General features: G+C 42.6%; 2 protein-coding genes and 1 pseudogene across 5 annotated transcripts; all 3 read right to left on the bottom strand.

Annotated features, from left to right (window-relative positions):
- Positions 1-15,901: 15,901 nt before the first annotated feature.
- On the bottom strand, positions 15,902-172,360 carry MARCHF3 (membrane associated ring-CH-type finger 3). 2 transcript variants are annotated; one of them, XM_059888183.1, is made up of 6 exons: positions 172,117-172,320; positions 153,977-161,559; positions 57,076-57,319; positions 53,957-54,161; positions 23,306-23,515; positions 15,907-16,842 (listed from the first exon to the last, which is right to left on the bottom strand). In XM_059888183.1, the coding sequence occupies exons 3-6, from the start codon at positions 57,261-57,263 to the stop codon at positions 16,684-16,686; spliced, it is 762 nt and encodes a 253-aa protein (XP_059744166.1). In that variant the 5' UTR covers positions 57,264-57,319; positions 153,977-161,559; positions 172,117-172,320; the 3' UTR covers positions 15,907-16,683.
- A 22,889-nt stretch (positions 172,361-195,249) lies between these two features.
- LOC104969128 (transcription factor BTF3-like) lies at positions 195,250-196,521 on the bottom strand (annotated as a pseudogene).
- Positions 196,522-197,665: 1,144 nt separating this feature from the next.
- Positions 197,666-221,234, bottom strand: C7H5orf63 (chromosome 7 C5orf63 homolog). 3 transcript variants are annotated; one of them, XM_002688977.6, is made up of 5 exons: positions 221,197-221,234; positions 219,650-219,695; positions 203,937-204,057; positions 198,973-199,029; positions 197,666-198,305 (listed from the first exon to the last, which is right to left on the bottom strand). In XM_002688977.6, the coding sequence occupies exons 3-5, from the start codon at positions 204,048-204,050 to the stop codon at positions 198,129-198,131; spliced, it is 348 nt and encodes a 115-aa protein (XP_002689023.2). In that variant the 5' UTR covers positions 204,051-204,057; positions 219,650-219,695; positions 221,197-221,234; the 3' UTR covers positions 197,666-198,128. The 3 variants fall into 3 exon arrangements, with proteins under 3 accessions (XP_002689023.2, XP_059744679.1, XP_005209156.2); XM_059888696.1 differs by having other exon boundaries at positions 197,666-198,293; XM_005209099.4 differs by lacking the exon at positions 219,650-219,695.
- Between the last annotated feature and the right edge of the window lie 36,005 nt (positions 221,235-257,239).

The following is a 257,239-nucleotide window of genomic DNA, read 5'->3' as shown; positions in this document are numbered from 1 at the left end:
TAGACTGAACCTATCCTTTTCCAGGTCTTAGGTTTCTTTGTGCTGTAGTCTCAGTAACTTAGTATTTGCCTCACTAATTATGTCCACAGCCTTGTCTAATCTGTTTATCCCACTTGTAGTTTCTAGTTTGCTTAACTGTACTTTTCATTTCTGAAATTGTGTTTGATATTTTTTCATATTTGGCTGTTCCTTATTCAATTTTTAAAAAAACTATAGTTTTCTTCCTTTGAAAAGGTCATTTTAATCATACTTATTTTATAGTCTCTATATTCTTGAGTTCTTGGCAGTGCTCATGTTTTTTTTCCTCAGCTACCGAAAAATGAATGGTGATTTGTCTCCTCGTGGGGTTTTTAGGATTACAAACTTGTCTCCAGCAAGGGTTCTTTATTTTGCGAGTGGGTCCCTGTCCCAGCATTTTGCTACAGAATAATTTGGTTGGAAGTTTCCCGTGTGTCTCCTTGGTGATGAGAAGGTACAGTGGTTTGGACCTTCACTGCTGCTTTCTCCCCTTGTGGTAGTGAAGATCCACCAGGCCACTGCTTCAGGGTGTTCTCTGGTTCTCACAGGTGACTTCCACATGCGGTCCCCCAGCCTCAGCAGGAGGTGGTTCTTGCTCTGGGCTGGTGGGTGTTGTTCTGGTCGCCTGTGTTGAGGGCTGCACGGCAGGGTTATGTGCTTTGTGCAGCAGGCCCTCTTCCTTAAATGGACTTAAAGACATGTTTCGTCTTGAGTCTCTAGTCCCTGAGGCTTCTTCAGATCGAGTTCTTTGCTCCCTTATACTTGGACATGTCTTGTTTTTCTAGGCTTGGCCCTGTATTAAAACAAAAATTAGTTCTATATTATCAGTTTTATAGTGGAAAGAAGGGATCATCTTGATCCCTTCATTCCACCATCAAGTGAGTAAGTGAAGTTGCTCAGTTGTGTCCGACTCTGCGCGACCCCATAGACGGCAGCCCACCAGGCTCCCCCATCCCTGGGATTCTCCAGACAAGAACACTGGAGTGGGTTGTCATTTCCTTCTCCAATGCATGAAAGTGAAAAGTGAAAGTGAAGTCACTCAGTCGTCTCTGACTCTTAGCGACCCCATGGACTGCCGCCCACCAGGCTCCTCCATCCATGGGATTTTCCAGGCAAGAGTACGGAGTGGGTTCCCATTTCCTTCTCCATATAAATAAATGTACTTTATTTGTATGTGTGTATATTTTGAAGAGATACAGTTATGCTAAATAATGCTCCTTTGAGTTTTAGTTTCTTACCCATCATCCCTTTTACCGAATCATAAATTGCCGAGAAATTTATTTGAATGCCTCTTCTTTTCCTGGCCAAATCACATGTTTAAAACAAAGTGAGAAATTGAAAAGATTCTTTAATCTTTGCTTCTGGGTCATTGGCTTCTCAACAAAGCACAGATCTTCTTAGTTCCATTGCATGAAGTAGTAGCATGGATATGATTTTATGGGGTACCACCAGAGAAGAATGATGAAGATCAAACTTTCAAACCCCTGAAGCAGAGTTCTGGAATTTCCATGATACTTACCTGGCAAAACCCAGAATTCTGAAATTGAGACTGACTCCATTCCTCCCTACCAAAAAAAGGCACCGAAAGAGGTAATGTTTAGCATTCGATGTTTTTGCCATTTGTCTTCTTACTAAAAGGGCTTTCAGAACCAGGTTGATGGGAATGAGGAAAATAGGCAAAATACATGTAAAGCTCACAGAGGTCATATTTGAAGTTGGAGGGAGGGAGCTCCCTCCAGTGTCAAGAGGGAGCTTGACTTTAATGTGTTGAATGGGAAGAATAGTAAACTGATGGAGCAGGACTGGGAGCCAGTGCTGCTTTGCTGTTTTGAAGGGTCAGAGTGTAGGCAGAGGACAATCACTGAGATCCCCTGGGAGCCAGTTTACCCTGGAGACGTGCATCGACAGCAGGGAGTCACCTCACTCCCTACCTCCTACCCTCACTTCCACCATACGAATTTTTCCTTCTCTTTAACAGCGCAGTAAATCCTGTCTTCTGCTAATGTTTCTCAAGAGGCAAAACGCACCTCTCAGTTTAAGGAGACAGCCTGTTCAGTAGCTTGATTACTTATAGCAATAAAACACATATTCAGGTGGATTAATTACATGAGTACCCCAGCCCATGTGCCTTAATAATTCTCTGCATTTTGTATGCCATTTTCTTAAATAGTGCTGTTGACTTCTTTGGTTTAAAATAGAATCCTCACCTGCCTTTTAAGCCTTCTTTCATGACCCACTTGACCCGCAACTCGTGTGCCCTAATCCTCTTTGCCACTAGCATCTGCCAGCCTTCTGACTTTGTCCACACATCCGGCCTGGGGCAGTTCCCCATACAACTGTAACAGTGTCTGGTACCTTCCCTAGTCTTTGTTTTTCTTCCGTGCTTTGTGACTCCATCTGGGTAACTATTTTCAGACAGTCTGATTTGGTCTATTAAATAAGCTTGGGTATTTCCATAGCCCCCTCCATATAATCCTATGTCCTGTGACAAATTAGCCATGAGTGTAAGCTAAGTGTCCATTGTGTGACCACACCAGAGGGACATGTCTGAAGATAGCAGGTCTCACGGTGGCAGAAATGGGCTTGCTAGCTTAGTGGCTGAGAGTGATCTTAGTGGCAGTCTTAAGATCATTGTCTTGTTTTCCAAATCCCGAGACCCAGGTACTCATTCCCTTCATCCTTCTCTTTTCCCCCCCTTTCTCTCTATGTGAGCCAGGCAGTCTCCCAGCTCACCCCCTGCTTTAGCAAGCGCTGCTTTTTGACCTAGGCCCTGGCAGCTGGTCTATTCTCTTCCGAAACTGGGGTGGTGACCCAGCCTTCCTCTCCACGGCCAGCTCCCCACTCCCTTGGTATGCTGCCTTCCAGTGTTAAGAGGACTAAACCCAAGCTCTTTCAAGGGCCAGAATTTTCCTCTGAATCATTTCCTCAGGTGCCCATTACTCTTCAGTATTTGTCTTGCTAACAAAACAATATTAGGAAGTTTGAACATTGGAAAAATGAGCTGAAACGTTCCCTGAGTGCCTTTTGCCTACTTCTTATTCTGTGTTGTGAAAGAAATAGTGGGCCTGGGCTGAACTCTGGGAGGTGCAGCCGTGGGGTCACTAGGACTGGTGCTTATGTTCTTCCGTGTGGGAGAGGAACTTTTGTGGAGAATGAAGGGTTTGGGCCTCAGAGCGGGGATGACTGGGTGACTCAGGGTGCCTCTTAGAAATTCCTACAGGAACCTCAAGCGGGGCCTTAGTTGTGTCGGTACCTGGGGAACGTTGGGAACCCAACCAAGAACGGGCAAGGGCAGTATCCCGGGCATGCAGTGCTGCTCTGACGCTGTGGGGAGCGCAGAATACCACGCTGGTCTCGCGCTCACTCATGGAATAGTTTCAGTCTCATAAAGGAGAATGAAGGAGCCACGAGGAGGAAGAAGGGAGAAAGCGAAAGGATCAGATGTTTGTTGAATGTTCACACGGCCAGGCAGTCTGCTCAGGGGCGTCACAGCAAATGTGAACTCACTTAAGGCTCACAGTGGCACTCTGGGCAAGTGGTGTTGCTCTTGTTTGCAGATGGGGCAACTTGCCCAGCATGTGTGCATGCTCAGTTGGTCCAGCTCTTTGTGATCCCATGGGCTATAACCCTCCAGGCGCCTCTGTTCATGGGATTTCTCAGGCAAGAATACTGGAGTGGGTTGCCATGCCTTCCTCCAGGGGATCTTCTTGACCCACAAATGGAACCCTGCACTGACAGGCGGGTTCTTGACCACTGGTGCCACCCCAACTTGCCCAGAGGTTAAGTCATTTATTCATTCATTCCTTCAACTACCGTTCACTGGAGATTTAGTTTTGCTAGGCATTGCCAAGCAAGCACCTGGAATACCAAGATGAGAGATTCAGCGGTTTTCTTGGGAACTCAGTCTGATTGCCCAAGCCACATTTTTTTTTTGTTCCTTTTGACCCAGCGGTTTGTGGGATCCTAGTTCCCTGACCAGGGATTGAACCTGGACTCCTGCAGTGGAAGCGTGGAGGCCTAACCACTGGACCGCCAGAGCAATCCCCAGGCCACCATCTTTGATAGCTCTGCCTTTTCTGTTGTCCCAGGCAGCTGTCAGAAAATAATGTACATAGCTAGTATACCAGTGCCAACGGTACTGCTCACTGGCCACAATGAATGGGGACAATCCCAACTGTCAGGTGACCCACCCCCAAGCCCTATTTTAAGTCTCTGGTGTTTCTGATGTTCTTTACATTATGGCAAATGTAATGAGTATTATTTGCATGCTGCAGGTTAGGGAATGCTTTCATGTAGGGTAGCTGATGTGTCTTTGTCAGGAGCCAGCGAGGGATTCTGCTTTCTTTCCAGAGCTCGAGCTTGTACTCATTCCGTCTGCCTCACTCTGCACTGCATTCTACCCTGTCAGATGAGATGACAAGCCACAGCCTGGATGGACTGCCCTTTCCTGAGTTGGCCATGTTTTAGGATGCATCTTCCCTGATATCAGGAAGCTGATTAATTGCTCTGGTTTAAAGTCTCCTGTGGGGGGTCAGCATCAGGTAAGCTATGCAGAGTTGATGGAGGGCTTAAAAGAGCAGGTTGGGCCTCAGTGAAGCAAAATGTTAGTGTCCAATCTGGGAGTGGTTCAAAGTGGCCTGGAGAGTGGTCACATATTTCCCACATCTTAGCGGGCAGTAAGGGACTGTGAATGACAGGAATTACTGGAACTATGATTCAGCTCTGATTACAAAGGAGGTGTTTTTTTTGTTTGTTTTTTTTATCATAGAGAACTAACTATTCTTTAAACATTCCAAGTGTAGTCATAGGTTATGTCCCAAATTTGTACTTTCCCACATGGATAGTCCTTCTCCACAGGACAGGCTATATATAGAAGGAAAAACAGCATTGTTTCCGTCTGTGAACTGGCTCTGTGAATGGGAAACCCTGGATGGGAGCAGTGGCAGTGACACTGTTGCTGTCCCTTAATAGTATGGTCCTGACATTTCTCAGTGTCCTTATTTGTAAATCGAGACTAAAAAAAAAATTTCTATTAGACCTCTGATGGTAGCATTATATTAGAACACGTAGAACGATCATACAAATATATACATAGGAATTTGAAACTAATGACTACTTCAAAATTTTTGTTGAGGAGAATTGGGAAGTAAGGTGAGAGTCTGGTTTTGAAATGGTAGGCTGTTCATTGTTCTTAGTACATACGAGTCTACAAGTGCAGACACTTGGTCAGAGCCAACACTTCTTGTCGAATGAATGGTTAAACAAGGAAAACCTTGTTTTCCTTGAGATTCATTGAGATTACTGTAAGTACCACATTTTATTCATTTTGTGAATAAATACCAATTTCATCAAAGATTTATTCAGCATTTACCAACTGCCCTCCTGTGTTCTAGCACTGGCAAATACTCAGTACAGTGCTGAGTCAAAGGAAATCTTGTCCTGACCCTGAAGGAGCTTTACAGCTCAGTTCGGGCCTCAATCAAATAACCACACAAAGACGGAAAACCGCGGCTCTAGTAAGCGTGCTTCTAAAAGCAAGGCGCCCCACACAGTAGGTCTCCCGTAAGAGACCAGGGGCAGCTGGTCTCCCATAAGAGGCGGCAGGAAGGAGGCACTTGTGAACTCCGGTTTTAAACAACAGGGGCAAAGGTACCAACGTGGTCAGCCTGTCACAGGCTCAAAAATGTCAAGGTGCCTCTGTGCTCAGGGCTCAAGTGGGAAATGGAGAGGATCTCTGGAGCGTGTTTGGCAATCACTCCCCAGTTCTCCACTGAGACCCCATCGATGAGGAAGCCTTTTTGCTGCTGCCAGTTGGCCACCCCTCTCGAGTGCTCTCTGAGTGTGGGGCCTGCACACAGCCAAAGCTCAGCTGTCTGCACGTGAGTGCTGGTGCACTGACTTGTCTGTGTTTGATGCAGGGAACTGAGATGGCAGGATTCCTCTTGTCTTCAATCTGATGGCTCTAGGTTACTATCAAATTTTCATTTAAATAATTCCAGCCTTCAGCTGGGAGAGGGGACGGCTGCATCGCCAGGCAGAGCCTCCCTGGGATGCTAAAGCTGCACGGGACAAACCAGGGGGACTGAGCCCCTGCCTCCCTGCCTAGTTTGCTGGAAGGAGTAACTGGGTATTCGGCAACTCTTTCCCAAACTGCATGATGAAGGTTGGGAAACACTGAATTATGAAATAGAGGAAGGCAGTTGGGGTGCTTTCGTCATCCTTGGCTCATGAATGCTAAGTTACAGTAATGGGCTTATCCCTGTGATGGTGTATCACAGGGTGCCGTGCTATTTAGCAAGTTTTTTTTTTCAGTGTTTTATTATCAACAGACTCAGAATGTGTGAGCTGACCTGTGAATGACTGGATTGTTATAAGTGGAAAACAAGTGAATGGCTCATGCATTCTATCTCAGGGGAAGTGAGGAAACCAACAGGATTCTGGAAGGTTGTTGTTTGAGGAGGCTTGTTCAACTCCAGGGAGAGAGTTCAGTCGTGCCCGACTCTGTGCGACCCCAGAGACGGCAGCCCACCAGGCTCCCCCGTCCCTGGGATTCTCCAGGCAGGAACACTGGAGTGGGTTGCCATTTCCTTCTCCAATGCATGAAAGTGAAAAGTGAAAGTGAAGTCACTCAGTCGTGTCCAACTCTTAGCGACCCCATGGACTGCAGCCCACCAGGCTCCCGTCCATGGGATTTTCCAGGCGAGAGTACTGGAGTGGGGTGCCATTACCTTCTCCGTGAGCTTGTCTACTCCCCATTAACTGACTTATACAGCAACTGTCCCCATCTGAAGGCTATTATGGAAGAGCTGCCGGGAAGTTGTGGGTAGGGAAGTGTCCTTCCCTCCTCTCACCGCCCTGACCTGGGCAGGGCTTACGGCCACTTCTTTCCCCTGTCTTCTTTGCAGGGTCCACTTTTGCTTCTTACACCTGCTGGCTCATTCTTTTTCCTCCTCTGATCACCCTGTTCCAGGTTCTTCTTTCCTGAGTGGTGCTGAACTCAGGAGTGTGGGTGGGGAAGAAGGAGGAGGGGTTTCAGACGATGTCACCCTGAGACACTCTGATACGGACACCAAAAAGAGTTGGCCTGTCCCAGGATTCTCTTAATGCTGTGTGTGTGACAGAGTGTGTATGTGTGTTTTTTTTTTTTAAGGAATTCTGGTTTTATTTATTATTTTTTGTTGTGCCTCAAGGCGTGTGGGATCTCACTTCCCTGACCAGGGATCGAACCCGTGCCCTCTGCGATGGCAACACAGAGGTTTAACTGCTGGAGCATTAAGGAATTCTCCAGGGTGTGTGTATTTATTTGGAGTATAGCTGATTTGCAATGTTATGTTGGTTTCAGGGGTACGGCAAAGTGATTCAGTCGACACATGTATCCACTCTTTTTTAGGTTCTTTCCCCATATAGGTCATTACAGATGATTGAGTAGAATTCCTCGTGCTAAGAAGTAGGCCCTTGTTAGTTACCTATCTTGTATGTAGTCGTGTGTATATGTCAATCCCCATGTCCCAATTTATCCCCTGCCTTCCCCCTTGGTAACCGTAAGTTTGTTTTCTACATCTATGCCTATTTCTGTTTTGTAAATAAGTTCATTTGAACAATTTTGTTGTTGTTGTTGTTAGATCCCACAAAGAAGCGATATCATAGGATATTTGTCTTTCCCTTTATGATGGGGGTTTTAATGTGCACCTGTGCATGGCATGTGTGGGTCTATGGGAGTGTGTACTTTCTGGTTCACAATCACTTTTAAATTGTTAAGTTAGTTTTTCTCTAGGAGAAGAACCCCGTTTTTGATTCTTGGTCTAGGTATTGTTAACTCATTTTGGACCCAAAGAGGGTTTGACAGACAAAGCTTTCTCCTCATTTTGCCTTTAGGGTGGCAAGTCTCTGTTATCCCCCGGGACCCACTAGGCACATCCTCCTTGTCCTGGGTGGGGATAGATCAAACCACGAAGCAGTTGATCTTGCCTTGTGTAACAGCGCTAAGAAAAATGACCAGGCTTGACCTTACAGCCTCTGATTCCGGCCCCGCCTTGGTTTCTGTGTTCTTGCGAAGCCTCTCCGTCCTACGGCACTGGCTTCAGCCCTCTCTCCCTCCGCTCCCTGTTCCTGGCAGAGTGGGGAGGCCTGTTAGAGAGTTTGTGTCAGGCAGCTGTGCCCTACTTTTTGTTTCTTTTTTTAAATAATTTTTTTACAGTGGAAAAGTTTAAACCTGTATAGAAGTAGAGAGAATAGTATGATGAACCCCGTGTACTCAGTTTCAATAATAATCTGCTTCTGGTCAGTCTTGTGTCTTTCATAGGCGTGCACTCTGCTCTGCTATCCCGTGGAATCTCAGATATTGCACAACTTCTTCATAAATCCTTCAGAACGTAGTGTGGAAAAACTCAAATGAACTTTTTGGCCAACCCAGAGACAAGGGCTGATGCTTATATTTATAAACATAACCATCATTCTGTAACCATACCTAAAACGATTCCTTAATACAATCAAATACCCACTGTTCAAAGTTCCCTGATAGTCTCATAATTTAAAAAATTTGGGCGTTGTCTGAATCAGGATCCAAACAAGGTCCACATCTTGTATTTGTTGATATCAGTTTTTCAAGTCTAAATGAATTATCCACCTGAAAGTGTCAATAGTGATGCTGCTCTTTGCTGTTAAATGTCAGTGTCGTTTAATGAACTATTGATCCCCCTCACTGCTGTAAACTAATAGCCAGCAGTGCTTGATCACACGCAGGTTGTCTTTTGCAGGAATATTTCCCGGTTCCTACCTCGTCACATCGGGAGGTACCCAGCGTCAGATTTTCCCCTTCTCCTGATGTAAAGATCCATCTGTGAGTTTGGGTGATGAAGGTCTGACTTCTCTCATAAAGTGCCCCATCAGCTAATGGTTTTAGCACCTGCTAATGATCATTAGGCACATCGATGATTTCATTTAGATTCTGTCATTATTTCTACATTTTTTAGATGCAAGTCTTCTCTAAAGAACTTTCCTTCATCAATTATACCCCAAGGTACAGAGCACACAAGGCATTTTTTAAAAAAGCCATTATCGGAATAATGGTTCAGTTCTTTAGCACTCTCCAAAGGTGGCCAGTGAGCTGTTTTTTTTTTTTTTTTTTTAGCATCATTATAAACTTGTGACTTTTAACATAGATGATGTATAACAATTCAGTGCAATCTTATTCTCTGTGCTGCTCATACTGTTTCACCTTAGGCTGGTGGCAGCCTGTTTGGGTTTTATCCTCTGTCCTCTGGACATGACCACAGGAGTCCCCCCCTTGCCTTCTGGTATGACAAGGTGCTCCATATTCATCTTACACTTTCCCTGTCTCTGACCTAGACTCAGACATTTCTCTGAGAAGACCTGATTTGTCTTAGTAGGAAAACAGTATGTAGAAACCACAACCAGTTATGCCCAGTTTTTTAAGGCTTTGCATAAATAACAATGAGCTTGTAAGAGATCTCTATACACAGAGGAGACCCAAGTGGTGTGCAGCAGTGTGACCGACAGCCACTGCATTTTCCACCAGGTTCATTAAACAAAATAAACCCCACCCGAGCTCCCTCAAATGGAGTATGATTTTGCAGACCTGCTTGAGTATGATTCCCAGCCCTCCTCCTGGGATGAATTAGATACACCCACAAGCATTCAATCTTTTCTAACCCTTCCGTGAGCACAGGCTTCTGAGAGGAGATGGTCAGGCTGTGGATTCTCCAGTCCTCTGTGCTTTAAAGGCTGCTGAGGGCAGAGCAGCTATTGTTCTGTAAGACCAGCCAGGCTGCCACACCCCTTCCAGAGTGGTGTGTACGTGCCCTTGGACAGGTTGTTGCACACACAGACCTCCTAACTCAGGATTGCTAAGTTTGTGGTGAGATGTCCATGAAGCCTGGGTCCTGTGCCCTCATAGACTGTAGAAGAGATCCAGTGGTACCCAGACAACAGAATCTTAGATCACTGCCCATAGACTCTCTCTCATCATCTTTCTCTGTGGTCTGGGGCCAGGGTCCTGGTAGCCCCTTGCTGCTGAGAGTTCTTGCAGAGGGTAAGCTGTGAGCCAGTGTCCCATGGATGTCACCAAACTGCCTGGTACCCTCAGCTGCTAAGCTGGAGGCATCAGATGTAGTTGGCCCTGCATTTACTCAGAAGGGACAGTGAGAAGAAAGGTAAATGATAGAGAAAAGCCAGTGACATTTTCAAGCTCTGTAGAAGAGTATATTTATATGTTAGAAAAGTTATTTGCTAATTTCTCCAAAGCCAGTCTGAGCTTCCTGTTTAAGGGGCAGGAAAACAGTTATAGTTGCTGTACGATGGAAGTGGTGCCTCTCGCCCACTGTGGGGCTTGCTCACTGCCTCCTGGCCTCGAAGGGCCTCCATGTACTAATAGGTCTGTGATGGGTGTTCTGCATAGTTGGCCTCCGGTCACTCCTAGGCATTTTCTCCTACAAATCTTCAGACTGACTTTAAAAAAGTCTTAACATCAACAGGCTTTAAGCTTTATCTGAGAATAAAATGCAGTTCATGTCTCCTAAGTATTACTTATTTGCAGCTGGGTTAAAAGTCACAGATACCTTCTTGCTGTGAGCCAGGAGGGGATGGAGAGGGGAGGGGGAGTGGGCGGTCATTCGTTTTTCATACAGGAGTGGCCCACATGGCACAGATCTTTTCCTGCCAAGCACTTCATCACCTTTTGTAAACCCAGGGCCCCCAAGAGCCAGGAAACCAGATGAGGTTACTCAGAATTTTAGAATAAAAAAGGACCCAAGACTTCAGCAGTGAGGTGAGATCTAGCCCAGATCCCCAGTATATGAAGCGGAGGTAAAGTGGCTGGGTGGGGCTGGGCTACCAGGGCCAAGGTTGTGGGCGTTCTTCTCGTGCCCTGTCCCCTGCAGCAATCCAGGGCTCCAGGAAGGGCCTGGCCGCCCACTAGAACAGGAGAGAGCTGGCCTGGAAGGGGATCCACAAACTGAGAATGAATGCAGAAGTCAGCAAAGGTGCAAGTGAGAGGTAACAAGCGTTCCTTTACACCAGCACTAACCAGTGAGAAATTGGAATAGAAAATCAGACATCACTTATTGTACCATAGCAACACAACTGTAAACTATTTAGAAATTTAACAAAGGAGGCACAAGAATTACTGACATTTAGAACTCTCTTTTCAGGATGGAAAGAATGGCTGAATAAATGCTGTTATGATTATCATATGAGATTGGCTAAAAACTGTAAAGATTTGTAAAGATTGTAATTTTCATGAAATTGTGTAAATTCAGTACAATTCCAATCACAAGTCCATCAAGACTTTTAAAATGACTTAACAAAATTATTCTAAAACGTATACACAAGAATAAAAAGCCTGTTCCCAAGTAACTAAGTCAGTTTTGAAAAATAGAGTGAGGTTGGTGGGGGACTGGGGAGGAACTGCTATTTCCACTAGATAATGAGGCACATTATGAAGCCATTAGTAAGAAAAACAATGAAGTAACAAGGGAACAGACAAAAGGGTTAAAGTCGTAAGCTGAGTATGCAAAACCAGATAATGTTTATATGGGAGAGGAGGCACCATCCAGGTGACACCACAGGTGAATGAAGAAAGGAGACTGTTTAGAAGATGGTGATGGCAAACCACCTGCCTTAGGGAGATAAAGTTGGATCCTTATGTCAAACACAGAGGAACTCTAGATCAATGGAATACCTAAAGGCGATCCGTAAAACCATAAAGATAAAGGAAGAAAATGTGGGAGACTATCTTTGTGATTTTAGAAAGAGAAAGGACTTCTAAAATGTAAATAAGATGACCCATAGTACAAAACTCATGAGGTTGAGATCACTAAATTAGAGGGTGGTTTGTTAGTTAACAATGGGTAAGATCGTTGTAAGGATTAAAGGAGGTAATCTTCAAAGTGCTGAGCAGTGCGTGGCTTGTGGGAAGTGCTTGACACTGTACACATTTGTGGAGTAAAATAGAATAGGGGCCTGTATTGGCTCATGGTGACAGAAACTATGTCATAGACTAAAATATATGAATAACTCAATTCTTTGTACCTGGCGCCCACAAATGAGATAAAATAAAACCTCTTATAGGTCCATCTATTCATTGCCTTTATGGGTAATTGTGGCCCAGTAGGTGCAAAGTGTATCCAAAAAAGAAAAAAATTAATTTTTCAAAAGGAAGTAAAACTTCCTGAGCCATCTCCTTCTGCTGTCTTTGTGCATGGAATTCAGAACCTCTGAGAAGGCACTAGATATATGAGCTCAGTGACTCACGAGTCCCTCATTTCTGGGAACACAGACAACTGATGGACTATATTTGTTTTCCTCTGTAGCGCGAGATCCAGAACTGGCACATTTTTCATCTGTGATGAATTCTTAATTAGCCATAGGCTCCAGTATCAGGAAATGCCAAGATAATTGAAATCCACGTGTGATTCAGAGATCTCAATCAAGTCAGTCGTTTCAACCTCCAGGAGGATCTCTCACAGTTCTTTGTGCTCCCAAGCAGTGTGCTGGATAAATATGTGTTGATTATTTAAAATTAATCCCTCGTCATTTTTTTTTTTAATCCCTCGTCTATTTGAAAAGGATTTAAAACTCTTCATGGTTCTTCAAATCATTGGTCAAAGTTGTTAAAACCCAGGCAATCGGCCAGGCGTTAGCAACAGCGAATAGAAGATGAGAGAAGGGTGCTGATGTTCATTCATGAGCTGCCTACTGGGCACCTTCAAAATCCTGTAAGGACTGTCTGAGGTAGGTGTTATCCCCATTTTATAGATGCAGAAACTGAGGCCTCCATAGGGGGGAGCCCTTGCCCACAACCCACCGCTGGTACACTGCAAACCCAGGGTGACAGATTCATAGCTGGTCCTCTCCCGCTCTGTCCCACTGAGAAGCAAAGAGTCAGGCTCACCCCACGGCAGCTCAATAGTGAGGGAAAGGCAGAGGGGCCCAAAGCTAGCTCCTCGACAAAAAGACTTTCATAAAGTCAGAAAAGGTAGATCGTGGGACATAATAGAAATGACACCTTTTGGACAGGGTCTGCAATTTCCCGGGCTATCATTATCTAGAGCTGATTTCTCATGACTGCAGCCTTCGTGGCATGAAGCCTCTGGCCGGCAGCCTGCGAGATCCTGCATGTGCTTGGCTGGGAGGGATGGTGTCCAGCCAGGTCTGTCCTGGTCCCAACATCTCAACCTAAAATAATTCTGGACCCTGTCCCCACCCGCTGGCCCACTTCCCATCCCACTTAAAGCTTCAGAATCATAACCTGTAAATCTGTTTCAGCCTGAGCTCTGCCCACCCTATGGCTGGTCTGCCGGGAGGTTCTGGGAAGACACTGCATGAAAGTGGAGAGGGAACATGTGCCTGTTCACTTCCCTTCCTCCTTAGGGTCTTCCAGCCTGGGGACTCTTCCTGGGAGGACAAGATGAAGACAGAGGTTTCATGCACGCCAGGCCTTTCTGTGAGCTGCATGGAGCTTTGGGGCTAGGCAGACCCAGGCGGGGCTAAGAGAAATCCAAGGGGAGGGAGTCTCCAGCTGGCTGGGGCCCCAGTGCAGGTAGCTGGGCTGCCCATTCACTTCCATATTCTTCTTTGGCTTTTCGGCATCCTCAGATGAGTTACTAGCCCAGCCGCATGCAAGTGGCCACCGCGGCACTGGGGGTACAGGGAGGGAGACCTGTACATGAAAGACAATTATAGGCAACTTCTAAGTCAAACTACTTATGTCTCCTTAATTGGATTGTACAGCTCATCTGAGCTCCTGCTCAGTGCTCTGAGGAGCTGGAGGATTCAGGTGCACGCTCTGTGTTTCTGTTCTTCCCCAGAGAAGCAGCAGCAGCACACTGGTGACGACACATGGGGACGGCGAGAGTGCCCTGGACTTGTTCTGCTGTTCCTTTCCCCTCTGGCATCGCTGCTGTGACACACATTTTTCTTTAAGATTCTCAAGGAGAGGATACAGCAAGGGGCACCGAGAGAGGACTGTGTAAGGGGTCAGAGGAGGGAAGCAGTGAGCCAGCAGGATCCTTTACCTGCCCTGCCTGTACCTTTTCCTGTTTCAAAAAGAAAGAAGCAGAGAGGGAGAGAGTGTAATACAAGGCTAGCCGGGCCACTGGTAACCCAGACAGCGCCTTCATGCTGGTCAGGAGTATACTCAGCTTTAGAAGATGCAGTGTGGCTTGGTGACAGATGCAGAGCCTAGACCAGAGCTCCCACTGTCTCTGTCCTCTTGGCTGGTGTCTTGTGCTTATGGCTGCAGTTCCCTGGACTCTCCTGCCTTGAACGACCTCAGGGTTAAAGGGCCAAGAGGGGATGAAGTGTCTTCCAAGAACTTTCAGAATCCCAGACGGGCCGTGGTGCTGAGGGAGATCAACCTCACACAGGCGGAGGCTGGGTGGGGAGGCACTGATGCTTCTCTCAGCTGGTAAGGTGTCCTGGCCACCACCCCACGTGCAGCCCACTCCCGACGCATGAACTCTATTTAATTTCCCTGGTGGAGATGCCTATATAGGGAAGGGGCGTGGCCCAGGCACAGTACCACCTTGCCAACCTTCCCGGGTCCAGAAGCCCCAGCAAGATGCCGGAACCTACCTGCCTTTGCTATTTGGCTTCATTGTATCTCATGAACCAAGACAGCAGGAATTTTCTGCAGTCAACCTCAACAGGAAATAATCCCAGGAATCTGCTGCTTCTCCCTTAATTCATGGAAAACACAGAAAGGACAAGTTCCTCTCAGGAGTGTTTGTGCCACTCCGTTGAGAGGTGTCACTGGTTTGTCCCACAGCTCGGGGACCCAGGCTGGGTGGACGTCGTTTATCAACGATGGTACAGGGAGGCAGTTTGCAAGCTACCAAGTTGGCCTCTTGGCTCTGGAAATTTAATGTGTGACAGCTGCGTGCAGCCAGTGGTGTCCAGCATTTTAAAAAGGTCAATTAAGAAACGGCTGATGGCGGAGCAGCTCATGACAGCCCAAGGGGGTGAGCAGGGCCGAGTAAACAGAAGGGCTGAGACGTATATTACTGGAATTGAAGTGTCAAAGTGAAGCGTGGTGGGGAAGAAATCTATTATCACAAGCCATAAAGCACATCTGAGTTTTGCAGCGGAAAGCAATACAGCTGTTTCCCTCCCCAGACAGCACAGGGAGCGGTCTGTGAACGGAGGGCTTGGCAGACAAAGGCGACACCTGCATGGCTTGATCAGTCTGCAGACAAAATTGTTACCCTCCTCACTGCCAGTTCTTTTGCACTTCCTGGAGGAGCACAAGGCAGATGCTGAAGTGATAGTCACAATGTGGGTCATGTTCTAGAAATCCATATTTTAAGCCTTCCCCCAAGGTTGGGCTCCACCTTCTCTTCAGGGCACGTGGGTGAGTGGGCGGATGGGAGCCTGAGTGCCACCGTGAGCAAGTGCCTTTCCCCAGACGCACGTCTGCTCCCTGGCTTCAGTGGACACCCAAATGCAGGGAAAGTCTAGACCTTTTACATTGAGAGGGAGTCCTTAGAGGAAGCCTATTTCAGCCTGTGACAGAATCGGCTCATGGGTGGGGGAAGGCACTGCACGGGGCTCTTTTTCGGAAATCAGACAAAGGGGTCTTAAGACTGCTCGGACAGGGTTTTCTTTTTTTGCTATATCTACCTGTCAAGCTAGAAATTCAGCAGAGCAATGGGAGTGCTAATTGATATGCAAAACAGGTCCAGAGTTCCTAGAAATGTCTAATGATCCTCCAATTCATTGCGAATGCAGAATTCAGACCTGCACTAAGTGAAATGGGAGTAAGAACACCAACCTTTTTGCTTTCCCTTCTTTTTATCTTTCCTTTTTCATATCTACTTTGGGAAGCCTCACAGGTTTTATGATTTAAAAAAAATAGTATAGCCATCAGTGGGGTTTGTCTTTCACACACTGGGTATTTATTATTAGAAAATAGCTTCTATCAGCTGTCAGTACCAAACAAGTTGAAAGGAGCGTGCTTCTCACCATAAATTGTTTTTCTCCTTAATGAAGTTTAAATAGTTCACTGTGGGGAGAGTTGTCACGCCTTTTTTTTTTTCTTTAAAAACTGAATAATTAAATGGATTTTAGTACAAAACATCCTTCAAATATGACTTGTCCTGCAGTTATGCTGTCCCCTTGAGTAAGGGACTTGGAAGAGATGGAAAAGACCACTCAAGCTATCAAATTACCCCAAAGAATCTATAGTAAAAACTGGGAAACAAACCAATGAACCCAAACAAAACCCATCCAAACCAGGAAACCAGTTTTAACGTTGGCTTTTCAATTTTGATTATCATCTAAGTTTAATATATATATATATTTATATTTGAAATAGTAATAAAAAAGGAAGAATTTAATTGCATCCTTAGCAGGACAACCTTCCTCACATGTGAAAGAGGTGTTCAGAAAATTCCATATCTGCTAAATAAACATGTTTGGCAGCTTAGCAAATATCATATGATTGCAGCATCCATGATTTGAAGTCAAAGAGCATTCATTCTCTTTCTTCGGGTGGAGTCTGTTGGTCAGGGCGATGTGATTACATGGCTCTGGATGTTCTTCGACCCACAGGCTTGAGGAAGGGTTTGGGAGTGGCTCAGTGTATGGCCCCAGTGCAGAAACTTCCACACCCCAAACAACAAATCAACCAACCAACCAAACACACAAACATCAAACAATTGTCTCCTTTGAGTTCCTCTTGGCAGAGTGGAGGCCCAGCAGGGACTGCTGGTTGGAAGGGATGTTGACAGACTTTGGAATGAGGAGAATCACCCTCTGATTGGTCCGACGCCATTCGTTGTACAATCGACAGTGGTACCTAAATGACACCTGGGGTTGGGAGAGGAAAAACAAGAGAAGGCTTCAGGTAATGGAAGCTGCTTATCAATTCAAACAACCTATGTGCCATTTAAAACAGTTCCAAACATCAGTACAGCTGGGCAAGAGCCTGGGGCAAAACTGCTCTAGCAGGTAGATGTGTGCTGAGTCTGAGGTTCAACCAAACAGCACTCGTGCCCTGAACACAGGGGCAGCGCTCCCCTCGTGCCTCTTCATCCTGGGCCAAATCATAGTAATAATAGGAAATGATGTTCCTCCTGAGCCTGGACTTATTTTCAGAGTAGTGGTTTGGACCCCACAGGAGAAGAAAGCTGGTTGGGGGTTGTGAGCAGAGCGGGTTCAGCGCCAGTCTTCACGCAGTTGTGGGACTAGGCAGCATGCTCTTTTGGTCATCGAGTTTCTCTCTGTTAAATGAGAGGGATGCGAGGGCTTCGCACACCCTTCTGTAGGTTGGATGCTGCACAACTCAAAGGACCCCATTCACAGTATGACAAGAAGGGCACCCTTCGTACTGAGATATGGACAACCTGCACCACTGTACTTGGCAGCCCCTGTGAGTGATCCCCACTGCCCCCAGCTCCATGGCTTCCAGTGCAGAAGCTTCAGCATGGGCACCAGCTCCCCTGATGAGTTCTTCCTGAGCCAGCGCCTCAGCATGGCATCAGTGCCCTGTGCACCACTGCCCTTGTTTCTCCCTCTCCCTGCACTAGAAGCATCTTGTTGAGGGCAGGGGCTTTTGTTGTATTCATCTTCGCATGCTCTGCACTGGTCACAGCGCCTGGTGCTTAGGAAGTTGCTCAGTTAAGTTCACCGAGTGAATGGATGAGTGAATAAATATCCTGTACCTTCTAATTGCAACACTGCTCTTAGACTTAGGCCTCTCTTACACAATACACGACGGCACGAGCAGTAGACTCATCATCAGCTGTGACATAACTATACCCACAAAGTGCTTGCTGCTTGTGTAAATATACTCGAATGAGATGCTTGCTTGCTTCTGTGGCTTGCTTTGGAGAAGACTGGAGAAAAGCGATTTTCCCAGGAAATTCAAAGAATCGATTCTTCTGAAGATGTATAAACTGCCTTTTAGTTTGAGTATAGCTAGATGTCTAGGTAGGAGAAGGCAATGGCAACCCACTCCAGTACTCTTGCCTGGAAAATCCCATGGATGGAGGAGCCTGGTAGGCTGCAGTCCATGGGGTCGCACAGAGTCGGACACGACTGAAGCGACTTAGCAGCAGCAGCAGCAGCAGCAGATGTCTAGGTAAGTGCTCGGGAAGAAGGCGCCCATGACCTCAGGATGACAAATTATTCAAGGGACACCTGTTTAACCACCTGGGCTAGGTGAGTCATGGTGATCCTAGTTCAGGGTCCCTGTTGGCCAAAGTGGACTGACCCTATGGTTTAGCTCAGTGTTTCTGGAAGATAATGCAGGCTCTTGATCAGAAAGGGCCTGTCTTCATGGAAGGATCGTGAAATCCAAGGCCACTCACTCAAATTTCTTAGGGTAGAAAGCAGATACCACAGACAGAATGCCAGAGAGATTTCAGTATGAAAATATAAGCTTTTAAACTCACACAGATGTGCTTTTCTCCAAAAAGCTCTGAACATGCCAGAGTGGATCAGAGGTTTTTTTTTTTTTTTTTCTTTTTCTGTTTTTAAAGCTTGATTCTCTTATATCTGTTCCGTCCTGCCGCTGCCTGGTGCTACTCATGAATGTAAGAGGCAGGCTGGAAAACGTGCTGATCAGGGCAAAGGGCAGGGAAGGGGTAGGGAACAGACAAGCACTAAAGAAGAGCTGGGGCAGTACAAGAAATCTGGAATCTGGAAATATTACAGGAAAGCTGGATTTGAAATCTAGCCCCTCCGTCGGGATGGTAATGAACTGCGCATGCTCAGTAAGTCCGGGCACAGCGGCAGCTGCGCGCAGTAGGGGGCAGGCAGTGGGATACCTCGTTTGTAAAATGTGAATAATGATATCAGAGATAATGCATAAAAAGCACGCTGCCACTGCCACATGTTAGTGTTCTTGGCCTGTTATTTCTGGCGGGTTAAATCTGAAAAGAAGATAATTTTGCAACACTCCTTCTTAGATACAGGAAGGTGGGGGAAAAAAAGAAAAAGGGAGATTGGGCTATTTCCTCTAAAGCCTTGCTCTCAGTGTGGCCATGAAGGATGCACCACCTGGGAGCTTGTTAGAATATAACAGTTGTGGGCTCCACCCAGACATGGGGAATCAGAGCCTGCATTTTAACAAGATCCCCAGGTGATTCGCATGTACATTCAAGCCTGAGAAGCACTGCTTCAAGGAACTAGGGAGTCCATGCCTTAGCAGGCCTCTCAGCTCCTTGGCTGGGAAGTACAAAAATAAGACCCACTTGTTCAGACAAACAAATGAGACCTTACTACGCATTCATCTATCTTAATTGCTGTTCACCACCACGGTCTGCAGGCGAATTCAATCAATAAGAAAGCATCATGAGAAGATGACGCTGCGTCAGAGATAATGAAGGTAGGTGCAGAGCGCAGGGATCATGGGTCTGCAGTTGCCCTGGATTGTCCTGGCTCTGGTCTCTAAGCGTGCCAAGATACTCCCTCCCCTCAATGGAACAGAACAAGAATAAGACAGGTTTGATTTAGAGAAATAAAGAGGCAGTGAGGGAAAAAAAATAAAGGAAAAAAGAAGCTATGGCAGTAGTAACACTGGGAACTTCATTTAGATATTTATTAAATTTCTGAGGTTTTAAAGAAAAAGGAGGAAGAAAGAGTACGGGGCCACTATTCTAAAAACTACTCTTTATGGGATGGGTTTCTTAAAGTGTCTTCATTTTTTCCATCCAAAGGCTATTTATTAACCTCCGGTCACGGGCAAGGTCTGTGCAGAGTTGCAGTCATGTGCACGGCACACAGAGGGCCGGCACGTATTAGCATCACCTCTCCCCGAGAGGCTTCCCTGGTGACTCAGCGGTAAAGAATTAGCCTGCCAATGCAGGAGACGTGGGTTTGATCCCTGGGTTGAGAAGATCCCCTGGAGAAGGAAATGGCAACCTGCTCCAGTATTCTTGCCTGGGAAATCCTATGGACAGAAGAGCCTGGTGGGCTACAGTCCACGAGGTCACAAAAGAGTCAGACTCGACTTAGAAAGTAAACAACAATAGCTCCCCAAGGTGGGGGTGACTGGCTAAGGCCGAACGTTTGCTGTAAAGTCATGGCATGATTTGGGAAATCTCATTAGGAATTTTGATTCTGCCCTTTCTCTTTGGAGTTCATGGTGTGACTGAAGTATCTGGATGAGGCCAGGGCTGTAGAAGTTGTCTTCCCAGAATGGGGCCTGACCTCTGATCTGTGATGGTCCTGTGGAAGACAAGACGGCGGTGAGGGACTGAGTCAGCCACACCGGGTCTTGCTGGACACCCTCAGGGTGTGTCTGAACCCATTAGGAGCCTTGCCAGGACAGCATTCTATTCAAGCTTTCCCCTCTGTAAAGAGAATTTAAATGATTGACCCACGGGACTGGAAGTCAGCCAGAAAGGCTGGATCATTCATTCCTTTGGTTTGGTGATTTAATCAGTTGCCACCGAGACTCAGTAGATGGCGGGACCTCCTGGGAGGGGGCGGTGGTCACTGCACGTGGGCACGACTACACTGGGCTAATGCAGATCCTCTGTGGACACTTTTTGAACTCTTCACGTGGACTCAGTGCTCACCTACTTGTGTCTGTCCACAGACTTCAAATGGTTTGTGGCATGCACAGTGATGTTTCTGGGGCACCTCTTCCCTCCAGCTGTCAGGGTGGAGGTGACCGAGGTCTTGGCCTCCTGGGTGCCAGACACCTGTGTGTCAGAGCAGCGGATTCCAGAAGGCAGAACTCCCTGAGTCTGTCAAGCCTGGCCTGGTGGGGGCACTGAGCTCCAAATGCACCTTTGGGCGAGCAGCGTGGGTGCGGGTCCCTCTGACAGCACTGGCGAGGCCCTTCTGGGAATGTTCCTCCGGGGAGAGCCGGGCTGGGACTGACACCATGTTTGTTTATCTAAGACATTTTCACAGCATATTCTCCTTAAGTTTGACAGCTTGTTTACGATGGGTTTCTGCTGCAGGGCAGTTTCCAAGTGCTGTCAGCTTCTGAATTAAGGCTCTTGCCAGGCCCGCTCAGTACAGCATTTATCTGGGAAGGAGTTAGTCTAGATTCAGTAACCTATAGCTGAGCTGTGGCTGCTGTGAGTTTTTCACATGAAAGGGGAGAAACGCCTGTATTTCCCTCCAGTTGCTCTTCGTTTTATAGAGGAGGGAGGGAGAGTGTGAGATGGGGGAGCACAGCAGCTGGGGGAAGAGAGCCCATGCCTCTGCTGAGTGCCCCGATGGATGTTCCCGAAGTTATCCCACCTCATCCTCACAACAGTTGACCCAGGGGTCAGCAGTCATTTCCTCAAGTCTGTGCATAAGGAGAGGGATGATCAGAGAGGTTAGGGACCCTGTTTGAAGTTACACAGCTATTCGGATGCTAAATCTTGGGTTTAAACACAGAGCCTTTGGATTCTGAAGGCATGTGCTTTTTTTTTTTTTTTTTTTTTACCATGCACCGCTGCCTCTTGGCAGCATTTCTGGAGTGAAGTATGTCATCCGTCTCCTGAAAGAGCCACTCCAGGGACCTTTCCCACCCAAACCTTCCTTTCACCTGAGATGAGATATGAAACAGGATAACATCCATTTTTCTCTGGGTAATCTCTTTCCTTCTTTTTGCCCACTCCCTCCTCTTTTTTTTTTTTTTTTTTCTTCCCGTTAGGTAAGTGTATGCTTTACAAAGGAGATTTTCAAAAAGGCCTTAACTTAATTTGAATGTCCAGCATTTAAGACTACATCTTCATTCAACCTTCATCTTAGGAACTTATACAAGAAAAATGAGAGACTAGCAAACTTCCAAACATGGTAAAACTTACAGTTAATTGTTTTCCAAAGTGCTTTCCCACATACGCTTTCACATCAATCCCCTAAGGCCAGGAGAAGCTGGTAGGATGGGTATCACTCTCATCCCCACTTTACAGATGAGAACATCGAGGCTTGGAGAGGGGAAATGACTTTTCCAAGGTGGTGCGAGACTTAGACACTAGTGGACAGACAATTTAGTTTCTTATTTCTAATCCTCTTCCCACAACACTGTCCTTGCAGCTTCTGAGTCAGCCTGATTGCTTGATTCACAGTGAATCAAGACACAGTTTAGAAGCGTAGATGTTTAGAGGAGACAATTAAAGTTTTGGTTGAGGGCTTTATTAGGCTGGGAAAATGAATGCCTCCCTTAACCAGAACACTCCCATAAAGTTCCAAGCACCGAAATACTCCTTATGTACTCAGGCTCAAGTCATGCCCCTTTTACTGAGACTGAAATGCATCCCCCACTTAGCACCTGAAACTCTCACCTGAGAGGAGGCACAGAGCTGGACAAGAGGAAAGGGCAGTGAGCAGGGGGTTGTGGTCAGCGTGGTAGGGATGGTAGCTGGTAGCACAGGGCTTGGGATACAGGGTAAGGCAGCAGGTGTGAGCACCGTAAGCTTCACATGCTGACACTGTGCTGCAGAGATCGAATGGGACAGCCTAGACAGGAAATACATATTGAATAACAACGGAGCGTGCTCAGATTAGAGATGAGCAGGCACATGCCAGGAAGGGGGGGGGCCCGGTTTCTGAAAACCATCTAGAGGACTATGACATTCTTCCCTGCAGGTCTCACAGGGAAGCGTCAAGAGAGAGCAAATGCTGCCCCCTCTTTGTGGGTGCTGCCAACTGGTACCCAAGCAATCACGAGGTTAATTAAAACAATAAAAAACCAGAGAGGGTTAAAATTTTTGTCCTTCTATCCAGCAGGAACACTTATTGGGAAATGGTTTTTCTTTAGTGGTAGCTTCTCAGCTAGATGAATTAGTGGTTTTATGGGCAGCAGAATCAATGTCCCAACCCAGAATAATCAGCAGGCAAAGTGCATCTCCTCGTCCAACAAAGACTTTAGGCCTTGTCAGGACGAAAGGAGAAAATAACCAGCAGGAGGATTCATGATCTGTGCGGGCAGCAATAGCAACAGTGGCCAAGCACGTCATTCATCACGTACATCATACACCACAAGCCTGGCAAAAGTGAGGAGCGTGAACAAGAGAAAGAAGATGCCAGGCCTGCTCACAGAGGAATGCCTGGCTGTGAGAGGGGAGGAATGCCCAGGGTGTATGCCTTTGACTGATGAACTCTTAGAAGCTGGGGCTTTTTCTTTGCTTCATCTGCTCTTCCCAGCAGTGCACATACATGTACACACACACACACACACACACCCCGAATCACTATCACCAGCACTTAACGCTCTTGTGCTTCCAGGCAGGTGAGATGAGCTACAGACAAGAAGGAAAGCCGTGCCAGCCGGGTGCTGCCAGCTCCCACTGGCCGCAATCCCCGGGCTCCGGGCCATACTTACTAGTGTCCAAAAGAGGTAAATAGTGAAGAGTGCAACAGTGAGTGCAATCAGTCCGACGGCTTCGAGCCGACTGCTAAAGTGCAGGTGGTCCACAGCGCCCCGCAGGCAGAGCCAGCCCGAGATGGTGGCCAGCGGGGTGATGAACAGGAAGCACACCATGTCTCCAAACAGAGTCCGCTTCTCGTGCTGGGGACCTGGGTTTCTGAGCCACTGCCAGGGGAAGGGAGACAGAGAAAAGCAGTGACAAGGTTAAACACCAGGGAGGGGTGGAGACATGCTACTCTGAGGTTGTATTTGTCTTCAGCATCTGGAAAGGGCACCTCTGACCTGTTCTGAGATTACATGGAAGCAGTAAGGGCTCGTTCCCAGCCCTGTCCCATCAATAGTAGTGATGATGATAATAGTAATGACAATAAAAGCATCCTTGCTGTAGATGTCCTGCTGGTTTTGAAAAGAGTTCAATGATTATTATTATTAGGAATCACAATGACCCTATGGGGAAGGCAGAGAGAACGTTATCTTTGAAAGGTAACTGAGGTGCAGGAAGTGCTGTAGTGTCCCAGAGCTTTCCTGGGTCTTGACTCTGGGAATGTGTGCAGGAAAGGGTTAACTTAGCATGCCCAAGCTGCACCCACATTGCTCAAATCCTGCACATTTCTAAGACCTGTTTTTTTTTAAAGACTGGATCCTAAGAAAAGAGCTCTAAGTCCTTGTAATGATGTGCCTGATAAGAGTGTTTTTGGATGCCTGAGGCCTTGGGCCACATGGTGCCAGGGAAAGCAGATAGTTTATGCCAACGGTGTGATTTACGTTGAACACCTATTTTTGCTCCAGGGGCTGGAGTCTGAGTAGCTGAGGTCTTTCACGCGGGCGTTGCATATCTTATGTGACTGACCCTAATAAACGCCCTGGACACCAAGGTTCGGGTGAGCACCCATGGTTGATAGGGCCCTGCACACATTGTTATAAACTATTGCTATAAAAATTAGGGACATCTGTGTGATATTGCTGGGAAGGGACATCTGGGAGCTTGTCCCTAGGGCCTCCTGGACTTTGCCCTGGCACCTTCTGCCTCTGTTGATTTTAATTGGTATCCCTCTGTGGTCATTCATTGTAACAATGAGTATAAGAGCTTTTCTGGGTCTTGTGAGTCCTAGTCAGTCACTGAGGGTGGTCTTGGGGAAGGAGACTCACCTGTACTCCATCAACTCCATAATGCCCCTTCCCGTATATTTTAGGAGCCTGGATCTCCTACTTAGGACTGTCTCTGATATCTTAGACTTCCCTGGTGGCTCAGACAGTCTGCGTACAATGTGGTAGACCCGGGTTCAATCCCTGGGTTGGGAAGATCCCCTGGAGAAGGAAATGGCAACCCGCTCCAGTACTCTTACTTGGAAAATCCCATGGATGAAGGAGCCTGGTAGGCTACAGTCCATGGGCTTCACAAAGAGTCAGACACGACTGAGTGACTTCACTTTCACTTTCTGACTTCTTAATTGTGCTACCATCTTGACTGAACCAATTCCAAAAAGGGTGGGGAAAACATCAGCTTGTTGAAAGACTAGAGATGAGCATCCCTGCAGGATAGGAACAAGGTTGTCCTCCCACTTGGGGAATTGCTGAATGTCTGCTGAGATGTTTTCCATAATCCATCTAAGAAAAGTCATGTTTATGTATCGATGTCAGTGCATATTGGTAAGGAGGCCAGGTTGCTTTCCTTCAGATTAGCATGGAAACATGCCCAAGTAATTTCTCATCTCACTACCCCATCTAGCAATGACAGAGGCCAAAGAGTCCAGAGAAGGAGTCAGGTGAGATGGGAGAGATGCTGGCTGACTGTCTTCCACCTCTTCTCAGGGGCCAGCAGTGCTGTGGGCCGCTGAGAAGTTACCCCAAGGGGCCAGCACAGTGGTTCCTTCAAAACCATTGGTAGGAGGGAAGGGACAAAGACAGGGGAGACTGGAGAGAGGGAAGGCTATATTCAAGGGCAGACCCAGAAGACACAGGAGCTGCAGAGAAGGCGAGGGAACCAGGAAAGAGCTGTGTATAGGCCAGCAGAAGCCTCAAGAGCGAGCCCAAGAGGTGGAAGCTCAGAGGGACAGAAGGCAGTTTGCTGTTCAGGGAAGGAGCAGACTTTCCTTGAATGTTTGCCTGAGGCAAATGGTAAATGACCCCAAATGCCTAAATTACCCCTTTCCAGTGACAACCCACTTTTTAAATTAATTAATTAAACTTATTTGGCTGTGCCCGGTCTTGGTTGTGGCATGGGGGATCAAGTTCCCTGAGCAGGGGTCAAACCCTGGCCCCTTGCATTGGGAGTGCAGAGTCTTAGGCACTGGGCCTAAGGAAGTCCCTGACATTCCACTTTAAAAATGGCTGAGATGCTGAAAGAAGTCACCTCAGTTCAAAAGTGGACCTGGATAAATATTAAAACGTAGATAATGGGGAGTTGGCTTGTCTGCGAATATAAACACAGTGTTATAAAAATTTAACACAAATACCCAAACGATCAGGTGCAAACAGTATTAACCTCACTACGTGCTGTTGTGCTACCTCAGACATCTCAGCAGCTTCAGAGAAATTCAAAGAGCTCTTAGTAATTAATGTTTCCTTATCTAAATACTGGCAATATTTCTGTGAAGTGGAGAGTAGCAACGAGATACGGTTATCCCCACTTTACAGAGGCTCAGCAAGGGAGAATGACTGCTCCGGGTGATACTGAGAGGGGATCAGGGTCTCTACTCTTGTTCAGATGTCCTGCCAGTGAAATATTTAAAAACAGAAGTGGCAAGGCATTCAGAAATCCAGATTCTTAAACACTAGTGCTGACCTAGCAGCAACCTGACTCCCCCAGTAGCTTAGACTTTGCCAGGAAGTAGATCTGGGAAGCTGGCCTGTTTTCCTCTGTGCCCCCACTTGCTGGAACGTAGTAGGTTCTCAATAAATTTGCGACAGGTGCGCAGACAAGTTACTTCATTGGCTAAGACCCCCCTGCACCTCCCCAGTTTCTGTTCCTTGGGAATTCTGAGCATGTTTTATTAAACCTAACTTAGCACTTTATGTAGGAGAAGGCAATGGCAACCCACTCCAGTACCCTTGCCTGGAAAATCCCATGGACGGAGAAAGCCTGCTAGGCTGCAGTCCATGGGGTCGCTAAGAGTCGGCATGACTGAGCAGCTTCACTTTCACTTTTCACTTTCATGCATTGGAGAAGGAAATGGCAACCCACTCCAGTGTTCTTGCCTGGAGAATCCCAGGGACGGGGGAGCCTGGTGGGCTGCCGTCTATGGGGTCACACAGAGTCGGACACGACTGATGCAACTTAGCAGCAGCAGCAGCACTTTATGTGGCCCGTGACACTGCTCACTGAAATGACTCAGGTATGCAAGGAGGTGATTATGGATCACTGCAGAACTCTGCCTGATGCACAGTAAATTGCAGAGGCAAACTAGAAATTACTATTGTTTGTTCCCAGTTTCCTATTTTCTAATTGTTCTTTGACCTTTTAAATTCCTAAAAGATTTCCGGATCATTTTTTATGTCTATGACCACAAGGGCCTGGATTCTGCATATCATTAACACTATATATATATATATATTTTTTTTTTTTTTGCTCACTTTACTCTTTGTGTTGTTTGGGTCATATTTAGGTATGAAGTTCTTTTTTTAAAATTAACTGCCTAACTGATTCTTGGCTCTGCTGGGTCTTGGCTGCTGCACTCGGGCTTTCTCTAGTTTCGGGAAGCGGGGGCTAATCTCTAGTTGTGGTGCGCAGGCTTCTCATCGTGGAGGCTTCTCTTGTTGGAGACTGCAGGCTCTAGGCACGCAGGCTTCAGGAGTTGCAGCACGCGGGCTCAGTAGTTGTGGTACACGGGCTTAGTTGCTCCGAGGCATGTGGGATCTTCCCAAACCAGGAACTGAACCCATGACCCCTTCTTTGGTGGGCAGGTTCTTAACCACTAGACCGCCAGGGAAGCCTAGTATGAAGTTCTTCAAATAGGTACTGTTACGTTAAAATCTGTGACTTCTTCAGAATCCTAAGTACAATTTCTTTCTCACAAATGCAGGCCCGTGAATAAGACCACTAGCAATATCTGTTGTTGAGGAAAAATTTGCCTTGTGCCATGGTAAGACCCTCTGCCAATGTGTCCAAAAAGTTGATACAGGATATTTAAACAGAGTTTGTAACAGAGAGAATGTGATTTTGCCTCCAGTTCCAGCAATAGGGGATTGTCTAAATACAATATGGAATTTTCTTAAAACAGACTTCTATAGAGTAATCTCAAGTGATAACGTGTATTTTGTATTTACTGACATGATATATTGCTGAACAAGAAAAGAATGCTACTAGACAGAATTACAGTATGACCCTATATATGTAGTGATACATCTACATGCACATGAACATTTATACTTACACAGATGTAGTGAATTTGCATAGACAAAGACCAGAAGGATCCTAGCAAAACAGTTGCTATTCTTGGTAGTGGAATCAGAATGGTCTTTAACTTTTTTCCTTTTTGTATGTATATTCATGTTTTTCTAAAATGAACATGGATTACCTGTGCAGTTATGTACAAAACATCCAGAGAGAGAGAGAGAGAGAGGAAAGGGGAGGTGGAGGGAGAGAGATCAAGAAACAGGAGGAAGTCAGGCGAGTCAGGTGTTTAGAGCACAGCAAACTATAGCAATAAAATAAACTATTACTGAGTCAAGGCTGGGGCAAGCCAGTGCTAGACATTTGGAGTTTTTTGTGCAATAGCTCATTGAGTCTTCACAATAACTTTGTGGGGCAGATTCCTAACATTATCCCCATTTTACAGATACAAACACTGGGGAACAGAATTTAGCAATGTACCTAACGATAGATAGCAAGTGTTGAGATTGAAACCAGCCTCACTGGTCTGATCCTTGCTTTCCATATTTATGTTTTCTTTCTGCACCAAGTGATATTTGCGTGTGTGCATGAGTGAGTGTGTGTGCACATGTACACACTAGATGTTTTGCAGACTTTCGGCTAGCTGGGATATGGTAAGTCCTGCTGTTTTCTTGATACATCACATAACCAAATGGTTGGCTGGCCAGGATGTTATCACGGTAACTTTATAAAATTTGCTTAGGCTGCTGTTCTGTTCTTTGTTAATTCTTTTACCACACAATAATACTCTGGGTGTTTAATCTCAGCTACATTATCATGCATTTTAGCTTAATTCATAATAGGCAAAAGATTGATCTCAACTATTGTTCCATTGTGTTTCTTGCTTTTTATATGTCTTTTGCCTCTCTCTTACCAGTTATACTTATTTAACATAAAGTATTATCCCTGTTCTGTAGTAGCATCTTTGTGTCCCATACATTCAGTAAAGAGCAGACAGAGGCAGAACGGCAGGTTTGTTTGTATGTCCAGTCTTCCCACTGACTTGAGGTGGTCCTTACCTTTAAATCACTGGCATTTTATAGCACATTCAGCATTCAGAGGCTGAATGAATGACAGTAACTTATGTTTACATGTTAACTCAGATCTTACAATATGCCAAGCACTATCATATATGCTACATGTAGTAATTTATCCACTCTTCAATAACCTTTGAAAGAGGTACCATTATTAACATTAGTATTTTATATTAATAGGGAAACTGAGGCATGCAGAAGTTACATAAGTTATAGAAGTTTGACCTGGTCTTGATCTATGTAGTCTAGCTCCAAAGATTGGACTCCTACTGTATCTTCATTCTCAAAAAAAAAGGTTGGGGTGTAGGAAGGGTGGGTGGATAAAGGGGGAGAAGAGGAGGAGGTTTGCACCTTAACTGGTTTTATTACTGCAAGAAGGAATATTTACTTATCATGGTTCCCCTGGTGTGCTCAGTCATGTCTGACTCTTTGTGACCTTGTGGACTGTGGCCCACCAGGCTCCTCTTCCATGGGATTTTCTAGGCAAGAATATTGGGGTGGGTTGCCATTTCCTTCTCCATGGTTCCCCTGGAGTGAAATACCAATTAATTTATTCTGCTGCTTGTGGACAGTTTTTGTAGCTAAATAGTCTTCTTTTTTTTGAGGGGTGTCTGTGCAGCTTGTGGGATCTTCATTCCCCAACCAGAGATTGCACCTGGGGCTCTTGCAGTGAAAGCTTGGAGTGAAACCACTGGACAGCCAGGAAATTCCCTAAAATATCATTCTTAAAGAGTCTTTAGTTTGATCTTAGTCCTCAGCTTGTACTTGGTGGTTAGTTGTATTTTTAAGACCGGAGGTCAGTGATGGAGAATGCTCATTTGTATGGCCTCTTTTGCCTTGGCAGGCCCATCTACATGGCTGCCAGGGGATATGTGGGCAGCCAGGGGCACCTTCCTGGCTTTTGTTCTCTGATTCCATCAAAATCATAAAGCAGAGAGATTGTACCGTTGAAAGCCTTAGCAGTGAGCTGGCTTTTTTTTTTTTTTTTTGGTGGGGCTCTCATTCCAATCATTGGCTTATTCCCAAATGATGAGATTAATCTACTCTTGGAAATAGGTACAAAAGTCAACCAAACAACCAACCAAATGAAACAAAACAGAAACCTCCACGGTAATGAGCAGTGTAGGGCCTGAGACAGCACAGGGAATCGAAGCAGCATTGCACTGCCAGGGACACAGTGTCATTCACTGGCTGTAAATGGATATCCAAGCTGAGCCAGGCACCAGTGGTTATTTGCAAGGTGGGTTAACTGTGGGTTCAGTTCTAATTACAGTGGCAATTTGTTAAATCCCTTACTGCTGGGGAGGAGTGAGGGGGTGCAGTGCTACAGGACATTAGATTCTGCCTCCCAGACTCTGAGTTAATCGGCTTTAATCCCCAAGGTAGACAGGACATTTTGCAGGTCAGTTTGTACTGGAACCAGATTACACTCTGGTGGCTAATAGCTCCGATCGATTACAACCTTCCCCATGAATCTCCTTAATGAGAAACCATCATGAGAATGAAAGAAACTGATAGGAGGGATAATAACCGATAGAACCATAACAAATTTATAGGGTAGAAAAACAGAAAAAAGAAGGCCTGATCTCAGAATGTTTACTCACTTGGCCTGAGTGTCTCCTGTTAATCTGACACTTGGTAGAGTTATTCACCAAGTGCTTGCCTTTCTTGGAATGAGGCTTCTTGAAGCCCAACACAACACAGCCTGCATGAGCTGTCTGGCTTGCCCAGAGAGCTGCGATGGGAAAGGGGCAGTGCAAAGACCAGAAGACATGTGACAGGTCCTCTGTGTGATTTAGAACTGAAGATGAAACTCAAAAATCACATATTTCAGTTAACTTGAAACATAGCAGAAAACAAAACCAAACAAACTCCCACCAGTGTTTTAAATCCCTGAACTTTGCAGTCTGTCAGTGAATTTCCAGGGCAGTTGAAGCTGCTCAGAAGGAGATTCTGACTCTGGGGAAGCTAAGGAGATGCTCGCTTCAAATGTCCATCAACCCCGGCTGCAAGCAACATACCTCAAACAAAAACTTCACAGATGATTTGCTCATGACTCTAAATGCAAATCTCCAGCCTTGGCCTCTCTCCAAAGCTCCAGATGTGTATATCCAGCAGGCCACTCCACAGCTCCACTTACATGACTAATAGACAGCTCAAACTCCCTAGACCACTGGGGAAATCCCCAAAGCTGAACACTTGATTTAGCATGGACATCATCAACAAAAGAGTCCAAAATGCAGTACTTGGATGCAATCTCAAAAACAACAGAATGATCTCTGTTCATTTCCAAGGCAAACCATTCAATATCATGGTAATCCAAGTCTATGCCCTGACCAGTAATGCTGAAAAAGCTGAAGTTGAACGGTTCTATGAAGACCTACAAGACCTTTTAGAACTAACACCCAAAAAAGATGTCCTTTTCATTATAGGGGACTGGAATGCAAAAGTAGGAAGTCAAGAAACACCTGGAGTGACAGGCAAATTTGGCCTTGGAGTACGAAATGAAGCAGGGCAAAGGCTAATAGAGTTTTGCCAAGGGAACGCACTGGTCATAGCAAACACCCTCTTGCAACAACACAAGAGAAGACCCTACACATGGACATCACCAGATGGTCAACACCAAAATCAGATTGATTATATTCTTTGCAGCCAAAGATGGAGAAGCTGTATATAGTGAGCAAAAACAAGACTGGGAGCTGACTGTGGCTCAGATCATGAACTCCTTATTGGCAAATTCAGACTTAAATTGAAGAAAGTGGGGAAAACCATTAGACCATTCAGGTATGACCTAAATCAAATCCCTTATGAGTATACTCTGGAAGTGAGAAATAGATTTAAGGGACTAGATCTGATAGACAGAGTACTTGATGAACTATGGATGGAGGTTTGTGACACTGTACAGGAGACAGGGAGCAAGACCATCCCCAAGGAAAAGAAAAGTAAAAAAGCAAAATGGCTGTCTGAGGAGGCCTTACAAATAGCTGTGAAAAGAACAGAGGTGAAAGGCAAAGAAGAAAAGGAAGGATATACCCATTTGAATGCAGAGTTCCAAACAATAGCAAGGAGAGATAAGAAAGCCTTCCTCAGCAATCGGTGCAAAGAAATAGAGGAAAACAATAAAATGGGAAAGACTAGAGATCTCTTCAAGAAAATTAGAGATACCAACGGAACATTTCATGCAAAGCTGGGCTCAGTAAAGGACAGAAATTGTATGAACCTAACAGAAGCAGAAGATATAAGAAGAGGTGGCAAGAATACATGGAAGAACTGTATAAAAAAGATCTTCATGACCCAGATAATCATGAAGGCATGATCACTCACACTCACCTAGAGCCGGACATCCTGGAATGTGAAGTCAGGTGGGCATTAGGAAGCGTCACTACGAACAAAGCGAGTGGAGGTGATGGAATTCCAGTGGAGCTATTTCAAATCCTAAAAGATGATGCTGTGAAAGTGCTGCACTCAATATGCCAGCAAATTTGGAAAACTCAGCAGTGGCCACAGGACTAGAAAAGGTCAGTTTGCATTCCAATCCCAAAGGAAGACAATGTCAAAGAATGCTCAAACTACCACACAATTGCACTCATCTCACATGCTAGTAAAGTAATGCTCAAAATTCTCCAAGCCAGGCTTCAGCAATACGTGAACCATGAACTTCCAGATGTTTAAGCTGGTTTTAGAAAAGGCAGAGGAACCAGAGATCAAATTGCCAACATCCCCTGGATCATCAAAAAAGCAAAAGAGTTCCAGAAAAACATCTATTTCTGCTTTATTGACTATGCCAAAGCCTTTGACTGTGTGGATCACAATTAACTGTGGAAAATTTTACAAGAGATGGGAATACCAGACCACTTGACCTGCCTTTTGAGAAACCTGTATGCAGGTCAGGAAGCAACAGTTAGAACTGGACTTGGAACAACAGACTGGTTCCAAATAGGAAAAGGAGTACGTCAAGGCTGTATATTGTCACCCTGCTTCTTTAACTTATATGCAGAGTACATCATGAGAAATGCTGGGCTAGATGAAGCACAAGCTGGAATCAAGATTGCCAGGAGAAATATCAATAACCTCAGATATGCAGATGATACCACCCTTATGGCAGAAAGTGAAGAACTGAAGAGCCTCTTGATGAAAGTGAAAGAGGAGAGTGAAAAAGTTGACTTAAAGCTCAACATTCAGAAAACGAAGATCATGGCATCTGGTCCCATCACTTCATGGCAAATAGATGGGGAAACAGTGGAAACAGTAGCTGACTTTATTTTTCTGGGCTCCAAAATCACTGCAGATGGTGACTGCAGCCATGAAATTAAAAGATGCTTGCTCCTTGGAAGGAAAGTTATGACCAACCTAGACAGCATATTAAAAGGCAGAGACATTACTTTTCCAACAAAGGTCTGTTTAGTCAAGGCTGTGGTTTTTCCAGTAGTCATGTATGGATGTGAGAGTTGGACTATAAAGAAAGCTGAGTGCTGAAGAATTGACACTTTTAAACTGTGGTGTTGGAGAAGACTCTTGAGAGTCCCTTGGACTGCAAGGAGATCCAACCAGTCCATCCTAAAGGAGATCAGTCCTGGGTGTTCATTGGAGGGACTGATGTTGAAGCTGAAACTCCAGTACTTTGGACAACTGATGTGAAGAGCTGACTCATTTGAAAAGACCCTGATGCTGGGAAAGATTGAGGGCAGGAGGAGAAGGGGACAACAGAGGATGAGATGGTTGGATGGCATTACAGACTCAATGGACATGGGTTTGGGTGGACTCCAGGAGTTGGTGGTGGACAGGGAGGCCTGGCGTGCTTCAGTTCATGGGGTCACAAAGAGTCGGACGCGACTGAGTGACTGAACTGAACACCACCTTTCTTTTCTGCAAGGCTCCCTATCAGGAAATGACACGACCAACCACCCAGTTGCTTAATCCTGTTTCCTTTCTATGTCATACCCTGCAAATCTAGTCCTTCTGTAAGCCCCGTCAGAACTCCTTCAACACATATCTGGAATCTCTGCTCCTCTCTCCATCTCCATTGCTGCCATCCCCAGGCCTCCGTCACTCTTATTTGGGAGGCAATTGCATTCCTGCTTCCACTCTGGTCACCTTCTAGTCCAAATCTAAAACAGCAGTCAGAGTGACCTTGTAAATACATAAACCAGACTACCTTGCTCCTTTGCTTAAAATTCTCCAATGCTTAGAATAAAGTCCAAACTCTGCCCTTCCTCTGTGTGTCTCCTATAACCTCTCCCCCTTCATTTCCAAATTTATACGTGGCTGTTCCCATGAGGGGAACAGGCTCTGACCATATTCTTGCACGGTTGTCTCCTTCTCATCATTTAGTTCAAAAATACTCCTTGCACCTCTGAGCATTACCTGGCTATATTTTCTATAGAGTGCATGACACTCTATGAAATGATGCTGTTTATCTATTTACCTGATTGCTTGTTTATTTTTTGCTCCCCGCTTCAATGAGAGCTCCATGATGGTAGGACTTCATTTTTGTTCGTTCTTGTATGCCTTGATCCAAGAACAGTACTGGAACACAGTAGATGCTTCATGAAAATGAATGAATATCTGAGATGCCAGTGGTCCTGACCAGAAATGACCCTACAGTATGTTAAACTAATCAAATTGGTCAGTGAGAAGAAACTGTTGGCTGGTAAACATCAAGTCCTGAAGTTCACTGCTTTTAGCCTTCTAGTTTGGAGACAGAATTCCTTATATAGAAAGATGGTAACGATAACCCTGTATGCAAGACAGCAAAAGAGACACGGATGTATAGAACAGTCTTTTGGACTCTGTGGGAGAGAGAGGGTGGGATGATTTGGGAGAATGGCATTGAAACGTGTATAATATCATATGAGAAACGAATCGCCAGTCCAGGTTCGATGCAGGATACAGGATGCTTGGGGCTGGTGCACTGGGATGACCCAGAAGGATGGTACGGGGAGGGAGGTGGGAGTGGGGTTCAGGATGGGGAACACATGTACACCCGTGGCAGATTCATGTTGATATATGGCAAAACCAATACAATATTGTAAAGTAATTAGCCTCCAATTAAAATAAATAAATTTAAATTAAAAAAAAAAAAAGGATTCCTTATATAGCACTCCTTTTCGGTTGCCAAGAAAATATCTACAGTGTTTTGTTGCTACGAGGTGAAAAATCTTGTAGATTCTGTTCAAGTCATCATCTTTTTACCCTAAGATGTAAATAATCATGAAATATCATCTATTTTTCTATAGGTCATGAAATAGCATGAGAAATCCAGTAAATTATTCAAGGTCCTTTGTACTGTTTTAGTCACAGTTACTGTCTTATTTTTTTTCTAGAAAAAAAAAACTACTTTGAAATATATGAGAAAAAGACAATACCAAGTGTCCATTTAAAAATTATACAACTTGAGTTCAATTAAAAATAGGTGCCCAGTGCCTATTATGTGCTGGGTATTTTTACTGAATTTAATGATACCAGATGGTTGTGTTATTCCCATTTTGAATTGGGTTATTAAGCCTCAGTGAGGTTAAATGACTTGTTCAAGGTTACACAGTAGAGGAGCCAGTATTTGAAATCTCCAGCCTACTGTTCTTTCATATCTTCCCTTCAGCTTGTTTCTGTGCTACAGGAAACCTTGATCCTCATTTTTGTCTGCTCTCCCAATGAGTAAGGTTGGAGAAGCAGCACTGAGCAGCCATAAAACATGGGATTCGAAGCAGGAGACAGGACCCTGCTTCCAGGCGTATCTTCTTGGTTCCCCCTTATGCTGTGTGAACTTCATTAAGTTCTATCACTTCTCTGGGGGAGTGAAAATGGGGGTCTCCCTCCAAGGAGTAAGGATGGCCCAGCTTTGAGGGGATGGGGAACACCCCTCGCTGGTTGTATAAACGTCCCACTTTTGTTCAAAACATCAGGTCCAGCTGTGGAGTGGATATGTCATCTCTCAGCCCTACTCTCTTCTGAGCTCCAGGCTCGTGGATCCCACTGTGCACTGAATCTCTCTCCGTTTGTGTGACAAACACCTCACACTTCCCCAGGTCCACAGTGCAACAGTGGGTTCACCACCCCCCCCAACTCTCCCGCAAACTGACTCCAGTTCCTCTCCCAGGTGGTTCCATGCCAGTCCATGCCAACACCCACAGGCTCCTGCAAACAACCTCCACCTCATTCTTATTCTCCCTTTCCTCCTTCCCCGCTCCCTCTACCCAACCCGTCAGCAGATCCTGATGTTCTGGAACACGTCTCGGCACATTCACATCTCTCTCTAGGGCCACTACTCTTTACCAAGCCAGCCTCATCTTTCACTTGAACCGTGTAATAGTCACTTCACTCTTCTCGTCCTGTTACCCTAGAATCCAGGTTCTATAAAAGCAGCAAGATCACGTCACTGCTCTTGCTTAAAACTCCCCATTGCACTTAGTCTAATGCCTCACTGTGGCTCACCAAGCCTGTGTGTTGTAGCCCCACTGTTTGTACCCTGGGCTCTACAGACCCCAAGGGGTCCAAGGATATGATTCATGGGATCTGTGATTTTACAATGGGGGGTGAAAATCACATCTTTATTTTCACAGCCTCTAACTGAAGTTTAGTATCTCATTGAGTTATGCAGAAAATCTTAGTGATATGAGCAGTACCTGTGACTGTATCCTACAGAAACCACAGATATCTCACACTAAAACTGTAGCAGATATCTTGACAAATTATACTTCATCGTCATTAGATCTGCTATAAGACGTGTTAAAGCAGCATCTATATTTTATGTCACAGCTTTGTCTTTTCAGTAGTTTTATAGCTGTATTAAAATGTACAGAGAAGGCAATGGCACCCCACTCCAGTACTCTTGCCTGGAAAATCCCATGGACGGAGGAGCCTGGTAGGCTGCAGTCCATGGGGTCGCTAGGAGTCAGACACGACTGAGCGACTTCACTTTCACTTTTCACTTTCATGCACTGGAGAAGGAAATGGCAACCCACTACAGTGTTCTTGCCTGGAGAATCCCAGGGATGGGGGAGGCTGATGGGCTGCCGTCTATGGGGTCGCACAGAGTCGGACATGACTGAAGCGACTTAGCAGCAGCAGCAGCAGCAGCATTATAATGTAATTGGTTTTCTTTGCATTCCTATGTATTTTATCTTGTGTGTGTTAAGTCACTTCAGTTGGGTCTGACTCTGCGATCCTATGGACTATAGCCCACCAGGCTCCTCTGTCCAGGGGATTCTCCAGGCGAGAATACTGGCTCTCCTCCAGGGGATCATCCAGACCCAGGGAATGAACCCATGTCTCTTAGGTTTCCTGCATTGCCAGGCAGTTTCTTTACCACTAGCGCCATTTGGGAAGGCCTGTATTTTACATGATGAAAAACATGATTCTGAGAAGAGATCCACAGGCAGACTGCATCTGCCTATGGGATCCATGACAGAAAAGTTGAAGCACCTTGAAACCTAGCTCCGTTGACTCCTCAAACAGTGCTCCTTTGCAGTGTTGTTTTTTTTTCCTGTTTCAGAAACACTCAACTGGCCTGGCTCAGCGCCTTTGCAGTGGCTGCTCCTTCTGCCTGCCACTCTTCCCACATCTAGTTCCTTCTCATGGGACATCCCTCTGTTCATACATTACCTCTTCAGAAAGGCCTTCACAAACCCCCAAAGTCCTTCTCCTCAGTCATCCTGTAACATAACAGCTTGTTCTTCCTTCATAACTTGCATCACTATCAGAACTAATCTTTTTATTAACTTGTTTATTCCGTCCTTCTTTCTAGCAGGTAAACTCTGTTCGTATACAGTGTTCTGGCCTGTTCACAGTTATATCCCATTTTCTAAAATGTTTGTGTTTGATAAATGTTAGTTGAAGAAATACATAAATCCTTCTTAACTTGGTGATCACTTTTAGTAGAAATCAGATGAGTCTAACCAAAATATATACACACATATATAAAATCACTCCCCGTGACTCTTCTGATCAAATCCAGATAAGTAATTTTTGTCCCAGACACATGCTTAGCAGTTGTTCTGGCCTTCACAGCTGTGAATTGGCTGAAGTATACATCATATTCAAGGACACCCTAGAGATGTGTGATGCTCCCTGGAGGACTCAGGCCAATAAGCCAATTAAGGGGCTATAATGCTCCATAAATACTATATTTGTGTCTGGAACATTATAATTTGGCTTCAGCATTATTTGAACAACTGCTACACACACTCACACCAATGGTTTGAAATTTTCCAAAGATAAGATTAGCAGCATAGCAGGATTAGAGGGCAAAATAATTTTGTATATTCACTTGAAATTCCAGATATAAGTAAAATGGGGAGTCATTTTTCTCTATTTTATATCACTGTGTAGAAGTGATCACAGCCAAATGCAGATTGTTTATCCAAAATACAAGACGATGCTACAGAATTATGTGGCATATGTGGTCCATATAAAGCCAGAAACATGAGATAAACAACCAAGAAAGCAGGAAGAGCAAGAAACCAGAAATTTGCAGATGAAATTAATAAAAAGCATAGAGCCAACAATAAAAATGATTACTCTGGAAGACAGTGGTTTTATACTGTGTAATCTATTACAAACAGGATACATACAGAAGCTCCAAGTTCCTGGAGCTCTTATGGGACCCCTGGCCCTCCAGCTGGTGAAGTTGCTGGCATCTAACACCCCTTCTGCTGGCCTGTGGTTGGAGCCCAGGATTCTGGAGCTTTAAATAATTACTTCCAAGAGAAAGACTGGATCACAGAGTAAATGGTACCATGACAGGGTACCAAGTAAGAACCCTCAGTGGAACACTGGATAAAGTATGAGAATATGATAAATAACATGTATAAGAATAATAAATACCTATTTTGAGAATCAGGGATGTTTAAAGGACTACAGAGGGAGAAATCAAATTTACAAGCAGATCCTCAAAATGGGACCACATTGAAAAACCGGGAGTGAAAAATCCTCATGTATTAAGAATATGAGTATGAAAACTCTTCCAAGCAGAGTGTGGTGGAGGAATTTCAATGAAATATGATCCATGTGCAAAATAAAGGACAGAAGAGACATTCTCACCAGGACCATATATTCCCAAAGTCAGCAAGGATGGGAACACTTTGAGAAGAGGAACTCTCTGCTAGATGGACGACTGTGAGAATAGAGGAAACTTCAGATTCACAGTGCTTACAGTCCAATGTTTTGCTGCCAAAAAGTTCCCCAAATATTTAGGGCCTGTCTGATCTTGCTGACATTGGACACATCCTAGCAACCAATGGATCTGGAATCCTTCAAGGCTCCACTTAAGACAATGGCTTAAGTTTACAAGTTGCAGTATTTGGCGGAACCTCTTTATTTTTGTTTGGCACTCTTGCCCTCAAATTTCAAAGGGAGCCCACCAGCCCACAATCCGGATTGTGCTATGAATACCATGCCCATGTTATCTAAGTTTTTCATGATTTGTAAGATTTCAGACATGCTCTTCCTTAGCCTCCTCACATCCAAATGAAAAAGTCTCCCTCTTTCTGTCCAGGCCACCCCAGTCACCTGTTTTTCTGGCTCCCTTGGATTCTTCAGGGGGCTTTCCAGGCAGTGCAGTGGTAAAGAACCCACCTGCCAATGCAGGAGACATGTGGGAGACTTGGGTTTCATCCCTGGGTAGGGAAGATCCCCTGGAGGAGGGCATGGCAACCCACTCCAGTATTCTTGCCTGAAAAATACCATGGACAAGAGGAACCTGGTGGGCTACAGTCCATGGGGTCGCAGAGAGTTGCACATGACTGAGCACACACACGTTGGACTTTTCAGATATACTTCATTGGGAATGGGTCCCAGAATATCAGACCACCAAATAAAAATACAGCACGGTGTTACATGAGGGGAGGGGCCAGTTTCCTTTTTTGGCATGAGTTGTTTTGATTATGTTCAGTGTTTGTAGACCATTTTGCTACAAATCTCCCAGGGTTGCTTTCAAGGAAGACGTTCTTAAGGAGTTGTGGCAACGGCTGGATGTCAGGGGTCATGACGTCAGGGACTGGCGTTTACAGAAGGCCAAGCAGGAGACCAGCCGGAAGGACACAACTGCTGTCTGGGGGAAAGCTCGACCCCAACCAGGGGACATTTCTAGCTTGAGTGACCCTGAGACATGTGTCCTTGTGGCAGAACCAAGCGAACCACAGGAGAACCCAAGTTAATAACCAGCCCAGGGCTGTATGTGGGCAGAACTGAATCAGCAGCTGTCCCCTTAACACTAGCAAATCATATCCACTGTTGTGGATATCTGCAGAATTATAATGTGGCCTCCTCACAGAAGAAGGAATTTGCAGTGAAGCAATGAGAAGTTTCCCTTTTAAGGGTGCAAGAGACACTTTTGGACAGTCTACATGTTCCCTTGCAGCCAACGTTACTGTTTGTGTAGGTCAAGGATGTTTGACCCTGGGTGCAGGGCTTCAGAAAATCTGACCCCTTTGTGACTTTATGTGAACACTGGGTGTCTGTGCATTTCAGGGGAGAGAATTCAAGCCTTGATCCTATTTTCAAACATGACTGAGGGGAAGCAGTGCTGTTCCAGAGCATTTTCCTAAACTGTCTCAAGACACTCTTTGGTCTGGTCCAGCTTTCTGAGCTTTGATAAATTTCAGAATATGGGCAGTAGGATGTTGATTACCTTCTGAGAATCCATATGGACTATCCATATCTCCTTAGACCTGGATTTAAGACAAAAACCAACCTAGGGCACAAACTGTGATATTTAAAAAATAAATTGTGTGGTTGTAGGGCAGCAGATTCATGAAAACATCTAAATTAAAAGGCTTAAGGGAAAAAAAAAAGAATTTTACTGGACAAAGATGGCAAAATTTCAGGCAACATAAAATCAATGCATAATTATTTCTTCTCAATAAAAGTGAACAGGGTTTCATCACATAAACTGTGATAGGGAAAAGGTAAAACTTTAAGAGGGGAGTAAACCATCCACATCTCTGTGCCACTTTCTTCCTTTCGAAAATGGAGAAGGTTGGGGATGTTTCTGGTAGTCCAGTGATTAAGAATCCACCTTCCAAAGCAGGGGATGCAGGTTGGACCCCATATGCTGTGGGTCAGTTAAGCCTGCACAATGCAACTGCTGAACTTGTGTGCCACAGTGAAGATCCAGTACAGCCAAAAAAAAAAAAAGTTTGTGTATACAAACAGTTGAACAGGAAAGTGGTATAGGGTAGAACAGGGGCATAGGGCAAAGACTCAGTAAATGACAGCAAGTAGGAAAGGAGGCAGAATATTAAGGTGAATAGAATGTGCAGAAAGAGTGAAAAATGATAGCAAGGAAGCTGAAGATATGTTTTCTATAAATTCTGACACTGGACCTTACAAACCTTATGCTGCCAGAAGGAAGCCAGTCTCAACTGCAGGGTTCCATTTATAGGAAATGTCCAGAACAGGCAGATGGATCCACAGAGACACAAAATAGATTCTTGGTTGCCTAGGGCTGGCGGGGGGTGCGGTGTGAAGGTAGGGCTATGAGGACTGCAGAGTTCAGGCTGAAGTGTGTGATGTTTCTTTTTCAGGTGATGAAAATGTTCTAAAATTTCTGGGAACTACATGGTATATGAATTGTATCTGAATAAGTGTTCTAAAAATCTGAGACTGAAAAACACCCTTGGTAAAAATATGAAGTGGCTTGTAGATTTCCCTAAAGAATCCCTTCTCTTGCATGAATTCTGATTTGCAGGTATTTCTTTCCACCTTGCCACAACTTCATCTAATAGGGTTATTCTTCAGATATATTTATCTGTCAGGTACGTCTTACAAACAGCTGAAAATGTGTATATATTTTGATGAACGAATGACTTCTGGGTTTCAACATTAAAGTCATAGCTTTTAAGCAGATGAGCCAGTGTTTAGAAAAATATTAGAGCCATTTTATTACTTTCATCTCTCATCCCTTTCCTCCCATCATCTACCAGCATTAATGCAAAGAGCTAGCCTTTGGAAGTAAGCAAAGTGTTAGGAGAGGTTGCATAAATTTCTTTTGGATGGTGAATATTTTCTCTTCATCTCCTGATTTCTGCTTTTATTGATTCTACACAGATGTAAGTCCTTAATGCCTATAAATTCTATTTTACAACTTTCCTGCAGTTCCTACCTGCTAGCAGCATTTCATATACTACATTAGCCATTTTTCCTCAGAGCCCTAAAAGATTCTGAACTTCACCATTTATGCCAACTTTCTGTCTCTAATAGCATTGCTGGAGATGAAGTGATGATAAAACAATGATTAGAAAATATTTCATTTTCTTCTTTTAATCTGACCTCAGTCTTTACAAACAGATCTTTTACACATTTTAATAAGGGGCATAGCTAAGAATTAAGCCTGTTTTTCACTGTTCTAAACTAAAAGCTTTAAAGTGTTTTTCTTTCTCTTTCATGTTAGACACACACAAATATAACTTTGCTCTCATATATCCATCACAGCATAAACCTATCCCTCTAGCTTTGTAATAATGGACTGTAAAGAAAACAATTTTATCCCAGGCAATCTCACAGGGTTCCTCTTTCTTTATGAATGAAGGCAGGCAGCTCTGAGGTGCTGCACAGGAATATACATTTAGTGAACAATGGAGGAGGAACACAAAGCCACAAGACCTGACAGGATTTTTCTTATCTTTCCCCAAATTTGCTGCACCTGTCAAGAAACGGAAGCAAAGAACAGAGGCAATTATATAAATAATTCAAGAGAAAGACCAGTGTTTTCCTTCATGAGTTGCAAAATCAGTTTCACCAATCTGAGTTATGTAGATGACAGTGTCTAAAGAAATTCACCTCACACGGGTGTACAACCATATTATAACCAATTAACCTTCACAACCTGCTCCTGAAAGAAGGGAAAAGGCTCTTAAACATTTTGGGTTCACCAAGCTTTCTAATAACATCTCTCCTAGTAGAGACCTCGGAAGAAGTGAGTGACGTTATGATTCATGGAAATGAAGACAAATGCTGAGAAAGAGGAACTAGATGAAAAGGGAGAGAGACAGGGCATATAAAGTCCCTTGGAAATGAAGAACGACTTCTCTGGCTTCTAATAGGGTGGCGTACCTCTGGGCTTTGTTTTCCAACAAGCCCAGAGTATCAGAAGCACAGAGAAGAAATGCCATTCCACTTGCCCAGCACACAGTCTGGCACAGCTCATTGTTGTGTTTTTAGTACACTTCATTTTTTAGAGGTGGTTTTATAGTCACAGCAAAATTGAGTGCACAGTACAGAGTCCCCATATATCCCCTGCCTCCCCCACTATCAACATCTGCACCTCAAGAGTGCTACGTTTGTTACAATCGATATACCTACATTGTTACCTAAAGTTCATAGTTTCAGTTCAGTTCAGTCCAGTTCAGTCACTCAGTTGTGTCCAACTCTTTACGACCCCATGAATCCCAGCACGCCAGGCCTCCCTGTCCATCACCAACTCCTGGACTTCACTCAAACTCATGTGCATCGAGTCAGTGATGCCATCCAGCCATCTCATCCTCTGTCGTCCCCTTCTCCTCCTGCCCCCAATCCCTCCCAGCATCAGGGTCTTTTCCAATGAGTCAACTCTTCGCATGAGGTGGCCAAAGTACTGGAGGTTCAGCCTCAGCATCAGTCCTTCCAGTAAACAGCATAAATGTACATCACTCTTGGTGAATATTCGGTGGGTTTGGACAAATGTATAATGACACATAGCCACAACTGTGGTATGATACAGAATAGGTTCGCCGCCCTAAAAATCCTCTCTGCTCTGCCTGTTTATCTCTCCCTCCTCACTAAGAGCTCTGTATTTAATACATGGGGTCAATGTCAAGAGGCACATCAGGGCTTTAGTCATCACTTTTTTCATGCTTCCCTTTCTAAAGTACATATAGTCCCTTAGAAACTCTGGCTATTGGTAAAGAAGCCCTCAGTTCTCTGTGTGCTTGTGTGTTAACATGTCAGCGAGCAAGTGGAAAGACCTCTTGAGCCAGGAAGGAAGAAGCCAGGAATGGTGGCGAATGCATGGACTCTGGAGCCAGAGGAACTGGAATTCTTCTACCTTCTCTGCTTACTCCCCTGTGGCCGAAAGTCTTTAAGATCTCTGATGAGGGACTACATCTCAGAATCTCAGCTTCTTTATCTATAAAATGGGATAATCTCTATTATAGGGATACCAGACACACTAAAATAAGATGGCAATGTAAAATGTACAGCATACATCTCTCTCCTTTGCCTAGGAAATGGTTAAATAATTTAAGAAGAGAAAACTCTGGGGTGTGAATATCTTAAGGATAAAAACAGATGGACTCAAAGTGAAATTAATGAATGCCACTGGATTGGAATATCATGTCAAGATCTGTGCCTATGCTAGAAAATGGAGATCTTAGCATAAATGGGCAAAGAAGGGTGTTATTCAGTGAATAAATGACCACTGGGCTCCTACTGCCTAACGGAAGATACTTCTCCACTTGGCTCATTCGAACATAATTGTCCATTAGGCAGCATTTAACTGTAATCATGTACTGCTTACAATATTTCAGACCATTATGTATTTCAAAATGTGTATTCTTTCTTTGGAGTTAAAAGTGTCAGGTGTTGACACTTAAAACTGAAAAGGCAAGAGGAGGGCAGGCAGATACCCTCAGTGTGGAGTTTTATGCATATCTGATAACTCTGTGTCTGAAATTTGCACCAGGGCTCATGCAATTTATGACTCCCTTCAGTTCAACCTGGTGCCTTCACCTGCACAGGGCCACTCCTGTGGGCTAATTGTGCCTTGTTATTTCAGCAGGACTTAGGGGAGAGATGATTACTTGGTGTAGTTACGCAGTGACATTTCACTGCTTCTTGATCACATTTGCCTTTACAAAGCTCTCTGCCCAGCTGGGGACACTTTCCTCTCCACCCCCCACAGCCCCCCAGACTCCCATATAATGGCTTCCAACCGTCTCCCTTTCAAAGAAGTGGACCCTTTGGTGGCCAGCACTACTGTATTATTTGTTCTTACATTTGGAGGGAGCGCAAAGGGGCTGGCATTTTTCAGGATTATCTGTATTCTGTTTACTTGTTCTTGGCCCAGATGTGCTTCAGGGAACCTTGGCTCAGTCTTGTGTTTTTGATACTACCTGAGGATGAGTTAGTGACAAGTGCGTTAGTTGCTTGGTTGTGTCCGACTCTTTGCGACCCGTGACTGTAGCCCACCAGGCTCCTCTGTCCATGGAATTCCCCAGGCAAGAATACTGCAATGGATTGCCATGCCCTCCTCCAGGAGATCTCTCTGACCCAGGGATCAAATCCGGGTCTCCCACATCGCAGGCAGATTCTTTACCATTTAAGCCATCAAAGAAGCCCAAGTTGGTGATGACTACAGACATTTTCTCCCTCCCCCTTCAAGAGGCTGTTCTTTAAAAGATGCATCGCTCACAAAACGGTGACATGCGTTAGTTCTAGGTGGTGGATACACATTTGCTTATATATTCTTTTTGCCCTCCTCTCTATGTGTTATAACACAGAATAATTAAAATCACAAAGTTGTGTGGAACAACTCCTAGTGTTTTGCATCTCTGTGCCTCTATTCCAGGGACCCTCAGATGGGGAGAGGTCAAAGGCAGCTACTAGGACGGAGAAAGGTCCTCTCTTTAAATTCATATTTAAAAATTTTAATTGATTTGTTTTTGGCTGCCCTGGATCTTTGTTGCTTTGCACGGGCTTTCTCTTGTGGTGGTGAGCAGGGGCTACTCTTTGTTGCAGGGCTCGGGCTTCTCATTGTGGCGGCTTCTCTTGCTGTGGAGCGTGGGCTCTAGGGTGCATGGGCTTCAGCAGCTGGAGCACGTGGGCTCGGTGGCTGCACTTTGCTGGCTCAATAGTAGTGGCACACAGGCTTAACTGTTCCGAGGCATGTGGGATCTTCCCAGGTTAGGGACCGAACCTGTGTCTCCTGCGTTGGCAGGTGGATTCTTATTCACTGAGCCACCAGGGAAGTCTAAGAAAGGTCCTTTCGAAAGCATGATTTCCAATTTGTATTTCAACCCAAGTCACTGTAAGTATCAATACAAGTTAAAATGCTAAAATCAGTCCTGTAATTCTTTTTATGCAGGGAACAGGATTTCCCCTCCAAATTAGTCCTTTCCCAGCAGTGGATGGGCTGAACACCCAGGCACCAGGCAGTTAGCTCCCTTCCATCTGGCATGGCCATGTGAACACTTCAGTTGGCTTGCCTTTTTAAATAAAGTTATTTTTAATGAAGCAAGCTGTGAATTTAATAGATACCTTAAAACAGCTTCTTTGTAACTAAGCTTTAAGTAACAAAGCAACTGCTAAATTAGCCACCAGAATCAAGGGAAAAATCCAAATCTGAACAACTGTAGGATTAAGCATCTCTAGACTTCAGTCATCAGGCAGGTGATCTCAACTACTGGACAAAGGATGGGGAGGCTGGTGACAAGGCAGGCAAGGAAGCGCTTGGCCAACACTAAGGCAGCTGCAGCGCACGGTACTTCTCACCAGTGTCTGTGCTGGCACTCTGTCTCTTACCGGTTCATTAATTGTGTGATTTTGAACCAGCCATTTCAGCTCGCTCATAATGTGGGGACAATAGGAGGAGATCATTAAGTTCAGTCTGTACTACCTTGGGAGAAAGATGTTGGTAGAAAGAAATCACATACCATTAGCAGATTCTTTTAAAGGTGGGGTTGTTGTTCAGTTGCTAACTCATGTCTGACTCTGCAATTCAATGGATGCAGCAGGCCACAGTTCCCTGTTCCTTACCATCTCCCGGAGTTTGCCCAAGTTCATGGCCACTGAATTGGTGATGCTATCCAACCGTCTCATCCCCTGCCACTCTCTTCTTTCGCTCTCAATCTTTCCCAGCATCAGGATCTTTTCCTATGATATGAGTCGGCTCTTCATATCAGGAAGCCAGAGTATTGGAGCTTCGGCTTCAGCATCAGTCCTTCCAGTGAGTACTCAGGGTTGATTTCCTTTAGGATTGACTGGTTTGATCTCCTTTCAGTCCAAGGGACTCTCAAGAGTCTTCTCCACACCACAGTTTGAAAGCATCATTCTTTGGTGCTCAGCCTTCTTTATGGTCCAACTCTCACATCGATACATGACTACTGGAAAGACCAGAGCTTTGACTGTATGGACCTTTGTCAGCAAAGTGATGTCTCTGCTTTTTAATACACTGTCTAGTGTTAGGTTTTAAAGGTAGGGGACGCCATGCAATTTTGGAATCTCAAATGTAAAAAGCAGGCACATGCTGCAGAGGGTGAAGAGGAGTGGGTGGGTGTAAGCAGAAGGCAAGACCCTCGGGAACTAGACAGTGCATGCATGTCCAACCTAAAGGCATTCAATTTTTAAAAAAGAGTGTTTATTCAATAAAGCACACCTTTGTGCAAGAATGAGGTCACCCATTGGCTAGTTCTGCTCTGTTTCACTGGTAAGAAGACTGACGCATTCAGAGGAGGAATGATTTGTTCAGGTTCTCACTGAAGTAGTGGGTGGCCAGCTGTCTGTCTCATGGTTCTACAACAGCAGCCACAGCCGGGGTGTTAAGCCCTGCTAGGAAAAGTAACCAGCACAGATGTCACTCAGTGCGAGGGGCTTTTGTTGTGTTCTCTGAAAAACAGACAAAAAAGTCCCTCACCAAGCCCCCTTTCTGTTATGTAATCTTTCCCTTGCTCTTGGCTTTGGGAGCTTCAGCCTGGCCTGGAGCTGGTGGAAGAGCTGCCTCCAGGAGACGGGGCTGCAGAGGAAGGGCCTGATCAGCCCTGGGGAAGCTAAGGCCCCATGCCTGGTGGATAGGAGGGAGGGAAGTGGGAGCTCCAGGTGGATTCAGGTAAATCCATTCCCCATCCCACCGCTCAGACACTGTGTGTGGCTTTTCCTTGTCCCTCCAGAACACAGGAGGAGAGCAAGGCCTGAGAGCGGTACCTGAGACCTTCCTTGCTCCTTGCTGGGGTTTTGACCTCATGTGAGTGACTGAGTGTTAGTCACTCTGTGTCCGACTCTTTGTGAGGCCATGGACTGTAGCCCGCCAGGCTCCTCTGTCCATGGAGTTTTCCAGGCAAGAATACTGGACTGGACTTCCATGGCCTTCTCCAAGGGATCAAACCTGGGTCTCCTGCATTGCAGGCAGATTCTTTACCATCTGAGCCACCAGGGAGGCCCATGGCAAACCTGTGCCTTCATGTACCACATGGGCAAGACCATCTTTTCCCCCGCAGACCATACTGAAGACTTTGATTCCCCAGAGCTTGAATTCCAAAATCCCTGACAAAGGCCAGCTGGGCCTGGATCTTCCCCAGTCAGCCTGACCCTCCCCACTCCATCTCCCTCCTCTAACTCTGGTCAGCATCTCCTGGCCAAACTCTGAAGCACATGCTATCTCCTCACTGGTTGCCAGTGGAACAGGGCTCCTGCCACCTGACTGAGGACTGATGACTAGAAGGCAGGCAGAATTTGTCAGAATCATCACATTTGTTGTGTGGCTCAAAGCAGTGGTTCTGCTTTTATATTATACAAGCCCTTGTCCAACTGTGTCTGTCTTGAACCGAAGGGCAAAGGGTCATTTTCTTTGATGTACAACCACAGGCTCCAAATATGATATATAGTTTGTAGTTGGGAGAAAGATTCTCTATTTATCTGTCTGTTTAATGAACAGAGGCTTTGTGACAGCCTATCACGTACTGTGATGATGGTCCAGCCACCTTACTCTTGGGCTGTGCTTTGCTCACTGGCTGGAATGAAGAGGGGAGGTTGCCCACCTTCCTTTGAGGAAGTTAGGGGGTCCTCATGCCTGGGAAGCTTCCTCCATCAGTTTCTATACTCTCTGGTGTCATTCCTTAATTATCCCAAGGCTACAGGGGTTTGCTGATGAAAACGAACACTCTGAAACCAAAAGTTCACATTTCAACCTTGTTGTTCAGTCGCTCGGTCATGTCTGACTCTGCGACCCCATGGACCGCAGCATGCCAGCACGTTTTAACCTAGCAGAATACTTATGTACAGACTGCTATATTTTAAAACATAACCAATGAGGACCTACTGTATAGCGCAGGGAACTCTACTCAATACTCTGTAATAACCTACATGGGAAAAGAACTTGAAAAAATAGGTACATGTATATGTATAATTGAATCACTGTGCTGTGCTCCTGAAACTAACACAACATTGTTGATCAACTATACTCCAATATAAAATAAAGTAAAAAAAAAAAAAAGAAAGAAACCAAACCCACTACGATGAAGTGAGTAACATCCTTTCCTAAGCCTGACAGAACATAGTAGGAGGGTTTCAGTGAAGTCTCAAATCTATTAAATAGCCAAGCGCCAAGGCACAAAGTCGTTTCTTCACAGCAGTTCAACTCTGCTCCCTTTTGTATAGCTGAAGATGACATTGGATCCTTGGCACACTTTAAAACCATTTTCTTCCAGCGACTTAAAAAATTATAAATGAAAAGTTTGAAAAAAAAAGTCTTTAATCCTCATCTCCCAAGCTTTATATTCCATTATTCTGAGTAACTGATATGTGTGAAAACACTCTCAGTTTCAATTTAGCTCAACCTCAGACTCACCGGGAACAGCTTTTAAATTGTTCATACAATTCCTATCAATCAGCTGGGGTTGTGTAAAGGGAAATAGGAATACGGAAACCTAATCACTCCTTCTGTGAAAAATCACCATGTTTTCCTGTTTGGAGACAGATCAGATCCTAGGAAGCCTTTCCTGCAGATTTCCACCATTTCCTGGCTGTTTCATTTTAATCTTGACATTGTTGAGCTGATCTATTACTTCATGAGTTTCCCGGGCAAGGGCAGGTGTTACTGATATATGTCTTAGGAAAGCCCATTGGCAGATATTCCCATCCTAGAAGCTGATGTTGCAAGCACGCTATCTGCACATAGTAAGCTGGACTTCCTTGGCAAACTGCTCAATCAGATATGTAATCACGGCAAAAGGCGGAAGTCAAGGCACACAGTCTTGGGAAGAAATTGTGCTATTTTTATTGGTTTGCTGTATTTCACCCTTATAAAAGAATGGTATTAGAGTTCATCTTAGAGACAGAAATGAGGAAAACTGAAAATGAGTAGAGAGGAGACCATAAAACCACCCAGGCTAGTCATTCCGTGAATCCTTTTATGGTTAGTGGATGTCTATTTACTGCATTCTACCAGGTCAATATTCTTGGGGCTAATTCATCTGACAAATTGCCAGTGGACACATTTTCCATCATCAACAAAAATACGTAGCCTTCCTGAGAAAAGTGCTGCCTGGGTAGGTATGAAATGTATGTGGGTTATATCTGTTTTCCTTTTTGCTATGGACAGTTCAAATGCTTTCCTTTCAAACTTTGCCCAAGTAGACACAGATCTTTTAGGAGATTTACACTAGCTGGACTGTAGAGGAAATCCACCCATAATTGAATAACCCCAACCATCTCTCTTGGGTTGAAACTACCTCATTATACTAGCTTACTTAGCACCAAGAAAATATTTAGGGTATAAAACTGAAAATTAATTAAAAAGGCTAAAAAAGAATTAGTCTTGCCATGCAGGTAGGTAGGTAGGTAAGTAGATACACACAGCAACTTACTGAAGCACTGGGTTGGCCAAAAAGTTTATTTGGGTTTTCCTGTGACAGCATATAGAAAAACTGGAATGGACATTTTGGCCAACACAATGTAATTTACTCACCTTACAATAGGCTCATTTCAAGTGTAGAATGTATTTTTTTTGCACAAGAATTTGAGCCTTTTGGAGACCAAAGAGATCATGGAGAATCTGCAGTTCACCCTCCACACTGCAGCTCAGAGCAACAGGTATGTCACCCAGATGGTCAGTGGAAAGTGGAGAAGTGATGCCCAGTTTGGAGATGCTATTAATAATCTGTCTATTGACTTGGCCATTTTGAGTAGAAACTCATTCTTTGCAAGGAGAGGGAAGAAAGACTTTATGTAGCAGCCTGTGTACAAGACAGCTTTGGGTTCCTGATCTGTTAAAAATGAACATCTAGCTGCTGGCTGCAGAAAGTGTAAGAGACAAGAGGAGAGGAAGGATCTTCAGAATGAGATTGAGGAAGATGAAGGCTTACGGTGGATGAAGGACTGAAAGTTTACTAAAGAATGGGAGTCTGCGGAGTTAGGCAATTCCGACTGATGTAATGTCTGGATGCTGCCAAATAAAATTTATAAATGGGTTTTTAAACCGCTTCCTCTAGCAATGGGAGTTGTTACTATCACATTGATTTTGAAATGAAATGTTATGGAATTTTCTTGCTTTAATGAGACGGCAGAACCAACTGGTAAATAAAGTAATGATTAAAGCAATTAAAGAGGGAAAATGATAAATAAAGTAACAATACTCCTAATGCTTAAACCCAAATAGGCAGGTTTTGCTGATTTGCTGAAAAGATTCATTTTCATCTTGAAGTAAACATATTGAGAAGCAATGCTCACTGTGAATAAACCTGCCCTTTGGTAAGAGGAGAAAAGTCAATTAGTAATGTCATTTGTTTAAAAATCTGCCTGCACCTGGTTCTCATTTGTCCTCCAGCTGAGAAACCAAAGACAACTTCTTTTTATTGCTTGTGGTCAAACAGCAAGTTCATCTCGCCATCGGAAGATCAAATGGCCAGCCTCCCCCAGCTTGAGAAGGCCTGCCTTTCACTTTCAACTTGTTCAATCATCATTAACTCTGAAAAACGTCACATTCCATTTGTGCAATGAAAATTTCACCACCAGTGACCGTTTGGGTGAAGTTTTTGTAGGCGAGGCCCTAAATCTTGCAGAGCACCTCACACATTCTCAAGGTCTTTTGCCTTGTTTCCTTGTTTAATGACAGTGGCCTGAGATCCTGGAGTCCATCTACAGCCTGACACCCATGGCTCTGAGGAAACCTCTGTGTGGGGGTACATGTGTCTCTCTGAGACTGCAAGGGTTCACTGCATGACCTGACACATGTGTGTTATCTGACACGCGTGCACCCCCAACCCCAGCCTTTGTTAGCTATTATGCATACACATCCTGGGGTTTTTGCCAAGTAAAAAGTCTTCTCTACTGGGGAGAGACCACTTAAAAAAAAAGACCACTGGATACAGCCCATTTCAAAGCAAGGTTTTCTTTCTTTGGGAAGCCAGCTGCCCTAGAAAGAGCTGCAATATCAAGCTGGGGAGGTTCCACAAAGTTTCTGGAAAGGAGAAATAGGCTTCTTTTTAACTTTTGCCATTGGGCTTGAAAATCTTCGCCTCCTTTGTTTATTATTTAATTATATTTCTTCCTCTGCAGAGAAGTTCTGAAATGAAAATCCCAAAGAATGTGGTAGTGAGCTAAATCCTCATGGCACTCTACAAAAATCAATTTCTGGAAGTAGATGTCAAGCAGCAAGACACCTAAATTAAGAGGTCACTTGATCTAGAATCTTAAAAAGGAGTATTGCGTTTATTGGGGCAAGTCAAATAAATTTTGTGCCGTTTGGCAAGGAGGTCACAGCTAAAACAGCCCCCAGTTATAGGTCCTGATTAGATTTTCAAGGTCAGAACCAAGAGAATGTATAAGCAGAGCTCTCTAGAACCTTAGTGCCAGCATGCTAACATGCTGTTTTAAATAGCCTCCAAGAAGGGCTTCTTGATTTCTAGCTTTAGTTTAGTGTCAAAGTTCCACTGAGTCAGCTGAAATAAGGTTATCAGCCCAACTGGATTATAGGCACAATGTCTTGGCCTCTTCCAGCTAACTCTGGTTCAAGTGTATTAGAATATTTATTGTTGCCAATATGCAATTTTTGATTGACTGGCAGCTGAAGAGGAGGAGAGAAGGCAAAAATAACCTAATAACTTTTTCTAGTTTCTCCAGTTAATACAAAGACACTTGCTCCTTGGAAGGAAAACTGTGACGAACCTAGACAGCATATTAAAAAGCAGAGATACCACTTTGCTGACAAAGGTCTGTATAATCAAAGCTATAGTTTGTCCAGTAGTCATGTATGGATGTGAGAGTTGGACCACAAAGAAGGCTGAGCACCAAAGAATTGATGCTTTTGAATTGTGGTGCTGAAGAAGACTCTTGAGAGTCCCTTGGACTACAAGATCAAACCAGTCAATCCTAAAAGAAATCAACCCTGAATATTCACTGGAATGACTGATGCTGAAGCTGAAGCTCCAATACCTTGGCCACCTGATGTGAAGAGGTAACTCAGTGGAAAAGACCCTGATGTGGAGAAAGATTGAAGGTAAAAGGAGGCAGCAGAGGATGAGATAGATAGCATCACTGACTCAACAGACATGAATCTGAGCAAACTCCGGGAGACAGGGGAGGACAGGGAAGCCTGGCGTGCTGCAGTCCATGGGGTGGCAAAGAACCAGACACAATTTAGCAACTGAACAACAAAAATACAAGACTGGACCTGGGTCTAAAGAAGAATCAAGTGGCTCCTAAAATAGGAAAGATAATGTCCTGCCATTTTAATGGCTGGGTTGACAGCATCACTTTTAAGAAAAGAGATATCAACACTAGGTTATTAGCTGAAAAAAGCTTGTGTGTAATTTCCTAGGAGAGATTTTTTTAATTCAAACTCTTGCATATATACCTAATATTATAAGTGTTTTATAAATATTAATTCATTTATCCCTCATAGTAACTCCAAGAGGTGAAGTCACTTACGTAAGGTGTAGAACTAGTCAAACCCAAAAATGTAGGTCTTTGTGCGTTATACTACACCCCACTCCAGTATTCTTGCCTGGAGAATCCTATGTACAAGGAGCCTGGCGGGTTACAGTCCATAGGGTCACAAAGAGTTGGATACAACTGAAGCAACTGAGCACACACGCAGTTATACTTTTCTACAAAGATTTCTCAGACTAGGCAACCCAAATGCCCATTTATCTGTTGCTTCAAGGTGAGCAATGGTGTGCAAAGAGAACAGTGTTTGATCTGTTTGCTCCGTGTCACAGGGATGGAAAAATGGAGATCAAGTCTCTAAAACGTCCCCTATCTCCTCACACTGATTTCTTCTACTCTCTCATCTTCACTTCATAGAGGTCACCTTTCTGCCATTGGCTCCTGAGTGCTGACTCTGTGTCTCCTGTCTCATACATACACACAGGCACGCACGCGCACACACACACACACACACACACACAGCTATTACTATGCTTCAATGAAGCGGCACAGGGTCTGTGAGCTGGGCATAAAAGCAGACATCATTTGCTCATTAGAGCTAAGTTTTCAAGACGTGCCCCAATTACTGACCTCCACCAACGGCCTGGGTTTGCGCTCGACTGCAAACCTGAAGTGGCAGAGTTCACAGTAGCTGGTGTTTGAGGACGACAGCCAGTGTTCCAGGCAGCTCCGATGAATTGTCCCCAAGGTCCCTGTACATTCACACGGAGAGAGCAAGTCCTCTTGACTGCTGCCCTCGTGGCAGATCCTGCACATCGGCCGGTCATTGAAGGGACTGCAAGAGAAGGAGGGGCACCTGCTGGTCACGGGCTGGTAACCACCGCCACGCCATGGTCCTCCAGCTCTGGGGCCTTCGGACCCTCCTCCACAGCAGCTGCTCTGAACATACATCTGCTTTAAAACCCGAGATCTACACTGGAATTCGGCAGTGGGGGCCGGGGTCCTTGGGCATCTACTTTTGTCAAAACAACGAACTAGGGGGTGGCTAATACCAGAGTAGGTGGACCCAGGGACATAGTGAGGGAAAAGGAGCAATGTGTTAATTCTGCCTTGGATGTTGATGTAGTTCAGGCAAACTACCAATCGAAAAATAAAAATCATCCTTTTTTAGTAAGAAATTGTTTGCAAACAGCACCGATTATAGTTTCTAGACAAACCGAGTCTTTTGAACTAGGCCGGGACACTTTTGAATACCCAGAGGTTCTTTGTCTTTCTCTTTTTAGTGGGAGAGTGAGAGGAGGAAAACAGATGGGCAGCCAACCCTGAAGCCGCCACGCAGAACAGCAGCCTGAGCCGGAGCACAGAGCTGGAGCTTTCCTATGTTGCACTTTGGGCTGCTGAGGACACTCAGCTGAAAGCCGGTAAAGGTATGTCCTACCAAGGTGGCCTCAGTCCAGGGCTTGGCCTTTAACTTGGAAACATCAACCCTGTGAGGACTCATGGTGTTGTGGCTAGTGAGGCAGGCTCTGGAGTCGTGCCACTTGGGCTCAAAACCCAGCTCTGCTGCACATGAGCTGGCTCACTTTGGGCAATTAATGTCATCTCTCTGGACTTTAGCTTCCTCATCTCTAAAATGGGCTCAAAGCAGGGTACCTTCCCCATATGGTGACTGTGAGGATGAGAAAGTGTGATCCAGGCTACAAGCTTAGATGAGGGACCAGCCTGTAGTAAGTGCCTAGTTAATGCTCACTATTTTCACTTGTAGAAAAACTCAGGTCAGGGAAAATCAAATGACATGGCCCTCATCACATACGTCAAAGCTCCAAGTAAGACGGCCTCAGTTCTCAATGGATACTGGAGGGCTATCCGCCTCTGATCAATGTCTTCTTATATTGCTGGAGGTCCTTATCGGGTATTAGATTTTTAAATGTCATCACTGTCTGTGCCAACCCAAGGACTGGCCTATTTACTCACCTTTCCCCACTTCTTCCTGTCCCCCAAAGCAGACAGTGACCCAGGCTTATGCTAATCCCCCTCTCTCTGGCTCCATCTTTGTGGAAACAGCCACGAAAACACTGCTCTTTCCCAAAGGCTTTTCTGGGGATGATCCTGGGACTGAGTGAAGCTAAAAGGGGATTAAAAGAGGAAAGGAGGCTCCTTCCCACTTGCCAAAAGGAGCCCCACATGCTCAGGGGTGGGAAAAGAAAGTTTAAAGAGTTGACTTTTTTCTGTCATTATTCCTGGCCTCCATCATTCACATTGAACCAAATGCTTATAAAATTGTAAAAGTTCTGGTTTACACTACTGTATGGTAGGAGAACATGTAAAAATGCCTGACACACACGCGCGCACACACACACAAACTGGATCCCAGGTCTCAGGTGTTTCAGCTCTGCAGCCCACACTTCCTGATCAAATGAGGTGTTTGATGGCTCAAGGGTGACAGGGGCACATGCGGACAGATAACTGTCTGTCTCAGTTCACAGCCGAGCACTTATACTCACTGCCTCCTTGTATTCTGAGACCTAACCAATTGTTACAAGTTTTCCCAGAGATAGAAAAATATGTATTGACCCTTTTTTTTTCATTTCTTGGCTTTGTGAAAGCCAAACGGACTGACAGCAGAAGGCACGTGGATAATGTTTATAACATGTGTGGGCGGGTGACTCCATGTCTGGCGGCCACCACTTGTGGGGCCAGGGAGTTCGGGGTGGTACAGAGAGTGCTGTGGTTTCACCAGGGGTCCTGTTGCATGTAGGGGTTGATGAGCCTGTATCTGCACTGGAGGAGTTGGCTGAATTGCTCAGACCAAGGTAAGCAGTTGAGGTCTGAGTGACTGACCCGAAGTTTCAGGGTCAGACGTGTCAGCAGTGAAATCATAGGGCATGTCTACTATTGAAATACATTTCACAGTCATAAGACAGGTCCCACTTACTCATTCTGAAATAAATGGAGACGCCGAGGAGCACTCAGTGGCCAGGCAGCCTGTGGCTCTCCACATGCCAGTGGGCGGCAAGAGCACCAGGGGAGACCTCCAGGGACAAAGGGCTGGCCTGGATAAACCATGTCTGGGCTGCTCAAAGCCTTCAGTCTGGCTCAGTTCATCGCTCAGGGGAGACGAGCTGCGGGTGTTAATGATAGTACTTCACAGGGCAGAGTGTGTATGAAGGATCGTGGAGGGGGCATGTGGAGGGCAAAGGAGGAGGCAGCAGAAGAATCCCCCAAATGGGGATGTGCCTGAGGAGACCCCCAGGAAGCTGCGCTGAATAGGCCCCCATCACGGGGTGCTGACTAGCCTGCACACCAGAACGTCACTTCAAAAGTTTTACCCACGTGTCCAGTCACTTTGGCTCAGTCACCTGAAACCGGAGGCCTCCTTGGTTCTATCCTAACAAAGGCAGCTACCTTTGTTAGTACCTGAAGTCGACAAGAAAGTAATTAACCGTCACAAGGTCAAAATAACAAATGTTAAGCAAGTGACCCTGCGCCTTGTGGGATCCTTCCCTGCCTGGCTCTCTGCGAGTGTGACTTTAAGCAGAAAACTCCACAGGGTGAGTTTTAGCTTTTTGCCCCATTGCTATAGAAACGGCAATAACAGAACTTGTGTAGTTGGGTTTTTTTCCTCCCCAGTACCTCCTCTCACCTGACACAAAAACCTGAGCGCTAATTACATTCCCTTCAGCATTTCACATCTGACAGAAAGCGCTCGGGATCAATTACAGACTCATTGATTTTAATGGTGGTACTACCTCTGGGTGGCGAGGGTCCGCACTACTGTTGACAGCAGCTGCCCGTCCTTAGCGGAAACTTGCATGACATACTGCGGCTGCCCATTCACCAGGCTGCCACAGTCCTCCACGGTCTTCACCACGGGTGCAGCGGAGCCGGTGCAGTCTGGTAGCACTTCGGGCAGGTGACTGCAGCGGCTGGTTGTCATGGTAACAGACAGCAATTACTCTGCTAATGGCTTCCACATTCATACAGGATTTCCATCTAAGAGAGATCAGAAAACAGTTTACTTGGGCAGGGTACTTAATAGAAAACGGAGAATTATGGCCACCATCATCGTGTCATGATTTAATAGAAATAACAGGTGGTACTTTATCTTGCAACCATTTACAAAGCACACGCATACCGCATACACTCAGCCCACGAGAAACAGTAGATATGGTTATGAACAGGACAGTGAGCATGTCAGTGTATGTAAACACCAAGGATCGGAGAAGGGAGGGCATGGTGGGCCCTGCAGCCAGATCTGAAGAGAAGATAAGCAGTTCTCCCGCTCCGGGCCAGAGAAGCAATAAGTCTTTGTTGACACTCTCTCCGAGTTCCTAGAACCATTATTAAAACCGTTTGCAACTATTTTTTTCTTGGAAGCAATTTATTCTCTATGCAGCTTCATTCTGAGATGCTAAGATTAAAAAGAGACTGAAGAAAGGCAAAAAGAAAGGAGAGAAAAAAAAACAAAACCATGTGAATTTGGCCAAGTAGCACCTTTCTGGGCAAAATTTGCCAAACATGAATCGCTCAAATAATGAACCACATTTCTGACTATTCCCATATCTGTGTTCCATAACAAAATTATCTACTACGTTAAGTCTTGAAAATTAGCTTCCTTCAAAAAGTTAACCTATTTTAGCCTTGTCTTAAAGTTATGAAATGATGAGTTTGATGAGCTTGTTACACCAATTTTCTTTTAAAGATGTTTATTTTTTTGGATGTGGGCCATTTTTAAAGTCTTTGTTGAATTTGCTACAATATTGCTACAATATGTTTTAGTATTTTGATGGTGAGACATGTGGGATCATAGCTCCCGGACCAGGGATTGAACCTGTACCCCCTGCATTGGAAGGCAAAGTCCTAATCACTAGACCTCCAGGCAAGTCCGTATATATATTTTTAATGGACATTACAATAAAGACATTAGTACTGAGCTTTTGGTTCTTTTTGTGTGCCACTTAAAATCTAGGGACACTGCCTTCTCAGGGGTGAACACAGATGAATGAGGTCTCTACCACCTGTTAAGAATAATCCATTCTTAATAAGGACCTTACCTTGCTGACACATAGCCTGCAAGAAATTCTGTTCCCAATTTGTGCAGTGTAGGCTTGAACTTGACCTCAAGTTCAAAGCATTCAGACCCAGTGGAGTAAGGAACTCCACTGCATCCAATAATAGATTTGCACGTGATGTGTAAGAAATAGAGGCCTTAAGAGAAACTTGCAGGAGGCATTTGTTTATGTCTAGAGTTGAGAGGACACAGTTTCACGGTCCATACACACCGTCTCTGCCCAGCCTGCTCACCTCGAGCTTCTGAGCCCGGCACAGCCTGGACTCAGTGGACAGTGGCAGGGCTGGTGGATAGACTAAGTTCCTGTCAATTAGTAGTCTGGGTGGTCAAGACCCCAGGTGTAAATAAATCTGCCTCCCAACCCTGAGGATTTTTGGAATTCCTCAAAGGGTTATTTTCTACTAGATATTTGTCTCTATTTACTATATTTTACTTGACTCCTACAGGTTTGGAAAATAGAGTCTGCCCAACTTCCAGAGCAATGTCCATCCACTGGACATTCTCAGGAGGAGAATGCCGGACTTTCAGATGAACTTGAGCTGATGCGGTCACTGCTGACAAGCACATATCCGCAGCCCTGACCAGCGGATGGGAATGGAATCCCCTCCTTCCTGCCGAGGAGTCTGGCTGGCCTCCCTTTCCTGTCCTCCTTGGCTGCCTCTAGTCCTCTCGGGGTCTGCGGTCTGGCCTCTCCCAGGAGCCCTTTGAGAACTGGCAATGGGGCCGGGGCTGTGGACACCAGCCATGGTCTGAGGCCTGATGTGAGGCAGTGGCAGGGCTCCGAGTATCATGACCCTACAGCCTTCTCAACCCCCAGGTACCGAGCATTCAAAAAACCCAATGAGCTGATTAGCTAGTATAGTGTTGCTTGTTAAAAAGGATTTGTCTCTTTTATTTTTTCTCACATTACAAAATCAAAAAATATATGTTAAAGAAAGTACAGAAAAGTGCAAAGAAAATAAAACTCACTCAACATGCCACCACTTGAATAACCACAGTAAACTTTTTGGGTGGATAGCTTTTTAAGTTTTGGCAGGATTGGCAGGGTGGAGCTGATTTGTAACTGGGGTCAGATAGGTTTATCTTTTTTTTTCTCAAAGTTTTCAGACCGCAGAACAAAAAGGATGTTCAAAGGTCAGCTTCGAAAACTATGTCTAACCCCTCTTCCCTTGGCCTGCCCTGATACAGCCCCATTGACATGATTTTAAATTCTCATAGTGCCTGACAATCACAAAGTGGAACTTCCTGGCACAGCTCTCTTGCTTCACAAGGCAGCCATAGATTAAGAGCCAGGGGTGTGTTGGCAGGAAAAGCAGACACAGTGACCTTCTTGCCGTACGAAATCATTATGTCTGGGTGCGCTCTGAGAGTCTATTTTCGGATTTTGCATAACTCCAACTCAGAGGCCCAAGCACTCCCTCCCCCCATTACATGGAGCTGCAAGGAGGAGGAGAAGGGATGCAGAGTGAGAAAAGGAGGCCCGGCCGGTCAGCACTGAGGCTGCCCTTAATGAGGGGACTGCCTCTTAGACACATGAGGTCCCTAGTTTCATTCACTTATAAACTTAAGACTAAGCCCTCACTGAGGGCTTCCCAGGTGGCGCAGTTGGTAAAGAACCTGCCTGCCAATGCAGGAGATGCAAGAGATGCAGTTTGATGCCTTTGGTCTGGAAGATCCCCTGGAGAAGGAAATGGCTACCCACTCCAGTATTCTTGTCTGGAGAATCCCATGGACAGAGGAGCCTGGTGGGATACAGTCCATGGGTTTGCAAAGAGTCAGACTCAACTGAGCGACTGAACACACATAAACACACACACACAGGTAGTAGTTCTAAATGTATGACCTAAATCTGCAATAAAATTGCCCTTAAAACAGTTCTGGAAGTAGAATTTCCTTATAAGTATAATTTTACTTTTAGATGATAGTCTTCATTTCACTTGCCTTCTCAAAGGCAACAGAGCTATTACCCACCAGCTGATCAGTTTATTCCATTCACAGAGAGCACCAGGCACTGAACTGGGCATAAAGGAAAAAGATTCCTCCTCTACTTTGCTTTCTCCTGCAAGCAAGCCCTGGCTCTTTCCCTCATGCTCTGCACCCAACTTAGCAATCAGTGTCCTGATTGAAATGATACTCGCGTTCAACACTCACTGAAGAACATACCGGCACGTCTGCTGACCACCACACACCAGAATAATCCTGACGTACTAAGTCCGGTGTGCCAGAGGTGAGTCCCCACGCTCCTTAAAGACTGTGTCTTGAATTGAAAATGCAGCGGGAGGGATTACATGGAGGATGGGCACCTTGACCTTGGTGGGAAGGGCTGAGTGGGCACCAGCCCCAGAAGAGGGAGTCTAATCAGGTGGAAGAAGAGAGAGGGGAGCATCTCCCCAACCTCAGTAAAAAAGAAGCCCTGAGGCTGAGATCAAGGCATGGGGCAGGAGTGGTTCTCGCAGGCTGCGGGCATCAATTGGCATGCACATGTTTGCACCTGAGGCAGTGATGAATGGCCCACTGCTTTGCCCTGTCTCTTCCAGAGCCACCTAGGAGAACAGCAGGCTCTTGCTGAGGATGCTAAAAATAGTCAGGCTGTAGCCTAAGTCAGGGTCTGTAGCCTAGCACTGGTCTTTCACTGATTTTCCTGAAAAATTTCAAGTGCCATTTGATTGCCTTTTTTTTTTGTTTGTTAAAATCAATACTGCTCCTGGGAAATTCCCCCAAGAATTCTGCTCTCTGGATTTCTCAGGACAAAAACACTAATGCTGGGAGGGAGCAGTGTCCGTATAAATGCGAAACCTCAAATTACACTGATGGGAGTTCTTTGTTGGTTAGGTTTGACACCTTATATAATTCCTCAGGCTGAGAATAAAACATGATTTGGCACTGGCCAAATTCTGCTGCACTCAGTGGGCGGACTGGGAATAGGTGTGTGAGAGGGAGACAAATGAAAAAGGAAGGAGTGGCTACAGAAATGAAAGCTTGATTAGACAATTGTGAAGATAAAAAGGACTGTCTGTGAAACTGTGACCCCTTTAAAGGCTAGAGTACAGTTTCATAAAAGCATGGACCCAACCAGGCTGCAGCTAATCATGGCTGAACGGGCTGCTGAAGGTAAGTGATTTCCATGGGAACACGGCTGGCATCATGAGGATGCATTCAGAGGACGTGGGGGAAGGGCAGGGAAGCAAGCCATGCTCACCCCTGCAGCCTTTGTGCCCTACAGCCCCCGAACCTCCACAAAGATCGTGGAGTTACAGGAAAGGCTCTGTTCTTAGAAGCAGGACATCCAAGCCTGTGCCCTGGCTCATCACTCACCGGAGTAAACCACACAGTCTCTCAGACTTTGCTGAGATTTTTTGCATTTGAAATCAGAGTATTGATACTTCCTGAGCCACCTCTTCTGGTTATTTGTGAGGTCTAAAATAAGATGAGACATGTGAACGTGCTCTGCAAGTTGGATGAGCCACGCACAGGGAGCTGTGCATATGCACATTTTATTACTACATTAACCTTCTTTCTTGTTCTTTGTCTGGCCTGAGCTGCATCTTGTTTCTGTCTTCTATAACTGTCTTCTTCCATTGCTGGTCAATTTGTACCCACTGGACCCTTTAGATCACACTTGAGCCCTGACCTTGTACCACTCCGTCTTCTCCCAGTGGGGAGTACAAAGGGAATCTTCCTTGCACCCAACTTCTCATTCTCCTGAGACTTGTCACCTCCATAGCCCCCTACACAGGTTGCACTTTTCCCTGAAAATATTTAGTAAAGATCCATGATGAAAAATTACTATTATGCTTGGTATTCGTATCTGTTACCGTAGCTACCCTTACCTTGGGCTTCCAGGTGGCACTGGTGGTAAAGAACCTGTCTGTCAATGCAGGAGACTTAAGAGATGCGGGTTCTGTCCCTGGGTCAGCAAGATCCCCTGGAGGAGGGCATGGCAACCTACTCCAGTATTCTTGCCTGGAGAATCTCATGGAGAGAGGAGCCTGGTGGGCTATGGACTAGAGAGCCACAAAGAGTTGGACACGACTGAAGCAACTTAGAATGCATGCAAACCTTTATCTTAGCTAATCTACTGCATGATAAATACACTGAAAAATAAAACAGAAGCTACTCCCAGATACTTTTTCAAGCCTGCTTCTATCAGAGCTGTGTTTTCAGTGCCAAGTCAACTTTAATTTCTCAGATGTAAGATGAGAAAGTTATTTGGGGGCGGTACCTGGTACGTTGGCAACTCTATTTGGGTATAAAAATTGTCCACAGGATTTAAAGGTGTAAATGGGCATAATACTGTGTGTATGCTGGCACTAACCTAGTCATGTGGGCTGCCTGGGCAGTGGGCTGAACAGGCCTAAGCTCAGAGGGGTATTCCAGAGCTAGCCTGGACCTCCAAATTCAACCCTAATGATAATTCCAGAGATTTTAAAAAATAGGCTCCTCAGGTCACAGTACACCTGGAAGGGTCCTGTGTATCATCTCCACAATCAGAGTTTTCAACAGAAGGATTCACTCATTCTTTCATCCATTCAAACAAGCATTTTTTGAGAGTTTACTACATATTCCTATAAAGTTTCTGGTAGTACAGAGTCTAACCATTTCAAGTCCTGCTTTTCATTTCCCAAAGATAAGCACAGGTCACCAAATAATCTGGAGTGTTCCCCAGACTCTCTCCAAGGCTGCAGAGCCATTAGGCTCTGTACGACAGAGTGGGCTTTGTGCATGAGTCCACTGTATGACAAGGCTGTGTATTGTCACCCTGCTTATTTAACTTATATGCAGAGTACATCATGCAAAATGCTAGGCTGGATGAATCACAAGCTGGAATCAAGATTGCTGACAGAAATACCAACAACTTCAGATATGCAGATGATACCACTCTAATGGCAAAAAGTGAAGAGGAACTAAAGAGTCTCTTAATGAGGGGGAAAGAGGGAGTGAAAAAGCTGGCTTAAAACTCAACATTCAAAAAACTAAGATCATGGCATTTGGTCTCATCACTTCATGGCAAATGGAAGGGGCAAAAGTGGAAGTAGTGACAGATTTTATTTTCTTAGGCTCCAAAACCATTGCAGACAGTGACTGCAGCCATGGAATTAAAAGACTGTTGCTCCTTGGAGGGAAAGCTATGACAAACATAGACAGCATATTAAAAAGCAGAGACATCACTTTGAGGACAAAGGTCTGTATAGTTAAAGCCATGGCTTTTCCAGTAGTCATGTATGGATGTGACAGTTGGACCATAAAGAAGGCTGAGCACCAAAGAATTGATGATTTCAAATTGTGGTGCTAGAGAAGACTTTTGAGAGTCCCTTGGACTGCAAAGAGATCAAACCAGTCAATCCTAATGAAATCAATCCTGAATATTCATTGGAAGGTCTGATGCTGAGCTGAAGCTCCAATACTTTGGTCACCTAATATGAAAAGCTGACTCACTTTTCGATTGGAAAAGCCCTTGATGCTGGGAAAGATTGAAGGCAAAAGGAGAAGGGGGCAGCAGAGGATGAGATGGTTGGATGGCATCACTGACTCAACGGACATAAATTTGAGCAAACTCCAGGAGATAATGAAGGACAAGGAAGCCTGGTGTGCTGCAGTCCATGGAGTTGCAAAGAGTCGGACATGACTGAGTGACAATAACAACACTAGCAATCATGTACTTGCTAATTCAGAGGACACCACTCCATGCCCTAAATTTGAGGGAATGAAAGTGCAGAACTACGGCATGGCTAGATGGCTTTCTGCTCCCACAGAGCTGTGCATCGTTAACACTGATCCAGGATTCAAAAACCTGACTTTAGTTTTACATGAGCAAATCTGCTTCAAAAGGGGTCTCTAAAGTGTCCCTTAGCCTCTTCGAGGAGCTGCATACTCATGGAGCAAGTCCTCCTCTAATGAGGCCAAGGAATGGATGATACAAGTCGGTTGGTAATTGAAAGGGGGAAAAATAGCAATAATGACCTGTCTAGGAACTTTCCCCTCTGAGTTGAATTCTAAGAACAGTCTCTGAGAATAGGAACACTCTTTGATAGAATATTTCCCTGGGTTTTTAGGCATGTTATAACCAGACAGTACACTGCATGGCTGATGAACTGACTTAGAATTCTGAATGTTCAGAGAAAATGAAGGCAGGCAGGAAATCACACACTGACCTTCCTTTCCAATGAAAATGGAGCAAATGACTAATTTCAAAGCCATTAACATGTAAAAGCAGCATATTTCTTCTGAGAACAGGGCACAAAGGCTCTCCAAGGAGATGGCTGGGACATGATTACCAGCAACATTTAAGTTTTCAAAAACATGCCAAGGAGGCTATTCACTAAGAGCGTGTTAGCGGCAAAGTAGCTGCTTCATTAAACTTAAATAGCCACAGCAGGGCTGTGCTTACAGACCCAAGCTACCAAATTATACATTTCTTTTCTGGATGCTTCACTGACCTCATTATGTAGAGTGGAGAGTTTGTCATTCCAAATAAAGTGACCATCCAAGTCTTTATAAACATGCCCATCAGGTGCTTGGTAAGTCTGCAGCGTGAAACACTAGGGGCCCAGTGAATTAAAAAAAAAAAAAGAAAAAAACCCTCTTTTTGTCGTTTCATTTTTCTCTGCTACGTGCTCATTGTCACCCTTACAGAGCAGAGTAAGCAGGTGAAATGCCTGTTTCCAAGCATGAAGGAATGTTTGATTTGGGGGTTATGGCATTTTATTGAGAAATGTGTAAATACCAATGATGAACCCCGGGGAGAAAAAAGCCCAGACCAGCATAAGGCAAGCTGGGTCCAGAGAGAATTACAGCTTGTTCCCTGTGTTCTATTTGAAACTTATATCCAGAGTTATTTATCATTTCCCATCCATGTTATTAATTCTGATTCTCAGTCACAAAAAGTATCAGACTAATTTTTCTTCCATTTAAAATGACTATATTTTATTTTCAGCCAGGTAAAATTCTCTAGTTCTGCTAAAGGCAAGTAACAATTATCATATTTATACATACTTTTCCCCCCAAGAAGTACTCATGAAATTAATTCAGATTTTGGAGACACTCCCATTTTTTCATTTTATTTTAATTATACAGAGGAAAATGGCAATTAAAATCCCACAGCAACAACCCTGTGTGTTCAAAGACACAGTGACGGCTGAATCACACTTGTAAATAACAACTGGTCCTGTCTGGGACGCCCTGCTGAGTTAGGGGAACTGAGGGGAAACAGAGCTGCCCGGTTGAGTTCTGGGGGCTGGTGAACCATCAGGGCACATCAGAAAAGTTTAAATGTCAAGTTTGAAAAACAGATGGGAGCAGGCAAAGTAGAATGAGATCTTCATGTGACGTTACTCAGAGATGAGCAATAAAAGTGTATGGTTCAGATGACATACAGGGTGCCCTGTGCTGTCTAGCATAAGGAAGGTATGAAGGGGATGGCGCACTGACCAGGATGTCTGAGGATATGGGAGGAAGCTATTCCAGCTACAAGTGAGGGCTGAAGATGCTCTGAGGACTGCAACTTCTGGATTTGTGATTAGGTTCATACACATCTTCCACCAGCGTCCAACTGAATGCCCATCATTAAAGGAAGTTGATCTGGGGCTCATTCCAAGTCGTGTCTCGCTCTCCTCTGTACAAACAACTCCCTGCTAGCTACACAGATGTGCTCTGTCTTGACCCCAGCCTCCTGAAGCCTGGAATCAAGCCAGCTATGGCTTATTTTAAACCCCAGCATTCCCCAGGGCTTTCCTGGGCTGCATTTCACCAAGGCCATGGGGAGGTTACCATCCTGCCCTCTCAGGAGGCAGGGTCCAAGCTCTGCATTCTGCCAGGCTTGGGGGCCCAGGCCTCTCTGCAGTGTTTGTTGGAGCCCCAGGAGACGTATGGCTGGCTGACCTCCATTTACACACAAGGATATCCCAACTTACTCAGCTAGCCGAGGAATAGCAAGGCAAGGGCAAAGACCAACACTCTTCGGCTTTTGCTTTTTAGCTGTGTCTCTGGCATTATGGGTAGGCTCCCCATCATATGCTTCATATTGCTGAAGGTCCCCAAACCCCACTGGTTCTTTCTCACATGGTCAGAATCTCTAGGTATTGCGTGTTACCTTTGTAATCCTTGGCTTTGGATTCAGAGGAAGCTCTGGGGGACGTTGCAGGGGAGGGGACAGAGCCTTGGCTTTGGATCAAGGAGTCTAGGGTTTGAACTGCCAGCCAGCACCCACTTGGCACTGAGCCTCAGCTTCCTTCCTGACACTGTGGCCCTGGGATAGATATGTGCCTGGCCTGTGGTGGTCACTTGGTAACGGGCAGTGCTTAAGACCGCAATGCCTGGACCCAGAGATTGTAATACAGAGGGAAGTAAGTCAGAGAGAGAAGAACAAATACTGTATATTAATGCATATATGTGGAAGCTGAAAACATTGTTATAGATTATCTTATTTACAAAGCAGAAACAGAGGCACAGATGTAGATAACAAAGGCACGGATATCAAGGAGGGAAAGGGAGGGACAGGATGAATTGGGAGGTTGGAATTGACCTCAATATATACATGACCGACACTATGTCTAAAATAGATAACCAATGGGGACCTATTGTATTACACAGGGAACTCTACTCAGTGCTCTGTGGTAACCTAAATGGGAAGATAATCCAAAAAAGAGAGGATATATGTACGCTTATAGCTGATTCACTTTGCTGTACAGTAGAAACTAACACAGCACTATAAAGTAACCATTCCAAAAAAAAGACTGCAGGGCTGCAGGGTCATCTCACAACAGTCAAGGGCCAGGGTGAGGAAGAGAGGTCCCTTCCAGACCCTACCTCCAGTCCCCTTGCCTAGCCCATCTCTCTGCAGCCCTCCTCACTTCCCTCCCATTTTCCCAAGCGAATGTCTTGTAGGGGCTGAAATGCTTTGTCAGTCTTGTATGAACGGAGGTAAAAACCACAGCAATGCCCCCTGGAATTACTCTGCTCTTGGACACCACTACCCTTTCACTACACACACTCACACATACACAAAAAAACCAGTTTCTTTTCACTGGTTCCCTAAAAGTGTCCAGTCTTTTAAACCATCAAGATATAAACAAGCACGAGAAGAAACTAACACTTAGCCCAGGACCAAGTTATCTGAGCCGTTTTTATCACTTAATTTCTTCACAGTTGTATATCCTAAATTCTCGCGGACCATGAACTTGGTGGTGAATGGGGCCTCATTTGTGCTTGCTTCCTACTTACCTCAGTGCAAAGCACTTCTGAACCTCTTCAAAGGGACCTCCGAGGCCTTATGTTTTCCAAGGAGAACACATGGCCCCTCCTGCACTTGCTTCTCTGGCTGGCTGTCCCATCTTGCCATGCACCTTGACTTTGGTGGGTGCACTCGTCCCTGCATCTTACACAGCCCCCACCTGTTGGAGCACCAGCTTCACCTGGACTTGTTCAGTGTGAGAACCCGCCCACTCTCTCCCCAAGCCTCCAGGGGAGCTGAGCCTTCACAGTCGGCGAAAAACGCCCCAGAGCATCAGCTTATACAGAGGGATGTCTTCCCTTAGGCCTCTCAACCACTCAGAGGGAAGGACCTAAATCAAGTATCTGATCTGTTCATTTCTTTGTATATTCGTCCTTGCAAAAATAATGGGTGAGGTTCCTTAACCTCATCCCACCTGTTTGACAGAAACAAAAGCAACTTTTACATGGACACTGAATTATTACTCAAGATCAAACAACCATAGAGGTTTACCTTAATGTTAAAGTTTTCATCTGATGGTAGTTTTCCTTCAGAACAGATGAAAAAAAATCACACTGTTAATGGCAAGAGTGTATTTTTCTATTTTCATAGCACTATTCACTTTCCATTCTCTAAGTACTTAATAAATACAGTGGATCTTTACTGCCTTCCAGGGTGAAAATAACCGTTATACCCCCACGGAGCTCATTCAATTGCTTTATGGGCTAAAAAATCTCTAGTGTGTCACAAATTAACACAATGTTCCCGAGGACTGTGTCTTACTCTTGAATCTCCAATTTCACTAATAAATGTGAAAAACACATGTAGCCAGATAGGTCCTTAGAGGCCAGGCACTGCAGATGCTGAAGAAAGCAAGTTATTCCAGCTAAGATCAGCATTCACTTTCACACAGGGGACTGTCTGTCTCCCAAATCCCCTCCAATTGTTTGACATAAAGCGATGAAACTGGTTTTTAGTAACTACCTCCAAAATCTAACAAAACTTTTTTTTTTTTAAATAAAGGATATTAAAAAAATTTTTTTTTATCATTAGAGAATGATCTTTTGCTAATCACATCTCCAATGGATCCCCACCACCTTCTGAGAGAGCTGTTACTCTTTTTAGAATATTTTTATCATGAAAAATTTCAAACAAATAGAATTCAGGAACCCACATATTTTCCATCATCTCAGTCTAACAGTTAATCAAGATTTGACCACGCTCATTTCACCCTTACCGCCTTCATTCTATCCTATTAAAATTTTTAAGCAAGTCTCAGAAATTGTCATTGTACCTCTATATACTTCAATATGAATTTCTAAAAACATGGACATATCTTACAGGACTGAAAAGCCATGATCATACCTAGCAAACTTAATAATTTCTTTGTATCATCTGTCATCCAAACTGTACTCAAATTTCTCCAATTATCTTGAAAAATCTTTTTTTCCAACTTTAAACTTTTTGTTTTGTATTAGGGTATAGCCGGGGCTTCCCCGGTAGCTCAGCTGCTAAAGAATCTGCCTGCAATGCAGGAAACCCCAATTTGATTCCTGGGTCAGGGAGAAGGGATAGGCTACCCACTCCAGTATTCCTGGGCTTCCCTGGTGCCTCAGATGGTAAAGAGTCCACCTGCAATGCGGGACACCTGGGTTTGATCCCTGGGTTGGGAAGATCCCCTGGAGGAGGATATGGCAACCCACTCCAGTATTCTTGCCTGGAGAATCCCCATAGACAGACAAGCCTGGCGGGCTACAGCCCATGGAATCTCAAAGAGTTGGACACGACTGAGTAACGAAGCACAGCACAGGGTAGAGCCGATTAACAATGTTGTGGTAGTTTCAGGGAACTCAGCCATACACATACATATATCCATTCCACCCCAAACCCCTCTCCCATCCAGGCTGGCACATAACATTGAGCAGAGTTCCATGTGCTATACAGTAGGTTATGGTTGCTTTGTTTAAATGATCCAGACAAGTGTAACATCTATACATCTAATTCCCTCTCACTTGCACACAGTCACCTCTTTTTCCTCCATGCTAAAGAAACTCATACATGGCTCCACATGAGCCCATCTCAATAGCCACACTTTTTTTTTTTTTTTTTTTAATTGGAGGCTAATTACTTTACAATATTGTAGTGGTTTTTGCCATACATTGACATGAATCAGTCATGGGTGTACATGTGTTCCCCATCCTGAAACCCCCTCCCACCTTCCTCCCCATCCCATCCCTCAGGGTCATCCCAGTGCACCAGCCCTGAGCACCCTGTCTCATGCATCGAATCTGGACTGGCGATCTGTTTCACATATGATATGCATGTTTCAATGTTATTCTCCCAAATCATCCCACCCTCACCTTCTCCCACAGAGTCCGTCTGTTCTTATACATCTGTGTCTCTTTTGCTGTCTCACATACAGGGTCATCGTTACCATCTTTCTAAATTCCATATATATGCATCAGTATACTGTATTGGTGTTTTTCTTTCTGACTTACTTCACTCTATATAATAGGCTCCAGTTTCATCCACCTCATTAGAACTGATTCAAATGTATTCTTTTTAATGGCTGTGTAATATTCCATTGTGTATATGTACCACAGCTTTCTTATCCATTCATCTGCCGAAGGACATCTAGGTTGCTTCCATGTCCTGGCTATTATAAATAGTGCTGTGATGAACATTGGGGTACACGTGTCTTTTTCAATTCTGGTTTCCTTGGTGTGTATGCCAGGCAGTGGGACTGCTGGGTCATATGGAAGTTCTATTTCCAGTTTTTTAAGGAATCTACACACTGTTCTCCACAGTGAATAGCCACATTCTTAATTTTTCTTGTAGTATCAGCGATCAATGCAAAGAAATAGAGGAAAACAACAGAATGGGAAAGACTAGGGATCTCTTCAAGAAAATCAGAGATACCAAAGGAACATTTCATGCAAAGATGAGCTCGATAAAGGACAGAAATGGTATGGACCTAACAGAAGCAGAAGATATTAAGAAGAGATGGCAAGAATACACAGAAGAACTGTACAAAAAAGATCTTCACGACCCAGATAATCATGATGGTGTGATCACTCACCTACAGCCAGACATTCTGGAATGTGAAGTCAAGTGGGCCTTAGAAAGCATCACTACGAACAAAGCTAGTGGAGGTGATGGAATTCCAGTTGAGCTATTCCAAATCCTGAAAGATGATGCTGTGAAAGTGCTGCACTCAATATGCCAGCAAATTTGGAAAACTCAGCAGTGGCCACAGGACTAGAAAAGGTCAGTTTTCATTCCAATCCCAAAGAAAGGCAATGCCAAAGAATGCTCAAACTACCGCACAATTGCACTCATCTCACAAGCTAGTAAAGTAATGCTCAAAATTCTCCAAGCCAGGCTTCAGCAATATGTGAACCGTGAACTTCCTGATGTTCAAGCTGGTTTTAGAAAAGGCAGAGGAACCAGAGATCAAATTGCCAACATCCTCTGGATCATAGAAAAAGCAAGAGAGTTCCAGAAAAACCTCTATTTCTGCTTTATTGACTATGCCAAAGCCTTTGACTGTGTGGATCACAATAAACTGTGGAAAATTCTGAAAGAGATGGGAATACCATACCACCTGACCTGCCTCTTGAGAAACCTGTATGCAGGTCAGGAAGCAACAGTTAAAACTGGACATGGAACAACAGACTGGTTCCAAATAGGAAAAGGAGTTCGTCAAGGCTGTATATTGTCACACTGTTTATTTAACTTCTATGCAGAGTACATCATGATAAACGCTGCACTGGAAGAAGCACAAGCTGGAATCAAGATTGCCGGGAGAAATATCAATAACCTCAGATATGCAGATGACACCACCCTTACGGCAGAAAGTGAAGAGGAACTCAAAAGCCTCTTGATGAAAGTGAAAGTGGAGAGTGAAAAAGTTGGCTTAAAGCTCAACATTCAGAAAACGAAGATCATGGCATCCGGTCCCATCACTTCATGGGAAATAGATGGGGAAACAGTGCAAACAGTGTCAGACTTTATTTTTCTGGGCTCCAAAATCACTGCAGATGGTGACTGCAGCCATGAAATTAAAAGACGCTTACTCCTTGGAAGGAAAGTTATGACCAACGTAGATAGCATATTCAAAAGCAGAGACATTACTTTGCCAACAAAGGTTCGTCTAGTCAAGGCTATGGTTTTTCCTGTGGGCATGTATGGATGTGAGAGTTGGACTGTGAAGAAGGCTGAGCACCGAAGAATTGATGCTTTTGAACTGTGGTGTTGGAGAAGACTCTTGAGAGTCCCTTGGACTGCAAGGAGATCCAACCAGTCCATTCTGAAGGAGATCAGCCCTGGGATTTCTTTGGAAGGAATGATGCTAAAGCTGAAACTCCAGTACTTTGGCCACCTCATGCGAAGAGTTGACTCATTGGAAAAGACTCTGATGCTGGGAGGGAGGAGAAGGGGACGACAGAGGATGAGATGGCTGGATGGCATCACTGACTCGATGGACGTGAGTCTGAGTGAACTCTGGGAGTTGGTGATGGACAGGGAGGCCTGGCATGCTGCAATTCATGGGGTCTCAAAGAGTCGGACACGACTGAGCGACTGATCTGATCTGATCATTTAAGTTGTTCTTCTATCCCCTGCATTTTCTGGAAACTTACTGTCAACTCTTCTGCAACAATAACTCATTGGTGGCACTGTGTACTTATTTACTGCATCATTGCAGAAGGCTCCTAATATAATAATGATCCATTTTTAGTGGCTTCAGGTAATGAATGGCAGGTTGATTCCTTCATTGTGGAGGTCTTTATGATGTTTCTAATGGTCTAATGATTGCATCCATTGATGAGAGGTGCTTGAATCAATGATTTCATTTGGGGTCTACAAAATTATGCTTTTTCAATTTGAACTTCCCTTCCACATTTAGTGACTAGAATTCTTATGTGAAGAAGAACTTCCCTTCATCAACCCTTTCAATCTGGTTATTCTGAGAAACAATTTGCACAGAAAAGGCATAATCATTTCTTCATTCCTTCCTTTGACTGCCAGTTTTCAGAGTAAGGGACTGGTGCTTTATGTATATCCTATTACTAAGTTGTTTTTGTTGTTGTCTGCTGCTGCTGCTGCTGCTAAGTCGCTTCAGTCGTGTCCGACTCTGTGCGACCCCATAGACGGCAGCCCACCAGCCTCCCCCATCCCTGGGATTCTCCAGGCAAGAACGCTGGAGTGGGTTGCCATTTCCTTCTCCAATGCATGAACGTGAAAAGTGGAAGTGAAGTCGCTCAGTCGAGTACGACTCTTAGCGACCCCATGGACTGCAGCCCACCAGCCTCCTCCATCCATGGGATTTTCCAGGCAAGAGTACTGGAGTGGGGTGCCATTGCCTTCTCCGCATTATTGTCTGTAAGTTGGTAAAGAATCCACCTGCAATACGGGAGACCTGGGTTTGATCCCTGTGTTGGGAAGATCCCCTAGAGAAGGGAAAGGCTACCCACTCCAGTACTCTGACCTAGAGAATTCCATGGACTGTATAGTCCATGGGGTCACAAAGAGTCAGACACAACTGACCAACTGTCACTTTTATATTATTTTTACAGGTCCATCTGCCTTTGCTGCTGCTGCTAAGTCACTTCAGTCATGTCCGACTCTGTGAGACCCCATGGACTGCAGCCTACCAGGCTCCTCTGTCCATGGGATTTTCCAAGTAAGAGTGCTGGAATGGGGTGTCATTCCCTTCTCCATCATCTGCCTTTATTGAAGTTAAAAAAAAAAAAATCAAACCATCACCCTATAACTAACCCTTCTGCTTGAGTACAGAGATCTGGATTTGTAATTTACGAGGACAAAAATTAAGTCTGAGCACAAATCCCTGTCATCTTGTAGCTGTCTTCTGATGGGAAGGCCAGGCACTGTTTCCCTCACCTGCTTTGGTATATGACTGTCCTCTATAGGTCTGATAAAGTCTTTCTCCAGGCCTGCCGCTCACTCCTTGCAGACAGTGATTGTCTGCATTTACGGATCCCTTGGGAAAACGAGAACAATCATTAAAATCTCCCCTCTTCTGCTAATTGTGGCACAGATGACTTAGTGTCAAATTGCCCCTGTGGATTTCCACCATCGTAGTATTTACTAAACACATCAGAAGGTGCCTCCAGTCTGGAAGCCATCAGCAGAACTACACCACTTTAGACTGAATAGCTGAGGCTATCAAGTCAAAGTCACATTATTGGGCTTTGTCTATGATCCCTCAGGAAGCCATTCCCGCCCCGTAAAGCCTTCAGGTACCATCTGGCATGGCCACACCCAGCTCTAGGCTGCAAAGGTGGTGCTTTAACATGCTGGGCGAGCTTCCACAGGGGAACAAATTGCATGTGGGTGAACTCTGCACATGTATTAGAAACAGCTCCTTCTCGTTTTCTCACTAATAAGGGGGAAAACACTTAGGCCCTTCATAGGTCTTCCTTAATGACGGCTGACAAGTCTCTGAGACTGACAGGAATCCAGGAGCTTTCTTTTATGCTCTCTAGGAGCAGAGATATTTTCTGCCCATTATCGCCTTGTTTTACTGACAGGCATCTGTCAGTTAGACATTAAAACAGAGTAATAATGGGAAGATAATGGCTTAGTCCACACACTTCAAGAAGGAAGCACTCATGAAAAATGTGTATTTTGGGAAACCTAGAAACTCATGTGCCCATCTGCAGTTCTATTAAGTTGGAAATTGAGTGGAGGATAACATAGCAGTGAGAAGAGGAATAACAGAGAAAAGGGATCAGAGGAAATTCGTAAATGGCCCTGCAGACACCAGCAGGGACCGCTGCTCTGCCCAGGAGAGGGACTGGTCAGGAAATGCATCCCAAAGAGGATGAGGAGGATGAAAGCAGGCTTTTTGGGTTTTTTTCTGGCCTCACTGGAACTCTCTGAGAGCTGCTGAACCAGGGAATGGGCAGTAAACATCTTCCACAGCTCTGTAAATGGAGGATGTTCACACATTCTGAAATAGCATAAATAGTGCCTTTTGAAACGGAGGTGAAAAGGGAACTGCGCACTTTAAATAAACTAATAAAAGCAATTCAATTCCTACTGAGAATCTTTCCAGTAAATAGTTCTCTGTCGGAAAGCAATACCATTACTCAGTTATTTGAATCGCCAACCACATGTTCAGGTCCTGACTTCTTGGCTAATGCAAATAAAAGCATATCCTACACACACATATCCTACACACACGCCCTGTATAATACCGTCTTTTTTTCAATCCAATGAAACTTTAACTTATTCAATTAATGATTGTAATAGAATGCCATGTTCATGCTAACAGTTCACTGTAAAATCTTACCATCCTGGATTAAGCCATGGAACCTAGAGCCTACGCAAGTATAATTCCTACCGTGAAGTTCTAAGGTTGGCATGGGTAGGAGGAAAACAGGTGCCATTGTGTCCAGTGGCAGCAGTCAACTTGACTAGCAGAGAAGCCAGAAATCACTAGCCTCTCCAGTGAAGTAGTGTTACAATTTTCTTTTTAAAAAGTAAAGTGGGGGAAGGTTATTTTCTGCAATGATTCAACATGTGAGCCACAGAACTGGACACCTTTGGTTTGAATCCCAGAGTTTCCATCTATCAGTTCTGTCTTCCCAAATAGTGGAAATGAAATTGTGCCCATCTCATATTTGAGGATTCAGTGCAATGATTTATGTAAAGTGCCTAACATAGAGCTGGGCACACAGCAAACACTGCTATCTGCAATATGGTGCCAGGGCCATGGCAACTTCAAATGTCTGTAGGGTAATCTATTTTATTTGATATTTCTGCTCAAGCCAACATTTATCAGCATGTGTGTGTTTAGTTGCTCAGTTGTGTCTGACTCTGCGATGCTATGGACTGTAGCCTACCAGGCCACTCTGTTCATGGGATTTCCCAGACAAGAATTCTGGAGTGGGTTGCCATTTCCTTCTCCAATAAATCACAATACTGATACTAATATGGGAAGCAGTGCAGTATTGAGAGGCAAAATGGAGAAGCAGAAAAAAATATGAGCTTAGGATTCAAGCACCTGGCTTTAAATACTGGCTCCTGCCACCAGTTACCAGGGTTCAACCTTGGATACGATGCTTCTCTTCAGGTCAAGTCGCCCATCTTTGAAAAGGCAGAGGGTGGCTGACTTTCCTACAGAGTCACTGTGCAGTCAGCCCACAGGGTATGTGCAATGCCTAACCCAATGAGAGCCCACTCAGTAGTATCTCCCAGAATTATAGAATAATAAAGGCTCTGGAGAGGGACAGAGGTGGGCCTGATGAATCCTGCACTAGATGCTGTGATACTGGAATGGACATGCCAGAACTTGCCAGGGGAACTTCAGGGTGGGGCTGAACACACATCCCAGGCACATCAGAAGTCTAAAGAAATTGTTACTGGAAAGTGAAGTGTGCAGAGCCTATTATCTTAAAACACTGCACCAATATAACACAGAATATAAAACTGTCTCCTTTCACATGGCGGGCAGGTACGAGGCTTTGGGGAGCCAGGTGGGCCACTATAGCTCTTGGAACTTTCCCTTTATCCTCCCTGGCTTTACTAAAGAGCCAGGTACCATTTTGGCCCTAAAGTGATGTAGCCACTCTGAAGTATTCAGCATGGATACAGAGAAATGAATGGTCCCATTCTTTTCCGAGGAAGATGTGTCTTTGCACTTTCCTAACAATAAAGGGAGAATCAAATTGAGTTTGTAATTCCACTTCCATCTGTTGATGTCAACATTCCCAGAACCGGGCACGGTCTTTATCTTGTTTACACAGTATTCAGCACAAGGCCCGCTCAGATGTTTACTAGGTACATTAGGAAGAAAGGGATGTTCTTTTAATAAAACAGGGATATGTGGATGGAGAAATTTACAACTTTTTGGATTTTTAGGTCATAAGGATCTGCACACTTGAAAGAAGTTAGAATATACTGCCTCGTGGTTTTTATTAAGTTCTACTTTCAAGGTGACATAAAATATGTGCGTCTGCTAGGGGAGAAAATGCAACGAAAGCTAACCCGTGATGACAGTGTGTACAGATGCAAAACGAGGCATGTTGATTTCTCCAGCTTGGTCTGTTCATAAATTGGACTCATTCCGTAGATTTACAAATGATGATCACTATGGTAAATTCAATAACAAAATTTTCTGCTCTAAACATGGCATTCTCTTCAGTAACTTTTTAGAGCCCTTAAGTGGTTTTGATGTACATGAAGGTAAAGGCTGGGGGAATTAAAAATTACACAAATAATGAAGATGAGTTCCTAGGTGAATTACCCATTACTGTGAGGCTTTTGGATATTTTCATTATAAAGAGTAAAAAGGCCATTTAAAGATACTTGTGTATGTACAAATGATTGTAAAGTCATTCTCTTTATTTCTTTCCAACTCCCATAAGCCTCTTTTATTAGTTCCAAGGAATAAAGCCCCAATCTGCTTCAGTAAACTGCATTATTTTTTAAACTACAAAACATACGCGGTTTCTTTACATGAGCACTCTTCTTTAATGGCAATGCGGTCATTGCGAAGACTGAATTAAAAGGTATGTTTTATAGATCTTCCCACTGCCTTATAACCTCTCTCTCTACTTGCTCTTTTTAAAAAATATTATTAAAACCCACTTCTTTTTTCACAAGTATCTGGCATATAATATTTGCTGACTCATTCAATGAATAAGTGAATTCACTATCTTGATATCAAATTCTGGATCCAGATACCTTATTTCTAAATCAAGGCTGATACCTCATATTTAGAAATACAATACCCTCTATCTCATTTAACCTCCAAGCAGTCTAGCATTCCCCTCTATTACTTGACAGTTACCTATATTTTAATTTTTTTTCTTGAATTTTGGATAATCCTTATCTTCATTACCAAACTTGAAATCTACAGGCTGTTTAGAAAAAGTAAGCTGCAGACCATGAATTTGAACTCTTAACCTGGAAATGACTTGCAAGCATCTCTAAAACGAGTTTCTAATCCCCTTCCCCACTTGCCCCAGGCATGTAGTATGAAGTTGGCATGAAGGATACTGTTGAGAAATAGTTATCCTTAAAGAATGAATGTAGTGAAGAAAGGACTGAATGAGTAAATAAAGGTCCGTAATACTTAGAGGTAAAGCAATCTCTATTTCCCCGTCAATTCAGGACACTTTGAAATTGCAGGAAAGGGGGATCTCAGGTCAACGATCCCATCCTGTCTATGTAGGCATGATTTGCTGTATGAGCCAGACGCATGGTGCAAGCTGCATGTTTTTGGCATCCTGATTTGGAACTTGAGGGTACATTTTCCCAGTGGGGATAAAATGGCTAGTTAGAGTTGAAATGGTACCCTTACTTCCACATTCAGAAACCCTATTATGTGATTGGGCTCTTAAGAGCTGCTGTTGGAAACCATCACATCATCAGGTTTCTTTTTTGTCACCACACACCATGTTTGCAAGTTAAGGGAGGCCTGCCCGTTCTGTTTCTGAATGATGTGAAGTAGCAAAATCACCAGAAAACGCTACTGTCCTAAAGAAAAAAAAAATGTTGCTATTTTATAAGTCATCTGAGGTGTGATGGTTAATTTTATGTGTCAACTTCACTGGACAGGATGTCCAGACATTTGGTCAAATATTATTCTAGGTATTTCTCTGAAGGTATTTTGGGATGAGTTTAACATTTAAATTGATAGACAAGCAGATTGTCTTTCCTAATCTGGGTGGGCCTCATCCAATAGTAGAAGATCTGGATAAAACTAAGGGTTGACTCTCCCATAAATAAGAGGGAATTCTACCTACCTACCTATTTTTGAGCTGGATATCGGTTTTTTCCCTGCCTTCAGCCTTGAAATAAAACACTGGCTCTCCTTAGGTTTCAAACCTGCCAGCCTTTGGAAGCAAACTTATACCATCAACTCTCCTGGGTATCCAGCTTGCCAACTCACCCTGTAGATCTTGATATTTGTCAGCGTCTATAATTATGTCAGCCAGTTCCTTAAAATAAATCTTTATCTCCCTCCTATCCCATTGGTTTTATTTCTCTGGAGAATACTGACTAATATAGCAGGAAGCACCAAGGAACTGATAACCTAAAAATACACGTATGTGTGTATGTGTGTGTGTATACATATATATATCAGTCAGTTCAGTCACTCAGTTGTGTCTGACTCTTTGTGACCCCAAGTACTGCAGCACACCAGGCTTCCATGTCCATCACCAACTCCCAGAGCTTACTCAAACTCATGTCCATTGATTGGGTGATACCATCCAACCATCTCATCCTCTGTCATCCCCTTCTCCTCCCGCCTTCAATCTTTCCCAGCATCAGGGTCTTTTTCAATAAGTCAATTCTTTGCATCAGGTGGCCAAAGTATTGGAGTTTCAGCTTCAACATCAGTCCTTCCAATGAATATTCAGGGCTGATTTCCTTTAGGATTGACAGATTTGATCTCCTTGCAGTCCAAGGAACTCTCAAGAGTCTTCTCCAACACCACAGTTCAAAAGCATCAATTCTTCAGCACTCAGTCTTCTTTATGGTCCAACTCTCACATCCATACATGACTACTGGAAAAACCATAGCTTTGACTATGTAGGCCTTTATGGCTTTAAAATCCATGAAGCAAAATCTAAGCAAATTTCCGTCCATCTTGGTGATGCTCAGGCTATTGTAAAAAAGTAACCCATGATCCCAGTCGCACATTGAGAGAGTGGATAACAGGGATATGATGGGCAGAGAAGACACAAGTTCTTCTCAGCATGTGATGAGCCCTCACACACACTGAAAAGCAATTTGGAAGTGTGTTTCAACGGTCTTAAAATGGTTGTGGCTTTCCTTTTAGGAATCTATTTTTATGACATAATGTTTGAACCTCTTCTTAGGGAATCTATTTTAGTGACATAATCAGAAATGCAAACAAGGACTTAGGCACAACCTGCAGTCTCTTTTATGCAGTGCAGGATTCCCTTTAGTCGTGCAAGACAACTGTCCCACAGCCGTGCTGTTGTACTTAGTTGCTTTAGTCACGTCCGACTCTTTGAAACCCCATGGACTGTGGCCCTCCAGGCTCCTCTGTCCGTAGCATTCTCTAGGCAAGAATACTGGGGAGGGTTGCCATGCCCTCTTCCAGGAAATCTTCCCAACCCAGGGATCGAAACCAGGTCTCCCACATTGCAGGCAGATTCTTTACCATCTAAGCCACCAGGGAAGCCCAAGAATACTGGAGTGGGTAGCTTATCCCTTCTCCAGGGGAGTTTCCTGACCCAGGAATCCAACTGGGGTCTCCTGCATCTCAGGCAGATTCTTTACCAGCTGAGCTACCAGGGAAGCCCGTCCCACAGCTGGGGAAAGGTTAAACAAATAGAGTACATCCAAAAATGAACTGTTGGTGGAACCATCAATATTACTGTCATAATTGTGTAATGGCACTGAAAATACAATATAAGGCTATGGTGGGCGGGGAAGTGGACTATACAAATATTTGTACCTATGATTTCAACTACCAAAGACAGAAAGAAGGTACATCAAAATGTGAACAGTGATGCTTTCTGGGTAATAAGTGATTCTTATTTTTAATGTTTATGCTTTTTGTATTTTTTAAAATAAAAATACTTTTATTGTATTTAGAAAAAAAGGACGAGTGAATAACATTTTAGAACCCTCAAGAGAGGAAACATATTAAACCACCTCCTGAGAAAGTAAACAATAAACATAAAAACCAAATCAGCCAAACCCAAATCAAAGAAACCCCAAAACCCCCCAAAATCACATACCTTCATCATAAATAATCCAAAAAACAGCCAGAAAGATTTCCTTTATTCCATAGGTGCAGATGTGACATTACAGATCTCCCGGGAAGAAAGTTAGATAACCCCTGTCCAGAGCAGCCTGCCCTAGGAAATAGTTAGTTGAGTGTGAAGGCCCCTGGGTGGGACCTCAGAGGCCCCAGGCTCTTTGCTGCTGCCTGGCTGGGGTCACCAGCGTGTCATTTACTCTCCCTCAGTTTTGGTTCTTTCATCAGGAATACATGAGAACTAAATCCGTTTCTATGAGCTACACTGGGGTTTGTCAGAATAAAATGAAGTAATAAATTCACAAATACTCCCAAGTACAAAGCCCTGTGGTGTGACAGTCATCGTGGGTTCAGTTTGTGACTGAATCTTCTGATGGCCCTTCCTACTCCCCTGGTGCCAGTCACAGATGTCAACAGTGGAGAGACAAAATGACCCAGACGGGATGTTCTCTCTCTCTCTACTTTCCCTCATACACAAATATAACGTGCCCTAAATGAACATTTGGTTGACTTTTTTCTTTTTTAACCAGAAAACATGCCAATTTAGATTAAAACCTCATATACTTAATGTGAGTCATATCCTTGCAGGAGAAGACAAATGTATAAACAGAAGCTGTAATAACCAGCCAAGCTTTTCTAAAACATCATTTATCATTCCTGTTTGGAACTGATATAATTGCCTGGCCATCAATTGTATATTTAAGCCACATGGCCTTATGAGAATTGGTGAGCATTTTCACCTCTGTTTCTTACATGAGGAAACCAAAGCAGAGGAATTTTATGATTTTCTCTGCACCCTCCAGTTAGTGGAAGAATCTGATAACTCCATCTCTGACTCCCATTTCTATGCCTTGTTACCACTATTGTTATTTAACACAGATCAAGGTACCAATGGCTCAGCAGTAAAGAATCTGCCTGCGATACAGGAGGCACAAGAGATGCAGGTTTAATTCCTGGGTCAGAAAGATCCCCTGGCGAAGGGAATGGCAACCCACTCCAGTATTCTTGACTGGAAAATTCCATGAACAGAGGAGCCTGGTGGGGCTATAGTCCACAGGGTCACAAAGAATCGGACATATTCTGCACCCTTAGTCATTCCGGCTGGGGTAAGAGTGGGTGAGAAGGAAGAGTAGGAAAAAGGAAATTAAAAAGTGAAAACTCCTTTCCCCAAAGTTAAAGTTAACAAAGTAGGTGATTTCTCCAGTTATGACAAGCTTATTCCACAAAAGAATTTCTGAGTATCCTAATAACACTGAGTAGGATTGATGCGTCAAGGGAAAGTACACACTGTTTTGATTAGGCTCAAATTTGGAAACTGGAAGAATTCTTGGTATTTTAAATGGTTGGGCAAGGCACTGTGTAATGGTTGCAAGATTTCATGATTAAATCTTATGATAGACAGTTGTAGTGGCTATCACATTGATGTACACCTCAGGTTTTTTCAAAACCCATTTTACTTAGAGGTGAGTAGAACATAATTCTCAGCTCTGTTGATCTGATTCTATATAACTTTTTTTAATGAGTAGGGCACAAAAGTAGAAAATAAATTAAAAAAACCTTGAAGTTGAATCATTTTCCTTAGTATTCCCAAAGGCTCACACTGTGGATGAAATTTCTCTTCTTATCTGTGAATCATCACACATTTTTATAAGCATCACAATTCATCTACTTCCCATCTTGTGCAATGATTTAATTTTCCCCATAGCACTTCAGAACTGTGGGCTATAAAGTTCTGTGAGCTGTCCTACTGAATTACAGAAAATTAGAATCTGGTTTGAGGGAAATAACGTCACATGTGCATTACAATGAAGAAAATGTAATATTTCCTCAGTTTCATAGAAGCCAAAATAAATAATTTTCCTCTTTTCTTACATACAACAAGAAAAGTCCACACTGATCTCCTTTGCTATTATAATCAGGTATTTGGGGAGTAGGGGCTGGAAATCACAGATTGTTCTTTCACTGAATGAAAGTGAATTCCGTGGATATGGTAATCACTAAAGTTGCAAATGGCTCTTTTTCTTAGAAAAGCTTATAAAGATTGCCAGAGGTTTCCCCCTTTTTGGATACTGTGTAATAATAGTGCGTGTACAAATTCCTGTTAGCATCCAGCTCTTTTACAGATACAACCTTATGTTAGGGCTGATTTTAACAACTTAAACACTATTACTTATTCATTGACAACTCCATTCTTTTGCCTATACTTTCCTTGTATGAATAGGTTGGATCAACATCTCATCCATATAATCCTTCCCTTGGTGCCCTTTCCTGAGAGGAAAGCTTTCCTAGGGGTATAAACTGTTTGGCCAGGGTGGGCAAAAGGTCTCAGCTGTGCTGGGATGGGAGATCACTTACTAATCCTTCCCTGGCTGCCACCCATTTCTTCCTTTCCCTCTTATCCCCAACCTCTTCCAATATCATCTGTGCCAGGCATTCAGCCTTCACTATGATTCCTTTCTGAACATGGTACAGTATTCATAAAATAGAGAACTATAATGATCTTGGAAGGACTGGAAGAAATTCCTGTTAGTGCTTTGAGAATAACTGTTGTAATTATAAAATATAGTTATATAATTTTAACAGCCAGAGATTCTTCTGGAGTAACAATACATAAGCTCCAAATCTAAGACTTGAAAGTAAATCCAAAAGCAGCTGATTCTTGTTATTTGAGGTAAAGTAAAGTGAGTAAAGTGAAGTCACTCAGTCGTGTCCGACTCTTTGTGACCCCATGGACTGTAGCCCACCAGGCTCCTCCATCCATGGAGTTTTCTAGGCAAGAGTACTGGAGTGGGTTGCCATTTCCTTCTCCAGGGGATCTTCCCGACCCAGGGATCGAACCAGGGTCTCCCGCATTGCGGGTAGACGCTTTACCGTCTGAGCCACCAGGGAATCCACTGTTATTTGAGGTAGTTAGTTCTATAAATTGTTGAGAACACTGAATTAGGGAATAGCAGACCTTTACTCCTAGTGGAAATACAGGGTCAGCTTCCTGTGAGCCTTTGGTCACATTTTTATCAATGGATCAATACATAACCTTGCTTTATGTGTTTTTGTTTCAAGATATATTATTTAATATATATTGTTGATTCATTAACATTGAACTCAGTACCAACAATGCTATAATCTCATGCCTGGATGAGATTTATCTAACTTATATTTTCTCCATAAGGCACATCACAGCGTTCTTGTGCTCAGGGACACATAGGCAGCATTTCGGCATTCTGCTTGGGCCATTTTAAAAAGCAAAGGAGCAACAAGAACCACAGGAGTATATTGTAAAGAAGATACAATATGAGAGCTGAAACAAGAAGGCAGAGCTGAGCACTGCCTGTTTGACCTGGACTCGGAATATATTAATACACAGAGGGTAATTCAAATTTTTTACCTCTCTGTGCATGCCTGCATATTGCAGAGAAAATGCTACATTTATTGATTTTAGGGTTACAAGTAAATTTGAACAAGTAGGTGTAAATTCTCAAATATGGAATCCATCAATAATAAGAATCAAATGTAGAAATTCTGCCTCTCATCCAATAGCAATTCGTGTTTTGTTTATCTCTTTTTCTCCTAAGCACTGAAAGTCTCAATTAAAATGATCTCTCATGCTGAACACCAAAAAATATCTTTATGCTAGGGGGCTGTTAAAATTGTAGTGCAACTGTATATTATTTATATGCTTGCTTGTTTTTGTTTTATTTTTTTAAGTAGATGAATGTTAGAAGATTTGATTTTGAAAAACTAATGAACATGACTGTGAGTGGTAGAAAGTATAAAACTACAAGCTCACAAAAGTTCCTCCAGTTCCCTGCTACAGTAAAAGATAGTGTTGAGTCTGAGTTCTGATTTGAAAAGATACAGCAGTCAATTTTTGTAATTCAAGTAAAACTACCAGTACTGCATTATAACTTGTTCTGGTTCAGAAATGGTGGGCTCAGAATTTCGTAGAAGAATCATGACCAATTCCTAAATGTTCTAGAAAGGGAGAGACTCTGAACTGAACATATCAAAATGAGGCCTTTGTCTTCTTAAGCCTTTTGTCCTGAGCTGCATTTCAGGACCTTTCTAACACTCCAGGCAAGATGAGAAGTTCAAGCCTATTTTTTAAAAGTTGTTATCTTCTCTAAACTGTGGAGAAAATTTTTGACACCATCTACTCAATAAGCAGGTGTAATAAGTAGGAAAAACAAATACAAAAAACCCCCCAACCAACCAACCAACCAGAAAACCAAAAAACAAACCAGGTGGGAAAACTCACACTTGTTAGAGACAGTTTTCAGAATTGTGCTTGGGTTTTCAAAACTTAAGCCAAAGCATGTTTATGTGTGATAAGTGTCCCATGGAGTAGAATCTGAATAAGGCAGGACTGACTTGTGTGTGGTCTAGGACAGCATTGAAATAAGATGCTGGCAGGGTCACTGTTTGCATTTGGCCCTGACCCCAGGAAAGCATTTGTTTGTTCATTAGTTGGATCACTGGAGGAACCACATGGAATTGTCTCAGGGTCCTTCTGTTGGTAGTGCGGCCAGCCGTCACCCTGGCCACTCCACTGCTGTTGTTTTACCCCAGATCCCCAGGCACTCCACTCGTGGAAGAAGTTCAGGATGGAAAAGAGAGTTAAGTGCTAGAAGGTGTGAGCACACAATGAGGGTATCATAATGACAACAAACAGAACATCCCAGTTAACCTTCTAAACAGCTCTATGCAGTACCAGTTACTATTGCTAGTTTGTAGAATCCTGGGGCTGTCTGAAATTCAATGTTGCAGGCTTCCTGCCTCGTGCTTCTTAATGAAAATGAACTTCATAGGTATCTCTGAAAGCAAGCCTTCTTGCACATTTTGAGCTATTTAATCGCATTTGGCTTAAAAAGAGACAGCATCAGAGCACAGTTTCCACCATTCCCTGAGTTTAAGAAGCACTGAAAACCTTGAAAGCCTCAATATGACCATCATAGTATTTGCTGATGAAACCTTACCTTTTTAAGGGATCTACTAGTTATCTTGGGCTTCCCAGGTAGTGCTAGCGGTAAAGAACCCACCGGCCAGTGCAGGAGACGGACTCAGGTTCAATCCCTGGGGGGAGAAGATCCCCTGGAGGAGGGCATGGCAACCCACTCCAGTATCCTTGCCTGGAAAATCCCATGGACAGAGGAGCCTGGCGGGCTACAGTCCATAAGACATGACTGGAGCAACTTAGCATGCATGGACTAGTTATCCTAGGCCAAGAGTCAGCAAACTTTTTCTATAGGGACAAAGTGTAAATATTTTAAGCTTTGCAGACCATTCAAACTCGTCACAACTACTTGACCCTGCCATTATAACATTAAAATAGTCACGGACAATACTAAATGAATAAGCATGGCTATGAAAAAACTTTAAAGAAAATGTTACTTATAGACACTGAGCTTTGAATTTCGTGTGATATTCACATATCATAAAATAGTAGTCTTTGTTTTAGTTTTGTTAGAAATTATTTAAGAATGTAAACACATATTCTGGGTTCAAAAACTCGAACGCAGTCCCTGTCTAACTGCTTAGGAGTTTAATATCTAAAGTGACGACTGTGAGCACAGACAAACCAAAGACAGAGAAGTATACACCGGACATTGTAAGAAAATAGGAGAGGGTCATTTGTATTAGATGGAGTTTAATGTTTCTGTATAGGAGAAGGCAATGGCACCCCACTCCAGTACTCCTGCCTGGAAAATCCCATGGACGGAGGAGCCTGGTAGGCTGCAGTCCATGGGGTCGCTAAGAGTCGAACACGACTGAGTGACTCACTTTCACTTTTCACTTTCATGCATTGGAGAAGGAAATGGCAACCCACTCCAGTGTTCTTGCCTGGAGAATCCCAGGGACAGGGGAGCCTGGTGGGCTGCCGCCTATGGGGTCGCACAGAGTCGGACAAGACACACGACTGAAGCGACTTAGCAGTAGCAGCAACAATGTTTCTGTATGTTTTACTCAAGATGGTACTTTGCAAAGCATGTCTTAAGCCTTGTAAACCCACTGGTGAATTGACACGGAGAAGGGAAATCATTAGAGCTTCCTACGAGATAAGTCCAAGTGGTCACTGGATTTCATTCTAACTCTGACTGTCTCAGATCAGTATTTTGAATGTTTTGAAACTTCCTCAGAAACACAGTAAAACATTCCTGAGCTTGAAGGCTGGGTGGCATTGTAGCCCTACTAACAGCAGCGCACTACTGGCAAGGCTTTCTTTCCCTATAAGTTACATCAACAGAAGATGCTTAATCACCTCAGGGTCATAAAAAATAAAGACTGATAAAGAGAAGGTAACAAAAGATACAAAAACAATACTGAATGTGCACTCTATGAGAAGCAGTGCTTTATTAACTTAGCATGAATTATCTCATTTAATCCTCATCTCAATCACTATCTCTTAAAAAAAATTGTTAGTAGTAGGAAATGATGGCATAAAAATAATCCAGATTCATGTGTCACATACACACATGGCCCCAGTATGCATACACACACACACACACATATGCACACACGCATACACACACAGTATTCATCATTCCCAGACAGTCTTTGCCTTTCCCTGCACCATTACCTGCCTCACTCCAGTCCGTGCATGTGTCTGGCTATCTGGTTTTGGGCTGTGAGCAGGTATGTTCATGTGGGAAGTCACCTGAATAATAAAGGAATGTGGGGCTGGAACTTGGGACCAGTTCAGGTGTGAACTGTGTGACCCCCTACGTAGATCACTTTACCTCCAAGAGACACAGTTTCTTCATCTCCTGGGTAACACCTAACCAAACATTCCTGTGAATATGATCAAATGACACGAAACATGTGGCAGCATTCTATAAATGACAAAGAAGGGGTGATTGTTGCTGGTTATCTTCAGCACACACAGCCTTTATCCTTTCATCTCTCATTCTTTCTTTACTTGTTGGGACTATCTTAGTATTTCTCAGAATATCAGTCCCTTTTCCTGCCAGTCTTTTCCTCTTCTTTTTATCCACTGATGAGCTACACAAGGGTCAGCAAAACAAAGAGGCTCTCTACCCTCCCCCCCACCCCCCGGTCAGAGAAGACAAGACAGATGTCCAGTGTTGTCCTGGAGCCGGCTTCTTTCCAACAGTTCTCACCAATTTCTTTGCGACTCCATATTCAGTGAAGCCATGCTGGTAGCTTGAAACTGGCAACGGTGGAGGTATTTACACTATGGAAACTGGCAAACGCTACAAATTTCTCCTTCCTTCCCCACTCCCCAGAAGCTGGTTGTTGAACGTTTGCCAGCACACCACTGGATACAGAAGCAAAATAATAAGATAGCACAGGTGCTGGGGTGGAGAAAGTACAGAGTGACCTGGGAGCCTAAAGGAGGCACTGGGTACTGTGAACAGGGCAGTGAGCATCCAGAGAAGGTGTCCTGGAGGAAATGAGGTTTACATAAATAATGAGACCTAAATAATGAGGGAGGCTAGAAAATCCCATGGATGGAGGAGCTTGGTAGGCTGCAGTCCATGGGGTTGCTAAGAGTTGGACACGACTGAGCAACTTCACTTTCACTTTTCACTTTGATGCATTGGAGAAGGAAATGGCAATCCACTCCAGTATTCTTGCCTGGAGAATCCCAGGGATGGGGGAGCCTGGTGGGCTGCCATCTATGCGGTCACACAGAGTCGGACACGACTGAAGTGACTTAGCAGCAGCAGCAGCAGGCAGGCAAAGGGAAGAGAATTTCAGAAGTAACAACTTGTGTAAAGACCCAGCATGTTAGAGCACCTGAAGAAAGGTCCTTAAGGCTACAGTGCAAAGTGCGAGGGAAAAGAATGAAGCTGGAGGGGGTGAGAGGTTCAACTTGATCCCGAGGGCAACCAGTGGGCTTTGGGGCAGGGTCAAGGTTAGGAGTGTGGTGTTCATTGAGAGCCGTGCCGTTTAAATTCTGGCTCCACCAGCTGGGGATCCTTAGGCAAGCATCTAAGCTCAGCTGAGCCTCATCTGTGAGTGATTACAGTGCTCAGACCTCCTGCAGTTGGAGCTCTGCAGGTCAGGTGCTCAGCACAAGGCCTGGCTCCTCGCAGCTGCTGGGCAGGCATCCCAGCACAGACCAGCTCACAGAAGAGCGGACGCACACCTTCTCTAGGACGGGCACTGTGTATGCTGCTCTTTCCACCTCAAAATGCTGCTCGTCTATGGCAGTGTTTCTCATAGTGTGGGTGGTGACCCACTAGAGAGTTGTGAAATGAATTTAGTGAGACTTGGGCAGCATTTAAAAAAGAAAAAGAAATAGAATTAATGGAGCTAGGAAAAAAAAATAAGCACTGGAGCCCACCGTACGTTGCAAGGTAAGTTTTATTTTTGTGTTTGTGTGTACTGGGTTGCCATGTTAAAATTTATTCCTGAGGACTACAGTTAGAAAGTGAGAAAGTTTTCCACAGGAAATTTCCCGTGAGCTTTCTGGGTTAGTGTAGGCAGGATGAGAAAAAACACGGCCAGCCCAGCTTTCTCCTACTTCAGGAGCTGAGTTAGGGTTTTATTACCTTCAGTTTCCAAGGCTTTTTAGCTTCCAGTAAAAACTGATGCACTGTGGTCCCAGATGGGACCTTAGCTCTAGGCTATCTGCTGTCTAGTAGCCCTTGAAAGTGACCACAAGCCAAAGGCCGGGGAAGGGAGTGTTTCTTCTAAGCAGGAGTGGCTGTGTGAATGGGGGGAAAGGGTACTAAGCGCCTCCAGCTGCCCTGTGGTCACTAAACTCAGCCCTAAAGGAGGCAAACTCACTAACACCATCCAATCAGGTTGCTGCCCAAAGGCTTGGTGCAGAAAGGAACTGAGGGGTGAAACAGACATTTAGTTTGGAAAGATAATTCTCTATGTGAATAGACTTTAGAATAATTTATTTTCACCCTATGTCAAAACATATCCAATTTGCCCTTTGGAGCTGCAAGAACCGCTTGGCATTTCTTTTTGCTCTGCAGTTTAAAAAATGGAAAGTAATGGCAGATGCCTGGTCAGGGTTTGGGAGGAAACGCAAGTGCTGCGTCACACGATGATTTAGTTTCCCGAGTGTCCACAGGGCTCATTCCCCAGGCATACGCAATCGGCATTAGATTAGCTGCCGGCGTTCATCGACAAAGGAATTAATCTTCACCAATGATGTTTTTTAAAGCCCATTCTTTTCAGTAAGTTGCCCCAGCACATCAGGGCTTCTTCACTTTGCCTTTTCCTTCTTTCCCTTCTGACAAAAGTGGCTAAAAATAACCTCTTAAACCCTGATTCCACTGAGGAAGGTGAGGGAGCAAAAGAACAGAAGAACATCTTTCCCTGCGTGCAAGCTGTCACGTGCCCAGTTCAGACAGTCACTGAAACCATAGCTATTAGGAAACCACCTCTCGGGTGGGGGTGTGGGGGAGCACCAGCAATAGAATAGAAGACACCCTAAACATGACAACCGTGTCTGTGGTCACAGAAGACGTTTTCAGCAGTGTCTGCAGGTACCTACTTCTCGGCTTAACTGCATTTTCCTGCAAAGGCTTTTCACTCACCAAAATCATCTTTTGGTGGAGGGAGAAAGCAATATATACATCCAATAGCAACAAAATAGTGCCAGGCCAGGAACTGCCCACTTGCGGTCCCCAAACACCACCAACAGCCCCTTGTAGCCCCATTCTAGGTGGCCACCGCAAGGCATGGTGGGCTCTCTTCAGTGGGACTGCCCAGTTTCTCACCCAGGCTGTTAATACTTGAGCATCCTCTCTGTGCACCAGACCAGGGCTTGTGCAGGAATACATGAAGACATAGGGAAAATGTTGCCCCTGATCATCTCCATGCTCCTTGGAAAAACAATACATGGAATGAAAGAATGCATGAAACAGTTGAAAACAGTCCCTAATTGTGGTATTGGAGTTTCTCTGTGATATGGCGTTTTGCATCATGATCTGGGAGCCAGGTCCAATGGGGGTTATTTCTCAAGTGCTCATGGATTTCATTATGTCTGTGACACAGGCCAGCAGCCTGGAACTTGGTGACACTTATGGATGAAAGACTCTAGTGTGTAGAGGAGACACTGAGGAAACAGAGAAATAATAAAGGTGGATGGATCCTCCGTAAGTCATGATCTTCAGTGTCTGAGCCTGGTGGAAGCAGGCTGAGGAGGCTGTCATAGTGAGGGCAGGCTTCCTGACTTGGCACTATCTGTTGTGCATTTCATGTGAGTGCCTTTGTTGGTGTGCAGCTGGGGAGGTGGGGAGGCAGACATAACTGGGAATGTGGGCATGTAAACGGCAGAAAGGCTTTTTCCCACCATGAAGGAAAATCTTAGTAATCAACAAGGCTTATGCTATCAGCATAATGGAATTCTTTCTTTAGAAGTGAATTTTAGCTTTTCTAAAGGCAAAGCCCAGTGGAGGAAATACCTTAAAGACAAGGCTTAAGAGGCAAACACAGGTATTTGTGCGTGCATGCTAAATTGCTTCAGGTGTGTCTGATTCTTTACAACCCCATGGACTCTAGCCCACCTGGAAAGGCCCATGAAACTTTCCAGGCAAGAATACTGGAGTGGGTTGCCATGCCCTCCTCCACGGGATCTTCCCAACCCAGGGATCGAACCCACATCTCATATGTCTCCTGCATTGGCAGGCAGTTTCTTTACCACTAGTGCCACTTGGGAAGCTCAAATACAGGTATAAATACACACAAATCCATATTCCAACTCCTTCATGTACGTATGTTAAAACAAGGCACTAGCCAGCTAGTAAATGATACAGTGTCTCAAATTAATCCTCCCTAAAGAATTTAATTTTTCTGTTAAACTGAACTATGTATTTTAAGAGAGTGAATTTTATCATACATGAATTATATCTCAATTTTATAAGAGCTTTCTCCCCAGATATCTGCCTGGCTTACTCTTTTACCTCCCTCAAGGCTTTGCTCCAATGTCATTTTCTCAATGAAAACTTCAGTCACCTTACCACCCTCCTAGCTCTCCTGATCCCTCTTATCCTGCTATAGCTTTTAATCCGCATATTGGATTAAGAGCAATAGTATGTTTCAGCTTCCAACATAATATACACGTCACTTACTGTTACTGTCATTTCCCCACAGTGAAATGTAAACTCCATTAATTCATAAATTTGGGGATTTTCGTGTGCTTGTTCACTTGTGTAGTACAAGTGTCTAGAATAGTGTCTCGTTCATCAATAAACATCGAGTGAATGAATAAATTAATACTAAGCAGATTTGCAGAAGACCATGGAATCATATGGAATAATATCCAATTATTCTTAAGTGAAAAAAGATTATTAAACAATATATATTTTGTGTGTGTATATCTGTACATACATATACACACACTATATATATAGAGAGATATAGTATAGAAATCTATCCATTTATCTATCTATATAGTATAGAAGGGGCTTTCACAGTGGCTCAGCAGTAAAGAATCCAGCTGCAATGCAAGAGACTCAGGAGATGAAGTTCTGATTCCTGGGTTGGGAAGAACCCCTGGAGGAGGAAATGGCAACCCACTCCAGTTTTCTTGCCTGGAGAATCCCATGGACAGAGGAGCCTGGCAGGCTACAATCCATGGGGTCACAATAGAGTCAGCACACACAGTCAGAAAGAGATTCAGGACCCCCAAATCGGTAAGAAAGAGAAAATGCATCACACTCAGAAAAGACATTGGGAAGATGAGATATATAAAAGTACATAAAAATCCCAGGTGTTGAGATTATAATTATTAATTCACTTCTTAAAAATGTATTCATATTTTCTAAGCTCAGAGGAACTGGGCAGATTTGGGACATACGTTCCATTTCCTACTGTCTATGTAATTCTGAGCAAGTTATTGAACCCTCACTGACTCAGTTTCCTTATCTGATGCTTGTGTGTTTATTCACTCAGTCGAGTCTGGCTCCCTGTGACCCTTTGGGCCATAACCTGCCAGGGAGTGAGTTGCCGTTTCCTTCTCTAAGGGATCTTCCCATTTCAGGAATCAAACCCTGGGTTGATGTCTCCTGCACTGTAAGGCTCGTTCTTTACCTGCTGGGCCATTGAGGAAGCCCCTTCCATATCTATAATTGGGAATAATAACGGTACTAACCTCATTAGAATTTTCTAAAGATTAAATAATACACATAAAGCACTCGGCACAGTGTTTGGCATATAATAGGCATTCAGTAAAATGTTAGCTATTATGTTTAATGGAATTCAGAATGTTGTACTACTTGTGGAAGTGTCTTCACAATACTATTTTGAGTCATACTTTGACTTCCTCTGAATGAACAATGAACGAGTATAGAGTTTCACCTTTGTTATTAATGTATACTATATCTCTAGTCCATCCATTTCTCTGCTGACTGGGTTCCTGGGACTCACTCTTTTCCCTGATAGTTTTGGGTAACGTTCGATGCATCTGGATAAGAGTAGTGGATTAGATGTACCACTAACAGCATTGTCTGTAAAGCAGTGACCTTAAATGTTTCCATTAGAGTTCTTTGGACATTTTTGTACATTGTTCAGTGTTTGCTCCAGGGTTTTTGAGTTTTGGCCAAACTGTAATCTAGGCTCTTTTACTCTATAAGAAGACTACCGAAATTATAACACAAAGAACTTTGACAGCAAGCTCTTGCCCTGTCCTCTGGCTGGACTCTTTTTATGGAGTGGTGTTGGAGAAATCAGCAAGGCAGAGGGAGCCTTACAGTTTTTTATCTCCTTTTTAAAATTTATTACCAAAAGTAATGAACTTTCATGGTTATACAAATTCACTCACTAAAGGAAGATAATTATAACACCTCCAGATTATATACCACCCCTAGTCCCAGGCACCAGCTGCTAGGATTACTGGTTTCGGTTATTCTTGCAGTACTTATACTTTCTCCTCTCTTGATTTATCAAATTTTAGCAGCTTCAATTAGCTTTCTGTTTTTAAGAAATTAGAAATTTAGCTTACTACCTTTTCCTTCCCTCCTTCCTCCTTTCCCCAAATTTTGCTATATTTTTTACTTCTAAAGTTCTTTGCTAGCTTTAGAGCCTTAAATAACATGCCGAAACATTTATTTCTCACTCCATCAATTTAAACCAGTGTCTCTTAGCCGTGGACCTGGAGGAAACTCGCACCATTGCCCTTCGCTCCATTGCACTTCTCTTCTTCCATCACCTAGACTCTCTCAGCCGTGGCATACATTTTGCATTTTAGGGTTTATAATTTAAATTGTTGGTAGTCTTAATTGCCTTCCACAAATTCTCTACAAATACACTGTAGAAAACGAAAACTAAGAAAAAGCATTTCAGTATTACAGTTCTATAGATATTACTCACTTCAGCTCCTGAGAAAAGGCGATACTGGGTTGCTTAATCCATATTGCTTGAAAGAGAATCCTCCAAGCCTCAAGGTCAAAACTTAAAAAAATTGTATTCCACCGGTTGCTCAAAATCAAATCACATTTTCGCTTGTTTCATAGTTGGACTGTATTTCTTGTGAAGCTTTTTGTTTTTCCTGACAGTATGAACTGCTTCTATTTTTGTTTTGTTTCTGTTCTGTTGACAGTAGCAGCTTATTTTTTGCCTTAATACTAATTCCATATGGCTGGTTAATCAAATCAATACAGAAAATTCACATTCTTCTTGAAGATTTCCTGTTGCTTTCTGACTTTATGCTGTAACTCAGACATAGTGTTATCTAAACATGCCACAACTTTGGGTTTCTTTTCATTGTACTTTTTGAGAGTGAGGTCAATATTTTTTCAAATGATATTCTTTTTCTCTCCTTCAAGTTCCCTGCTTCCTCTCCTAGAAAATGTTCTCAAACAAGTATTCCCCTGGAGAGCTTTATTCCTGAATCTTCCAAAAAAAAAAAATCTTTATTTTGCATTTCCATTGACTAATAGCTTAATGGTATATAAAGCCTAGGTTCAATATCATTTTTCCTCAGAACTGTGAATTCATTCTTCTAAAGTGTTGCTGATTGGAAATAAAATGCCACTCTGATACTCATTTCTTTGTAAGTAACTTATCTTCCTCCTCTGAATGCTATTAGCATATTCTCTTTATCTTTTGCATTTCCAATTTCACAAGGATTTATGATTTAAATCTGAAGGCCCTTGCTTCTTCTCTGCTCTAGAAACTGTTTTATCTCTTTAAATACCTGTTACCTCCTCACTTTTGTCTTTGTTTTCTGTTTCTGGAGCTCTTAGTAATCAGATGTTAGACTTCTAGGACTGAGTGTCCATGCCCATTATATTTTCTCTTGTATATTCTATCTTCTTGTCTTTTTGGTCTAAAGTCTAGGAGATTTACTTGATTTTATTTTAAACTCAGTAAATGAATTGATTTCATCTACTGTATTTTGAATATACACTGTTTCTTATTCCTTACTCCCATTTATATAGTTATCTCTTCTTGTTTTATGAATTATAAGTATTCTCTATTTAAAGAGTTTTATAAGCAGAAAAAATAAACATGTATTTCCAAGTCAGATTTTTTTAAAAAGTTTGTCATTTGTGCTTCAGATGAATTTTTTATTAGAAGAAATAAGACCACAGAGGTAAACTGAAGTCTCCTTTGTTTCCCAACTCCTACTCCCAAATTTCTTCTCCTTTCCTCTTTGCTATCATCCTTCCCTTCTCTTCCAGCGGCAACCACCATTAAAATTTTGTGTTTTTTCCTAGACTATGTTTTACTATGTGTAGGCATCTATGTAATACTGTTTCCTGTGTATTAAATTTGTACAATATACAAGTTCAAAAATCATTCTGTTCACCCAACACTGTTTCTGGAATCTACTGATATTGGTACATATGGGTCTGGTTTATTCATTTTTAATGCTGTAAGTGTCCTCCATAGTCATTCATTCAACAAATATTTATGCATATCAACGGTGCTCCTGGTATTGTCCTGATGGCTAGGGACACAGCAACGAAGGAAACAAAATATGAACATGGCATAATTTATTTTATCTTTACTCCATTAACAGACATTAGGTTTTGCTATGACAAATGAATGTCCTTATTACAGGGCTTCTGTTGCAAGTGCTTCTCTAGGGAATATTTTTAGGGGTAAAACTGCTGCTTAATAGACCACATTTTCAACTTTAGCAGGTACTATCAACTTGCTGTCCAAAAAGGTATACCAGATTGCATGCCTAGCAAGCTGAGAAAATGCTCCATTCCATTCATCCTGCCCAACATTTGGACAGTCATACTTCATAATTTTTTGTCATTCTGATGGATGAGGAATGGTGCCTATTTTAGTAAGCATTTCTCCTAATTGTTAGTAAGGCTCAGCATCTCTTCTTATATTTATTTGTCCTTTAAACCTCCTCCTTTGTTTACTTCCTGAAAGTATCTTTGCTACTCATTTTTGTAGTCAGTTGTTTGTCTTTTTAATACTGATTTGAAAGGATTCTCTGGGCTTCTCTGTTGGCTCAAATGGTAAAGCATCTGCCTCCAGATCCCCTGGAGAAGGTAATGGCTACCCACTCCCAGTATTCTTACCTGGAGAATCCCAGGGACAGAGAAGCCTGGCAGGCTACAGTTTATGGGGTCCCAAAGAGTTGGACATGACTGAGCAACTAACATATTCACCTTTTTAGGCTGCCCTGGTAGCTCAGATGGTAAAGAATCAGCCCGCAACGTGGGAGACCTGGGTTCAATCCCTGGGTTGGGGAGATCCCCTGGAGAAGGGAATGGCGAAGAAGTGTTCTTGCCTGGAGAATACCATGGACAGAGGAGCCTGGCAGGCTATATAGTCCACTGGGTCACAAAGAGTCAGACACGACTGAGTGACTTTCACTCACTTACTCATCAAGGATTCTCCACCTACATAGTCTGGAAACCAGTATACTTTCTGTTTTATGTGTTAACATTATGTATTTCCAGTCCAGGGTTTGCGTGTTAAGTTTATTTGTAGTGGCTCTTGCATAATACAGTTTTACTTCTTAATGTAATCTTTCCTTTATGAACTGTCCTTTCTGTGTACTGACTGGGAAATAATCTATCCCCCATAGTCACCAAAATATTCTTTTGTATTTCCTTTTAAAACATTTAAGGGTTTATTTTACACACTCAGGCCCTTAATCCATCTAAAATTATCCATCTGTATGGTGTGACGCATCTGCTTTTCTTTCTTCATGAGAGCTAAATAATTTATCAAATAATCCTTTTTCCACTTATTTTTAATACTTCAATTTACCCTCATAGATTTGGGGAGGTGTTTCTGCGGTTTCTATGTTATTACAAGGAATAGATCTGAGATTTTAGTCAGATTCCCTCTCCAAACAGATTCTCTCTTCTGGTCTCTAAATTTCCCATCTTTCTCCCAGTATCAGCGCTTCTCTTGTCTTCACTTAAACTGACAATATTTTAAACCCATCTCTCTGTTTACAGATGAGAAAACAAAGAAGCAGAGATCTTACACTTCCTGTTTAGGTTCACAATGCACGGCAGAAGCTTAGAGTAGGATCTCAGCCTTCATTCCAATCCTCTTTCCACTTAGGCTACCTCTCCTACAAATTTCCATTTTCTGTCAAGGTTTTACTTCCACTGGTAGTGAATGAAACTGCCCATTTCCCTGAATCTTTGCCAAGACTGGGTTTTCATTGTTTCAAAACATCTCTTCAAATTGGCAGATTAAGGATAGTATTTCGTTATTAATTTCTTGGCATAAATAAGTAAATATACAAATATCAAGTAAATAAATACTCCTTAAAAACTTCTAGGCCCATAGTATTCTGTCTTTCTAATTTGTTTACTCATGCCTTTTCCCCAGTTTCCTGTTCTTTTTATTTTTTTGGCCTTTTTATTAGTGGTGTTTAGAAATTTTATATATATATATATATATATATGAAAGTAACTTCTTGCCATATATGTTTAACTTAAAAGAGATCCTGTCATTTATCTTTTAATCTTGTTTATAGTCTATTTGACTTGGAGGTTTTTAGAATTTAAGCCTATCAGTTATTTTCTCTGTGGTTTTCTCTATTACTCCTCTATGTAGAAGGGTCTTCTCATTCCAAGTGCAAATAATAATTCTTAGATTTTCTATGACTTTTATGACTTCATAAACTCTTCAATCCATTTATAATTTATTTTAGTGTATGGTATGATGTCAAAAGCTAATTTTCATTTTCTATGAATTGTTTATCAGTTGGTTCAATCCTATTTATTGATAACTTCTTCATTTATGTATCACTTTTATCTAGAGTAAGTACTTACACATACTAGAAGCACTTCCTATGTTCTGTTTCAGTAGTTGGTCCATTCTTGTAAAATATCATGTTTTAAAGTTATTATAGCTTTATAATTCATTTTAATAACTAGTACAGGAAGATCACCAACATTCTTGTCCCCCAGACTATACTGATCATTTCTGTTTACTCTTGCCATTTTTTTTTTTAGTCACCATTTTAAAGATGCAATTTAATCTTCCCATTTAGCAACACAGCATTTATGCAATATTTCCTTTTATTTCTCCCCATAAAGTATCTTAATTTCCAAGATATCATTTATTACTATTTATTATTTTATACTCTAGTAAATGAAAATTTTTTCCATTATATTTTGTAGTTACTTATTGTCCATAAGAAGTTACTGATTTTGGTTTATTTTGTATATAGATTTTAATTTTTAAAGACATTTTTATATATTATTTTTGTTCTATTAAGTTTCTAGATAAATAGGAATATAACATACAAATAATGATTATCTTTTTCCTCCTTTCCTCGATTTCTATTTCTTAGAGGGAACCCCCTCTAAGCTTCCAGTAGAATACTGAATGATCATGGTGAAAAGTGTCTCACTCCTGATTTTAATGCAGTGTCTCCAGCTTACCATTCAGTATGCTCTAAGTTGTTTCTCTGGCTGAGACACTCTTGATTATATTAAGATGCATGTTAGTTTAATAAATGGTCTAGGGTATTTATCTTGAATTTTAAGCTCATTTTTCACAGAGTTCCTTTTTCTACTTCTAAAATCCCATTGCTTTTGTATTCTATAGTTTTTTTTTTTTGTTTTCATTATCTGAGTCTTTATATTCCAGTTTTTGTCCCTATTTACTTCTGATCTAATTTGTTTATCACTGCTTTTAAAATAATGAATCTTTAAATCCAAAAAGAGTCTCATGATTGGGTAGTATATACAAGGAGAAGAAAGATCAAGGGTACTGAATAATCTGATTAATAATCAAATATGAGTGATTTTTAAAAATCCTACTTATTCACCTGAATAGAAAATGATTGAATACTGGAATACAGGAGAAAAGTTGGTAACTACCAATTCGACTGATTTTTAGTGCAAGAAATGATTAACTTGAAAACAAATAATCACTAAAACCCCACAAAAAACAAAAACCCACAGTGGTGAGGGGTTATGTCAAAGACATGTAGGATCCAAGTGTTAAGAACTCTAGTGGCCAAAGGTGGAATAATCTGAGAAACAAAATGAAGCTGTATTGCATTATAACCCAAAGTATAAGAGTTCATGCCGATATAAATAATTGAATAAATGAATGGGGATGGACAAGAGAAGAGACAAATCTCCTGTGCAGAGAAAATTCAAATAATTTACGTAGACACTCCGACCTGAAGGACGTGGAACATAACTCTCCACTCCTTAAGTGTGGGCAGTGCATAGCGACTTCCTTCCAGAGAGTACGTAACAGTCACATTACATGGAGAAACCAGACAAATAATCATCTCAGACAGGTGACCAAGATCAGCATCAACGTATGTGCCCTTCATATTTGATGACACTGACACTTTCATTTTGGTCTTCTTCTCCAAAACTCATAATCCCAGTCCATTTATGAGAAAAATATTAGACAAATCTCACTTGAGAGACATTCTACAAAATACCGGACCAGTGCTCTTTAAAACTGTCAAGGTTGTCAGAAACAAGGAAAAGTCTGAGAAACTGTCACAACCAAGAGGAACATGATAGCTAAATGTAATGTGGGATCTATCAGGCAAAAACTAAAGAATCTGAATGAAGTATGGACTTCAGTTAGTAATAATGTATCAATGCTGGTTGATTGTTGTAACAAATATACAACTAATATTTTTTTTACTGTCTTAGCTATTTTCAAATACAAAATACAGTATTATTAAATATAGTCACCATGCTGTACATTATTTATTTTTTAACTGGCAGTTTGTATGTTTTGAACCCTTTTATTCCTTTCATCCACCTCACCCCTCTCCCCTCTGGCAACCACTGTTCACTGTATCTATCGGCTTGGCGGGTTTTTTTTTTTTAATTAACCTTTTTATGTTGTATTGGAGTATGGCCATTTAACCATGTTGTGACAATTTCAGGTGGACAGCAAAGGGACTCAGGAATACATACAAATGTATCTATTCTCAGCCAAATTCCCTCCCACCCAGGCTTCCACATAACATTATACAGAGTTCCCTGTGCTGTGCAGTTGGTCCTTGTGTGTTATCTGTTTTAAATATAGCAGTGTGTACCCATCCATCCCAAATTCCCTAACTGTCCCTTCCCCTGCCCCTGGCAACCTTAAGTTCATTCTCTATATCTGTGAGTCTGTCTTGTAAATAAGTTCATTTGTATCAAGTCTTTTTAGACTCCACATTTAAGGGATGTCATATGATATTTCTGGACTTGGGATTTTTTTCTTTTTGTTTTTTGTCTTTTAGATTCCACAAATAAGTGAAATCATATGGTATTTGTCTTTCTAGGTCTTATTTCATATAGCATAATGCCCTCAGGACCTATCCATGTAGTCATAAATGTAAAGCTTCCATCCTTTTTATGGCTGAATAGTATTCCAGTATAGATGTCATATTTCCTTTATCCATTCGCCCGTCAATGGACACGTAGCCAATATCTTGGCTATTATAAACACTACTGCAGTGAACATGGTGGGGGGTACATAGATCTTTTCCAATTAGTGTTTTCATTTTCTTTGGATAGATGCCCAGAAGTAGAATTGCTGGATGACATGGTGGTTCTGTTTTTAATTTTTTGAGGAACCCCACACTGTTTTCCATAGCGGTTGCACCAATTTTCATTCCTACCAGCAGTGCACAAGTGAAAGTGAAGTCGCTCAGTCGTGTCTGACTCTTTGTGACCCCATAGACTGTAGCCTACCAGGCTCCTCCATCCATGGAGTTTTCCAGGCAAGAGTACTGGAGTGGGCTGCCATTTCCTTCTCCGGAGGATCTTCCCTACCCGGGGATTGAACCCAGGTCTCCTGCATTGCAGGCAGACGCTTTACTGTCTGAGCCACCTTTGGACAGTGCACAAGGGTTCCTTTACTTCATCCTCACCAACACCTGTCATTTGTTACCTTTTTGATAACAGCCATTCTGACAGGTATGAGGTGTTATCTCATTGTGGTTTTGATTTGCATTTCTCTGATTAGGGATGTTGAGCATCTTTTCATGTGCCAGTTGGCCATTTGTATGTCTTCCTTGGAAAAATGCCTATTCAGATTGTCTGCCCATAACCAGATTGTTTCTTTGTTTCTTTTTTGCTATTAAGTTATATGAGTTCTTTATATTGGGGACATTAGCCCCTTGTAAGATACATGATTTGCAAATATTTTTTCCTATTCCATAGTTTGCCTTTTTATTTTGTTGATGGTTTCCTTTGATGTGAAGAAACTTTAGTTTGAGGAAGTCTCACTTGCTTGTTTTTGCTTTTATTATCTTCAATTTTGGTGTCAAATTAAAAAATCAAGGCTGATTGCCAAGACTGATGTCAAAGAGCTGACTGCTTGTGTGTTCTTCTAAGAACTCTATGGTTTCAGGTCTTTAATCTATTTTGAGTTAATTTTGTGTATGATGTAAGAGTGGTCCAGTTTTATTCTTTTGCGTGTGGCTGCCCAGTTTTCTCAATACCATTTATTAAAAAGACTGGTATTCCCCATTATATATTCTTGGCTCCTTTGTCATAAATTAATTGACCATATATGCATGGGTTTATTTTTGGACTCTATTCTGTGTTTTTATGCCAATACCATGATGTTTTGACTATGATAGCTTTATAATATAGTTTGAAACCAGAAAGCATGATGCCTCCAGCTTTGTCCTTCTTTCCCAAGATTTATTTGACTATTTTGGGGTCTTTTGTAGTTCCATACAAATTTTAAGATTGTTCTATTTTTATGAAAAATGGGAAATTGGCACTGAATCTGTAGATTGCTTTGGGGAGTATGGATTTAAAAAAAAAAAACTTTTTATTTTGTATTGGAGTATAACTGATTAACAATGTTGTGATAAGTTTCAGATGACTAGCAAAGGGGGTCAGTCATTCATATACACATATCCATTCTCCCCAAAACTCCTCTCCCATCCAGGCTGCCAGCATTAACACTGAGCAGAGTTCTGTGTGCTATACAGTAGGTCCTTGTTGGTTATCCATTTTAAATATAGCAGTGTGTACCTGTCCATCCTTATGGACATTTTAACAATATTAATTCTTCCAATCAATGAACATAGAATATCTTTCCATTTATTTGTCTTCAGTTTCTTTCATCAATGTCTTACAGTTTTCAGTATATAGGTATTTCACTTCTTTGGTTAAATTTCTTTCCAGGTATTTTGCTTTTTTGGATACAATTATAAATGGGATTTTTCTTATGGTTCTTATCTTTTGATACTTTAGTTTTTAGAAAACAATAGATTTTTGTGTGTTGATTTTGTATCCTGAAACTTTACTATATTTTTATTAGTTTTAACATTTTTTTTTTTGGTGGAATCTTTAGAGTTTTTTATACATAAAATTGTGTCATCCTTAAATCATCTCAGTTTTACTTTTTCCTTTCCAGTTTGGATGCCTTTTATTTTTATTGCCTAACTGCAGCAGCTAAGCCTTTCAATACTACATTAAATAAAAGTGGCCAGAATGAGCATCTTTGTTTTGTTCCTGATCTTAAATGCTTTCAGGTTTTCACCATTGAGTATGATGTTAGCTGTGGGCTTGTCATATATGGCTTTTATTATGTTGAAGTATGTCCCTTCTATACCCACTTTGTTGAGATTTTTTTTCATAAGTGGATGTTGAATTTTGCCAAATGCTTTTTCTGGACCTATTGAGATAATCATAAGATTTTTATTGCTCATTTTATTAATGTGGTGTATTACACAGGTTGATTTGCAGATGTTGACCCATCCTTGCATCCCTGGAATATATTCCACTTGATCATTGTGTATAGTCATTTTACTATATTGCTGAATTCAGTTGGCTGATTTTTTTCTAAGGATCTTTGCTTCTGTGGTCATCTGGGATATTGGTCTACAATGTGTGTGTGTGTGTGTGTGTGTGTGTGTGTGTGCATGCATGCGTGTGTGTGCATGTGTGATATATGTGTATGGTTTTGTTATCACGGTAATGCTGGCCTTGTAAAAATGAGTTTGAAAGTATTATCTCCTCATCAATTGTTTTGAAGAATTGTGAAGGATTGCTATTAATTCTTTGAATGTTTGGTAGAATTCCCTGATGAAGCTATCTGGTTTTGGACTTTTACTTTTGGGGAGGTTTTTGATTATTAATCAATCTCCTTACTAGTAATCATTCTATTCAGATTATCCACTTCTTTATGATGCTCTCTTGGAAGGCTGTATGTTTCTAAGGATGTATGCATTTCTTTCAGGTTGTCCAGCTGGGTAAGATGTTAATAATAGGGGAAACCAGGTGCGAAGTATACGGGAACACTGTAATATCTTTGCAATTTTTCTGTAAATATAAAACTATTTTAAAAATTTATTTAAAAATAATCTTACCTTCAGTAATTATACACAGTAATACCTGGGTGTCCTTAAAGCTGCAATTATTATAATGGCATGGAAACTCAGTAACAGACAGCTAGCCCTGCTTGGTATTCCAGCCAGCATCACTTCCTGGACTAATTACCAATGTACCTTTTCTCCTAGGTTATCGCTTACTTATAGTTCCACAGAGGGTACTCAGTTATACTGTAAGAGCTCCTTTGAGACAACAGCAAGAACAAATGGACATAAATTGCAGCACGAGGGTTTTGAGTTAAGAGTTCTGGTATGCTTTGAATTCAAGTTATGTGATATTCTTTGCTAGTTAATCTTTTAATGGTGAGTTGACCATACATTGGTTTGGTTCAGCCTGGCTTCAGCCCATCTCGAAGTAAATCAGGCAAGAAACTGAATTTCTATACTTTTCAGAAGATCCTAAGAGTTTTTATATCTTATGGAAAAAATTTACGTAAACTATAAGTTGGCATGATACTTTTCAGAAGATCCTAAGAGTTTTTATATCTTATGGAAAAAATTTACATAAACTATAAGTTGGCATAATACTTTTCAGAAGATCCTAAGAGTTTTTATATCTTATGGAAGAAATTTACGTAAACTGTAAGTTGGCATAAGTGGTACTGATCACATAGAAATTGTTCATCAAATTATCTACAGTCTCTGCCATTCTCTTTATCAACATATGATTTATTAATTTTGTTCCAGAGATTTGAATTAAGGCTGCATAAATCATGAATAAAGATTAGTTTAACAATCACAATGCCCCCTGGGACAATGTTTCAAGGGAAGAAAATGCAAAACTGTCACAATGGAAAATAATATGACCGTTGTCCCAATATTTGCAAGTTGAAATGATATTCAACACCCTTACAGAGGCAGAGTATAAATCTTATTTCTGCATATTTTATGCAAACTCTAAAGCTTTTAAATTTTTTATTAATATTTGCCCTTGTGAAAATGTTTAGAAAAAGAAATCTAAATGTATTCTAATCTGCCTCCAGCTATTAACCAACATTATTAGACACTGACCTCCTGCTACCTGTTTGATGACTTAAATACTTTAGAAAAACAACGTTTTAACAGGCCCCCAAGCCATTTACAGCAATAATATTTTCCTGCTTTTTGCGATTAAAGAGAGAAGTGTCTGGCAAGTGGCAAATACCACAGTTTTAATATTCAAAATTATATCAACTTGTGTCTGTTGCCACCTGACTCTTTACAAAACTCTAATTGTTCATATACTCAAATTTATTATACTGATTAAGAAAAATGACCAGGTGATAAATACTCTGGTTAGACGAAGTTGAAGTGGCTAGGAATAAGGGAAAATGGCTCATTATTCAGATAACTGAATTTTGTATTATTTGTATCATTCTTATGGAGCTGTTGGTGTGGTCAGTACAGACAATACAATGATGTGTTAGAGGCAGTTCCAGCTATGACTTCATTCATCCAATGGCATCTCTTATTATAAACACTTGCTTCAAATGTCTGAATTCTGGGTGTGCTGGTTGAAGAGAAGAGAGGAAACAGCAAGCAGAATGAAGCAAACCAAAGTCCACCACATCAGTTACCTCTCCACTTCACTAATCATGTGTTGTTGGAAAGGTTTCAACATATTCTCTTTGTCAGAAACAAGAAACATTGATCTCCATGCAGAGTTTACATAGAGGTTATCAAATAAAATTTTAGAGAATCATTAAAGGGCTGAATACAGCATGTTAAATCTTTAATCAGAGATGCCAAAACCCAGAGTCAGACATCTGTCTTTCAGGAGAGACCACCATAAGGCTGATGAAAGAGGGTTCACGGAAAGGTCAGGAAAAAAAAATGCCAACAGTTAATGCTTACTGTTATAAAAAGTATTTGTGGTAAGCAGTGTGATTTGCTCCCTTTTTGTTGTATATTGTCCCCTGTTCATTTGTATAACTACAGTATGGAGTTTATTTCATTAGCTAGTATTGGGAAATGAACAGAGCTTGATTAAAATTCAAATTATAATTCCATAGTGATGTATTCTACCCTGGTATTCTCTCGATCTAATAAGAAATTATGCCTCATCAAACATACATAATTTGGCTTGAAATGGTGATAGTAGGAAGCCAAATTTATAGACATAATAAAGTTGTCTATGCTGGATATTTTCATTTCAGAGTGCAATATGCGCTGGATAACCTAAGTCCCCCAGGCAATCATTTAGTCATCCAGTCTCGTTCTGGGTGGAGCTTGTTTACATTCGATAATCACACCATTAACACTCACTGCTAAATATAAACACAAGGAGTGGATATTAATGTTTGTTTCACAACTCCAGTGATACTACTATACAATTACATTGATAGGCTGGATAGTAAGAACCTTGCAGCTACCCTGGTTATTCTTTGACAGTGTAAACAAACAAGCATCCCCAACACTGAACAGCAGTATGCAGCATGTGTCTTTGTCCGTAGAGGTAGGGAGGCGGCATCATGTGATGAAACAAGGATGGGTCTCTGCCATGAGCACAGTGATTTTGCAATGTGAGAACTCGGGGAAGGAAGGAACTTTTGGAGAAACTGACAGTGTTTGGGGAATTCACGTTCACAGGAGGCACACAATACACACGTACTGACTATGTCTGAAATTCACATAACTGCCTGTGTCCCTGGGGACCAGTCATTTCACTTCCAGGAACCTTAACTTCGTCATTTGGAAAACAAGGGTATAAGATGTTGCCTGTGAATTCCTTTCCAGTCTAAGGTTATACAACCTGTGTGTGCCTATGCATATATATATATATGCTTCCAACAACAGCAATAATACTAAAACTCATATGAGCTTGACATTCTGTAACTTGTTATTGGGTTTATTATTTTTTAATAACAGGATTTTCTTTCATCCCAGGTAACTGTGGGCATGTTAATGTTCTCCAAGCTTTTGTTTCCTTTTATATAAATTAAGTTGATAATAGCACATATCATTGTTTAGAGCATGTGGTGAGTATTACCCAGATAATATATGTAATACTTGGCCTAGTGCAGGGCACACAGTAAGTACTTGATACATTTTTTAATATTATTTTGTAGCCCTCTCTGTTTTGTTTATAAAACAGGTAGATAAAGAATAAGTAGTCTTATGATTATCCAATTTGAAGGGAAACTGAACTGTTACAAAAATATTTTTTAATGAATTACAGTTATTCAGAGAAGCAGCATTTGAGTTTCAGAAATACATGTTTTCAGCAGAAAGAAGAGATCCTAAAATGATGCAATCCTCCTTTAAAGACAGACTAGAGTAACTACACATTGGCTTTGCTACTTTGTAGGATAAGCCCAGACAGTATTGATTTTAATACCCACATAAAACAAAATGGAAGATATGATCAATCTTAGGTAACTCGTCAAAGTTATCAGGGAAAAAAAACAAACCTTAGAATGTTACTGCTAACAATTGGAGGAAAAAAAGGAGGAATGGGGAATGCTATACATGAAAAGAAAGTTAAGCCAAGCATATACATTTTCTGCCTGAATAAATGACATAAAATATGTTTGCTACAGAGACTGACTTATTAGACAGAACTAATGTAAGATAAATTTGATCTTAGACACTAAACATTTTTAGAACTAGAAGTTCACAAAAATTTAGCTTTAAAATTAGTAAATTTTTAGGGACTTCACTGGTTGTCCAGTGGCTAAGACTACATGCTGTCTTTAATATGTCTAGACAGCATATTAACAAGCAGAACATTACTTTGCCAATAAAGATCTGTCTAGTCTAAGCTGTGATTTTTCTAGTAGTCATGTATGGACATGAGAGCTGGACTATAAAGAATGCTGAATGCTGAAGAATTGATGCTTTTGAACTGTGGTGTTGGAGAAGACTCTTAAAAGTCCCTTGGACTTCAAGGAGATCAAACCAGTCCATCCTAAAGGAAATCAGTCCTGAATATTCATTGGAAGGACTGATGTTGAAGCTGAAACTACAATACTTTTCCACCTGATGCAATGAACTGACTCACTGGAAAAGACCCTGATACTAGCAAAGATTGAAGGCAGGAGGAGAAGGGACGGTAGAGGATGAGATGGTTGTATGGCATCACTGACTCGATGGACATGAGTTTGAGCAAGCTCCAAGAGTTGCTGATGGACAGGGAAGCCTGGTGTGCTGCAGTCCATGGGGTTGCAAAGAGTTGGACAAGTCTGAGCGACTGAACTGAACTGAAGACTCCCAACGTAGGGAGCCTGGGTTCAATCCCTGGTCAGGGAACTAGATCCCACATGCCACAAGGAAGATCAAAGATCCCACGTGCCACAACTAAGACCCCATTCAGCCTAATAAATAAATAAGTATATATTTTAAAAAAAATTAGTACATTTTCCAAGAAAAAAATCTGATGCATTTTTGAGCAGTTGAAGAGTTGAGAGACTCTTGAGTCTTCCTCAATTGGTATATACTCTTCTGTCAGGAAAACCAAAGAGTAGATGAGGATGTCAGAATGTCAAGGGTATTGACTGTAAATTACTGAAACTCATCAAAATAATTCATCAATATTTCCTTTATCCTCTCTTCTCTTTGTAACATAGAACTGACCTGAGGAACAGTGTCCGAGGACTAAAATGCTTCTCTAAAGAGCATTTCTACTCTGGGCCCTATTTTCAATATTTAATACAAAATTTGACTGACATCATCACTAGTTCTGGCTGAGGGGACTCTGTGTGAGCCAGCTGCTGGCTTGAATCAAGTGGTCAAGGAGGCAAGGCTAGCCTTCAGTTGATGCTCTGTAGGGAGGGTATTTGACAGATAGATATTGACCTGAGGTTAGCATGACTCCACCCCAATACTACCAGACCGTAACCTCTGCCTCCCTCCCCACTTTCTCTGTGCTGTACCTCATCACTCATTGGCCTGAAGGTGGAATTAACACCCTAGGGTGCACGGAACAGCATGCACAAAGGTGAGGATAACAAGATTTGCCTCAATATGAGGTTTGAATGAGTCGTGTGATGTCATAATGCTGGTTCAACCTGATTTCTCTGGTTACTCTATTTGCTTGATATATATACAGACACAGAGTTTCTTAATTAACTTACTCCTTATTATGATTTAGTCACCTCCTGACAGAGTTCAGTTTCTCCAGACTCAGGAGCTAGGGAAGATGCAATTACTGGCTACTCCATAAAGGCCCTGTGTGCAGATGCGAAGACTAACATTTACCAAGTGGTCTTTAAACTGGGCTTCTTAGGTGGCACACTGGTAAAGAATCCGCCTGCCAATGCAGGAAACACAGAGACGTGGGTCTGATAACCTGGGTTGGGAAGATCCCCTGGAGCAGGAAATGGCAAGCCACTCCAGTATTCTTGCCTGGAGAATTCCATGGATAGAGGAGCCTGGCAGGCTACAGTCCATCAGATCCAAAAGAGTCAGACATGCACACACACACACACACACAGTTTAAAGCCTGAGACTGGGGAGTTTTCCTTTCTTATGGTTCATGACTTTGGAAAATTGAGGGAAAAAAAAAAAAAAAGATTTTCTGGAATTTTAAGATGTGAGTCCAGTGAGTCCCCCCCCCCCCCCCCCCCCCCGCCATTGTCCTATTATGGTTGTTTGGGGCTGGGGTCCATATAGCAGCTGCATACAAATCCCATGTAATTCTCCTGAACATGTGGGATGTTACTTAAGGCTGAATTCTGGAAGGAAGCAGGATGTTTCAGTGTGAGATGAGTTGAAACAGCTGAGGCAGAGTGCAACATGGTAAGCTAGCCTTGAATCCAGGCTTCTGAGCAGGCAAGCCAGACTGGAACTGGTGAGAGAAGGGTCACACCCTGCCTCAGACTAGGTGGCCCCAGGAGGAGTAGAGGGTTGGGAGGGAATGACCTTGAGGGTGAGGCTTGCGGGAAGCTAATGGAATGGGAGTCTCTCTGACTTCTAAGGGGAGAGAGGGAACATGATCCTGGTCAAAGCCAGGGAGAGAATTCACATTCTAGAGAACCTCTTGTCTTTTCCTGTGATGAGCTTTTTCTTCAATGAACACATCTTTTTAAAGCTTCCATTTGTTGAGCAATAAATACGGACTAGGAATACTGCCAAAGGCTTTATATACACGAGATCACTGTCCTCAGAACAACAACAGAGAGATGTGTGTAATTATGACCGCCCTCCCCCTGCCCCCAGCCCCAGATTGCAGATGAGGAAGCCAAGACTTGGCATGTTAAAGAATGTGCTCCTGAAAGATGCCAAGATTCTCACCCTGGTCTGACTACCTCTTTAAGCTACAGCTCTTTATCTTTAAACTGCACTGCTCTTCTTTCATGAACAGAGACCCTGGGTTCCATAGAAAGTCGACTTTCAAATGCGTAAATAACATAAATTGCCAAGACTTTAAATGGTTGTCATTGCCTACTTATTAGAAAGGAACATAAATGCTGCTTCAGAAACAGTTTTTGGCTATCAGTGCTGGGAAAAATGTCTTGTGTTTAAAAAAAAATAATCTTATTTATTTTTGGCTGTGCTGGGTCTTCACTGCTGTGTGGGCTTTTCTCTAGTTGCCATGAGCAAAGGCTGCTCTCTAGTTTGGTGTGTGGGCTTCTCAGTGCAGTGGCTTCTCTCGTGCAGCATGGGCTCTGCTGCTGCTGCTGCTGCTGCTAAGTCACTTCAGTCGTGTTTGACTCTGTGCGACCCCATAGACGGCAGCCCACTAGGCTCCCCCGTCCCTGGGATTCTCCAGGCAAGAACACTGGAGTGGGGTGCCATTTCCTTCTCCAATGCATGAAAGTGAAAAGTGAAAGTGAAGTCACTCAGTCCTGTCCGACTCCTAGCGACCCCATGGACTGCAGCCCACCAGGCTCCTCCGTCCATGGGATTTTCCAGGCAAGAGCACTGGAGTGGGGTGCCATTGCCTTCTCTGGCATGGGCTCTAGGGCATGAAAATTTCACTGGTTGTGGTTCTCAGGCTCTAGAGCACAGGCTCAATAGTTGTAGCATACAGGCGTACTAGCTCCTCAGCATGTGGGATCCTCCTGGATCAGGGATTGAACTTGTGTTTCCTGCATTGGCAGGTAGATTCTTTACCACTGAGCCACCTGGAAACATATATATAAGTAACACTGTATATAATTAATATATGACTAATAAAACTAAAATTTTAGGGCTTCCTGATGACTCAGTGGAAAAGAATCCTCCTGCCAATGCAGGAGACGCAGGAGATGTGGGTTCGATCTCTGGGTCAGGAAGATCCCCTGGAGAAGGAAATGGAAACCCACTCCAGCATTCTTGCCTGGAGAATCCCATGGACAGAGGAGCCTGGCGGGCTACAGCCCATGTGGTCACAAAGAGTTGGATACGACTGAGCAACTGAGCACGGATGCACAAATTGCATATATAATTAATTAGTTCAGTTCAGTTAAGTTGCTCAGTCGTGTCTGACTCTGCGACCCCATGAATCGCAGCACGCCAGGCCTCCCTGTCCATCACCAGCTCCCGGAGTCCACCCAAACCCACGTCCATTGAGTCGGTAATGTCATCCAACCATCTCATCCTCTGTCGTCCCCTTCTCCTCCTGCCTTCAGTCTTTCCCAGCATCAGGGTCTTTTCAAATGAGTCAGCTCTTCGCATCAAGTAGCCAAAGTATTGGAGTTGCAGCTTCAAAATCAGTCCTACCAATGAACACCCAGGACTGATCTCCTTTAGGATGGACTGGTTGGATCTCCTTGCAGTCCAAGGGACTCTCAAGGGACTCTCGTACATTGCCAGTGGGAGTATAAAATGGTGAACCTACTCGGGAAAAGAATTTGGCAGATTCTTATTAAATTAAATATATATTTTACACATGACCCAGCATTGGGACGGAGAAGGCAATGGCACCCCACTCCAGTACTCTTGCCTGGAAAATCCCATGGACGGAAGAGTCTGGTAGGCTGCAGTCCATGGGGTTGCTAGGAATTGGACACGACTGAGCGACTTCACTTTCACTTTTCACTTTCACGCATCGGAGAAAGAAATGGCAACCCACTCCAGTGTTCTTGCCTGGCGAATCCCAGGGATGGGGGAGCCTGGTGGGCTGCCGTCTATGGGGTCGCACAGAGTCAGACACGACTGAAGCGACTTAGCAGCAGCAGCAGCAGCATTGGGAATTTACCTAAGAGAAAATATATGCCCATAAAAAGACTCCCACATTTTTTCCCCCATACAGCCTCAAATAGAAAACTGCAGGTGAACAGATAAATAATTTTGGTTTCCCTGGTGGCTCAGATGGTAAAGAAGCTACATGCAATCAACCTGGGTTCGATCCCTGGGTCAAGAAGAGCTCCCGGAGAAGGAAATGGCTACCCACTCCATTATTCTTGCCTGGAGAATCCATGGACAGAGGAGCCTGGCGGGCTACAGTTCTTGGGTTCGCAAATAGCTGGACACGAATGAGCGACCAGCACTTTCACTTCACTTTCACATAATGAATACTACTTAGCGATAAACTGAAATGAACTCATAGCATGCAGCAATATACATGTGTTTCATAGTTATGCTGAAAGAAGTTGGATACTGCAATATATACAGTACAAGTCTGTATGTAATTCTAGAGGCAGAAATAATCAACAGTGACAGTTGATTATACTCAGTGGTTTCCCAGGGCAAGGTGGGTATTGGGGTAAGGAACTGACTGCAAAGGGGCACAGAATTTTGCAAAGAAATGTTCTGAGTGTTGAAGGGGTGGTGGTTACAGGAGTCAAGGTATTCAGATGATAGACTTAAACTGTTTGTAAACTACAACTCAATAAAGTTGACTTAAAAAAAAAGATTACTGGCTTAGAAGAGAGCATGCATTAAAAAACAAAAATTCCTCCATCTCAGTTTCTCTCTTCCACAATATTTTCTGTAACCAGAATGTTACAGGAATGTTTCAGGAAGTTTATATCCTGTTATTTTTCCTTAGTTGCAAGTTAGATTTTGTTCATAAAAGCCAAGTAGAAAAAAATTATTAGACTTTAAAAATAAAGCTATTTAGAATTTTTAAACCATCTTACCTGGATAATAAGATTTCTTTTATATTTGAGGTTTTACCACTTGGAGTATTCTTAAAATGCTATTTTCTAAAATGAATATTTACCTCCATATGCCTTAAATAACATTTACTGAATACAATTTAATCTTCTCTGTATGCCTCGAGGCCATCATTATGAATATAAAAAGTTGTGCTATTCTGTGATATAGTGATGATTTCAGTTTGTTATTGCACACAGAACTATTTGCTTCTATGCTAAATGGCCTCAGAATACTGAACTTTTTAAGTTTTTGTGCTTGCATCTTATTCTTTCCTATTTTTCTCTTGTTGGGCTATCAGCAAGCTTTTTTTTTTTCCTTTTTTTGCTGTTGCCTATTTGTCTCTCTATAGGAGTTGCTTTCCTCTCTTCTAACTTCCAAGATAATCAAATTATGAGCACATATATGTATAGAGCAGTGGTTCCCACCTATTGACGTACAAACCAGCAATTGACTGGTTTCAAATATATCCCTGGAAACTTGTCAAAACTGCAGATGTCCAGGCTCCCTCCTCAGTGATTCTAATATCTAATTCAGGATGCACCCCATATCACCTTTCTTTAAATTATGGAAATACGCTCGTGTATATTGATCACAAAAGTAGAAAAAAACATTGCAATGAACCTCTACATCATCCAGTTCAACAATTATTAACATTTTGTTGATCTTTTCCATGTATCTGCTCCTTCCCCATTTTTTTTTTTTTTTTTTTTTAAAAACAAAAAAACAAAAAGTTGGCCCCACTGGCCAACTTGCTGCGAGTTTTTTTAAAAATTGAGATATAATTCATTCACAATAAAATACACCCTTTTAAGTGTCTATAACTCAGTGGTTTAGTTTACAAAGTTGTGCAGTCCTTACCATTATCTACTTCTACAGCAGCATCATCAGCCCCATCCCCAGTACTATGACTCAGGCCCTGACCACCACGAATCAGCTTTCCACATCTATGGCCTTAACCTATTCTGGACATTTCATATAAAGAAAATCACACAATATGCAAGTTTTTTTGTGTCTGTCTGGCTTTTTCATTTAGTATTTACAAGGCTCATTGATACAGTAGCATGTATCAATACTTTACTCCTTTTCCTGAATGAATAAATATCCCATTCTATAATTCACCACATTTAGTTAATCCATTCACCAGTTGAAGCACGTGTGGGTTTCCATTTTTCAGTTGTTATGAACAAGGCTGCTGGGAGCATTCATGTACAGTTTCTAAGTCTCCAGTTCTCTTGGGTATACACCCAGAAGTGGACTTGCTGGTTCAGATGATAACTGTATGCTTAACTTTCTGAAGAACTGTTAGAGTGTTCCCAAAGTGGCTGCACCATTTCATTCCCACCAGCAATGTATGCGGCTGCCAATTTCTCCAGATTCTTCCCAGTGCTTGCTGTCGTCTTGATTCCTGCCATTCCTATTGTGAAGTGGCATCTCATCATGGTTTTGATTTCCAATTCTCTGGTGATGAAAGGTGCTGAGTGTCTTTTTCTGTGTGCTTACCAGCCATTTGCCTATCTTCTTTAGAGAAATATCTATTCAGATTTTTTGCCCATTTTTAAATTGGCTTATTTGAGTTTTATTTTTCACTGTTGAGTTTTTAAACCAAGGTACTAGACTCTTTTCAGTTATGTAGTTTGCAACTATTTTCTATTCTGTGGACTATCTTTTCAGTATCTTGATAGTGACCTTTGAAGTGTAAAAGTTTTAAATTAATTGTCTGCGTTCCAGAAAAACATCTATTTCTGCTTTATTGACTATGCCAAAACCTTTGACTGTGTGGATCACAATAAACTGTGGAAAATTCTGAAAGAGATGGGAATACCAGACCACCTGACCTGCCTCCTGAGAAATCTGTATGCAGGTCAGGAAGCAACAGTTAGAACTGGACATGGAACAACAGACTGCTTCTAAATAGGAAAAGGAGTACGTCAAGGCTGTATATTGTCACTGTGTTTATTTAACTTAAATGCAGAGTACATCATGAGAAATGCTGGGCTGGATGAAGCACAAGCTGGAATCAAGATTGTCAGGAGAAATATCAATAACCTCAGATATGCAGATGACACCACCCTTATAGCAGAAAGTGAAGAAGAACTAAAGAGCCTCTTGATGAAAGTGAAAGAAGAGAGTGAAAAAGTTCAGAAAACAAAGATCATGGCACCTGGTCCCATCATTTCATGGCAAACAGATGGAGAAACAGTGGAAACAGTGTCAGACTTTATTTTCTGGGGCTTCAAAATCACTTCAGATGGTGATTGCAGCCATGGAATTAAAAGATGCTTACTCCTTGGAAGGAAAGTTATGACCAACCTAGACAGCATATTCAAAAACAAAGATATTACTTTGCCAACAAAGGTCTGTCTAATCAAGGCTATGGTTTTTCCAGTAGTCATGTATGGATGTGAGAGTTGGACTATAAAGAAAGCTGCACCAAAGAATTGATGCTTTTGAACTGTGGTGTTGGAGAAGACTCTTGAGAGTCCCCTGGACTGCAAGGAGATCCAACCAGCCCATCCTAAAGGAAATCAGCCCTGAATATTCATTGGAAGGACTGATGTTGAAGCTGAAATTCCCATACTTTGGCCACCTGATGCAAAGAACTGACTCACTGGAAAAGACCCTGCTGCTGGGAAAGATTGAAGACAGGAGGAGAAGGAGACAACAGAGGACAAGATGGTTGGATGGCATCACCGACTTGATGAGCATGAGTTTGGGCAAACTCCAGGAGTTGGTGATGGACAGGGAGGCCTGGCATGCTGCAGTCCATGGGGTCACAAAGAGGCAGACACGATTGAGCAACTGAACTGAAATGAACTGAATTTTTCCTAGTTTGCCTGTGCATTAGGTATCATATCTAAGAAACTGTTGCCTATCTAAGATCACAAAGATTTACACCTAAGTTTCTTCTAAGAGTTTCATAGTTTTAGCTCTTACATTTAGGTTTCATGCATCTGAATTTTTCAAAAGCTTCTTGTGTGATTCTGAGGTACGACTAGTTTTGGAAAGTAAGAGTAAGTAGATTCTGGCAGCCTCCAAGAATTTTTTTTTTTTTAAGTATGAACTTTCATGCACGGTTTTCTTAAAAAGTTGAATGAGAGGTCTTTTTAATCTCGTTTTTAGTGTTTTGCTATATTGCAGAATGTTGAGATGTGTGGAGAGCTGATTCAGGAAAAGTATGTACTGCTATTAAGTGTATGGTGACCTCTTAGGGTACCAGAAAACTAAAACAGTGCAAATATATTTAGGAAATGCTCCTTATAATTCCAAGTTTAAAAACAGGCTATCATCTTAAGTCATTTTCAGTGTACGGTGCTCCATTGTTCTGATCCACATATTGGAAAATGTCGGGGAGAAAAGAAAGCAGCAAGCAGCGGGTGGGACCTAGCTTCTAACCGCAAGAGGACAGCATGATGGCCACTTTTCAACCGTAGAAAGATACCCAGCTGTTGTTGTTGTTCAGTCGCCCAGGCATGTCCGACTCTTCACGACCCCAGGGACTGCAGCACGCCAGGCCTCCCTGTCCCTCACCATCTCCCAGAGTTTGCCCAAGTTCATGTCCACCCAGATACATCCACAAACCTTCAGTTGTTAGACAGTTTGTTCTAGACCCTGAGGCCAATAGTTCTCAAACTTAAATGAACATCAGAATCACCTGGAGAGCTTGTAAAAACCCAGATTCCTGGGCCCCATCCCCCAAAATGGTAGACAACAAGCTGGGGAAGGGCCCCAAAATGTGCCTTTCTGATAGGCTAGGAGATTCTGGCCCTAAGACCCCACTTTGAGGATAAATGGACTGCCCATCCCGCCCTGTTGCTTAGTGAACCCTGAGCAAGCAAGCTTTAAGCCAGGAGACTCCTCTGTGCTCCACCTTGGTCAGGAACATGCCAATAGTATACTAAGGAGGTCACGAGGCTGTGAGTATGCTTTCCAAATTTGGTTTAAATTTTTAGTCACTGACAGTCTCATTTCAGGTTCCAAGAATATGATCATTTTTCCAAATGCCATTTGGTCACTTGGGAACGCATCCTGATTTGAATGCATCCTGATTTCAATAAAATTAGCAGGGATTATCTAAATTATTTTGTTTTTCTGACTTTTTTTTTTCCTTTGGTATTTGATTTGCTTGATGCATGTATACGTCAGCTGTGGTTAGGAATGCTATTCAGGAACATCCACTGTGTTTGCCATAATGGATTTGACCTACGGCCAAATGGTACTCTTGAGAGATGTGGTTGTGACTTTGACGATTGAGCCAAAGTTAAATTCTGATGAACTGCAAAGGAATTTTATCAGTCCCAGGATGTTTGCCAGCTGAGCTGGGCAAAAGAGTGACTTTCTAAAACGTCCTGCACAATCCACATTTACTCTGTCACCTACACTTCCTACTTTCTGAAAGGTCAGCGAAAAACTTTATTTTTCCTATTTTCTGCCATTTCCAGGACCACAAGCTTAAACCCGAGAACTGAATGTTAAGCTGTGTTCCTGTCTCTCACAAATCAGCAGGGGCAGAGTTCAGCAAGCAGAAGGGAGTTTACAGTTCTGCTGACTGCACGGTGGCAGAATGAGACCTCAGCTTATTTGGCTTCTCGGTAGAAAAGGTAAGTAAAAAATGTTTCTGCTGGTCAATCGAGGTGATCAAGGAACAGAGAGAAACCTGACAGGCCAGACACAAGAAGACACTTTGCATTTAGGTTCTTATAGCAGTCCCTGAAGTCTGTTAATCATTTTCTGAGAGAAATGGGACATTGGTTTTGAGAAGAAGAAACAAGAGTTCTATGCCAACCCTGTCTGCAACATCTGCAGGCCCAGCTCTGCTCCAAGCTTCATTTGCACATTCTCAAGCCTTCTGTTACCCAACCACCCAGAGGAGGGATTCATCTTCCACCCCATAGCAACCCTCCCAAGGAGGAATAAAGCTTTTTATTTTAAATAGACCACAACCCAACGAAAACCAGTCATCCCAGTATCCATACATCCAGCAGAGGGAAACATATGTGCAGTGTTTTAATCCTAGTGAGTGGTGTTAGTCACTCGGCTTCTAAGCAGCTTGATTGTGGTATTCCTCCCTGACTTTCTAAATTACAATGGCAATAACTGCGTTTGCACAGAAATCACCCCAACTGGTTAGCTACTTCATTTAATGACCACACGATTCCTATTTTATGGGTACAAAATAGTTGATCTCATTGAACTGGCAATTTAGAAACCTGAGGCAAATTAGAGCAATTACTAATAAATTATACATTTGGTAACTAACAATTTGTCTATCATCTAGAAATATGAGGAAAAACTGCCAGACTCCCTGGCCCTGTGATTCTGAACAGGTCTTTTCATTTTTTCCTTTCCAAGACCCAAAGTTTTTATTATCCATACCAGTTCCACCATTACTGTGGCTGCTTCTGCAGAGCCCGACATTTATAACACCAAGAATATAGGGGATGGCATCTGCACTCCATGTGGAACAGAGGGTGTGGCTGCTTAAAAGAAAAAAAATGCAACAAAAAACACCCCACCCTAAACAAAACAAGAAATGAGCTTCATTTAAGCTTTCCCTAAAAAAAGTTAGCTCATAGAAGAAATAATGGCAAGAGACAGGAGCAAAATATCTTCTTGTCTGTAATCACTTTTCATAATCACTACCGTGTTTCGTTTCTGGGTGAGGCGGTTTGATGAAATTAAAGGAAGTTCCGTATTATAAATCATCCATAGTTCTGGGGGAGGAGGTGTGATTAGGTCAATTAGTAAGATATGATCTTTCTCTTCTTGCCTGCTTGTCTCACATAGCCTTCGGGTGTGCCATTCAACATGAAAGGCATTGATGTCATTCATTAATTGAGGGCCGGATTCCTCCATCAGCATATTCCTCCCACCTGGTACCGCCTTACTACCAACCACTCACATCCTTAGCAGGTTTCATCTTCCATGACTGCTGTCAAAACGTGAGCGGAGGGAGAGAGAGGCTTTTACTACTGAATGCTCAAATTCATTCTCACTGCTGCTATGCTGTGCTCAGTTGTGTCTGACTCTTTGTTAGCCCACGGACTATAGCCTGCCAGACTCCTCTGTCCATAGGATTTCCCAGGCGAGAATACTGGAGTGGGTTGCCATTTCCTCCTCCAAGGGATCTTCCTGACCCAGTGATTGAAACTGTGTCTCCTGTGATGGCAGGCAGATTCCTTACCAATGAGCCACCTGGGAAGGCCTCATGGCCTCCTGGTCAAATGAGAAGAAAAAGAAGAAGTATCCAGATGGTGGGAAAGGAGGTCCGATGACTCGGACCTCGTTGTTGAGACAGAATGTAAGAAACAGCACTGCAAATAAAACTTGCAAATTCAAGAGGATTTAGAGATGAATCCCCAATACCCTCAGGCAATGGAGAAAATTTGTTTCCTGCATAATTTATATACTGCATTTCCCCCATACCCAGCAAAAATTATACACCTATTTCTCTACATCACATGATCATCATGTCAGTTTTAAAATAGTTTCTCTCTCTTTGCTGTGAATACAAACAAAACCTTTGTTCATAATCATGTATTTTCACACTTTTCCTTATAATTTCAATATGTCTCAGGCTCTTTATTTAGCTATTTTTGCTAAATACCTGGTTACAGGACCTAAGTCCATGTCGTCATGTCTCCCTGGAGAAAAACACGGCAAGCATCTCCCTTGAGAATCACTAATGTTAGGGAGAAGAAAGGGTAATCAACACTTATTGTTTTCTATTAGTGCAATAAGCAGAGCTTAAAACAAAACCAGCCTCCCTGTGAATTCCAAACGCCCTTCTAAATAACCAGGGGTGCTATTTCACAACCTGACCTGCATACTTCCTTTGGGCTGCCGTGGGAGTTGGGATGACTCTGTCCACACGTTTGGGGGTGGGGTCACTGTAACTAAACACATTCTGTGTCACCTGTGGAGGAGGCCTGAGTGAGTGCACCCCAGTGCGTTCCACCTCTGGGGGCTCCTGCCAGGTGGGGTGAGCCAGAGGAAGCAGGGCTTCTCCTTGTAGGGGGTGCACCTACCTACCTGGCAGCCTGGAGGTCACAGGACTCTGTGCCTCTCACCTAGTCAGAGGCGAAAGCAGGCAATCCCAGAGCAAAGAAGGCAACAGAGAGAGCTGGAGTAAACAGTCCTCAGCTCTCACATCCCTTTTGCCTAAAAGGCGTTGTAATGACTCTATCAGTTTCCAGTGCTAGAAAAGAAATGTTGGGGTGTGGATTATGGCTATAAAGTAGGAAGTGATCTCTATCAGTGAGAACATGTATATGTTTTTGTAGTTAATCACTACACAAAAGCGGCTAAAGTTGATGGCAGAAAAGAATATTCATTTAAAACACTAATTTTGGGGGCTGAAGGATGTCTTAGAGGAATATAAGCTTCATATTCATAACAGAGCAAAAGCTATTTTTTAAGGTGGGGACCTAGAATGAAGGAAAGATGGATAGGGAACCCTCTGTCCACCAAGATGGTCTGATTGCTGGAGATGGTGGTCCAGGCCTGTGGCTCCTACCTTACTCTGTCAAAGCTACACCCAACTGAGCAGAAGAAAAAAATTCCTGGAAGCCATCACCCTAGGAGGGAGAGGCCTCATCAGTATATTCTACTTCTGATTTCTATTCTTTTGGCCCAAAGAGGCTTTGCTTTCCTCCATATTTGGGCAGTATTATTCTCTGGCTAATGAGAGGCAGAGGGAAAAATAAATAACCTTTTCATAATATTCCTGCTCTGGTATTTTGCTCAAAACTCTCTGTTACCAAGGAAATGATGAAGATCCTTAATTAGGGGTTTTCAAATCAAAAGCATTACACTGATCAGAGGTGGCACCTATCTAGTAGTGTTCATATGATGAACCCATTTGAAAACAGAGTTCAGGGAGTCCTGACCAATACCTCTGATCACATTAAATTCATGGAAACTGGCTATTTAGACAATAAGGAAATGGGTATCTTTTCATAAGACACACTCCATTTACTAAGTTTTTGCATATTCAATCACATCCTGAGTATGACTTTATTGCAAAAAATTAATTTTTATCTATGACTTAAAAGTCTTAACAAAAAGCTATTTAAGTTGTATGTGACAGTTGAAGTCATTTGGTTATCATTGCATCTGTTTGTGTGCTCAGTCATGTCCAATTCTTTGCAACCCTAGACACTGCAGCCCACTAGGCTCCTTTGTGCATGGAATTTTCCAGGCAAGAATATTGGAGTGGGTTGCCATTTCCTCTTCCAAGGGAATCTTCCCGACCCAGGGATCGAACCCATGTTTCTTATGTCTCCGGCATTGGCAGGTGGCTTCTTTACCACTGAATCACACCCTTATATCTATTTTAAAATAGAATATGGTATTCTAACACTAAAAGTTTATTGTTACATTTTCTTGTTTTCCTGTATATAGGTTCACATTATATTTTACTTGTATAATATTGCTGGTAAACTTATACCAGAAATATACTAGAACCTAAACGGGGGTCACATTTTCTCATCAACCACATTCTGCCATTACAGTAAGCCAGATACCCCAGGAAGCTCTTTATCACCAGGGGCCTCCCTGGTGGCTCAGTGGTAAAGAATCTGCCTGCTGAAAGAGGAGAGGTGGGTTTGATCCCTGGTTAGGGAAGATCCCCTGGAGAAGGAAATGGCAACCCACTCCAGTATTCTCACCTGGGAAATCCCATGGACAGAGGAGCCTGGTGAGCTACAGTCCATGGGGTCACAAAAGAGTCAGACACAACTTAGTGACTAAACGAAACAACAAGGGGATGCAGAATATGGAAGTGCGGAAGCCCTTCTCCCAGGAAGAGCAAAAGCAGTCTGTTAGCAAACTGATGTGAAAGGTGGTAGGTTTTTAAAATAATGGATCAGGGTCTATGTGGGTGAAGCCAAAACGTGACAGCTTTACTGGCCGAGACTCAGGATGATTTGAAATGCAAATTTTCACATGGAAGCACCTGAAAGGAATCAAGGAAATTTAAGGCCCCTCGAATAGATGCATCCTCTCCTCCCCATGCCCTGTCACATCCCCAGCAGGCCTATCCCAGCTTCTCTTTTGGTTTCGCTTACTCCCTTTGGAGGTGCCCGCTGTTCTTACATCCTTCTCTCTCTTTTGTGACTCCCCAGGGTAACACTCAAAGCTCCCTCAGTCAGGTTCTCACTGTCTTTTTCTCTTCCCCTTGGATAACTCTCCCCTCCTTTTATCTACTTTGCCACCCTGGGAATGACAAAGGAAGATATCTCCCTTTCTGCATTCATGGGGCTGCAGTACAGGTTCTGAATTCTCTTTTCCTGCTCCTGATACATTTCCTGATATGTCCTCCATGCGACATGGTTGGGTGTCGGGACTATACTGCAGGTACCTTGAGGGTAAAATTATCCAGAGCTCACTGGGATTTGGGGACAAAGTTTTACGTGACTCAATCAGTTTTGTTTTCTGAATATTTTGCCAGTCCTGACCCTTGGAGTCTCCCTTCTTTCTTGCTAGTTTGCCCTCCTTTCAAAGCCAGGTCCAAGTCCAGCTGTCTCTTAGCAAGCCTGCGGCTGGGTATCTAGCTTCATTCCCTTTGCTCTGGGTCGGAGCTTCCTTGAAGAGCCATCTGACCATCTGCACAGGGACACTCGGGTCCTAGGTGATTTTGGGGAAGCTCATCTCCTTTCTCTCTCCATCCAGGCCTCCTCACATCCTCCATCTGCTCTTCACCGGCTCTATACCTGCAGGGCTAATTAGCACAGTCTTCCCTCCCAGCTGAGCTCGCTCAGGTTCCTCTTGTCTCCACTCTTCAAGGTCTGAGGTCTGAATTTCCCCCAGCCCCTTCATGAGCCCACTCTTAGGCAGGTACAACTTGCACCCGTGGCCCCTGGCTTCTCACTCCCTCCAGGATCCTTGCCCTCAGCCTTGGGCAGGACAGAGAGCGTGGCCTTCTGGCACTCTGCCCACCTACCGGGCAGGCAGCCCACGTGTCCTGCCTGGGGGCCATCTCCAGAGTGTTTTCCTGACTAGCCTTACGCACACTGGCCCAGATTTGCTTCTGGTCTCTTCCTCCGAGGCAATTCCCCGAAGCTTTTGGGAGAAAGGACGATTTGTGTGTTCGAGTGATGACACTTGCTCTGAATGCCTTGCTATCTGGCCACGTTCAGAGCAGAGGCATGGCGTATCAGTCTTGGCCAGCCTGCTCCCCACCCAACATAATCAGCACACGGGCACCTTAAGACAGGGCTCTGTTCCTGGGCAACATGTTTTGGATCTCAGAAAAATGGGCAGCCACAGGGGTGTTGGGGTCACATGAGGTTACACTGCTAAGAACACTGTCTTGCCACACGAGGTCCTTTATATGAGGCTGCCAAGCTGTGACTTTGTTTTCGGGTGTGGATTCTATAATTGACCAGCGTTTCCTCTTTGCATTGGCTACTGGAAAGCTTAGTGCCAAACATGAGGGTTGCCTGGGGCATACCATGAATTTGAATGAATTTTCTCAATAACCTTACTCATCAGTCCATTTTATGTCTTTATCTTTGTTTTTCCTGTTTCCTCCCATCTACCTCTCATTTATATTCCCTGCTAGCCACTTTAAACCCTTCCTGAATCAAGGTGGGACAGGTATAAACAAATATACAGAATGAGGTAATTTTACAGCAACTTGAAAGAGTCTCTTTTACACAGTTGGTGGGAAGATGAATTTCTGGACAGCAATAGCTATTAAATGTTATAATGTACATATTCATGAAACAGAAATACCTATTCCAGAAATTCATCCTTCAGACACACACAAGTGTGCAATATTTATTTGACTGTAGCACTGTTTGTAATAGATAAAAAGGAAATAAAGTAAATGCTCAGTAATGGTGAAATATGAATACGTCATGCTGCTGTATACGATGGCACACCATGCAATTACTAAAAATGAGAGATGAGTTTACATGCTCAACCCATTAAAGGATGTCTTTAATGTATTAAGTGGAAACAAAAGCTACCTTGTGGCTAGAGGGAAGAGGAGGTTATATTTGTTATTTAAACTTTCTCCCAACCCCACCGCAAACAGAAAGAACACTAAGAAGGACTTGTTGGTGGCTGCCTGGTACAAACAGAGCCGCGATCCTCAGCACAGAGGCTTTCTCATATTCAGGGCAGTATTAGATAACAGGAATGAGGAAGCAACGCTAGAAGCTCAGGGAGCTCCATTCTCTGACTTGGCCCATGCTATGCAGTGAGGAGGGGTGAAGAGGAAAGGTGAGGGGGCTGGCCTCTGACAGAGACAAGCTCTGGCAGCTGAGGATTGTCTGTTGGGAATCTGGGTGTGAAGTGCGATGAGTTTTCTTTTTACCCTGCCTGCCAAACTGTCAGTAAAATCTACCTGTTTCCCAATACTTTTGCAGTTGGATTTGCTTTGGAAGGACTGTGATAAAGTGTTGTATCCAACCCAAAGGTCAGAGAGGGTCAGGGACAGAGACCGCCAAGAGTGACCGTCTAGGTCATCAGCAGATAACTAGGTCCCATGTGCAATGAGTCCTGCACATACAGGGAACTATAGGGCGGGCAGGGAGGAGCGGGGGATGCAGAACGTCAAACCAGCCTTCTGCAAAAGCAGCGGTCTGACTTACTAAATACTGAGGTTAGTTTTCATACCCAGGATGACAAATAGCAATTTAGGAAAAAACTGTGAAAGAATCAGTTTTGTGACTGTGCCAGAGTAGCCATGGTTATTTACATGACAGGTACACAGAATGTTGACTCTGTGTTGGCCGAGTGACCCCTTCATTGAAAACGCCCTTCACTGCCCGCTTCACGTCTGTGCACCTCAGCCCCCTGCCCTCACACAGAGCTGCCCTGTCTGACTGATGTTGGTATGCGGCTCTGTCACTTCTTCCACATCCTGTGTGACCAACCCAGTGAGAAGGTTCTAGAGATGAAGCCGGCCCCATGGGTGGGCTCCCCAACCCCTGGAATGTCATGCGAACTATTGTGTGCGGACAACTTTGTAGCAGGGGGTCATGCTCTGATTCAAGTATCAATGGGCTGATCCGCTAAGGACCTCTGATTTAGAAGTCTGATATGGAACTCCTCTTTAAAAAAAAGAAAAGTCTGATGTTTCTAAGGCCTGATGCCCAGCTTGGCATACAGTTGGGCCTGCAGCTCACATGGAGGTGTTTAATATTATGTTCCTTATTTTCTAGATGAGGAAAATGAAGTCCTATGTGCAGATCCACGTTTGCAAGACTCTAAAGCCTCGATGTCCTGTGCACTTGATAAATATTGAACGAATGCGGAATGAGTAATGGTGGTGGTTACGAATGCTTCCATCATGAAGGTAAGGAAGCTGACATCTATCAGCATGGGGCATGGGAAGTTGAGTCAAAAACTCAGGTTACCTATCTTCCATTTAGTGGACCTTTCCATATACAGGTCTTTGTTTGAAATAGTTTTTATTCCTTATTAGACATGAGTGTGGAACCTTACATCCAACTCATGTTACCTGTCTCTGAATTCAGGACTCAGGCATGTGTATGATAATCTTGTTTATCATTAGATCAAATTTCATACCGATAGGCACTTTGTCAAAAAGTCTGGTACCACTGTCCAAACATCAAGAAACAAGGTGCCTTCTCTTGTTGGGGGGTCCCAAACCCAAACATCTAAAGGGGTTAGTAGATAAAGGAAGTGACTCAGGTGGGCTGGGTGAGCACTGGGGCACCCAGAAGGGAGCCGCATCTAACTCGAAGGGCACAGCTGCCCCCCTGGACTCACCGTATCACCCTCATGTGAGAATGTTGGCCCAGGATGGTCACATCTTTGGAATTTTAAGAGAAACCAGAAATGTAGATTAAATATGGAATTTCCTGAGTTTCAGATGTTGACAACTCATTCAAGTATTTTTTAAAAACAGAATATAGGCCAAGGAAAACACATCATCTATGGCTGGGTGGGCCTGTGAGCCACCAGTATGCAAACCTGGTTTTCATTTGGGAAACGTCTGGGACCCTGTTCTGATCCAGTCAGGCAGACTGAGGGTGTGGAGGGGAGTTCAGTTCTGCTGCTTGTTCAATTCTTTATTGAAAGGTTTGTCAGGGAAGTGGTTAAAAGCGAGGCTACAAGTTTTAGACCATCTGTGGGTGTGAAAGAAGCCATCCATGGCCCCAAATGGAAAACCAAGTTTTGTGTGACACCCTTAAGCTCCAGTCAAGCTCTCCACTGCAAAGCCTCATCCTAGGATGCACTGACACATGACTTCAGCACTCTTCAAGCTGTTAGTTAGCATGCAGCACTCTGCTGAATCTGCAGAAAAATCCACGACCCGCTTCAGGTCCTCTTGCATTGTGTGTGCTTCTGCAGGGAAGCAAATCAGCCTCCAGCATCGAACAGATGAGTCTTGCCAGGACTTCTCCAGTTAGTCACAGTCCAGTGAGGAAGACCAGCTTTTCGGAAGAATGGACCTTCTCCTTAAAGATGGGTCCCTACTACACTTTGTTCTCTTGTCAAGCCAGGCTGTGCAAAATGCCAAATAAATCTAGGCTTGTTCAGGGATCAACTATTCCAGCATTCGAGCACCTGGGGCCCTCAGCCTATTTTCCGGACAGCAAAGCCTCTGAAGGTCTGATGGAAGAAGCCATGCCAAAACATAACTAAGGAGATGAGATTTAGGAGAACTTTAAGCATTAGTTTCCATTAGGTCCCACTCCAGATCTAAGACTTGTATGTGGAGGAAACGTCCTCGAGCTGCCTTCTCTTCAAATACGTTAGTGAAATGGAAGCAGCATATTAATGTATTTTGCAAGGCTTTGGGAAGTAATACTGAACACAGTGTTCTCTTCATACCGAAGATGTTGTATACTGTGCGTGTTTAGTTTGGAGACAGACTTCTATTTGTGCACTCACAGAACCTCCCTCCCATCACACCAGCAATCTGAGAATTTTCCAACCTTTTTTCTTTGAACAACAACAAAAGAAAATATCATATCAGATACCTGAGCCAACAGTAACAGAGCACTAAAGTGTGGACAGTATCAAATATTATGTTTGGAGTGAAGCTTAGTTCTTCATGGGCTGCCAGGCAGGCTCGTTTTCATTTTACAAGGAGAGCACATGACTCGACTACTGTGGTATTTAGAATCCCTATCCTGGAGTATGCCCAAGGTTTTTCGTGAAATATCCAAGCCTGTTTCCAAACAGTACTTTCCATTAACACTTTGAAGTCAACTTGATAAATTGTGCCTAAGTTTGATGCTAACTCAGATTTTCCCATACCCAGTCCCAACCTGTTATAAGGAAATACCAATGATCATGAAATCTGATACCATTGTCCAAGCATCTGTATTTTGCAGGTTTAAAAATAATGGACCAAGATCAAACGCATATTTTAGTGTAAATCTCAAAGACAGAAACTGTTCAATCTCTCCTTTTCTATCCCACTTTTTCAAATCATAAATATGTAAGAGCATATATGTTAAAAAGAGGCCAAGAAGAATGGTTCTCCCAGGGAACAAACAAGACAGCAAAGGATCATGGGCTTTTCTCTCCTGCAAGCAACTCTGGTTCTTTAAATAAATAATCGAATTATTCCTTGGATTGCTTTCCCATCTCCAAATTCACAGGTTTTTGTTTCTTGCTCTGACAATTAAGGTAACGTTTGAAAGGGAAGTGAGTAAGGACATGTATTTTCTCTGCATAAGAAGTCGAGATGCCCATAAAGACTGGATACAATTTGGAATTAGTTTTTGGTTTGGATTTTATTTTTAAGTCAAGCAAATAATGACAATTTGAACAGAATATATGTATATACCCTTATATTAGTATTGAGATAAAATTCATACCCTGTACAATTCACCAATTTAAAGTGGGTTTCAGTATATTCACAGAGTACTGCAACCATTGCCATAATCAATTTTAGAACATTTTCATCACTCCCCAAAGAAATTCCACATCCATCACTCTCCACTCCTCTCTGCCCCCAGTCCCTGGAAATCACTTACCTACTTTCTGTCTCTATGGATTGCCTGTTGTGAACATTTTACATACATTGTATCAACAAAATGGAGCCTTCTGGTTTGGTTTGTTCTTTCCACTTGTCCTAAGGTTTCTAAGAGATCTATACATATGTTACACACACACAAGAGTAGTGTCTGAATGCCCCACAAGCACCTGGGCAGCACTGTCCTGCTGTTAACTGCCTCCCCTTTTTGAGAGACTTTGCATCACATCTCAATGCATTTAGGAAATCCAGCAGGTCCCGGGGTCTCTCACTGCAGATGTTCTCTTGCGAGTAGTCATCTTCTGGTCTGGTTCTTATAGCATCTCACACTCAGTGTGCACCATGCAACCTCAGTTGTTTCCCTCTCCAAACACAATACTCTTCTGTGTCCACTCATCTTTGGTAATGAAAAACTTTTGCCCACACAAACTTCAACACCTAGTCATTTTCCCTCATTCAAGTCGAATGTGTCCATCCCTGTGCTAGACGCCTCCACAGCCTCTCCTGCCTGCCTGCCTCTATGTCCTTGGGTTCACTCCCGGTCCCAGTCCCCCTCACAGCCACCCTCCTTGGCTCTCTGCCTGCAGTCATCTGCTCCAGTCTGCACCATGGCTGAGCCCTAGCCTGAATGAACTGCAGTGAATGGATCTAATTTTTTAAATGTATTCAGTTGAAGTATAGGTGATTTAAAATGTTGTGTTAGTTCCCAGTGTACAGCAAAGTGATTCATATACATACATACATATATATTTATGTATATATACACATACATACATATATAATACACATATATGTATGTGTAGACTCACATACATACACACACAAAGCTTTTTCATATTCTTTTTCATTATGGCTTATCACAGGATATTGAATATAGTTCTCTATGGAATATAGTAGGACCTTGTTGTTTATCCATTCCACATATAATGGTTTATATCTGCTAATCCCTATCCTTTGCCCTTCAGCCTCCTCCTTGGCAATACAAGGCTGTTCTCTATATCTGTGAGTCTATTTCTGTTTCATCAGATCAGATCAGATCAGATCAGGTGCTCAGTCGTGTCTGACTCTTTGCGACCCCATGAATCGCAGCACGCCAGGCCTCCCTGTCCAACACCAACTTCCGGAGTTCACTGAGACTCACGTCCATCAAGTCAGTGATGCCATCCAGCCATCTCATCCTCTGCCGTCCCCTTCTCCTCCTGCCCCCAATCCCTCCCAGCATCACAGTCTTTTCCAATGAGTCAACTCTTCACATAAGGTGGCCAAAGTACTGGAGTTTCAGCTTCAGCATCATTCCCTCCAAAGAAATCCCAGGGCTGATCTCCTTCAGAATGGACTGGTTGGATCTCCTTGCAGTCCAAGGGACTCTCAAGAGTCTTCTCCAACACCACAGTTCAAAAGCATCAATTCTTCGGCGCTCAACCTTCTTCACAGTCCAACTCTCACATCCATACATGACCACAGGAAAAACCATAGCCTTGACTAGACGGACCTTTGTTGGCAAAGTAATGTCTCTGCTTTTGAATATGCTATCTAGGTTGGTCATAACTTTCCTTCCAGGAGTAAGCGTCCTTTAATCTCATGGCTGCAGTCATAGATAAGTTCACTTGTGTCATATTTTAGATCCCATATATAAGTGATACTATATGGTACTTGTCTTCCTCTTTCTTACTTTGTATGCTAATCTCTAGGTCCATCCATGTTGTTGCAAATGGCATCATACCATTCCTTTTTGTGGTTGAATAGTATTCCATTGTATATATGTACCACATCTTCTTTATCCATCTGTCAATGGACTTTTAGGTGTTTCTGTCTTGGCTATTGTGAGTAGTGCTGCTCTTGGCTTAGTATCTTTTTGAGTTATAGCTTTTGTCTGGGCATATGCTCAGGAGAGGGACTGCTGGATCATATGGAAACTCTACTTTTAGTTTTTTGAGGAACTTCCATACTTCTCCATGGGGGCTGCACCAATTTACATTCCCACCAACAGCGCAGGAGGGTTCCCTTTTCTTCACACCCTTTCCAGCATTTATTGCTTGTGGACTTTTTAATGACGGCCTGGATGGCTTTGTCTTAGGGGAAGAGAGGGGAGGAAGTACAGGAGAGCTGGTGGTTTTGCACAGACCTATGCTGCGCCTGGGGCAACAGTGAGGCAGGCTGTCCTCTCAGTGCTGGAGCGGAAGCTGCGTGTTTGGCAGCTTTTGCCTGGGCCCCATCTGAAGAGGCTCTGACATTATTTTCAGTCTCCAGGTGACTCTCACATGCAGTTCCGGGATCTTACAGACTGTCACAAAAGCCCGGTGTTAGTAGGACAAGCAAGGGCTCTTGGGGTAGAAGGCCTTGGTCTACCAGAGGTTAGCTGTGATACCTGGCGGCATGTTAACTCTCTGCTGTCAATGCGCTTACCTGCAACATGGGCCAAACACACCTTTTTCATGGAACTGCTCTGAGTATGAATGAAATCAGATGAAGTACACAGCTGAGTGCCGGGCACATAGAAGGTGCTCAGGAAGTGGGCAGTAGAGTAGGGAATGCATGCCTGGGTTCTGTGTTGTCCTTGTCACACGGCTCATATGGCTAGTGCCAACCAAGAACCACTGTATGTCTCCTACAAGGGCTCACGTCAGGGTGACTCCTTTGTTGAAAGGCAAAATGACAGCTGGCTGAGGGTACCATGGCTCTTAAACTGATCCTAGCACAGGTGCGGGGCCTGGTCCCAACACTGTGCATCGGTTTAGTGTTTTACAATGCAGGGGGTGCAGTCACGCAGGCAGTGTGGTGTGCGGAGAGCCACCGGGTTATGAGACAGGAGAACTCCGTGTGCTCTGTGACGGGAGGAAGCTTGCACATACAGTTCGGGTTGTTCCTAACACCCTATTCCGCAGCCAACTAAACGCAATCATCTTCTTTCTCCTCCCACGGGCTCACTGTATATACACATTAAACTGAGATACCTGGTAGCCATGGGCTCTTAAATACTTTGCAAGGCCTCATTAACAAGTCTTAACAGTGACAAAGCCTTCTCATGGAGCCAGCTGTGCACACCTCATTCTTCTCCCTGGGCAGGAGAAGCACTGGATGAAGAAAGCCATGGAGGAACCGCACAGCTAGACGGCACAGACACTGCCCAGCCGCTCCCACACGCCCCAGGGCAGGAGGTGGCTTTGGCTTCCCAAGAGAACTGCTCATTTTTCGGCAGTGAAGGCATAGATGATCCCTTCTGAAAAGCTGGCCTCGGGGTGAAAGGGAAGGCCTGGGCAAGAGATCTAGTGGGGCCGTGGCATCCCCCATTGCTGTCTGAGGACAGGAACTAGCCCTCTGCCTATGACTCAGCTTTCCTGTGAGTCTGTGAGGCCACAGGCGGCTCGCTTCCTCGGCTGGGAATCGAGTATCACAAGCAGCAAAGGGACAGCTCAGAACTCTGACTGACAGCAGGGATCTAAAGACGGCAGGGTGAATTCTCTCATCTGGGAATCAGCAAAGGCTGGCTACGGGAGATGGGAGCAGAGTCAGAATGCAGACCTCGCGGGGAGCCACTTTGGACTAGAACGGCGGTTACTCGGGGCCCCAAACCTCCCTCACTGCCAATGTGTCTTATGATCTGGGATCCGTCCACTGAGGCTCCTGTGGCCGAGGAGCCAGACCCCTCAGCTTCCTTTCCAGCTGTGCCCCCTCTGTGTGCCAGGCCCTTCACGGGTAGCAGACCAGAAGGTGCACAGGCTGTGAAGGGGTCGCTTAGAAGAGGCCCAAACCAAAGCACAGACCCTACCCAAAGGAAAGCACTGGAACTCTATGGTTCTTTGATCTTTTTCTTATCTTTTATCTCTATCCAGCTTCCTGTTTTTCAAATTTAATTAGTGTTGGCTATTTTTTCCAATCCTGAACATTAAAAAAAAAAATTAACCAGAAAATGTAGAAACTGCTCTCATAAAACCAAGAGAGAGAGAAGTTGTTAAAGTGAGGCTGAAGCAAGGTAAAACCTGTTTGTGATCTGCAGCTGACCCTGGATGGGACTGATGGGGGGTGGGGAGCGAGAGGATGTTATATAATGTTAGCGTGGGACCTTGCAATTGTAGGGGGATAGGAGGGAAGGCAGTGCCAGGATTTCTCAGGGCAAGGGGATGCTACTGGCCCCTGGACTATGACTCCCTGGGAAGGTAAAAGTGTTAGTCACTCAGCCATGTCCGACTCTTTCCAACCTCATGGACTGTAGCTGCCCAGGCTCCTCTGTTCATGGAATTATCCAGGCAAGAATACTGCAGTGGGTTGCCATTCCCTTTTCCAGGGGATCTTCCCAACCCAGGGATCAAACCTGGGTCTCTTGCATTGCAGGCAAATTCTTAACCATCTGAGCCACTAGGGAAGCCCCTATGTGTCACCCTTAAGGAAGGCAGTGGGTCTGGGATGAACCAGATGGACTGATGAGGGTCAGTGAAAGTGAAAAGTGAAAGTCACTCAGTCGTGTCTGACTCTTTGTGACCCCATGGACTATACAGTCCGTGGAATTCTCCAGGCCAGAATACTGTAGTAGGTAGCCCTTCCCTTCTCCAGGGGATCTTCCCAACCCAGGGACTGAACCCAGGTCTCCCATATTGCAGATGGATTCTTTACCATCTGAGCCACAAGGGAAGCTCAAGGGAAGCTACCCACTGGAGTGGGTAGCCTATCCCTTCTCCAGCAGATCTTCCAGACCCAGGAATCAAACTGGGGTCTCCTGCATTGCAGGTGGATTCTTTACCAACTGAACTATATCAGGGGTCAGAGGGTTGAGGAAAATTCCTGGTGATGCCCTATATTCAGAAAAGATATTCTAGGATAAACCAAGCTGGAGTAGAACTACTTGGGAAAGAAACTGGGCAGGAATACCTTCTACACCAGGACAGGGGGATGTGCAAAGGAGTAAGAAAAGTCAGGCAGAGGTTAGGTCTAGGCAATGGGCAGCACACTGGAGAGAAAGTGCAGGAAGCAAAGCCCAGCACATCTGGGGAAACCAGGAGGGAAACAGGCAGCTGCTCCAGGACCTGAGGGATCAATGCCAGGGCCCAGCCCAGGCCTCAAGTGAAAATAGAAGAAGCTGGAGGAAGCTCACAGGCCTCTGAGAGCCAGTTGTGCTTCTTAAATATTCTTGGGTCATGGGTCCCTTTTAGGATCTGAGGAAAACACTAGACCCACTTCCCAGGAAAATGCACTTATGCTCACATTATTCCACCTTCACGTCTGGAGATTCACAGGTCCCCATAGGCCAAGTCACATACCCATCCATGGCTATGAGCCCCAGGCCCTAAGGATGCTCCTAGACACCGAAAGAAGAGGAGTGATAACAGGAAATACTTGAAGGATTGTTTAATCCTTTAAGCCTCTGCCAGACTCAGTGGAATAATATGAGACCTGGCCTGAAACTGGCCCGAATAATCCACAATTTACAACTAGGATTAGTTAAGATACTTCACGTGATGGTGAGTACATGAATCCAGTGGAGAGGTGGGGACTGGAAGGGCAGGAGAGAAGTGTCAGAGGCAGCCTTGAAAAAGAGTGGAATAAAGAAAAATTGGGAAACCAGAGGTAGGGAGTATTTGGCAAGGAAACTACCCCTCATTCACCCCCAGGTGGTGGTGGGAGAAGTTAATTCAGAACAATGGTAAATGGCCCTGCATGATGGGGCTCTGCTTTTAGGAACCATTCTTGGCTTCTGTCGCATTTGCTTTATACTAAATCGTAACACATGGTATTTCTTTAAAAAAAAAAAAAAATAGAGAATATTTACTTGCACCAGTGAGCCTATACTTATATTGCAATGATGTTCTTTTCTGAACAAGGCATTGTTACTTTTCCTCTAGTCATTTAATTAAACCACGTTATTTTTGAAAAACTGCATCTTGGAAGGGGGGGAAAGGGTTGTAGCTCTGTTTTCTGTTCGTAAATTCTGTGATGGGTTTAACTGGATGTTTTTGTATTAATACTAGAGCATTTCTTGTATGGATGAATTTTTGCTGGTGGCGAGGACGGTCTGGTTCAGAAAACACAGTGGTTTTTGACTCTTCCACATGCCTTTGCTCTGAGAGTCTGACCTTAGAAGCATTTTTCACGCATGACTCTATTTGATCCATGGGTACAGAGCATGTAAGGGAACAGTGAGGGGGGCTGACTGTCCAAGGAAATTTAGCTTCTTACAAAAGAAAGAAATAGTTTAGATCATTAGCAGAACATGCCCCGAGTATGAGTCCATCACAAGCGTATCTAATGGCACTAGGATTTATAGAAATATGCCCACTGTTTAATGTTCCCATTAGGATGTGTACAGCACAACCCCAATGTATCCTAAGTAAAGGGCACAGAACTAGGAGTCAGAAGACCTGGTATCAGGCAGATTCAGAAATTAAATTGTAAGTTACACGACCTCAGAAAATTATTAACCATTTCACACAGACTCCAAGTGTTCTACCAGTAAATAAGACTAAACATGCCTGCAACCTCCCCACCCCCCAGCAGTATCAAATGTGACCAGTGAATGAAATACCAGAAATGAAAACATTTGACATCTCTAAAGTACCATATAAAACTATGACATTATTATACAAAGCTAAAGGACTTTTTGAAAATGTAAGCATATTGAAAACTTTTTGTGTGCCTATTTTGAATAAAGCACTCTTCTAGGTGTTGTGAATTACAATGGTGAATATAAGTCCTTGAAAGAGCTTTGCTTATGATTTAAAAATTAATTAAAATAAAACTAAGGGTCAGAATTCACATTATGATTTTTTTTCATGTATTTCAAAGTTGGGTGGACTTACAGCCAAATGAATAGGAAAATAAATAATTTCACTTAGATGGGTCAGATTAAATAAAATGAATACTTGAAAAAAATCTAAATATACAATGCAATAGATAACTAAGAAACAATATTAGTAAATCGAGTAATATGTGAAGCAAATTTGAGATGAATCGTGATGCCTTTTTTTCCCTCTCACCTGCTGCTGATCTCTGCCAAAAGGCCAGGATATAAGACAGGCACTTGCATGAGCAGTTAGTCTCTCTGACAAAGAAACTTGGGTATCCACTAATAGCAGAATATATACAAGCATTTGTCTCTCTGGACGCTAGTAAAATGACACGGGGGGAGGAGGGATGTAACAGTGGAGCAATCAGGAAAGAAACATCAGGGAAAGAAGAAAGATTTCAGCAGATTTCTGGAGGTCAAGGAGAGGATGGCAAATGAGAACTGGGCAGATGATGGTTAACTTTCTGTGTCAACTTGGGTAGGCTGTGGTGCTCAGTTGTTTGGGGACCAAGACTGATCTAGATGTTACTATAAGGATGTGATGAGTGTTGATGATCATGTGACTTTCTGTGGAGGAGATCATCGTCCATAATGTGGTGGGCTGAGGGGAGACAGGGTCCGACCAATCAGCTGAAGACTTTAAGATCCCAAACTGAGGTTTCCCAGAGAAGAAGGAACTCTGCCTCAACACTAACATAGAAATCCTGCCCAAGTTTCCAGGCTGCTAGCCAGCCCTATGGATCTGGGACTCAAGACCACAGTAGCAACTCATCTGAATTTCCAGCCTGTTTGCCTGACCTGGGTATTTTAGACTTCCCAGCCTCCACAATCATGTTAGCCAATTCCTTAACATAAATCAACCTCTGTGTCTATCACTCTATGTATATCTGTATCTACCTGGTTCTTTTTCTCTGGAGAACCCTGACTGATATGGAGAAAGAATATGAGTTTAGAACATGGAGGAGAAAACTTTGGTTAAGTGGGGGGGTGGGAACGAGCAGTTTGGCAATGTACCGGTAAAAACCCCAGGCTCACTGGGCAGCTGCAACAGAGACTGGGATTTTGAAGGGGATGAAAAACAGAAAAGTTCATCGAAACTACCTAACATCCATTTGCTCCTTGCAAGAAAAGCTATGACAAACCTAGACAGCGTGTTAAAAAGCAGAGCTGACACTCTACCGACAAAGGTATGTCTAGTCAAAACTATGGTTTTTCCAGTAGTCACGTGTGGATGTGACAGTTGGACTATAAAGAAGGCTGAGTATTGAAGAATTGATGCTTCTGAACTGTGGTACTGGAGAAGCCTCTTGAGGGTCCCTTGGACAGCAAGGAGATCAAACCAGTCAACTCTAAAATCAACCCTGAATATTCATTGGACAGACTGATGCTGAATCTGAAGCTCCAATAGTTTAGCCACCTGACACAAAGAGCCAACTCACTGAAAAGACCCTGATGCTGGGAAGGACTGAGGGCAGGAGGAGAAGGGGGCAACAGAGGATAAGATGGTTGGATGCCATCATTGACTTAAATGGACATGAGTTTCAGCAAGCTCCGGGAGATGGTGAAGGACAGGGAAGCCTGGTGTGCTACAGTCCATGGGGTCTCAGAGTCCGGCACAACTTAGCAACTAAACAACAATGATGTACCTGTGGCCTGCAGGTACCCCTCACTCTCCTCCCCATCCGGGCCTTAGGTCCATGCGCTGTGCTAGAAACTCAAAAAGTGACTTGTGCCCAAACTATCAGAGGACTCATTATCTGTAGAGAAAACTTAGAGCTGCCTGGAAACTGTACTATATGTAAGACATTAACATTAGGGGAAGCTGAGTGAGGGATATACTCTATTATTTTTGTAACTTTTTTCTAGGTCTAAAATTAGTTCAAAATAAAACCCTAAAAATATGGTCTGGAAAGGCGTAGGAGGGCTAGCATGTGTTCCAACACCCTAGGATAAAGTTCTCCCTCAGACATTTGGCGGAGAAGGCAATGGCGACCCGCTCTGGTACTCTTGCCTGGAAAATCCCATGGACGGAGGAGCCTGGTGGGCTGCAGTCCACGGGGTCGCAAAGAGTCAGACACGACTAAAGCGACTTAGCAGCAGCAGACGACATTGAGTACCACCTCCAAGCTCCTGTCTAAAATCTAGCCCCTTCTCAGTTGTTGGGGGTTGGGGGTGGCACATGGCTTCTCATATAAACATTTCTGTGATATTCTATTTTTTTAACTTACACATGTATCATTTTCATAAAAACTTAAAAGGAGTTTCTTCAAAAATATTCTTTCAGGCTTGAATGAGATGTTTTTTTATGTAGGTGACACTCACTGACATTGCTAACACACTTCAGTGTAGGAAAAAAAGCCTATAATAATAAGACCAAAGGGAAACAATTTCAAATGCAGATTGAGAAGTTCAAACAGGAAGATGATTAGGAAATTTCTGAACCATCCTGTTTGGTCAAAAAACAAAGGAATTTTTTTAAAAAGCACTTTAGTAGCCCCTCTCTCTCCCCCAGATGCTGTGGATTTTGTCAGTGCATGAGCGCTGGTCCACCATAAATCTAAGCAGAAAAATGGACCAAATGCTTCTATAAGCTGGTCTACTGACACCATCTCTTGGCTGAGGAATGAGATTTGTGGAGTATTCAGCACTACTGTGACCTAGCAAACCATAAATTATAATATACATCGCGGAGAGAAATGTTTTACTGATAGAACCAGTATGAATATATTAATTATAATACTTAAAGCACATCAATGATAATTATGAACAGTTTCCTATGATATTATGCTCTCATCCTCAGTGTCTCCTGCACTGATAGCGACCTCCCTTATTAAGAATGAAATTGAGCAGCATCAGGCTGCTTCTCTGAGTTTTTTCTCCCTCACATCCATTAGCACTGTATTCTTTTCCTTGGCAAATGTATTTATTGGCCTGATAAGATGCCTAGCTTTATGAACTCGCCATACGCCTAGCAAGCAAGAGTCCTCAAAGATGTTTCCGTTTACTCTCTGCCTTTTGGAATTGATGCGTAGGGCCTGCCAACTGGGTCTTTCTTGGGCCACGTGCAGTACACAAAGTTGGACCATTCACTGGGGCTGCCAACACCGGCAGCCCTGGGGAAACAATTTCCCGGACAATAATAGGGAAAGCCATCCTGTGGGTTTAGTTAATGCCAACTGAAAAGTTACAAAACTGCTGGGTGCTCCAGGGTATGGGGCACAATCAAAAGCTGTGATTATCTTCCCGCACTGCCACAGCTTCTCTGTCGAATTCTGATAGCTCAGCTCCAAAGAGCTCACCTGCAGTCACATCTATAGCTGGGAAGAAAACAAGCTGCTTCCTCTCAATACCTCAGGTATCATGTCCATTGGTCCTTAACATTCTGTTCAAACTGGCTTCACTAAGAAGACTGTCACATCAGCTCCAAAAACAGACCTGCCAATTGATTCTGAAAAACCTTCCATAGCACCTCCGAGCACACAGACTCAGGGAGGGAAGGGGGAGCCGGAAGCTGTGACCCCCAAGAGGCAAGCACTGAATGGACAGTCCCCTGAAGCAAAAGCAGACAGAAAAATCATTTTTCCATTTGCTTTTCCATCTCCTCTCTGTTTTGTTCAAGTAGAAGCTGTGAGGTAAAATACAAAACCCCCATTGTGCCCTTGGTTGGAAGTTTGCCTTTAGTCAGGATCATTGCATTAATTCCTACTCAAACACTGCAAGTAACCAGTCCCCAGAGGACACTGGCTGGATTTCCAGGTCAAGGTGCTTGATACAATTACTACAGAACTTTGAAGATTACAAAAGGGTATTACAGGTCCCCACGTCACTGAATTTTTTCTTTCCCTTCCTGTTTTTGATGCCCAGCTGACTCTAAAGCAAACCAGTGTGACCCATGACAAGCCATAGGAGGACGAGGCCTCCAACCTGAAGAGCCTTTGAACGGATCTTCCTGTTGAGCCCAGCAGTGCTGATGGCAGCAGAAGCCAGAGAGCCCACAGATACAGCTCTCAGGAGTCAGGGCTGAGGTTCCAAGGCCAGTGGGAGAGGCCAGATCCACAGTCCCCCTATATGAACCACATAAAATATGGATAATAAGTAGCCTTTCGAAGAGAGTATGCCCAGTGGTCAGAATCTGAAAGCATTTAGGTGAAGTGCTACATCAGTTACCAGGCAATTGAGAATTTGAATAAAACTTGGAAAATCATCCTTAAAAGACGTGCCGTCTTCAGGTTCCCAGTACTTGACGTTATCCAATATCATCACACCAGGACACTGGGGATTGCCCAGAGGGGTGTGGGAAATGACTTTGTGGCCCAGCAGATTTTCTGAGCTTATCTGCAAAGCTGCTGTAATCTTCCCTGAATATCAGGTCTGTGGCTTGCCAAGCAAGCACTCACTCACTTTAATCATTTTCAGGCAGAAGGAAAAAAAAAAAAGTTCTGTATATAAATAAAAAGCTTAACCCACTGAGATACGGTCTACATCCCTCTTCCACTTCTCTCCCTTCCTCTTGACTCAACCACAGCTGAAGCAGAACAACCTCATGGACACCTTTAAGCGACTTTTAATCCACTTGAAATACATAATCCTACTGAAGTGATCTAAGATGGTACTGATGTAACCTTAATTCTAGACCTTTCTCAGATTGCAAAATAGAACAGCCACTTTGAAAATGATTCAGCAGTTTCTTTAAAAGTTAAACACACACTTGTCATTCAACCCAGCAATCCCACACCTAGGTAGGAGAAATGAAGACATATGTTCACACCAAAAGAAAATGGTATGTGAATGTTTATAGTGACTTTACTCACAATGACTAAACTCTGGAAGCAACCCCAATGTCCCTCAACTGGTGAAGAGATAAACTGCAGTATATCCATACGTCAGAGCACTACTCAGCAACAGAAGGGAATAACTGCTGATCCACACAACAGCATGAATGGATCTTGATATATTTTGCTGCATGAGAGAAATCAGACTCAAAAGGCTACATATCACCTGATTCCATGGATGTAACATCCTGGAAAAAGTCAAACTATAGGGTCAGGAAACAGGTCACCAGTGGCCAGGGGCTGGGAATAAAAGCAAGAGTTGACTATAAAAGGGCATGAGAAATAAAATCGCAACTACCAAAAGTAGTCACAGAAAAAGAGAGAATTTGGGGAGATGATAGTACCATTCCATATCTTGATTATGGTGTTAGTTATACGACTATATGTATTTGTTAAACACGCATAGTTGTATACACTAAAAAGTGAGTTTTGCTGTATGGAAATTATGCCTCAAAAAATGCAACTTCAATATAAAATCTCAGTAGAAAATGTTCAATGATTAAGAAAGGCAGCCTTTAAAACTGCTGATGAACTTCCTACTTACATTAGGATCTGGAGGCCTTCTCCCAAACTGGATCTGGGGGTTCTCAGAAACCAGGCACTCAGTCACTCTTGGACACATAAATAAAGCTCTAATACATAAATCAATAAAGTCAACGTATCAGCATGTCCCCACGTCTAGGGTTACTCATTTAGGGTGTTCCCAAGCCTGTACTTCATGCGAAAGCGTCTGACATTCGGACATGAAAGTGCTGGTGACTGTGCAGGGCGCTGCCTGTGCTCCTACCTTGCTTCACCTAATGTTCTAACTGCCTGGATGCCACCGCTTTTATAACCACTCGAGTTAAAAGTTATTTCAGACTGAGAATTCAAGCCTGCCCTGTGTCTGTGTTTTCTATGATAAAGAAAATTAACCTTATTATTCCAACCAGACATAACACACAGAAGACAGACTTCCCTAATTTAGTGATATAGATTCCTTGTACAGAATTTTTTTGGCCAAAAAATATTTATGCCTATGATATTCAAAGGATTTTGTTTGGTTTTCTTCTGCATGCCCTGAACATAATGTACTGTCTCCAAAACTAGTCTTTATTTCTTCTCTGTCCTTCTCCTAGTAAGAACATCTGTTAGGAATTCACTAGATGGAAATAAATGCTGAAGGCAGACAGAATGAGAAACTCAAAGACCCAGGCTCTTGGATGGCCAACATCAGCTATTCAAAACCTTCCATGGAAGGCAGAGTGTGATGTGCTATAAGCAGAGGCTAAAACACAGTGCTAAGGCAGCAAGGGTGATGTGAAACACTCTGGGAAAGTGGAATTTAAGCTGGGCCCCTGAAGGATGGAGAAGATTGAGACTGCAGACAGTCCAGGCCAAGGAACTACTTAGCAGAAAGGGTCCTGTAAGTGCACGTTTGTTCAAATCGGTTATCATCAGCTAGCGTCCTAGAGCCTGAAAAACACGACTATTTAAAATTCTTCTGGAATTTCCATGTCTTGAGGTCTTGGGGCTCTCCATTTCTCCATGAATCCCAATGCACCCTATTCTATCACACACGACAACTTCATGTACTTAAGTTACTGCCTTTTCTATAAGGCATTTAAGTGTATTGATTGTGGCTGAGAAGCTAGTTATGAAGAGGTGAGTGAAAAATTAAAATGAGCAGGAAAGGGAGAAGAGGGCACCCTGGTGGCAGGCTTCAAGAGGGGGTGGAGCACTTGTCCCTCTCCAGTGGGGTATGGATCCAGGATCTTCAATCTCCTTGGGGAGTGGTGTTAGCAAGAAACACCAGTTACGAATACAGGGAAAACTTCATTGCAGCACTGTCATTACTGATAAGATGAAAATCATCTAAATGCTCATCAACAGGGAACTGCTTAAATCAATAACTGATCATTTACACAATAGGATATTATAGTCAGTAAGAAAAAATAGTGTGAGGAGACAGGAAGACCTCTAGGATAAATTACTCATGTTATTTAAAAGTCAGGGTGCAGAAGAGTCTGTATAATGGACTCCCTGGTATATCTGCATTCATACACAACCCTCTAGTAGGATACATAAAAACTGTTAGCATTGGTTATATTTGGAGAGTGAAAAATGAGGGTAGGAGAAAGAGAAATGTTTACTTTTCAATTTATACCCATCTGTTGTTACTGTCCAGTTGCTCAGTCGTATCCGACTCCACGACCCCATGGACTGCAGCACGCCAGGCTTCCCTATCCTTGATTATCTCCCAGAGTCTGCTCAAACTCATGTCCATTGAGTTGATGATGCCATCTAACCATCTCATCCTCTGTCTCCCCTCTGTGCTCCTGCACTCAATCTTTCCCAGCATCAGGGTCTTTTTCAATGAGTCGGTACTTCACATCAGGTGGCCAAAGTATTGGAGCTTCAGCATCAGTCCTTCCAATGAACATTCAGGGATGATTTCCTTTGGGATTGACTGGTTTGATCTCCATGCTATCCAAGGGATTCTCAAGAGTCTTCTCCAGCACCACAATTCAAAAGCATCATTTTTTTTGGTGCTCAGCCTTCTTTATGGTCCAACTCTCACATCTGTGCATGACTACTGGAAAACTCATAGCTTTGACTATATGGACCTTTGTCAGAAAAATGATTTTTCTGCTTTTTAATGCACTGTATAGGTTTGTTATAGCTTTTCTTCCAAGGAGTGAGCCTCTTTTAATTTTGTGGCTGCAGTCACCATCCACAGTGATTTTGGAGCCCAAGAAAATAAAGTCTGTCACTGTTTCCATTTTCCCCCCATCTATTTGCCATGAAGTGATGGGACCAGATGCCATGATCTTAGTTTTTGGAATATTGAGTTTTAAGCCAGCTTTTTCACTCTCCTCTTTCACCTTCATCAAGAGGCTCTTTAGTGCCTCTTTGCTTTCTGTCATTAGGGTGGTGTCATCTGCATTTCTGAGGTTATTGATATTTCTCCTGGCATTCTTGATTCCAGCTTGTGCTTCACCCAGCCCAACATTTTCCATGATGAACTCTGCATATGAGTTAAATAAGCAGAACGACAACATACAGCTTTGTCATACTCCTTTCCTAATTTTGAACCAGTTTGCTACCCTTCTGTAACTGAATTTATTGAGTTTATTTTTAATTATTTGTGCAGATGATGATAATTTTGATCACATGAAGTATTAATACTTATAATCATTCCTTGGCTGACTTGCAATATAAAGTGAAGACTGACTACTGTTGTTAGAGGGTCAATTCAGAGACTAGAGGTTCATTTCAATAATTATTAAACAGTTTAATAAGTGGTTACTGGATATGTCATTGTTTTAGTTCTTGAGCAGCTAATATAGTAGACTGCAGCAGTAGGTTAAGACAGAGAGAAACAACGCATAATGTGAATGCTGGGAAAGCCAGGCAGAGGAGACTTCCTGGTGGAGGCATGGCTTAGGGTTTGAATTGGTGAAGCAGAAGAAGCAAGGAAAGAGCAGCAATGAGAAAACAATATGGCAAGCCCTTCACTTGGCATAGAGACATCTGCCCTTCTTATTTCTCTTTTGGATCTGATCAGTATTAGAAGCAAGAAAAAATTCCAAGATCTGAAAATCTCAGCCCCTCTCAGTCACAAGGGCTAATATTTTTCCATCAACGGCTTTAAAAACTGAAGTTATATGGACCAAGACCCAAGAACTAGAATTAGTAATGAGAAAATACTACTAAAGAATTTTCTCCCCTGCCTCACAAACATGCTGGAGTGTATACATGGGCACTGTAAAACAAATTCTCATCTCCCTTTCTTTGTCAGTGGTGAAAAAGCATTGGTACATATACGAATAATGTTCAACCAGAGCAGCCAGCCTTTCACAGGATTCTTCTTTACCAATGTATATGCTTGGTGCTCTATCTCAAGAACCTTCTCGAGAAACACTCTTCTCTTTGCAAGTGTGGGGACAGGAGTAGGAAGAGGAAGCCCTCTGCCCTGATTGACAGGCTTACTCTTTCTCACCATCACTGGTACCCCGAAGTGGAAGGGTCAGGGGACTCCGGGAAGCCTTTCCTGTGAGTTCGGATTCTCTTTCTAATAGAAATGATAGAATAACCTATTCAGTTTATTCTTCTGGCCAGCTTAGCCAAGATGACTGAATACCTTATTTTTTGCTAAGATGATCATTTTTTTCAGAACTCTCTCTCTGAAGAACATTTGTAAGATGAGCGATCATTCTCTGTGTCCACTTATATCTGACCAGCCTAGGCTTTACTGCTCCCATTGTCGGGGAATTAACCATTTGTACCCTGGTATCAATATAGCAAAGAAACACTGCCAGTGACTTTAGAAAATAAATAATTGGCTGATTGTTTGTTTATCACTACAAAGAAAATACTGAAGAACTTTTATTACAGAAACCCATTCGAGGCTGCTGGCAATCTAAGAACAAATGAGGAAATGCTAAGAGAAAAAAGAATGTTAGCCTATTCCTAAAAATTCTCCTGGCTGGCATTATAAAACAATCTCTTGAATGGCAGGAAATAATAATATATCTCACAACATGGGAAATCTTCGGTGTTGGTGGGTTATTCTTCTATTTTGTGTAGGTCCCAAAAGAAGTTAGAAAATGTCATGTGCAAGAGAGGGAGGGAGCATGGAAGTGCAAAAGTATTAATTGCAGCTTCTAAGTGGCCCATGTGGCAGCCAGTGAGCTGGGTAACCAGGGATCAGCCCGGTCTGGCTACACCTGCGGATCAGAAAGCAGAAAGTACTGACGGACAGTGGAGCAGAACTCGGCTCTCATAGCGAAGAATAAAGCACAAAGTTCCTGCTCTTTTTTCAAGCCACTCCTTGGCCTTCCTCAACCTGGAGAACGTACTTCAGCTTGGGTCATGGACAAAACCAGAGCAGCCACACTAGAAGGGCATGTGGCCTCATACAAACACGCTTGTTCCTCAACTTGGCGCTCTGCGAATCCAGTGCAAACATTCAGCATCCCATGGCCGGGGCCACTCCTGGAAGCCATCAGGTGGAAATGGCTCCAGCAAAACGTATTTTCTCACAGTGGGGAGGACAGGTGGGAAGCTGGGGTGCAGAAAAGTGAAGAACAGGGTGGAGAAAAGGCAGCCTCATTAATACTTTAAAATCTATGCCAGGAGGACAACAAATGGGTATTTCCCTGGCTATCAGGCTGAGAAAAGCCATTTTTTTTAAACAACAGTCTCACTTGTTCCCCTGCACCATTCCCTCTGTGCCAATCCCCAGACCATGCCAAAACAAGCTGAAATGTTATAAAGATTCGTGGTTAAAAGAACAAGCTCCAAAATATTTGTGGATGTTACCTAAAGAGGCCCCAAAGTGATGGACTGAAGTGAAATTAAGAACTGGAAGAAACATTACCACGTGCCACCAGACATCGGGAGGAACTGAAAACTGGAAAGGGCCCCAGAAAGTCCTCTCTCAGAGACCCTCTTTTAAGGAGAACTAGCATATTGAATTTGCCGTATCATTGCTTTCCAAGTCAGCAAACCAACAGGAATTTTTATATTGATCCTATAATACTGGCAGGTCTGTGAGCTGTAGGCCTCAGTTGGGGCAAACAGAATATTGCCAATGGGGATAAGGAATTTTTATCTAATATACATGATGCAGAAAAGGGGTTCATTTTCTTCCTCTTTTCCAGACAGCAGACATTTCCCTCCCCCCCACCTTATACAATCCCCATCTTCATGGCAATTATGTCCAGACCAGTTTTCAGTGAGCCCATTAGAATCAGCCAGCCCAGCACAACAACCTCCTGGACAGCCGGCACCTTGGGGACAGGGAGGCTATTTACAGGGCAAAGTCCTGGATGACTTGACCTACATGCTGGGCCTCCCAGCTCCAAACTCTAATCCTTGTTCTTACAAGCTACTCTGTCACCGACTTTCAGATTTGGCCCTCACTACTCTATTCCAGGCCTAAATATACCCCATTACAGCATCTGTCCAGTCAGTCTTTTTGCAGTAATGACACCCTGCTGATTCAGCCCCTGGTCCTCTGGTCCCTGGCTGCTTCGGGGGGCATTACTTCCCCTCAAGGAGATGTATTTTCAAGACATGTGATTTGTTTAGATGGTCAAGTTCTCTGTAAATCGAATATACAATGTAATTTATTTATTTCGACAGACCTCCAATACCTATGATTGTAAGACTGTTAAGTAAAAGCTGTACTTTTTTTTTTGGCCACACTATGTGGCATGCAGGATCTTAGTTCCCTGGCAAGGGACTGAACCCATGCCCCCTGCAGTGGAAGAGGAAGTCCCTATGATTGTTAAGATTCCTAGTGCTGAAGACACAATAAATAAGGCCCTGCTCTCACCCTCAAAGAACTTCAGTTCAGTTCAGTCGCTCAGTCATGTCCGACTCTTTGCGACCCCATGAACTGCAGCACGCCAGGCCTCCCTGTCCATCACCAGCTCCCACAGTTTACCCAAACTCATGTCCATTGAGTTGGTGATGCCATCCAACCATCTCATCCTCTGTCATCCCCTTCTTCTCCTGCCCTCAATCTTTCCCAGCATCAGGGTCTTTTCAAATGAGTCAGTTCTTCACATCTGGTGGCCAAAGTATTGGAGTTTCAGCTTCAACATCAGTCCTTCCAATGAACACCCAGGACTGATCTCCTTTAGGATGGACTGGTTGGATCTCCAGGCAGTCCAAGGGACTCTCAAGAGTCTTCTGCAACACCACAGTTCAAAAGCATCAATTCTTCGGTGCTAAGCTTTCTTTATAGTCCAACTCTCATATCCATACATGACTACTGGAAAAACCATAGCCTTGACTAGGTGGACCTTTGTTGATGAAGTAATGTCTCTGCTTTTTAATATGCTGTCTAGGTAGGTCATAACTTTCCTTCCAAGGAGCAAGCGTCTTTTAATTTCATGGCTGCAATCACCATCTACAGTGACTTTGGAGCTCAAAAATTTAAAGTCAGCCACTGTTTCCACTGTTTCCCCATCTATTTGCCATGAAGTGACGGGACCAGATGCCATGATCTTCGTTTTCTGAATGTTGAGCTTTAAGCCAACTTTTTCACTCTCCTCTTTCATTTTCATCAAGAGGCTCTTTAGTTCTTCACTTTCTGCCATAACGGTGGTGTCATCTGCATATCTGAGGTTATTGATATTTCTCCCAGCAATCTTGATTCCAGCTTGTGCTTCCTTCAGCCCAGCGTTTCTCATGATGTACTCTGCATAGAAGTTAAATAAGCAGGGTGACAATATACAGCCTTGACGTACACCTTTTCCTATTTGGAACCAGTCTGTTGCTCCATGTCCAGTTCTAACTGTTGCTTCCTGACCTGCATACAGGTTTCTCAAGAGGCAGGTCAGGTGGTATGGTATTTCCATCTCTTTCAGAATTTTCCACAGTTTATTGTGATCCACAGAGTCAAAGGCTTTGGCATAGTCAATAAAGCAGAAATAGATGTTTTTCTGGAACTCTCTTGCTTTTTCCATGATCCAGCGGATGTTGGCAATTTGATCTCTGGTTCCTCTGCCTTTTCTAAAACCAGCTTGAACATCAGGAAGTTCACGGTTCACGTACTGCTGAAGCCTGGCTTGGAGAATTTTGAGCATTACTTTACTAGTGTGTGAGATGAGTGCAATTGTGTGGTAGTTTGAGCATTCTTTGGCATTGCCTTTCTTTAGGATTGGAATGAAAACCGACCTTTTCCAATCCTGTGGCCACTGCTGAGTTTTCCAAATTTGCTGGCATATTGAGTGCAGCACTTTCACAGCATCATCTTTCAGGATTTGAAATAGCTCCACTGGAATTCCATCACCTCCACTAGCTTTGTTCGTAGTGATGCTTCCTTCCTAAGGCCCACTTGACTTCACATTCCAGGATGTCTGGCTCTAGGTGAATGATCACACCATCGTGATTATCTGGGTTGTGAAGATCCCTTTTGCACAGTTCTTCTGTGTGTTCTTGCCACCTCTTCTTAATATCTTCTGCTTCTGTTAGGTCCATACCATTTCTGTCCTTTATTGAGACCATCTTTGCATGAAATGTTCCCTTGGTATCTCCAAATTTCTTGAAGAGATCTCTATTCTTTCCCATTCTATTGTTTTCCTCTATTTCTTTGCACCGATCACTGAGGAAGGCTTTCTTATCTCTCCTTGCTATTCTTTGGAACTCTGCATTCAGATGGGTATGCCTTTCCTTTTCTCCTTTGCCTTTCGCATGTCTTCTTTTCACAGCTATTTGTAAGGCCTCCTCAGACGGCTATTTTGCTTTTTTGCATTTCTTTTTCTTGGGGATGGCCTTGATCTCTGTCTCCTGTACAGTGTCACCAATCTCCTTCCATAGTTCATCAGGCACTCTGTCTATCAGATCTAGTCAAAGAACTTACCCATCACTAATGCCCCACACCGCATAGAAATCAGCCCACTCCATGGTACCCATATTATGAAACCAAAGCAAAATAATAACAATGCCTTAGAGTCATTCTCAATTTTATAGATTTCAAAAGACTAATACATATATTTCAATATTAATGATCTTAAGTCAAATTCTCACTAGTGAATTGAAAGAGATCCTTAACATCATTTAACCAACTTTATTTGTGCTATCTCTATTCCCCTCCCCTTCAGCACACCTCCCTTATTAACCTCCTTCTCCCCAAAACTTAGGAGGCGTCATGCTTCCTCATTCCATTCCTCATGCCACATTTTCAGTTCACTTTCAAATCCCGTTTGTTCTGCCGCCTTGAAATTCCACACTTCTCTCCAGCCTCACTGCCGCCGCTGCTGCTGCTGCTACTGAGTCACTTCAGTCGTGCCTGACTCTGTGCGACCCCATAGATGGCAGCCCACTAGGCTCCTCTGTCTCTGGGATTCTCCAGGCAAGAACTCTGGCGTGGGTTGCCATTTCCTTCTCCAATTCCAGCCTCAGTACTGTTACCTAATTCAAGCCATTGATAGATCTCCCCGAATTACTGCAGAAACCTCCCAATTGGTTGCCTTGCTTCCATTTTCGCCCATGTACGGTCCATTTGCTATGCAACAACCAGTGATCAGGGTGCTTATAACATGCAAGGAAATCATGGTAAATTTGATCCCAGCAACTTTTATTAGTCTGGAATGCTGGGCAGTGATATAACATGAAGGAAAATGAGGAATAATTTGGAGTTGGCAATGCCAGTGGCTTCAAAGCATCACTGCTCTTTGAAAGAGGCAAGAATGAATTACTCTATATACGGTTCTAGGAAGACAGCTGTAATCATTTGGAGGCATGCCACTCAGAGCCAAGACAGAATGGACACCACGCATAGTGACATATTCCAGAGGGTATGGCATGAGAAACAGAGAAAGACAAAGGATGAATTGAGTAGACTTACTGAGGAGTGACATGGTGCAAAAGGATTTCAAGAATGAATCTGGGAAACCAACAATACCCAGCCACAAGAAAGATATTAACCCTGTCACGAGTGATGAAACCAGTTAAGAATTCCATCCACACAGCAAGGCCCTGAAGGGTAAAGAGCTCACATTATCTCAGCCCTGATAACCGTTTGTCTGGTGATTATCAGAAAGACTGAGGAAGAGAGATGAGGGTTATATTTAAGATGTTTGTTAGTTTTCAAGTTCTGTCCCTATTGCTTGTTTGAAGTCTTGCCTACATACAACTGGCACAGTTTTGTGACTCTGGAAGATGAACTGCCTGTCCCTATTCTTGGTGCCCTTTTCATTGAAAATAAACTGATGTTGTATTTGGATGAACAGACGAACTTAGAAAAGATCTAAAGGGAAGAGATGGACACAGAGATGATGGAAAGCAATTTTACCAGCCCCAAACTGAAGTGAACTGTTACCATGCATAGTCAGAGTTGGTCTTTCACTCAGTCGTGTCTGACTCTTTGCCACCCCATGGACTTCAGCACACCAGGCTTCCCTGTTCTTCACAATCTCCCAGAGTTTGCTCAAACTCATGTCCATTGAGTCAATGATGCCGTCCAACCATCTCATTCTTTGTCGTCCCCTTCTCCTCCTGTCTTCAATCTTTCCCAGCATCAGAGTTGGTTTGCTTGTCTGTTTTTGGTACCATTTTAGAAATGGTTAGTTATTTTAGCATTCCAGTGCTGTGCTAGCACCAAAACCACCACAGCAGAGTGAAAACAGTCAACAGGCCATTTCCCAGAGCCTGGACAGCCATGCCCTCAAATGAAATAACATCACTGCAGAGGGGTAGAAGGTGGTCAGGCTCATTAGCATCCCTTTGGCATTTTTAACACACAAAATTCAAGCCCTTCTTAAATGACATTTCAAAGTGGGTGAGCCTGCTACAAGCAGTTCTTTTCACAAATCACATGTCACTGGGGGTTTAAGATAGAATTCATTTCTACTGAACCAACGCTTAGCTATTACTACAGTAGAGTACGCTGGCAAGAAACTCTGCCTAGGGGGAGCGATCAATAACTAGAGTAGAGAGAAGAAGGCAGAGCACAGACCACAAGTCCCCCGGACTGAGCAGCTTGAGGACAAAGATTCTACCTTGTCTCTTTAGCCTCAAATCTTGAAGCTGTGACCAGCACTCACTTAACGCTTATTGAATTGAACTGACACTTGTAAAAGAAAAAAAGAAGAAGCCCAAGGGTGGAAGCCTGGTGAGTAGCTGCTGCTAAGTTGCTTCAGTCGTGTCCGACTCTGTGCAGCCCCATAGACGGCAGCCCACCAGGCTCCCCCGTCCCTGGGATTCTCCAGGCAAGAACACTGGAGTAGGTTGCCATTTCCTTCTCCAATGCATGAAAGTGAAGAGTGAAAGTGAAGTCGCTCAGTCGTGTCAGACTCCTAGCGACCCCATGGACTGCGGCCCACCAGGCTCCTCCGTCCATGGGATTCGCCAGGCAAGAGTACTGGAGTGGGGTGCCATTACCTTCTTCACTGGTGAGTAGGGTGGGAAGAAAATTAGAAAAATAAGGGTTTCAGGAGTATTGGAGGACTAAATGACTCTGGTAAGAAATGAGTGGAAAGAAAAAAATTACAAAAATTCACCAAAAAATGAATGGAGAACCAAATGTCAAAAGAAGATCCCACAAAACATTCCATTCATACACAGGTATGCACACACGCATGTACATACACATGTGCACACAAGCACATACACCAATGGGGAATAGGGCTTGCTAGAAGGACTGAAGGGCAGGAGGGGTCTGGGAGGCACCCTCTTTGTTTTTAGCCCCTGCTCCCAGGACGGGAGGTGGCAGGCTGCAGCTGAGAGAGCCTGGGTGCAGCCAATGGAGCAAAGTCCAACCAGAGGTAGCACTCAGGTTGGGAGCCCCAGATGCCAGACTCCACAGGTCTTTCCTTTGTTCTACAGGAACACAGGGGAGGAGCCCTCTTCACTAATTCTGAAGGAGATCCCTTCTAGTTCTATTTCCTAATATAAACCAAAATTTACCTGACAGTTCACCTTGTTTTTATCACCCATATAGACCAATGAACGAACTGCTCCCTATAAATAGGTTTGCAACACCAGGTTGTGCCTTTTGCAAACATTAAAGTGGAAATGGCTCTGACAGCGATCAATAATGCTTGCCGATTTCCCTGCGCTGCTCTGTTTATTTTTAGTCCCTACACAGAGCACAACATTTGTAGGAAAAAACTCTTTATCACCTTCAAGAATATACTAACTAATGACCTAGGCAGAAAAAAAAATTTACACTTACTTTATTCCTATCATTCCCTTTTTTATAGGAATAAATTCAGACTCGGCAGGAATTTGTTCTACTACCTTATTACATAGATTCTGGCCTTTGGGGAAGGAGATCATGAAGCTTATAAAATTCCATACCTCATTTATTACTCCCTGTTTTCTTCCATTTTCCAATTTATTTAAGAGTTCATTTCTCTATTGCACAAAGGCATGCATTTTAGTGCACATAAGCTCGAAAAGAGAGCTTTTGGTTGCTTAGAAATAGGAAGGAACATGACCCCGCTGTCTCACCTCTCTACTTGTACATCGTCATTTAGTGCACGAAGCTGCAAAAACCCAATGAGTAGCATCACTGGGTTGAGCAATATAAAAGGTGCATTAGAAAAAGCCCTGGAAGCTGAGCAAGTAATTGGGACCTGATTTTCTACAAGGGTTGTCTTGCCCATCTCTGCATTTCCTATGGAGTGTAACACAACGCCCTCAGTTAGTGTTATTTAAGGCCAAATAAACAAGTTTCTCGGAGAAGGCAACGGTACCCCACTCCAGTACTCTAGCCTGGAAAATCCCACGGATGGAGGAGCCTGGTGGGCCACAGTCCATGGGGTCGCTAAGACTCGGACACGACTGAGCGACTTCACTTTCACTCTTCACTTTCATGCATTGGAGAAGGAAATGGCAACCTACTCCAGTGTTCTTGCCTGGAGAATCCCAGGGACGGGGGAGCCTGGTGGGCTGCCATCTATGGGGTCGCACGGAGTCGGACACGACTGAAGTGACTTAGCAGCAAACAAGTTTCTCCTAGACATCAATTGTATCGTGATTATTTGTTGCACGTTGGATTTGCCAGGGAGCTTGTGAATTTCTTGGGAGCCCAACTAGAGTTCCATCCCCATGTCTGCATCCTCAGCAGACAAAACCTACAATGACATATGCTCAGGAAGTCTCGGTTGAAAGACCAGATCATGTCCCTGGATGACTGTGGGTAAGCTGCATAACTCCATAGGTCATTCATGTCCTCATCCTGGGGATCGAATGGAGTCCAATCAGTAGGCATGTGACTGCCCTAAGATTCTGGGCAAAATGTTATTTGGCAGAATATGTGTATAATATTTCTGAGAAGAGGGTGCATATCTTTTATTGTTTCAAAGACTGTGACTGTTATTGCCCCCAAAAGTTTTACAAATCTTTAGCCTAGCAATAGTTTCCAAAATTACTGAATCCTGAATTCCAACACTAAAAAGCCTTTGAACATGCACACCATGCTCATGTATTAGGTATGCACACATGTATTGTATTAGGTACATTATAAAACAAACATCAAAATGACGAATATACAAGGTAAATATGAAATAAAGAATATTTTCTTTATATCTAAGAGTAAAAACTTTTTTCATCTTACTAAACAATCATCATTTTGTCAAGGGCAAGTATGACTGAATATACTTTGTGTTTAAAAATCTAGATTTTATTATCTGTGATACTTTGAAGGTCTAGTTTTAACTTCAATTTATTTTACAAAGATGGGTTTTAATGGCTGTCATAATTTTAAGCAATAAAATCACATAACAACATAAACACTTCCAAACACTGTTTTCACAATGTTTTCTCTATAAAGTTTCTTTCAAATTCAGCTATTTTCTTACTTAGTCTTAAAATGACACCTTTATTTTGAAAGGACAAATTAACTGTTTTTTCATGACTGTAGGTAGCATACTGTCCAAGTTGCCTATTATCACAGAAGTGGTTACAAAATACAAAGCCATTTCCTTTTTATAAAAGAAAAGTGAATATAACTTATCTGTAAGTTTGACAACAACACAAGATAACCGGCAAACCTCTGTGAGGTACAGAACTTTCATGGCCGCTTCTTAACCTTGTACAAAATATTGTACAGCTTCCGCTATCTGTATATTAAGGCTTTTTATTTTTATAAAGTTAACTACAAAGTAGCATCCTGCAGCATTCTGTGTTCCTCTGGCCTCAACAACTTGGCTGCTTACTTATGAATGATGCAGTGAATGAATTTATCTCTTGTAACCTTACCCTGCCATCCTTCTCTAAGCAACAGCTGCTGCTTAAGAGGATATGCTACTCAGTTTTTTCCATAAAACATTTTCATTAAGATTATGAATAAAGCTCATATAGTGGTGGCAATGGAGAAGGCGATGGCACCCCACTCCAGTTCTCTTGCCTGGAAAATCCCATGGACAGAGGAGCCTGGTGGGCTGCAGTCCATGGGGTCGCTAAGAGTTGGACACGACTGAGCGACTTCACTTTCACTTTTCACTTTCATGTATTGGAAAAGGAAATGGCAACCCACTCCAGTGTTCTTGCCTGGAGAATCCCAGGGATGGGGGAGCCTGGTGGGCTGCCATCTATGGGGTCGCACAGAGTCGGACACGACTGAAGCGACTTAGCAGTGGTGGCTCACCAATAGAGGCACTTAGTATATATATGTCATCAGTTAAAGAGAAATGAACAAATACAACAGGTTAGATCTAACATCTTACCAGTGTAGAACAAGTCTTTTGCTACCCGTAACGTGTTCTAATACAGTATTTGCTTCTTCAGCAATATCTTCACTAATACTTTCAGCAGTATTTTCTGAAAAGGAAATTCATCTGATTGTTTTCAACATATCTTATCTGGTCTTGTATTAAGAGGAAGAACCAGTGTTTCCTAAAGATATGTTGCTTTTCTACCTTTGGGTACAAGTAAAAGACTTGTCGAGAGAAGTTCAAACCACCATTTAGTTTTATGAAATTTCATAAAGATTAGTAGGTGAATTTAAACATTGGTTTAAAAAAGTTGCAAAGGTTATCCTCCATGTTTTTCTAATCATGGTACCTTCATTTCTCATCAGGAAAGTGTTCATTCTTAATGATAGTTATAAGTCCGTATTTCAGTTATTTGTTTTGAAATCTGAGGGCTGGTTTCTGATCAGAATGGATCATACCATTACTGTTTTTAACTTACAATGCAGCTATCAAAGAGCGTGTCCAGGAATGAAGTGTCAGCTCCTCCATCTTCATATTGTTCCCCTGTGTTTACTTTCACAATTAGTGATATCTTTAATTCACACTTTGTCAGAATCTTTTTAAGCTATCCGCCTTTTTTTTGGCGATGGTGGGGGGTGGGTTGTTATTGTTGAAAGGTAGTTTAATTGAAACTAAGAATATTCTGCAAATTAACTGGACACATACCAATACAATGCAACATACTATAGACAAGTGAGGGGCCAGACAACACTTATATGTTGAGGGAAACTTACTCCTCCCTCAGAATATAGGGTCTCCTGATTTGAACAACAGGGGAGGGTGAAAATATAAATTTATATATAGTAGTAAAACTTAATTTTACTTATTTTTGGGATATAAAAAGGTGAATAGGAGTTCTAGTATTTTCTTTCCCATGCTCCATTGGTTTATCATGGAAATTTCACTTTCTAAACCCTGATCTAGACAATCTCCAGTGCCACTCCCAACTTAAAAATTAAAAATTAATGGATGTTCTGCTAGAAAGGTATTCTCATTGTTTGACTGCTCAAACAACTCCTAGATAACCCCCAAACTTATGTTTCTTGGTAGCTCTGGAAAAACCCACCATGTACAAGTCTACTGAGTGAGGAATGAAGATGGGTTACCTGGCTGAGTCACCTTCTGTCACCTGGAAGAGAGCCTTCTCGAATTCATCCAGAAGAACCAGGTAAGGTTGGCCAGTCTCTGTCTCCCGATTAGACTACACTCACATACCCCTCAAATGAACTGGCAGTTTTCAGCTTCCACAAACATTAAAACAGGTGATTGTGATGCGTCTCCAAGCAAAATAATTCAGCACACACAAATTTCACTTGCAAGCCTGGACAGCTGCAAGTGGGAGGGATGGGATGTGGGGGTCATATGTTTTCATGGTTGTTCTGGACAGCTCCAGGCTGTGTGGGAAGAAGAAACACATTGTACTCTATTATGTGGAAGGGAAAAGTCTTCTAAATTTAGAATCTTTTAGCACCTGGATTATTTTTGTTTTCTACATTTGCCCCGCTGAGGGGTAGGAGTTCCGGAACTCCAGTGTGTTCTTTGCAGCCAGCAGTAAGAGTCATCCACTGGGCAGGGTGCCAGACAACCCAGTTCAGAGACCAGAGCCTGTTTCAAGAGTCTGGAAGGACAGACATAAACATCCAGAAGAAATTATTTGTATGGTGCCAAGATCTGGTTATTCTTAAGTAAAATCTCTTAAGGCACTAACTTACAAGAACATAGGTAGGTTTTAAAATAAAGACAGGACCAAAAGATGATCTTTGGAACTTTGTCTAGTCAACTTTCCTTTTAGCTTCTCTTGTGTTGTTTGAGAACTCCCAAGAAGGAGATTCCAAAGCCTCTAATTCCTTTCAGACGTTAGCCACTCTCACAACAAGAAAGTTCTTCAGAAAAACTAAGGATAAGTCACACTTATGAAGGTAACCTTGATTGGCTATGTCTGTATTTGAGGACAGGATGGTGTAGAGACTACAGGTGATGTTCACTCTTTCTTTCTTTGCAAAGAAAGTTTTGTTGACAAAAAGACAAGAAGAAAAATAATCCAATCTAGGCTGGTTTCTGTGTTTTAGAGATTCCACCAACATTATCTATTATCAGAAAGCCTAAGATAATATAAAGGGTTATTTGTATCTCAGTTAAAATTATATAAACTCTTTTCAGTAGGCTTTTTATAAAGTGACAAGATGGCTCTTATAAATGGAGATTTTATTTGTGCTACTTCCTTCACACAGGTTTATAAGCATTGGTATTGTATTTCCTATATGCAGGGACAGAGGTTATTAAATGTGTAAATTGTAACTGGGTTCCTGTTACATGTTTGCATAAGGGATTCTGTATTTTCCCATGGAACTAGGCCCTCCACACCCCACCAATATCAACCACCCAAACTTTCCCCCCCATTTATGACCTTCTTGCATTAAAATGCAAAACCTACTGATAACCTTGCTTGAAATTTGTGATCAGACAGATTGTATTTGAGCTCTTGCATATAACACTGGTAAAGGGACTTCTCTGGTGGTCCAGTGGCTAAGACTCTGTGCTCCCAATGTCAGGGGCCCAGGTCTGATTCCCTGCTTGGAGATCTAGATCCCACATGTGACAATTAAGAGTTCCCAATGCGCAACTAAGACCCAGCACAGTCAAATAAATAAATAAACATTAAAACAAAACAAAATAAAATACACGTCAAAGAAACAGCTACAGAAAGCACTCAGAAAGACAACCAGTAGCCTGATGAGTATTACCATGACAATTAAAAGTTGCCAACAAGAAAATTTTACGTATTTCTCACTACAGAAAGGAAAAACAAGCAAACGGCCTTGAAAGATGAATAATATCATAAATTATTTAGACTGGAACGAGTCCATAGCAATGATCCATTTTTCTGTTCCTTTCCTAGAAGAAGGCTACAAGGTTTACTAAGGATTCTGGGACTTACTCTTTATTTACCTCTTGTCACAGGCAGGCTTGGGGTTCTGACTGAGGTCAAAGTAGAATGTTATACCTGACCCTCTGGTCATTTACACTGATATCAAAGAGGAATTCTTTCTCTAAAATTAGCAGTGTCTAAAATTAGATAACCAATTTCATAAGGTGTTAAGGAGTTCTACAAGGCACATAAGGATTTAAATATTTATTAGTTATTCATACATTTTTGAAATTGGAAAAGAGATTTTTCAAAGCAAAAATCTATTTCAGGCACGCCTAAATATTTTCTAGGATGTTCCCACCAACCTCTGTCAACAGAGGCCTAGAAGATGAGCTAACTTTACTGCTCACAATCAGCTTACGTCATTTTGGGCAAGAACCCGGCACACAGAGTGATGCAACCAGACCCCATGGCCACATCACTTGTGTTTGCTTCAATCAGAAGCCAACAGACCTCTGCCTGCCAAATGAAAACCACTCCCAGAATTTTCATTCCAGAGGGGAATCTGTGAGACTGTGCTTCCAACCCCTTTCCAACATACTTCCCCTGGATCAGGAATAAAAATATAGACTCTGTGCTTAAGCTGAGAAGGAATAAAGACTAAAAACACCGTTAAGATACTTTTTTTCATTCAGCCTCCACACCACTCAGCTCACCTCTTGAAAGATACAACCTACCTGAAATAATCCTAGTTCAGAGCGTATTAATCTGCATTAATGACCTTTGAAAAGGTGAGTCTAGGAAGACCTTGAGATTCAAGCAGTGAAATGATCTACACAGAATATATGGAACCCATGAGCCAAGGTACTTCTGTGAAGGACTCTGTGCTGGAAGTAAATGAATCCTCAGTGCTCTAAAGACAGATTCAAATTCAGTCATCTCGGCATGCCTCCATCTATTCATCCAAATAAGTGCCGGCACTCTGGGCTTGCATTCAGGTGCTCAGTCTAGCATGAGGGGATGGCTTCTCTCATAATCCAAGGCTCCATCTTGGTCTGGCCCCTCCCAACAAGGTGTGGGGCAGATGCCACAGAGCACTGCTTTTTTTCCCTAATCTTTTGTTAAAATTAGAATATGCAAATATATGCAAAGTTAGGTACTTTCTGTGGTGAAAATTCTTGCATATAAATATTAAACCTTCCTCATACAAATGTTAGTCACTCAATAGTGTCTGACTCTTTAGGACCCTATGGATTGTAGCCCGCCAGGCTCCTCTATCCATGGAATTCTCCAGGCAAGAATACTGGAGTGAGTTGCCATTCCCTTTTCCAGGGGATCTTCCCAACCCAGGGATCAAACCCAGGTCTCTTGCACTGCAGGCAGATTCTTTACCATCTGAGCCACCAGGGAAGCCCAGGTCTTCCTTATATTACCCCAAAAATAAAAGTAAAAAGCAACTGGATTCCCTAAGAGTGTACTTTTCTCCCGTATCCATATACTACTTTACATTAAAAAATGAAGATAAATGAGAGTTTAAGAGAATTCTTTTTTTTTTTTTTTTGAGAATTCATTTTTAACTGCTTACTCCTTATTAGGAATTTCAAACACCAGGCATATCTTTTACTATAACTGTACATAGCTGATTACTGCTTCCCATTTATACTTCTAAAATGTGAAGGCTACCATTTTAATTGGTATTCAGAGGTCTGCTCATGTGCAAACCCAAGCAGTTCAATTAGTTTGCCCAACTGGGAAAGTGAGTTATATAGAAACAAATGGGAATGACAGATTAAAAGGCTATCCTTGTTAATACTTTTAAATTGGGCTAAAGTTAGTTATACCCTGTTGAGTTCTTCCACTTCTTAGGATGAACAATGCGGCGAGCATGGCGAGACATACTGCTTGGCCTCTAATCTTAGCTGTGACATTTCCTGTCTCATGTTCTACCATCAATAGTGACCTACTTGCTATACTATGTGACTTTCCAACTGGGTCTTTTAATGCTCACACATGGGAAACACAATTATTTTTATATTTAGCACAAAGTGTAGCTGTGAAACATTTCAAATGATTTCTAGTTCAAGATATCCACACTAATCTTATTTAGTGGTAATCTTTTTTTTTTTGCTTTGTCATTTAGGGAAATAACAATAGTTATAAAACATTAAAAATAAAGTTTTTGCCTTATTCTTAAATAATGCCACATTATGTCAGTATATAATAAACTGAAAACTAATGAGCAGAAAGTAAAAGAATCGTATGTCCTAGTTACTTGTTTGAAGAACAGGCCACAAATGGCTCTTGTTGGAAGTGACAAGAAACAACACTGCTGGTATTATTTAGGTTTGAAATTCTTAGAAAAGTGGAAATAACTTAATGATGATGAAACACTAGAAATGCAACAGAAGTGTACAAAAAGAGCCATAGAATTTGTTAGGTAAAACTAAAAGTCACACAAAAAAATGCAAATTAAGATTACAAATACTGAGCAAGAAAGCCTTACAATACAACAGAAAATGTCTGAAAGTAACTCAGGAAAGTTGATTTGCTAGGCAAAGTAAAACTGCCATGCATAGTTTTATAAATTAAGAAACAAGCCATCATTGCAAATTTATGTAAGTGTGTATGTAACATAGCAAATGACTGTTCAAAATTTTAAGTCTTGTCTTGTCAGCTTTGATCCACAAACCCTAAAGAAATGAACAAAGGATCCAACACTTTAATGAGGAATACGTGTGCCATGCCACTTGTGAATAAGCAAGTTCCCAACACTCAACCAAATCTCCAAAACAGATGTCAGGAGTCTGCAGCACACCTTTTTAAAGTGAATTTCCCAAACTCTGTGGCTATATCAACTCAAAAGCAGCTGCTTTTGTGAATCATAAAGGACCTTTCAAAGCACAGTGTTCACACATGGAAAAGCACACGTTCTACTTTGCCTCTGCCAAAGAAACCTCACTGCCTGCCCTCCCCTTGCCCCCACCACATATCCTTGGGAAATATTCCAGCAATGTGTGTGTACCCATTATGGATTCTTTCTCATTGCTACTGCTTTTGCTATACATTTTCTATAACCACATGCTGTTTCCCACCCACACAGCTTAGAAAGAAAGAAAGAAGCCTTTGTTGAGCCATGAAAGGGCCAATCTACTGTATATGAAAACTGCCCCATCAGAGGCAGGCTCTCAAGAGCGTATATAGACCATGCACCTGTCTAACTTTAGTAATGATGATACTCTGATCCAGCCCCTTAATTACTGATCTCACTGTCACCTGAATCCTGATGGTTTCTTACCCAATCACACACCCAAATCTACGCAGGTTACAAAGTGAGGAAGAAAGGGGTCCCTGCCAGGATACACACCAAGGAAGAAGTACAATGTGAACAGCATCAAAACATTTTTCTCCTCGCCCCACCTGCCTTTTGACTTGTCTCTGGTACAGAACAAAACAAACTGAAAGAACTGGATTAAAAGGTATGCTCAAATGTAGATGCTGGAAAACCAAAGAAAAGGGAATTCGGAGGAAGGCACTCTGTTTCATTTCTGTCAATCCCATCCAAGTTAATATGTGAGGCAAAGCTGTTTTTCAATTTGCACCTTCATAATTACCTCGGAATAATTAATAACACAGTTCTAAGAATAAATCATTTTAGTAGTTACATGAGTTCAAATGAAAAATTATGTGTAAGCAGAGAAAACAATTTTAAGTGAATTTGCCACTCCAAATTATCATGCAATTATTATTCTCCCTATTTACAACTTAGCCTTATATGTATACCTTCATTTTTAAGGGTTTATGCCCTAGAGCTTCCCTGGTGGCTCAGATGGTAAAGAGTTCGCCTGCAATACAGGAGACCAGGGTTTGATCCCTGGATCAGGAAGATCCCTTGGAGAAGGAAATAGCCATTTCCTTCCAGTACTTCCTTCCTTCCATTTCCTTCCATACTCATTCCAGTATTCTTGCCTGGGAAATCCCATGTACAGAGGAGCCTGGTGGGCCCCAGTCCATGGGGTCACAAAGAATCAGACATGACCAAGAGGCTAACACTTTTCGTTTTCATGCCCTAAAATGAAAGGAGTTAGAGTCTATAAAACTAAAATCAATATAAAAACTAGAGTTACGAGTATTACTAAGATTTCTTTCTTAGATTAAGCTTTTGAACTTTTATGTAATACTATTGTAATAGTAAATCTATCTTTTCTCCAAAAAACTATGATATCTATATTTTGTTTTCCCTCAGAGAAGGAATGAAAAGTAGACTTTTTTAGTTCTCAAATTTTACAGGAAAAAAAACTAAGGTGCACGTACCTAGCTCACTGATGGTTAATATCCTACCTTATTCTTAGTGCAGGAGATAAAAGACTGACCATGGATTCTTAGAGGTTAAGACTTCTAAACATTAATTCCTTCATTAACTTACTCCCCTGATCATTCTTTTTACATATACCACCTCTGCCGTCATGGAACTTAATTAATGGGGGAAACAGACAAACACAAGTAGACAAGTTGGTTAATTACCTAAGGTTGTTTAAGAACCATACTGGAAACAAAAATGGGACAGAAACAAGGAATTGAGTGGGTGCCCTAAGCAGATGAGATGGAAGAGCCCTGGGAGGTGCCTGTGATGAGAAGCCCTGAATGGAAAAGAGGTAGCTGTGTGAAGGGACATGTGACCCAAGCAGAGGGAACAGCAGATCCAAAGGGTCAGAGGTGGGAGTGAGACTGGTTTATTAGACAGCAAGGAAGCTGCTGTGGTTGGATAACTGAATGAGGCCAAGAGGGTAAGTGGTGACACCATAGAGAAGGGCGGGACCCTGCAGGCTACAAGAGTCTTGAGACTGTCCTCCAAGGCAAAGGAAAGCCACAGAGCTGAAGGAACATGAGCAGATGAACCTGAGTCTCGAACCAAGCCTGCCCACTATGTGGCATAAGCAAATTGCTGGCGTGTCTTAGATGTTATTAATAAATTCCTAATTTGTAAAAGACACTCAATAAATAATGACCAGTTATAATCATCAGTAATTATCATTATTGTTAATGTTCTGACATGTAAATAAAGTAAATAAATTTTTTTCATTCAAATAGGGCTATAGTGTAAAATGATATATCAGAAATACCGAATTATTGAGAAATAAGCAAAATAAATCTTTTTTATTCTGTAAAGATCATATTCTTATCGAGGAAAAATAGACATGAATTAGCACATTCAAATTCATTAGGGCTTATTGTGGTTCTAATCAGAATAATTATTGATCTTGGCTCAGTTCTGTCCTTAATTAGTCTGCATTGTGGCTTTTCTCTCCTTGTCAACCTATAGCCTTGTCATTTTGTATCCAGAACTGTGTAGCAGTTCAGTGGTATCTATCAACTACACAGCAGTCATAAGGGCGAATTTCACAGCTATTTTTCAAGTCACTGAGTGCAGTGAAAGTGAAACTGAAGTCGCTCCGTCGTCTCCGACTCTTTGCGACCCCATGGACTGTAGCCTACCAGGCTCCTCCGTCCATGGGATTTTCCAGGCAAGAGTACTGGAGTGGGTGATAATGGCCTGATAGCATCTACTGCCCGCCTCATTTCCACACACACAACTTGTTTCTTACTAACAGAATCCTGATACTGTCCTCTTGCAAGTGACTGATGTAGAGATGGGGCATATAATGCTATTGTAATCCATGAGAAGACAAGACAGGTCTTCTTGGATTCTTCTGGGTAAGGTTTCCATACTCTCCAAAAGAAGAACCTGGAAGGGGGGATCAGTTTTCTGTGCCGTAGATATTGTCCTGCCTGCAACGACATGTCAGTACCACTGTCACCATCCTGCAAAAGAAAAGGACTAGTCTTAGGTGAAACAGTCCCTGAGGCCATCAGTGGCAGAAAGATGAAAGAGATGAATCAAACCTGTATCACTGTCTTTGTGTCATTGAGTCAACCAATCCTGCCGCCTGACCTGCTTCTTTCATGAGATAATACACTTCCTTACCACGTAGGTCAGTTTGCATTAGGGAATTCCATTTTGTGCAGAAGGTGTCCAAGCATGTTACCTCCACATGGACATTTCCATTTGGAAACATCACTCCTTCCTTTGGCTCTGGGAAGGTCTGCAAATGGAACTAGGACTTCTGACTCCAGCCCAGAGAACTCCAGCCGTCCTGGATACGAGCTGATACAGCATTTTAATTTTGATGCAACACTGGGATAGTCACCCAAAAAAGCCCAAGGGGAAAACACCCTAGAAATCACCACAGGAAGACGGTACTTTGGCATGTGTAGCTGATACCAAATGGCCTGTCTCTGGCTTTCCCGATCTTTCAAAAACTTTGACTTTCATCTCCCACTTGCTTAGGACAACTGTTTTTTCCCCCAAGACCCAAATAAAGCACAGCTCTCATTGGCTTTTTTCCCCCCATAAGGCTGCCGATTGTGAACCCTTATCTAATTACAAGAATATGAGCAGAGAACATGCAGGACGAACACAGATCCCAATTCAAATTGTGGTGCTGGAGAGGACTCTTGAGTGTCCCTCAGACTGCAAGGAGGTCAAACTAGTCAATCCTTAAGGAAATCAACCCTGAATATTCACTGGAAGGACTGATGCTGAAGGTGAAGCTCCAATACTTTGGCCACCTGATACAGAGAGTCGACTCACTGGAAAAGACCCTGATGCTGGGAAAGATTGAAGGCCAAAGGAGAAGCGGGTGGCAGAGGATGAGGTGGTTTGGAATAGCATCACCAACTCAATGGACATGAATCTGAGCAAACTCCAGGAGATGGTGGAGGACAGGGAAGTCTGGTGTGCCACAGTTCATGGGGTCACAAAGAGCTGGACGTGACTTAGTCACTGAACAGCAACAAAGCACAGATCCCAGGCACAGGCAGAAACACCCCAGAGAGGAGGTGCAGTATGGCCATTTGTAGGCAGGGGGGGTTTCCTCCCTCCTGAAGAGGAAGGAGGAAATGCTATGGTCATGATAGGATGCTGCCTGTTTTTGTTTTAGCTGTGCAAGATTATTTTAAAATTGAAAATATTAAAGACCCATAAAATAAAATATTCATCTTGGAAAAATGGCACAGATGATAACTGACTATGTAGGGAAGGGATACAGTGGGATTAGGGCTTAATGGAGGTACTGGTGGGGGTTGGGAATGAAGTGAAACAAAGATTACATAAATGTCTACAATGATTCACAATAAGCAAAAAAGCAGTATGGCTTGAAACCAAAGTAACCATTCCAGTCTAATAAGCATTTTTCCTATGAGAAAATTATAGAATTATAAATTTAGCTCATAATGGAGAACAGAAAGCATAATGCACACAGATTTCATAATGTTGCATAGTATTTGAGAAGCATTACTTAGAAAATGGGGTGAACATTATAACTGGTGAAAATTTGCTGAAAGATTGTAATTAAAACAAAATAGTAAATGGTGCCTTAGCTCTCGAAAGGGTCACTATCAGAATCCCACTTAATGTCTTCGTGACTAATCTGCAGCGAAAATGGGAATTCATTCAACATAAGGACCAGGTTTAGCTGTGAGACATTGTCAGGGGCAGGAAAGTGGGGGAAAGATATCTTGAAGAGTTAGAAACAACGCATGTTAAGTAGGTCACGATAAACAACCCGAAACACCAAAAATAAAAATTAAATAAAGAAGGCGACAAAACTGAAACTTGCAGGCAACAATCTTGAAGGGAAAGAAAAAAGTGACAGCTATTGACATTAGCTATAAGGCAATTACCCATCTCAAAAAAGAAACAGGCCAGGGTTTGTCACAACAACAAATTAAGGACTTAATAAAAGATGCATCAGTTCACATAGCCTTGCTTTTAAAGAAATCAGGGTGACCCTACCCCTCTTTTCCCTATTCTGAGTATGTCAGGTTTGGCTTTTGTGGAAAGCTTCATCTCTTTGGTTGTAATGAATATGTCTAGTGTTAATAGAGATGTGTGATCTTGTTTCTTAATGATAGAAAAAGTGAGCAGGAGGTGGTAAGAATGATTAGGCAGGTGAGGGAGGGTGTCACTGGCAAGCATGGGTTAAGCTGGTGAAAAGTGAGGTTTTGTGAGGCTAATTACTTTTGCACTGCGGAAGGCTATAATATCCCAGGGAGGAGGAGCTGCGCTATTGTGATCTTTTTCTTAGCACCAGAAACACACACACACACCAGAATGCTCTAGGAAATTCCTTTGAAAATGGTCAAAAATGCAGTTACTCCTGCAGGGAAAAGATGAATAGTAACACTGATTAAAAGAACTTTCATAACGTAGAGTTCTTACCTGAACAGAAGGGAAAGAGAATATTAAAGAAAGAAAAACATTATTGCAGGGTGGGGCTACAGGAGAGAAAGTTGAAATTAGGAAAACTTAGAAGGTTAAGGATAAAAACTTGCGGAGTGTGAGAGCCTCTGTTGGGTAACACACTCACAAAGTGTAAGAGGAAGAGGATTGGCTCTTAGGGATGCTCAGAAGCAGACTTGAGAAAATGCCAAAGCCCTGACAACAGGGAGAACCTCCACTGACTGTGCCCTGTGTGTTGCACTCAGGTTTGCCTCAACCCCCACCCCTCCACCCAAGCCTTCCTCAAATCCTCCCAAACCCCAGCTCCCAGGGGAAAGCAGAAGCCCCAGGGTATGTAGGGACGGGTGCTCCTGACACAAGATCCAAAAGAAACCAGTGGTTGAGTCCATGACCTAATCTAGGGTGGCTCATCTTCTCTGTTGCCTTAAACACTGAAATAACTTTTAGATGTAATCACTCAATCTTCTAGTGATATTTTCTTGGCAGATATGAGAAGAAAGCACCTATATTAAGAGAGGCTTAAGCTCCCAGATGAGATGGAAAATAGGGGTCCTTGATCTCTTGCAGTCATTTAAAGCCCGTTAAGATCTAACATAAAAGGGTTATCCTAATGGCCCTGACCTCAGGGAGTTATGCTTAACTTAGCTGATCCATAAACTGCCTGGACCCATAGTATGTACACCACCTCAGTAACCCAGCTCTGAGGTGAGAGCTGGTATTTATCTAAGCCCTCAGACTGGGTCATAAACCTGACTATGTAAGGACAATGCTTCCTGAACAAAGGGTGATTTATCAATGAAAAATATTATGCAAGTTAATCTCGGAAATAAAAATCTGCTGGAATTAAAAAAAAAACAAACTTAAATGCTAAGCTCCCCCATTATGCTGGGTTTAGGATACTAGCAGCCTCTAGGCACAGCACCATCTAGCTCCTGCAAGGCCCCTAAACCTCCTATGGCCAAACCTAGGTAGTCACCTGCATTGGATGGCAAAAGAGGCCAAGCCACCTGAGACTTCAAACGATCAAGCCTGAAGCTGTCCCAAGTCTCAAAGTGGGACCCATGAGTCAGCTGCTTTGTCAAGATATGCCAACGGGTATGGGAACATCAAAGGAACCAGGGGAGATGGCCTGGTTGGGGCAGTGGGGAGTTGGAGACATTCTTAAAGACACAACACGGAGATGGTAAGAGAAGGCGACAAGGCAGGGATGGAGCAGAGAGACCCTGAGGGTGCAATGGGCAGGCATGGATGACAGTTTTATGAATTTCTAAGACTGGGCTACAGCAGAAAGTTTGGGACTATGATTCAGTTATTACTGTCATGCAGACTTTGGGTAAATATCCTATGCATGTCCCTTTAAGGCCTTGCAGTGTTCATCTATAATTCTTTATAGTCTCTAGTGCACCTAGCAACTAGTTCTTGTACACCATGTCTTGAGAAGCTAGAAGATGTCAGGTGTGGTCCTTGCCCTTAAGAGGCTCACAGTCTGGAGGGAGGGATTACAGCAGGCAAGGACTCTGCTGGTTGTATACAACCAGGCCAAAGAGGAACACAGAAAAGGTTCCCAAAGGTGCTTATACTTGAACTGCATTTTGAGTTGGCTAAGCTGAGAAAAGGTGCTACCTGTGATAGACATTCAGTTACTACTTGCCAATTCGTTTCTGTTCATTTGGTTTGTGAGGACTGCCTGGAAGATTGTTCAAGGACTAGGAGATAGTTCTTATCACCATTGTTTTTATTATTGTCGATCAAAAAGATAAACCTATCCAGGTTAGTGTCTATGGGTATAATCTGAAAATTATTATACCTTATCTTTGGCTGAGGTGAGGAGTGCACTTGTAATTTTTCTAATTACAAGACGTCTTCTCATTATACTTATTTCATAGCAAAAAGTTTTAAAAGCTTTTGAAAAGATCACATTTTGTTCACTTGAAATATGTGTGTATATTTTAGCATAAAATATACTTGGCATCTGCTAACATAATTGTATGGCTACGCCTTGCAAAAACTTGATTTCTTTTTAATCAAATTTTTAGAATCATACTGGGTTGCTTGCCAGTGCTGCAATAGTGAGCAATAAATACATCATTAGATCAATGGTGGTTGGATGATAGATTACTCAAAAAATAGTTCCAGCCAAGAAGAACAAGCCCAGAAGTCTCATTGTGCAAAGATTAATAAAATACTGTTTAAAACATAGATCCTGAGTTAATATAGCAGGGAAGAAAACACTGTAAAATAAAACAGAACAGCCTTGGGTTTATAATGTAGGGATATTGATCATGGATTTTCCAAAGTATTCTAGAACAGCCACACTATCATAAATGCCTCTGATTAGACTCAGAGATGAGAAGGAAAACATTATAAAAAAGAAAGGAAACTAACCATGGGAAGGCTTGCTGCTACAATAAATTATTTAAAGCAAGCAGGGCTAGTGAGTTGTGAAGACAATACAAAACAGAATCAATGCCCCCAAGAAACCCCAAACCATCAGCACCTCTATAAATTTCTTACCACCCTTTCTGGCATTTTACTGGAGGTATTTCTTTCCCACCCCTCTTTCCATCCCATCCCAACTGTGACCCTTCACTTTTTTGCCAATTCTTTTCTCAGGGCTTAACTTTTGTTTTTCTTCTCTAACCCAGGATATTGTATTCAGTTGTATTTCTCAGCGTGTATCACAAGAGTATACGCAAGGACACAGATGAGTGAATCTGTCACTTTATTCATCTGGATCTTAAATTTCCCATGGAAACTATATGCTGGGAATATTTAATAAGATACTCGTAATAACATGACTTTCATATTATCCTTCTTAGTTTTTCTTTTTTCTTAATATTGTTATAGTTAATCCACAAAGTTAAAGCTAGAGTAGAACTTCCATAGTTCAATGACCATTCTATTATTAGAAGATATTACTGAATCCAAAAACCAAAGCGAAGGTAGGAACTTAAGGGGGCATTATGGAGGAGAAAAAGTCAAAATGGCGAAGGTTTAAGTATTAGGAGATGTTAAAAAGGCAGATTGATTTGAAAAGTAAATTTTTTATATATAGATTTCACCATGGGAATAAGGATATGGAAAGAAAAGTCAAAAACTTGAATTTGTCAAATTTTTTTTGCCAAAAAATTTTGCCAAAAGTGTGTCATGGGCACCCCCCCCAAAAAAAAAAATTGTGAGAATTGTTGCTTAGAACCTTGCCATGACCTCTGGCTAGTTTCAAGAAAAGTAGCAGTCTACTGTAGTTTTTTTAACTAGGCATAAATCAGTACCATTGTAGAATCAGGGGCTGTGATTATACCTTAGACTTTGGACATTTTCTAGGTCCATCCAATCACACAGAAGCTGGGCAAATTCTTTTTGCCAGCTTAACATTATTAGCCATACAACATGACTCAATAGGCAACATACTGTTCTAAAATAGTACAGTTCTAAAATATTAAGTCTCCCAAATTCTACATATAGGCTTTGCTGCATTTGGATTCTGTGACCTTTTGCAAATTATTTGCCATTCTGGGTCAAACCTAGATGGTTAAGGTCAGGATCATTGAATTATTATCATATTAATGTATGGGGGGTGGCTGGTTAGCTTTAGAAAGAAAATTGTTCCAAGGTCACATGCAATATAAAAAATTTGAAAAGGTGGAAAAAAAAAAACTTAGATGATATGAATGACTAAGCATGACTCTATCATCTCATCACAAAGTTACATAAAAACAATTCCAATACAAGATCAACTTCTCAGTTATTGGTGTCATCTTTGGATGTGAAAGAAAAAAATATAAATAAGGTTGGCTCTTGGTATCTGGGGATGAGGAACCTGTGGATAAGGAATGCCGACTGAACTATGCCACTTTACATAAGGGGCTTGAGCATCCTCAGATTTTGGTATCTGCAGGGGTGGGAGTCCTGGAACCAATCTCATGAGGATACTGATGGATGACTGTATTATTATTCTTTTGTGGCTGCTGTTTGCTCATCTGTAACAAAGTGAGAAAAAATCTTTGCACGCAAAGGATTGTTAAGATAAGCAACCTATAAACATGCCTGCCAAGTGTTCCTCAGAACATAAATTGCTCCATAAAAGTACCGGTAACGACCCAGTGGCCTGGAAGAATCCAAGTTCAGTGTTCTAGCCCATACAGGTCCTTTTGTTAGCAGTGAAGTAAATATTCTGGGCACATCTGACTTCAGAGAAGTCACCGGGTTATTAGGTACTTGGAAGGTAGGAAGAGGGAAGGGCAGCAACTTCCGACAGATCCTTTCTCTTTTAAACTTTACCTAGGAGTGTTAAACACTGAGAACTATGCCAGTCTGAAAGGGAAGAACAGAATCTGAATGTATCAAACTACATATAAAAAAGCTAATTGATATGATTAATATATCAAAATCACACTGATTTTTTTTAACAGCTGCTTTTTTAAAAGTTAACTGATTTATTTATTTATATGGCTCTGTCGGGTCTTAGTTGCAACATGCAGGATCTTTGTTGAATCATGTGGTGTCTTTCACTGCAGTGTACAGAGTGCATGGGCTTCAGCAGTTGTGGCCCACAGGCTTCATGCTCCATGGCATTTGGAATCTTAGTTCCCCAACCAGGACTGAACTTGCATCCCTTGCCTGCAGGCTTCCCGGGTTGTGCTAGTGGTAAAGAACCCCCCTGTCCATGCAGAATACTTAAGAGACGTAGGTTCGATCCCTGGGTTGGGAAGATCCCCCGGAGAAGGAAATGGCAACCCAATCCAGTATTCTTGCCTGGAGAATTCCATGGACAGAGGAGGATGGCAGGCTACAGTCCATAGGGTCACAAAGAGTTGGACTCAGCATGCACACACCCTTGCATTGCAGGACATATTCTTTACCACTGGGCCACCAGGGAGGTCCGCACACTGATTTGAAAGGAGAGGTGGCAGTCAGTTCTCAACCCTTCTCCCTGTGATCTAAGAAAACCTGTGTACCTGATTAATTGGATACCTCAAAATACTTAAGATGATTTTCTGAAACTGAGACTCCCTGAGCCTCTGGGTTGTGGCCTGGGACACTCTCCTGATCAACAGGCAGACCAACTACAGCTTCCTAAGGAGATCCCTGACCTCAGACAAGTCTGCTCTAGCCCCACTGAGGTTGTAGCTCCCAAGCCTGGAGTGAGTTAAAGGTGGCTCTCAAGAACTGAAAGTCTTGTACCCTCCAGGGAGAAAAGCCCAACAATGTGAGTTCGGACTTGTAAGGTTACCCCAGAGCACCCCAGGAACCCACTGGACCTGGAGGAGGGAAGAGATCCAGCTGGGGTGAGGTCTCAAACTACCTTGCTTCCCAAGACAGACTTCCTTAGAATTGGGGCTAACCTGGAGCAGGGATTCCTAAGGAGTCCCCAGACACTTCTGAACAGAGGACAAAGGGTACCATTGTTTAGGACACAAGAGTTTACCTATAAATTTACCTATAAATTTCACAAGGCTAATAAATGCCACCTGGAAATTCTGGAACAATCATTTATTGAATCAACTCACAGAGTGTAATTGTTCTTTTATATTATAAATGCCCTTGCAGTGTTTCTCAAAATATTGTGAGAGGATCCCTGACATCAGAGTAACTTGTGGGTGCTTGTTAAAGATATAGATTCCTAAGCCCCGCCCCAGATTCCTGAATCTAACCCTGGAGACTGAAGTACAGCCCATCAACTGAATTTTTAAGGAGAAGCCCAGTTGACTCAGGTGACGCATATCAAGACAGGAGAATTATTATATCTACACAGTCCATCAGAAATATATGGATTAGGGGTTAGGATATTTTCCCCCTAATGTTTAAGTACCATAAAAATGAAAACAATGTTTGTGATAAGTTCTTAAGAACCATGCCAGTATTTTCTAGCCACGTATAATAAGCACCATTATTAAAATGTGATTACGAGCAAAAAATTATTAGGTAAAATATCAACCCTGCTTCTCAAAAACACTGCCTTTATTTTGTCACCAAAAGTAATTATGCTATTAAAGGAATTTACAGTTTTTTTAAGTATCAGTCACTTGGCTGCAGGAACTTAATAAGCTGTTCCACTCCTCCTATAGCCATTTAGTCATCAAAAGTTTAGTGATAAGCCTTTTTAAAATTATTATTATTTTAAAGTATAAATTGTGAATCATTGCACCTAGTGATTAGGCTGAATATGAATTTATATTCGAGTGATAAATTCTTAAAAATATGTTTCATTAGAATTACTAAGGCAGTCAGAGCTAGTAGATTAAATAGCCTCTGTAGTAACATTCTGTTTACTTCTATTAAGATTTTTTTTGTGGGGTGCAAAACAATTCCGTTTTAATTCATTCTCTCAGAAGCAAAAGGAAACAGTTTCTGATATACATGCTACTGCAAAGCAGTAAACCAGTGTTGCATGGTTATCCATGGTTATGTGACAAGCTCTACATTTCTTTTCTACAGGGATTTTTTTTTTCCTCCTTATATACTCCTCCTTTCCAAACCATGCCTATAATTATTTCACAAAATACAGTTTGCCATTTCTGAAGAATCAAGCACTCCTTCTCTCCCTTACCAAAAATCACATGTTCAGGCTGAACTGTGAATGAAAATGGACCTGAGAGGAGGCTTTGTCTGTAGCATGTTGTTTCTACTAAGGGTTGCCCCCTACCCATGTTCCACCCTAGAGCTCCCAGTGAAGTATACATACTATGTTTTAACAGATGGGCTGGCTGGCGGCTGCTGGGCTATAAAACAGGAACTGGGAATCTGCTTGGAGTGGTATTGAATTGAATGCTCATAAAGTTCATGGACATACACTGACCCAGACAGACTAGGCAGATCCAGACATGCTTACACACACACTCATCATACACCCCACAGATCAGATGACGTTCAAGGCAGTTTCCCCCTCCATATCTCTTTCATTTGCTTATCAGTTATATACACACACATATAAATACACACATATATAAGCACATCTACATATGCATGGATAGCTATACATCTCAATGTTTTTATACATTCTCAAGGATCAAAATATCCTCCAATTCTGTCCCTAAGTCTTTACCTAGTACTCTCAGTAAGCTCTCTCTCATTCATGTTAAATAAGAATTACAAGAAGACAATTCTATTTAGTCCACACATAATATAAATTACATGTATGTAACCACCCTCGAAAACAAAACAAAAACAGCTGCTTTTACCCCTTATCAACCAGAGGGGGGAAAAAAAATCTTTCCCAGTCTGAGTCACAAACATGAAGTGTCAGGTTTAACCTTGAATCCTCTGTTGTCAGTTCCTGTCACAACTTCATCACTTAAACATACAGGAGCTCAAACAAACACCAACCGACCAGCCTGGTGGTCGTTTTCACAGTCTTTTGGATTCCCCGAGGCCTCCCAGCATTGGGACGGACAGCAGCTACCCTCTGCCCTAAAGAAGTCCTTCGGGCACACTTTGTATAAGGATGCAGAGGTCCGAGCACCTCACGAGGCATGTGGATTCAAGTGCTAATGGGAAGTAATTACTTTACAAAGTTTTATATCTAAGCTATCAATTCCCTTTAATAACTGCAAAGCACCAAAGCCGCTGCTACAGAACCTGACTGGTACTAAAGTTCTCTGACCCCTAAAGACCCACCCGAGCCGGATGATCACTGGCATCAGGCACAGGGCTACCTCTTCCCGCCGACTCCGGCACGTGTTAATTTTTCAGGAACCCATCTTCAAGCTTCTAGGAACTACTGTTCGCACGCCACTGGACACGAAGACAGCCCCTAGCGCGCGTGTCACCGCTGTAGAGGGCCAGGGGACGCGTCCTCGGACCCCATCTAATGATGGCAATTACAACACACCAAGTTTTCGCCAACGCAGAGCCGTGTCCTGGGCCGATTTGGGAAGCTTTGAAACAAGAAGTTCGGGAGTAGGGGGTGCTGGCAAGGAGCGAATACCGCCAAGCCCTGACCTCCCAACAAGCCGATACGCTCGCACGGACAGATCGACGCGCGCCAGGACGCGTCCAGTACCCCACCCCCCACCCCCGCGCCCCCCAGTCGCCGAAAGACGCAAGGGGAGCCACTCTCCTTGCGCGCAGCCACTCACCCTCGTAGCCGAGTCCTGATCGCAAACCGACGCCCCTGCTGCGAGTCCTGAATCCCAAGTTGCCCCGAACCGGCGACAGCCCTGGCCGACCGGGGCACATTAGCTCCGGAAGGCACCTCGGAGGGAGCACGACAAGCCCGATGGTAGCCCCGGCTCAGCAGCTGCCCGGAGCGCGCCGACAATTCACGGACCTGCTCTGAGAATGAGGCGGACAGCCGCGTAGAGGCAACCCGGCTCCGGAGGTAGGCGGGGCCAGGAGGCGGGCGGGGCGGAGTCAGCCCGGGGCCAGCCCCGCAGGGCGGGGCGCCCTTCCAACCGTGACTGGTGCTGCCTGCAGCCAATCGCAACTGCGTCAGGGCCCGGGGCGGCAGAGGGCGTTGCTGAGCGCCTGGCTCCGCCCCGCCGCCGCCGTCCAATCGCCCGCAGCTGAGGGCTGGCTGGGCTACGCGCCCGCGGCGGGGAAATTGGCAAAGGTGTGGAGCCGAGACTGCGGGCTGGCGCTTTGGGGGCGGCCGCGGCTGGACCCCGACGCCTCGGAAGGGAAGTGGTGGCCCCGGAGGGCCCTTGTGGGCCTGGGGCCGCCTGGAAACACCTTGAGTCGGCGCGCTGTGGAGCAGGAAGCCCGAGCGCCCCGCGGGCCGAGACTGGATGGACACCGTCCACCCCTGGCGCCCGCAGGAGGTGCGGAACTTGGCGTTCCCAAAGGGGGTCAGCAGGAGGAAACTGAGGCCCAAAGATGATGAAGCCCGGGCTGGATCACGGAGCCACCGGTGGACATCCGGGATGAGAACTGCGAGCTCCGGGTTTTCTGAAAAGGTTCTGACTAAGGTCTGATGTTATCTCCGAAATAAATCTCCAACTCCGCCAACCCCGCCGAGAGTTCACGACACCGTCCCTCCTCACCCCGACCCTCCACACTACCGGCAGCAGGGACTTTACAGGTGCCTAGGCTCCCTTCCCGAGGCTCCCTGGCACCTGCACAGGGCCCCGGGGCGAAAGGAAGGCTTGGGGCGCTCGATAGTGGGACTGTCTGGCGGGATGACCTCCGCAGAGGTGGCTCCCCCTGCCGCTGTCCGTAGGGTCTGCTGGATGGACCAGGAGCGTCCCATCTTGGCGAGCAGGAACGCCGCAGAAAGAACCCCGCCTGTCTCAGACTGCGCACTCTCGCCCCCTCTCCTTTAGAAGTCCCTGGTCCTAGTTAGACACCTTCGTAGTGCCTGGACTTGGGGGCATTCTGAGCTCGCTGGGTCAATCCGTGGCTGAGTGGCCTCGAAGGAAGGCTTTGTGGGCTCTGTCCTCCCTGGACAGCCAGGTCACTGTTGCTCATTTTCTCGGCGGATCAGCTCTTCAGCCAGGTTTTAAGTCTTTGCAGAGCTGGGGGTGTCAAGAGTCACAAAGCAGAGCTGGGTGCTGCTTTCCAGTCTGAGGCCTAGAATGTTAGCAAGCCCTTGACTGTAAGCTGTTCGTGGGGAGCGACCTCTGTATGCATTCCACAGGTAGACACCCAACCCATGTTAGTGAAATGAAGATTTGCATGGCAGGACGGGAGTCAAGCTCCCTGGCACCCTGACACTCACCTCCATCACTGACTGTTGTCTCCCACACATCCCATAAGTCCTAAAGGTTGTAGTCTCTCAGTATAGTTAACTATTCAGGATATCACACATGAGGGAGTATAGACCTCATGAGGTGTTATTTCAGTGGCTCCCTAGCCCCCTATACGAGTTCGATCCCTGGGTTGGAAAGATCCCCTGGAGAAGGGAATGGCTACCCACTCCAGCATTCTGGCCTGGAGAATTCCATGGACTTATAGTTCTTGGGGTCGCAAAGAGTCTGACAGGACTGAGTGACTTTCATTGACCCTCATAAGGACCTGCATCATAAGTAGCTCACCTCTCAAGAGCAGGTTCTGATGAGGGTCATTGGCAAGAAGGAAGGAAAAGGCCTGTGGCTGAAAAACAGTGAAACGGCCCCTCTAGCAGGGAAGTCTGCACTCTGAAGGGAGCTATGTGCTTGGACTGAGTTTCAAATTGTGTCACCTCATCTCCCCATCTCAGTGGGGAAAGCAGGCTGTCAGGGGGGCAAGAAAATCAGGGTCTGGACAGTTCTTAGTAGGCCCTGAAAGATTGATTGTGCTAAGTCACTTCTGACTCTTTGTAACCCTGTGGACTGTAGCCTGCCAGGCTTCTCTGTCCATGGGATTCTCCAGGCAAAAATTCTGGAGTGGGTTGCCATTTCTTCCTCCAGGGGATCTTCCCAAACCAGGGATGGAACCCATGTCTCTATGTCTCCTGCATTGGCAGGCAGGTTCTTTACCACTAGGCACCACCTGGGAAGCCCTGAAATATAAATTAGTCATGCAGACATTGTGCATATTTAAGCCCTTCCTCCCTGGTGGCTCAGACAGTAAAGAATCCGCCTGCAGTGCAGGAGACCTGGGTTTGATCCTTGGGTTGGGAAGATTCCCCTGGAGAAGGGAATGGCTACCCATTCCAGTGTACTGACCTGGAGAATTTCATGGACAGAGGAGCCTGGCAGGCTACAGTCCATGTGGTAACAAAGAGCAGGACATGACTGAGCGATTTTCACTTTTTCACTTTCATCTAATGAACCAAAAGACTGGTACAGGCAAGGAAGACCATTCCATCCAGTTCCAACAGTTGTTTAGCATGCTGTGGAGAATGGCCTTTTCCCACAAGGAATTAGATGTAGACCATGTGAATGGAATATATACTAGGTCTGTCTATACTAAGGTCAGGATGGGAGCTACAGGAAAAATGTCTCTCCCTGGATTTTTTTTTCAACTCCTGGATGACTGGAGAAAAAGTTTTCTACCAGTGTTTATCATATTAACACCCTGTGAAGGTTTTGCACAGGTGCTAATATTATTTTTTTTTAAATCACCTTGGTAGTAGGAGCCAAACATTGGCTGTTGACTACACTTGATATAGTATTTATGTTAGATAATGAAAAAAGGAAATAGGAAATGTCTTTTCATGAAATAAGTTACAACTAAACAAGTAACTTCCATGTCCCAATTTCCAAGCTTTTCTGTTTGTTTGTTTCACAGAGACCTTCCCATCCATGAATTCATAGACAAGCAACTGGTCTTGTTTTCCCTTATAGGATGGATGGCATTGGAAGGGGCAGAGCAGATTACATTCATATTTCCATGCCATGTTCTGTTGTAATTGGCACTTGACAGGAGCTTATCAATCAGGCATGCCGCTGCTGCTGCTGCTAAGTCGCTTCAGTCGTGTCCGACTCTGTGCGACCCCATAGATGGCAGCTCACCAGGCTCCCCTGTCCCTGGGATTCTCCAGGCAAGAACACTGAAGTGGGTTGCCATTTCCTTCTCCAACGCATCAAAGTGAAAAGTGAAAGTGAAGCCGCTCAGTCGTGTCCGACCCTCAGCAACTGCATGGACTGCAGCCCTCCAGGCTCCTCCGTCCATGGGATTTTCCAGGCAAGAGTACTAAAGTGGGGTGCCATTGCCTTCTCCGTTATCAATCAGGCACAGACTTACTCTATTCATTGCCAGTCCCCCTAATGATCTCTTGAGTTGGGATCATCCCCATATTCTATTAATACAAAGGAAAAGTAAACCTATTACTTGTCTAAGAACTCATTATGGTCCTATTTGTATGAAACAAACAAAACAAAACAAAACCATGGGAATCTGAACTTGGAAATCTCTTGTTTAGTTCTTCCTGTTTCACCAAAAGAAATATTCTCTCTCTCAAAGGAATGAGGAAGTTTATGGAATGGCTTGGAAGATTGAGAAGGGAAGAATGAGAAGATTGAGGTGGGACCATGGAAGCAGGGCTGGTCCCTTTGTGGATGGTGAGCAAATTTGCCTACAGGCACTCTCACCCACCTCTGACACAGAAAGAATATTTTGGGACCTCCTAAATTTCAATAGGGTGTGACGGATAGGAGCACTGGGTTCTAGTCTGAGTGACTGCTGTGGTGAGTGCTCCTGGCAGTCACTTAACCTCTGTTTACCCTTGCTTCCTTGATCGTAAAACAGCAGTGGCTGAATCCACTGTATTTATCTACTTAAGGCGGACACCATGCCTATGGTGACACAGCACTGTAAATGTACCAGCTGCTGAAAAGGAGAACAAGACAATGTTGAAATGGGAAAATAGTGTGGTCTGAACAATTCCCTTTTACAATAGCAATTTCTATTCATTTTAATCTCATTGGATTACTGTTCTTCCATGGAAATGAGGGCAAAGGGCCCTCACAGTCCTTTCCCTCACAGTCCTTTCAAAACTTTCATGTTTTGAAAGTTTTACTTACTGAATAGTATTTTTCCCCTTTCCTATGTCTACCACCTCTTTCAACATATATTCAACTTAGAAACTTATTCAGAATTTGAACAGGTTGAGCAAAGAAATGCAGTCAGAAGTAGCAGATTCTAAATACCAGCTAGGCTATGAGTTCATTTTGAGACCTTAGGCAAACCATTAAAATTTCCCATACCTTGGTTTCCTGTCTATGAAACTACAGTGATACTTCTGATTAATATCAACGAGGTAGGAAAGATAACAAATGATAAGGCACTTTGAAATATTGTAGTGCAGACCACGAAATATCATGGAGATGTTTTTGGCACACTAAAGTATGGTGTTAGTTTGTACACCACAACTGGGAGATATTTTTGTAACACAGAGAATTCTGGTACAGTATCTATGGCCAGGGTGATACCACCCAAAAAACAATGATGTCTCATTGCATTTAAATGACAGTGCCACTGTTCCATATGAGAGTATATTGCCACAGACACAATTAAGTAAAAATGTGATAGCAGAAATGGGTGGGGAAGGGAAAAGCCTCTCTTCCATAGAAATGTGGAATTTGTTCATACATACCCCAGGAGAAAAAACTACATTGAACTTCTTAAAAATGAATGCCACTGAGTGAGCACAAGTCTGATGAAAGACAATAATGATCATGGAAAAATGGCCTGACATAAAAATTAAACAAGTTGGTCTAGAAAAAATAGTCCTAATTTAAAAATTTTCATAACAGAATTAGTAAAACCAAGGAATTAGACTGTGGGGAAGGGAGGACTGTGTGTTCAGGAAGGAAAAATGGACTCCTAACATAAGTAAAATTTAAGAACAGTAAGGCTACTAAGAAACAGGGCAAAGAATATGGGCTCTGGATTTTCTTTCCACTGCTTCCTCACTTTGAGACCTTGGATAAGTAGTAGTCTCTTGGAAACAGCTGGAGTTGGGGTGGAAGGTGATAAGCTTTTTCTTACTGGTTTGTTATGAGTCTCAAACTCTGAGCACAGGGCCAGGCTGATTAGTTGGCCCTCTTGTTGTTCAGTTGCTAAGTTGTGTCTGACTCTTTGTGACCTCATGGACTCTAGGATGCCAGGCTCGTTTGTCCTCCACTATCTCCCAGAGTCTGCTCAAATTCATGTCAATTGAGTCAGTAATACTATCTAGCCATCTCATCTTCTGCCAGCCCCCTTCTCCTTTTGCCTTCATTCATTCCAGCATCAGAGTCTTTTCCAATGAATTGGCTCTTTACATCAGGTAGCAAAAGTATTGGAGTTTCAGCTTCACCATTAGTGCTTCCAATGAATATTCAGGGTTGATGATGTTCAGGTTGATATTAAGCTATGACAAATCTAGACAGCATATTAAAAAGCAGAGACATCACTTTGCTGACAAAAGTGCTTATAGTCAGAACTATGGTTTTTCCAGTAGTCATGTATGGATGTGAGAGTTGGACCATAAAGAAGGCTGAGTGCCGAAGAATTGATGCTTTCAAACGGTGGTGCTGGAGAAGACTCTTGAGAGTCCCTTGGACTGCAAGGAGATCCAACCAATTATTGGGTCCTCTACCAATAATAATAACCTCTAATATTTATTGAGCAACACTTAGTGCTGTGCACTGTTCTGAGCCTTTTCATCTAATGACACTTAATCCCTGCAACTACCTTATGATTCACTGCCATCTCTTCCTCAGTTTCTATCTATATAGATGGACTATTCTAGGAATAGTATCCTGCTATGCAGTGAAAATAAAAATCTTCTTTTTATAGGTACTGGCAATATTCCAAAAAATTTATTTTTCTATAGGCAACCTCTTTCTTGAACATACTAAGAAAGAAAATAACATTTAAAACTTCCATTGTCTTGCCTTCATATGGAGTGGGCTAATACCGCCTTTCCTGGTGTCTAGAAAATGAGGTTACCGTGAGTACTCTGTGGCACATATGTTACAGCAAAGCAAATGAGGGATTCAGAGTTCAGCACAAAAAGGGCCATAGAAAATAAGTGCTTCAAAACTCCAAATCAATTTCCAGGTCTTAGTTTGTAAGCTCCTAGAAGATTTGGGCTTCTAAACGGTGTGCTCATCATCTGGGTTTTGGTTTAATGGAAGTTAGTTCCCCTGAGGCAACAATATTGGAATCCTAACTGGCTGGCCAAAGAAGGAAAAAAATGGATGATCCCTTAAAAATGAATTCTATCATCAGTTATTATGAATACCCCAAATTATGAAAAATTCACATATAAGTATGCCAGGGAAAAGTAGCCGTGAGCTATAATACACACAATCATTTATTACCCAAGAGAATTTAGGTGCTAATGTGGATGGTATTGCATCTGTGAAATTCTGGAACTCACAAAGGTTTCCAAGATATAAAGCCAAATAAAACATAATACAGAGGGAAACGATTTTGATTATGTAACATTTATATATAGCATTTCATTTCACATTTTCAAATTGCTTTTCAGTCATTGGTTTATTCTTCACAGCACACCTGGGGAGTACATCCGTGCCCTTATCCGCTGTTCACAGCTGAGGCAGCTGAGACTGAAAGAGGCAAAGCATTTTGTCCAAGAACACAACAGGGGCAGGGTGACAAATCACACATCCATTCAATCACGAGTCTATTCAGCACCTACTCTTGGCAAGGCACCACGGTCTGTGGTGTACAGAGGTGGATACTGTGTACAAGGCCCCGGCATTGCAGGCGCTTTCGATCTGCTGGAGCAATAAGTGGTTGGTGGATTATGTCTTCCAGAATGATCTAGACGGCAAGGGTTTAGAGGAGGACGAGGTGAGTCTCCCAAGATTCCAGGAGATAATGGGATTTGAGACCCTTGAGAGATGGGTAGAATTTTGGAAAACAGAGGCCAAGAGTGATGGGAGTGGCAGAGAGACACAAAGATGGGCAAATTCAGGATGTATTAGAGAATGTTTGACTGCAGCAGGGCAGTGGAGGAGAAAGGGCTGGAGAGTGGAAAGGAACAGATTTTCCAGGGCGCTGAATTCCCAGTTAAATATAAAGATTTTAGCCTGTGGGTGGTGGGGACTGGACTCATCTCTGACTTCTCCCATTCACTCATTATTCTAACATGTACTGAGTGCTATTATTTTGTGCTTAGTCTCCAGATGTTTTCCCCATACATCAGCTTTTCTAACCTTCACAGCATTCCAGCAGGATACAAGTTATTATTCTTCCTTAAGTGGATGAAAAAATGATCATGTAGGTAATGACAGTTGAGAAATTTGAAAGGAGTACTCTTCACTTCCTCATGGGTATGTACTTATGGGAAGAATAAGTACAGGCTCCGGACAGTGTACTCAAGATACCCAGCTAATAGTATGCCCCTCTCTCTAGCTCATTGTCTTTCTAGAAACAAAAATACATAGGAGAGAAATAAAGTTAATTTCTTAACATGTAAGTGATTCTATGTCTAAAGTTAGCTCCAGGTTAAAAGAAAGACAAAGGGTATTTCCTCCTATTTTCTCTGCCCTACAATTAACAAATGCCTGCATTTTTATAACTTTAGTCTTATAAGTGTCTTTTGGTCAATTTGATCTAATTCCTTCCCTTTAGCATGTAACCTAACCCATTTATCTTAGTGCCCTGTAAGGTCTCCATTTCAGCTTGAATTTTGCCCATTAAGAAATAAGCTTTTTTTTCTCTCCAGATACAGGCTACTAATTAGCATTTTTACTGTTTAATTATCAGGACTAAAATACAAGTGAGAGAAGAATGACTGTTAACCCAAAAATATTTAGAAAGGAAACAGATTGCTTACTTAAATCTTTCTATAAAGGAGTAAAGCAGTACTATAAGGAGGTGGGTGGGTGGATATTTAGGTGACATAAAAATTTTAAGTGAAAAATTTCAGCATACGTTAAGTAGGGTGATTTTTTTTTTAATCAATTTGGTTTTGTGGGAGAGTTTTCTTTGAAAATGCCTACCCATGATCAGTCAGGGAAGTCTTCCTTTAGGTCAAATATCTACCACAAACGATAGGCCAACTTTAACTGTCTGCCTGAAAACGAATAGGAACCACTAAAACGGGATATTTTAAAATTCTAGGTGCAGTACACAACATTCTCCTGTTTCTCAACCCTCTAGTGCCTTGTTTGGCTTTGCCCAGAGTATATTTTATGACCCAAGTCATAGATTCATGAGTAAATAGTTGAGTGCTTCTTCATGTTTGGTGTATGTGTGTGTCTTTAAGAAGTTGAAAGAAAGTAAAACTAACAGGTAAGAATGATTATATTTCATCTCAGATCTTAAGATCGAAGGATCCCCTGTGAAAGATATGGAAAACAGGCACTAGACCAGAAAATTGTACCTGATTTCTCCTACCTTAAAATGCATGACTTTCCCCTCTGATTTCAAGGAAAGCAATGGGCTGGATTGTGGTGGCCTGTGTTTCACTGAGGAACACAATGAAACTAATTCACAGCATCTTGACTTCTAGATCCACAAAGCAGGGATGGTTACCTTGAGATATGGAGGAAACAGGACTTTGAAAGACTCAGAGGAAATCAGACAGCTTATTGTAACCATTTGCATCTCTTTACAGAGGAAAAATCCACAGTGTGTATGTCTGGGGATTTTTCCATGTTGATGGAAGTGTTCAGAGTACCAAGTGAATCCCATTGAAGGTATGTATTAGCATTAATTTCTCCTAACTATTGAAATGAAGCCTACCTGGCTCTTTCTTCCCTTAAGATGTTCAGCAAAAATGCTGAGACTCTCAAAGCTTATTGGGGTAGACACCTGCTGGAATTAACCTTATTTAAAAAACAATAACTGTGCATAATAGATAATTTCCCCAACCAACAGGCTTCCTGTACAGAGGCTCTTTTCACAAGAGCTTCTGAATTCTGGTGAAGTCTAATGGGGTATCGCAGGTAAGAAAATGTGTGAGAAGCTGAATGACATTTCAACCTGATGTCTGCTGGTGAAGGCAAGTCCAGGAATCCCCAGGAAACCAGTATGTCAGCTGACCAAACCTTAGGAGTCTCTGTGGGGAGGATGTTGGTCTAGTCCTGACTCAAGAATCCAAGGTCATTGAGTTGCAGCAACCCTGTAAGCCTCTCAAGGAACTCTTGGTAACCTCCACAGTAAGCACTACAATATTATCCGCAGATAAAAGTACTCAGTAAGTTTAGTTGTTAGCAAGTGGTAAGCTTCATCAATATAGACAACTTCCCCTATGAATAAAACCAAAACCCTCAGAAGGCACAAAGAGGAAAGAGCATGGTCAAATGTCAAGGGGCCCCAGATAAGTCACGCTTGCTTAGGATTCCTGGTTCAGATCAGCTGTGGCTGGTGTGAGGACACAAATTCAAGTTCAGAATCACAGAAACCATTCAGTTGTAAATGAACTGGAATATGTAATTGGACCTGGCCCTTTAAAAGTTTGTGGCTCTTTTAAAGTAAAATGGAAAAAAAAAGGAAAACCATGTCTGTTCTCTGACCCCCTTTTCCAAGAAGCTGAAAATATGGTGTCATTGAGTCTTTAGTTGTGGGTTATCATCCTTATGAGACTTGTCTGATTCCAAGATTGGAGGCTCTTCCTCTGCCTCCCCATTTTTGCCCACCCACAACTTGAGATAGATCTCAAAGTCTCATTTTGACCATATATTCTTCCAGTTACATGGTGGAAATGAGGAGAAGCTAAATATAGCCACGTGATAACTCTCAGCAAAAACAACTTCAAGTTTAACGTCAACAGTGAGTATGTAGCATCAGCTTGAAGACTTGTGTGAACATGTACAAATATTTCCTAAGAATATTTTTCAGAAAAGTGTATTTATAGATACAATCTCTAATTGCATTGTGAATGATAAACAACAAGGTTGGCAAACTATATTTCAGGACTGTTTTATATATTTATTTGCTACCATTATTAGCTCGCTCTTTGTGACTGCAAATTATATCTGCTTATTAATATTGGTGGAAAGAGGGAATTGCTGTACTTTAGTGCTGGGAAAGGATTTTTCTGGTTGACAATGAAGGTTGCAGAAAGTCTTGTTTAAGAGTTTATTTTGGTATTTGTCTCATCTTAAAAGGCTGTGACTGGGACTTCATATCTATCTAATAAGCATGCATGTTACATTTTTATGTTTGCTGAGTGCCTTATAGTCTTCCATTAGTCTACACAATACCCTTGAGGGTGGGTCAGTATTGCTGCCTACAGTTTACAGTTGAGAAAATTTGTGACACTCAGGGATTATGTGATTTGTACAAGGTCACCCAGCATGCTAGCCTAGCTAGTAAAAGATAACATCAAAGCTCTTTCCAAATAAAAAGTGCCTTATGAATGTTAGGTAGTATTAATGGGCATGATCCCAGGATGAGTAAAATACACTCCAGGAGTAAAGTGCTATACATGCTCTATGAAATTAATTCTTTTTAACCACAGAGCGACTTTCAAAATAGGAATTCTTGAACCTAGCTTTGTATCAGAAACATCTTTATAGCTCTGAGAGCATGTGAGCACCTGGCCTCCTACCTGAAGAACAGAATCACAGTCGGGCAGAGGACCCAGGTGATCTGTGTCTTGAAAAAGCTCCAGGGGGATTCTGATGCTCAGCTAAGGTTGAGAGCCACGATTTTGGGTCAGAATAATAATCTCAGTTAAGCAACAATAACAATAACACTGTGGAGTCAATTTAGGAGAAATCTCCGGGGTTCTACCCACCAGTTCACAACTGTTATTAGCAAAGGAACTGCCTCCGTGAAATAATTGACTGTAGTATCCATGCATGGAATTCCAGGAAATAACACAAACATGAAAGTTTACTTAAGAACTGATAAGGTTTGAAAGCTATAGTTTGTTGGGTAAACTTACTGGATCCTTTCTTGGATTATTGTTTAGTCCACCCTAATGTTTTTATTCTGATTACCTTGTATGATAATCAGCACAACAAGAACCTATAATCTCTGTCCTTTCATCCATTTTTCAAACATTTATTGAATATTTACTAAGCAGAGATTGCAGAGTAAAAATGGTCCTGGCCTGCAAGGAGCTTATAATCAAGTGATAAAATAGACACAGGCCAAACAAACCAAAATCCTATAATACTAAGCTACACATGTTAAATGATAGTCGAAGTGTGTATGAGGCCTTATTCTTACTTGCTGAAAAGTTGAAACAGCCCAAATGTCCATCGGTTGATAAATGGATAAATAACATGTGGTATGTCTACACAGTAAGCTATCTATCATTCAACAATAAAGTGGAATGAAGTACTGATACATGCTACAACCTGGATGGATTTTTAAAAAAAAGAATCCAGTCATAACCACATACTGTATGATTCTATTTACATAAACTGTCCTAAATAAGCAAGTCTATAGAGATAGAAAATAGACTACTAAGGATTCGCTCAGTCGTGTCCGACTCTTTGCGACCCCATGGACTGTAGCCCACCAGGCTCCTCCGTCCATGGGATTCTCCAGGCAAGAGTACTGGAGTGGGGTGCCAGAAAATAGACTAGTGGTTGCCTAAGGCTGGGGGTTTGTGGGGGAGGAGTGGGGAGGAACTCTTAGTAGGTACAGGGTTTCTTTTGGAGTTGATTAAAATGTTTTAAAATTGTGGTGATGGTTGCACGACTCTGTGACTATTCTAAAAGACCATTAAATCATATACTTTACATGGGCGAATTGTGTGAGAATTATATCTCAGTAAAGTGTGTGTGTGTGTGTGTGTGTATATATATGGCTACTGCTAAGTCACTTCAGTCATGTCTGACTCCTTGTAACTCCATGGACTGTAGCCTGCTGTTCCTCTGTCCATGGGGTTCTCCAGGCAAGAATACCAGAGTGGGTTGCCATGCCCTCCTCCAGAAGATCTTTCCAACCCAGGGGTCAAACCTGCATCTCCTGAGCATCTCCCGCATTGCCAGGCAGGTTCTTTGCCACTAGCACCATGTAGGAAGTCCGTGTCTGTGTATTTATATATATATATATATATATATATATATATAGTGCTATATAGACTTAATGAGAAGAGTGGTTAATTAATTTGGACTGGAAGAAAGTAGTAGAAAATTTCCTGGAGGAAATGGCATTTGAGCTGAGTCAAAAGTGATATTTGTAAGGAGGGAAGATAGTCTTAAAAATAGTTGAGTGATGATACTTTTATGCAAAGGCAAGTTATCTGGAAAAGATGTGGTTTAGGATACAAGAAGGGTACAGTCGATGGGGGCTAGATGCATAGCGTTCACCACCATACTAGTTCTATTACTAGTTTCATTTTTATAGAACTGTGATTGGTTTGTGAGTGGTTTGATTATGGCTATGATTTGGAAGGATAATTGAAGGTGGTGCTGAGGTGGCTGGGAGACGGGGTGGGAGGGCAGTGAGCAGGGGAGACCATTTAGGAGGCTAGGCTAGTGTAGGGTGTAGACAAGAAACGATGAAGCCCTCAACTCTGACAGCGCAGTGAGCACTGAAACAAAGACGGATGTGAGAAACCATTTAAGAAGGAGAATCATAGAATTTGTGACACTGGGGAGTAGGTGAGAAGACACAGGATTTATACAACAGGGTATCTTGGGCCACAGAAAGGCTGGGTCCTTTTATGTAATTTAGAATCATAATTCATATTGTTGAAATAATACCAACCGGCCAAATTGTAGCTCTTTAACACCTTGTCAACAAGGGTTTGATTACAGAGATTCTTACATTTCTTTTCTTTTCTTTTTTTTAAAAAAAGAATCAGAACTTTATTTTTTTTATTTTATTTTATTTTTTAACTTTACAATATTGTATTGGTTTTGCCAAATAACGAAATGAATCCGCCACAGGTATACATGTGTTCCCCATCCTGAACCCTCCTCCCTCCTCCCTCCCCATACAATCCATCTGGGTCGTCCCAGTGCACCAGCCCCAAGCATCCAGTATCATGCATCGAACCTGGACTGGTGACTCGTTTCATATAGATTCTTACATTTCTTAACAAAGGAATATATATTGTGAATAAAGGGTGGCTGGAAAAGAAATGCTATCCCCTCATTTGGGGAGCTCATTGGAATCAGACCTCTCCACATTGGAGGTGAAGCAGTCATATATGGCCTGTTGAATGACTAAGTATTTATTTACCTCTTGCTCAGATAGCTTCCCTGGAAACCCTTCCCTTGGTGTGAGCAGCTTGGATTTACTGCCAGGGCAACACCTCCCCTCCAACGCCCACGCTGCCTCTTGGCTCTGTCCTCTCCGGCAGGTGTTCCCAAACAGCGTTCTGTTTTGCTTCTAATGAGAGCACAGCCTCTGAAACACATAGGCTGAATGTACCACACATTTGTAACTTTCACTTACCAGTGTTCTTACAGGGGAGATCTGAGACTGTGGGAGTCTTAAGGATCATGAAGTTTGCTTTTTCTCATATTTGTGCAGGGCCAAACCTATGTATTCCATTAGAAGGAGGGGCAGCTGGTTCCTGGGCAAGGTCAAAATAGACCAAGTCTCTCCCACTGCCTGGTATTGGTTATGCTCACTGGGGGTCTCCTTTGGAGGCTTTGGAAGGTGTTGCAATGACACTGCGTGCTGTTAGCTGAAGTTGGGAACAGCGTTTCCGATAAGTGCCTTACATGAGTTTAACCAAGCAGGGAGCACCACTTAGAACACCACTTGCTGACATTCGGCTCTTATCTGTGCCTGTCAGTGAACAATGAACTGCAACGAGCTATGTTCAATCACAGTTGTTAGCAGAGCTAATTACCGCAGTCTCGGGTGGGAGGAAGCCTAACAGATGCCTCTAAGGGACTTCCGTCACACATTCAAACTTTGGTTTTGCAGGTAAGCAATGGAAACAGGCCCCTTGGGGGACATTTAAACAACAGTTCTCTGCAGCTCTGAACACAGATCTCTCTTCACTCCTCAGTTGGTGAGGGATCACATTCAAAAGAAAATCACCAAAGGGAAAAGGAGGAAAGGGACGCTGAAAGCTGGTAGGGTGACTGTTCTGGATTAAACGAAAGCAGAACTGACTATCATTCCTTGGGCCTCCTTTGACTGGCTGCATGACCTGATGGAGGCCACTTCCGTTTTCTGGGCCTCACAGTTCTCATCTCAAAGATAAAGATAATAATAGTGGCCCTATTTATATCTCAGGATTTCTGAGAAGGAAAAGAAAAAGAAAACATATGTTAAAAATAAAAGTTGGGGGAACATAGAAAATGCGATATAACTCTAGGTAGTGTAGCTTATTTCCTGTCACTTGTTCCACATTTTACTTAGAAATGATGAAAGGGAACAAGAAAAAAAAAAAAAGTCTGGGCTGTTGTAGAATCTCACACTACATTTGCAGATACCTCTGAGTGATTCTGTGGTTTGCTCGTCTTCAGATTTGCCTCTCCCTCCCCAGAGCACCAATTCTGGTGTAAACTCATCTTCAGTTTGAGGGTGGAGAAGACCCCAGGAATCTAAAGAGCCAAGGGGCTGCAGCTACCTGGTCATGAATTGCAATGTCACCTCCTGAAGCCCAAGTCCCAAAGGCCTCCCCTCTCCCCTCCCTGAGACACTCGATTCCAGAGGATGTCAGCCCTGAATGAGTCACACAGTCAAACTGGGGCTCCAGGAGATACTTTCAGAATAGAATTGAAAAGAATTTGTAATGTGCTCTGAACATGTCTCAGTCTGCATCTCTAACTACAGTCTTATTCTTGCTGAAAACCTCAGTACACTTCGAACCAAGCAAGTCATATCTACTTATCTGATGGTGCTGTCATTGATGGACTGGGATCATATTATGGATTTGGCAGGGAGGAAAAAGATTTATTTCCAAGAGTTGAAGATTTATCTTTTCTGCCTATGCAAAACCAGTCAAAGCATTAAAAAAAAAATCAATGAAAAGTGATCATGTTTTGTGAGCAGGAGGAGCAATTCTCGACTTCAAAATTATACAGAATATTTTTAAGGATCCCAAATTCATGGTTTAAAAAAAAAAAAAAAGGGGTTTGACTCTTCCCAATCCAGGAATCGAACTGGGGTCTCCTGCATTGCAGGCAGGTTCTTTCCCAGCTAAACTCCCAGAGAAGCCCCTGACAACAGGATACCAGCAGAATTATCAGACTCTTAACTGCCCCGTTATGGTGAAGTGCTGTCTCCATTTAAATGAGGCTTTACAGGGAATGCTTAAATTTCCCCCTTTCTTTCTTCTCCCCATCATTTAGCTCTTTCCAATATTCAGCATAACTAAAAAGTCTAAGCAGGGAATTGCACATAACTGTAGGCTCTGCACCATTGGCAAGGTGATCAGATCAGATCAGTCGCTCAGTCGTGTCCGACTCTTTTCGACCCCATGAATTGCAGCACACCAGGCCTCCCTGTCCATCACCAACTCCCAGAGTTCACTGAGACTCACGTCCATTGAGTCAGTGATGCCATCCAGCCATCTCATCCTCTGTCGTCCCCTTCTCTTCTCCACTGATCTCCAGTAGCATATTGGGCACCTACTGACCTGGGGAGTTTCTCTTTCAGTATCCTATCATTTTGCCTTTTCATACTGTTCATGGGGTTCTCAAGGCAAGAACATCTTCCTAAATATTTGTAATCACCTATTCCACTCTTCCTTCCTCCTCCTGGAAAATTTACTTAGAGTGATTATTGTTGTTGTTTAGTCGCTAAGTCATGTCCTATTTGCAGCCCATGGACTGTAGCCTGCCAGATTCCTCTCTCCATGGGATTTCCCAGGCAAGAATACTGGAGAGGGTTGCTGTTTCCTCCTTCATAGAGTGATTGTGATATCCTTTATTTCTCTTGAAAGCATCCTTTTGACCTCACTTAGTGCACAGGCTATAAAACATATCAAGAAGTGAAATACTGTATTTTTCATGTAGTCACAATATATACAAATAGAAAATACCACCTTCAATGAATAGAGCAAAAGGGGGGAGGGATAATCTCTAAATTCAGTTTTACCTATCAAAGTCATTTGTTAAGGTAAAGAAATTTAAAAAAAAACAACTTTTGTAACTCAAAGGTCATGATCACCCTAGATGTATTGGCGGGCATCTGCCTGCTGGGAGATTGTTTTCTGCTATTAGGTGAGAACTCAGTGGCATCCTTTGTCCTCTCAACATTTTCTTTATTACTGGATTAGAGAAATGTGACATTGTTAAAAACTCTAACTTGAAAATGCTTCACAGAGCAGGATCCTTGCCAAATTCAAGAGTCTTGCTAGTTTGCAAGATGAGAGCTATCATGCAGAACAGAAGGCTGATACTAGAAGTCAACAATCACAATGGGAATAAATCCCCCAAACTGTGGTTTCCGAATGTCTTAATCTTCTCCTATGTTAAAAGAGTAATGCTGGCTTTACTTTGAGTAAAAGTAAGGGACAGGTGGAGTTATTAATAATTCCTGAACTTTAGCTCTTCTGGCAGTGACCTAGCTTTCTGGATCTTCCCAATTTCTAATGCCTCTTTATTATCCAGATTATAAATAGATGCTCATTTTCTCTTCTTGACATTAAATTCATAACAAAGAATGTACAAGACCATCTTCCTTACCTGGTCCGACTATAGGTTGTCCCGAAAAAGGGAGTTTCCCAACTGATATTTAACCTAATCTCATGATGCAATTGGATGTTTTAACCCAGTTTTGAGGGAAGTGTTTTTTTACGATTTGTTTCTCCTGCCTTTGTGGGCAGAGCGTGGGTTGACCTTGTCAGGAGGATGTGGGATCATTGCTGGGGTCTGTACAATGCAGTGCTGCTCTAAGGCCATCAGTGTTTCTCAGGGGAGTTGGGTCACATTGGTACATGCTGAGTAGCACAATGAGACCTTAGGCAGAACTTGCCTTTAACTTGTGTCTTTTCTACTTCTTGTTTCTGAGTCGTTAAAATTCTAAATTGATATTATGCTGTGTACCCTGTTTCTGAGGGTAGAAAGCTTTCCACCAGCAACAGTTCAAATATAACATTTTGGTGTGAAGAAGGGATACCTATGGCTGGATTCGTCTTGTGTCTAAATCTATTGGCTGTCACTGCTTGTATGAGTCGTTCTCCATCTTTTGTATGACTTTAATATTCCCCCCTTTCCTGAAACTATATGCTCTTCTAGGCTTTAGAATTCAGAAGTACTGTGGGTAGTCATCCTTTTTGAACCTGAGAGGGGAGGCTAAGTGTAAAGCATCAGTGCCTACATTAAAGACTGGCCAGATGAGGACATTCTCTGTTGGCTCAATGGTTGGTATAGCTTCCTGTGTGAATGGAGAAGTATAAGATCTGTGCCAGGTGCAGGGTTTCGGGTCACAGTTTCAAAGTATTCTGGTCTCTGTGATGAGCAGGAGCCTTGGGTCTGCTGCACGTCTGCATATGAGAATGTGGTGCTGTGGTCTACTCTCCAGAGTCAGAGTTGCACTGGGAGCCCCTGACTTCTGCTCTCCAGCTGCTTAGCTCTTCTAAGATAGGTTGCAGGTTATAGTGCTTCCCCAACACTGCTTACCATTTTGAGGATTTGAGCTCACTAGTTAATCAGGTCTTCAGCTCTTCTCTGATGCTTCTTCTTAGAGGATTAATTGAGGTATGTTTGAAAACTTCCTGGAAGTTAGATACTCTGCCGGATCTTCTGAACCTCCCACTCGTCATCCACATGCAGCTTTCATTGTCTGCGTCTTCCTCCCTCTCCCCACCAAAATTTTTCTCCATAAGGTCAAGTTACCCTTTTTGTATTGGTTTCCTATTGCTGCTGTAACAAATTACCAGAAACTTGTTGGCTCAAAACAACACAAGGTTATTCTGTGACAGTTCTCCAGGCCAGAAGTCTGAAATCAGTTTAACTGGGCTAAAGTCAAGAGGCTGGCAGGACTTGCCCTTTCTGAAGTCTCTAGGGGAGAATCTGTTTCTTCGCCTTTTCTAGCTTCTGGAGGCCACTTGCATTCTTTGGCTCAGGGCTCCTTTCTTGCATCACTCCAACCTCTTGTTTCCATTGGCACATTTCCTACTTCCTCTCTGCAGTCAAATCCCTTTCTTTGTGCCTTTTATAAGGACACTTGGGGTTATGTTTAGAACCCACGTGGATAATTCACAATTATTTCCTCATTTCAAGATCCTTAATTACATCTGCAATGTCCCTTTTCCATATTCGGTACCATTCACAGGTTCCAGGGATTAGTTACTAGGTACTTGGAGGCCATTGTTTCAACTACTATAGCATTGATTTCCTAATGTTCAAACCCAGTGTCTTCTTTTTATTCCTATCCTTGCTCAAATGACATTTGATACTGTCGGTTACTCGGAAAAACTGCTCCTCTGACCTCAAGATAGGGGTTATTTTGTTCTTGTTTGATATTATTTTGTCTCTCCCTCTAGAATGCAAACCCCTGAGTAGAAATCTAGGCTATCTTGTTTCTAAACTCTGTCCCCAGTGATTAGAATAGTCTCTACTACTATCAAATCATGAAAGAGATTGAATAATACAAATTGGATGAACTTTCCCACTCATAGTTCTATCACCTCTCATTCTTATTTTTCTTCAGTGGTCCTTCCTCTACCCATTCAATCAAGATTGGTATTCCCTTCAGGACTTGGTGCTAGTCTACTTTTCTCCTCATATGCCAGGTAGATGTAGTCCCAACCATATTCAGCCATTTTCTGGGGGCTCTCAAATCTGTACAAGCCCAGACCCCTGATTTGAACTTCCAACTTTAATCTTTATTTGGATTTCCCACAAGCATGGCAAATTCCCCATGTCCCATCCTTCCCATCCACCAAGTACCACCAAAAACTAACCTGCCCTTCCCCTTATACTCTCTCTCTCAGAGAATGGGAAGTACCAGGATTTAACAGCCATAGCAAGAAGACTGGGAGCCATACCAGACTTTATACTTTCTCTCTACTCACGCTTCCACTATCCCCTCCAATCAGTCATGAAGTTTTGTCAGTCTGACTGCTAAATATCTCCTGATATCTCTTTCTGTCTAACTTGCATTGCCATGGTTCAAGTCCTTGTCACTCCCACAAAGAGATAAATGAACTTACCAAACTGTTCCTCTTGACTTCTCCTGAATATGGTAGAATGACATACTCTTTGGTTCTATACCAGAGCTGCTGATCCCCAGCCATGCTCTCAGTCTCTGCTGAGTGGGCAGTGACTATAATTTGCATCACATGATCTTGGTCCCCATAGCTGATTGGGCTAGGGATGGGTACCTGATCCAAGGGTGGTTCGTTCTATAGGCTTGATCAGCCAACATATGACTTGGGTGGCTGGTTGCAAAATACAAGCTGATAAAGTTCCTCCTTTGGAGGAACTTGCAGAATAGAGAAGCTGAGAGACTGGGATCACTGCGTTGCTGAACAGAAGGGTCAGTTGGAATGATGGGCATGAGTAAGCTATAGTTATGAGAAAGCAGATACTGTACCTAAGGAGGGGAGCCAGTGAGCAAGATGAGAACAAGGAAAGAAAGAAGCTGAGGCACTGTGAGCAGGGTGCTGCCTCAGTTTCTGCTATCCTTTTTTTAAAATCATTTATATTTAATATAATTTTAAAGACTTGTGTTAATCCAGTGCTTTATTTTTCCAGTGTTTATTGAGATATAGTTGACATACAGAATCATTTTGATTTATATACATCATGAAGTGATTACCACAATAAGTTTAGTGAATATCTATCATTTCATATAGATACAAAGATTATAGAAATAGAAATGTTCTTCTTGTGCTGAGAACTCTTAGGGTTTACTCTCTTAACACCTTTCACATGTAACATCCAGCACTGTTAATTATATTTATCTTGTGGTACATTACATCTCTTCTGTGGTCTCTTCTGTGGTTCTTTAGGGAAAAGGCGATGGCACCCCACTCCAGTACTTTTGCCTGGAAAATCCCATGGACGGAGCCTGGTAGGCTGCAGTCCATGGGGTCGCTAAGAGTCGGACACGACTGAGCAACTTCACTTTCACTTTTCACTTTCATGCATTGGAGGAGGAAATGGCAACCCACTCCAGTGTTCTTGCCTGGAGAATCCCAGGGACGGGGGAGCCTGGTGGGCTGCCGTCTGTGGGGTCGCACAGAGTCGGACACGACTGAAGTGACTTAGCAGCAGCAGCAGTGGTTCTTTAAGAGTAATTCCCGAGGCCTGGCCCTACTCTCATTCCTATTGTCAGGGTTCCAGGAGTCATGACATTATTATAAACAAACCAACAACCCTAGTCTGAGTGAACCCCTGCTTCCTTCAATAAACTGGCCAAAGAGTTACGTGTTCCAGTAAGTCTTTACCATGTTCTGATGAGACATCTGGAAGAAAGCAGCACTGTAACCAAAAGCAGCAATGCGCAGCCCCAAACTCAGTGTTCATTCCACTTCATTTTTAAGCATTAGCTTAGGAAAAAAAGAGAAGGTTTTTCACTGTTTCCTCTGGGAGTGGGAGAATATTATGAGCTTCTTGTGTCAAAATCAGTCAACAAATTGATCCCTAAACATAATTTTAGAAAGGAAAAGTAATTGCTGCTACAAATATGATACAAAAATGACTATAAGTGACATAACATTGTCTGATGCTTGGCAATGGTGGTATAATTAGATGACATGTTTCCAGAGAGCTGCCTTTCGATTTTCCACCTGTTGAGACCAGAGGGATTACTGAAGGTCTCCAGGAATCTTAGACACAGGACTGCATTCCTCTCTCAAATTAGCGTAATTAAATTCATTGAAGATCTATAGGTAAAAAACATTAGGTACATGCAATCAATGCTCTGAATATGGAATACAGTTAGAAAGCTTGTTTATTTATGTTTCCCTCTATCCCTATAAAATGTATTCATTGGGAGTTTCTCCCTCTGTTTAGGGTAAAATAAAAACTCGGTAGTGTTAGGAGTATTTTGAGCATTCTTAGGCAACAGAAATCTTAGGCAAATGGTATATCAAGGAAATTAACCCTGAATATTCATTGGCAGGACTGATGGTGAAACTGAAATTCCAATACTTTGGCCATCTGATGTGAAGAGCCAACTGATTGGAAAAGACCCTGATGCTAGGAAAGATTGAAGGCAGGAGGAGAAGGGGATGGCAGAGGATGAGGTGGTTGGATGGCATCACCAACTCAGTTACCGTGAATCTGAGCAAACTCCTGGAGACAGTGAAGGAGGGAAGCCTGACGGGCTGCAGTCCATGGGGTCACAGAGTCAGTCCGACGTGGCTTAGGGACTGAACAACAACAGGCAATAGAAAATCCTTGGCCACTCTAAATCACCTTTAGTGTATCCATTCCTATGTTGATAATGTGGAACTTGGTTTAAAATTACGTCTTACCGTTACCCCAGTGAGAAGCCACGTGCAGTCAGTCAGCTGAGGAAGGAGAAGGTCTTTCTTTCCCTGCTTCTGCCAGGTTCTGATTCTTCTGGGGCTGTGGTGCAGACATTTCAGAGACTTCAGCAGGATTGTGGGAGGCTGCACTCCTTGCTGGTATCATTCACCTGCTATTTCCCTGATTCAGGCAAATGCGCTCTCCACTTGAGCAGCCACCTGCTTCCTCAGCCCGAGGAACCAGTCTTCTCCCTCTACTTCACCTCTTCTGAGGCCTGCCTGTGCCCAAGGCTTTCCCTAGCCAGTCTCTCACATTTGGCACACATCTGATCCCTGAACATACACCTACCTACCCCTTCTTCCTTGGACAAACTCGGGGCAGCAGCTGTCCTCCTTTACTCCACTCAGAAATGCTTGTAAGCTCTTCTTTCACGTAATTGTCCAGATGGGAACTAGACCACTGTGTTCTTCCTACCCAGCGACAGATATGAGGCTTTCTGATGAACTGCACTTATGTCCCTTGCTCTTGACACTACGTGACCCCAACTTTTTACTTTGGTGGGAAGTGGGAGCATATTTTTCTTTTAAAACATCCTCCAAATATCCTCTCTCGTCCCCAGCAACCCTTACATGATCCCGTATTTCCTTTGGAATGTAGCACCTCATGTGTCTTTGTGCCTCAGCCACCACTTTCGTTTTAACACCTTGCGAGTACATGGTGGGTTTGTTTGCTTGTTTGAAACCCTAATGTCAGAAATGTGTTGTCTGGGTGCAGCCCCTGCAGATCCTCCACACCTGTGATCACCTGGCTATCCTCAAGCAAGAAGTGGTCCAAGAGGACAAGCTCCAGGGTCTCTGGGCAGCCCCGACTTCTGAAGGGAACCAGTGGATTCTCTCCCTCTTAGCTCAGCAGAGCCTGAAGCTCTTGGATCAACAGCCCTAGGACACGGGCCATGTAGCTTTCAAGGTGCCTGGAGCAGGGAGGAAGGAACACAGGGTGCCCAGACACACGAGAGGGCGATCTCGTCTATGGCCCCCTCAGCCCTGGTTGTAATGAAGATGTCAGTGTCCTGCAGGGCTCCTCAGGGGACTTCTGAGCTTAGCATGCTTGAGGACTAGGAGGACTGAGAAGGGCTGGAGTAGAGAGGCCAGATACCTCTGAGGACTCAGGAGCCAGAAGGGCTGACTTTGGGCTAGGGCGGGGAGTAAGGGAGGGCACTGCTGCAGGGAAAACACCACCTTACCTGAGGTCCTGCACAGGGTGGACCCCTATCTGTCTCATCAGTCTCATGTCCTTCCCTTCTCCCCCCTTCATGCCAGCCACACAAAGCCACCTGCCATTTTCTAAATACGCCATGCCTGTCCACACTCTTCCTTTTCACCTAATTTAAGTCTAATTTTCTGTGACGTCTTCCTGCCACGTTCCCCGTCGGGCTGCTGCACCGTTTTCCACATGTCTCAGCTCCAGCTCTCACAATGCTACGTCACAGTGCTTTGTTAATTTGCCTCTCTCTGCTGCCCCAGACAGTGAGTGTCTCTGAGACAAGGACTGTGCCTGATTCACTTTTATACTCCTACCACCTCCCATTGAGCTTCAGTGTTGTAAGGACTTGTATTAGTTTTCTATTGCTGTGTAAAAAATTACACCAGACTTAGCAGCTTGAAACAACACACATTTAATATCTCATAGTGTCTGTGGATCAGATGTCCAGCCGTGGTGTGGCTGAATTCTCGGATCAAACTCTCACTGAGCTGAACCCAAGATATAAATAACCCAGGGCTGTGATTCTCACCTGGGTTTCGTGGGCCTCTTCTAGACTCACTGATTGTTAACAGGATTCATGTCCTTGGAGTTGTAGGACTGATGTCATTTTCCTGCGGGCTGTTGGCCAGGTACTACTCTCAGCTCCCAGAGGCTGCCCGGTTCCTTGCCTCGTTGGCAGTTCACAACACTGATGTCTGATTCTTTCCAGGCTGGTAGGAGCACATCTTTCTCTCTCTCTTTTCTTTTTTCACTAAGCAAAGAATTTTATTTATCTTTGTTTCAAACTTTATTCTTAGGCTTCTTCAGCTTAATTAGCTGCAGAGAATGAATTGTATATAAGCAAAACGGAAAAGAGCTGCAGTGTCCAGGCACTTAGGATTAAAAATATTAAGAGATCTAGATTTTATCAGATCCGTAAACAAAAATTTAAAAAGCAGTCATAATATAAAATAGCAGCTTCCAGTAACTTCTTCAAGATTTATTTTCTTCAGAAGTTAACTCAATTCAGTTTGTTTCCTTCTTGGAAGCCTCATCAAAATTCTCCACAAGATTTGAACTTCATCATCATCATCCTCTCCAGTGGCAAGGGGTGCTTTTCCATCCACAGATTGTTTGGGCTGAGCTTCAGCCAGTCTCCTTAAACTGACCAGACTGTCTGTGCCAAGTTGGTTTAAGATGCTAGGGAGAATTTCTGCCAGTTGCTTTGACTCAGCATGGCCTGTAATGGTGAAGGTGTTCGCTTCCAGAGATGCCTGAACTTTAGGGTTGTTAAAGTGGATCACTGTTCCTTGATTTGTGAACATATTCACCTCTTCGATACCAGAGATATTGTTTCCCCCAACTTCTTTAAAAGAGAACTGAAGTTTTTTGTCATCTACTGTGGCTGTTCTACGAGCCACCTTCTTTCTGCAAGCAGTTCCTTTCCCACCAATGCGCACTTGTGCCTGCAGTTTGTTGAGTTTCTCTTGGTTCATGATAGTTTCTTTCATCTTGTTGGAGTGGAAATGGGGGTGTGTGGGGGACTAGGCTTGGCGCTCAGGTGGCCTTGGGCACACCAGCTGAGGCTAGGCACACACATGTGGGGACGCAAGATGGCAGCTAGAGAGGGAGCACATCTCTTTGATTTCATTTTCTGCAACCAGCCAGAGAACCAGGCTGCTTTTAATGGGCTCACCTGATTAGACCAGGCCTACCCTAGATCATCTTCCTTTTGCCCTGTAATGTAACATAATTCATCATATCCATGAGTTTCACCCACTCAAAGGGGAGAGAACACAAGGGTAATGGTTCATTGGGGTCCTCCTAGAATTTTGCCTACCATAGGGCTCAATGAATATTTATAAAATCAAATGACATATGTTCCAAAATGTATAAATTAGAAACGCTGACATTCAATTGTAAGATTTTTTTTTCCTGTTGTTACTTTGGAAGGTTTCTAAAGTTGTTTCTTAATTTGTATTGGTCCAGAATGGTTAAGAACACTTTACGTGAGATAACACAGGTGGTACTAGAGATTTGGGGTGTGTGGCAAGACCTAGTCTAACATCTGACTGGCTGTGTGACTTAGTTAACTTCCTGAAACTCTGAATGTCAGAGTCCTTTTCATGTACAAAATGAGGGGGGTGGATCTAAACAATGTCTAAGATTGGCCAGCTTTAAAATTCTCTAATTTCAAAGACTAACTCATACTGATAAAATTAAAATCCAGCTAAGTGACTCACAATATCCAAATTCATTGAAGTAGTTCACAAAAGAATTTCATTATAGATGAAATTGCAATGGTGTGATTTTAAGAGAAAAAGGCAGTTTTGTTTTTAAATGAATTGATTCCTCTATTGGCTGAACCTTACTATAAATTAAGAGAACACAACTACATTTTTAATACTTTACATAAGGTTGTAAAGAGTATTTTGTCTTTAGGTGACATATCTGTTCAGTTATGGTCCGACATGAATTTTCCCCAAGATATTAAAACCTGATAAAACCGCTGTCTTAAAATATGCTCAATTAACTCAATTGATGGTAACTGAAAAACTATGAAAGGCAGTACTCAGATATTACCAATCAGTTCACTGACTATGCATAAAATATGCTGAGATTCTTACATACATTTTGGGGTTCAAGTCTTTTGTTTTTCTCAAATGAAATGAATTTGGCTAGGATAGTTTATTCTCTTCTGTACAAAAAAATAAGCTCTAATTTTAAACAGGTATTATTAAATTCCTCTGAAATAGACTTCATGCAGATGTATTTGTTAAAACATCCTTTTATTGACTGTGTACAGTTATTAGCAATTCACATTTCACTTTATCTACCAAGTGGAAGAACATTTATTCTTTCATTAAAAAGTTAAGCCCTTAGGGCAGCAGCAGGGACAGAGCCGCCTTCTTATAAACGGCTCAGTCCAGTGAATGTGAGATGCTTCCATAGTAATACAAAAGAGTAAAATAAATAAAACAAGTGGATTTCTCCTGCCTTCCATCATCCCCTCCCTGACAATACACCCCACTTATTTTATAAAATGCCAGCATGTAAACAGTTCCCACATTGGTACTTCCATTAATCACAAAAGGAATATCACTATTTGGCACCCCTGAGTTCAGAACATCTGTAGAGCTGTGCGAAAATGACAAAAGGAGTTTGAAGACACAGTCATTTCCTCAGGAAAACACGTTCTGGACAGAGAAGGTAGAAAATCATGAGGGTGTTTGTCAGCCTCCTGCACCTTGCTGCTCAAGCTTCTGGAGCTGTTTTTCAAGTTTTGAGAGGTTTACTCGATGCATCATCAGAAACTGGCCATTCAAATGAAAGACAGGGATGTCAAATTTATACCTGTCATACCAAGCAGAGTTTTCTGGAAGTGTGATGTCCACCTCCTGTAAAATAAACTGAAACAGAGACAGACTAAAGCTCTATTTTTCAGCAACATGGAACAATGCAATGGTTATAGTGACAAACTGATCACCAGACCACTTCTAACACTCAGAGATTTTTTTTTTACTGTTATTGTTTGTTTGAGGTCCACAGTCATCTAATGACCTTGATTTCCCTAACCTGATTGATTTCTTCATATTCCTTAATTTTCCAGTTCGCTACTTTTCTGTTATATCTGTTAGGTTCTGCATTACTACTCAGTTGAAATGAAATAAACTATGTCCCCAACTGGGAAGCTGCCTGAGACTCAAGAAAGACATGTTTGGACTGGAAGATTGGGAAAGGTGTCACAGTTTGCAACTGGAAGACACTTCCATGGAAATGACAAAATAACATAAAAGGAATAGGGACAAAAGCTTAAAGCATGAATACCGTACCTGCTAGTCAACTTTGACTCATTTTAACAGTCAGAGTAAGAAAACCAGTGCAGCTCAGAGAAAAACACTTAGGTGTAATGACTTTTATGGAAATCAGCACTAAAATCTCTCTGAAGAACAGAAAGAAAATTTAAATGAAAAACCCTTCAATGTCTTTTCCTAAGAAAGGATCCAGACAGATGCTTTGTCTTACACTACATATACTATCCATTCCATATACTAAAGCTATAGTGTATCATATTACCCGGTTTCTGTAAGGCTCCAGTACTTCCTTGGCTTCATCACAAAGGGGACATGGATCCTATAGGAAGAAAACAGCCATTAATCCCAAAGAAATGGCATTCAGCCTGACAAAAGCCACAAGAAGCAGATTATACTTAAAGGACTATTTTCTCCCAGGTTAATTATACTGTTTTGTTTCCAAAGCAAACACTGCTATAGGATCTTATAAATAGCTAGGATTCCATGGTAAATGGGCTTTTGGCAATTTTTAATTGTGTTTTGATTTTTTTCTCTACAAGCATATTTATCTAATAAATGTTGATGCTTACATGTTACACATATATATGTGTGGATATATGTACACACAACACATTTAGATGTTTATATGTTCTTATTACTGGTTTAGTATAATTGATACCTGGGAAGATCATTTTCCAAACATCTATAGTTTTAGGGCTTTGTCCTTCCTAGATGAGGAGCACCTTCTAGGCCTGGCTGATATTGCCAGAATATCTTAAAATCTGTTTTGACTGGGGGGCACTGAGCTTTGCCAGCCTGTTTTTCCATTTATTTTATCTTTGTTTTCCTTTGGCCATGCCATGCGGCTTGAGGGATCTTAGTTCCCTGACCAGGGATTGAACCTGGACCCATAGCAGTGAAAGCATGGAGTCCTAAGCCCTGGGCTGCCAGGAAGTCCCCAGCCTGTTTTTCCTAATAACCCACTGGGATGGAGTTAGATAGTTACTGCCCCGTCTTTAGGAGGGAAAAATCTCTTTACTTTGGGTGCTGATTTTACCAACTCATTAATGTTTTGTCAGTTTTATCACTATAAGTGTCAGCAGTAGGAGAAGGCAATGGCACCCCACTCCAGTACTCTTGCCTGGAAAATCCCATGGACGGAGGAGCCTGGTGGGCTTCAGTCCATGGGGTGGCTAAGAGTCGGACATGACTGAGTGACTTCGCTTTCACTTTTCACTTTCATGCATTGGAGAAGGAAACAGCAACCCACTCCAGTGTTCTTGCCTGGAGAATCCCAGGGACAGGGGAGCCTGGTGGGCTGCCGTCTGTGGGGTCGCACAGAGTCGGACACGACTGAAGCGACTTAGCAGCAGTAGGTTTCCCAGAGTAACTCCACCGTAGGAGCATGCAAGTTTCAGTGGCTGTTGTCTGCACTCTGTCTAGAGGAGAAGTCTGCCGAGAATGCTATGGACCATTGGCAGATTTTAAAGGCTTGTGAGGCTCTGACTCAGAGAACAAGGACTACTGTAGGTTCTCTTGTATGAGCTAAAAACAGATTCAGCATTACTGATGCTTATATAAAACGGGCTTTTTAACAGGATAGAAAACGATGAGCTGTTATGGAGGCCCTTCCTCCAGCTTAACTCACCATATTTTGAAACAAGAGCCCAGATCATCAAAAGACATTTTCCTTCAGAAAGGTCTTTCTGGCCCTATTTTCCTGCTTCAGAGAATTGGGCTCATTATGTTATTATTAGCATTATAATAAACAGATTATGGATAGTCTGTGATTTTTAAGATAACCACATTAAAATTTTCTGAAAAAGTTCAAAAAAGTCAAGAGAGGATCTTAAAAGCAAAAGCAAAACAAAAACCAGGGAAATTGCAGAAGTATTTGCTTTTATAATAAAGAACTTTAGTAGATCTAGGATCACTTTTTTTCTCTTTTTCTAAACCCAGGGACCATGGAAGTCTGGGCAAATTATCACGTGTGTATGTATTTTTATGAGGAAAGGTTCATCAAATTTAAAGAAATCTATGAACTGAAAAATGACAAGATGGTAAAGAATGCAGGAGATGTGAGTCTGATCCCTGGGTCAGGAAGATCTGCTGGAGAAGGGAATGGCTGCGCACTCCAGTATTCTTACCTGGAGAATTGCATGGACAGAGAAGCCTGGCAGGAGTCCATAGGGTTGCAAAGAGTTGGACACAACTGAGCAACTAACAAACACACCCTAGCTACAGATGGCTCAGGGACTGGCCAGTCATAGACAATGGATAGTGTGAGGCTTTTGCTGGGGTTTCTGTAGATACCTGAAATGTGAGATCTGGGATTGGGATTGCTGCAGTCATTCATCTAAAGAGCCAGAGTGTGCACTGCTTTAACTCAGAGAATGTGGAGCTGAAGAGACTGGTAATATGCTTACGTTGCAGAATCAAGCTACTTCTGAAACCAGACTAACCCATAAAATCCCTTTTTCGTTTAAGCCACTCTGGGAAGTACTTTCTATTATTTATAACTGGAAGAGACCTGAAATGTACTTTTTCTTTCAGAGAACTGGGAACTCCTGGAGGTGACAGTAATATCTTGTATTCTAATGACACAAATGAAGGGGGTTCAGTACAAGTTTTAAGCTGAATGGAAGATTAGTGGAATTTTTTTTTTTGGGGGGGGGCACATGTGTTGGCTTACTTAGGCGTCCCTGGTGGCTCAGATGGTAGAGTGCCAGCAATGTGGGAGACTTGGGTTTGATCCCTGAGTCAGGAAGATACCCTAGAGGAGCAAATGGCAACCCACTCCAGTATTCTTGCCTGGAAAATCCCATGGACAGAGGAGCCTGGCAGGCTACAGTCCATGGGGTCACAAAGAGTTGGACACGACTGAGCGACATCATTTTCTTTTTTGGCTTACTTGGCTATTGTTCAAACTGAAAAATAGTGCAGAATAGTTAGGCTGAATGAGCACCATTAACCTTAAGGAATTATTTTATTTTTGTGGTTAATTTTCATATGCATTTCTCATATGTAGACACAGATTATGAAATATTTTCGTTCCATAATAGTGCAATATACTATTATGAATATGAAAAGTAGTTAAGATTATTTTCAGTTAATTTTAAAATTTTATTAGATAATTGTCAGATATATTCAATTGCTAAAATGCCTGAAATGTGAGTAAGTCTATTAAACAAGAGACCTTTTTTGCTTGAATTGCAGTATTTTTCACTAAAGTTAATTCTGTTACCCAGCACTTTATTTCTTTTTTGACTATAAATCACACAAAGTAATGTTAATTAGCAAAACGAAATCCATAATATTTGTCTTATAAGTTTTACAGGAAAAATCTCTTAAAAAATTCACACTTACTTTATGGCTTAAAACTAGTGTTAGGGATAAGAAAATAAGTAGTCAGTCCTCATTATTTGTGGATTCTGTATCTGCGAATTCATCTATTCACTAAAACTTATTTGTAACCCTAAAATTAACACCCAAGCTTTTGCAGTCATTCACGGATGTGCAGTTGCATAGAGCAGTGAAAAATCTGAGTTGCCCAAAGTGTACATTTCCAGCTGAGTTGTTGACAAGATGATGCTCTTTCTAGCTCTCATACTGTAAACAAGTGTCCTTTTCATGATCTACTTCAGTTCAGTTGCTCAGTCATGTCTGACTCTTTGGACTGCAGGATGACAGACATCCTGTCCATCACCAACTCCCGGAGTTTGCTCAAACTCACGTCCATCGAGTCCATGATGCCATCCAACCACCTCATCCTCTGTTGTCCCCTTCTCCTCCTGCCTTCAATCTTTCCCAGCCTCAGGACCTTTTCCAAGGAGTCAGTTCTTCGTATCAGGTGGCCAAATCATGATCTACTCAGTGCCATGCTTCTTGCATTTTTGTGTTTTTCTGCCATGTAAAATAACCCAAGTGGAGTGCTGAAGTGCTGTCCAGTATTTCTAAGCATAAGAAGGCTGTGATGTGCCTTAGGGAGAAAGTACTGTGTTAGATAAGCTTTGTTCAGGCATATGTTATGGTGCTGCTGGCCCTGAGCTCAGTGTTAATGGATCATCAGTATATATTAAATAAGGTGCCTTTAAACAGAAACACACATAAAACAAAGTTATGTATTTTTTCCCCTCCTCTTATCCTCTCTTGACCAACTCCCTAGAGCTTTCTCCTCATCATTTCTCTGAAAATGCTCTTAAGTTTCAATGACCTTCATATTGCCAAATCCACTGGTCAATTTTCAGACTTAATTCTTTCAAACTACCAGCAGTATTTGGCAAAGCTGACCATTTTCCTTAAAACAAAGGTTATTGTATTGATCAACTGACAAAAATGTTGTGACCAGATGCTCAAAAGACTCTAACCCTATATTCCTCCTAGGAGCAGTGGTTATGTACTTGCTAATTCAGTATTTGTAGCGATTTTATAGACTATGACTATCACAAATAACAAGAACTGACTATATTTTTTTTCTTTTTTTTTTTAGACTTTCTTTTTTTTTAATATAAATTTATTTTAATTGGAGGCTAATTATTTTCCAGTATTATATTGGTTTTGCCATACATCAACATGAATCCACCACGGGTGTACACGTGTTCCCCATCCTGAACCTCCCTCCCACCTCCCTGCCCATACCATCCCTCTGGGTCATCCCAGTGCACCAGCCCCAAGCATCCTGTATCATGCATCGAATCTGGACTGGTGATTCATTTCACATATGATATTATACATGTTTCAATGCCATTCTCCCAAATCGTACCACCCTCGCCCTGTCCCACAGAGTCCAAAAGACTGTTCTATACATCTGTGTCTCTTTTGCTGTCTCACATACAGGATTATCGTTACCATCTTTCTAAATTCCCTATATATGCGTTAATATACTGTATTGGTGTTTTTCTTTCTGGCTTACTTCACTCTGTATAATAGGCTCCAGTTTCATCCACCTCATTAGAACTGATTCAAATGTCAAGAACTGACTATATTTTTAAATGATACACTTGTAAAAATCAGTTCTTTTCTTTCAATGTAATGATTGGATGATAAATATATTAATTTACTCTCTGAAAACAGTGAGACAATGAAGTAGCTGGGTAGGGTAAACTGATGAGTGGGTCTGAAGAAAATTTATACCATTGCTTGCTTTCCTTTCAACATTTTCCCCCTTTCTTAAATGTACAACTTTCTTTTCCCAACATTTGAATACTTCATGTTTTTAAAGTAGTAATTTTACTTTTTCCTCTGTACCTTTGTGAATAAGGTCAGCACAGGCAGAGCAGTCTTTGAGGCAGAGAGATTTCTCAAGAGCAGTAGAAAGGAGTGTTTGGCAAGTTGCATGCTATTTCCTTGAAACCAGAGCATCTTAATTCTGCCAAGAGAAAAATAGATCAGTAAACTTATGTGCCCTAGACTTTGCTCTTTATAATAGGAACAGTAAGCTGCAAGTCTGTAATGGAATTTGAAGACTTCAGATGTGCTTCTTGGAGTCCAAGAGTGGCAGAGAGGCCAAGATGTTTGGCAAGTCTCCATGATGCCTCAGTGTGCACTGGATTCCAAAGAAAAGAGAACTTAGAAGGAGAAAAATCCAAAGGTATGGATTAACTATGTGTCTAATCACTTGGTTTCTGTAAGCAAATTGCATGTGTGTGTTAATTAGAATAAAAAATTAAATTTCATCTGTAGGTTTTGCTAGCATCCTGATGATCTTCTAAAATGTGGAAGTTTCCTGACATAGTTTTTATTTGCAGAGGTAGCTTATCTTATTGGTAGGCATTCAACAGTGCCCAGCCACCTTCACGGTAAAGGACCAGTAAGTAAGCAGCACAAGTCTCCAGCTGAAGGTTAAGGCTATTACTTATGAGATCTGTACTCTGCTGCAAGAGGTGGGGGAACACAGAGCGGTACTTAGAGGAACCTACAAGGAGAATTAGGCTGAGCTAACTTGTCAAAAACAAAAATCTACTCAACTCTTTTAAGAAGTATTTTTAAAAGGAGATTGCCATCATTTTTGAAAACATCCACAAATGTACTAGTGTTTCTGCTGGAGATATTCCAATAAGAACAGCTTGGTAACAGCAGCATGTCAAACACTAGGCTTTGAAGTTCTCTCATCCTGCTAGTTTGCATGACATAAGACACCCTACTGATTTCTAGTTATTCTACTGAGCCTCCAGCTTTGTCCTTTAAACTACATATATGATCATTTTACTTTTAAAACATACGCATTGTTGACTTTATTGCTTATCAATAGTCCTAGCATGAATTCATTCCTGGGATCTTCATTTCTTAACTTCTCTTTACTCCATCTCTCCAACTTCATCTATCAGTTTTCCCCCTCCCTTATCTTGGCAAGTTGCAAAGATTTTGTTTCTGTTCCTTGAATAACCAAAGATTATTTCTTCATCAGGATTTCTGCACTTCCTGTCCCCTTGTGTGGAAAACTCTCAAGTAGCTTTTCATTTGGCCTGGGCACATGTCACCTCCTTAGAGATGCCTTAGTGACTACCTTATCAACATGGGCCAGTCCACCACTCTCCTTCCTCGTACCTTGCTATAGTTTTCGATTATCCTTCACTATCTAAAATTGTTTACCTATATGTTCCCTTTACTACAACATGAGTTCCACAGGAGCAGATACTTATTCACTCCAGTAATTCCTGAGTGTCTACAATTAACCTGGTATATAGTAGCTGTTTAAATAATTGTTTGAATGTTAATAGTATTAGAGTGAGCCTTTTTCCTCCTCTCCAGTTTCACCTCCAACCCTCATCAGACACTCAGTGTGCAAAGTTGTCACTATTTGGGCTTCCCTGGGGAATCAGATGGTAAAGAATCTGCCTGCAATGCAGGAGACTTGGGTTCGATCCCTGAGTCAGGAAGATCCCTTGAAGAAGGGAATGGCTACCTACCCACTCCAGTACTCTTGCCTGGAGAATTCCATAGACAGAGGAGCCTGGCGGGCCATAGTCCACGGGGTTGCAAAGAGTTGGATACGACTGAACGACTAACACTTTTTATCCCCCTTTCTCGTTTCACCTCTACCCCTCATCAGACACTCAGGATGCACAGCAGTCACTGGGTAGATCTCATATCATAACTAAAGGTAAGCACTCCTTCGCGTGTCCGCAAGAAGCAGGCAGGGCACCGCAGCTGGTCCCAGCCCTTCCCCACCGTCTTGAGTCTCATTCTGCTCTGCTCCACACAGCATGCCTGTATTAACTGTGCATTGGTCTCTACTGGTGACCAGGCTTCTCAGTGTAAGATTAGCTTCAAACTCATTTCAAACAGAAAGATATGACTTTGAAAGCACTGAACCCATATCAAACTAGAGTAAAGACAGACAAAAGGACTGAATTCTGACCTGTAGAAACAATAATCTTTCCTTCTTTCTTAAACCCTTAGTCTTCCAGTTCTTCCTGGATCTCCCTGTTAACTAAATGATCCTGATAATGCATAAAAAAGAATGTGATAAGAATTCTGCAAGGACTCAGCATTATTCTAAGGCAGACAGTAGATCTAAACAGTTTCACTATATGCTGTGCTCCTCTCAACTAAGCGATAAGCCCTGGTGTATATATTTTCCATAAATTCAGCAGAATCAGCACTCCAATAGGTGAATGTGGTTGGAGACAGTAGCTTCAAAACATGTTTCTGTCTACAGAGGATACAAATGAAGGGGGAAAGTAGAATGCTAGCCATGTTTACACTAGATACAAATTTCTGCATCGCTGGTTTGGGGGAGGCATTATGTTAATAGTGACACACCCTCCTAGGGTACGAAGGTAAAGAAGCTGTACTAAATGGAGAAAGAAAATTCTGAAGATCAGTTTTTTGAGAGTAAAAACAGAAAGGCAGCCCTGGAAATGAGAAGGAGCAGGCCATGTAAGGCAGTGAGCTAAGATGACAACCAGGATAGTGAACAGCAGCTGTGTGCTTTGGGTGGAAGGATTTAAGATTTATTGATGTCTGCTGGTAAGGAATAGAAAACTTATTGCTTTTAGCTAGCTAAGTTGAGACTGAGGTGCTAAGGCTTTTGTAAAAAAAAAAAAAAAAATCACAATCACAGTGGAAATCTGCTTTAGTATTTCCAATATGACAAAACACAGCATGCGGTCTTGGTTGCACCCAAGAGAAATAAAACCTGTCATAGTAAACAGAGTTGCTATTCATTCCAGATTTGGAAGAATACTTGTTCAACTAACCCAGAAAGCTAAATAAAGTCTTCAGAGATGCCACTACCATTCTGCCTAAACTAGTTCTCTTCTCCATGTTAGTCTCCATTTCGCCTTTTTCCCCCCATGTGAATTTAATCACTTAAACATGGAACATTTGTTCATTGAGAAATGCATTAGCATTATGCAGTTTTACTACCTGCATATTTTCCAAATGCCCTGAGGCACATGCATTTTACCACACTGTTAAATTAACTTATTTCTTTGTAAGCACTGTATTATAAAATTATATTGGAGTCTGATATATATATATAAAATTCCCTATACCTCTCCTAGGCAGAAATAAGATATTAAGGCTAAAGTTCTGACCACTGGAGTTCACTTAGTTTTAGAAATAAAAAGTAAAATGAAAAATGGTACACTCCAATTGGAATCCCATAATATTCTTCTTAGAATATTTTATTAACTCTGTAAACCCTAATGCCATTGCTGTCAATGTCATATTCACCCAATCATGCCTTCTTGAAGTAAAATCTTAATACGGACTACTCTGTCAATGTGACGTTTTCATAGAACATAGTTCTATTATTTTTGAACAGTATCTTAGCACAGTAAGAAATATTCTGAAAGGTGGTCTGTACCTGTTGGCTCATGACTAGGAGGACAACACTTTTTTGATTATGTCACTGAATTTTGTCATGAAATGTGTGTCTTTACTACACACACACACACACACACACAATTTTATCCTTTGTATTCTGTTACATGCCTATGTAATATAAGCAAAAAGAGCTGTGTGCATAGTATCAAAAAAGCACAGTTGGGTCACCTTTGTCACAGCCAAAAAAAAAAAGTATAAGATTGGATTTAGAATGTGTCTAAAACAAATTCCACAGCCTAACAATAAACATGGTGACTCCTGCTGTTTCAAGTACATGGCTGCTCAAAGGCATGGAGCACCCCAAAAGAGAGAGGGAATGCTGGCTTTTCAACAGAACTGAGACTGACTTCAGTGGTCTTATGGCCGAATCAAATACAGCATGAGGGAGGGCTGACTGGACCCAATTCCCTCCTCCTTGAAGCAATATAAGAAGGGTAACTTTATAGCGTTTTCCCTGCAAAGCACTGAAGGGCATACCATTAAAGCAACTGATCACAGGACAGAAAGAAGCCAGGGTCATTTGCGCCTTTCTTAAGGATTATTCATTTCTTGCATGAGGAGCTGCTCATGCTGCTCTGGCTGCACATCACCTTTGTGGGGCTCCTGGATTCTTCAAATGCTGTGTGTGTGTCTGATTAGAAGGCAAACAACATTGTTCTCATTTGAGGAGAGAAACTGACCTTCACAGATCAGAATTTTTATTCATTCAAAGAATCCTTTGGCACACCGAGTCTCCAAGCTCACATGATCTCTCATCAGTAAGCTGCAGTGTTGTTAGTTCATGTGCAAAGTCAAAAGTCTATATAAGCTCAGGTACCACCTTCATTCAGTTCAGTTCAGTTTAGTCACTCAGTTGTGTCCAACCCTTTGCAACCCGATGAACTGCAGCACACCAAGGCTTCCCTGTCCATCACCAACTCCAAAAGCTTGCTCAAACTCATGTCCATTGAATTGGTGATGCCATCCAACCAATTCATCCTCTGTCGTCCCCTTCTCCTGCATTCAATCTTTCCCAGCATCAGGGTCTTTGCAAATGAGTCAGTTCTTCACATCAGATGGCCAAAGTATTGGAACTTCAGCTTCAGCATCAGTTCTTCCAATGAATATTTAGGACTGATTTCCTTTAGGATTGACTGGTTTGATCTCCTTGCAGTCCAAGGGACTCTCAAGAGTCTTCTCCAATACCACAGTTCAAAAACATCAATTCTTCGGCATTCAGCTTTCTTTATAGTCCAACTCTCACTTCCACATATGAATACTGGAAAAATCATAGCTTTGAATAGAGGGACTTTTGTTGGCAAAGTAATGTCTCTGCTTTTTATTTATTTATTTTTTTGCTGTACCACAGAGCATGTGGGATCTTAGTCCCCTGGCCAGGGTTCGAACCCATGCCACTGTATCAGAAGTGCAGTCTTAACCACTGGACAGGGAACCAGGGAAATCCCAATGTCTCTGCTTTTTAATATGCTGTCTAGGTTGGTCACAGCTTTTCTTCTAAGGAGCAAGTGTCTTTTAATTTCATGGCTGCAGTCACCATCTGCAGTGATTTTGGAGCCCCCCAAAATAAAAAGTCTGTCACTGTTTCCATCGTTTCCCCATCTATTTGCCATGAAGTGATGGGACTGGAGGCCATGATCTTCATTTTTTGAATGTTGAGTTTCAAGCCAGTTTTTTCACACTCCTCTTTCACTTTCATCAGGAGGCTCTTTAGTGCCTCTTTGCTTTCTGCCATGAGGGTAGTGTCATCTGCATATCTAAGGTTACTGATATTTCTCCCCGCAATCTTGATTCCAGCTTGTGCTTCACCAGCCCAGCATTTCACATGATGTACTCTGCATATAAGTTAAATAAGCAGGGTGACAATACACAGCCTTGATGTACTCCTTTCTTAAATTGGAACCAGTCTGTTGTTCCATGTCTGGTTCTAATTGTTGCTTCTTGACTGCCTATAGATTTCTCAGGAGGCAGGTAAGGTGGTCTGGTATTCTCTTCTCTTTCAGAATTGTCTAGTTTGTTGTTATCCACACAGTCAAACGCTTTAGCATAGTCAATGAAGCAGATGTTTTTCTGGCATTCTCTTGCTTTTTCTATGATCCAACGGATGTTGGCAATTTGATCTCTGGTTCTTCTGCCTTTTCTAAATCCAGACTGTACATCTGGAAGTTCTCAGTTCACATATTGTTGAAGCCTAGCTTGGAGAATTTTGAGCATTACTTTGATAGTGTGAGATGAGTGCAGTTGTGCAGTAGTTTGAGCATTCTTTGGCATTGCCTTTCTTTGGGATTGGAATGAAAACTGACCTTTTCCAGTGCTGAGTTTTCCAAAATTGCTGGCATATTCAATGTAGTTCTTTCACAGCATCATCTTTTAGGATTTGAAATTGCTCAGCTGGGAATTCCATCACTTCCACTAGCTTTGTTTGTAGTGATACTTCCTAAGGCCCACATGACTTCACACTCCAGGATGTCTGGCTCTAGGTGAGTGATCATACTATCATCATGGTTATCTGGGTCATTAAGGGTCTTTTTTGGGTCTTATAGTTCTTCTGTGCATTCTTGCTATCTCTTCTTAATATCTTCTGCTTTTGTTAGGTCCATACCATTTCTATCCTTTATTGTGCCCATCTTTGCATGAAATGTTCCCTTGGTATCTCTAATTTTCTTGTAGAGATTTTCAGTCTTTCCCATTCTATTGTTTTCCTCTATATTTTTGCACTGATCACTGAGGAGGGCTTTCTTATCTCTCCTTGCTATTCTTAAGAACTTTGCATTCAGATGGATATATCTTTCATTTTCTCTTTGCCTTTCACTTCTCTTCTCAGCTATGTATAAGGTCTCCTCAGACAACCATTTCTCTTTTTTGCATTTCTTTCTCTTGAGGATGGTTTTCATCACCGCCTTCTATATAATGTTACGAACCTCCATCTATAGTTCTTTAGGCATTCTATCTATCAGATCTAATCCCTTCAATCTATTTGTCACTTCTACTGTATAATCATAAGAGATTTTATTTAGGTCATACCTGAATGATCTAGTCATTTTCCCTACTTTCTTCAATTAAGTCTGAATTTTGCAATAAGGAGTTCATGATCTGAGCCACAGTCAGCTCCTGGTCTTATTTTTGCTGACTGTATCCAGCTTCTTCATCTTCAGCTGCAAAAAATATAATCAATCTGATTTTGGTATTGACTATCTGGTGATGTCCAGCTGTAGAGTTGTCTCTCGTGTTGTTGGAAGAGGTTGTTTGCTATGACCAGTGTGTTCTCTTAGCAAAATTCTGCTGGTCTTTGCCCTGCTTCACTCTGTACTCCAAGGCTCAACATTGGAGCTTCTTCACAAGAGTATAATGTAAAATTTAATACTGAGCTGGAATTAACCTAAGACTATTACTGTCGCTCTTGCTGGACCTGAGTTCCAGCAGAGGCTCAGGGCTTCTGTTTAATCATTTTTGCCACGTGAGATGTTAAGTGCTCCATTTCACATTCACTACCATCTAAGTATAACATTCCTATTGTTATCCAGTAACTAGAAACACGTGTGTGTGTGCACACACAGGCCCACAGAAACACCCCTCTATTGGGAACAAAATCCACTGTTTAGATTCCTGAGAGCTCATATAATGAGGTGAGAGTGCTCTTCGGGCACTCATCTGGGTCACTGGGCTGTCCCTAATCCAGAGAAACAGGGATGAATGATGCCTCCCCAGGGGTCTTATGTGTTTGTGGTCAGTCAGCGGTGTCCAAACCTCCCTCTCTCCCAAACAAGTGGGAGCCTAGCCTGGGATCCTGGGTCCAAGGGTGGAGCCAAGAGTGACAAGGTGAGGGCTGTATAGGGACCCAGTCAAAGCTGCAGACTGAGCTGATACTTTGAGGTGTCAGTTCCAAGAGTAAGCAGGGTTAGAATGAGGCTACAGAACAGAAACCGAGGGTAGGGGGTGGAAGGCAGCCTGCAGGGGGGCCCTCACTCCCTGGGTGGGCTCTCAGGTGCTTTTGCAGTATCTCAGCTACAGCAGTCAGGGTACCTGGCCAGGGGAGCTGCCAAGGAGATAGCCCCAACTCAGACATGATGTTACAACAAGGATCCCTGGCTCACCATGCACCTGTGGGGCCACCTGTACATGGCTTCATGCTCAGCTCCATTCTTTTTTTAAGTAATGTAACACTGTATTAGTTTCAGGTATAAATATATTGATTTGGTATTTGCACATACTGTGAGATGATTATCACAGCCTCATCTGTCTGGGATCTGGACTGCTGACTTGATCCCACATAACACACGAGATCCTGAGCAGACACACACACACGTCCACCCTGCTCCCTGCAGCTTCTATTTCCAGGATTCAGTGGCAACAGCTTTATCACAAGGGGGAAAGAGAAGCCTATAGAGAGAAGCAGTTGCAGAAAGATATGACTGGTCACATGAGTTCCTAGAGATAAAACCCCCTTTCTAACTTTCTTTTAAATGATTACTATGACTCTGGTGTTTCCAAGTATCTGGATGTCTCTACTCCACTGTTGGGAAGCAATGGGTGCTCCATTCATTTACGTTCAACACACTGATCTGCACAAAAAGTTTTTTAACTGTTTGAAGTGTGGGCCCTGGCCTATCCAATAAGATTACAACTCCTCTGAAGGTATACGGCATTTACATGTCCATCACTTAGTACCTACACTCTGCTCCTCTATCCCACTCCCTTCAAATTCTCAGTAAAATTAAGCCCTTATTGTTTTTCTTCATCCTGTCTGGTGTTTAGCCCATTTCTTTCCCTCCAAATAAAACTCTCACATGGAGAAATCAACTCCACATTCTGGATATAAGCAACAAGAATTAGAGAGAGACACTCCAGTGGATTTAGGAGGGAGTTAAATTCTTCACTGAAACAATATAAATACAGGAGATCACAACAGGGACATCTAATGGGCACCTTCAGATGTCACAGAGAAAAGAAGAGAAGAGTACTGTGGGCTGACATTGGAACTGGTTTCATGAGAGAAGGATCCTAAGTCATATAGGATTTGGATACATAGAAAAGGGGAAAGCATTCTGAAGTCAGGGCTAGACACAAAGGCATGAGGTAGGAATGCTGTGGCCTTTTGGATGGGAGCCAAAGAAGGGTTTTAAAGAATAGAGTGATGCAATAAAATCAGTATTTTAGGAGACTGATCTGGCAGCAGCGAGCAGGATAGACTGCAAAGGAAAGAAGAATGGAGGCAGGAAAGAACTGAGTTACAAAAATCTAGGTGTGGGATGAAAGTCACTCATTCAACAATTACCTGCTGTTTTCCATGTATGAGATACTCATAGGTACTGGGTTCAGTGATGCACCAAAAAGTTAAGTCCCTGCCCTCATGGGGTCCATACTGTCACTGGGCACATTAAAGAGACTCTTAGGTCAGAAAACATCAGACAGTAGTAAGCAGAGGGGAGGGAGTGAAACAGGGTGATATGATGGTAACCAAGGCAGGCCTTTAAATAAGGTGCTCTGAGCAGGTGTCATTTTTGCTGAGACTAAAGGCTAAGAAGGTACAAGGATCTGAAGAGCATTGCAGGAGAGAGAACAGTAAGTGCAAAGGCTCTAGGGTGAGGACAACTTTGACTCAGGGGAAGAAACAGAAAGGACAGTGTGGCTAAAGCAAGTAAGCAAGGGGAAGAGTGGAGGAGACAGGTCAGTGGGGGTTGGAACACCTAAGGCCTCTGGATTATGTTAACGAATTGAGGTTTTAACCATAATTAGATTTAGAGGAAGGAAGTTACGTGATCACATGTACATTTTAAAAAGATGACTGTAGGGACTTCCCTGGCAGTTCAGTGGTTAGTGATTCCACTGCTGGGGACCGAAACTGTATCTTTGGTTAGGAAACTAAGATTCCCTGCAAGCCACATACATGTGAGTGCAAAGTTGCTTCAGTCGTGTCTGACTCTTTGCGACAACACAGACTGTAACCTGCCAGCTCCTCCGTCCATGGGCTTCTCCAGGCAAGAATACTGGAGTGGATTGCCATGCCCTCCTCCAGGGCATCTTCCCAATCCAGGGATTGAACCCACATCTCTTATGCCAGGAGACATAAGACCCGCATTGGCAGGTGGGTTCTTTACCACTCATGCCACCTGGGAAGCCTGGCAAGCCATATGTCATGGTGAAAAAAAGAGATGACTTTAGCACTGTGTGGGCTTCCCTGGTGACTCAGTCAAGAATTTGACTGCAATGCAGGAGACCTGGGTTCGATCCCTGAGTTGGGAAGATCCCCTGGAGAGGCAACGGCTACCCACTCCAGTATTCTGGCCTGGAGAACAGCAGGCAGAAGAGCCTAGTAAGCTACAGTCCATGTGGTCACAAAGAGTTGGAGACGACTGAGCAACTTTCACTTTCACTTAGCACTGTGTGAAGAATGGGTTTGGGATGGCAAGAGTGGAACCAGGGAGTCAGTTAGGGGCTACTGTCGTAGTCCAGGGGAGAAAGGTGGGTGGCATGGACAGGCCTGAAAGGACCTGCCAGTGAACCGGATTTGAGTAATTAAAAATGACAGTAAGGACTATCCTAGTTTCGGTCGTGAGCCTCTGGGTGGGTCACGGTGCCCAGTTTACTAAAATGAGGGATGCTGAGGCAGGAACAGATTGAGTGGGGTGTGGGTCTGGGAGCTCTGAGGGACAGGCTGGAGCTCAAATAGAAAGTGGCATATACAGGTTTGGTAGCCATGAAAAAAACCAGGACTGAAGATAAAATTCAAGACTCCTTCAGTTTGAAGGCTCCAATTACAGCTGAGATTGTGAGATCATCTAAATAGCTAAGAAAAGAAGAGGGCCCAGGAGAGACCGCTCAGGCAATTCAACATTCAGAAGCAGCGGAGAGAGGAGCCAGTGAAGGAGGCGAAGAGAAAGGTTGATGGGGTAGGAGGAAAATCAGAAAAGTGGGCTGTCATGGAAGCCAGCAGGAGAAAGTGTGTCCAGAAAGACAGGAGTGGCCAATTGTCAAAAAGAGTGATGAGGGCTTGGACTGGAAAAGGGACAGTTAAAGAATCTACCACGAATCAGATAAGATATGTCTGATGTCCCTCCAAAGGAATGAAATCTTACAACCAGTGCCAACCCTAAAATAAATGGCCTTGTCTGATCCCTGGCTAATTTCACCTTTTAAACAAAAGGAGATATTTCTGGTGAAGATGGAGGCAGTGGGGTAGGGAGAAGTGTAAAAGCTGAAGTTGGATGGGTGACTTAAAAAGAGATAATAAATGTAAAAATCTCTGTACAAGTTAAAAAGCAGAACAGAGAAATAAAGCTTAGCTATTTGTTACAAAGATAAATACAAAGATGAAGTATTGTTATTAATAATACTGATGATGATGAATCTACTGACTGAAATGTGCTTTTACTGGCCCCAGAAGGAGGATTTAAAACTCTAGGAATGATAGTCTTAGAAACAGGGAATTGAAAACTGAAAAACATTTCAAACAAATAGCTGAAAAGTTTCAGATTGTGAAGATTACTTAAATGGGAATTCCTAAGACAGGATATAACTGATTCAAGACCCGACATATTTATTTTCTGGTGTTAGCTGGTCAGTTGTATCCAACTCTTGGATCCCATGGACTGTAGTCTGCCAGGCTCCTCTGTCAATGGAATTCTTGTCAATGACAAGAATACTGGAGTGGGTAGCCATTCCTTTCTCCAGGGGATCTTCCTGTCCCAGGGATTGAACTGGGTTTCCTGTATCAGAGGTGGATTCTTTACTGTCTGAGCCACCAGAGAAGCCCATTTATTTTCCACTAAGACTTAATATCTTGACCAGCAAATACCCTGGCACCAGGTTCTGGCTTAGCTTACTCAGGCCTCACACAGGACAATAAAATTCATTTTGCAAGAGGTAGGGGTTTTCCCTTGATGGGCTCTGAACAAAGGTCACTTCCTTTCCTGTTATTCCTTCCTAATACTTGCCTTTATGTTTTCAAAGAAGGGAAAATTCAGTACCACTCTTATTTTTTCAATGATATCCTCAACCCAACTCCTGTATATCAAAACAGAAGCTGCCCAGGAAGTGGTAAAGTTGGATTTATTAATAATCTTTAAAGACAAAACTTGTTCCAAAGTATTTTGAATAAATGTGTAGAGAGGTCAAAGTAAATGTAAAGGAATATAGCTTCCACTAACTCATCAGTCAGGGGAATTAAGCACAAATGGCATGATTCTTCATCTAAAGCTTTAAAGTTACTCTTTCTTACAGAGTTTCAGTTGAATTTCAGCACGTTTGAATTCTTGGGTGCATTTCTGTGTGAGGATTTCATAAATCTAAACCCCAAAGATAGGCAACTCCACCAATTAGTTCTCTGATGCTAGGCAATTCCTCGTCTCTTTAAGCCTCAGTTTCATCAACTGTAATATGGAACTATGACCCCCTGTCCTGTTCTCTCGTTTTACAGAGGCTAGGAGAAACTATACCCATAGGCTTTGGGTATCAAATGTCCTCCAGATCAGAGAAGGGGAAATCATATACAGAAGAGATGCTGTGGCAATAGCTCATGATGTCAAAAGGCTCCAAAGAAAGCCTTGGAAGTGGTTAGCTGTAGGAGTCTAAAATGCTAGGCCCATTTAAAGAGGACCAAAATTCAGACACAGATCTGGGCAGAAGTGTACATGGGCTTGCTTATCTCAAGCTTGTTTCTCTAGCTCCTGGGTCATAACTGGGAAGCCTTGGCATCCAAAAATACCCTGCAGGAAAATGGGGGAGGTGACATTGATCTTGCATTTTTGAGCATCTGATATGGAAAAGTACCTCCAAAAAGAATACTAAGAATGTGCCTCCAAAACTAAGAATAATGTTTCCTATTGACAGATACACTTACAGAATGGTTTTTAATGACAGACCCTCCTCGTCTTGACATTCTCTTCCACTTCCAGAAGTGCGGCTGTGTTTGCCGAGGCCAATAGCAAGCTGACACATGTGAAATGGGAGGGAGGAGGAATCTTCTGAGTAAGGAAGAGTTTGTTTTAGAATCTTTGGACCTTAGCAGTCACATTTACCAGATCGTTGCTTCAGAAGAGCCTACTTGGTAATAGGGTTAGTTTCCAGAAAAACATTTAGCCAGGAAAAATAAAATGAAGATGCTGATCAAGAATAGTAGTAGAGGGAGGACCCCTCCCTCTAGCACCCAGGGCTTCGAAAGGGATTCCAGACTAATTCTTGTTCACACAATGGGGCTTGTACACACTGTACCCGTCCCCTCATCTTCAACCCCAAAGTTACTGACTCAGCATCTGGCCTAGAGCCAGAGGTATATTCTGAATTCAGAGCATGCAACAATGTTCAGTACAATTAGGACATAATGGCTGCAAAGCTGTTCCTGAAAGCCAAGAAAGCCTGAATAATGTGGTTGGGTTATATCATACATGAGGGCTTAATAGAGTTTAAAAACCAATTTGAAAATTCCTTCATTCCATAAAGATAACATTAAGATGAGGGCAATATCAAGCCAGTTCAAGGGTTGGGGATAAAGTGCATAAGGAATTATGCAGACTCCTTTCCACATTATCCTTCTTAACCAAAATGACCCATTCCCTTTGAAGGTATCGCTAATGCTTACTACTGACCCAGAAAGAAGGCAATTTCATTAAAACATCTTAGTCTTATTGCACCCAGCTAGTAATGCCAGTTTCCTTCATTTCCAAAAACAACTGTTTGCAATTCAAATTCCATCCATCCAGGCAATGTCTCCCATTTGTCACTAATACTCCACCATTTCCAATTCATCTTGCAAAAGAGGTGAAGTTATCCACATGACCACACAAGACCTGAAAGATGTTTCATTCATTTTTAGCCTTTTTTTTTTAGTAAATGGCTTTGGAACATTTGAGATAGTAAATCCATCACTTCTCTGGACTTGTGACACTAATACTGGAACATTAGGGACTATCCACTCTTGAGGTCCTGCTCTAGTAACCTTCAGATACATGAGATTTCTCAATTCTCTCAGTCCTATTCAGGTTACTTAAGAGCTGTCACACTGATAGAAAATCTTAATATTTTGGAGCTGGATTCCAAGGGACTTTGGAGATTCCCGTGCTTGATAAAGAAACTGTTTTACCAAAGACTTTTATAATTTTTTTCTGCAGTTCTTTTCTCTATATTTTCTCTTTGAACAATGCTTATTTTTCATATGAGACCAACACAGAATTTTCAGAACAGAAAGGGAACTCCAAGGTCAACTCTCTTTTTTCTCCAAAAGCTTTATACATTAATCCTCAGTGTATACCAAGTAACAGATACCACATTTTGTTTAAGATTAATTTAAGGATGGAGAGAATGAGGAAACATCTCAGCTTCAGGTGGCAGAATTCTTTTACTATAAGAACAAAGTTCTGATCTCTAAATCTAAGATGATACAGATTAACTTCATTTTTGAACTTGGAGAAACAGAGTTGAATTTAGCTCTTTTTTTTTTTTTTTTTTTCAGTCTATGAACTAAGCTGCTTCAGTTGACTGAATTTCTATTAGTTTTTTTTTTTTTTTTTCTTTTTCCTGAATTTCTATTAAATAACAGTATCCTTTCTCTTGGCTGACGGGAAGAACTACCTGTTTTAAGAAGTAAAACAAAATCAAATAATTCAGTCTGTCCTTACCCCTGACTAAACTAGAAGTCACTTCCCCATTATTTCATGATTAATATGAAAAAGTACAGGAACAATGAGAGGAAGGTCATCTGTTTCCAGCAGCAACATTCTGGTTTCTGCTGGACTCCCATTGGCAACAGAAGGAAGCAGCATATACCACATGCCTGCCCTATTACAATACAAAAAGCTGACAAATTTGAACTCTTTTGAAATGTCAGTGAAGTAGAAAAGATCATGTGGCTTTCGTTCAATATTATTTGGGTAACCTAGCCTTAAAATAGTGAACAAAGTCCTTTATTCTGAAGGCAGGACCAAACCAAGATATTAGTGGCTTAGGTAGGCTAATAATTTAGTATACCTTCAAATAGATACTTTTCAGATATTCACTCAACAGGTGTTTGAGTGAGGAGCTGGGCACTGCAGACCTTGAGAGAAAATGGAGATAGGGCTGGTGGCGTCTTTTACTTTGCATATTCCGTTCAGTATAAGAAAGACCCTGCAACTCACCAGGCTAGATCACCTAGGATGGCAGTTTGGTGACCATCTGTAGATTCTCAAATACACCCTTTCCTACTCCAAGCTGTTTATAAAGGCATTAACTGCAGCATTTATAACTGCATCTGGTAGCCCCTTGAAAGACTACTGTTTTACATTCTTTTCTGTACCTTGCTGATTCCCACTGATGCTTTCACATTCCTTATAGATCCAGCCTCCCCTTTACACCATGTACTGAGTATTTGTAATGTGTCAGGCACCGTGCCAGGTATAGAAATATAAAAGTGATTCAGACACTTTCCCTGCCCTTATGGAACTCACACCTTGGGTAGGCAAAAGATTTACAAACAAATAATACAATACCACAGTCTACAGAAGTAAAATGGTTGTTACTAGATATTGGTAAAATGCTCTGAAATCCTTGGAGATGGATACTTTCTTAAAATAGAAGATATTTTGAGTTTTACTTCTATCTCTGGAAATCTTATCTTGGGAAAGGATTGGAATAAAGAGAGTAATGTTTTCACGCCTCCAGTTCCCTGCCGCTATAACTGAGATGGGGAGGTAGGGATGTGGAATAATATCTAGGTGAAACTTAGCCAAAACTTTCCACTTTGCATGTTCTTCGTCAAATAATTTTTGTCTCTCGAACTTGCCATGATACTAGGGGAAGGATGATGGAAGCTCACCTAGTCCCTGCTACTTGGGTAACTACACATCCCTGGATCCAGATGGTTTCTCCCTTCAAAATAATTGCAAACAAGATTAAAACTGCAAGCAGGAACTATTCCAGCTGGCTTTTGGCTTCCTCTGATGTACACCCCTTGAATAAAGCAGTGGCAAAATTAGATTTAAAATAAGGAACATAAAAAACCTTATTACTTGTACCAGCTCACCTCAAGGTCCTGCTATGTGTGAAACCCTGAGCCCTGGCATTACAGTAACTAAATGCATCAGCCAGCTGGAGTTTGCACATTATGAAATACAAAAACCTTAATAATAAGAAAAAGAAAACTTATTTTGAAGGTATACCTCCACACTGCCTCTGAGTATTTAAGAGTCTGCTGGAAACAGGCATCTGGAATAAAATAGAAATACAGTCCAATAAATTCCCAAGTTGGAAAACCCTCATTTCTATTTCCTTACCTGCCATCAATCCATCTAAAGAAAACCACATAGCCACATTTTCCTCTGGTAAAGGAGACAAAAAAATATTGATCCTTCTTTGGCAGGCAGTTACTACTGACCACAGTAAGCATGAAGAAAAAACTCTGGGGAGTCTGCCTATCTAAAAGACCAGCCCCACCAACCTTAATTTTCACGCCAGGACCTGTTCTGGTTCCAGGCAGTTCCTCAGCAGAGCAGGACGCAGGTTATTAGGTTATGACATTTCACACAGAACCATGATTTAGTTCTGCCTTATCCCCATTACTATAACCACTCAGTATTTCCAGGGCACAGCTCTTTTTCTAAGTGTTTTCAGTTTCAATGTATATAGCTCCAAATATTGCTAGCATCATAAGCACTTTCATACAGCATTCCTGAGATAATTAGTAAATGAGAAGACTGGCCTCTAACAGCCACCTCATCTTTTCGCAGTCACACACTAAAACATGGCTTTAGTGCTGCTTAACCAAGGCAGTGTGTGGTTAAGGAAACCTACTTAGGTTGGGAAATGTGCCAGAGAGTGTGGGGGACATAACAGATCTTAGAAACAATCTCCATGCTATAGGAGCTGAGAATCTTGGGGTTGAGCTCGGTCATACTGTGGATTTTTTTTTTTTTAAGTGTTCTAAAATACAAAGTACTACATAAAATACTTTCTATTAAGAATAAAGATCAGCCAGGTTTAAAAAAAAAAGAATAACTCTTTGTTCTTTAACAGGACAACCTTAGAAAGACACTTGCCTATTCATGTTAGTAACAATCCAGTAGGGACTTCTGTAACTCTGGACTTACTAAAAAAAAAAAGTATGAGTGATATTTGTCAGGGGTGACTGACAAGGCTAAATATTTATTGAGAATTGTATAGGTTCTGATTTATTCTCTCATGGTTCAGCACCCAGAAGGCTGCTTTTGTCCGGTAAAGGCAGAGAGGAGGTCCAGAAAACCCCAGGACTCACAGTGTTCCCCACAGCACTCACGATTAAACCTTTTGGCCCTCAATTAAAGGTCAACATGGCTGCTCAAAAACGTCTATGTCAAAAGGCAGTCATCTCAGCCAACTGAGATTATATTGCCACTTCACAGAACTCAATTAAATCCGAAACAGAGCATCTGTTAATCAGGGAAGGGGCATGAAGTTGTGATGTTTTCTGCTTCCTCTTAAAAAGCTGCCTCTTCCCACCCGTGTTCACTTCCCAAAGCGCCATCGCGCGCGCACACATACACACACGCTTAGAATTTGCCCCCGGAGGTTCACGGATTTATGGCTCCCCGTTTAATTAAATTTCCTGTAATGACAATCGAAATCGGCAGCGTGCGGCACAGCTCCCGTGACCTCCTCTCCCGCCCGCCTACCGGCTCCGGGCTGGGGACCGCGAGCGCCGAGCTGCCGGCGCCCGACCGCGGGGACCCACCTGAGCCTCAGCCGCCCCTGTCGCCGCTTCCGCCCTGCGCCCGGGACTTCCGCCCCGGCCGCAGGCGCCCTGCCGCTCCCGCGCTTCCGCCCGGGCCCTCAGCCCCTAGGGCTAGTGTCAGTGGAGCCCAAACCCGAGCCAATCGCCCCTCTGAACGGTGGCCGCGCCTGGGCTGTTAGGCGTGAATACAGACGCTAAAACCAAGGCCACGCTGGTTTATTTTTTTTAAGACCACGGAACAGTGACCTGGGATGTTTGGGAACCATTTAATAACGAGCATCAGATGTGAAAGCCAGCTTTTAAGAGAACGTGTAGTGAAGGCCGTTTTAACTCCCCCTCCCCCGCATTCATTCATTTATTGTTTACTGCCCTCTTTCTCGGAGAAGGCAATGGCACCCCACTCCAGTACTGTTGTCTGGAAAATCCCATGGATGGAGGAGCCTGGTAGGCTGCAGTCCATGGGGTCTCTGAGAGTCGGACACGACTGAGCAACTTCACTTTCACTTTTCACTTTCATGCACTGGAGAAGGAAATGGCAACCCACTCCAGTGTTCTTGCCTGGAGAATCCCAGGGACGGGGAAGCCTGGTGGGCTGCTAGACGTCTATGGGGTCGCACAGAGTCAGACACGACTGAAGCGACTTAGCAGCAGCAGCAGCCCTCTTTCTCTGAGTTCCGGCTGAGCTAGGTTATAGGGAATGGGGATGATGAACAAACGCAAGGGTACCTATACCCACCCAAACTTCAGGGCTGTGTAGGCAAGTCACGACTGAGCGACTTTCACTTTTCACTTTCATGCATTGGAGAAGGAAATGGCAACCCACTCCAGTGTTCCTGCCTGGAGAATCCCAGGGACGGGGGAGCCTGGTGGGCTGCCGTCTATGGGGTCCCACAGAGTCAGACACGACTGAAGTGACTTAGAAGCAGCAGCAGGCAAGTCAAACATTTAGAAACAGCTTTGCAAGTCATGTGTTCCCTTACATAACTGTTGTGAAAGGGACCTCTGGAAAAATAGGAATGTACTGTAGGTAAAAAAGTAACTTTTAGACTGGAATATATAGGGTCAGGTTGGGCAGGGACTATGCTCTCCAGGCGTAGGAACAGGTGACACTGAGGGAGCAGGAATGTGGGCAATACGCAGAAGAGGGGCTAGCAAGGCTGAAGCCTTGAGGGAAGGGGGCAGGGGTCTGGGAGTTGGGGGCAGGTTGGAAACAAGCTGAAAAGGTAGGCCTGAGTAGACCCTGTAGGACTTTTCAGGTTTGTGCTAAGGGCAGCTGGAGAGCTCTTTGTTTTACTGTTTTTGTATGTGGAAGTAGGTTGGATTGATTGCTTTTCCATTATGAAAAGATCACTCACCTTTAGGGAGGGCATGTGAAGGGGATGGGGTAGAGGAGAACAGAGCTGGAACAGGAAAGGCAGTATGTGATAAATAGCCTAGGAGTGAGGTGTGGTGGCCTGAATGTGTTACTGTAGTTGTTCAGTCATTAAGTCATGCTGGACTCTTTGTGACCCCATGGACTGCAGCATGCCAGACTATCCTGTCCTTCACCATCTCCCAGAGCTTACTCAAACTCATGTCCATTGAGTCGATGATGCCATCAAACAGTCTAGTCCTCTGCCACTCTCTTCTCCTCCTGCTTTAATCTTTCCCATCATCAGCATCTTTTCCAATGAGTTGGCTCTTCCCATCAGGTGGCCAAAGAACTGGAGCCTCAGCATAGTCCTTCCAAAGAATATTCAGCATTGCTTTCCTTTAGGATTGACTGGTTTGATCTCCTTGCTGTTTAAGGGATTCTCAAGAGTCTTTTCCAGCACCACAATTCAAAAGCATCAATTTTTATGTGCCAACCTTCTTTATGATCCAAGTCTCACATCCATACATGACTACGGGAAAAAACATAGCTTTGACTATATGGACTTTTGTCAGCAAAGTTATGTCTCTGCTTTTTAATATGCTGTCTAGATCTGTCATAGATTTTCTTCCAAGGAGCAAGCGTCTTTTAATTTCATGGCTGCAGTCACCATCCACAGTGATTTTGGAACTCAAGAAAATAAAATCTGTCACTGTTTCCATTTTTCCCCCATGTATTTGCCATGAAGTAGTGGGACTAGAGGCTATGATTCTCATTTTTTGAATGTTGAGTTTTAAGCCAGATTTTTCACTCTCTTCTTTCACCTTCATCAGGAGGTTCTTTAGTTTCTCTTCGATATCTGTTATTAGGCTGGTATCTGCATGCGTATCTGAGCTTGTTGATATTTCCCCCTGGCAATCTTGATTCCAGCTTGTGCATCATCCAGCCCAGCATTTTGTGTCCGACTCTTTGTGACCCCATGGACTGTAGCCTGCAAGACTCTTCCATCCATGGAATTCTCCAGGTAAGAATACTGAAGTGGATTTTCATCTCCTTCTCTAAGTCTGCAAATAAATTAAATAAGCAGGTTGACAATATACAGTCTTGGCATACTCCTTTCCCAATTTTGAACCAGATAGACCATTGTTTCATGTCCGGTTCTAACTGTTGCTTCTTGACCTGCATACAGGTTTCACAGGAGGCAGGTCAGGTGGTCTAGTATTCCCATCTCTTTAAGAGTTTTCCACAGTTTGTTGTGATCCACATAGTCACAGGCTTTAGCATAGTCAATGAAGCAGAAGTAGATGTTTTTCTGGAATTCCTTTGTTTTTTCTATGATCCAACGGATATTGGCGATTTGATCTCTGGTTCCACTGCCTTCTCTAAATCCAGCTTGTACATCTGAAAGTTTTTGGTTCACATATTTTTGAAGCCTTCCTTGAAGGATTTTGAACATTATCTTGCTAGCATGTGAAATGAGTACAGTTGTGTGGTAGTGTGAACATTATTTGGCATTGCTATTCTTTGGGATTGGAATGAAAACTGACTTTTTTCAGTCCTGTGGTCACTGCTGAGTTTTCCAAATTTGCTGACATATTGAGTGCAGCACTTTCACAGCATCATCTTTTAGGATTTGAAATAACTTATCTGGGATTCCATCACCTCCATTAACTTTGTTCATAGTAATACTTCCTAAGACCCACTTGATTTTACATTCCAGAATGTCTGGCTCTAGGTGAGTGATCACACCATGGTGGTTATCTGGGTCATTAAGACCTATTTTGTACAGTTCTTCTGTGTATTCTTGCCACCTCTTCTTAATATCTTCTGCTAGGTCCCTACAGCTTCTGTCCTTTATTGTGCCCATCTTTGCATGAAATTTTCCCTTGGTATTTCTAATTTTCTTGAAGCGATCTGTAGTATTCTTTCCCATTCTATTATTTTCTATTTCTTTGCATTGTTTACTTAGATAAGAAAGCCTTTTCTCTCCTTGTTATTCTCTGAAACTCTGCATTCAGTCGGGTATATTTTTCCTTTTCTTCTTTGCCTTTCACTTCTCTTTTTTCAGCTATTTGTAAGGCCATTTTGCCTCAGACAACTGTTTTGTCTTCCTGTATTTCTTTTTCTTTGGGATGGTTTTGATCACTGCCTCTTGTACAATGTTATAAACTGCTATCCATAGTTCTTCAAGCACTCTATCAGATCTAACCCCTTGAATCTATTTACCACTTCCACTGAATAATCATAAATGATTTGATTTAGATCATACCCGAATGGCCTAGTGGTTTTCTGTACTTCAGTTTAAATCTGAATTTTGCAATAAGGACCTCATGATCTGAGCCACAGTCAGGTGCAGGTCTTGTTTTTGCTGAGTGTATCAAGCTTCTCCATCTTTGGCTGCCAAGAATATAATCAATCTGATTTTGGTTTTGACCATCTGGTGATGTCCATGTGTAGAGTCTTCTCTTGTGTTGTTGGAAGAGGGTGTTTGTTATGACCAGTGCATTCTCTTGGCAAAACCCTGCTAGCCTTTGCCCTGCTTCATTTTGTATTTCCAAGGCCAAACTTGCCTGTTACTTCAGGTGTCTCTTGACTTCCTACTTATGCATCCCAATCCCCTATGATGAAAAGGACATCTTTTTTTGGTGTTAGTTCTAGAAGGTGTTACTGTAAAGAGTGATCAAATGGTGGATAATAATAAGTAATTTTTAAAGCTAACACTTGTTGATTTGTTCACCACAGCTTTACACTTATAACTTGATTGATCCTGAGAATAATCTATTAAGTACTATTCATACCATTTTATAGAAAAGAAATAGAGGCTTAGTAACTTGCTCTAGTTCTCAGTATTCTGGCTCAGTGATAATCTGCCTACTAGTTCAGAAGATGCAGGAGATGAGGGTTCGATCCCTGGGTCGAGAAGTTACCCTGGAGGAGGAAATAGCAACCCACTCCAGTATTCTTGCCTGGAGAATCCCATGGACAGAGGAGCCTGGTGGGCTACAGTCCATGGGGTCGCACAGAGTCTGACATGACTGAGCAATGGCCCTGGCAGTCACCACTAGTTCTCCGAGCTGGAAAATGGCAGAGTTGAGATTCTATCCCGTGCTGTCTGATGTCAGTATCCGTGAGCTTTTTATCATGGATACACTGTGCATTCAGTTTATCACTGTTCATTCAGGATATATTCAGTGATTTACAAGAAGATACAAAACAAACTAAGGTCAGGAATGAATGCCCTAAACAACCACATTGGTTATGTAATAACTTTTAGAGGACACATCTAGAAAGTTGAGTTTTCAAATTCTTTATCATTTTCAGCATGTGTTGAGAACAAAAGAGGGAATTTGTGACTCTACAGACTACTTATGATTATTTTTGAGTTGATACACTTTGATAAGACCCAGTCTTTCTGAAGAAAATGAAAAAGAAGTCAATTGACAAAGTGTACTTCACCTAACAGTCTCTGATATGTTATCTTTAAAAAAGTTATCCTGGGTCTAGTTATAAACACCTTGGTGGAACATGTGTAACTCGCATTTTGTGGTGTGATAGGAAAACTTCCTAGAAATGCAACTCCAAATCAGCTTCCAAATCTCATTTCTTGGAGAATGGAAATATAATTGGATTCGTGAAACCTGATTTCATCTGCTGAATGAGAAGTATGACTCCACCAAAGGCCAACAGTGAAGACTTTTAGTATTGGTTAAAGGTAAATATCTCCATGGAGCCCAAAATTCACAAATTCTAGAAACAGAATTTAATTACTAAGAATTTTTTGGGTTGGTTAGGTGATGGTATGAGACCTCCTCATGATGTTTTTAGTTGAGAGTGGAAGTCCCATGGATGGTTGAGCATCCCTGTTGACTCGCTGTAATTGATGCCCAGTCACTCTGAAGAGCTTGGCTGAGTGCCATGAGCTCAGAGGACCAGTTTACCTCTAGGAGTAGGACTCACAGTGCTGGGCATATGAGCTAAGCTGGAGAAAATGTCTGAAGTCTCACCAGGAAGAATTGTCTCCAAAATAAAAAAATATCTGCCAAAGCAAAGTTAATAAACATTTATTAATGGTCACAACCTGCAGTATTATGTCATGTTCATTAATTGCTGGATTCAGTGTTCATAACAATTTCTTTATATTTGAAAACAGTTTTTGGATGAGATGCTCTTCCTGAGTGAGAGTTCTTTAATATGCATGTGTTAAGAAATCACAGCATATTTTAGTTATTTTAGCTAAATGATTTCAAAAGTAAAATTATAAAATCTTGTAGAGCAAAATTATGAAGTATAGGATGTATATAGATTTTAACATGGTTTGTGTGATGTGAAAGGAAGAGTCTTAAGAGAATCTGAAGGTCTTAGTGCAGCCATGGGTCTTAAGCGACTTTGTTCACTCAAAACCGGCTTGTCATGGGGATTTTTTTTTTTTTTTTTCAGTTTTGGCTGTGCTGGGTCTTCACTGTGGTGGGCAGGCTTCATTGCCTCATGGCATGTGGGAGCTTAGTTCCCCAACCAGGGATTAAACCTATGTTCTTTGCATTGGAAGGCAGATTTTTAACAACTGGACCACCAGGGAAATCCTATCATAGGCATTTGATCTTGTCATCTGGGTCTGGACTCCAGTTCCAAGCTATGCTCTTGGAATCTGGATAGAAGTGGTGCAAGGATCTCTGTGTTCTGGAATGTCTGTTCAGAACTCACTTGGGTTGAATTGTCTCTTAGATCTCAAGACCCTGCCAGCTCTGTGATCAGTTCTGAGACAGAAACCTGCTCTAGGGAAAGCCTGGTGGTTTAGCCTGGTCCACAGCTCCTCAACTCCAAGGATGCTTTAAAAAACACATTGCCTGTTCTTCCAGAGATGGCCTGGAGCCAGGCTTCCTTTTAAGGCCTCCTAAGGGCTGGATGTGTGGTGAGGAGTGAAGCATCTTCTCTTCGCATGCCAGGCTTTGCCTCTGGGAGAGAAGGAGCAAAGAAATGGCTTTTGATGCCAATGCCTTCCCTTGGGAACACCTTAGAAAAATAACTTAAGTCCTGACAGTTAGTGACTATCATGCCAACTCTATTTTACAGTAACCTGGCTCTGTGCTGTCACTGAAGAAAAATGTAGTCTGAACTTTGACTAGGAGGAACAGCCCTAATAACTCCCCCAACTGGGCGATGTGATCATGATGGTGGAGGTGTTTAGAAACCTACCTTCCCTGGTCTTTTTCTGGCCCTTATAGTGAGCTGATTTGTTTGTCTCTTGAGTGTCTCATCCCCAGTACTGCAAACTGTGCAGGAAGTCATCTGTAGGGACCAGATATTGTGTTATGTTTAAAGTCATTGAAAAAAACAGTGGCAACATCCCAAAGAAAAGACAAGCTTCTGAGTCTGGATGTGATGGGTCAGCTGGGTCACTGTTGACTCCCCCAGGCCAACCATTACAGGAAAGAGAATTATAAGTCTGTCTTACCAGGGGAGAATGGATGTCAGGAACCTGATTTCTATATTCCCCTTGACGTTTAAAAAACTCTGCTCTCGTGCCAGACATTCAGAGGACAGTGAAGAAAATTTCAAAAGGAGAAAAATGTTTATTTGTTTTAAGCCTTGCTCAGTAATCCACTTATGCTATTTACATCAGTTAAAGAACCTTTCCATGTAAACACCATTAATTATGTAGTATAAGAGCCAAATAAAAATGCTAAAAAATAAAAGTAATTGTAGAATAAATTAGTATAGCTTGAGTGCACATATATTATACAGAGACTGCAGTCTTTTACATTTTATCAAGGGAGGTGGATTTGTGATTTTCTATTGTTTGAGCTACTAGGATGGAACCAAGAGAAATGACATTTTTACAGATGGATACCAAAGCTGTTAAAGTTTAAACCCACATTGGCAATGAAATTATGGTTTTCACAGGAGCCTGGCCTCATCCTGCCTCTCTATATCTGTCTTGAAAAGACTATGGGAGGAGATGTGGATTGAGTGTCCTATGGATTTTCCCAGAAGGTTTGCTGGAGCAGGACCTGACTGTCTACCCCCAATTGGTACACTCCAGGACTTCTTGAAAGTGATAACAGAAGACGGCCTATGTCTGGGCAAAAGGCGGTGGATGGTGTGCAGCCTGCCAGGCTCAAAGAAGGGCAGAGACTGATGCTGCTGAGGAAATCTGGTGTTGGCACCTTGTAGTAACGATGGCAGAATACACGTGTTTCCCTTTTGTGGTATTTTGGAAGTTTTCATGTATGTGATTTATTTTGATCCTTCACAAGAGTTCTGTAACATAGGTAGGGCATGTGTTTTTACCAAGCCCATTTTCTAGGAAATTCTTGCTTGGGGAGGGAGAACACAATGAAGCAGGGATTGAAAAACATGTTCTAATTCTTATTTGTATTTTTTCTTTTCCACTACCACAATTCATATTTCTTTTTAAATGTAAATGAAAAAAACACGATTCGGTGTATAGCAATATTTTGTGCGATGTGGCATCTTTGAAGAACATTTGAGTGCATTTCCATCATTTCCTCAGGGAAAGCTTTGTTTTACCTAGAGAAGCAGGAAATGGATTTGAAATGGGAAAAGTTTTTCAGTTTTATGGATTAAACCCATCTGTTATGTTCACTAAACCTCGATCATGGAAGAGAATAGATTTCTCAGAACATAGAGGAGAGAAGAGTACAAAGTGCTTCCTTCGTTCCCTGCTTCCGATCTACACCTATCCAGGGAGCCCTGTGCAGACAAAATGGGGTAGCCAGCCCATCAGTCAGAAAGAAACATGCCCCGACACACTGAGCCGTCTTCCACAGAGTTGAAGTTAACACATTGCTTAAAAGAACTCTGAGGGATACTTTTTTCCCACTGCTTTTAACATCTTTTAGAAATATGTGTAAATATTTTGCTAAATTATCTGCTATCCCTGCATAACACAAAGTAAAGGGAAATTATCTTTCATTCATTTATTCAGAATAATGCTTACTGAGTATGTACTACATGCCAGTGTGGGGCACTAGAACTCTGGGGTTGAACCCAGTAGACATGCCCCTTGGTATAATGGAATTCACAAAGTGGGGGAGATGGATGTTAATCAAATGATCTCATCAATAAATATTTACTGATCTTGACTGCAGAAGTCCTTTTATCTAGAGAGCAAGACTAGTAGCTGGTTAGGTGATTGGGAAATGCAGGCAGAAGGAGCGTGTGTGTATATATGTATACACAAACATAACAGTTTCATTTTTTACTTAAAAACGTGTAAACGAACGTTTATTTGCCGAATTTGGTAGGGCCCAGGTGCTTTCTTTGAGGATCAGTCTGATAACTGAAGGTTAACATCATCTTTCTTGCATAAAGCCCACTCAAAATGTATATCATCTGTAACTTCCAGTTTCAAACACATTAAAGTAGAGGGAGAACTTAAAGACACTTGTGAAGTAATTTGAATTCATTTAGAACTTATTATTTTCCCCAATCTTTTATACTTATCTCGCCTACAATTTAAGAGCAATTTCCCTCCAGTTTTTTCAAATCTTTTCATAGCAATAGCATTGAACTTAAGTTTTCATAGAAACAGTGACTCTTTTTTATGCTCACATTTGATCAGTTTATGTGATATTTAATTAAACTATATAATTATAGTAATCAAGTTCAACTGCCATAAACAAGTTAGGGAACAAAAACAGCCCTCTCTTCCTAAGGCTAGAGCACTGCTAGGCGGGGGAGAAGTGATGGGGGTATAACGCGGCAGAAGTCACAAGTATTTATCATACTCTGGCAATCAGTCAATACGTTTTCCAGATGGATTTGAAAACATCAGTTAATTTCCCAGAGGAACTCAATTAAAAGAGTTTCTATTATGTTAAAAAACTAATAAACATCAGTAAGGAAAGCAGTGGGTGCCATAAAAGTCTGTAACTGGGGGATGTGACTCAGTCTCCGGGTGTCAGGAAAAGCCTTGCAGACAACTTGACAGTTGAGTGAGGTCTGAGAATGATTAGGTGGTTGCTCAGAAAGGGGCCGGGGCAGGGGTCCGGAGAGAAAGAGTTCCGGGCAGCCGGAGTAGCAGAGCCAGTGCTGAGGGGGCGGAGGGCGCACATATTGAAAAGGAGGAAGTGGAAGAAGCCAGGATTGTCCGAGCCAAGAGCGGAGGCTGGGGAGCCGCTGGGTGAGGTGCAGGGAGGCAGAGGCCAGTTCACACCAGCGTTACAAGCTCTGAAAAGCAGGAAGATCTTCCTCCCTATTGACAACGGGAAGCTGTTAATGGCTATGAAGCAAAAGTCTGCGTCTGTGATCAAGAGCAACAGCCAGTTTGTGGAGTTTTGACCTCCAAATCTAATTAAGGGACTTTGGATTATTTGTTTTTACAATCTAAATACATTACAGGTAGTGGAGGGGAAAAAAAAAATATTTTCTTAATCTCTGCCACCAGACTATCTCTTAGGGATAAAACTGGCCTTGAATAGGAAAATACACTCATCAACTGCTGGTGGCTCAGACAGTAAAGACTCTGCCTGCAATGTAGGAGATCTGTGTTCAATCTCTGTGTGGGGAAGATCCCCTGGAGAAGGGAACGGCTACCCACTTCAGTGCTCTTGCCTAGAGCATCTGGTGGACAGAGGAGCCTACAGGGCTACAGTCCATGGGGTTACAAGGAGCTGGGCACAACTGAGTGACTAACACTTTCACTTTTCACAACTACTAGTGGGTCAAAGTTGAGGATATAAGGGTAGGTGTCAAGATCTTATGAGACGCTATATAACTCTGCTGAGAAAGTGGGAAGAAGGGAAAAAGAAGGAAGAATTAGTTTCTTAGGGCCACCATAACAGAATGGGGCTTAAAGTATCACACATTTATCCTGTCACTGTTTGATAGACTATAAGTCTGATATCAAGGTGTCAGCAGGGTCACGCTTCTGCTAAGAGGCTCTCAGTTGAATCCTTCCTTGCCTCTTAGCTTCTTAGGAAGCTAGTGGTGGCTGGCCATCCTGGGGATTTCTTGGTCTGGAACTGTTTCAGTCCAGTCCCTGGTTCTGTGGTCACACGGCATTTTCTGTGCCTCTTCTCTTCTTATAAGGATATTAGTCATATTGGATTAGGGCCCACCCTAATGACTTCTACTTAACTTGACTACATTGCAGAGACATCTGCTATTTCTAAATAAGGTCACATACCCAGATACTAGGGGTTAGGACTTGAATGTATCTTTGAGGCGACATAATTCATCCCATAATAGATGTGATGGGAGAGAGGTGCGAAGGCTTAGTAAAATGGTGGGAGGTCATATGGCTAAGGGGCCACAGCTACTGAGAAACCGATGGTGCGAGGATGGTGGAAAGGACTAACTCAGGGTTTTCAAGTGCTTTTTTTACAGTTTAAGATGTGGCAGCCTGCAAAGCATCTCCCCCATTGTATCCAAAGGCTCCCACCTTTCCAGTGAAAGTTGTGGTACCTGTGTTTTGCTGATGCTTTGGTGGTAGAGGGGAGGGAGCACATGACAAGTGGAGTCATGGAGAAGGATTTGGATCCCAGGTTAGGGTCACCGGTGTAAACACAGGAAATGAAATAAAGTGAAAGTGTTAGTTGCTCAGTGGTACCCAACTCTTTGCGACCCCACGGAGTGTAGCCCACCAGGCTCCCCTATTCATAGGTTTCTCCTGGCAAGAATACTGGAGTAGGTTGCTATTCCTTTTTCCAGGGGATCTTTCCAACCCAGGTATCAAACCTGGGTCTCCTGCATTGCAGGCGGAATTTTTACTGTCTGAGCTACCACACAGGATATCTCAGAACAATTCAATAGTCTGAAAAGCTGAAAAAAAGCATTTCTGTGACTTCCTCCCCACTCCCATCCCCAGATACTCAGAGAACTATTAGACTTCCACAATCTCCAGTACGAGGGTTTGGGTCAACTTTATCTCTATCTTACTGAGCTAGGACCAGGATTTCAAATACAATTATGAAAACTCTTATGTTTCACTTTGTACTGTCAGCCTTTTCAAGGTATATGCATGACTTTAGCTAAATTAGGAATGTTTGTGAGTTATTTTTTAAAGATGAAAAACCCTGTCTTCTGTATCTCTTGCCCTAGCATTTTCTAAATATAAAAACTCCACATGGATTGTCACTATGATTACAGAATGTTCTCTGAAGTTCAGTTCTCATTTCTTGTCAGTTTTCCTCCATCCTTCCTAGAATACCTTTCTGTTGCAGTTTTCTGTTGGTGGCTGAAGTGCAGAAGCCTCTTATCCGCCTTTCACTCAAGTTGGCGGCCGGCTCTCAAAATGAGGGAAAGGATTTCCTGTAGTGAGTCCAGATGTTTATACTAGCATTATTGCTATTAGCCATCAAGTCTGAGTGTAGCACAAAATTAAATCTGTCCTTGAGGCCTGGAAGGGAAGACAAGCTTGATAATAGTTTAATGTCCTCTGAGTGAAACAGCGGAAATGGGGGAAGAACCACCATCTCCATGAACTATGATCCCACAAGACAGTATTGCTGTTTATTTCTGTGCTTCATTTACACTGCTATTTAACATAAATGTGGTTTTAGAACACATAAAAGCCCCTTTAAAACCTAAGTAGCTGGCAAAAGAATAATTAATAAAGCAGGGTTCCCCACCCCCCCACCCCCTGTAAGCAGCTTGAAGAAAGTGGGAAATTTTGCAGTCGGCCAAGGCATTATTTGTGGCTAATCTATCATGCCTCTGTGCAGGCTTTCACGTACTATTGTAGGTATTTCATGAGTACTGAGGCTGCTCAGGCAAAATAAAGCAAAAAGCAGAGCAATTATCCAGAGATTATGAACACCATATGAAGTTATGGTTGGATATTTAGGCAACAGATCTCTAGGATCTTCTCTTACTTTGTGAATCCTGCATGAGTTGTTTGTTGGCTGGAGTAGCTGGATAATGCTCTTCTTTCCCTGATATCTCAGTTGGTAAAGAATCCGCCAGCAATGCAGGAGACCCTGGTTCAATTCCTGGGTTGGGAAGATCTGCTATAGAAGGGATGGGCTACCCACTCCAGTATTCTTGGGCTTCCCTTGTAGCTCAGCTGGTAAAGAATCTGCCTGTACTGAGGGAGACCTGGGTTTGATCCCTGGCTTGGGAAGATCTCCTAGACAATGGAAAGACTGCCCACTCCATATTCTGGCCTGGAGAATTCCATGGCCTGTATAGTTCATGGACTGTATAGTTCCTGGGGTCGCAAAGAGTTGGACACAACTGAGTGACTTTCACTTTCACTTACCCTTGAAGGAATTGGCTCATTCATCTTTTTCATTACATTATGCCTTGGAATAGTTGTCTTCTGGACACTAAGGGAAGATGAGCCCTCTTGATGGACCTGACAGTCATCCCCTTTAGCCTTTGAAAACCAGCCTGTCTCCCCCTTGAGTCAATCTGTGTCTGCATGACTCCTGTCTGCAGGGGGAAGACGTCCCCCTCAGAGGAGGTGCCCTCCACTTTAGGTCCAGGAGTTCTGAGACCTCCCAGAGAATGCCAGAGGAATGGCCCCTGTGGCTGGACCCAAGGCCAAGGCTGTGCACTGGGCTCTTAGTTCTGGATAGTGTTCTTTCCTTTAATTCCTCTGTGAGGTTCTGTTTCCATAGTTCCTGCTCTGCCCTTCTTAGTCCTCACAGCAACCCTTTCATGACAATTATTCAGCAGTTATAAGAAATGCCAGTCTTTGGAGACATTCATGTTTTGGCCACACTGTAAGCCCCAGACCATCTTCTTGTAACTCTGTACAAACTCTCAGTGGCTAATTCATGTTAAAAAGATTAAAGCAGGGAAAAAAAATCTTACCTTGAACAAGCTCATTGGTGCTAGTTACCTTGCAGGAGTAAAGCATTCTTAAGTTTTAATCATTTCATTTTTTTTTTTTTAAATAACAGCAAGTCAAGTTGGCCAGGATCCAGAAATCTCTTGAAATAGTGATACATTTTAAAAGATTCTTTCTAAAATCAAGACTGTTAGCTACTTTCTGGGAAAAAGGAGGAAGACTGAACAATACAATATTTGGGCAGATACGAATGTTAGAAAGTGGGGATCAGTTATTCCCATTAGTCAAAGAGACAAGAGAGGTATAATTGGCATAAGCTTGGTGGAAAAAAAGATATTTGATAGAAGAAAAAAACTCATTATAAGTACAAGGAAATTTTGGCATTGCCGTCTTGTACTGATGGTGACAATTCAATTATAGTATAGTCACATGTCTTATTTTGTAACTGTTACTTGGTTAAAATGTAGATCATCTTTATGATATTTCTTTCTTCCTATGTGTGCACACATGTGTGTGTGTGTGCAAGTGAATAAGCAGAAACACAGCAGGGACCTAAGTTACTAGCTCTATTCATCTGGGGAAAGCTCATAACTCAAAGTTACTCTTTGCTTCCACTACCATGAATGAAGTAGATGGTTGCTTGTGAAGACGTCTACTCACGGATTTTTGCCCCCCAGCATCTAATTCTAGGGTATTCTGTGATTTCTTGGTTTAGCACTGGTCTCCTTTATGACCATCATTGACTGTCACATAAGTGTAGACAATGAGGTAGAACCTAAGCAAGTAGAATGGTCAGTTCATGTTTCACTGTATTTTTATCAGCCCATCACCTATTTGAAAAGCTTATCTGATTGTATATTCTCTCATAGCTTGCTTGAATTTCTTTCTTCTTGGACTGGAAAGATAGGAAGAGAGAGAGAGAGGCATTTGAAGTTTGTTGCCACCTCATAGGAGAAGGCAGTGGCACCCCACTCCAGTACTCTTGCCTGGAGAATCCCAGGGACGGTGGAGCCTGGTAGGCTGCCATCTATGGGGTCGTACAGAGTCAGACACGACTGACGTGACTTAGCAGCAGCAGCAGCAGCAGCCACCTCATATCACCTGTACTTTTGAAGGTGAGTTGCACGTCAGTGTCTGCATGCTATAACTCAGTAACTCAGTGGTAGCCTGGCCTTCAGCAGCTCTTCCTCTCTGAGCAAGGGCAGAGGAGGCCATTATTGCAAGGAAATAACATGTGGCTATCCAAGTTGCATGAAATACATCTGTCGTGAATAGATGAATTACATAGTCACGAAAACTTCTGAATGGAAGATCCACCACTTGCCAGACACTCACCTTGGCTGATTATGTGCTGTGCTTAGTCACTCACTCATATCTGACTCTTTGCGACCCCACAGGTTGTAGCCCACCAGGTTCCTCTGTCCATGGAATTCTCCAGGCAGGAATACTGGAGTGGGTTGCCATGCCCTCCTCCAGGGGATCTTCCTAGCCCAGGGATTGAACCCAGGTTTTTCACATTGCAGGTGAATTCTTCACCATCTGAGCCACCAGGGAAGCCCTTGGCTGAGCACAAGGCCCAGCAAACAGTGCAAAGCTCTGGCTCGCTCATTTCTTTATGTGTGTGTCACAAGTGCAGGTTTCTAGGACATGCTTTGAGTCAAATGGTGAGAGCAATGGAGGCATATTAGCCTCCACCACCCCTGACTCCCAACAATGGCCTAGTAGGAGCCAACAACTGTCATCCCTGGAGAGCTGCTAGTGAGTCCTATTCTTGGAGACAACGTTGCATTGGCAGCCTCTTGATTTCCAAGCTTCCTGAGTTTGGCAGAGAGGGCACTCCCCTTAGGAGGGGTCGGGAGGGTTCTGTAGTGTTGTTTTAGAACTCTTCTCTCCAGGCTCAGCATAGAGACGGCTCCTCCTGACTGTTCATTGATTTTTGTTAGCATCCTGTTCCTTGTATTAAATTTCTTTCTACTTACGCTCGCTAGAGTGGTTTCTCTGATCTGCAGTGGAATCCTGACTCATCTGCTGCTCAAAGATCACCTGGGAGCCCACTGCACCCTGAGTCAGTCCATACTCTGTCACATCGTGTTGCATTTAAATCATTCACTCTCTCCATCTCTCCCTCTCCTTCCCACCACCCCCTGTGACCTCAGGCTGTGAGGTTATTCATCTTTTAATTCTGCTCTATCTGTGAGAAAACTTGGCACATAAAATTCACTTAGGAGATGTTTGTTTGAATAAATGGATGAATGACTAAATGCACAGGACCAAATATCCTGTGACGCCAAATTCATGGGAGAATGAAAAACTTGTTAAAAATGCAATTTCGTTTCATACATATGTCATGAGTGTATTTTATTTAATAAAAGATAGAAAGGCACACACTTTTAGCTTGATATTAATCATTACCTTTTACTTAAACAGTCAAATGGGATTTGCCGCTCAGCAGTTAAATATGTCGCTGTGTCTGGAAGACTAGCAATGCGCATTGATGAATGTGAGCCTTGCCTCTTGGCTCCTGCCTCCTTCCATTTCATTTCTTCCTGGGTAAATTCTGAACAGGTGCTACTAGATGCCTCATTAACTGCACAGAGGTATGGAAATCGTAGGTGAGATAATCTCTCACCAGAAACTAAGCCATGCATTCTTTAAACACTGCACTGGACTTACAGCATTGATTCTCTCTGTGTTGCCATTAGTGACGACGCTAGCTTACAGTGCCAGGAGCTTGAATTGATGTTACATCTTATCTTCCCTCTAATCCTGCCTTCTTGTAATTATTCAGTCTGCTCTCCATCATTTATCTATCTGTTTCATTTCCCCATTAATATGTACTAAATGCCTACAAGTTGCATTGTAATAATAATAATATAGTATAATTTTAAAAACCATTTTCAAAGGCTTTCTCAGTTTGTAACTCTAATTTTTGCTAAAACTTTCTGAGGTCAGGAGGGTAGGCATTTCTATTCTCATGTGATTGGTGAGTGCAGAGAGATACAGAAAGTGGAAGTGCCCTGCTAAAAGTTATTCAGGAGGGACTTCCCTGGTCATCCAGTGTGGCTAAGATTCCACATTCCCAATGCAGGGGCCGAGGTTCCATCCCTGGTCAGGGTACTAGATCCCACATGATGTGACGAAGGGTTCACCTGCCGCAACTAAAGATCCCACGTGCTGCATCGAAGATCACAGATTCCATGTGCCCCAACTAAGGCCTGGCACAGCCAAATAAATATTAAAACATGTTATTCAGCAGAACTGGGCCTACCTGGTAGCAGCTGACCTTACTTGTAGGTTCAGTATTTGTCTTGATGTCATACTTTTTATGGTATAAAATAAGACTACGATAGATTAAATAGACGATATCAAATCTTTAAAGTTTTGCACTGCAAGCCAGTATATCACATAGGAGAAAACATAAATGTCTAGATGAGAGTTTGAAATTCTAGATGAAAATGTCTAGAGTTGAGAGTATCTCAGTTCAATTATAAAAGGTGTTTCTACTATCAGTGAATGTACATGGTGCAGCTACACGCAGGGCTCATATAAAGAGAACATGGGAAGCTTAACTGGTGACGATGAATTTCTTTGGCATTGATGATGCTACCACAGCAGCAGTGAGGAGGTCACACAGTCACAGCATCCTGACCTGGTCTGATGACACAAGGGATATTGAGCAACATTCCCAAGTAGGAGAGCAGCCAGGGGAGGGGAATCGGGAGGGAAGAAATCCCAGAAACCAAGGCAAATGGGGGTGGATTAAAGAGTCTGGGAAGGAGAGAGGAGAAATGAGGGTGGGGAGAGATGGTATGACGTGTTTTCTATGTGACATCAGAGAGTAAAATGCACCAATGAGAAAATTACAGTGAGGTGAAAGAACACGTGTTCTGACAATTACAGGAATGCAAAAGTGATATGAGCTACACTGGGAGGTAATAGAATGAACAATGGAAACAGTAAAAGACTTTAAAAAAATTTTCTTTCTTTCTTTATTTTTTTACTTAGTTTTTTGGGCTCCAAAATCACTGCAGATAGTGACTGCAGCCATGAAATAAAAGACGCTTGCTTCTTGGAAGTAAAGCTATGACCAACCTAGATAACATATTAAAAAACAGAGACACTGGGAGGTAATAGAATGGGAGGCATTCTAGACACTGGGAGGCAAAGAATACTTTGCTAACAAAGGTCCCTCTAGTCAAAGTTATGGTTTTTCCAGTAGTCATGTATGGATGTGAGATTTGGACTATAAAGAAAGCTGAGCACCGAAGAATTGCTACTTTTGAACTGTGGTGTTGGAGAAGACTCTTGAGAGTCCCTTGGACTGCAAGGAGATCCAACCAGTCCATCCTAAAGGAAATCAGTCCTGAATATTCATTGGAAGGACTGATGCTGAAGCTGAAACTACAATACTTTGGCCACCTGATGAGAAGAACTGACTCATTTGAAAAGACCATGATGCTGGGAAAGATTGAAGGCAGGAGGAGAAGGGGATGACAGAGGATGAGATGGTTGGATGGCATAACTGACTCGATGGACATGAGTTTGAGTAAACTCCGGAGTTGGTGATGGACAGGGAACCCTGGCATGCTGCAGTCCATGGGGTCACAAAGAATCAGACACAACTGAGTGACTGAACTGAAGTGGGAGGTAATAAACTCTTGGTCATTGGAAATGTGCAAGAAGATGACCACCTGTCAAGGCTACAGGAAAGAAGCCTCCCTCGTGAGGTTAGATATTTATTCATCAACTGTCAGACCATCCCCGGCTGGGAGCTGGCTGAGAAACAGGCCACACCCAGGGGTCTGATTCAGCAGCTCTGCATGGAATCTCTGCTGGGAAACCACTGGACCAGATGAGTAGACTCCACAGTGGAGGAAAGACTGAAAAGGACATCTCCTTTATATTTACTTTTATCTAAAAGTTTTAAAAAGGGAGCAAGTTTACTGGTAAGATTGCAGGCAAAAGAAGATGGTGGCAGAGGATGAGGTGGTTAAATAGCATCACTGACTCAATGGACATGAATTTGAGCAAACTCCAGGTGATAGTGAAGGACAGGGAAGCCTGGAGTGCTGCAGTTCATGGGGTTGCCAAGAATCGGACATGACTTGCTGACTGAAAAACACAAACAGCAACAAGCTTACCGGAATTTGAGATCTAGTAAGTCAGATCCGTCTCATGACTGAGCTGTCACATAGGACACTGCAGGCAGACAGGAATGCCTCAGCGCTGAAACCTGCAGCATTATCTTCATTGTTCACTCATATTAGGATGCTTCCATATGTTGTAGTTTATTGTATTCTGTTAAAGAAATTTGTGGACAATATTACATTAAATAACAGAACTGCAAATAGTAGAGGCTTTACAATATTTTGAATGAAATGGGAAATAACCGTGGCAATCTTTTGTGTCATAGAGAGGTTTGTAGGTTATCTTGGGTCAAAATAATTAAGGCATAGTCAAGCATAAGGTTTTGCATGTTTTTAAATAAAAAGACATATGTCCAATTATGCTGATCTTCTGTGATGACACGCAGCTATTGGTAGTAGAACTCTTGGCAGAAATTTTTGTGAAACTAAACTAACACTTAACACATTCCATTTACATAGGGTTTAGTATGAGCCAGATGTTCTATTTTAATGAATTAAGTCACTGACTCTTCACACAGTCTTCGAAGGTAGAGACTACTGAATCCATTTTACAGATGAGGAAACTGAGGCAATGAAAGGTGAAGGGTCTTCCCCAAGATCACAGTTAATGAAAGAGTGGAATTTACATGAAGGTCTTTAATCACTCAACTAATTTAGTGAAATCAGAAATTGGTTGTTTTTTGAGAGAAAGCATTTTGAAAATAATGACTGAAAATGTTTTCATTATTAATTTTTGTTGCCAAAGCTGTATATAAGTGTGTAAATTTAAAAACCATATCACAAACAGAAAATTAGAAATAGCATTTCAGTTCAGTTCAGTCACTCAGTCATGTCTGACTCTTTGTGAGCCCATGAACCACAGCACGCCAGGTCTCCCTGTCCATCACCAACTGCCAGAGTCTACCCAGACCCATGCTCATTAAGTCAGTGATGCCATCCAACCATCTCATCCTCTGTTGTCCCCTTCTCCTCCTGCCCTCAGTCTTTCCCAGCATCAGGGTCCTTTCAAATGAGTCAGCTCTTTGTATCAGGTAGCCAAAGTATTGGAGTTTCGGCTTAAACATCAGTCCTTCCAATGAATACCCAGGACTGATCTCCTTTAGGATGGACTGGTTAGATCTCTTTGCTGTCCAAGGGACTCTCAAGAGTCTTCTCCAATACCACAGTTCAAAAGCAGCAGTTCTTGGGTGCTCAGCTTTCTTTATAGTCCAACTCTCACATCCATACATGACCACGGGAAAAACCATAGCCTGAACTAGATGGACCTTTGTTGGCAAAGTAATGTCTCTGCTTTTTAATATGCTATCTAGGTTGGTCATAACTTTCCTTCCAAGGAGTAAGCATCTTTTAATTTCATGGCTGCAATCACCATCTTTGCAGTGATTTTGGAGCCCCCCAAAATAAAGTCTGACACTGTTTCCCCATCTTTTTGCCATGAAGTGATGGGACCAGATGCCATGATCTTAGTTTTCTGAATGTTGAGCTTTAAGCCAGCTTTTTCACTTTCCTGTTTCACTTTCATCAAGTGGCTGTTTAGTTCTTCACTTTCTGCCATAAGGGTGGTGTCATCTGCATATCTGAGGTTATTGATATTTCTCCCGACAATCTTGATTCCAGCTTGTGTTTCTTCCAGTCCAGCATTTCTCATGATGTACTCTGCATATAAGTTAAATAAACAGGGTGACAATATACTTGACGTACTCCTTTTCCTATTTGGAACCAGTCTGTTACTCCATGTCCAGGTCTAACTGTTGCTTCCTGACCTGCATATAGGTTTCTCAAGAGGCAGGTCAGGTGGTATGGTATTCCCATCTCTTTCAGAATTTTCCATAGTTTATTGTGATCCACAGAGTCAAAGGCTTTGGCATAGTCAATAAAGCAGAAATAGATGTTTTTCTGGAACTCTCTTCTTTTCCCATGATCCAGCAGATGTTTGCAATTTGATCTCTGGTTCCTCTGCCTTTTCTACAACCAGCTTGAACATCTGGAAGTTCGTGGTTCACGTATTACTGAAGCCTGGCTTGGAGAATTTTGAGCATTACTTTACTAGTGTGTGAGATGAGTGCAATTGTGTGGTAGTTTGAGCATTCTTTGGCATTGCCTTTCTTTGGGATTAGAATTAAAACTGACCTTTTCCAGTCCTGTGGCCACTGCTGAGTTTTCCAAATTTGCTAGCATATTGAATGCAGCACTTTCACAGCATCATCTTTCAGGATTTGAAATAGCTCAACTGGAATTCCATCACCTTCACTAGCTTTGTTCGTAGTGATGCTTTCTAAGGCCCACTTGACTTCACATTCCAGGATGTCTGTCTATAAGTGAGTGATCATACCATCGTGATTATCTGGGTCATGAAGATCTTTTTTGTACAGTTCTTCTGTGTATTCTTGCCACCTCTTCTTAATATCTTCTGCTTCTGTTAGGCCCATACCATATCTGTCTTTTAACGAGCCCATCTTCGCATGAAATGTTCCCTTGGTATCTCTGATTTTCTTGAAGAGATCTCCAGTCTTTCCCATTCTGTTGTTTTCCTCTATTTCTTTATCACAAGGTAGTAAACTAAAATTTAAAACAATAATAAGTCACTTTCAACTGCATTACATTCAGTAGAGAAATATTCTCAATAAAAGTGTCTTTTTAGCAAGAGCAAAAATTCTTTGTTCCTATTAATAAATAAAATAGGTGTGAAGGGGGTTCAGGATGGGGGATACATGTATACCAATGGCTGATTCATGTCAATGTATGGCACAAAGCACTACAATATTGTAAAGTAATTTGCCTCCAATTAAAATAAATAAAATAAAATAAATTATTTTAAAACATTTTGCCTTCATGTATTTAAAGTTTATTTATTTATTTTTGGCAACAGTGGGTCTTTGTTGCTACACATGGGCTTTCTGTAGTTGCAGCACACTGGAGATACTTTCTAGCTGCAATGTATAGGTTTCTTATTGAGGTGGCTTCTCTTGTGGTAGAGCATGGGCTCAGTAGTTGTGGCACACAGATTTAGTTACCCCACAGGATGTAGGATCTTCCTGGGCCAGGGACCAAACCAATGTCTTCTGCATTGCAAGGTAGCTTTTTAACCACTGGAGAATTAGGGAAGCCCGTATCTTCATGTTATCTTTAAAAATTTTCTCATTCTGTACACTTTAAAGATTGGAATATATTGGTTCAATAATATATACATTATATATTTAAGTAAATATATAAAAATGCATAAAAATAGTTTACTGAGATTAGCCTCTAGTCAACCAAGTTTGGAAGGGGGTTGAAGAGTTGGAGACTGCTGGCTGTGACACCCTCCAAGGTCCATTCCCTAGTTTGGAATCTTTGATTCTCAGGTGACTACTCAGCTCTTATTTGGTAGGTGATAAAACCTAAGTGCCAGAAAGACTGTTCCCTCTAGGGCAGGTAGCACCTCATTATCCAGCTCACTGTCTCAAATCCCATTAAAAAAAAAAACACACACAGAAAACAACGCTAAAGACCCACATTTCTGAGTGAGTCAATTTGATTTATGATTTGGAGCTCTCTGAGTTTTGTGCAGCATCTAATACACTATGGATACCCAATAAATAACAAATTGTGATATTAATAATTAAGATTTCATGTTACTGCTCCTGTGAAATGATTTTCTGAAGAATTATCCCCTATTTACTCATGAAGAAAAATGAGAGGTAGAGACAGAGCAATAGCTTTTAAGGAAATTTAGCTCCAGCTACTTGGTGTGTGTCTGTTCTTGCCTGGAGAATCCCAGGGACGGGGGAGCCTAGCGAGCTGCCGTCTATGGGGTCGCACAGAGTCGGACACGACTGAAGCGACTTAGCAGCAGCAGCAGCAGCAGTGTTATACCCCCCATCTTTGGTAGATCTGATGAATAACTGAGCAGGACAGAATCAGCCTAAGCTCTTCCCTGAGCACCAACCTTTTGTCTTCCACTGTTTAGGTGAGAATGTCTAGGATGTTGAATTGTATGACTTTAAAGTGCTTGACAAACATTAATTAACTAGGGGTACTTCTTTGAAGAGAGTTATGTCTAATTGTGAATATGTCTCCAATTATCTACTCTTTTTTTCTGACTATATTATTATCTGAAATCTGCAGTGTCTGATTTGCTTGTACCTTTTTTAGTATGCTTTTTTGAATAGGTGCAGCCATGAAGAAAGGGACTTATAGTCACCTTAATGAGACATCACAATTATACAAGATTTATGTTTATGCTCATGTATGTACATGTGTATATGTACACATACATCCTTCCACTTGTAACCCTTTCAAGCTCTGGATTTTGATGATTGTCATCACCCACCCTGAACTGGACTCCATTCCTTCTGAGCTGGGAGATTGCGAAGATTCAATTTTTAACAGCAGAAATCAGAAAAGCACTCCAGAAAAGTAAATTAATCCTCCTGCAGAAGCAAGTGTAATTAATCACAAGAGAAAACTGGCCATGCATGTCAACGAAGTCTAGAAAATTGGCTGAGCCTTATCGATTCATTACCCACCATGGATCCCTCCTCCCACCCCACACAGGAAGGGAGGTGACATGCGACTGTCAGCCATACCTGACACTGGCACCGTGGGCCTGGAGACCAGATGGACTACAAACTGTGAGAGATGCTGGGCTTGTGTTTTGGCATAAGCAATGCACAGTGTTAATTAAGAGCACAGCTTTGAACAATGTCTTAAATAATTAGCCAGGGCAGGTATGTGCTTGTGCAGGGGCGGATCACAGATTTTTCTGTTGCTTAGAGAAATTTTCTTTAGTAACAAAGGAACACATTGTAAATTAACCCACAAATGCAGGACTTAACACTTATTATGCATTTCAAAGTAAGCTTCTAAGAAAACCACCTACCAAAACCTTTAAGACAGAACATAAATACAGATGTTGAAGTCACTTGTAGTATTGTGTCTGCTCCGCTCATCCACTTTTAGAGGCAGTGTTACATGGTAGAGATAACAGACTTTCATGTTAGTCCCAAATTCAAGTCTTGCCTTTACCATTTACAAGCTATCTTCGACACAGCAGATTTTAAAATCCTAAGTAAGACAGGAATCATAGTACCTGTTTTGGACTGTATTATTTCTCCCTACCAAATTCAAATGTTGCAATCTTAACCCCCAATACCTTAGAATGTGACTGGATTTTGAGATAGAGTTTTTAAAGAGGGGATTAAATTAAAATGAAGGTGTTAGGGTAGACCTTAATCTAATCTGACTGGTATCCTTATAAGAAAAAGGTGATTGGACACACAAAACAGACTCTAGGGATGCAGATGCACAAAGGGAAGTCTGTGTGAAGAGATGGCAAGAGGGTGGCCATTTGCAAGCCCAGAAGAAAAGACTGGAAGAGACTCTTCTATTACGACCCTCAGAGGAAACCAACCTGCTCTCAACTTCCTCTTGGACTTCCAGCCTCCAGACCTGTGAGATTATGTATTTCTGTTGTTGAAGCCACCTAGTCTGTGCTATTTTGTTATGGCAACCCTAGCAAACCAATACCTATAGCACCTGTTACGGGGTTATTGTGCACATAAATGAGGTAATTTTTGCACAGAGTCTGCATATGTCCTTAATAAATGACCATAGTTATTATCGTGTGACTATTCAGTAAATATCATCTATCTCCTCTTCCTCACTGAAGAAGTTGGCATTTCTCAGGACTCTTCACCATGTGCCTGTGCTATCTGTTTGAAATTGGACTTGGGGCAGTATGGTCCTTTCTCTTGTATCCAAGAAGATGCTGTGAACACAACCTCTTTATGGAGCAGTAAGCCACCTTTCCCCAGACATCCCTCTGTTCTGGATTCCTCCCCCACCCCCGGCTTTTTTCAGATTTAGCTCCAGGACAGGGTCCCTCCCCTGGCATAGACTGCTTAAATAAGCAAATCTACCTTCTTCTGCCAGTTCAAAGTCTACAAAGGAAGAATTGTCTGCAAGTGGTGGAGATTACTATAAAGAGAGAGTGAGAATATCTCAGTGGATACCAGTGGTGTTGTATATTTCTGTACTTTTTTCATTGACACGAAGAGCTAGATACCTAATGATGCCACAATTTGTGCAAAGTCGAAGCAGATGTCATCTCAGAAACAAACATAAATATCTGTGATGGTCCCACTCTGACATTTGGCTTTGGAGTCGGGTAAATTAGCACAACCCATGGTCACAACACTTATGTCCCAGTTGTAGACAGAAAGAGCTGGTGACTCACAGCCCTGCTGTGGCTGGCCTTATATCCAGCCCCTTAGCTGGGAAGGCGATGTGTACCCCTGACCGCTGTCCTCCTGGGCTGACAGGGGAGAAACAGGGAAGAAACCTGGGCTGAGCATAGGTACTACTTGAAAGATGTTTAGGAGGTGAGTGATTCCCAGGCATGGGATTCAGAAGTGTTTTGTTTCCTCTATGGACCAAGAAATTTGTTGGCTGCAACCCTGTATTCACTGTGTATTCAATTGTGTATTCATTAAATTGGCAACATTTATTGCATGCCTACCAACTGCAAACCACTGAACTGCTCTCTGAGGGGTATAGTTATAACAATAATAAATATTTTGTTATGTCACATGCTTTGGACTAGGCCCTTTACGTATTATTATTGATAACATTCGTTGAATATCTGCTGTTTAGTAGGAACTCATTAGACAGCTTGAATGTACTTTATAGTACCTTATGAGGGAGGTACTCTTGATCCCATTTCACAGATGGGAAAGCTCAGGTTCACACTGCTGGTACATGCTGAAGCCAGGAATAAAATTTAGGTTGTTCTGATCCCAAAGTTTATTCTTTCTTTAATTGATTGTCCAAAAGATAATTGAGAAAGAATCATTGATAATTGAGGTTCTTTGTTCCCTATGCTTGGAAGTCACTCTCGAGAGAAACATTCTTCTATAAACAATGATAGCTTTATTACACCAAACCATGCATCTGGTGTGGTTTTCAGACTTACTGCCTCGGATGCTCAAATCTCCACCTTACCCCCTGTAACCAACTTTTCATGGATGTGTGAGAGCTGTTACTTTGGGTTAAGGCTGTACACAGTGGTGTCTGCATGGAGGATGTTTATGCTGTTATGTGCTTTGCACCTCCAGGTGGGTGTGTTTGTCATGTCATATTCTCTTGGTGGTGCTGGAGAGGTCGGTGCTGGTTGATAGAGAGGAACAGGGCCACAGGATGTGTGAAGGTGTGCGGTGCAGGCTCCTCCAAGGCAGAGTAGACAATGAGGCTCAAGTCTTCTGAGGGACTAGTTAGTATGTGTTATTGTGAGCTGGGATTTCCTGGAGATCAAGACTGCTCTCTTTCCAAATCCATCTAATCTCCAGATGGATGAGGGCTTGGACAGAGATATTAGGAAAGAGGCAGAGTCAAGCTGTTTGTGAGTAAGAGAAAACTCCAAATCACTGAAATTAAGCATGGTCATGTCTACCTACATGCAGCTCATTTGAATGGAAATAGGATTCTCTCTGTTTAATCCAACTATAACCTATTATTACTAAAACTAATATTTATATCATGCTGACCATTTACAAAGCACTTTATTAGGCATTATCTCATTTGACTATTCTAGCCACTCTGGGATGGGTCATTTTCTTCCTTTTCTCTCTAAGGGAGCTGAGGCTCACATAGTTGAGTGACTTGCTGTGTCACAGAGCCAGGCTGTGAGACATGTGAAGGGAGGGATTCCTCTTCTTGGGCAAAGCCAGAAGTCCTTGGCCACATCATGCTGCCTCCTTGACCACATACTCATTTCCCCCATGGAAACCTGAAAATGCTGGGCTTCTAAATCACAAACCAGTTTCAGTAAACCAAAGGACTGGCTTAAAAAGTCTTTCTACTCCTCCTGGGTATACACAGTCTGTCTGAAGCCCAAATTGTGGAAGCACTCACTCTGACTCTTGCTGGAGATGACTTTCAAGGCTCTGCAGCTGGCTTGAGTCAACTGTGCTGTTGAGTGGGTGGAGCAGATACTGTCAGTGCTCTGACCTGATTCTTCAGCTCTCTCCTTGTTGTTTGTGCATGCCAGTGGGTTTGGTATGATGTGCCTTCAGTGGCCAGGTCTGTGGCTTTTGTTCTCAGGTGACGGTCCTGACTGACGAATGTGGCAGTGCTTCTGGTTGGATGACTGCAAGGTGGAGCTAGCATTTCAGGGCTACCCTGTAGGATTGGGTGAAGTCACTCCAGGAGCATCCACCTAAGATCACACTCTGACTGATTTCCTGCCCTACCCAGTCCTGCTTCCCTCACCCCCCATCAGAGGCCTTGGGGAATTCTTCCTGGATGAATCACCTGCACAGGAATCCTTGTCCCCAATTCTTCTTCTAGGGACGCTGACCTAAAATAGAGGTATCGGTAGTATATTCTAGAATCTTTCAGGTGCCCTAGTTTAGTGTTTATTTTCGTATCTTCAATTAAGCAGTTTTGATGTCAATCTGACCTTAAATTATTTAAAATCTCCAAGCCTTTTCTGGCATCTCTAACGTGGGGATAATCACACCTGCCTCTCAGGGCCATGGGAGGGATTGAATGAGATAAGGTAAGCAAACCACTTAATAATATTTATAGGTGGTGTTCAGATATTATTACCTCTTTTCCAAATTTCCCTAGTGGCATTCTGGAAAACACTGTGGGTAGAATGGATCACAGTCACAGACTAATTCTACAATGATGCAGCCTTGTATGTCTGCAAATTTCATAGACTTCGTGAGAAAAGCTGTTTATAGCATGCAATCCAAGCAGGATCCAGCAGCTGCTGATTGCAAATGAAGCTGCATCATATTAAACCCCAAATGTCAGTAGCAGCAAGCAAACCCCCTTTTGACTGACTTCTTGTTGACTCAAAGAAGCCCAGTTATTTATAGAGCCCCTCTGAGGGGTGCTCATATATGTCCCCAGTCATTCCCCACCAATGTTTACCGAGCTGGGATTTACAGCTTTCTGTCGCATCGTTTGCACAGAGCAGCTGATCCCAGCCTACTCCTCTCATCCTGTCGGCACTGTTGCTGGTGCCGCTAGTGAAGATGGAGAGCCCACATTTAATGTCATTTTTGCAAAACCTGCTGTCTTTCAAGACCTATGACCCTTGTTATTGTTTTTGTGAGGATGGGGGGAACTTTGCTTTTTATTTTTTGTACTCAGCTGGGAGAGGTATGACCAGGTTGCTTGAGCCCTCTGTGGTTGCTGATCAAGTTCATTGAGCTGGAGGTGGTAATACCAGGACTCAACAGCAGCCAGCCCCCCACCCCCCCACCCCGCATATGCACAGACTCTGGTAAAACTGGAGACCCACTGCCCCCTAGCATAAAGAATCAGGAATCTTTCCACTGGGCCTTGAGGGCCACCATATCTGACAGCCATGAAATTAACAGAATTCTCCTTTTTCTTTGTTTTGTGTCTGTGTGTGTGTGTGTGTGTGTGTGTTGGCAGGGGTTGGGGTGAAGTGAGGTACAAGGATATGGAAGCAGGAACAGTGGAAAGTACCCACGATGAGTTCACCTGAGCCCAAAGATTTTCAGAATATTTAATATATTCATTGGAAGGACTGATGCTGAAGTTGAAACTCCAATACTTTGGCCACCTGATGTGAAGAACTGACTCATTGGAAAAGACGCTGATGCTAGGAAAGATTGAAGGCAGCAGAAGGGGTGAGAAAGGATAAGATGATTGGATGGCATCACCAACTCAATGCACATGAGTTTGAGAGTTTGAGCAAGCTCTGGGAGATGGTGAAGGATAGGGAAGCCTGGTATGCTGAGTTCAACACGACTGAACAACTGAACAACAACCAACAACATATTTTCAATTAATACACAGAACCCTTTCCTCCTTAGAAGAAAGACATGCTGTCAGTCTCCTTGAGTAGCAACGAGTTCTGGAAGCTGCTATCACCTATAACCAAAGGCACCTGTAGGTCCAAACTCAAGCCCTGTTGCTGGTCTTAGAGCACAGATAAAGCAATTATTATTTAAAGTCACAAGTGGCTGCCGCAGTTTCAGCCCATAAGGAAGTAGCATAATATCGCTCTGGAGTAAATAGCCTTTTATTTAGCAAAGATGAGACCCGTGGGGCATGATTGGAAGGAGGCACTGAAACAAAGAGATAGCTAAACCAATCAGCATAACAAATAAACAAGAATTTTCTGGGGAGAAAAGACGTGGAAGGTAGAGAAGGGGGAGGGAGCCGACAGGGATTAATCTGTGGTGTGGACAGTCTGCGGGAAGGCTGTGTGTTAAACATCACCAGTGGCCAGAGGATGTTCAAAGCTAAGGATATTTTGTGTTTGATTTTAAGCTGCTTGCTCTGTGCTGAAAAGTAATTGCCTGAGGTGAGGCCTTGTGCCAGTGGTGTTTCCGGGAAAATCAAGGGAAAGGGTCTGTGTTATAATCCGAGAACTAGAATGCAGAGTAAATGGAGAAGCTCTGGCAAAGGCTGGGGAGAGTGACAAGGAGAAATTGGAGGGAGAGCCTCTGGGGAGTCATGGCAATATTTAGGGGGAGCTAGCTTTCCATTCAGAGAAGGCAATGGCAGCCCACTCCAGTATTCTTGCCTGGAAAATCCCATGGGCGGAGGAGCCTGGTAGACTGAAGTCCCTGAGGTCGCTCAGAGTCTGACACGACTGAATGACTTCACTTTCACTTTTCACTTTCATGCATTGGAAAAGGAAATGGGAACCCACTCCAGTGTTCTTGCCTGGACAATCCCAGGGATGGGAGAGCCTGGTGGGCTGCCGTCCATGGGGTCACACAGAGTCGGACACAACTGAAGCAACTTAGCAGCAGCTGCAGCAGCTTTCCATTAATCATAGGGAGGGGAAAGTGTCAGCCATTGATTTTATGTAATTCTCAGAGGACAAGGTGACCTCAACTAATATCTGGATGAGAACCTAACTAACCCTTTTGCGGTTTGACTGTCACCTACCCCAGCCTACTGAACATGGCTGTATATGTCTGATTCCCAGTATGTTTATAGGCTTTTTCCCCCCTCTAATGAAGTTCCTCAGAACCAAAGTAAATCGTTGGATACACATGGCTAAGTGGGAGGAAAAGGGTGTGTAGTTGACAGAGTGAATGAACAAGGCTCATGGGATATAGTCATAAAGCAACTTTAATTTGTCTCCCACAACCATTGGATGAAAATCTTCAGGTTACCAAATACCATCTTTATTCAAAAAGTCCAGCTCATAAAATAAGAAACTTTTCTTGAAATAAAATCTTCCTGTTCTGCAAGTTAAACCCTTCTTGTGTAGGGGCAGAGCCTACATTGGTGGAGAGTGGAGTCCTTGCCAGCTCTTCCAGTGCTAGATTCTGTTTCTGTCTAGTCTTCCAGGGCTGGAAGACAGTAGGGGATGAGGGAGAGTTAAGTGGGGCACAGACAGGCTCTCATGTGACTGACACTGTCTTGTGGGATTGTGGTCTGGGGGCTGGGCAGCTGTTTTAAGTTAAGCTCTGGTTCTTTGGAGAACCCGGTCACTGCAGGCCTTTCGTCTGGAGCTCCCTTGACCCAGAGGGAGGCATCTCCATTATGGGCTATTTCTTACTCCTTCAGCCCTCAGATATCTGGCAATATCTTTAACTTCTCTCCACTAGGGCCTCATTGCCTCTCTGGAAAGTCTTGTTGGAGGGAGAGAAGCTGACCTCATATTCATTCTTTGTTATGTGACCCACTTCTGCCCATGGGAAATATGCATCCCTACACCCCCTGACGGGGAGCTGACTGTGGCACAGACCATGAACTGCTTATTGCCAAATTCAGACTTAAATTGAAGAAAGTGGGGAAAACCATTAACCCACCCAAGTATGACTGAATCAGATCCCTTATGATTATACAGTGGAGGTGACAAATAGATTCAAGGGATTAGATCTGATAGCCTAAAGAACTATGAAATGAGGTTCGTGACATTGTATGGGAGGCAGGGATCAAGACCATCCTCAAGGAAAAGAAATGTAAAAAGACAAAATGGTTGTCTGAGGAGGCCTTACAAATAGCTGTGAAAAGATGAGAAGTGAAAGGCAAAGGAGAAAATGAAAGATATACCCATTTGAATGCAGACTTCCAAAGAATAGAAATGAGAGATAAGAAAGCCTTCCTCAGTGACCAATGCAAAGAAATAGAGGAAAACAATAGAATGGGAAAGTCCAGAGATCTCTTCAAGAAAATGAGAGATACCAAGGGAACATTTCATAGAAATATGGGCACAATAAAGGACAGAAATGGTATGGATCTAACAGAAGCAGAAGATAGTAAGAAGAGGTGGCAAGAATACACAGAAGAACTATACAAAAAAGATCTACATGACCCAGATAATCACGATGGTATGATCACCAACCTTGAGCCAGACATCCTGGAATGTGAAGTCAAGTAGGCCTTAGGAAACATCTCTACGAACAAAGCTAGTGAAAGTGATGGAATTCCAGTTGAGCTCTTTCAAATCCTAAAAGATGATGCTGTGATAGTGCTTCACTCAATATGCCAGCAAATTTGGAACACTTAGCAGTGGCCACAGGACTGGAAAAGATCAGTTTTCATTCTAATCCCAAAGAAAGGCAATGCCAAAGAATGCTCAAACTACCGCACAATTGCACTCATCTCACATGCTAGTAAAGTAATGCTCAAAATTCTCCAAGCCAGGCTTCAACAGTACGTGAACTGTGAGCTTCCAGATGTTCAAGATGGATTTAGAAAAGGCAGAGGAACCAGAGATCAAATTGCAAATATCCGCTGGATCATGGAAAAAGCAAGAGAGTTCCAGAAAAACATCTATTTCTGCTTTATTGACTATGCCAAAGCCTTTGACTCTGTGGATCACAATAAACTGTGGAAAATTCTGAAAGAGATGGGAATACCAGACCACCTGACCTGCCTCTTGAGAAATCTGTATACAGGTCAGGAAGCAACAGTTACAACTGGACATTAAACAACAGACTGGTTCCAAATAGGTAAAGGAATATGTCAAGGCTATATATTGTCATCCTGCTTATTTAACTTATATGCAGAGTACATCATGAGAAATGCTGGGCTGGATGAAGCACAAGCTGGAATCAAGTTTTCAGGAAGAAATATCAATAACCTCAGATATACAGATGATACCACTCTTATGGCAGAAGGTGAAGAAGAACTAAAGAGCCTGTTGATGAAAGTGAAAGAGGAGAGTCAAAAAGTTGGTGTAAAACTCAATATTCAGAAAACTAAGATGATGGCATCTGGTCCCATCACTTCATGGGAAATAGATGGGGAAACGGTGGAAACAGTGAGAGACTTTATTTTCTTGGGGCTCCAAAATCACTCCAGATGGTTACCACAGCCATGAAATTAAAAGATGCTTACTTCTTGGAAGAAAAGTTATGACCAACCTAGATAGCATATTCAAAAGCAGAGACATTACTTTGCCAACAAAGTTTCGTCTCATCAAGGCTATGGTTTTTCCAGTAGTCATGTATGGATGTGAGAGTTGGACTATAAAGAAAGATAAATGCCAAAGAATTGATGCTTTTGAATTGTGGTGTTGGAGAAGACTCTTGAGAGTCCCTTGGACAGCAAGGAGATCCAACCAGTCAATCCTAAAGGAAATCATTCCTGAATATTCATTGGAAGGAGTGATGCTGAAGCTGAAACTCCAGTACTTTGGCTACCTGATGCGAAGAACTGACTCATTTGAAAAGACCCTGATGCTGGGAGGGATTGGGGGCAGGAGGAGAAGGGGACAACAGAGGAGGATGGGATGGTTGGATGGCATCACCGACTCAATGGACATGAGTTTGAGTAAACTCTGGGAGTTGACGATAGACAGGGAGGCCTGGCGTGCTGCAGTCCATGGGGTCGCAAAGTGCTGGACATGATTGAGTAAATGAAGTGAACTGAACTGAACTGATACCCACTGATAGATTAGTTGGTAAAGAATATGCCTGCAATGCAGGAGACCTCAGTTCAATTCCTGCATCGAGAAGATCCCCTGGAGAAGGGATAGGCTACCCACTCCAGTTTTCTTGGGCTTCCCTTGTGGCTCAGCTGGTAAAGAATCTGCCTGTACTGAGGGAGACCTGGGTTTGATCCCTGGCTTGGGAAGATCCCCTGGAGAAGCGAGAATTCCATGGACTATATAGTCCATGGGGTTGCAAAGAGTCAGACACAACTGAGTGACTTTCACTTTTACACTCCCTCAACAAACTCTGAGAGCATAGGCTGGCTCATGCAACCACTTATTCTTTGACTTATTCATCAACTTATTTTAAGTGAGAGTCAGACACCAGCCCACATGTTCTTCAGTTGTTCTCCTCAAGCATGTGTCTGTTACCCTTCCCAACCTTGCAAATGCAAAGGTTACACAAAACCGTTTTCAGGGAAAATCTCTGTCTCCACATCTTCTGAGTCCAGGTGATTTTATGTCCTCCATATAAATGAAAAGCCTAAGATTTTTTTTACCATTTCTTGTCTCTAACTCTAATATTTCTGCATGGAAATATGAAACAGTTAGGATTGTAAGATGTTGACTTGATGCTGTGGCTGAAATGTTCCCTCAGAAGCCCCCATGGCTCTTCTCTATGATTTGGCTTTGCATAGGGCCACCCACCCATTAGACATGGCAGTTTATGTCTGAGTCCAGTAGGATGAATTTAATTTTTTTTCCCCCTCTGGGAACTCTTCAATCCCAATGACAATAAGTTATACAAATGGTTAAGGGGAAGGAGGATGTTTCCTCAGTATATTTCCCAGAAGCACTTGGGGCTCAGGGTCTGCCTCACCAAGCCTCCCTGTGACAATTAAGAAATGTCGGATGGTTTTCCTTTTTCACTTTTGGTGGAAGGACAGAACTTGCTGAGGTGAGGGTATATCAAGATACTTTTCACTGATTAGTTTTGAAAATTTGCTCGTGAGTCTCATATAATGAACCTCACATGTTAGGGTCTAGCAGAGTGTGGAGAAATACCATAAATCTGTGTAACCATAGAGCAAGGAAGAAAGTGATTTTTGCCACTCTCTTGTTCTTCTTATTATCTTTCCAGGAATATACTCCTTGGTTCTCATTTGAACTAATCTTTTCTTATACAGTGTAGTGGCCTTGGAACTGAACTTCATGCTTGGCTTAAAACTTATGTTCTGAAGGATGTGAAAGTTGCATCAAATTACAGATTTATCTTGTGCAATGTGGTTGCATACAGCCAGAGAACCATAAAAGTACAGTAAGAAATAGGACCTATGGTTTTGACAGTGTGTTATCTGAGATATAGCTTTCCTTCTAAGTTGGCCGACTAGGTTGAGATTATGAGAAAGGTGGTGTGTGTGCGTGCATGTGTGTGTGTACATGTGCATACACATACTGTTCGCTCACCCAATCAATTCCAGTGAGATAACACAGAGAAGGCAAAAGAAGTGGAGACAGAAGAAGTGAACAATGGGTACAGATAAGCACTTGTTCCATTCAGTGGTATTAATTAGTAATAAGCATAAGCATTTTTTTTTTAAAGGTTAGGCAGTGTAGTTTAGTAAAACAAATAAATACCAAACAGAAACCTCTCTGCCATTTACTTTGAATCTCAAACCTTGGTTGCTAGTTCTGCCTCCAGTTTTGGCTGAAGGCCCCTAGACAGAGAACCTGTTTGAACTTCAGGTTTCTGCATCTGTGAAGTGGTGACAACCCAATCTGTTGTGTGGCCCTGTCGTGTGAAGGAGACACTGTGTAGGAAGTTGTCTGTGAACTGCACGGTGGGATCTGGTGTGCTGAACCACGGCCGGGTGATGGTAGAGTTGACTTGAGATCTGACACCGGCACCTTAGGACCTTGAGTCAAGTTTTCAATTTCACTTTGAGTATGAGCCCACTGGCTATATTGACACAGCACAAAGCCAGGGGCAGATTTGACAATGATTTCTTTAATTTGATTGATGAGGGCTGCAAAACTGGGTCATTCAGTCTGCAGAGTATCTAGGCTATAATGATCCGATACAGACTGTCTACATTCATCAAACTAAGTGGATAATTAGCCAAACACCATTTGACTTTGTGATGTACAGATAGTAATTGTGACTCTTTTTCAATTAACAATCTCATGTAAAGTCGTGACATTGGTTGTCACATCTGTAGAGATGGTTTCCACTTTTGTACCTCCAGCTCTGGGTTCTTTCTTAAAAAAGCTGTTTTATTTTTCCATCAGTCACCAGGCATCTTCTGTAGCCTCTCTCTGATATATTGTCCCTCCCAAATTTTCCCTTCATCTCCAATCCTCATTTCAGCCAGTGTCAAACCCTCAGTGTTAATTCTGACTCCTCCTTCCTCCACCCCTTCCATATGCCATCAGATGCCAGACTCTGTTAATTCTGTGAAATATCTTGAAATCTTCTTCCTCCTCTCTAATTCTGTAGCCCTGCTATCCTGTGATTTCATCAAGGCCCAGCCTATGATTACAAACAGAAACCCTGTAATTGACCTCCCTTTTCCAGTATGTTCTCATTCCAATCCATCCTATGCATTAATGCTCTCATCTTTCCCTCTGCTTCAGAATCCCCTGGAGGATTCTCACTGCCTAAGCAGTGGAGCCCGTAGCCTTCCAGCTGGCATTCTCAACCTGGCAAAGCCTGGCTCTAACCCATTTTTCTAGCTTCATCATCTCCCATTCCCCTTCCTGCCCACTCCGGGGCATTCTGTCCCTGCCCTGGTTCCCTGTCCTGACTCATGCCCTTCCAGATGCTAATCTTTATTCACATCGGTTCCCTTCTCAAAAGAACATTCCTCCTCTCATTTGAGGTCATCTTCAAGAATCATCAGATATCTCTTCCTCATTGCCTTCCTTTAGGTTTTTGTTTAGAAAGACTCTCTCCCTAATTTGTAGTCCAGGCACTTTAACAAGATTTGCCCCGCTTTCTCCTGTCTAGACTGTAAGTTCCTCCAGGACAGGATTTGTCAGATTCATCTCTGTATTCACAAGTGGCCATGGATCTTACATCTATGAATGTCTGTACATGAAGCAAGTTTTCCAGCATATTTGTTTCTCACTTTCTTGTGTGGGAAGCAAGTTTATTTGAATATTGTAAACTCATTTGCTGGAATGTTTTCCTTTGAGAATACGCAATAAGCTCCTATGGCTTCTTTTTTTTCTGATAATGTAGGTCCTTTATCAGTGTTGTGTGGCACTAATTATAGGGAGGAAGAAAGGAAATTCGGGAAAGTAGTTCACTGAAGAGGAAAATGAACATGAAAATTCTAACTATAAATGGAATAAATAATATGTTTGCTGAGAAGGACATCTTGAAAGGCAGTATTCTTTTAGGACAGTGCTGTTTTTAAAGAGGAATAATAATAATTTAAAGAAGCAGCATCTTGGAATTTTTTAAGGAGAAGTTGTAAGAACTATAGAATAATCAAATCATTGAGAAATTGGGCCAGGCTTTTCCTAGAATTCTGTGGCCCATTGGATTTGACAAGAGAAGTAAAAAATGACTTGGGCTGCCGCAAAGGACTAATGGAGACAAATTAGAGGAATGGTAATGGTTTCACCCCGAGGATGGATGGATGTTGAACTGCTATTGTCACTCCCATCACATTGGCGAGCACACTGAAACAGAATATGGGCAAACCCAAGCCATGCATTTTGATGCAAAGGGTAGGACAAAAGATGGGATGAGTTTTGAGGATGGAGGTGGCATTTCATTTTGATACATTTCATAGGAATAAAACAAAGTGTGCCTTTAATGGTTTATTTTTACGCTCACTGAAAGAGCCCAAAGTCATTAAAATGTCCTGCACCAAGATCTCTCTAGGAGATCTGAGTTAGAGCTTTCTGATCATGCAGTGTGATCA

The sequence above is a fragment of the Bos taurus genome, chromosome 7, assembly GCF_002263795.3.
Source record: "Bos taurus isolate L1 Dominette 01449 registration number 42190680 breed Hereford chromosome 7, ARS-UCD2.0, whole genome shotgun sequence".
Classification (NCBI taxonomy): Eukaryota; Metazoa; Chordata; class Mammalia; order Artiodactyla; family Bovidae; genus Bos; species Bos taurus.
The sequence above is the reverse complement of the archived record's forward strand: the minus strand, read 5'-3'. Positions and strand labels throughout refer to the sequence as shown.

Excerpts from the sequence above, each read along its gene's own strand:
- C7H5orf63 (XM_002688977.6), bottom strand. The coding sequence starts at position 204,050 with ATGCTCTGGTTTCAAGGAAATAGCATGCAACTTGCCAAACACTCCTTT. Across the intron at positions 199,030-203,936 it reads TGCTGACCTTATTCACAAAG|GATCCATGTCCCCTTTGTGA; the intron begins GTACAGAGGAAA and ends TTCTTCCTATAG. Across the intron at positions 198,306-198,972 it reads TGGAGCCTTACAGAAACCGG|TTTATTTTACAGGAGGTGGA; the intron begins GTAATATGATAC and ends TCTCTGTTTCAG.
- MARCHF3 (XM_059888183.1), bottom strand. The coding sequence starts at position 57,263 with ATGACAACCAGCCGCTGCAGTCACCTGCCCGAAGTGCTACCAGACTGC. Across the intron at positions 54,162-57,075 it reads CGGACCCTCGCCACCCAGAG|TCCCTTCAATGACCGGCCGA; the intron begins GTAGTACCACCA and ends CTTCTCTTGCAG. Across the intron at positions 16,843-23,305 it reads TTTACCTCTTTTGGACACTA|GTGTCATTTAGGTACCACTG; the intron begins GTAAGTATGGCC and ends TCCCAACCCCAG.